This window comes from Phyllobates terribilis, unplaced genomic scaffold (genome assembly GCF_046119375.1).
Source record: "Phyllobates terribilis strain yellow unplaced genomic scaffold, ASM4611937v1 Scaffold_13__5_contigs__length_258822181, whole genome shotgun sequence".
NCBI classification, from domain to species: Eukaryota; Metazoa; Chordata; class Amphibia; order Anura; family Dendrobatidae; genus Phyllobates; species Phyllobates terribilis.
This window is the reverse complement of record NW_027362773.1, coordinates 93,463,161-93,751,518: the sequence shown is the minus strand read 5'-3', so window position 1 is coordinate 93,751,518 and position 288,358 is coordinate 93,463,161. Positions and strand designations below refer to the sequence as shown.

General features: G+C 45.8%; 2 protein-coding genes and 1 gene segment (V, D, J or C); 2 read left to right on the top strand and 1 right to left on the bottom strand.

Annotated features, from left to right (window-relative positions):
* LOC141173799 (immunoglobulin heavy constant mu-like) overlaps positions 1–22,197 on the top strand; it is a 23,129-nt gene extending 932 nt beyond the window's left edge. The window contains 6 exon segments of the C gene segment in view: positions 4,239–4,586; positions 10,759–11,097; positions 15,884–15,982; positions 16,589–16,969; positions 20,166–20,473; positions 21,468–22,197. Of these exon segments, the coding sequence occupies positions 4,239–4,586; positions 10,759–11,097; positions 15,884–15,982; positions 16,589–16,969; positions 20,166–20,473; positions 21,468–21,530 (1,538 nt within the window).
* Positions 22,198–76,146: 53,949 nt separating this feature from the next.
* PTPN5 (protein tyrosine phosphatase non-receptor type 5) lies at positions 76,147–188,740 on the top strand. Of its 3 annotated transcripts, none has more exons than XM_073658215.1 (13): positions 76,147–76,229; positions 105,469–105,510; positions 161,545–161,733; positions 174,844–174,939; positions 175,840–176,066; positions 177,996–178,182; positions 178,530–178,614; positions 178,990–179,072; positions 180,088–180,225; positions 180,511–180,621; positions 181,689–181,849; positions 182,096–182,209; positions 184,353–188,740. In XM_073658215.1, the coding sequence occupies exons 3-13, from the start codon at positions 161,575–161,577 to the stop codon at positions 184,444–184,446; spliced, it is 1,455 nt and encodes a 484-aa protein (XP_073514316.1). In that variant the 5' UTR covers positions 76,147–76,229; positions 105,469–105,510; positions 161,545–161,574; the 3' UTR covers positions 184,447–188,740. The 3 variants fall into 3 exon arrangements, with proteins under 3 accessions (XP_073514316.1, XP_073514315.1, XP_073514317.1); XM_073658214.1 differs by lacking the exon at positions 76,147–76,229 and adding an exon at positions 76,243–76,412; XM_073658216.1 differs by lacking the exons at positions 76,147–76,229; positions 105,469–105,510 and adding an exon at positions 76,243–76,412.
* Positions 188,741–213,944: 25,204 nt separating this feature from the next.
* Positions 213,945–247,976, bottom strand: TMEM86A (transmembrane protein 86A). The gene is made up of 3 exons (XM_073658217.1): positions 247,812–247,976; positions 219,199–219,463; positions 213,945–216,925 (listed from the first exon to the last, which is right to left on the bottom strand). Exons 1-3 carry the CDS (start codon positions 247,830–247,832, stop codon positions 216,498–216,500), a joined length of 714 nt encoding a protein of 237 aa, XP_073514318.1. The 5' UTR covers positions 247,833–247,976; the 3' UTR covers positions 213,945–216,497.
* Positions 247,977–288,358: the final 40,382 nt, after the last annotated feature.

Sequence of the window (288,358 nt, the reverse complement as noted above, 5' to 3'; positions counted from 1 at the left end):
CTGTGTCCGCGGGTGCTCAGAGACGCATAGTGGACATGGGATTTCTACAAATCCCATCCACTATGCTGTAACATCTGGACGCTGCAGGTTTGACGCTGCATAATCACGCAGCGTCAAACCCGCAGCGGCTCCTGATCGTCTGCACATACACTACACAAACCCTAATGCCACGAGTAGGTAAAAAACAAAAGGCTCGAAAGGTGGGAGGCATTAAGGTATTTGATAAGCACGGTAAAGGTCATAGTCTGAACAGACAGAACACAAAAACTGACATCTGAATAGAGAGTTACTCTGGTTCCAATTCATTTCCTAAATAATTAAAGTTGCAACTTTGCAATTTACATTACCTCTTATTAACTCTGATCTCAAGAATGGAATGATTTTTAATCCTCCTGTGTACTGCTTGATGCCTAGGTTACCAACCACCACTGCAGTGGACGGTTATGTAGGTGACTAGCCCAGAGGAAGATGGGGGATATCTCAGTACCCGGGCCTTTAGCCTGGCCTTTAGGGATGTCGCGGTGGTCGGCTCCCGGGCCCGTACCCTGGGCCTCTCTTTAAAAAGGGGTTGATATTTGTTAAGTTTAGCAAAGAGTTCGTGACGCCACCTGTGGCTTCTGGTGAGGATCACCAGCGCTGCGCAGTCCACTGAGGCTGATGATAAGGCAGCACGATGGTATAGCTCCCCACAGGTGGAGCTGGGCCTCAGGGCAGTATGGAAACGGGGATGCAGGACAAAGAGACTCCGCCGGGCCAGAGCAAGAACAGGGACGGACACGATAGTCACTTCAGTACCTTTTACTGGTGGGATTTCAGGCACTCCCCGGAGCACTGTAGGGTGAAGGGTGTATGTCCGGATCCTCCCCAATGAGCGGGTTTTGGGCCTCCTGTTTCTGGCTTCTGCGTAGTAAGTTTCTGACCTGCCTGGAGCTAGGCCTAACTTTGTCTCTGTCATGCGCTGGCTGACCTTGTGGTAGGGCCTATGTGTCTCCTGGCTCTGGTACGTATCAGCACTTTAGCGATCCTGGGACCTGTAGTTCTCCAGGGATTCCGGTTTATCTTACTGGGTCGTGGAGATCCCAGCAAGCTTCGGACCCGGTGTCCGGTAACTTCTTCTTAGGGGTGAGCTAGTTAAGCTCCTCTGCCCCCTATGTACTAACTCTCTACTCCTTCGCCTTCGGCCTACTCGAGCCCTCAATAGGCCACTCACACAAACGGCAGCGTGCCGCGGTACACCGATCTTATGGTTCCGGCACACCTACAGCTCACCTCACTGAGCTACACCGAGTCTTGATCTGGATAAGCTCCACTGCAGGGTAGGATGCAGGAGCTGGCACAGGCTTTTGTCCTCTGAGGTAACACGTCTCAGACTGCACTGGACTCACTGCTAAGCCAGAATCGACTAACTGCAACTCACACAGACTGTAGTCTCAAGACTAACGGCTGCCTGGCTCTACCTTCCCTTATATATCTCCCTAAGGAGCTCCCTCTGGTGGTCTGAGGTGGAAGGTGGAGATGTGTGAATGGTTATGGGGGCCTCTTGTGGAGGAATCCTTCAATACACCCTACTGGGTCTGTGATGCCAAGCACAGCTGGGCTTCACATAGGCAATGAGTGTGTGTGGATTGCACTGTCAGTCTTCCTGAACACAAGGAAGCTGTGAGTATGAGGAGTACGCTCCTGAAGAACAGCCCTTTAAGAGAGGAAAGAGGGGAAAAAAAGAGCAATTTTGCTTTTTTTTTTCTATGACCAGGTTCTGACAGATGTATGAATAATTGAATCTATAATTATCAACAACATGTTCTACCCCCCCCCCTAAAAAAAAGATGATTTTTTGTCGGCATGGTGTTTTTTACTTTAACAAAAAAGATAATACACTTGATTAATTTTCCTATCTTTTTAATAGGTCCAATTAAAACAATTGACATACTGGTAGTGTCAGTGTGTCCATTTTTTTAACCCCTTCACTACAGAAGACAGAGCTGAGCCCACACCATATTTGACATGCCACCTGTAATACACAGCTGGCATCTGTCTGTAACTACAGCGGCTGGAGCTTGCTACAATCGCTGTAGTATAATCAATTAAATGTCACTCTCCATGTCTGTCAGTGGCATTTAAATGGCCTGTGTGTGCGGTCACTAGATTTCACCAGCTCACCACGATGCAATCACGGGTTTGTCACGGCGGCCAGAGGCGTCCTGAAGGCCCCCGTCACCGCCATCATAGTCCCCCTGTAAAGCCCAGCCTGTGAGTAGACTTCATACGAGAATGTGCGACGCCCTCCCTGGGCTGTTGGGAGTTACTTGGAGCTGGGTCAGCATAGGGGTTGTGAGGAATGCAATCGTGGCCTCAACCTGTTCCGTGCCCAGGGCTGTCACATAAAAATAATGGGCTTTCAAGGATGAGTGGTATTTCGACTACGCCACCTGTGGTTTCCGGTGATGGACACCAGCGCTGCAACAGTCCACTGAGGCTGGTATTATGGGCAGGTAAGATGGGACGGCTCCCCACAGGCGGAGCAGGCCTCAGGGCAGTGTGAGAAGGAATGGTGGGTGCAGTGCCGCGCAGGAAATAACAGGCTGAGGCGGTGTGTGAAGTCATCCGGGTCTTTACTCACTTTAGATGAACTTTCAGCCGCAAAGCTTCTGTCTGCTACACACGGCGTACTGCGGCCACCGGGAAGGGGGTCCAGCACTTCCCAGGTAGATCAGGAGCACCTGTCGAGACCCCTCTGGTGTGTGTTCCTCTCCTTGGTAAGTTCTCCCACTAAGTCTTCTCCTGACTGTGTGTGGTACGAACGTGGCGTAAGGCCGGGTCCCGCTGGATGAACGCAGTTTAAGAGATACAGGTGGCGACTCCGCTCCGTCCGTATCCTCCTGGGATACACTAAGCCTCCGGGCTTTTCTGACTGAGACGTGAAGTAACAAAGTCAGATGTTGGGGGCCGGTTACCCCTCTTGCAGCAGGAATCCCTCTGGCCAGGCCAGAGTAAAGAATACAGGTGGCGACTCCGCTCCGTCCGTATCCCCCTGGGATCCTTTTGCCTGTGGAGCCTATCTCCTCTGCTCCCCTCCAGGGCCTTGTTAAGACAGGACCTTGACCAGGTAGAGACAGTGGTTAACTCTGACCCACTCCTCGTCTCAAGGCCAGAGTACGAGGACCGCGAATCTTCTGCCAGCTACAGCCTCTTGTTGGACCCTGACAGAAGACCCTCAATCAAAGACCTTGAACCTAAGATGGCCGTAGATTAAATATGAATCAATAAGTGTTTCCTAAAAGTGTGTCCTCCACCCTCACCCACTGCATGGTTCCCCCCATCTTTGGTTCCCCCCATCTCCTCTATCCCGAGCCGGGGCAGCACCCTAGTGCATTTAGGCCCCCTACAGGACAGGAGTGGTGTAGTGTTGAGTGGTGAAGTGAGGTCCTGAGAGATGCTCCATCCTTACCTGGAAGAGGAGATACCACACCTCAATCTGAGGTGCAGTACCCCTGTGGCGACTGAACCCTCAGGGGCGCCACAAATGTCTTTCACTGTAGATTGCAGTAATATAGTCTATAGTACAAGCAATCCAATGATCACAGATTCAAGTCCTATAAGGGAGCTAAAAATTAAAGTAAAACATAAAACAAAATTAAAAAAATATATAAAAAAAAGTAAAGTCACCCAACTTTTCCTCCATTAACAATAAAAAATAAGATATATAAAAAAACATATTTGGTATAACTGCCTTTGAAAAAGTCAGATCTATCAAAATATGAAATTAATTAACTCGATCAGAAAACACCGAATTGACAAAAAAAACAAAACAGCAGAATTGTGTTTGTTTGGTTGATACAACAGCGCAATAGAATTCAATAGGAAACTAAACCATTTTTGGGTAGAAATGTGATTGTGTCAGTAAAAGCCTCAGCTTGGACAGAAAAACAAGTATGCTCGTCTGAATGTAATTTATGTCTTCAATTTTATGTTTTTTATGCCGGACCTGGGGAGGGTAGCAAAAATACAGATTGATTTTTTTTTTTTTTTACAACAAACTGAGATGGCAGGCAAAAGTTTTCTGAAAGGGGACAGCTGATCTACGGCACGCCTCCCGCTGTCGGGGGCCTAAAGGGAGTGCAAAGATGGCAAAACTATAAGCCAATTTGCAAACGGGTAGCCCAAATCTAACAATAAGGTATATAAAAAAGTATGTGATGTTTTAGTATGTTGTTAGTAAATAATCATCGTCTTTCCAGGTAAATTAGAAATCAACACGACTGACTCCCTTATGGAGGTCCTGATGGGTCATAATGTGACCATTCCTTGCCACTTGTCTGGCTACAAATCTTCACTTCTGGATCTTTCTATGGTTTCTGTGCTCTGGACTCTGAATACATTGAAAGAAGAAAAACTTGTGTATATGTTTAGCGGTGGACGTCATACCCCAGAAAGACCCGGGTCACATATACCAGACAGTGGAGTTCAGGGAGGAGATGCCAGCCTGCACCTACCCAACCTTCAGTTCAGCGATGAAGGAGAATACACCTGTTCTGTTATCGTCACTCCTGATAAAGCAACAAGTAAAGTCACTCTGCAGATATCAGGTAAGTGCTGAGATCAGAGACACAGCAGAGGTCAGGGCTCATAGAGTAGACAGTATAATCAGTATAATACATCTGTGTATGTAAGGAGTGGACCCCAAAGGAAGGCCTTGTGCGTACAGATCTGTGTGCACAATTCTTTTTAAACCCCTTTGTTCCCACAATGAGCTTTTGGTGAGTTTTTTTGATGTTGCTGATTTTCTGCATCCATTAAGTAAAATAGGTTACTTGCATATTTTCAAAAATATGCAGCGTGAAAACTCATCGTGGGGACCTAGGCTTAAAGGGGTTTTCCCACGAACAAAAGTTGATTTTAATCAATAGATCTTGGAATAATAATAATATCCACAATTGAATGTATTTAAATATAATGTCCCTGTGCTGAGATAATCTTATAAATGTTCCCCTGCTGTGTACTGTGTAAAGGCTGTGTCTCACCATACAGGGACATGGTCTGATCATACCACAGCTCCTGGGCAGGGGAGGAAGCAAAAGAATATACAGACAAGACAGCAGGGGATCGCAGATAATTCTTTCATTAAAGTAAAACATTGTTTAAAAACAGGCAGTGAGATGTTTTATCTCACAGAGAGAATCAGCTGTGATCCTGTGCTGTGCTGTCTGTATACTCTTTTGCTTCCTACCCTGCCCAGGAGATGTGGTATGATCAGACCATGTTCCTGTACGGTCAGACACATCCATTACACAGTACACAGCAGGGGCACATTTATAAGATTATCTCAGCACAGGAACATTTTATTTAAACACATCCAATTGTGAAAGTTATTATTATTCCAAGATCTATTGATTAAAATTAACTTTTGTTCATGGGAAAACTCCTTGAAGGCTATGTGCCCACGATGCAGAAATGAAGCAGAAAATTTCTGCAGCATTTCTGCATCTCCCTGGCAGAAAAAACGCATGCAGATTGTGCATGCGTTTTTCCTGCAGAATACATGCGGATCCACATGCGGGTTCACATGCGTTTCCGCATGCAGATTGACAAGCGCTTTCCAGGCGATAGCATCACTTGGAAAGTGCTTGACAACTAGGTCACACTATATAAATCCATGCAAACAGCATGGATTAATACAGTGTGAACCGTAAAAATAAAATAAAATAAAGCTATACTTACCCCCGATGCCCCGGCGTGGCTGCAGCGCTGCTTCCAGGCTTGTTCCTGGCTGCCGGCATATCGCGAGACAGAGCGGTGAAGGGCCTGCGGTCACATGACTGTGACGTCACTGAAGGTCCTTCAGCGATGTCGGCATGCAGAGAAGCCTTCGGAAAGGTGAGTATAAACTTTATTTATTATTTTATTCTTTTCTTACAGGTACAATGGTACCCAGGTCTGGATGAGAATCTTCTCTCCTCCAGAACTGGGTACCATCCGCACATAGAAACGCATAGAAGCCGCTTGTCAAATGTACAGACGCGCATTCTATGCGTCTCAATGCAAGTCAATGGCGGCCATTCCGCTGCGCTTCCGCAAAATTAAATTACATGCTGCGGATTTTTGTACGCAGCATAAACGCTGCGGAAAAATCCGCAGCATGTGCATAGAACATGCGGAATCCCCTTGGGGACCATGGGGTGCAGATTACCTAGCGTTTCACAAGCGTTTACGCTGCGGAAATTCCGCAGCATAAACGCTTGAAAAACGCTAAGTGGGCACACAGCCTAAATATCATATGTAGTTTTTATGCATTATGAGCATGTGTAAATTTCCGCCCCATGACAAGAACAAATCTTGCATAACGATCTCACGAATACTTCATAATGATCTCACGGATACTGCCTACTTGACTCACAAAGACTCATCTGGAGTCTAACCCTAATATAAGTAAAATAAGCATAATTAAACTCAATTAAGTTTTATAAAACATAAGCCCCCATTCACTTTAAAAAAAAATCATTAAAAATTATTTTTTTTATTTAATCATCTATTTTTTTATGTAATCAGCATATCTCATAGAATAAAGAATAGAATATTACAGAGAGTATTTCATTAATAAAAAAAAGTCTAGTATGTTTGATCTTTTTTATAAAGCCCTAAACAATAATGTAAAGGCCCATAATACCACAAAATCCGAAAGAAAGGGAAAAAGGACCATTTACACATAATAAACAATTTTATTGAACAGATATTTACTGTAACACCATTAAAACATAGCGAAAATGTCAATACAAAGAAAAAAAATAGAAAACTGACAAGAGTGTGTGTAGCACCCCGAGGGCTCGGCTGCAACAGGGGTATTGCACCTCAAACCAGAGGTGTGATATTCTACTCCCGGGTAAGGATGGAGTGTGGACCAGGACTCGGTAGGCTGCATGCACCACGCACACCCCATTTCCGAGGGACAGTTCAACGGTGCTCCCACGAGACAGGAGTGCAGGCACGACAGAATCTGTCCCTGGCTGGAGAGGGGCGGGGGAAAGTACACCCAGCTGCCCTGAGGCAATACTCCTCCCGTGGGGAGTTATCCCATACTGGGCTGCGCATATAACATCAGCCTCAGTGGTCTGCAGCGCAGCGGCGGTCCCCACTGACCGCAATCCACGGGTGACGTAGTCGGACTATTATCTCACTAATAAGACTGCCACTGAATTGACCACCCTGGGCACGGACCGGGTCAGCGCCACGGAGACTACAACCCCCAGCGATCCGGCTCCGGGTATCCCCTGCACAGCACAGGCCCAGGGGGCGCGTCATGTGCACCCAGGGTTATATTATATGGCTACCAGCAAGAGATTACTCTAAAAATCTGCATGCAGGAAAATGGTGTTTATTTGGGGATTTATTATCTCTTATCAAGTGCTTCATGTAAGATGAATACCAGATAGACACCTCCAATGTTAGGCTATGTGCCTACGATGCAGAAATGCTCCGGATTTTTCCTGAGCGTTTCTGCATCTCCCTGGCAGAAAAAACACATGCGGATTGTACATGCGGATTGTACATGTGGATTGTACATGCGGATTGTACATGCGGATTGTACATGCGTTTTCCTGCCAGGGACATTCGGATGTGAAGCGTTCTTCACTTGCATTTCCGCATGCGAGTTGTCAAGCGCTTTCCAAGCGATTTTAGCATCATTTGGAAAGTGCTTGACAACTTGGTCACACTATATAAATCCATGCAAACGGCATGGATTTATATAGTGTGACCCCAAAGAATGTTAAAAAATAAAAAAATAAATATATACTTACCTTCTGATGACCCCCGGTGTCCTTGTTTTCCTTGTCTCTGTTTGCCAGCAGCTCGCGGTAGATTTAAGGACCTGCCGACGTCAGTGGTCGCATGACCCGTCACATGACTAAATGACGTCAGCGCAGGTCCTTCAGTCCACCGCGAGCTGCCGGAAAGACGAGACAAGGACTCCTGGGGCCATCCGAAGGTAAGTATATATTTATTTTTTGTTTTATTCTTTTTTTTACAGGTTCTATGGTACCCGGGTCCGGAGGAGAGTCTCCTGTCCTCCACACCCGGGTACCATCCGCACATTGAAACGCATGGATTCTGCATGTGCTTATCTAGTGAAGCGGAATGCACGCGTTCCAATACAAGTCAATGGTGGCGAAAACGCCACACTTCCGCAAAATAATTGGTAGTGCTGCGTATTTTTCCGCAATGATAATCCGCAGCGGAAATTTCCGCAGCATGTGCACAGCACATGCGGGGTATCATTGGGGAACCTGGCAGGCCTTCTACCAAGCGTTTTTTAAGCATTTCTGCAGCGGAATTGCCTCTGCGGAAACGCTTAAAAAACGCATTGTGGGCACACAGCCTTATAGCAAAATTTGGGTGTTACAAGGGCTACATATGATATTAAATAAAGTGCATCATGGGCATACAAAAATAGTAGTGCAATCACACATTGGGCCTACTGTAGGTGAAGAAACAAAATATTGCTGATGTTGATAGTCCGCCAAGTATCATGAGGTGATTGCCTTAAGCGGTTGTTTTCTCTTAAAAACTGCTTACTGCTAAATTTATTCCCAAATAGAAAAACAACCACATTCATTATACCAGCAACAACAAAAAAATGCATAAAGGGATGACAGGTAGGAAGATACATTGTTGAAATAGTACACAAAATGTATTGCAAAACTGCATTCCCAGAATGCTATACTGGAATTTCTGGGGCGGCTGAGGGCTGGTCTTATTAGGCTGGGAAGGGGCTAATATCCATGGCCTTTCCCAGCCTATTAATATGAATATAGAGGGAAATAGAACCAGGAAAGTCAGCTCACCATATGACTGCAACACCTAGTTCCACTTCAGTTAATCGCCTCGAGCCGTCCTAGTCTGTTACGTAAATATCATGAATTGCAGAAACAGAAGAAAATCCTCAAGCAAAATAAATATATAAAAATAGAAATGCTTAACTAATCCAAGTAGGTAGTTTAAAACATGAAGAGCACCATCGGAAACACAGACCTGGTCTGTGTTTCTTTTTGGTTTCCGATGGTGCTCTTCATGTTTTAAACTACCTACTTGGATTATTAAAGCATTTCTTTTTTTTTTTCGCTGGAGGATTTTCTTCTTTTTCTGCAATTCAGCCTATTAATATCAGCCCACAGCTGTCTATTTTGCCTTAGCTAGTTATTAAAAATAGGGGGGACATACATTTTTTTAGGGTCCCCCCATTTTAAATAACCAGCAAAGGCTAAGCAGACAGCTGTGGGCTGATATGAATAGGCTGGGAAGCTCCATGGATATAGGCCCCTTCCCCTTGGCTGGTCATTAAAAATAGGGGGGACTCCACATAATAAAAAAAAAAAACTATTTGTTTATTTGACATTGTCAGGCTGGGTCACGTGCCATTATTTGGCATGGCTGTGATGGGGCCAGAAGTGCCCACATCCTTGAAGCTTGTTAATTGGCTGTGCCGCCTTTCAACAAGCTTTATTAGGCTGCCGAACCCAAACAGTAACACATACGTACAGTAAGAAGTCCGAGTTCAGGGGTTTGGTACTTAACTGTTCGGGTTCGCTCATCCCTACTTATAAGACCATGCAAAATAACACAAGGAAAAAACAATGTACAAATCAAGGCACAAAAATATATTATACTTATATTCTCATCTGGAATCAATGCAATTATTTGGTATAACTCAACTAAACATGCAACACCAGGTTCATAAACTATTACGTTTTTAGGAAACATGAATATTAAACCACAATCTCTTTATTAGAAAATAATTAAAAACAATTAAAACATACACATTTAAATGAAGTGCATCCATGAAGGCAAGGATATTAAGACATGCATGAAAATAATTACATTTCACCAGAGATACCTAGTATAAATTTAGGAATGTATCCCTCTGGCGACTTGAGTAAATGCAGGTTACACTGCCTTATCTCTATATGACTGAATGACACCCTGCAGTCAATATGATCCTAACCAGTTAATATATTAGATTAAGGAAAAAGTGCGAAGTGCAAAACATGTGCTATTAGAATTCCTATAGAAACAGGTTAGGTGTCAGTGTTGATACCAAGATCTAAAGAAAACAGGGCTCAATAAATTATCCTAATCATTCTGGACAGATAAATACCTTCAAACTTAAGGTTGATGCCCATGTGCTGTCTACCTCGCTACCCCAACGCACGTTTCGTCCATATAGTCATCAAGCCCCCTTAAATTACTAATATAAAATTATTTAACCTATGTGGTAAACACCAAAAAGAAGTAAAAATCTAAACCCTAAAGTTTTCTATTTTTGGTCTCCGCACCTCCACAAAAAAATGTGTTAAAAAGTGATAAAAAAAACATTATACGCAGCCCAAGAAGATACCATTTAAAGGGGTTGTCTGAGAAATGCCATCGGTACTGTATCTTCACCGGTCACCTGGCATCAACATCCGGCTGGGCGTATCAGTGGACGCAGCCTTCACGTTTTGTCTGATCTGGAAGAACAATTTCTATTCCTGTTTAACTTTTATAGCAGTGGACGAGCCCATTAAAAACCACAGCTCGGCAGTGAAAAATGGAAATTAGCCCAGACTTTAAAGAGGTTAAATACATATAATCACCACATGCCTTGTCCAAAACACAATATGGCATCCAAAAATTTTTTTTTTTTAAGTGAGCCTAACGAGTTGCACAGTTGTTTATGAATATTTTCTTGTTACTTCTGCTCCTCTCTCAGTTTTCCTTTTTCTTCAGCTAAGCCGACATGTTCAGTAAGTGACTCCAGACTAGAGATGAATCCAAATGCTGACAGATCGGTGACGTGTTATGTGAACGGCTTCCATCCAGAAGCTGTGAAAATACAATGGGTGAAGACCAGTCAAGCTTCATCCAGCCAATCTGAACTGAATAGCCGAACCTGCACCACTGTCCCAGTCCTGAGCCAAGATGGCACGTACAATGTGACCAGTGTGCTGTCTGTGAAGCCGATGAGCACGGAGGAGGACGGGGATGTATATTCCTGTGGAATTACCCACAGATCACTGAGAGACGTGCTTACTTGTAATGTTACTCTCTCAGTGCAACCTGAAGAAGGTACAGTGTATAAATTCTGTCTAATCTGCTACATATCAGTGTTCATGTTATAGCTGACTGGTGAATATGGCGCTCAGTGTGTTGGTATTGTACAGTCATGGGAGTACAAATCACATAAATCCATACACTTACGCCACGTTCACACGATCAGTATTTGGTCAGTATTTTACATCAGTATTTGTAAGCCAAAATCAGAAGTGGAAAAATCAGATGAAAAGTATTATAGAAACACGTCACCACTAGTGATGAGCGAGCACTAAAATGCTCGGGTGCTCGAAGCTCGGGTCGAGCACATTGGAATACTCGGGTGCTCGACCCGAGCAACGAGCCCAATGTAAGTCTATGGGAAACTCGAGCATTTTTCTGGCGGTCCCCCCCGGCGGTCTGCAGAAGGTCAAAAATTGCCCAAGTCGATGGGAACAGTGCTCAATTAAATGTCAGGCAGGCAGAATATATAGGCAGACAGGCAGGCAGGGTATATAGGAGGGTGCATGAAAAACATAGCAGGGCACTTGGAACACACTAGTGCCCTCCGATTTTCATGCACCCGTCTCTTTAAAAAAGCCGGCCGGCAATTCATCAGCTGCATACACTGGTACCCAACAATTTAGAACAGAAAGAATAGAGCATCACACATAGATTAGATAGATAGAAACATGTCAGTCACATATATAAGAAGTACAGTGACAGTGTTGGTTACTGTACTTGTCATTTAGTGTTAAAATAAAGGATTTATTAAAAAAAAAAATTGGCGTGGGGTTCCCCGTAATTTTAGTCTCTAGCGGAGGTTAAGCAGACGGCTGGGGCAGATGTTTGAAGCCTGGGAAGGGGGTAATACCCACGGAGCTTCCCAGGCTACTAATATCAGCCCCCAGCTGAATACCTAGCCTTTACTAGCTATTAAAATGGGGGACCCCAAAAAAAAATGACGTGAGGTCCCCCCTATTTTAATAGCTAGCAAAGGCTAGGCAGACAGCTGGGGGCTGATATTAATAGCCCAGGAAGGGTGCCATGAATATTGGCCCCCTCCCAGGCTAGAAACACCAGCCATCAGCCACCCCAGAAATGGCGCATCCATAGGATGCGCCAATTCTGGCACTTAGCCTTGCTCTTCCCACTGCCCTGTAGCGGTGGCAGTGGGGTAATAGGGTTGGGGTTGATGTCAGCTTATAATGCCAGCTGACATCAAGCCCAGGTTAGTAATGGAGAGGCGTCTATAAGACACCCCCATTACTAACCCCATAGTCAAAGTTAAAAAAAAAACACTTTAAACACCCAGAATAAAGTCCTTTAATTGAAATAAAGACTCAATTCTTTAATGTTCTAAATTAAACCATACTTACCATCACGCCCATTCCAGCTGAAGCCAACGATCTCCTGCAATAAAAGTAAAATAATTAACCAACCTCATCCTTACCTTTCCATGGTTCCCAGGACGGCTTCAGCTCTGCTACATCGAGATGACAGGCTGGACCGCAGCAGAAAGAAGCCATCCAGCTTGCCATGCCACAGACACTGAGAAGCTCCTCAGTGAAGCTCCTCAGTGTCTGGCTGTGATGGCATCCAGATGAGCCGAGTTCATGTCCAATGAGCTCAGCTCACCTCATGCACGTCACTGACAGCGTGGGAGAATTCTCCTGCGCATGCGGTGCCGGCAAATGACGTCACTGCTTGAGCAGGAGAATTCTCCCACGCTGGGAAGGTATTGAGATGGCAGGCTGGATGGTAGCAGAACACTGACATCCAGCATGCCATCCTTCAGGGACACTGAGGAGCGCAGGCATGCTTGTGCTCTGCAGTGTCTCTGAAGGATGACAAGCTGGATGGGTCCCCCATTTTAATAGCTAGTAAAGGCTAGGTATTCAGCTGGGGGCTGATATTAGTAGCCTGGGAAGCTCAGTGGGTATTACCCCCTTCCCAGGCTTCAAACATCTGCCCCAGCTGTCTGCTTAACCTCCTCTAGAGACTAAAATTACGGGGAACCCCACGCCAATTTTTTTTTTAATAAATCCTTTATTTTAACACTAAATGACAAGTACAGTAACCAACACTGTCACTGTACGTATTATATATGTGACTGACATGTTTCTATCTATCTAATCTATGTGTGATGCTCTATTTTTTCGGTTCTAAATTGTCAGGTACCGGTGTATGCCACTGATGAATTGCCGGCTTTTCATGTTTCACTGTGAGCACTGTTCCCATCGATTTGGGCAATCACTGTAATGCCACAACCACCATGGCTGTGACATTACAGTGAGTGGCAGACAATCCCTGCATGATTGGTGCTCTAAATAGCGCCAAACATGCAGGACGGGGACCCGAGCTCCCACCCAAGTATCTTTAAAGTACTCGGCGAGCTCCTAGCATCTCGAGCAGTGAGATGCTCGGACGAGTACCGAGCAGTGGCGAGCATGCTCGCTCATCACTAGTCACCACTTCTGCATTTTTTCACCCACTCCTGGTTTTGGCTTACAAATACTGATGTAGAATACTGACCAAATACTGAATATGTGAACGTGGCCTTGCTCACAATCAGACACAAAAAAGTAGTAACGGATAACAACTGGCCATGGCTATCTTTTTTAGAGTTCACTCACATCTGTGTATAAATACTCCGAGCGCAATTCGATAAAAAAATCAGTTTGCCCTTGAATCAGTGTTATTCAGTGAGGCAGTGCAGATCTGCATATTTTCTCTCAGCTACTGTATATTCGGCATGAGAAAAAAATCACAGCATGCAGCGATTTTACTCTTAAATTGGACAGTGTGAGAAAAAAATTGCATGCCATATAGACCGTCAGTATGGCATCTGATTTTTAAGGATACATTACAATTCTGTAGCATAGCAAACTGTAAATTGTCCTGTACGGCAGAGGTCCCCAACCGCCGGTCCGCGGACCAGGACCGGGCCATTGGGGTTTTTCAGCCGGTCCGCGGCGCCGCTGACAGCTAGCTCCGCGGCCCTGCGCCTGGTCAGAGCTCGCTCTGTGTGGATTTATAATGTTTTCTGCCATAGCCGTGACAGCTCGCAGCTCCCGGCAGAGAACATTATGCAGGACGGGGTGGGGCGTCGGGCGGGTCTTAGTGACGCGGCCCTCCTGCACAGCATGGTGTGTTCCTGACGGGGTGGGGCGGCAGGCTCTCCTCACTGACACGCCCCCGGCAGAACATGTTATGTGGGGCGTGCTGGGGCAGCAGACTGGCTTCAGTGACGCGGCTCCCGGTACCGGTGTTCAGTGTGTAGCGCTGCTAAGCAGCAGCGCTGTATACACTGACGCTCAATGTACAATGCTGCTACTTAGCAGCGCTGTACACCGAGGTCCCGCCAGCATCCTCCCCATACAGCTCCACCCCTCCATAACCCCACCCCCATATGACCAAAGCCCTGCCCCCACCCCCACCGGGCCATGGAAAACTGGTCTTGCTTAAAGCCGGTCCCTGGTGCAAAAAAGGTTGGGGACCTCTGCTGTACGGGATTAATAGCTGCAGAGTTAAAAAAAAACGGATTGCACACAGACAACACACGGATGACAAGTGAGAAAAAAATGGTCCCACTCTCCTGGATGAGAATGGACCGATTATTTATACGCAGGTGCCCTTAAGATTGAAAGTGCAGCACCTAGAAGAAAAAGTCATGGAATTATAAAAATCACAGGATGGAGACAATACTGATCTGCAGATTATAAGAAAATGGAAACAACATTTCAAAACATCTGGATTTATTCAGTCTGGAGTATGAGCGTCACATGCAGAAATCCCCATACTTAGGTTCTGCTATGCTGAATGCACTTGGGCAAATCCTCAAGATCCTCTGCTGGCAGCTCTTGTGTAATGACCAACCAATGACGTCAATAGGAGACAGGTCCGGAAACGCTGCAGCCATGGGAGCAGATTTAGGCCAAGCAGACGGCACCAGCAACATTCGGCCTGGGGTTGTCATGTTGAAAAACAGCTCCTAAGACACTTCCAAGAAACAGCTTTTCCTTCTAGGTGTTGAAATTTTAATGTTGTGTAGTGTATTAATTTATCCTCTGTCCATTTCACAAATCCAGTAACCCACCTACCATTGGGCGCCCGGGCACTGACATCCAGAGGCCTGCAGAAGGCCCTCGTCGCTGCCATTTTGGTACTCCTGTTAAGCCTGAGACAGGAGACCATAATTTCTACTTTATATTTCAATAGTACAAGTATTATTTCTGAATGTAGAACAAGCAATCGAAACGAAAATGCCGTGAAATATTTTTAAAAATAAGTTGAAAAAAATATTTGAAAAAAAATAAAATTATCTTTTGAATCACCCCCTCCCCTTTCCTTATTTAAAAAAAAGTCATTATTGCTGCATCCAGGAAAGGCAAATCTATCAAAATATTAAATTATTTAACCCTTAATGTAAATGCTGTAAAGTAAAAAAAAATACCAGTCTGATATAGCCGTAATTATACTTATCTGGACAATCAGAGTGCCAGGTCATTTTTATTGCACAATGACCACAAAAAAAAAAACCAAAAAAATACAATGGTGAAATTTTTTTTTTTAACAATTTCACCTCACTTGGAATTTTTTCCGTCGTTCATTACATTATATGGTAAAGTGAATGGTGTCATTCAAAACTACAACTTGTCCCGCGAAAAAAAAAAAGATCCTTTGCACGGCTGTGGGGATGGAAAAATGAAAAAGTTATAGCTCTGGGGTAAAGGGGAGGAAAATTGCAGAAAAGAAAATTGTCTGTGTTAATCGAATGTAAATGTGAACTGTGCCGATTTATTTTACTATAACTTTACAGATAAGAAAACTAATATAATAATTGGGACTGTGCTCGGGATTTTTCTAACACTGATGACAGCGTCTGCAGTCTTCATTTATATACTTTTTTATAAGACAGGTAAGCACTTTATATATTAAGTTTATTATTGGTAGTGACAAGGCTGGAGCCGACCATTCCTGGCATATCAGTGTGATCACCCTCTGATGCTGCCCACTTATTCACAAAACTAAAAAAGGTTTTTTTTATGCATAAAATTGGGGATAACTTACTTTTTGCTGGGGGACCGACTGCTAGGATCTCTCTGCAGATCCCTGTCTTGAATGCATCGGCGATGTGCATGCTCGGCCTCCACTCCATTTATTGTCTATGGGAGTGCAGTAAAAAGCTGAGCACAGTGCCCCAGCTATTAGACAATGAATTGAGCAAAGGTCCAGCATGCAAACCTCCGATCCATCCAAGTTGAGGCTTTGCAGAACCCCATTTTTAGGATCGATGTTGATCTGATCACTACGTCATCCCCTATCCTATGAAAAAGGCTATAACTTATGATCTAGGGAATAACCCCTTTAATTCTCTCCTTTTTGCACTCTTTGTTGCAGTTGCTTCATTCAGAATTAATTTCTGGTATCTGCAGTGCATCATTTGTGTATAATATTTATAGGCGGTCAGTTATGTATCCCATTGTAATAAATTGCACATACTCTGTTTTTTTATTTCTTACAGCACCACCTGAGGTTTTGGACTTTATTGGACCTGAACTGATCAATATGAAAATGACAACGCTGGCGTGCCCAATAGTACATTTCAGACCAAAATATATTAAAGTCTCTTTATATTTAAGAAAAAATGAAGAGAAGACTTTCATAGAATCTTGGGACTCGAAAACGATACAAAGCGAGCGGAATACTCCATTATTAATGAATCGTTCCGAACTGACATTGAAATGTTTTATAACACCCGCTAAGAATGGTGTTTTCAGCTGTATCTGCTCTATCAGTTTAACACCCAACGTAAAGGAACATAACGGAGTTGTACTTATAATGGAAGTGGAACATAAAACTCTAAAATCTCCGGCCTGTAAAGAGCTGATGCTGGCTGTAAAAGGTAGGAACGATTTGTCTGCTGAACACTGGTATGTCAGCATTTATGTCATGCCTCGTGCCTATATCAGAGGCATACGTTGAGGGGTCTTCTGATTTTTATTAGATCAAGGTTACGCCCACATACCTCCCCATGGTGAGCTCATATGGGGGCTAGTCGTGGGATGTGCTAGGTCTTTTAGAATTTTATAAGATCCCTAACTTTCAGGACATCTTCTCCCCTGGAGGTCCCAGGCGGGAGATAGCATAGTCATGTTTCCTATCACGATTTTACCTGTCATGGGTTTACTGCGACAGAGAGGAGCCAGAAGACCACAGCGTCTGATTCCTCCCACTCCTGCACTCATTAGAAGCCTTTCGCCTTCATATTAAATGGCGCAGGTTTCTTTTAGCAGTGCAGGGGTTAATCTGCTCAGTTGTGAGCTCCTGGAAGCTTACCTTCATTTAGGCTCTCAGCTGTTCACTGTTAACCGCTCCCCGCTCCTATATTCCTATATATTCTAGGCTTTGGCAGGCTGTCATTGCCAGAGATAGCTTATGCTGCACGGTTCTTGGAGAGTGGTGAAGAGTTGTTGTTGTTAGTGAAGGTGTTTGGCGGATTTAAGCTTAGACTGTTGTGTGGTTTAGATTGTGTGTTAATCCTATTCTTCTCCTATTGTGGTTTGTTCCCCTTCCTCCACTTCCCCTGTTAACCTCTGTTGTTTGTGTGCATATATTTGTATGATTGGAATTTTTCTTTAACCCTGTTTGTATTACCTTGTTAGTCTGGTTTGTGTACTGCCATACACTACTACTCCCCTCTTCCCTGGGTGGGGGAAGGGAACAGACTGAGGGCAGATTGACGAGCTCAGACAAGGTACGTGACCCCGGCATCTTCACTTTCAGAAGTAATCCGGGGAACAGGGCCAGCTAGGGCGCCCCTAGCATTAGGGACAGGGTAGGAGTCCCTGGCCCCGGGATACCCGACAACAGAGTCGTGACATTACCTTTCTGTAGAGACGAAATATGGCATGGATAGCATCATCCATCTCTCCGATATTAAGTTGGATGTCTTCAGCTGGCCTTATGGTGATGTGAGTGAATGTGTTATGTTCATCCCTTTGCTACAATGCTGAAAATATATCTCCCATAAACATCGGATCAATGCAAACCCCAATATTCATCACTGACCACTGGATCCAGAGCGTCCGAGACAATCCTTTGAACAGAGGAAGCTGATTCCTTTGAACCAAGGAAGCACCTGTACTTCTCCACCTCTGTGTATACGAATCCTAGACTTAGTGACTAGCTCTCTGCTGTAAATACCTGTTCATGGCAGGAGGTCCTACTTCAAGTGTCAACTCTTACTCACTTCCCCAGTTATAATTAATCCCATGTGTTCAATGTAAGGGTAATATGTTCCCTCTCCAGAGAGATGTCTGTATGGATTTTATAATTTTTTTTTTCCGTGTCGACACTTTATTTTTAAATATATATATATTGTACATGTGTGTGTATGTACAGTTGTGCTCAAAAGTTTACATACCCCGGCAGAATTTTTGCTTTCTTTTCCTTGTTTCAGAGAATATGAGTGATAACAAAAAAACTTTTTCTCCACTCATGGTTATTAGTTGGGTGAAGCCATTTATTGTCAAACTACTGTGTTTTCTCTTTTTAAATCTTAATGACAACCAAAAACATCCAAATGACCCCGATCAAAAGTTCACATACCCCAGTTCTTAATACCGTGTATTGCCCCCTCTAACATCAATGACAGCTTGAAGTCTTTTGTGGTAGTTGTGGATGAGTTTCTTTATTTTCTCAGATGGTAAAGCTGCCCATTCTTCTTGGCAAAAAGCCTCCAGTTCCTGTAAATTCCTGGGCTGTCTAGCATTAACTGCGCGCTTGAGATCTCCCCAGAGCGACTCGATGATATTGAGGTCAGGAGACTGAGATGGCCACTCCACAACCTTCACTTTGTTCTGCTGTAGCCAATGACAGGTCGACTTGGCCTCGTGTTTTGGATCATTGTCTTGTTGGAACGTCCAAGTACATCCCATGCACCGCTTCCGGGCTAATGAGTGCAAATTTGCCTCCAGTATTTGCTGATAACGTGCTGCATTCATCTTTCCTTCAACTTTTACCAAGTTTCCTGTGCCTTTGTAGCTCACACATCCCCAAACCATCAGCGATCCACCTCCGTGCTTTACAGTACCAATGGTGTTTCATCATAGGCCTTGTTGACCTCTCTCCAAATGTAACGTTTATGGTTATGACCAAAAAGTTAAATTTTGGTCTCATCACTCCAAATTACCTTGTTCCAGAAGTTTTGAGGCTTGACTCTGTGCTGTTTGGCGTATTGTAGGTGAGATACTTTGTGGCATTTGCACAGTAATGGCTTTCTTCTGGCGACTCGACCATGCAGCCCATTTTTCTTCAAGTGCCTCCTTATTGTGCATCTTGAAACAGCCACACTGATAGTTTTCAGAGAGTCCTGAATTTTAGCTGATGTTATTTGTGTGTTTTTCTTTGCATCGCGAACAATTTTCTTGGCAGTTGTGGCCGAAGATTTTGTTGGTCTACCTGACCGTGGTTTGGTTTTTACAGAGCCCTTGATTTTTCATTTGTTAATCACAGTTTGAACCCTGTTGACTGGCATTATCAATTCCTTGGATATCTTTTTGTATCCCTTTCCTGTATTATACAGTTCAACTACCTTTTCCCGTAGATCTGTTGACAATTCTTTTGCTTTCCTCATGACTCACAATCCAGAAACGTCAGTGACTGGATGAAAGATGCAAGAGTCTGTCTGGATCCCAGAAAATCACTCAGCTTTTATGCACACACACTGATTACAAGCAAACAGGTCACTGGTGAGGATGTTACCTTTAGTAGCCATTCAAACCCATTTGTGTCAAATTCTGAGCATATTATCAGGCCAAAATCACCAGGGTATGTGAACTTTTGACCAGGGTCATTTGGATGCTTTTGGTTGTCATTAAGATTTAAAAAGAGAAAACACAGTAGTTTGACAATAAATGGCTTCACCCAACCAATAACCATGAGTGGAGAAAAAGTTATTTTTTTATCATTCATATTCTCTGAAACAAGGCCAAGAAAGGAAAAATTCTGCCGGGATGTTTAAATTTTTGAGCACAACTGTAGATACACTCACTGCAGACAGTTTGAACTTTATATTTCTTTATTCTTTCCATCTGTAGCTCCACCTGTTTTGGACCCAATAGACGCCAACCAAGACTGTTACAACATGGGGGACCATTTGGTGCTAACGTGTAGAATTCACTCATTTTTTCCACAAAACATAAAAGTGATTTGGTACAAGGGGGAAGAACCTTTGCCATCGCCATGCAATAACCCTGAGGCAGATGGAAATGGATTTTTCTCTGTTACTGGCTGCATGAGCTGCACTGTTATAGAAGGAGACTTTGGAAAAATATTCAGGTGTAAAGTTGAACATCCGTGTGCAACGGACAGAGATGAAGGTGTTGCATGGACATTACAACGCAAGGTAAGGATATATGGCCACAGATGTCTGAGTACAGACTGTGATGTCCGGACCGGCCAGGGGTTTCCTGACCCGAGTTCAGCAGTCTCATATATATGCCAGTGAGGCTGCTGAGTTTGAGTCAACAGACTGGCGGTCTTTCCTGACATCATGGTCTGTACTCAGACTGAATGCGGCCTGGACAAGGCATATGGGTATAATAGAGGGAGTCCACTATAATGCTATATTGCAGGGATAGTGTCTCGCTTGTTGCAGCTTTTCCCAGAAAATTAATAATATGTTTGGTGCGTATTCCATGAGCTGGGTCAGTAGTGACCAGCTAATCTTTTGGCAAATTTGGGCTGTCATGTGCCTTCTAGTGAATATAAAGAATTCTACCCATGAAAAGTAATTTGCATGACTTGAATAGGAGGTGAGCCTCAATACCTGGGAACGACCACTACACATCGGGAACTATATACAGTATATAACTACTGACACCAGAAATTTGGTTGAAAAGGCCACAGTAACCATTGTATTAACCAAGAAATCAAATTACCAATGTTATCACTCAAGGACCGTCTGCTGCGACCCCCCCATTCCTTTTGTGAATGGAGCGTTAATGAGCATGTGCGACCACTGTTCCATTCACTGTCTATAGGAGTGGTGGTCGCACATGCTCATTAACGCTCCATTCACACAAGGGATTTGATCCCCTCATTCTTGAGATTGGAGGGGGTCTTATCAGCCATGCCCCACTGTGATCCTACATGCATCATTTTTCCTGTGGATTTGTGGTAAATAGAGATGAGATGTAGCGGCCACTTCAGTATTTCAGGAGCCCTGCAAACAACCTCCTACCTGACTGATGCCAGGCTCCTCTTCTGATTTGGAGTCCTGGCATAATGTCATCGCACGCATCACAGCTCACTGGGACCACAAATCAAAAGAGAAGCAAGGTAGTGCCCATCCGGCAGACATTTTTGTTCTTATATGCTCTTTTTTTATTCTTTCCTAGGTGATTGAGGAAAACAATCCACAAGCGATAGATGGAGTCAACTCTTCCCAAGGAGAAACATGAAATCGAATCTTTACTGAGATGAAAAGAATGAAAGTGCCGATATTTCCAGCATTATGTATTACTAAGAAATCTGTGCCGAAAACCTAAAAATCCTATTATACACTGCAGAGTATTTTTGGCTGCTGGGATGTTCCACTATATCAGGCAGAAGTTAGATATCAGTTCAGACTGTTTTTAAGGTATTTTGCCAATACTGTACTTAATTTTATCTTTGTATCAAAAATCCTGTGCTCATTATTTAAAAAAAATGTCTTTATAGAGATTGGTGCTCCAAATTCCCATCACAGAGTCAAATGCTATATTTCTCTCTACCTGCAGCCGCCACTAGGTGGAGCTCTCTTGTAAAGAGTTTCTATAGCTTCCATAGATGTGAGTAAGAAGTCATTAGGCAGCAAACCCTGAGGCTCCCCTTAGTGGTGGCTTCTGGCAGCCAGAATTGTATTTATTAGCCTGAAATTTAGAGCTCAATGTAGACTCAACCTCCACATTTTACCCTCCAGATTTTAGACAGGAGCATCTTTGATATCAATGTTTTATGCTCTTATTACCCCACTTATTCCAAATAATTATCAAGGACTGTAAAGATACTGTATATCTCACAGTGCTCTCTATATATTCATCTGTCTGTGAGCATGATACTGACCAATACAGAAGTCCCTCACGCTGCTCTGAGCCTGAAAGAGAATCTGTATAACTCCGGTGACATCCACTACACGTTTACATTGTGACCAAGATCCAGAAGGGAAAGTATATCTTGTGAACTTTTTATATTCAAGGTGTTTTTAAGCTATTTTTCTAATATTGATATTTACATATGGTTGCACACTTTACGTGTAATTAAATCCAAAAAGAGAAAATGCCAGGACCAAAATTCACACAGCAAGGTAATTTAGAAAGGTATACATTTTATTAAGTAATAAGAAACAAATAATACCATCATAAAAATCCAATATACAGATATGGTGATGCATACAATGATGAATGAGCCACTGAGGGATCCCTACAGTGTATAAATAATTAGTTAAAGTGACCAAGCGCTTATATAACTCAGGCTACATAGAAAGCATATCAAATGTGTATAGTAAATACATGTGTTCACAATATAAGTATATAGCCATCAACATGATTATAGGATAAATAATGAAGTGATATCCCTCCGTTTACCGACTATGAACAAACCACAAAGTAATGAAATCACTTGCTCACTCACCATGGACCCAATGCGCATTTCGCAGTAGCTTCATCAGGGGTAATTGGTGGGGGAACAAGCCCTCATTTATAAAGTGCATTGGACCAATCAGATATGTGCATTTAGGGCAGGTACAGTTGCTGCATAAGGAGAATGAATATGATCGACATACCGTGTGTGCTGCAGACGCCAGCACATGCACAATGAAGGTACCCCTCTAAAGTCACGCAGGTGCATAATGCATCCATCACGCCGATTGCGCATGCGCAGACAGTTACAGTGAACACGCATAGTGCTCACCTGACCGCCGCGTCATAGGGTCACCTGATACGGTCGTAGTAAGTCCATCACACCGATAACACACATGGTGCTCGCCCAATCATCTCATGCGCACATCACAGTGGTGAAGTGCATAGGGGAATAAATGAGGGATCTCGATCATATGATATTTCATTCTCATTATGATATTTACTGATCCGCAGGGCACATACATTATAAAACATATTATAATCATATCCATCTGACCATGAAATATACAGAAAAAGAATAAATCAGCAGTAAATAAGATATAAATATACATACAGAGAAAAATAGTACACGATTAACAAACATCTATCCAAGTATTTAATCTTTGTGTATGTTGTATACAACATCACATTGGGAAAGGAGGACAATTGACCACCATCCCAAGTGTCAGTGCACACTAGGATTTACACATCAAAGGCGCATAGAAATTTCACTTAAATGTATACAATGCAACATTTTTAAAGTATACATATTTAATTATGGCAAATAGATGCATAACAATCCTAAAAAATATAAAGATATTATAGGCATATGCCTATAATATAACTGTATAACTGATATAAAGTGCACAGTGCACAGTTAATATATTAACTATTGTAAGGCAGCGCTAGTCATCATGCTGGGGGACACTCGCTTCACCGGGTCAATTAAAGCACACATACAACACCTTTCTGGTATTTCACAATCCAGCAGTTTATTATTTATCGTAAACCGCTCATAACCGAGTCCATCTCAGTGGCTCGTCGACATATTACACATATAATGTCCAAGAGCCTTTCCAGTGACAGATATGTCCACTTGGCTCCAGATACAGCCTTCAGCAAGGTAACAATATAAATGTCCACATCAAGCAGTGTTTTACCTTTGCCGGGTTTTAGCTGCTTCAGATTTGTTCTGCCACTGCTGTGGCTTTACGGCTTCCCAGTTGGGAAGCCGTCGTACCTTCAAAGGCTACTGGTATGTTTTCACACATAACAACCAGCTTCTGCCTTCCAGGACTCTTGCCTTCCAAGCCTCTTGCCCTCCAAGGCTACTGGCATCTCTTACACATAAGGATCCAGCCTCTGCCTTTCAGGCTTCACCAGGCTTCATTAGGCCTCACTAGGCCTCACTAGGCCTGACACTCTAACGGTGTCCCACACGGGGGACAGGCCTCATGCCTTTCACACTGTCTCAAAACTACCAGGGTTTATATATCCTTCAGTGCACACACAGGACCTGTGCTGATGTCACAGTCATGTGATCAGACCTTCTGTGTGCACATGACCTGTGCTGATGTCACAGTCATGTGATCATTCACATGAGGGGGAGGTACATGGTCAGCCAAAACACACCCTGGACCATTACAGTAATGCCGCAAGCCGCTGCATTACATATCCCCCACCCTCTGTTCAAACTTGTGGGGTTGAACACATAATATACACAATCACATTATAACCCACAGTTCACACCGAGACCATGTACTTGACAATTGCGCTGCTCAGCCCCTGGAACATTAGTCATCGACATTAACCCGTTCCTTAGGGACCTACCATCTGTCATTGTCACTGACTTCGTCAAGTCACATTTCCAGGTCGTAACCTTGTCAGACCTCCCCCGCTCCCAGCGGTCAGTCGTAACCTTGTCGGACCTCCCCCTCTCCCAGCCGTCAGTCATAACCTTGTCAGACCTCCCCCGCTCCCAGTGGTCCATACAGCAGTGTGACTCACACGCCCTGGTATCTAAGGTCCGGTTCGACTCCGTACTGTCCCGTACTCTATTGGGTTGTTTGTATGGGCCACTCAGACCTGAGTTGCTGAAGGTCTCACTACCTCTAAACCCACACCCACTATCCTCAGGACATCTTGAAAGGTCTCTAACTTCAGCTGTAGCTATTCTGTTATTTGAAGGGCCCTTTCTCTGTCTGGTCTCACAATTTCTAGACGGCTGCCATCTTCTGCTGCTCAGGCGATTCTGTCTTTCCACTCGCAGTCTAGCGAGATTCAACTGTTCTACCTCTCGCAGGTAGGTCACTCGGTACTCCATCAGCATGCGTATATATGCAAGACTTTCTTCCTTTCCTACAGCGGAGAATGACACCATGCCGTCTTCATCTGGTAACCAGTCCTGTCGTGGACTGCTTACTTTCATCACACCAGACTTCTTTACCATCATCTGCATGGCTCGGCCATTTCTCCCAATAAGCTTTCTTACCAGAGCCTGAGGCACCCGGATGACCTCTTCATGCAGACTTTGAGCTTTTCTCATAAGCTCCAGTTGTCTAATGGCTTGTTCCGTCTTCAACCGGAGAAACCGCTTCGTGCGAATACATTGCCAGTGCATGTCACTTAGGATAGCCACCCTCTTCACTGTGACTTCGGTTGCGGACAGGACCAGCAGCTGTTTAGCTTCTGAGGTCGAGTACACTTTACAGGCTCCCACGGCCTTCTTAAACTCTTCATGCACGGACTCATTGGTGTATTCTTCTCTCAAATCCTCGGGTACATCTATGAGGCACTTGTACAGAGAGGTTTCTGTCTCACCAGTGGTCTCCACACGATCATCTAGCTAAAGTTTCAGGGGCACCTGACTTTCAGCTTCTTCACCCTGTATGCTTCCCCTGAGCTGACTCACAGCTACAAATTCAAGAATTTTCATCTTGACCTCTTCCATTTCATATTTATCTTCTGTTAACACTCTCTTAGCTCTCCTCAGGTCCACCTTCTCATGGTATAAAGGAGTAAGTGCAACTTGTTTGCCCTTTTCCTTCTCCAAGGAGGCCTCGTTCACTGAGTGATACTTTGCTAGGTGACCTTTGAGCTCGAAAACTTCTTCCTCTAGCTCAGCTACTCGCCTCTCAGCAGCCCATCTCTGAAGCTCTTCCTGCTTCAACTGCTCCTTTAACAGTAGAGTTCTCTCAGACCTCTCTGTCTCCCATGCTCCCACTCGACTCTCAACAGCTAGTCTCTCAAGCTTCTCTTGCTTCAAATGGGCTTGTAGCGTCTCCTTGAGCTCCTTGATCTCGGCTTTTACATCCACCAAATCACCCAAGCTCGCATTATTCAAAGAGGCATTTGCTTCATACCTCCCTTCTCTGATAGACTCCCCCATCCTGCAGAAACTTTTCCTAAGGCACGTCTCTGCCCTCTGGAGATCATCACAGAATGTCTGCAGCTCCTTCACCTGAGCTTCCCGACCTAGGGTCTTTCTGCGGAGATCATCATTTACAGCACGGGTGTCCTGCACAGTGGTCTCAATCACTTGGCGCATGAGCTCTGCATCCGCCTTATCATCCTCTAGTTTTTCTTTAACCCTGAGGAGACCCTCATAGTCTCTCTTAATTTGTTGCAGTTCCCCACTGCGTTCACCGTATTCCTTCCATTGGTTAATTTCCTCTTTGCTTCCCTCCAGGTCTCGCTGTAAGTTCCTCACAACCTGGTATATTTTCTGCCGTTCAGACTCCAGGCTCCGCTGGTCTGAGGACACGTTCTCCAGGTTTTCCCATAGTTGCTGCACGTCACTCTGACACTGCTGCCTGATAGGCTCCAGCTCTTGGTCATGACTGGCCGCCTCCTCTTTCAGGGTTGTCAGATCCTGATCCTTCTGTCTCAGTACTGTACCGGAGGTTGCTACTGACAATGTCACCTCCTCTTCTGCCTCTAAAGGAGGATCCACACTTGAAACAAAGGCACACAGTACTACATTTTCTTTATTTTCACTTGCCGCAAAGACTTCAGGAGCAACCTTTTTGTGGCCCTTATGCCGTCGACGACGAGAGGGGGACACTCTCTCCTCGTCTAGCTCCTCCTGACTGAACTCTCCTTCTACATTCGTAGTGTCACCGTCAGCTACGGGGTCTGTGTCACTCCCCATGGTTTTGTGGACTAACAGGTCACCTCCCACTTTGACGTCAACCCCTTCTACTGGAGCTACCCCGTTATCAATGGTCAAATTGTTGTTTTTAGGCGGTACCAACCCACAACCAGTAACAAATTTTGGCTTTCCATACTCCATGCTCTTTTGAAAATCCACCCCCTTTTGAGACTCCGTCCCCTTTTGGACACCCACACCTGTTGGGGGAATTTTACAAAAAAAATCAGCAATAGTCTTAGGACCCAGTTCACAACATCTCTTACCACCTCCCCGGGCACTCTGGGACAATACTGGCGCCCCCGGAGAGTTCACAGAATGGTCCACTGCCGCCATTCTATACGGTGCCCACAGCTCCTGCCGTTTCTGCACCATGTCCTCTAGACATTTCTCAAATACCTGCTGCGGTTTTAACCGGCAATTTAATCGCTCAATAGCTTCAGTTTCATTTTCTGCTCTGTTCACAGCCATCGTGGTACACTATTCACACTAGACACTTCACACCGCTCTCCCCGGAAAATTTTCGTGGCCCCGCCGAGCCACAGCAAACCAGGTTTGAGTGCGAGGACAATTTTCGTAACCCCGCCGAGTTACAGCAAGATGCTTTAGTCTTCGTGACCCGGCCGAGCCACAGCAAGATGCTTGTATCCACACTCGTCGTCCTGTGCCGTTGCCCCTAGCAACCGGGTCAATTAAAGCACACATGCAATGCCTTTCTGGTATTTCACAATCCAGCAGTTTATTATTTATCATAAACCGCTCATAACCGAGTCTATCTCAGTGGCTCGCCGACATATTACACATATCATGTCCAAGAGCCTTTCTAGTGACAGATATGTCCACTTGGCTCCAGATACAGCCTTCAGCAAGGTAGCAATATAAATGTCCACATCAAGCAGTGTTTTACCTTTGCCGGGTTTTAGCTGCTTCAGATTTGTTCTGCCACAGCTGTGGCTTTACGGCTTCCCAGATGGGGGTCTCCAGCCCTCGTACCTTCAAAGGCTACTGGTATGTTTTCACACATAACATCCAGCTTCTGCCTTCCAGGACTCTTGCCTTCCAAGCCTCTCGCCCTCCAAGGCTACTGGCATCTCTTACACATAAGGATCCAGCCTCTGCCTTTCAGGCTTCACCAGGCTTCACTAGGCCTCACTAGGCCTCACACTCTAACGGTGTCCCACACGGGGAACAGGCCTCACGCCTTTCACACTGTCTCAAAACGACCAGGGTTTATATATCATCCAGTGCACACAGGACCTGTGCTGATGTCACAGTCATGTGATCAGACCTTCTGTGTGCACAGGACCTGTGCTGATGTCACAGTCATGTGATCAGTCACCTGAGGGGCAGGTACATGGTCAGCCAAAACACACCCTGGACCATTACAGTAATGCCGCAAGCCGCTGCATTACATTATGCACCGTGGACTTTATATTAGCTGTACAGTTATATTATATTACCTGTCCATGCTGAATGTATTTTTATCGTGGTTGTCCTGATGAAGAAGCTATATGCTTCGAAACGCATTGACAAATAAACCACTAAGTATTAGATTAGCATCCGTCATTCTTCTTCCTACAGCTCCACAGAATCAACCCATTTGTTTTCCATTATCTATTTTTTTATGTCTTCGTGGCTCTTCAGCAGCCCTAAGCGTTTGCAGTGGTATGTACACAACCCAAACCAGGTGAGCTCAATTGTGCTATCTCTTCCATACCTTTTTCCCAGTTAAGACCCTATTTGCACTTTGTCTCCTTCCAGTAAATCTCTCTGGTACAAATCAATAGTGGGCAGACTGCTGACAACAACCAGGTTATGCTTGGTCTCTGAGTAACTGTAAAATCCCAATAAAAAATATGGCGGCGACGTCAAACTTCTGCGATCATCTGGAGAGGAGTTACCGCATAAGTTGGGAATTTCATAAAATCCTGAAGGGCTGAGGACAGCCCACAACGCGGCCCATATGAGGTCATCACAGGGGGAAGGGTGTGGATGTAACTCAAATGCTAATAAAAGATCAAATCCAATTATGATCTGTGTTAGTGTAGAGAGATACATATCGTGTATGCAAGAATCACGTTCTCTGAACGGCCCCAAGCAAAACGTAAGTTCTTTTGTTAATCTCTTTTATTTTCTGTAACTGTATTTGCTGTATTGTTTTTTCAATTTTGTATATTTTTATAAACACTGCATCATTTTGGATTAAATATAAAATGTAATAGTTCTGTTCCTTTTGTTTTGTAAACCACACCTCAAAGCCATATGCTACCTATCAGGCATCCAGTCAGTCTGCAATAAACAACTGGTGGGTGGCAGCTAACAATCTTTCTTGGGTTATCGTAGAGCTAGCAGTGACCGTAAGGGGGTATATACATATTCCATGCATTGGAATCATAGGTGTATATAGCATACGCTCACTGTTAAGTTTCCCGATAACTGGCCTATTAGTGGAAACAGCGAAGTTAATCTTCGGCCAATCGTGTAATTGTCCGGACGATAGGGGGCAGCAGAGAGCTGTTCGCTCTAAAGATACCATCTGGAGGGGTGGAGTTATGACTGTTATGGCTGTGATCTTTGACAGTCCCAGGAATGTTCAAGAACTCCATCCTCTGTTATGGTTCAAAACTAGAAACGGGAAAGAATGAAACATTATTTTATAAAAAAAATTATATAAAAAAAAAACCACATTATTTTAGGATTTTGATATTACTTAATTAAAAAAAAGATTTTGATCAAGAAAAATGTATTTCTACTTTTTTTTCACACAATAATTAATATTGATTAAAAATATCTTGAGGAAATTAAAGTTACAACCAGCTCAACACACCGGAGTAATTAAAAATTCACAAAATCTTTATTGGAAATCCTTTAAAAATTAAAATTGCTGAAAAATTGGGCATCTCAGACAACTAAGCAATAAAGAGGGGTGGTGTGTATAACAGATCTCACAGCTGGTTCGTTAAACGCTACGTCTCCCCGATCAGCACTCAGCAGCGCTTTGGATGCAGAATATTTTTGTTGCGTCCAAAACGCTGTGTTCTAGTGCCGCACTTTTGTTGTCGGTACGTGTGAATCCACCGCATATAATGACACCTCAATCGGTCAAAATCTGCAGCGGAGACTAGCGTGTCCGCTACAGAAATTGACATGCTGCGAGTGAGTTTGGGTACGAGGCCGTGATCAGGAGCTGCTGCAGGTTTGATGCCGCGTGTTTATACACGCAGATGTTACAACATAGTGGATGGGATCTCTAGAAATCCCATGTCCACTATTGCGTGTATCTGAGGCTGTGGATGATCTGTGGACACTGACATGCAGCACGTCTTTCAGGACCGCAGCGTGTCAATTTCTCTTGCGGAGTCGCTAGTGTCCGCAACAGAAATTTGACCACAGGAATGTATTGAATGCGGTAAATCCGCATGGTTCAGTGAACACATGTGGATTTTCCTGCGTTCAATAGAATGCAATGTTTTGGATGCAGCAAAAAATATGCGCCCAAAGCGCTGCTACGTCCGGATCGTGGGCACAGAGCCTAAAATTTTTTTAAAAAAATGGCGTGGGCTCCTGCGTCATTTTTATATCCAGCAGAGGGAAAGCGACCGCTGGGGGCTGATATTAGTAGCCGGGGAAGTGGCCATTAGCCAACAATGTTCCCTAGCTATTAAAACCCCTGGCAAAAATTATGGAATCACCGGGCTCGGAGGATGTTCATTCAGCTGTTTAATGTTTTTGAAAAAATAGCAGATCACAGACATGGCACAAAACTAAAGCCATTTCAAATGGCAAGTTTAGGGCTTTAAGAAACACTAAAAGAAATCAAGATTAAAAATGTGGTACTCAGTAAGGGTAATTTTTTTCAGACCAAGTAGAGGGAAAAAATTATGGAATCATGAAAAACAAACACACAAAAGAACACTCCAATACATCACTAGTATTTTGTTGCACCACCTCTGGCTTTAATAACAGCTTACAGTCTCTGAGGCATGGGCTTAATGAGTGACAAACAGTACTCTTCATCAATCTGTTTCCAACTTTCTCTGATTGCTGTTGCCAGACCAGCTTTGCAGGTTGGAGCCTTGTCATGGACCATTTTCTTCAACTTCCACCAAAGACTTTCAATTGGATTGAGATCTGGACTATTTGCAGACCATGACATTGATCTTATGTGTCTTCTTTCAAGGAATGTTTTCACAGTTTTTGCTCTATGGCAGGATGTATTATCATCTTGAAAAATGATGTCATCATCCCCAAACATCCTTTCAATTGATGGGATAAGAAAACTGTCCAAAATATCAATGTAAACTTGGGCATTTATTGAAGATATAATGACAGCCATCTCTCCAGTACCTTTACCTGACATGCAGCCCCATATCATCAATGACTGTGGAAATTTGCATGTTCTCTTCATGCAGTCATCTTTATAAATCTCATTGGAACGGCAACAAACAAAAGTTCCAGCATCATCACCTTGCTGTAGCGTCGGCGTCCCTGCCTCCTGCTAGGCAGGGACGCCATTCCCCTCACCTCTCCGCTCCGTGCCCGGCAGCTTCCTCCCGTCCTAAGGAGTCCCCGGCCAATGGCCGGAGGACCTCACCATATATAAGGCACCTCCTCCAAAATGGAGGTGCCCGAGCAATGTTGTTGCAAAGCCTTTCAACTCTGCTTCAGCCCTCAGGTCCCGTTACCAGATACCTGCCAGTTACCTGCCAGATCTCTGCTTGCATTCCTGTGGTCTGACAGTCTGCCTTCCAACACCTGTCTGTCTGTCTATGGATCCGCCCGCCCGCTCACCTGGGAGCGCTCACCTGCTACTTGCCTGCTAGCCTACCTGGAGGCTCTGCCGTCACTTGCCGTGACCACCTGCCTGTCCAGAGACTCCTGCCCGCTCACCTGGGAGCGCTCACCTGCTACCTGCCTGCTAGCCTACCTGGAGGCTCTGCCGTCACTTGCCGTGACCACCTGCCTGTCCAGAGACTCTTGCCCGCTCACCTGGGAGCGCTCACCTGCTACCTGCCTGCTAGCCTACCTGGAGGCTCTGCCGTCACTTGCCGTGACCACCTGCCTGTCCAGAGACTCTTGCCCGCTCACCTGGGAGCGCTCACCTGCTACCTGCCTGCTAGCCTATCTAGAGACTCTTTCCCTGCTGTCACTTGCCGTGACCACTTGCCTGTCTAGAGACTCTTACCCTGCTGTCACTTGTAGTGACCACCCGCCTGTCAAGAGACTGTCCCCGTCACTTGCCGTGACCTCCTGCCCTTCTACCCAGAGACTGTCCCTGTCACTTGCCTTGACTACCTGCCCACCTTCCCTGGGAGCCACCCGCTTCATTACAAGGACTGCCCCTTTGTATAGTTACTCAGAGGTTCCACCTCCCAGACCCGTTACACTTGCCCAATGCAGATTCTCAATTCATCACTGAATAAGACTTTCATCCAGTCATCCACAGTCCACGATTGCTTTTCCTTAGCCCATTGTAACCTTGTTTTTTTCTGTTTAGGTGTTAATGATGGCTTATGTTTAGCTTTTCTGTATGTAAATCCCATTTCCTTTAGGCGGTTTCTTACAGTTCTGTCACAGACATTGACTCCAGTTTCCTCCCATTCGTTCCTCATTTGTTTTGTTGTGCATTTCCTGTTTTGGAGACATATTGTTTCAAGTTTCTGGTCTTGACGCTTTGATGTCTTCATTGGTCTACCAGTATGTTTGCCTTTAACAACCTTCCCATGTTGTTTGTGTTTGGTCCAGATTTTGGACACAGCTGACTGTGAACAACCAACATCTTTTGCAACATTGCGTGATGATTTACCTTCTTTTAAGAGTTTGATCATCCTCTCCTTTGTTTCAACTGAAATCTCTCGTGATTCATGTCAGTCCACTTGGTGCAACAGCTCTCCAAGCTGTGATCACTCCTTTTTAGATGCAGACTAATGAGCAGATCTAATTTGATACAGGTATTAGTTTTGGAAATGAAAATTTACAGGGTGATTCCATCATTTTTTCCTCCGAATTGAGTGATTCCATAATTTTTTCCCTCTGCTTGGTCTGAAAAAAGTTACCCTTACTGAGTACCACATTTTTAATCTTGATTTCTTTTAGTGTTTCTCAAAGCCCTAAAGTTGCAAATTGAAATTACTTTAGTTTTGTGCCATGTCTGTGATCTGCTTTTTATCTACAACATTAAACAACTGAATGAACATCCTCCGAGCCCTGTGATTCCATAATTTTTGCCAGGGGTTGTAATATTAACCCACAGGTGTTTGTAGCCTTTACTGGCTAGATTACAGGGGGACCCCAGAAAAAAATTGACGTGGGGTCCCCCTATAAAATCTAACCAGCAAAGGCTAAACTAGACAGCTGCGGGCTGATATTAATAGCCAGGGAAGGGGCCATGAATACTAGCCCCCTCCGTGGCTATTAATATCACCCCTCAGCAGTCCCAAAAATGGTCCATCCATAAGATGCGCCAAATCTGGCGCTTAGTCTCCACTCTTCCCACTGCCCTGTAGCACTGGTGAGTGGGGTAATAGGGTTGGGGTTCACGTCAACCTTGTATTGGCGGCTGACGTGAAGCCCAGGTTAGTAATGGAGGGCGTCTATAAGATGCCCACATTACTAACCGCATAGTAAAATGGTCGCCGCTTTTTCAATAAAAGACACGGCCAGAATAAAGTATTTTAATGAAATAAAAAACACACACGGTTCTACAATTTTTTTATTACCCTCTGTCCGCGAAGCCCTTGATCTCCTGAAAAAAACGTAAAATAACAATCAACCATATTCCTCACCTGTCCGCCGTCAACGACATAGTCCACGATTATGCCGAGTGTCCCGCGGCGATCTGGGCCACTTCTACAGCAGTGACATCAGAAATCACTGATGTCACTGCTGTAGAAGACAGCATTGTATACTGACAGGGAGTGTAAAATCACTCCTGTCAGTGTACATTGCTGCAGAAGTTCACTGGGGTTGATCAGCTGAAGATCAGCCCCGGTGAGCTTACCACCCTGGGAACATTCTTGCGAATGTTCCCAGGGTGAGCATCAGCTGATCGGTCACGTGATCATCAGCTGATCACTGTTGTCACTGATCAGCTGATGATCACATGACCATCAGCTGATCAGTGACGTCACCGCAGGTTCTGGCAGTTCACGAGCCCGCTCCCCGCAGTATACCGCTGGCCGCCGGGGAGAGAGCATCGCCGAGGACCAGGAGGACACCGGGGGCCGCCGGACAGGTGAGTATAAAGGTTTATTTTTTTATTTTTGTTTTTTTTTTGACCGCGGGCTGGGCAGAGCAGACTACTGCTCCTCCCATCCATGTTATCTGCGGGAACGGTGGTCGGATGAAAGGAGATGTAGTCCTCCTCTCCCAACCCCGGTACCACCCGCAGCGCATTTCCGGTGCGATTTTGCGCATATTGACTTTCATTGAAACCCAGCAAATCCGCAAGTATAGATATTATACGAGTATACCTGCGGGTTTGCTGCGATTCATTGGACCTCAATGGGCGCGCATTCGCCGCGGAATCATGCAATAAATGGTAGTGCTGCGGTTTTTACCGCAATGGTAATCCGGAGAGGAAATTTCAGCATCATGTGCACAGCACATTCAGATTACCATTGCTTTACTTGGCAGATTAGATTTATTTTGGCATTAATGGCCTAAACATTGTATTTCACTTTTCTATCAATTCATTCCAGGAGCCATAATTTAACATATTTACTTTTTTCATCAAAGTAGCAGTATGAAGGGTTGTTTTTTGAGTTGCGTTAGTCAACGGTAGAGGTGAGCGGGTTGATTCGCAGAGGATCAAGTTCGAGACGAATTTCCTTAAATTTGCAGTTTCAAACGAGTTCAAACACTTTAAAATTCAATTAAAGGTTTGAAAAAAACAAAACTTGACGGACACTATTTCCCTCACTACTGAAACATCAAAAAGAGGGCTAATGTCTTTTTTTGCGAGGTCTTCCCCATAATACTCTGCAGCTATGACATGTAGTGGATTATCACACCTTGTACAGTGGTGCTTGGTACCTGGGCCATCACAGATCAGTGGTTTCCAGTAAAGCACAGCTTGTATGGCTCAGTTGTTTTCCATCACCAGAATTAAAGTGGTTATTTCCACATTTTTTTAAACTGGACAATTTTATCTCACAATTTTAACCATATTGCAGATATTTTCAATCAAGATTAATTATTGTGTGAAAAAAAAGTAGAAATAAATTTTTCTTGATCAAAATCTTTTTTTTAAATTAAGTAATATCAAAATCCTAAAATAATGTTTTTTTTTTATATAATTTTTTTATAAAATAATGTTTCATTCTTCCCCGTTTCTAGTTTTGAACCATAACAGAGGATGGAGTTCTTGAACATTCTTGGGACTGTCAAAGATCACAGCCAGGAAGGGTCATAACTCCACCCCTCCAGATGGTATCTTTGGAGCAAACAGCTCTCTGCTGCCCCCTATCATCTGGACAATTACACGATTGGCCGAAGATTAACATTGCTGTTTCCACTAATAGGCCAGTTATCGGGAAACTTAACAATGAGCGAGAGTAAAATTGTAATGGCTAGACGACTGGGTCAGAGCATCTCCCAAATGTCTAGTCTTACGGTGTACAGTTTTACCAAAAGTGGTCCAAGAAAGAACAATTGGTGAACTACCATCAGGGTCAAGGGCGCCCAAGGCGCATTGGTAAAAGTAGTGAGTGAAGAATAGACTTTCTGGTCTGATCCCACAAAAGAGCTACTTGTTGGATGAAAAGTTGAAAAAGATCCTGCTGTCTATGATGGAAAGGAGGCAGAACGCAGAGAGCATGGCCGCTTGTTGTGTAAGGTCAGAATGTGCTTGCTGACCCTGGTCTACCGCTGGAAGGATTTACAATGGGCATGTGAGCATCAGAACTGGACCATGGAGCAAGGGAAGAAGGAGGCCAGGTCTGATGAATGTGGATGCACAGGTCCGTCACTTAACCGGGGAAGAGATGGCACCAAAATTTACTATGGGAATAAGACAAGAACGTGGCGGCAGTGTGATGTTCTGCTGGGAAATCTTGGGTCTTGGCATCATGTGGATGGGACATCCCTTCATGGCAGAGGGATTCACTAGTGGTGTTGTTCTGTGACACGTTAAATGCCCCTGTCAATCTGCAAAAAATATTCAGGAAATGAGGAACATGACAAAGAAATCAAGATGACTTCTCTCCAAGTTCTTCAGATCTCTTCCATGGCTCAACCTCACAATGTACAAGACCTTGATGATCTGCCTCAAACATCATGGTGCCAGATACCAAGGACAACTTCAAGTTCTGGTGGAGTCCATAGCTTGACAGGTCCGAAGTGTTTTGGAGACCTGCACAACATTAGGTTGATCATCATTTGCAGTTCTCTTTGATGCCCTGTCCATTTTACGAGCGTGTGATGTGAAGTCTGAGCTTCCACCTCTCCCACTGACGCCTGTACACTTGTTATGGATGATGGAGGGGGGGAGGTTTCACAGATTTCAAGATGACTTGTTAACTTGCCGTTTCAAACAGAAAGATGGTGGGATGAGATGGAAAGAAGTTTCTAGTAATATCTCATCATCAGGAGAAAAGACTGAAAAACAGGATGTAGATATTACTATAGAAACCGCGGTATTATATGCTATCACTCAGAGGGTAAGTGGATCAGATGGAGCTGAGTGCTCGCTGAATTCAAATGCAAAATACAAATTCTCCTGAAGCGCATAAAATGACGCCGCTAGATAATAGATCCTCTGTAGGTCGTGACGCCTTATTCCTATCTCATGTGAGTCTAATAAGAGCTTCAAAAGCCGAGAAGAGCGGGGAAACGCCAGGAAAACAAGTTGTTTGTTTATAGTAATACATCAAGATTCATTGAGACGTTCACGGTGCAGAACGAGAAGAAATGTGGATGAAGCACGAAAGTGATTCAAAAACCGGAATAATATATATATCATGTATAATCACCCTTCATAGGAACAATCTGTAAGTTACATAGGTTTTAAGTGATGCGGGTAGAAGAAATGGGGCAGCCGCTGAAGGACCTACAGCATTTAGGCTTTTCTGTGATTTTAAACTATATTGTATTGTGTGTATACTCTATGGTAGCATTAGGCCACGTTTACAAATTCAGTATTTGGTCAGTAGTTTACATCAGTATTTGTAAGCCAAAACCAGGAGTGGGTGAAAACTTCAGAAGTGGTGACGTGTTTCTGTGGCGCCCCTGAGAGTTCAGTCGCCACAGAGGTACTGCACCTCACTCAGAGGTGTGGTGTCTCCTTCTCTCAGGTAAGGAGGGAGTGCTGCCCGGAACCCCAACCACCTACATCCAACACTACACTGCTCCAGGCCGGCTGGAAGGGCAAGATGCACTGTGTTTCTGCTGAGCCCTGTCCCTGGCTGGAGTGGGGGGAACCAAAGAGAGGGGGAACCAGTAGTGGGTGAGGGTGGAGGATGTAGGGTAGGGGAGCACCATAATAGGAGATATATAAAGGGAAGCCATCTTAGGATGTTTGGGATCTCACTACATTTGCTTGAAAAATGTTGGAAATGTTTTACTTGAAAAATATGTATATTCAAGTGAAAAGTTTTATATTGTTCTTGATAATGTTAACCTGTAACGTTTAAGAAATGTGCCTTCCATAAAGGGAAGAAAAAGTTTTATAATCTTCTAAGTGATGCATCTGACGCGCCCCCAGGGCCGTGGGGTACTCGGCAGCCGGGCCTCTATGGATGCTAGTGGGGGATATCACGGTGGCTGGCCCGGTCCGTGGCCCAGGGCGGTCAACAAAAAGGGAAATATTTATAGGGGATTTGTAAAGTGTTCGTGACGCCACCTGTGGAATGCGGCTAAAGGGAGCCGCCGCTGCGGAGCAGTCCTCTGGAGCTTATGTTACGGCAGCAGGGATGGTGTGGCTCTCCACAGGTAGAGCTAGCTCCAGGGCAGTGTAGGTAGTGAAAGTTGCGCTGGGCGTTGCAGTGCTGGGAGGCAAGGGGACGCAGATGAAGGAATGGACGGAGGCAGTACGGTGCAGTCATCCGAGTCTTTACTCACAGTTCTTATGACAGTTCCACTGGTGCACTGTACGGGTGCCAGCCTCCCACGTCGTGCTGCGTTCACCAGGCAGGGGCTCAGCTCTTCCTCAGGCAGATTAGGAGCACCTGACGGAACCCCACTTTCTTGTGTTCCTAGCTAGACCGTCTTCACGCTGGGTCTTCTCCCTCCTGCCCTGCGCTCCCCACTCTCAATCCCGCTTGGGTTCTCTGAAGTCCCTCCTGTCTTACTGGAGTTCCCAGACCTGCTTGACCCTCACAGAGATTAGAATAAGGCTGCGGCAACTGGTCTATGAAAGCCAGAAGCCTCCGGTTTTTCCAGCCGAGACTTGAAGTTACACGACTGGTCCAGGGGCCGGTTCCCTTCTTGCGGCCTACGATCCCTCTGTCTTCTGACAGATTCGGGGCGTACGGGTGCCGTCCTGCACTCGCCGTACCCCCTGGGATCCCTTCTGTAAATCGGAGCCTACTCCTCTGCTCCCCTCCTGGGCCTTTAGGACTGGGCCCTACTTGTGGAGCAGAGCTCCTAAAGAGACCCTGCTCCCTTACTGACTTCTCCCTCTTACTGCACTCTCTGTTCTCTGCCACCCTAAGATGGCCTCCCTTTTTATATCTCACTCTATAGTGCTCCCCTAAACTGCTTCCTCCACCCACACCCACTACTGGTTCCCCCTACCTCTGGGTTCCCCCCACTCCAGCCAGGGACAGGGCTCAGCAGAAAAACACATTGCATGTTGCCCTTCCAGCCGGCCTGGAGTAGTGTAGTGTTGAATGTGAGTGTTGGGGTTCCGGGCAGCACTCCCTCCTTACCTGAGAGAAGGAGATACCACACCTCTGGGTGAGGTGCAGTACCTCTGTGGCGACCGAACCCTCAGGGGCGCCACACATCTGAAAATTTTGTATGTCTAAAATACCGTGTTTTTGATCAGTTCCAGCCCGCGGACGTGCTGTGTTTTACCAGGGGGGAGTGTGGCGCCCCTGAGGGTTCAGTCGCCACAGAGGTACTGCACCTCACCCAGAGGTGTGGTATCTCCTTCTCTCAGTTAAGGAGGGAGTGCTGCCCAGAACCCCAACACCCGCATTCAACACTACACTACTCCAGGCCGGCTGGAAGGGCAAGATGCACTGTGTTTCTGCTGAACCCTGTCCCTGGCTGGAGTGGGGGGAACCAAAGAGAGGGGGAACCAGTAGTGGGTGAGGGTGGAGGATGTAGGGTAGGGGAGCACCATAATAGGAGATATATAAAGGGAAGCCATCTTAGGGAGTGAGTTCAATTCAGTTCTGTTGAGTCAGTGAGTAGTAAGGAGAGGAGGGGAGCAGAGTCTCTTCAGGAGCTCTGCTCCATAAGGGGCCTAGTAATAGAGGCCCAGGAGGGGAGCAGAGGTGGAAGGCTCCGTCGACAGAAGGGATCCCAGGGGGTACGGTGAGTGCAGGACGGCACCCGTACGCCCGAATCTGCCAGGTGTCAGAGGGATCAGGCCGCAAGAAGGGAACCGGTCCCTGGACCAGCCGTGTTACTCCAGGTCTCGGCTGGAAAAACCGGAGGCTTCTGCACTTCCATGATGCTGTTGCCACAGTCGCACCCTAGTCACCGTGAAGGGCATCAAGTAGGTCCGGGAACTCCAGGTTGCCCAAAGGGACTTCAGAGCACCCGATCGGGACTGTGTGTGGGAAAGCGCAGGGCAGGAGGGAGAAGACCCGGCGCGAGAAGTCGGTCTAGTAAGGAACATAAAGATAGTGGGGTTCTGTCAAGCGCTCCTGATATACTTGAGAAAGTGCTGGACCCATTATCTGGTAGACGCAGTGCGACGCGGGAGGCTGACACCTGTACAGTGTACCTGAGGAACTTGAACAGAACTGTGAGTAAACTCGGATGACTGCACTCCACTGCCTCCGTCAGTTATTTCCACTGCGCCATCTCTCCTGCACCACAAGCCCCAGCATCACCATCATCTATACTACACTGTCCTGGGGCCCGCTCCAACTCAGCTGCCCTACCAACCGCCCCAGAGGTCTGAAGCAGCGCTGGTATCTATTACCAGAAGCCACAGATGGCGTCACAAAACAAACCATACACTAAAAATCCCTTTTTAAAGAGAGACCCCAGAGTACGGGCCCGGGAGCCGACTGCCGTGACATCCTAAGCAAGGTAAAAGGCCCGGGTACCGAGTCCCCTATACGCCCCCTGGGGTGACACATCTCTATTATACTTTTCCTCTGGTTGTTCCACTCTTGCTTTTGGCTTTCAAATACTGATGTAAAATACTGACCATATACTGATAGTGGGGCCGTGGACTTAAGTAGCCACCGAGTTGTGCTTTAAACTAGTATGTAGGAATTTTATAGTATGATTCTGACACCATAAATCACTGTTGTATGTTCACTATTTGGTACTGTTATATAAACATTATTACACTATATGGAGAAAAGTGTTAGGACACATGTGGCAATCACTAAATTCCAATTTCTCATTCAGTCCCATTACCCTCGGTGTATAATATCCAACCTCATTGACTTCCAGTATATAACATCCGGGCCAATTGTCCCCCGGTGTATAACATCTGGCACTTCGCTGCCAGTATATAGCATTTAGCCACACTGCCCCCAGTATATAACATACGGCCCTATTGCCCCTTGTGTATAACTTCCGCCCCCCCTCCTTTGGCATTTTTCGTGTTTTACTACCTCACAACTTGGAATTTCACAGGTTTTTTTAGGGTTTTTTTAGGACAAAATTAACTGAAAACTTCAGTGTGCATAACTATTCACCGCCCTAAAGTCAGTACTTTGTAGAGCCTCCTTTTGCAAGTCGCTTTGGATAAGTCTCTATGAGCTTTCCACATCTTGCCATTGGGATTTTTGCCCATTCCTCAAGGCAAAACTGCTCCAGCTCCTTCAAGTTAGATGGTTTTCTTTGGTGAACAGCAATCTTCAAGTCTGACCACAGATTCTCAATTGGATTAAGGTCTGGGTTTTGACTAAGCCACTCCAAAACATTTAGATGTTTCCCCTTAAACCACTCGAGTGTTGCTTTAGCAGTATGCTTTGTGTCACTGTCTTGTTGGAAAGTGAACCTCCGTCCCAGTCTCAAATCACTGACAGACTGAAACAGGTTTTGCTGAAGAATATCCCTGTATTTCGCACCATCCATCTTCCCTTTGACTCGGACCATTTTCCCTGTCCCTGCTGAGGAAAAACATCCCCACAGCCAGGGCTGTGGAGTCGGTAAGCCAAATCTCCGACTCCTCAATTTCCTTGTCACCGACTCTGACTCCACGACTCCGACTCCCTCATACATGGCTCATATTTAAGTGATAAATGTAAAAAAAAGTCTAGACCCTTAGATCAGGAATAGGACAGACATTTATAGGATATTTCATAACTTTCCCAAATTCTTATGAAAAAAATATTTCCCACAAACTGCATTGAACTACTGTACCCAATTTATTATATATTTTAGGAGTTGGAGTCGGTCCATTTTATACCGTCTCCGACTCCACCAAAAAAGGACACCGACTCCACTACTCCGACTCCAGAGCCCTGCCCACAGCATGATGCTGCTGCCACCATGTTTCACTGTGAGGATGGTGTTCTTCGGGTGATGAGCTGTGTTGGTTTGGCGCCAAGCATAGCATTTACCTTGGTGGCCAAAAATTTAAATTTCAACATACATCTGGGGAGTCTCCCACATGTCTTTTGGCAAACTCAAAACGAGCTGTACAATTTTTGTGTGTAAGTAAAGGTTTTTTTTCCGCCAACTCTTCCATAAAGGCCACCTTAAGACTGCGTGCCCACTATGCGTTTTTCAAGTGTTTTTGCCGCAGAATTTCCGCAGCGAAAACGCTTAAAAAAGGCTTGGTAATACGTGCCCCATGGTACCCAATGATAATCCGCATGTGCTGTGCACATGCTGAGGAAATTTCCGCTGCGGATTATCATTGCGGAAAAATACTCAGCATGTCCATTAATTTTGCAGACACGCAGCGTAATTGCCGCCATTGACTTGTATTGAATCGCTTAATATCTGCATGACTACATGTGCACATGCGGATAGTAAGCGATTCAATGTGCGGATGGTGCCCGGGTCTGGAGAAGAGGAGACTCTCCTCCAGACCCGGGTACCATAGTACCTGTTAAAAAAAGAATTTAAAATAAAAAATAAAGATTATACTTACCTTCCGATGGCCCCCGGTCTCCATAGCGATGCGTCCAGTGTGCTGGGGGCTCGTGATGGTCTAAAAGGACCTTCCATGACGTCATTTAGTCATGTGACAGGTCACGCGACTTCTGATGTCAGCAGTTGCGTGACCTGTCACATGACTAAATGACGTCATGAAAGGTCCTTTCACAGCACCGCGGGCTGTACAAGAGACCGGACCCAGTGGAGAAAAGACCAGGTGCCATCAGAAGGTAAGTATAATCTTTATTTTTCACCATTCTTATTCTTTTTTTTAAACTATTTACTTGGTCACACTATATAAATCCATGCCGGTTGCAAGGATTTATATAGTGTGACCAAGTTGTCAAGCACTTTCCAAGTGATGCTAAAATCGCCTGGAAAGCGCTCGACAACCCACATGCAGAAATGCATGCAAAAACGCTTGACAAACGCTTCTACCTGGCAGGAAAAACGCATGTAAAATCCGCATGCGTTTTTCCTGCCAGGGAGAAGCGGAAAAAATATGCAGCATTTCTGCATCGTGGGCACTTAGCCTTATGGATTGTGGTCGTATGGACAGATACTCCAGTCTCAGCTTGGGAACTCTGCAGCTCCTTCAGGGTTACCTTTGGTCTCTGTGCTGCCTCTCAGATTAATGCCCTTCTTGCCCGGGCTGAGAGTTTTGGTGAGCGCCCTCTCTTGACAGGTTTGTTGTGGTACCATGTTCTTTCCATTTGATAATGGATTTGATGGTGCTCCGGGGTGATCATCAGAGATTGGGATATTTTTTTTTTTAGAACTCAACCCTGACTTTTACTTCTCAACAACTTTGTCCCTGACTTGTTTGGAGATCTCCTTGGTCTTCATGGTGTTATTTGGTTAGTGGTGCCTCTTGCTTAATGGTGTTGCAGCCTCTGTGGCCTTTCAGAAAAGGTAAAGTGTATATACTGACAGACATGTGACATTAGATTGCACACAGGTGGACGTCCTGTCACTAAGCATGTGACTTATGATGGTAATTGCCTGCACCAGAAATTTTTAGGGGCTTCATCGCAAAAGGGTTGATTACATATGCACATGCCAATTTTTAGTTATTTGAGCCCATATATTTAATTTATGCCTATATTTTTCTCACTTCACTTCACCAACTTAGACTATTTAGCGCTGATGCATCATACGCTAATAGGATTACAAAAATATTTAATCACATGTTTTAATGTACCAAACCAGGTAAAAAGCCAAGGGGGTGAATAATTTTGCAAGCCACTGTATGTGCACAGCATCGCGTACCATTTTTCTCTTGCAATAATAGAAGATACATGTACAGTCATGGCCAAAAGTATTGAGAATGAGACAAATAGTAATTTTTCCAAAGTTTACTGCTTCATTTTTTGTAATGGCAATTTGCATATACTCCTGAATGTCAAAGAGTGATCAGCTTAACAGCAATTACTGTACTTGCAAAGTCAATATTTGCCCAGAAAATGAACTTTAACCCCCAAAACACATTTCAACATCATTGCAGTCCTGCCTTAAAAGGAGCAGCTAACATCGTTTTAGTGATTGATCCATTAACACAGGTGTGGGTGTTGATGAGGACAGGGCTGGCGATCAATCAGTCATGATTAAGTAAGAATGACATCACTGGACACTTTAAAAGGAGGCTGGTTCTTGGTATCATTGTTTCTCTTCAGTTAACCATGGTTATCTCTAAAGAAACACGTGCAGCCATCATTGCACTGCACAAAAATGGCCTAACAGGGAAGAGTATCGCAGCTACAAAGATTGCACCTCAGTCAACAATCTATCGCATCATCAAGAACTTCAAGGAGAGAGCTTCCATTGTTGTCAAAAAGGCTCCAGGGCGCCCAAGAAAGACCAGCAAGCGCCAGGACCGTATCTTAAAACTGTTTCAGCTGCGGGATCGGACTACCAGCAGTGCCGAGCTTGCTCAGGAATGGCAGCAGGCTGGTGTGAGTGCTTCTGCACGCACTGTGAGGCGGAGACTCTTTGAGCAAGGGCTGGATTCAAGGAGGGCAGCAAAGAAGCCACATCTCTCCAGAAAAAACATCAGGGACCGACTGATATTCTGCAAAAGGTACAGGGAGTGGACTGCTGAGGATTGGGGCAAAGTCATTTTCTCTGATGAATCCCCTTTTCGATTGTTTGGGACATCTGGAAAACAGCTTATTCGGAGAAGAAGAGGTGAGCGCTACCACCAGTCTTGTCTCATGCCAACTGTAAAGCATCCTGAAACCATTCATGTGTGGGGTTGCTTCTCAGCCAAGGGAATCGGCTCACTCACAGTCTCGCCTAAAAACACAGCCATGAATAAAGAATGGTACCAGAATGTCCTCCAAGAGCAACTTCTCCCAACCGTCCAAGAGCAGTTTGGCGCCCAACAATGCCTTTTCCAGCATGATGGAGCACCTTGCCATAAAGCAAAGGTGATAACTAAATGGCTCATGGAACAAAACATAGAGATTTTGGGTCCATGGCCTGGAAACTCCCCAGATCTTAATCCCATTGAGAACTTGTGGTCAATCATCAAGAGACGGGTGGACAAACAAAAACCAACAAATTCTGGCAAAATGCAAGCATTGATTATGCAAGAATGGACTGCTATCAGTCAGGATTTGGTCCAAAAGTTGATTGAGAGCATGCCAGGGAGAATTACAGAGGTCTTGAAGAAGAAGGGGCAACACTGCAAATATTGACTTGCTGCATTAACTCATTCTAACTGTCAATATAACCTATTGGTACTCATAATATGATTGCAATTATATTTCTGTATGTGATATAAACATCAGACAAACACTAATAAAAACCAGAGGCCAGCAGATCATGTGAAAATATAATTTTGGTGTCATTCTCAAAATTTTTGGCCATGACTGTAGTACCTGGAGCCTTCACAAATGTGCACAATGTCCTACATTAACCAAAAGCAGTGTCATCCAAATACTATGGCAGTACCACGCGCTGCCAGCAAAATGTCTGCCATGGCTACCAGGGCTACAAAATTTCACTGAGAAGATTAACAGGGCTTCGCTGAAAAATTGGGGAAAATGGTGATCGGTAAATATTTTATTGAAGTTACACTACACAACTAATGTGTTTAGTCAGGTTTAGGGAATAAAAAAAGTATGGGAGTGTTTCTTTAATAAAAATTCTACCATACTGCAATGGTTCCTGTTCATTACACATCGGTCTTGTGAGAAGCTTATATAGTTCACTGACTATTCATACACCTTCACCTTTACTGTCCTGCAGTTTTAAAAGTTATCCAGCAGTCGGCGCCATTGTCAGTAAAGTGTCATTCAAGGTTTAATACTCAGAAACAAGGAAAAACATAAAAGCTTATCTGCAGGTATAAGCTCTTTCTTCCATCAAGCTTCTTTTTGCAGACAGATCTGTGACGACTGCTGTTGAGTCAAGGAGTATACGGTTAGCATTCGATCAATAGCAGCCTGAGCAGGAGTTGTATGTGATTGGGTCTGTGAATCTTCTGGGGCTAAGAGAATGAGAAGCCCAGGTGGCAAATCCATGTACAGTGGGTACGGAAAGTATTCAGACCCCTTTACATTTTTCACTTTTTGTTTCATTGCAGCCATTTGGTAAATTCTAAAAAAGTTCATTTTTATCTCATTAAAGTACACTCTGCACCCCATCTTGACTGAAAAAAACAGAAATGTAGAAATTTTTGCAAATTTATTAAAAAAGAAAAACTGGAATATCACATGGTCATAAGTATTCAGACCCTTTGCTCAGTATTGAGTAGAAGCACCCTTTTGAGCTAGTACAGCCATGAGTCTTCTTGGGAATGATGCAACAAGTTTTTCACACCTGGATTTGGGGATCCTCTGGCATTCTTCCTTGCAGATCCTCTCCAGTTCCGTCAGGTTGGATGGTGAAGGTTGGTGGACAGCCATTTTCAGGTCTCCCCAGAGATGCTCAATTGGGTTTAGGTCAGGGCTCTGGCTGGGCCAGTCAAGAATGGTCAAAGAGTTGTTCTGAAGCCACTCCTTTGTTATTTTAGCTGTGTGCTTAGGGTCATTGTCTTGTTGGAAGGTGAACCTTCGGCCAAATCTGAGGTCCAGAACACTCTGGAAGAGGTTTTCATCCAAGATATCTCTGTACTTGGCCGCATTCATGTTTCCTTCAATTGCAAGTTGCAACCAGTCATCCTGTCCCTGTAGCTGATAAACACCCCCATAGCATGATGCTGCCACCACCATGTTTCACTGTTGGGATTGTATTGGGCAGGTGATGAGCAGTGCCTGGTTTTCTCCACACATACCGCTTAGAATTATCACCAAAAAGTTCTATCTTCATCTCATCAGACCAGAGAATCTTATTTTTCATAGTCTGGGAGTCCTTCATGTGTTTTTGAGCAAACTCTATGCAGGCTTTCATATGTCTTGCACTGAGGAGAGGCTTCCGTCGGGCCACTCTGCCATAAAGGCCCGACTGGTGGAGGGCTGCAGTGATAGTTGACTTTGTGGAACTTTCTCCCATCTCCCTACTGCATCTCTGGAGCTCAGCCACAGTGATCTTGGGGTTCTTCTTTACCTCTCTCACCAAGGCTCTTTTCCCACGATTGCTCAGTTTGGCTGGACGGCCAGGTCTAGGAAGACTTCTGGTGTTCCCAAACGTCTTCCATTTAAGGATTATGGAGGCCACTGTGCTCTTAGGAACCTTAAATAATACAGAAATTCTTTTGTAACCTTGGCCAGATCTGTGCCTTGCCACAATTCTGTCTCTGAGCTCCTTGTGCAGTTCCTTTTGAGCTCATGATTCTCATTTGGTCTGACATGCACTGTGAGCTATGAGGTCTTATATAGACAGGTGTGTGCCTTTCCAAATCAAGTCCTATCAGTTTAATTAAACACAGCTGGAGCTTCTGCATTTGTGGCACCCTACTACGCCTTGGTGCCACAGAACCCAGAAGGGTGCATGGATGGACTTCTCCACAAGAGGCCCTCACACATTCACACACCTCCACCCTACCACCTCAGACCAGCAGAGGGAGCCCGTTAGGGAAATATAAAGGGAGGGTGGAGCTAGGCAGCTCAAGATTAGTTCCTGCTTAGAGACAGAGAGAAACAGAGCTCAGAGTGAGCTGAGAGCGTGCTGACGCTCTGAGAGCAGTGAAGAGAGCAGCAAGCTGGCTGCTGTGCTTAGGCGAGCCAAGGCCTACAGCACGTGTGGAAGCCTAGTGAGGGCCTGAGTGTGGCCGAAGGCGAGAGGAGAAGGAAGAAGTAGTGAGGGGGCAGAGGAGCATACCAGGCTCACCCCGATATATGTACCGGACACCGGGTCCGCGCCTACAGGGACTATTTATACCCAGTAGGAACCACCGGAACCCCTGGAGAACTACAGGTCCCAGGTTCACCAAATGCTGATTGTAGTACCAGTGCTACGAGTCACAGAGGCCCCAGCGTCCAGGGAGAGTGATCTCCAAAGAGAAGGCCCTACCACCAAGTTAGCAGGTGCAAGGAGAGACAGTAACCAAGCTAGGCCTAGTTCCAGGCAGGCCAGAAGCTTGGAGAGTAAAGCCACGGATCAGGAGGCCCTATACCCGCTCACTGGGGAGAGTCCAAAAGTGTGCCCTTCACCTGGAATACCCTGGACCGTGCCTGCAGCATCACCAGTAAAGGTACTGAAGCTTACCCCCGTGTGAGTGTCCGTCTTTCCTCCGGGACCGTCCTGCCATCTCTCCCCTGCACCACCATCCATTACACCCCACTCTGCCCTGGAGCTAGCTCTACCTATGGAGAGCCACACCATCCCTGCTGCAGTAACATCAGCTCCAGAGGACTGCTCTGCAGCGGCAGCACCCTTTAGCCGCATTCCACAGGTGGCGTCACGAACTCTCCGAAATCCCCTATATGTATTTCCCCTTTTGACTGACCGCCCTGGGTCACGGACCGGGCCAGCCACCGTGATATCCCCCAGCTGTCGAGTACCCCACGGCCCAAGGGGCACGTCACATTCAATCATATATTCAGTATGAAGGGAAATGGGGCATCCACGGGGCGTAGAGGAGCATGGATATGAGAAGAACAAAAGAATCCTGGAAGGATATCACTTTAAGTTTGTAAGTATGTCTGAGAGAAGTTGAGTAAGAAAAAACACTGCTGCAGTCTGGATGTCTTGTGGCTGCAGTGCCAGTAAGGACCATGGTGAGAAGAGAAACGGTTGGGAGGCATATTTTCTTTAATCATATCCCTTAAATAGGATGTCCCATCAACAGCATTTATTACCAATGCACAGTAAAGATGATAAATGTGTGAATAATAGGTGCCCAGTCTCCAATTATGAGGGTCTGTCAATGGTATCAATGCCTTCATCATCCATGAACTGGCTTAACACTGTGGATGCATGAGGCCGGAAATTATCCTGCACCCAGAGGAAAACAGGTATCGCTGCACTAGAGATAACACAGAATCCACCATTCACAATCAGTGATGGCACAGCTCACCTCTTCCCCCTCCCTGCACAATGACCTATGCACATGTCACAGAACATGCTTGCAACTCTTTAATAAATGTCAATGAATATTTCCAGATTATTGTTTTTTAAGATCCATGTGGCTGCAGTAAACTTTAGCTTTTAGATGAGATGGCCCTATAATCATGTACAGAAAATTATATATATATATATATATATATATATATATATATATATATATATATATACAAAATAAACAAAACTTATTACAAATAAAACAATATTTAATAGTACCTGCTTTTGTTTTATAAAAAAATATAGATGATATATTTCCATGAAATAGTATGGTGTTCTATCCGTGGTGTCCTGTGGTTGCAGCTCTCAGTCCGGTTACCGCAGGTTATTTTACTTTCCACTTTCCTCTCTAAATAGGAGCATGGTCATTGTTTCAGTTCTAAATCAGAGTGGATGAACCCAGTAAAGATCCTAATCCAGGACTGGAAATGGAGCACGGATGACATGCCAACCTCTCGCTGCCTCGGATAGGAAGGAGCAGCTGTAATTTGACAACTATTCTTGTTTATTTGAGAGGCAATGGGTAAGTGGGGTAAGTCACCCTTCCAGTTTGCGTTTTTGCAGGTTATTTTGAGCCCTTTTGCAGGTTATTTTGAGCCCTTGAGGTTATGATTTAACATGATGGGCTACTGGGCCCCAGGGATTTTATATATTTAGGCTTACCCTTACATATTAGATAAATATTGTTGGATTTGCCAATACTCTGACGTGTAAGGATTTCCAAATGGGAGATGAACAGTCACACTCAGTGATGTTTTGAAGCATCTGTCACTCTCACCATTGAGATATACATGCATGTTTCAGTTGAGTCAAGTGTGCATGTAGATACTGTGGGCGATTCATCCAAAAACTATAACTTGCAGCTTTTGTAAACCCAATGGACCAACTCCAACTGCCATGTGCCACTTATATTACTGTTGTCTTATGCTATAAATAGGTTTCCTCATAGTCCAGTCTTCAACGTCTCCAAGAAAAAACAGGAAATATTGTCCAAACTCATTCTCTGTACAAAACATAGATATTAGAATCATTTTTGGGGAGTTGACAGGTGATAAATAGAGATAAGCGAACCCGAACTGTAAAGTTCGGGGTTCATAATGGTCCAGTGCTGAACTCCAAACACGAACTTTTCCCGAAAGTCCATTGTAGTGTCCGGAGTTTCGGGAGGAGAGGGAGAGACCATTTTACTGCAGCAAAGTTTGGGTCCTCATTGACTTCTATGGAGTTCAGGTTCTGGTTCAAGTTCAGGCCTAAAGTTCGGTGGAACCAAACGAACCCGAACATCTATGGGTCCGCTCATCCCTAGTGATAAATGGCCTTTTTTTGTGGGCTGAGGCTCTTCTAAAAATTACCGACCAATTTTGGTGGGATCTTCAGGTCAACAAATATGTATAGAAGCCTCTTAACCCTTCTCCAAGAGATGATGTTAGAGAAGATGAGGATTGGACATATTGATTTCAGTTGCTTGACCCTTTTGTTCTCCAGATAAGTCTAACAGCTTACTCCACTTTCCCCATGAAGGACACAAATGCTCGGCTGAGTGTTGATTTATACGGTGGCGTTTGGAGAGATAGTTGTCGGCTAAACAAGAGTTTGGCCAACAGTTTTGTAAGGTGTATCGACACTTTGAAGGGGCATTAATATCAGCCCTAGTCTGTCATATTCTAACGATAATGACCCATCGTTGAGCGACTGAACGATGTGTCCAAAAACGTTTGTTCATTGTGAGTAAAATTATTTAGGCAAATGAAAAAATTCTTGTTCACCTTTTGAAGAATGTGCAATGTAAGTGGAGATCGTTCGCTCGTTCAACAATGAGATTGACAAAAACGAGGAGTGGAACGATCACTATTCAACCACTTCATTCACGATTCTCATCTTGCCAGTTCCTATGATTACCAGCTCGTGTAAAGAAACCCTAAGTGTGTCTTTACGTGTCATATTTTATACTTTTCTGCTTGTGCAAATCCTCTCTGGTTTGGAGTGAACTATCAGGGTACTTAGGTTCATTACCTGCTGGAGTGACATAACACCGTGTGATGTAAGCACATAATAGAAAGGAAGTGGGTGGTTGTAACTCGGGAGATAGCTGCGCTCACAGAGAGCGCTATACAATCGTATATAGTGGAAATACTAAAAAAAAATAAAATGTCTTTTCAGCCCACACTGGAACACAGATCTCTTCCTGCTCCCCCGGCGCCCCGTATTGTGCGCTCCCTTTTGTGCACAACAAAACCTAATTTTACCTAAAACAAAACCTTTTCTTAACACAACTCAATACTTTCCCCAATGCACGGCGATATTGGAGGTAAAAAGTGTGCGAGAATAGAAGCTGCAACATCTGGCCGGTGCAGAGATGCTGAAAGTATGATGTAAATGAGGCTATTGAATGTGTCTACCTTTCCTTTCTTTATGTGTGGCAGCCAATAATGTATTCTTTTGTTAAGAGCCCATCCACGTCTTTTCTCCCTAGTGTTCGCCGTGCATCCTGTCTTGTGTTTGTGTCACGCTGCTGTCTTTGTGGGTGGTGATTTGCCTTAATGGCTCCTCTTTAAAACACAATGCCGGCTGCAAAATATGATTGATCAAATGGAGTCGGACTTCACAACAAAGCTATTGCGACGTGAGGCAAACAGCCATCAGGTAAAATCCATCAACCAAGTTGCATATGGTCACTTGAGTAGTGGAATGGTTTGCTAGTCAACAACATGTTAGGAGTTTGGACACCAGGGTGGAGTTTAGCTGCACGTGGGTCAGCCAATGCCATATTCTGGTCCAACTCATCCCAAAATTATTTTGCCAGGGCGATAATCCATTTAAGAACTTTGTGCAAATAATCTTCTAACGCAGTTGACCACCAACTTCTATGCAGCATGCTTTGGCTCTCTTGGTTTTTCTACCTTTCAGACTGCTTTTTCAGTGTCTCTTTTGTTGGCACTTCTTCTTTCCCTTTTCCACTGAATCTTTCCCAAACTGAACTTCTTGCATTTCCACCCTATATTACCATACATAAACCTGATATTTCTAAGTATGTGGTACAACTCTAAGTCTTGGCCTGAACACCTACTGTCTTGGGGTCATGCTCAGCTCTCTTCCACACTCATGTCACCTTCACCTCAAAAACATCTCAACAAACCACCCTTTTCCTTACCGGAAGCAAAAAAAACACCTTTTGTCTGTCTAGCCGCTACACCAAAGTTTCCACTGCACTGGTTGCTTTCTTTCCAACTTCTCTGCAGTGCTGCACCACCCTATATTCCCCCCCTCATCTCTATCACCTAACCATCCTCTCTATAGTTCTGCACCACCCTTACACCCTAAATCTTCTCCTCATCTCTGTCTACCACCCTAACCATCCTCTCCATAGTTCTACACTACCTTAAATCTTCTCCTCGTCTCTGTCTACCACCCTAACCATTCTCTTCATAGTTCTACACTACCATAAAACTTTTCCTCATCTCTGTCTACCACCCTAACCATCCTCTCCATAGTTTTGTACCATCCTACATGTCTTTCTCTTCTCTGTCTATCACCCTAACCATCTTCTCCATAGTTCTGTACCACCCTACATGTCTGCCTCTTCTCTGTCTATCACCCTAACCATCTTCTCCATAGTTCTGTACCACCCTACATGTCTTCCTCTTCTCTGTCTATCACCCTAACCATCTTCTCCATAGTTCTGCACCACCCTAAATCTTCTCCTCATCACTGTCTACCACCCTAACCATCCTCTCCATAGTTCTGTACCACCCTACATGTCCTCCTCTTCTCTGTCTATCACCCTAACCATCTTCTCCATAGTTCTGTACCACCCTATATGTCTTTTTTCTTCTCTGTCTATCACCCTAACCATCTTCTCCATAGTTCTGCACCACCCTAAATTTTCTCCTCATCTCTGTCTACCACCCTAACCATCCTCTCCATAGTTTTGTACCACCCTACATGTCTTTCTCTTCTCTGTCTATTACCCTAACCATCTTCTCCATAGTTCTGTACCACCCTACATGTCTGCCTCTTCTCTGTCTATCACCCTAACTATCTTCCCCATAGTTCTGTACCACCATACATGTCTTCCTCTTCTCTGTCTATCACCCTAACCATCTTCTCCATAGTTCTGCACCACCCTAAATCTTCTCCTCATCACTGTATACCACCCTAACCATCCTCTCCATAGTTCTGTACCACCCTACATGTCCTCCTCTTCTCTGTCTATCACCCTAACCATCTTTTCCATAGTTCTGCACCACTCTAAATCTTCTCTTCATCTCTGTCTACCAACCTAACCATCCTCTCCATAGTTCTACAGCACCATAAACTTCTCCTCATCTCTGTCTACTACCCTATTTTCTTCACAGTTCTGTACCACCCTAAATTTCCTATTCTTCTCTGTCTACCACATTAACCACCCTCTCCACAGTGCTGCACTGCCCTACATCTCATCCCTCATTTTTGTCTACCACCCTACCCATCCTTTCCATAGTTCTGCACCACTTTACATTTCCTCCTCATCTCTGTCTGCCCATGCTCCCTGTTCTTCTAATGATCTAAGACTAACATTCTTCATAATCTAGGCCTCCCACTCGCGTCTCCAAGACCTTTCTTGTGTTGCACCAATTCTCTGGAATACACTACCCCAGACAATCCTGATATTTTCCCCCCCAAAAAACATCTTCATAAGGAGCCCTCACTAATCTAACTTTTCTCTGTTTCCACCCTTCTACATTTTTTCTCAGAAATAAATCCCAAGTTATACCCTTTGGAAAAGGGGGAGAAAATACCAAAGCACAGAAACTAAAATTGTGTCAAGGGCAGAAGGGTTTGAAGGCATAACATACTGCCCACAGGGCTGGAGTAAAGTTGGAATCCAGGGTGCCTCTTTTCATTATTAGACCTGGCTTGACGTCATTGTTGCGGTGTAACAGGTAGATTGTGAAGGACCATGGACTCCTGTTTGGGTTTATTTAGGTACTATGACAAGATTTAAATAGGGATAGATTAGCAATATTAGGACACTTTGAAAGTGATACAGGACAACGCGCGTCATGAAGTCGCATAATAACATTTGTCGCTTTACCCTTCATCCTTTGCTCAGTGGAGTCACAAGTTGAGGTTCAATTGAACATCAAGGATTTAGACATCAAGATAAGGCAAATTCAGAATAGTTCTTTAAAAAACAAATAATTTGTTATGTACTACAAAATAGTCCAAACCAAAATAACAGATCAATGGAAGAGAGAAGGTCTGAGAAGATCCAAGAAGAACTTCGATACTCATAGAACAATAGCAGGTTGGTTATTGAGATCCCAGCCCAGTAGACATTGACCTATGGATAAACTCAAGAGCAAAAACAGGACTTGTTCTTCCCGCACGCTTGCTGTGAACAGACGCATTTCCCGACCGCGGTTGGTCACAATAGACGTTCTGAACAAGCGAATCTTGTCGCACAGTAACTAATGGCATTTCAGTAATTTTCCATCTTTTTAATCCAACAACCACAGTCAACATCTCACTTGCTGACTCTTCTTCAAGGACACTTTTTCTGTAAAAGCAATTCTGCAGGGTCACATGTATTCATCATGTAACCATCAATGAATAAAAGATCTATATATAGATGACCCGGTGGCCACCACTGCCAATAAGGGGGGTTTCTTTGTGGGACTGAAGCAGCTTTTTAATTTTGTTAAAGGAGAAGTAGCACTTATATAACACATTGTAGATCACTCTAACGAAAAGGCAGTAACCTTCCTCGCTAGAGAACAAAGTTCTCCTTACCGAGACACATTAATTAAAGGAGATCTCCACATTACAAGGGTACTGTAACAATAAGCTGATCATGGTGTGTCCGAACTATCAGCTGTAATCTGCGGAGGAACTTAGTGCCCACATTGAAATCAGTAGGCTAACTCCTAGATTTATGAACACCAATCATAAGTGTCAATCCATATTCATCTTCCTCTGACCACGTGTACTCCTTTCCCTGCAACATTGCCTTTGTCCAAGGAAAGATCACAAAAAATCATATCACAAACTTAAAAACTTCATCCGCCCAATTCAAGTTTTTCCCTGGTTCGGCTTCATCATGGGTAATCATAAATGAGTACACCCCTTTGAAAAATAAAATTTTAATCAATATCTCATTGAGCACAAGAACAATTTCCAAAATTTTATCAAGATTGTGCTTCATAGAACATTTTGCTAACCAATAACATGAACGTAAGGTTAATAATATAACTCATTCCAAAATCTTCAGTTTTACTGATATTAGTTGATGCAAAATGAGTACACCCCACATCAAAAACGATTACATCTAGTATTTGCATGACCTCTATGACTTTTAAGGACATCAACAAGTCTTCTAGGCCTGGAATGAACAAGTTGGCAACATATAACATCTATCCTTTTCTATTCTTCAAGAATGGCGTCTTTTAGTGCCTGGATACTGGATGGAGAGTGATGACAACTTGTCTCTTCAGAATCCCCCACAGGTGTTCGGTTGGGGTCTGATCAGGAGACACTTGGCCACTGAGTCACTTTCACCCTGTTCTTCTTCAGAAATGCAACAGATGTGTGTTTTGGTATGGTGGTATTAATCATTTATGGTTTGATGGCATTATTTAACCGTATTATGGCAATATTTAGTAAAAGTAATTAACAAAAAGAAAGAAAAAATTCCAAGAAAAAAATTGATTTAAACAATAGAGCGTTTTTTGATGACACATTCCCTTTAAGAAACAATATAGTTGTTTTATTTTGTAGTAGCATGGTGGTATTATCCAGTGCTGATATGTTATGGTATCGCCCAGGGCCTGTAATGGAAGAATACTTAGGCTTAGTGCATAGGGACCAGTAATCTGTAAATGAGGCCCTGAGACGGCTGTGACTGTAACATGTTGGGTGTAGAAAAAGATGTCCGTGGTAGCTATTCCCTGCTGGATGACCATACAGAACTAGAGGCCTCCTTTACAATACAGTGCCTGATGTGTCAGCTCCTTTGGCTTTCCATATACATGTATAGGCTATGGACACCTTGAACATGGAAAACACATTTTTACATTTTAGTTACCTTTAAAATTACCTTTATTCATTTTCAGACCCCCTGATAAGCAGTTTTCAGCCTGAAACAAGTCTCAGATTTTTCTATGGTGGGAGTGTCTCTCCAAGTAATACAGGCTGGATATGAGGTCTGTGTGTATGCAGGGTGCTGTTGTTTTCAGCAACCACAAAGCTTATATGTCTGGGCACCTGTCAAACTGTCAGAATTCCAGTTGTCCTTCTACATTTTGACCACTGATGGCTGCTATTGTTCACCTTAATAATTGTGCTGTAATCCCAATCCTTACCACTGGAGGCTGCTGTTGTGTTCTGCAATTGCCCTTTACCAAGATTGCAGATTCTGAGCCTGTGGGATCAATCTTGTTTCCTGTTTGGGCCTACTTAACGCCGCATGGATCTCTCACTCATTGCTTGAGTATTGTGTCTAGCTGTTAGCCTAGTTCCAGTCTCCAGGGTCCTAAACATTCTTACCTAGATTGTTCTCACCTATCTATAGATTGTTTCCTACAACTCCTTTTGCTAACTACAAGAAAATCTACTTCTGCTTGCTGTTCCTGCTCATGCTCATGCTCCTTCGGCCACTGGTTTCCAGCAGTACTACGCCAGTATCGTAACGCAAACTGCGAAGATACAGAAGCTGACACTGGATTGCTTTGACAGTGGAACCAGCGGATTATACATGTGTGCTGTACCACTGGATGAAATAAAATTGGTCCGACCTGAAAGATAGTGTGGCCTAAGAATGGTGATGGAAGTGGTAATGCAAGTCTATAGGACGAAAATCATTCAGATCACAGAAGACTTTCGTCTGGCTGCAGAGTTTCTACTGGACCTGCAAAAGGTGACCAAGGAGGATACAGGAACTGACTAAAGTGGGAGAGCAGCGAGTCCCAGTGGGTACCACACAGACTTCCTTTCTTCAGCAATGATACTAGCACTTACTAGTCATTAGTGTCTATTCCAATTAATTTATGATGGCAGTCCCCACCAAGGAGTCTGCAGCCTAAGCCTTGTGGAAGCATTGTATACTGCCACAAGGGTTCTCAGTGCATGCGCACTCAGACCAGGGTCCTTTACTCTAAGGCTGTGTGCACACGATGCGTTTTTAATGCGTTTCCGCGGCGTTTTTGCAGCTGCGGAAACGCATTAAAAACGCATGGTAGAAGGGCAGCAATGTTCCCCAATGGAAATCCGCATGTGCTGTGCCCATGCTGCGGATTTTTCCGCAGCGTTTATGCTGCGCTCAAAAATCCGCAGCATGTCCATTAATTTTGCGGAAACGTGGCGTTTTCGCCGCCATTGACTTGCATTAGAATGTGCCAATACCGCAAGACTGCATTTGTACTTGCGTTATTGGCGCGTTCTAATGTGCGGATGGTACCCGAGTGTGGAGAAGATGAGACTCTCCTCCACACCCAGGTACCATAAAAAAGCTGTAAAAACAAGAATAAAATAAAAAATAAATGTATACTTACCTTCTGTCGGCCCGCGCACCACTCCTGCTTGGTTCCCGGCACTTTGCAGTGAGTTGAAGGACCTGCGCTGACATCAGAGTCATGTGACGGGTCACGTGCCGCTGACGTCGGCAGGTCTTTCAATTCACTGTTGCCGGCAAGGGAGAACGGAGTGAGCGGGACACCAGGGGCCATCGGAGGGTAAGTATACATTTATTTTTTTATTTTTACCACTGTCTCGGGTCACACTATATAAATCCATGCTGTTTGCATGAATTTATATAGTGTGACCTACACTGTGTTCCAAATTATTATGCAAATAATATTTTCTCAGATTTTCCCAAATTACCTATATGAATTGCAGTCATTGTAATTTTCCAGTCAAATAACTATTAGAGTACAATTGAAAGGTTTTTGTACAAACTGCCTATGATAACAGTATATTTTTTAAAAAATAAAAAACTCAAACTGCACTCAAAATGCATGTTCCAAATTATTATGCACAGCAGAGTTTTCAACCTTTTCATTTTAATAAAGAACAAAAAAATGGTCATTTTTGAAATTTTAAGCATTAGCAGGTTATTACAAACTGAAATCTAACAGTTTTCAACTCAAAACTTTATTCTAGGTGATGTTACATTTGCACATAGGACCCCTTGTTCGAAAGAAGCTTCTGAACTCTCTCGTCCATTGAATTTGTCAGGTTTTGGATGGTTTCTGCTTTAATTGTTTTGCATGAGGACAGAATACCCTCCCAGAGCTGTTGCTTAGATGTGAACTGCCTCCCGCCATCATAGACACTCCTTTTGATGATGCTCCAGAGGTTCTCAATGGGGTTGAGGGCAGGGGAGCATGGGGGCCACACTATAAGTTTGTCCCCTTTTATGCCCATAGCAGCCAGAGATGCAGATGTGTTATGTGCAGCATGAGACGGGGCATTATCATGCATGAAAATGATCTTTCTGCGGAATGCACGGTTCTTCTTCTTGAACCATGGAAGGAAGTGCTGTTTGCGAAACTCAACATACATTATGGAGTTCTTCTTTACCCCTTCAGGGATCCTAAAAGGGCCGACAATCTCTCTGCCCATGATTCCAGCCCAAAACATTACTCCACCTCCTCCTTATTAGCGCCGTAGCCGTGTTTGCATGGGGTGTCCATCAACCAGCCATCCTCCACTCCATCCATCTGGACCATCGAGATCATTTCATGCATGATAATGCCCCGTCTCATGCTGCACATAACACATCTGCATCTCTGGCTGCTATGGGCATAAAAGGGGACAAACTTATGGTGTGGCACCCATGCTCCCCTGACCTCAACCCCATTGAGAACCTCTGGAGCATCATCAAAAGGAGTGTCTATGATGGCGGGAGGCAGTTCACATCTAAGCAACAGCTCTGGGAGGGTATTCTGTCCTCATGCAAAACAATTGGAAGCAGAAACCATCCAAAACCTGACAAATTCAATGGACGAGAGAGTTCAGAAGCTCCTTTCAAACAAGGGGTCCTATGTGCAAATGTAACATCACCTAGAATAAAGTTTTGAGTTGAAAACTGTTTGATTTCAGTTTGTAATAACCTGCTAATGCTTATAATTTCAAAAATGACCATTTTTTTGTTCTTTATTAAAATGAAAAGGTTGAAAACTCTGCTGTGCATAATATTTTTTTAAAAATATTCTGTTATCATAGGCAGTTTGTACAAAAATCTTTCAGTTGTACTCTAATAGTTATTTGACTGGAAAATTACAATGACTGCAATTCATATAGGTAATTTGGGAAAATCTGAGAAAATATTATTTGCATAATAATTTGGAACACAGTGTAGTTGTCACAAGCACTTTCCAAGTAATGCTAATCGCTTGGGAAGCGCTTGTCAATCCGCATGCGGAAATGTCAGTGGGACCGCTTCATTTCCGCATGTCCCTGGCAGGAAAACGCATGTACAATCCGCATGCGTTTTTTTCTGCCAGGGAGATGCAGAAACGCTCAGGAAAAAATCCTGAGCATTTCTGCATCGTGTGCACATAGCCTAACGGTAAAGTTTTGAAAGTGGTGTAGCTTTTTTCAGTCCCATACTACACCATACATCATCCACAAAGAAATGATGCCTGCTGCAGTACTACAGAGACATAAAAGGAAGAACTATGTGGCAGAACTGGCGTGGGGATACAATAATTTGGTGTACTGGATATTCTCCATTCCTTTTAATGTTCAGAAGAAATGGATGCTTCCTTCCCTCTCTCTGTAGGATGCCAACTTGTGCCGAAAAATAATAGATGCCTCCGTCCTGGATGGAAGTTCTTGCAGAAAATATTAGAGAAATTTAAGGTGCAAGAGAGAGTGTGACTTGGCCGCTCAGCAGTAGGTCCATTGCCGTCAGTGTTTGAGGAAACATCAAAAGGAACCGAGGACCCATCTGGACCATAAATCAGAATATCCCTTGGCCTTGTACAATGGTGAGCCAGTCTTCAGAACCCACATCTGTAAGTTTTACTCCAGTGCTAACCAGAGCCACAGAAAAATAGTAGGAACTTGAATGGCCGAGAAGTAAGAAACTGCCTACATCATCTTAGAAAGCCGGAGTTGGACAAGTTGCCTTCAAAGACAAGTCTCAGGTACAACAGTGGCAAAACCCAACTAAGGAAAGCTGTCCCTAATGAAATGTACTCTGAGGTTATTGGCAAACCAAAAAAACAGGGGAAAGAAGGTGTAAGCTGAGAAAACGGCTGTGGTGACCCATGGTATTCTGTACTGGTAGAGGGTGGCTCCTCTCTGACCATCCGGGGCTCTTAAGGAGAAGAGAGACGGATGCCTAGCAGTGGCAAACTCTGTAGTCACACTGTTACGCTAGGTAAGGGAAGTGACGCGCCCCTGGGCCTGTGTCGCGCTGCGGTGCGCACGCGGGAGCTTACCCGGAGCCGGATCCGTGGAGTGGAGGGTTGTAATCTCGTGGCGGTGACCCGGTCCGTGCCCAGGGAGTCAAACTAGACGGCAGTCTATTAGTAGTAAATAGTTGATGACTACGCCACCCGTTGAGTGCAGCCAGGAAGCTGCTGCTGCAGGGCAGACCGCTGAGGCCGGTGGTAGGATTGTGCAGCGTGATAGTATAACCCCCAACGGGAGGGGTATGGCCTCAGGGCAGCCGACGTGGATGATGGGGGTAGCAGGAACCACTCAGAGACGGTACGGTGTAGTTCAGGGTCTTTACTGGTAACAACGACAGACCCTCCCGGAGTACTTGCTAGCAAACGGGGCCTGGTCAGTCTTTGAGCAGATGGGATCTCCCCTGGCCAGGCGTAGTTGTAGGCCTCCCAAACTGACTGTACTCTTCTGGCTACCTTGCTAGAAGCTGATGTAAGTAGCCCACGTCCCTGAGTGTACCGTGTGGTGCTCACCCGTATGGCCGGTGACTCGGGGCCTTCTAATGGCTTCCGCTCCACGATGGCGGTGCTGGTCCCACGCGTGTGACCGTGCCTTCAGGCTTCTGGGCCAGAGGACCTGAAATCCCCTGCCCGACGGATTCTGCTGCTGGGTAGGATTTAGTCCCCACAGCCTCGGACTCCGGGTCCGGTAAAGAATCTTCTTAGTCAGGGCGAGCTCTGTAGCTGCCAGCCCCTGACTCCTTGTAACTCTGCTGTTTCCTATGCTGCTTCTCTTCTCCACTCTCCTTGTCTGACTCACCCTGCCTCAGCCCCGGGTTTATACAGGGGAAGTTCTTCCCCTCCCAAGACTGGGCAGGAGGTGTGGCATGCACAGGATCCCTGACCAAAGGACCTCCCACCTGCTCTCAGACATAATATCTCTATCACTGTGGCAACCAGACCCCTGGGGTGTCACATTCCCCCCTAGTGAAATTTAGTACTCCGGGACTAAACACATTTAGAAAAACATAACAAAGTATAACAATAACAATACTATAAGAAAAACACATAAGATGGTTACGGCGTGTCCACAACCGGATGCAGTCTTTGAAGAAAAGCAAAGGTGTCCATTTCACCAACACAGGGAGACGTAACCAGGTAGGGGTCTGTCCTACCCCGAGTCCTTAACAGTCTCTAGTCCATCCTGGGTTACGCTCCAACTATATACAAGGATTCCCGGTAAATCCACCAAGGTTTCCTAAAAATAACTAGAAACACAAAATTATACACAAGCAACAAGACACAGAAAAACATAGATAAAACAATTTATACACTTTAAATTCTCCAGCGTGCGGGTAACTGGCCTCTAGTGGCCCGAGTGGACCTACGGAGCTGACTGTCTGGCCCTGAACTACAGGGTGTAGGAGCTGTCAAGGGTAAACTGGGCAGCTGTCTACCGGCTCCTTGTCTCACTAGGGGTACGGCAGGCTCACTATAAGCAGAGGGTTGATTCTCCTGTTCTGCTTGTGTGGAGTCTTCTGCCTCCTGGACCGGCTGTTCTTCCAGCTCTACCCGTTGCTCCGTAGGTTCTTGGGATGATGGTTGGAGGAAGGTGAGTACGGGTACCACAACTGCACCATTGACTTGAGTCCAAGACTGAGGAAAGTCCCCGAGCACGGTACTAACCATATCTTCCCTTTCTTCCACGGGTCGATGGTCTTCTTGTTCCTCTTCAGGGTTCCTCAGTTGTTCGGGACACTTCTTCAGGTGGTCCCGGGATACAATGGCTGTGGTTTCCCCTCCGTCTTTACTGATGGTACAGACCTTCGGGTTCTCGTGGCTTGAGGGCAGTACGGTGTACGGGTCCTTCTCCCACTGGTCGTCCAACTTGTGGAGCCGTCTCTTCCTCTTCAAGACCTGCTCTCCGGGTACCAGGGGAACAGCGGGAGCATACTGGTTGTAAGTTTTCTCTTGTCTTTCCCTAGCCTGACAGAGACTTCGCTCCACGCTCTCCTGTACTCTCCGGTACTGCTGCTGCCTCTCTGTGTCCCAGTCTGTTTCTGGTGAAGTGTCCTCGGGGGTCAGGACTCCCATTTCCAGGTCAACAGGTAACTTACCAGGTCTTGCCCTCATTAGGTAAGCCGGGGTACAGTTGGTGGAACCTACCGGGATGTGGTTGTATAGGTCCACCAGATCAGGCAACTTTTCAGGCCACAGACTGCGTTCTTCCAGGGGCAACGTTTTTAGAAGATCCATTACCACCTGGTTCATTTTTTCACAAAGTCCATTAGTCTGCGGATGGTAGGGTGTCGTCCTTATCTTCCGGCAGCCATACAGATTGCAGAATTCCTGAAAGACCTCCGCTTCAAAGGCAGGTCCCTGGTCCGTCAGCACTTGGTCCGGGTACCCGTGTGGACGGCAGAAGTGCTGCTGGAAGGCTGTAGCTGCTGTTTGAGCCGTTAAGTCCTTGACGGGGACGACAACCAAGAACCGGGAGTAATGATCCACGATGGTTAACGCGTAGACGTAGCCACTTCTGCTTGGGGTCAGTTTTACATGATCCAAGGCTACCAGTTCCAACGGTTGCCGGGTGACGATGGACTGCAGGGGAGTTTTCTGGCTGGCTCGGTCCTTCCTTCTCAGGTTGCACGGGCCACAATCTCTGCACCACTTCTCGATGGTTCCCCTCATGCCTACCCAGTGGAACCGCTCGCGCAGCAGGAACTCCAGCTTTTTCCACCCAAAGTGTCCAGCTCCGTCGTGGTATGCCTCCATCACCATGGCTGCGTCTCTTCGGGGCACCACTACTTGCCAGAGTAATTCATGCGTCCGGGAGTTAACCATTCTGCGGCACAACTTCCCTTTGTAAAGGAACAGTCGACTCTTCTCTGCCCATAGTTGTTTGGCTTCCTCCGGAGCGTCTGGTTCAAGGCGAGCCTCCGGCCGAGTCAGCATCTCCTTCACCAGTCGGACGGCAGGGTCGCTGTCTTGCGTTTCCGCCCAGTTGTAGTGGGGTAAGGGGTTCAACGTAGCAGCCTGCTTACTCCTTACCCGGTGGGAATACTGAATAGTCCCATGACGGTGGAACGCAGGGAGTTCAACTTCTTCCAGTCCCTCCGGATCTTCTCCTCCGTCCGGCAGGTTGGGCATCCTGGACAGGGCGTCCGCGTTGGTATTGGAGCGTCCTGCCCGGTATTTAATTGTGAACTCGTAGTTGGACAGACGGGCCATCCACCTCTGCTCCAGGGCACCGAGTCTTGCCGTGTCCAGGTGTGTCAGCGGGTTGTTATCCGTGTACACGGTGAACCGGGAAGAAGCGAGGTAATGCTTAAAGCGCTCAGTGATTGCCCATACTACGGCCAGGAACTCTAACTTAAATGAGCTGTAATTCTCGGGGTTCCTTTCGGTGGGTCGCAGTTTTCGGCTGGCGTAGGCGATTACTCGTTCCTTCCCCTGCTGGATCTGGGACAGTACGGCTCCTAGCCCGATGTTACTGGCGTCGGTGTAGAGGATAAAGGGCTGGCTATAATCCGGGTACGCCAGGATTTCGTCCCCCGTGAGGGCCATCTTCAGCTGGCGGAAGGACTCTTCTTCCAGCTCTTCCCATTTGAAGGGCGGCTTCTGGTTCTTGGCCTTCCGGGACTGGCCTATCAGGAGGTCCTGCATAGGTGCTGCCTTTTTGGTGAAACCGGGAATAAACCTTCGGTAGTAGCCTACCAACCCGAGGAACTGCCGCACTTCTTTTACGCTGGAGGGGCTTGGCCATCCCTTAATTGCGGTGATCTTATCGGGGTCGGGAGCCACTCCGTCAGCGCTCACCACGTGTCCCAGGTACTGCACCTTTGGTTTCAGGAGGTGACACTTGGAGGGTTTCACCTTTAGGCCGTAACTCGCCAGAGCCTCGAACACTTCCGCCAGGTGTTTCAGGTGGTCCTCATACGTCTTGGAATATACAATGACATCGTCCAGGTACAACAGGACCGTCTCGAAGTTTCTGTGGCCCAGACAACACTCCATTAGGCGTTGGAAGGTTCCTGGTGCGTTGCAGAGTCCGAACGGCATGCAGGTGAACTCGCTAAGTCCCATCGGGGTGGTGAATGCGGTCTTCTCCCGGTCCGCCTCTGCTACAGGAACCTGCCAGTACCCGCTAGTGAGATCCAAGGTAGAGAAGAAGTTAGCAGATCTTAAAGCAGCCAATGACTCCTCTATCCTTGGTAAGGCGTACGCATCCTTGTGTGTGATACGGTTGATTTTCCGGTAATCTACACACATCCTCATGGTGTTGTCTTTCTTTTTGACTAAAACTAATGGGGCTGCCCAGGGGCTACAACTATCCCGGATTACCCCAGCCTCCTTCATATCTCTAAGCATCCCCTTGGCGTGTTGGTAATGTGCAGGGGGTACGGGTCGATACCTCTCTTTTATGGGAGGATGATTTCCCGTGGGGATGCGATGTTCTACCCCCTTGACTCGCCCGAAGTCTAACGGGTGTTTACTAAACACTCTCTCATACTCTTGAACCACCCGATAGACTCCTTGTTTCTGATGTGAGGGAGTGGAGTCAGTACCCAAATGTAGTTGCTGACACCAGTCCTCCATGTCTTTCTTAGAGCCGTTACCTTCCTCCGGGTGAGATGGAGGCAAGGGTTCCACAGATTGTATAGAACTTTGATTAGTGGTATATAATTTGGCTAGCGTGGCATACCGGGGCAGGTACACTTCCCTCTCCCCGATATTTATTATGCGAATGGGCACCCTCCCATGGCGTACATTGACCACCCCCCGTGCTGTCAAAATGGTGGGCCTACTGTCTGAGTAAACTGGTTCTACCATTGCCTGGTAATCTCTACCTCTCAGACCAATAGCTGCCCGGCACCAAATCATCATTTCACTTTTTGGGGGCATGGCAATAGGAAAAGGGTCACACATTCTTACGCTACCAATCTCACCGCCGGAGAGTTCCACTTGTTGCCGTTGCATCAGTGCCCGGATCTCTTTCTGGAGCACCCGCTGCTCGCTGGAGCTGGCATTCTTGGCAACCTGCTGTAAAAGGAAAATCACCTCTGCAAGACAATTTTCAATTACATTAGTTCCTAGAGTTATTTTTGGGTGACTCTCATGTTTATCGATATCTACAATGATCAGTCCCTGTGCGGCCAGTTCGACTCTACCAATTTTGATGGTCACCTCTTTAAATCTGATCTGTGGCACGGGCTGACCATTGCTGGCGATGATACTCAAGTCGTCGTCGGGGTAGCGGGTAATATCCGAGTCATTCCAGTACTGCTTGAAGAGCACGTACGGGATGGTGGTGACCTGTGACCCGGTGTCCAGTAGGGCACTCATGGGAATGCCATCCAGTACCACAGGCAAGACTGGACGTCCTCCCACATATCTGTCGCGCCAGTTCGATGGGCCTGGTGATCTTTTTCCTGGGGGTTGGCCCTCTACCCCAGGTTGTGCCCGTTTAAAGAACAGTACCTTGCCATATGTCCAGGTTGATTGCAGCGGCGGCAGATGGGTCGTCCGTCCTCACTGTATCGGTCACTGGGTCTTCCTCTGGCCGGTGGGGTCCTCCTTGGTCGACGCCACGGGATGTCCTCCGGTCCGGATGCCAGCTGGATCTTCCCTGGGGTGGAAACCTGTAAAGACTGCACAGTTCGGGTTAGCGCAGCAACGCTCTTAGCTAGCTCTTGGACCTGATGGTGTAGGTCTGGAGCCGGGTCATTGTCCAAAGCCTGCGCATCAGCTCCCACAGGCCCTGCTGACAAGGGCGCCGCCTCCTGGTAGTAAGTGGTAGTGGGGCGTCTGTGGGTCACAACGCCACCTGGTGCCGGTTCTCGGAGCACCCGGATGGCTCTGTCCTTGAACTGTGCAAAGTCCAGATGGGGATCCTGTAAGGCCATTGCCCGCAACTGGGTTCGGTGGGCATTGCAATATAAACCCTCTATAAATTGTTCAGTCAACAGCCTGTCCTCGTTTCCCACCCCATCAGGGTCGGTCTGCTTTATGGCCCTCAGGGCCTCTTGTAGGTTTAGTGCATAGTCCCTTATACTCTCATGCGCTCGCTGCTTGCACCCGTAGAATCTAAGCTTAATCTCGGCTGAGGTGCGGGTATCAAAGGTGTCCTTCAGCCGGGTTAGTATCCCTGCGACAGTCTTCCTCCCAGGTGGCCAGGATTTTACTTCCCTTTTGGCTGCCCCGGTTAGTTGGGCCACCAGGATGCTCACTTTTTGCTCTTCTGTGAGGGGGTACACCTGGAAGAGGCTATCCAGCTTTTCTCTAAAGTCATGCAGGGTATGTGACTCCCCTGAGTACTGGGGTAGCCAAGCTGCTCCCGGGATATAGGGCATGGTGAAGGGCATAACTGCAGCAGCGGTAGCGCTGGCGGGGGTTGAGGCAGTGAAGCTCTCCTCCATATCCGACATCTTCCTCCCCCCTAGTGGACCGTGGCCTACCTTGCGATGATCCTCTTCCGTAGGCCGCGGCTCCGCAGTGGATCGTCAGGGTTGAGGACCTTCCGTCGCGCTCCTGTGACGTCGGCGTCTGCTGGGCTCCTTCCAGGACCTTACGCAACGTCCGGACGTGAGGCGGGGCTTCAGTTCTCGCGCGCTTTCGGAGTCCACGCCCCTCTTCTTCCCGCGCGGCGTCCTCAAGATGGCGTCCAATGGCGGGAAAACTCCACGGATGGCGGGAAGAAGGTCGAAGATGGCGCCGGATGGCGGGAAAACTTCGCGGATGGCGGGAAGAAGGTAGAAGATGGCGCCGAATGGCGGGAAACCTTCACCACTGGTAAGTTTGAACAGTCTTTGCTTTTCAGGCACGCAGTACCCGGTGGTTGCGGGCACGAAATCCTGCCGACTACGCCAAAGTTGACGCGCCCCTGGGCCTGTGTCGCGCTGCGGTGCGCACGCGGGAGCTTACCCGGAGCCGGATCCGTGGAGGGTTGTAATCTCGTGGCGGTGACCCGGTCCGTGCCCAGGGAGTCAAACTAGACGGCAGTCTATTAGTAGTAAATAGTTGATGACTACGCCACCCGTTGAGTGCAGCCAGGAAGCTGCTGCTGCAGGGCAGACCGCTGAGGCCGGTGGTAGGATTGTGCAGCGTGATAGTATAACCCCCAACGGGAGGGGTATGGCCTCAGGGCAGCCGACGTGGATGATGGGGGTAGCAGGAACCACTCAGAGACGGTACGGTGTAGTTCAGGGTCTTTACTGGTAACAACGACAGACCCTCCCGGAGTACTTGCTAGCAAACGGGGCCTGGTCAGTCTTTGAGCAGATGGGATCTCCCCTGGCCAGGCGTAGTTGTAGGCCTCCCAAACTGACTGTACTCTTCTGGCTACCTTGCTAGAAGCTGATGTAAGTAGCCCACGTCCCTGAGTGTACCGTGTGGTGCTCACCCGTATGGCCGGTGACTCGGGGCCTTCTAATGGCTTCCGCTCCACGATGGCGGTGCTGGTCCCACGCGTGTGACCGTGCCTTCAGGCTTCTGGGCCAGAGGACCTGAAATCCCCTGCCCGACGGATTCTGCTGCTGGGTAGGATTTAGTCCCCACAGCCTCGGACTCCGGGTCCGGTAAAGAATCTTCTTAGTCAGGGCGAGCTCTGTAGCTGCCAGCCCCTGACTCCTTGTAACTCTGCTGTTTCCTATGCTGCTTCTCTTCTCCACTCTCCTTGTCTGACTCACCCTGCCTCAGCCCCGGGTTTATACAGGGGAAGTTCTTCCCCTCCCAAGACTGGGCAGGAGGTGTGGCATGCACAGGATCCCTGACCAAAGGACCTCCCACCTGCTCTCAGACATAATATCTCTATCACTGTGGCAACCAGACCCCTGGGGTGTCACAGAAGGATCAAGTGTACAATGATGGGAAAAGAGGGGAAGCCCAACAATTAGGCAAAGGGAGATTGGAGATCCCTAGACAGATCTTAGAACACCCTGACTCCCCTACTGTCCCTAAATAGGTTCCGCACCTATCGCCGAGCAGGATACCTAATCCCTAACTGACCCTAGAGCTAGGTCCTAGGTAGGGAGGGAAAGGGGTGTGAACTAGTCAGCCCCCACTGCAACTAAAGACAAACAAACAAAACAGACAAGGGAATACACTTAGCTTTGAGAAGACACCAGAGAGAAGATGACAGCAATCCAAAAAGAAACTCCAAGGAGAAACTAGCCGCCTGCTAGAACTCCAGGCCTGAGCAAAGGAAAACAGTTCTATCACCGGCGACTCTCTGAAGACACTGAGGGCTTTTAAATATCAAGCAAGGATGTGTCAATTAGCAGCAGGAGGTGGAGGTCACTGCTGGGTCCTAGCAAGAGAAGGATACCACTACACTACAGAGATGAAAGGATCAAGAAGGTGTCTACAAAGCCAAGCGCAGAAACCTCCTACAGCCGGATCCAAAACGACTGTCTGTCAAACCTGATACACACAAGGCAAAGATGTCCTAATTGAAAAAAATTACATGCACTCCTTGTTCCCTGACATCTACACAAAGATTGAACCCAGCATGTACAGTAAGAGGAAGTGAATAGTGATGAGCGAGCACTAATATGCTCGGGTACTCGTTACTCGGGTCGAGCAAATTGGAATACTCGGGTGCTCGACCCGAGCAACGAGCCCAATGTAAGTCTATGGGAAACTCGAGCATTTTTCAGGCGGCTCCCCCCGGCGGTCTGCAGAGGGCATAAAATTTGCCCAAATCGATGGGAACAGTGCTCAAATGACATGGGAACAGCATGGGGAAGACCCCTGGAAGCATTTCTGACTCCCAGGTCATTGCTGTCAACAACTTTGTCAGAGTATTACGCCACTTTTACGGACTCACAATAAAACATACAAAAACAAAACCAAAATGGATCTTCCTGGGAAATATATTAAGAAACATCCTTTCCAGGGTAATGACTTGTATATAAGGCAAAATAAATAACCAAAACCAAAAATACTCCTCCACACCTTGTCTATGTTCACATGTAGCGTTTTTGATGCGTTTTTGCACTTTTGCATTGTTTTCAACAAAGACAAATGCATTCACTGGGAAATATCATTTTAACATTTTACAACCTTATCTGGCCATGTGGTGTGTGACACATCATCAGACATATGCATACAGTGCTGAAAAGACATGGGAACCGCATTGGGAAGACCTCTGGAAGCATTTCTGACTCCCAGGTCACTGCCTAAAAGTGTGCCCATCATAAGTGATCCTTGGCGCATGCGAAGATGCCTCCCGTCATGCACCTGTCGTTGCAGACTTGCAACAATCACCGTCCACGTCCTTGTCCCAGTGCAGCGTTCAGTTGTCCCTACCCCATTCCTTGGAATGCAAGCGCAAGTATGTAGCCAGCCACCCACCCACCCACAGGCTGCAATACTATACTGCCAAAATTTGACAGCTTCTTGCACTTGAAATGTGGCCTTTTAGGCTCGTGGAGGCGTAAGCTTTTCACAACCTCATGCCAGCGGTGGCTGGGTGTCCATACTTGGTCCTCAGCCGTCACTGTTTCTCCCGGTGTCGTCTCCGCCTTCCACAAGCACGGGTCCCACAACATTACCCGTGCCCTCCCCAGTGCACTTACTGGGAAGGACCGCCTAACCACAAACACGTGGACAGGTGAATGTGGCCAGGGACGGTACGGAGCCTGTCCACAGATTTTTTTTGCTGAGAGTTGTATTTAGCTCGGTGAAAGGACTGGCATAGAGGGAAACCGTATCTACCCTGGGTGTCATTTCTCCCAGGAAGTCCTCTAATGCAGCTTGTTTCAGAAGCAATGGCAGCCCGTCCAGCATCAACTCGCACTTGTCGGTGGTGCTTTGACACACAAACATCTTTCTTTGCGCATTTAATTTCTTGAATACAGAGTTGGACAAAGGCCTGATCGGCAATGCAATTTAAGAAATAACATGCATAACCACGTCCGATCCACATTAAAAAAGCAGCCATAGAGTGTCCGGGAACCTTCCCTCACACTTTTCTTAGCCAGGGCTGCTTCTCGGCAGGGTTGGACGGGCCCACCAGAGAACCGGAGACTCCTCCAGTGGGCCCTGGCTTCTCCTTCAGGAGAGTTCATAGTGCCGAGGTGAGGCTATGATGATGATAGAGGCCACCATCTGCTTAGTTTTCTGTTACTTGCAATGCAAGCACAAGTATGCAGCCAGCCACCCACGCCAAGGAGAGGGTCTGCTATACAGTTATAGGGTATGCAGTGAGTCCAACGGCTGACCAATTTTAGGAAAAGCCCCACTAAGAATTTAAAGACACATAGAGCAGGGCCACAGTAACGACAAATTCCCATATGAAAGGACAGAGTCTGCTATACAGTTATAGGGTATGCAGTGAGTCCAACGGCTGACCAATTTTAGGAAAAACCCCACTAAGAATTTAAAGACACATAGAGCAGGGCCACAGTAACAAGGTATGACATGTTCCCATTAGAAATGAGAGAGTCTGCTATACAGTTATAGGGTATGCAGTGAGTCCAATGGCTGACCAAATTTAGGAAAAACCCCACTAACAATTTAAAGAGACATAGAGCAGGGCCGCAGTAACGACAAATTCCCATTAGAAAGGAGAGCGTCTCCCATAGTGTTGGCCTATGCAGTGAATGCAAGGCCTGCCAAAAATTTGGAGGCACTTCAATGCCACTTGGAAGAGACGTGGAGGAGTCCGTCATAAAAAAATGTTCCCATTAGAAAAGAGCGGGCCTCCTATACTTGTAATGCTCATGCACAAGTGTATGGGCTGACAAACATTTACCCCTGGGGGGTATACATGAACATACTGTATAAAAAATTTTTTTTACGGGCATCATAAACACCCTTTAAAAAAATTATGTGGGTGTTGCATCACGGACCACGGTCACCCTGGTGATATGGTGGTGGAGGATGAGGAGAAGGAGGAGGACAAGAGCAAATAGCCGAAATCAGAAAGAGTACACCCATGTGTGGGTGTGAAAAGGTGCATGGGAATACACCTCCCAAGAAAAGACTTTGGATTTGAGTTTATGTTACGCTGCTATCATTCGGTGGTGTTGAGAAGTCTGGCCCAATCCAGCCCTTGTTCATTTTTATAAGAGTCAGCCTGTCAGCATTTTCAGTTGACAGGCGGATGCGCTTATCAGTTATAATTCCACCAGCGGCACTTAAAACCCGCTCTGATAAAACGCTGGCGGCAGGGCAGACCAGGACCTCCAAGGCATAGAGAGCCAGTTCATTCCACGTATCCAGCTTGGATACCCAATAATTATAAGGCACAGAGGAATCACTGAGGATGTTGGTACGGTCGGCAAGGTACTCCCTCAGCATCTTCCAAAACTTTGCACTCCTTGTGAGAGTACCCCGCGCCTCAGGGCCTGTGCGATGGGAGGGGCTGAGAAAACTCAGAACTTTAACAGTCTTATGAGGTCTTATGTGTAGAGTCTGAACTGAATACCGATGGCCTTGTTGATGCTGGTACTCAACAACTGCCCTCTTCTGCTCACAAATCCTTCCCAACATCTGCAGTTTAGAGTTCAAACGCGTGTGGACATCACACACTAGTCTGTAAGCCGGAAGCTGCAAACGCTGCTGAAACACCGCAAGGGCGGCGGAAGCTGTAGCTGACTTTCTAAAATGGGCACACAGGCGGCGTACTTTAACAAGGAGATCCGGCAGCTCCGGGTAGGATTTGAGAAACCGCTGAACCATGAGGTTAAGCACATGGGCCAGGCATGGTACGTGGGTGAGCTCGCCTCGCTTCAGAGCCGCCACCAGGTTCCGCCCATTGTCACACACGACCATGCCTGGCTGTAGATTCAGCAGTGCGAGCCACAGATCTGCCTGCTCTTTCAGAGCTGTCCACAACTCTTCAGCATTGTGCGGTTTGTCACCTAAGCATATTAGCTTCAGCACAGCCTGTTGCCGCTTGGCCGAGGCAGTGCTGCAGTGCTTCCAGCTTGTGACTGATGTGGTCATTTCGGAGATGGAGACTGAAGAGGAGGAGGAGGCTGAGGAGGATGTGGTGCAGGAGCTGTAGACTGTGGGGGCAACCCTGATTGACCTAGGGCCCGCAATCCTTGGCGTCGGGAGGACATGTACAGTCTCAAGGTCCGACTGGGTCCCGACTTCCACTATGTTAACCCAGTGTGCTGTCAGCGAGATGTACCGTCCCTGCCCACAAGCACTTGTCCACATGTCTGTGGTTAGGTGGACTTTCCCAGTAACTGTGTTGTTGAGGGCACGGCTAATGTTTTGGGACACGTGCTTGTGTAATGCGGGGACTGCACACCAGGAGAAATAGTGGCGGCTGGGGACCGAGTACCGAGGGACGGCCGCCGCCATCAGGTTGCGGAATGCTTCCGTCTCCACAAACCTAAAAGGCAATATTTCGAGCACAAGCAGTCGTGAAATGTGAGAATTTAGTAGTGTGGCCTGTGGGGCGTTGGCTGCATATTTGCGTTTGCGTTCCAATGACTGGGGTATGGACAACTGAACGCTGCGCTGGGACAAGGACATGGATGCGCTTCCTGATGCTGCTACTTGAGAGTGCGCAACGACAGGTGCAGGGCAGGAGGCATCTTGGCATGCACCATGGACAGGGGATTGGCTTGCATGCACAACAGCAAAAGAAGCAATGGTGCCACCTGCAGACACTGTTCCTGGACCCTGGGGTTCAGCCCACAAAGTCGGGTGCTTTGCTGCCATGTGCCTGATCATGCTGGTGGTGGTCAGGCTGGTAGTTTTGTCACCCCTGCTGATGCTGGCCTGGCAGGTGGTGCAAATGGCCTTTTTGGGGTTATCGGCGGAGTCTTTAAAAAACAACCAGACTCGGGAATACCTAACAGTTGTACTGGCAACTTCCTTCGTGTTGGTGTTACGGAGAACGGTTGCCTGCCTTCTGTCTGCGGCCACCACACTGCTTCTTCCTGCCTGTTGGAGTGCTCTGCCTCCCTCCCCCTGTGTGCTGCTGTCCTCGCTCTGCATGTCCTCCTGCTAGGTTGGGTTAGTTACTATATCATCCACCACCTCGTCTTCCACTTCCGCACCCTGGTCCTCCTGAGCCTGAGCATGCTGGTGGTGGTCAGGCTGGTAGTTTTGCATTCTACCGAAGATGCTAGCATGGCAGATGTTGCAAATGGCCTTTTTGGGGTTGTCTGGACAGTCTTTAAAAAAGAGCCAGACTCTGGAAGACCTAACAGTTGGACTGACAACTTCCCTCGTGTTGGTGTTCCTGGTAACAGTTGCCCACCTTGTGTCTATGTCCACCCCACTGCTTCTTCCTGCCTGTTGGGGTGCTATGCCTCCCTCGCTCTCTGTGCTGCTGTCCTTGCTATGCATGTCACCTTGCCAGGTTGGGTCAGTGTCTTCATAGTCCACCACCTCGTTTTCCATGTGTGCACCCTGGGCTTCCTGCTGACTTGCTGGCAATTGTGTCTCATCATCATCCACCTCTTGTGACAGTAATTGCACTTTCCCACCGTTGCCTTTGTGTAACCGTGGCTGCTCAAATATTTGGGCATCGCTACACGCGATCTCCTCTTGCCCCGCTTCAAGTGGACCGGGCGATAGGCCCGAATCTATAAATGGAAAAGTGAACAGCTCTTCAGAGTGTCCAAGTGTGGGATCAGTTATCTCCCGGCATGGTGGGAGAAAGGAGGATCAGGGTGAGGAATATGCGGTCCAGACTCACAGCTACTGAGACTTGACCGTGTGGAAGACAGGTTGTTGTTGGTGGTCGATAAGTGACTGGAAGCATTATCCACTATCCAACCAACAACCTTTTGACACTGCTCTGGGTTCAATAGTGGTGTGCTGTGGTCCCCTAGAAATTGGGACAGGAAGGTCAGGCGAGAAGATATGGGTGTTTATTGTGGCACAATTTCAGCTTGCCCACGGCCTTGTCCTCGGCCTCTGCATGCACCATCACCATCACGTCCAGTTCCCCGTCCCTTGCCACGTGCTTTGCCCATTTTAAATGGAGGACAGTATCTTCCACGCTCACTACAAATGACTGAGTTTGGAGCAAACTTATATGTGATCCGTGTGACGGAGAAAACAGAGTTTTAAATACCTGGCCTGTAGGTAAGTAGTTAGTAACTGCGGTGAATTGCTTCACTGACACACTGAAAGAAATTGTTAATGCAGGCCAGAAATGGCAGTATTTTCTGACAACGTATATGTGATCCGTGTGATGGAGAAAACACAGTTTTAAATAGCTGGATTTCTAGCGCTCTAAATATGGAAAGGACCTGGCTGTATTCTGCAGTGCCAACAAGCAAATGGCGCAGAAAAAATGGTGTTCTCTGGATTGCTTTTTAAGCAAATAATCCTCTACTCAGTACAACCTCCGTCCTCTCCTCAGTACAACCTCCATCCTCTCCTCAGTACAACCTCCATCCTCTCCTCAGTACAACCTCCATCCTTTCCTCAGTACAACCTCCATCCTTTCCTCAGTACAACCTCCATCCTCTCCTCAGTACAACCTCCATCCTCTCCTCAGTACAACCTCCATCCTCTCCTCAGTATAATCTCCATCCTCTCCTCAGTACAACCTCCATCCTTTCCTCAGTACAACCTCCATCCTCTCCTCAGTATAATCTCCATCCTCTCCTCAGTACAACCTCCATCCTCTCCTCAGTACAACCTCCATCCTCTCCTCAGTACAACCTCCATCCTCTCCTCAGTATAATCTCCATCCTCTCCTCAGTACAACCTCCATCCTCTCCTCAGTACAACCTCCATCCTCTCCTCAGTACAACCTCCATCCTCTCCTCAGTATAATCTCCATCCTCTCCTCAGTACAACCTCCATCCTTTCCTCAGTACAACCTCCATCCTTTCCTCAGTACAACCTCCATCCTTTCCTCAGTACAACCTCCATCCTCTCCTCAGTACAACCTCCATCCTCTCCTCAGTACAACCTCCATCCTCTCCTCAGTATAATCTCCATCCTCTCCTCAGTACAACCTCCATCCTTTCCTCAGTACAACCTCCATCCTCTCCTCAGTACAACCTCCATCCTCTCCTCAGTATAATCTCCATCCTCTCCTCAGTACAACCTCCATCCTTTCCTCAGTACAACCTCCATCCTCTCCTCAGTATAATCTCCATCCTCTCCTCAGTACAACCTCCATCCTTTCCTCAGTACAACCTCCATCCTCTCCTCAGTATAATCTCCATCCTCTCCTCAGTACAACCTCCATCCTCTCCTCAGTACAACCTCCATCCTCTCCTCAGTACAATCTCCATCCTTTCCTCAGTACAACCTCCATCCTCTCCTCAGTACAACCTCCATCCTTTCCTCAGTACAACCTCCATCCTCTCCTCAGTACAACCTCCATCCTCTCCTCAGTACAACCTCCATCCTCTCCTCAGTACAACCTCCATCCTCTCCTCAGTACAACCTCCATCCTTTCCTCAGTACAACCTCCATCCTCTCCTCTTCCCATTAATGGACATAATCAGCCAGTGAAAATCTAATGATCTGAATCTTTGTTCCATCATAGAACAGTAAAACAATGTGATATTTGTTAGGATCAGAAACAGGGACCTGTAAAATATGATATTACTGTATATATACAAATGCAGCAGAGTTGAATTTTCTTTGCAAAGTCTGTTCTGAGCAGAGGATCCCTGATAATATATTGGGATACATAACAAGGTGAGCTCTGCTGCACCTGATGATCTCAGGAGCTCACAGTTGCAGCATCACGTCTCCACATGCGGTAAATGGACAATCATCCTAATTTGCCCATTTTGATGCCTCTTCCATAGAAGCTGTTGCAGGTCTAAGGCCTTGATCACTGAGTCTCCATTGATAAAATCCCCCCCCCAGGATGACCGCCGCCACCGGTGCCTGTGCTTGTGTCCTTGGAGCTGGGAATGACTGACAGCTACCTGGAAATAATCAATGCATCAAACATTTACTCGCATCATGGCTGTAAAGGAGCATTTCCCTCAGAGCTTCCCAGCCCCCTGAATGGCACAGTGGCGGGCAGATATCTGGCACATATCTACTGCAAGGATATCCTATGGATTAGCGGGGAATATTATGGAGCCCGGTCTGCAGTGCTGGCTACGGTTTTCATTCATGCTTCTCTTTCTCTCGCCCCCCTCCCATCTTCTTCCTATGTCTTTTTTTTTTCCTATTCAGTAAAAAAAACACGTGTGGGTGGGCTCTGCAAGCCTTTCCTATCAATCAAGTCAATGATCTGAGAAGAAGCAGGGGGATAGAAGGGAAGAAACCGAGGGGGAAGATAGCAGAGAGGTGGGTGTGTAATGGTGGTGGTGATGGTGGGGGGGATGATGATGATGGTAGGGAGGGCAGGCAACAGAAACTCGGAGGGTGTAGTATAGGATAGAGCATCCTTTTTTTCGAGCAGAGACTGCAGTCCTGGTTCCTAAAGGATGAATCCCATTCCTGACATATGAGGATCAAACTTCTCACAAGGTAAGGTTGCCATCTGATTCCTATTATCCCTCGGTGTCTAACATGCATGGGGGAAATTGCTGAACCTAATGCATCCTCCACAACCATTTAATCCAGGATTGCATTCACCATATACCCATTAGACCATCAGGTGATGCCCACTTCCCTGGCCAGTGCCAGTCTTGGAATATTACCTGTGGCACCATGCACTGGAGCTCCTCTGTGCCATCTCTGCACTGGGATCTCATTCCTGATTAATATTAAGGGCACAGGCGATGAGATTGTCGCTTCTCCTTTACCGGAGGGGATTATTGATCTGTAGAGATCAATTGGATTTTTCCTGACGGCTCAATGTATAGGTATAGTTATAGGTTATCTACTAACCCCCGTTTCTTATAGGGGAGCAGCCTGTATATATCCACAGGCAGCTAATTGAGTATTCCCTCCACAGAGGCACCTCTGCAGTGTTGTCTTCTGCTGGGTACATGGCTCTTCTTGCAGTCAGAGAGGTGAGAATATGCTGCAGAAAATCGCTCTTCATACCTGATGCCTATGGATGTGACAGCTTTATATGTGACATATAGGATTTAAAGGGCTCTTATGTAGACTTCCCACCACTGCAGTCCCTCTTTGCTTCTCTTTACTGTAGTTCTGGCATTCTATTAATGAACCAGGAGGTGCAGGATGAACAGGGCTATTAGTAAGGTGATACATCAATATATGGTTACCAATGAGCTCTGCTACATTGGTGGCTGCAATCGGTGGGGGGCTCCTGGGATACATTTTAGATGGAAGATGTATTGTGATATGGTGTGAGGGGGTGGTTACTTATGCAATGGGTGTAAAGTTTATTGCATGCGTCCAGTATCATCCAGGTCAACAGTGCAATATATATGATGATGAGGGGATCCCAATGCACAGACAGTGTAGTCTGTTGTCTGCCTGTCACATAATAATGGCACATTGCTAATTCCCCCTGGGGTTCTTTCTCCTCCAAATGTGCAGCTCCCAAGAGCTCAGTACAACCTCCGTCCCCTCCTCAGTACAACCTCCGTCCCCTCCTCAGTACAACCTCCGTCCCCTCCTCAGTACAACCTCCGTCCCCTCCTCAGTACAACCTCCATCCTCTCCTCAGTACAACCTCCATCCCCTCCTCAATACAACCCCCATCCTCTCCTCAGTATAATCTCCATCCTCTCCTCAGTACAACCCCCATCCTCTTCTCAGTACAACCTCCATCCTCTTCTCAGTACAACCTCCATCCTCTCCTCAGTACAACCTCCATCCTCTCCTCAGTACAACCTCCATCCTCTCCTCAGTACAACCTCCATCCTCTCCTCAGTACAACCTCCATCCTCTCCTCAGTACAACCTCCATCCTCTCCTCAGTACAACCTCCATCCTTTCCTCAGTACAACCTCCATCCTTTCCTCAGTACAACCTCCATCCTCTCCTCAGTACAACCTCCATCCTCTCCTCTTCCCATTAATGGACATCTCATCAGGTAGCTCCTTTCTGTTCTGGATGTTAAGGGAAACTGTACATGTCTGAGACTGCATATAGGGACAGCTTGTCAGTATTACTTCCATAGTGTATATCATTCTTTGTATATAGGTGAGTGTTCCGTATCACTTCTATAGTCTATACCATCCATTGTATATAGGTGAGTGCTCAGTATCACTTCTACCACAGTCTATACCATCCATTGTATATAGGTGAGTGCTCAGTATCACTTCTGTAGTCTATACCATCCATTGTATATAAGTGAGTGCTCAGTATCACTTCTGTAGTCTATACCATCCATTGTATATACAGTACAGACCAAAAGTTTGGACACACCTTCTCATTTAAAGATTTTTCTGTATTTTCATGACTTTGAAAATTGTACATTCACACTGAGGACATCAAAACTATGAATTAACACATGTGGAATTATATACTTAACAAAAAAGTGTGAAACAACTGAAAATATGTCTTCTATTCTAGGTTCTTTAAAGTAGCCACCTATTGCTTTGATGACTGCTTTGCACACTCTTGGCATTCTCTTGATGAGCTTCAAGAGGTAGTCACCACAAATGGTCTTCCAACAATCTTGAAGGAGTTCCCAGAGATGCTTAGCACTTGTTGACCCTTTTGCCTTCACTCTGCGGTCCAGCTCACCCCAAACCATCTCGATTGGGTTCAGGTCTGGTGACTGTGGAGGCCAGGTCATCTGGCGTAGGACCCCATCATTCTCCTTCTTGGTCAAATAGCCTTTACACAGCCTGGAGGCGTGTTTGGGGTCATTGTCCTGTTGAAAAATAAATGATGGTCAAACTAAACGCAAACCGGATGGAATAGCATGCCGCTGCAAGATGCTGTGGTAGCCATGCTAGTTAAGTATGCCTTCAATTTTGAATAAATCCCCAAAATTGGCACCAGCAAAGCTCCCCCACACCATCACTCCTCCTCCTCCATGCTTCACGGTGGGAACCAGGCATGTAGAGTCCATCCGTTCACCTTTTCTGCGTCGCACAAAGACATGGTGGTTGGAACCAAAGATCTCAAATTTGGACTCATCAGACCAAAGCACAGATTTCCACTGGTCTAGTGTCCATTCCTTGTGTTCTTTAGCCCAAACAAGTCTCTTCTGTTTGTTGCCAGTCCTTAGCAGTGGTTTCCTAGCAGCTATTTTACCATGAAGGCCTGCTGCTGCACAAAGTCTCCTCTTAACAGTTGTTGTAGAGATGTGTCTGCTGCTAGAACTCTGTGTGGCATTGACCTGGTCTCTAATCTGAGCTGCTGTTAACCTGCGATTTCTGAGGCTGGTGACTCGGATAAACTTATCCTCAGAAGCAGAGGTGACTCTTGGTCTTCCTTTCCTGGGGCGGTCCTCATGTGAGCCATTTTCTTTGTAGCGCTTGATGGTTTTTGTAACTGCACTTGGGGACACTTTCAAAGTTTGCCCAATTTTTTGGACTGACTGACCGTAATTTCTTAAAGTAATGATGGCCACTCGTTTTTCTTTACTTAACTGCTTTTTTCTTGCCATAATACAAATTCTAACAGTCTATTCAGTAGGACTATCAGCTGTGTATCCACATGACTTCTGCACAACACAACTGATGGTCCCAACCCCATTTATAAGGCAAGAAATCCCACTTATTAAACCTGACAGTGCACACCTGTGAAGTGAAAACCATTTCCGGTGACTACCTCTTGAAGCTCATCAAGAGAATGCCAAGACTGTGCAAAGCAGTCATCAAAGCTAAAGGTGGCTACTTTGAAGAACCTAGAATATAAGACATATTTTCATTTGTTTCACACTTTTTTGTTAAGTATATAATTCCACATGTGTTAATTCATAGTTTTGATGCCTTCAGTGTGATTGTACAATTTTCATAGTCATGAAAATACAGAAAAATCTTTAAATGAGAAGGTGTGTCCAAACATTTGGTCTGTACTGTAGGTGAGTGCTCAGTATCACTTCTGTAGTCTATACCATCCATTGTATATAGGTGAGTGCTCAGTATCACTTCTGTAGTCTATACTATCCATTGTATATAGGTGAGTGCTCAGTATTACTTCCACCACAGTCTATATCATCCAATGTATATAGGTCAGTGCTCAGTATCTCTTCCACCACAGTCTATATCATCCATTGTATATAGGTGAGTGCTCAGTATCACTTCCACCACAGTCTATATCACTTATTATATATCGGTGTCTGCACAGTACGAATTCACCTATATAGTGCCGTGTTATAGGTAATTGCTCAGTATTCTCTTCAGATTTGACCTGGCCAATCCAGCGACCTGCAGTGTATTGGGCAGTGGATTACGAGATCCATCATATACCTTACAGTTATATGAAAAAGTTTGGGCACCCCTATTAATCTTAAGCTTAATGTTTTATAAAAATTGGTGTTTTTGCAACAGCTATTTCAGTTTGATATATGTAATAACTGTTGGACACAGTAATGTTTCTGCCTTGAAATGAGGTTTATTGTACTAACAGAAAATGTGCAATCTGCATTCAAGCAAAATTTGACAGTTGCATAAGTATGGGCACCTCACCAGAAAAGTGACATTAATATTTAGTAGATCCTCCTTTTGCAAAAATAACAGCCTGTAGTCGCTTCCTGTAGCTTTTAATGAGTTCCTGGATCCTGGATGAAGGTATTTTTGACCATTCCTCTTTACAAAACAATTCCAGTTCAGTTAAGTTTGATGGTCGCCGAGCATGGACAGCCCTCTTCAAATGATCCCACAGATGTTCAATGATATTCAGGTCTGGGGACTGGGATGGCCATTCCAGAACATTGTAATTGTTCCTCTGCATGAATGCCTGAGTAGATTTGGAGCGGTGTTTTGGATCATAGTCTTGCTGAAAGATCCATCCCCTGCGTAACTTCAACTTTGTCACTGATTCTTGAACATTATTGTCAAGAATCTGCTGATACTGAGTGGAATCCATGCGTCCCTCAACTTTAACAAGATTCCCGGTGCCGGCATTGGCCACACAGCCCCAAAGCATGATGGAACCTCCACCAAATTTTACTGTGGGTAGCAAGTGTTTTTCTTGAGATGCTGTGTTTTTTTGCCGCCATGCATAACGCCTTTTTGTATGACCAAACAACTCAATCTTGGTTTCATCAGTCCACAGGACCTTCTTCCAAAAAGAAATTGGCTTCTCCAAATGTGCTTTTGCATACCTCAGCCGACTCTGTTTGTGGCGTGCTTGCAGAAACGGCTTCTTTCGCATCACTCTCCCATACAGCTTCTCCTTGTGCAAAGTGCGTTGTATAGTTGACCGATGCACAGTGACACCATCTGCAGCAAGTTGATGCTGCAGCTCTCTGGAGGTGGTCTGAGGATTGTCCTTGACTGATCTCACCATTCTTCTTCTCTGCCTTTTTGATGTTTTTCTTGGCCTGTCACTTCAGGCCTTAACAAGAACTGTCCCTGTGTTCTTCCATTTCCTTACTATGTTCCTCACAGTGGAAACTGACAGGTTAAATCTCTGAGACAGCTTTTTGTATCCTTCCCCTGAACAACTATGTTGAATAATCTTTGTTTTGAGATCATTTGACAGTTGTTTTGAGGAGCCCATGATGCCACTCTTCAGAGGAGATTCAAACAGGAGAACAACTTGCAAGTGGCCACTTTAAGTAGCTTTTCTCATGATTGCATACACCTGGCTATGAAGTTCAAAGCTCAATGAGGTTACAAAACCCAAAAAAGTGCTTTAGTAAGTCAGTAAAAAGTAGGCAGGAGTATTTAAAACAAGAAAATGATAAGGGTGCCCATACTTATGCACCTGTCAAATTTTGTTTGAATGCAGATTGCACATTTTCTGTTAGTACAATAAACCTCATTTCAAGGCAGAAACATTACTGTGTCCAACAGTTATTACATATATCAAACTGAAATAGCTGTTGCAAAAACACCAATTTTTATAAAACATTAAGCTTAAGATTAATAGGGGTGCCCAAACTTTTTCATATAACTGTATATAATGCTAAATCATTATATTTTTGTTCTTCTCTAGTTCAGTATGACACAATTATACGGCCGCTCAGGGCAACTTCTCTAGTGCTGAGAAGTCTGTGCTTATATAAGATAATCTCCAGTCTGGTCATTTATGGGAGATTCATCTGATTCCCCTCAGATTTCATTGATCTTTGTGATCTTCTCATGTGTCTGCTGTAATTAATTATCCTTTAAAGGGGTTTTCATAGGCAATGTTTACATACATAACGTTAAATGTACCCATAGGCCCCTATTATCTGTGCAATGGCAAAATTGTTCTTTTGGCTTGCAACGGCCATACCTTAACCTTGCTGTAAAGAATTATGCTGTACCCATACTGTGCAGTATACATTCTTCTACTATGGGTGACTGATGCCACTGTATACTGTACCTACCTGCGCCAGATATATACATCAGAGGCATGCTTTGAGAATTCCTGCCAATATATACCTCCGATGGATGAGAAAAAAGTGTGAAAAAAAAAACGTTGTATGGAATATTAGGGAACCCTGTATTATGTGACCTTCCATACATTTGATGGGCATCATGCTTCTGTGGCCAATTTTACCCCTTAAACCCACAGAAATATCATTTAATTAGATGCCTCTATATATATATATATGTCTGAAGCAGGGAGTTAGAACAGCTCTTGCTCCAAATTAGAAGTTTCTGGTGTTCAGTTGACGGTCGGTGAGAAGAGAAGAAATACACAAGCATTTAATTTTCAAGAATATCCGGAGGTTTCTGGAGTGTTTGTGTAATTTATACCCTTCATGAATATTGGTGTTCTGTACATAAATTTGGGTGGTTCTTACATAATAGACAATAGCAGAATTCATGGCTACATAATAAGTAAAAGACGCATGTTTCCATCCAACTTGGTCACACCCCTCATCTGTTCTTATTCTAAACCTGAAGGGTTGGACAGACTTCTGAAGGAATCGGTCCAAGCCCTGGACCACAATGTACGGACTGGCCATGATTCTCCCAACCCGAGCGTCACATATATGAAGCTGTCATGCTCGGGTCAGGAGTCCTGCGGCCGGTCCGTACATTGCGGTCCACTTTCGGACTAATTTGCACGAATGTCTGAAGCAGCCTTAACTGTGAGATTTGGCAGACGTGAAGACATTATCCCCCTTCTTATGCTATGGGTATGTTCATAGGTGGCGTTTTTGTAGCATTTTTTTTTCTCCGTTTTTATTTACACAGCTTATTAGGTGGGGAAAATCCATAGTGTCTTACCGTACCAGCATAATCAGTGAGGTTTCTTAGTTTTTTTCCACGTGTATTTTGATCTCTGCTGCGTTTTTACGAAGACGCAGAATGTCAGTTCTTTTAGCATTTTTGCAGCACTTTTCACCCGTTCAGATGAATGGGTGAAAAACACAGAGCAAAACATGCTTATTGTATACAGTGCTTTTTCCTGTCACCACCCTGGATATTTTTATTAGGCTGTGTGCCCACGATGCGTTTTTTAAGCGTTTCCGCAGCGGCAAAAACGCTGCAGAAACGCTTAAGCGCATGGTAGAAGACCTGCCATGTTCCCCAATGATAATCCGCATGTGCTGTGCACATGCTGCAGAAATTTCCGCTGCGGATTATCATTGTGGAGAAAAACGCAGCACTACCAATTATTTTGCGGAAGTGCTGCGTTTTCGCCGCCATTGACTTGCATTAGAACGCATGGATTACGCATCACTGTATATGTAGTTGCGCATTCCATGCTTTCTAATGTGCGGATTTTACCCAGGTCTGGAGAAGAGGAGACTCTCCTCCGGACCCGGGTACCATAGAACCTGTGAAAAAAAAAGAATAAAATAAAAAATAAATATGATACTTACCTTCTGGCGGCCCACGGTGCGCTCCTCCTCGCATGCCGACAGTTCGCGATGGACTGAAGGACCTGCGCTGACGTCAGAGTCATGTGACGGGTCACGCGACACTGACGTCGGCAGGTCCTTCAGTGTACCGCTGCTGGCAAGGGAGAACGGAGGGAAGCAGGACACCGGGGGCCATCAGAAGGTAAGTATAGATTTATTTTTTAGTTTTTACCATTCTTTTACGGTCACACTATATAAATCCATGCCGGGTGCATGGATTTATATAGTGTGACCAAGTTGACAAGCACTTTCCAAGTGATGCTAAAATCACTCGGAAAGCACTTGTCAACCCGCATGCGGAAATGCATGAGAAAAACGCTTCACATCCGCATGTCCCTGGCAGGAAAACGCATGTACAATCCGCATGTTCCTGGCAGGAAAACGCATGTACAATCCGCATGCACAATCCGCATGTCCCTGGCAGGAAAACGCATGTACAATCCACATGTACAATCCGCATGTACAATCCACATGTACAATCCGCATGCGTTTTTTTCTGCCAGGGAGATGCAGAAACGCTCAGGAAAAAATCCTGAGCATTTCTGCATCGTGGGCACATAGCCTTACATGTGTTTTTATCGTGTTTTTGTCTTTTTTTTCTAGTTTATCATGTTTTAAATAAAGCTGCTTTGTTTTTGATACTTGCTGGTATTTGTATTTGTTTGACAAAACTTTATTGATACAGTCATGTTTGCTTTACATTCTTTTTTTAGTGCGTTTTTTTTTTTTTTTACATGCGGATTTTCCGCATCTGATGCAACTCTATGGGAAAAATCTGCACAAAAATCTCATCGTACCCTCAGGAGAAATTGACGTTTAGGATTTTAAATACGCACCGCAGATCAGTTTACGCAGCATATAAAAAAAAGTACAGGTGGGCAGGGGTTTCTAAAAATCCCATCCACTTTACTGTAACTGTAAAAATTCTGCACAGCGAAATTACGTTGCGTCAAAAATTCATGGTGGAAACTTATCCTAAAGGGGTAAACAAATTGCTATCCTATTTTGGACAGTCATCTGATCTCTCAGTCCCAGGGACGTTGTCAGTAGGTCCTTCTGCAGATCGTAGGATTTGTTCATATCCCTTATAATGTGTCATGGCAGTTTTCCTCACATTACGAGACTCAGGACCTGACCTACTGCTCATTCTTTCCTCTAAGTTGTCACATAGGGGTCTCGGATCATTTGCCTCCTTTTTGGGGGCAGATCTGACCCCGGTCTAAACTGTTCTGTTTATCTTCTGTCTAAACCAGTTTGGTTCCCTTTATGATAAACCAATCTGCAGGGATCCCGGGGGCCGAGCTTCAGGAGACGTCTTACACGCTGTGACATTTCATCCCTGATGAGGACACAAACAATTTTAGACGTGTTCTCACTGACTGTGCTGGGAGGTGGTACTTAATTTTTGTTTTTTATTTTTTTTTTAAGTCTTTAATTATCGTCTGAAGCCCTCCTCCAGGAATATCCTTTGACAGCGGCATGGCTTCACAATTATGTAGCACAAATAACAAAATATTTCATAAAATGTTGTCATTTAGCTGAATGCTCTTTTCCCGTGTCATTGGCACACTCTCTAATTTTTGAAAATTTTGTATTTTATAAATTTTGGTAAATTTATGCAAAATGAGTGCCCTCTTGGGTGTCCTGTGAATAGGGATCTGACTGTTGAGGGGGTTTGCTTTATGACAAGCTGCAAATATTTATTTATTTTACTCACTTATATAGCACCATTAATTCCACAGCGCTTCACAGACATTATTGACACTGTCCCCATTGGGGCTCACAATCTACATTTCATATTAGTATGTCTTTTGAATGTGGGAGGAAACTGGAGAGCCCAGAGGAAACCCACGCAAACACGGGGAGAACATACAAACTCCTTGCAGATGTTGTCCTTGGTGGGATTTGAACCCAGGACCCCAGCGCTGCAAGGCTGCAGTGCTAACCACTGAGCCACCATGCTGTCCCACATATATATCAATTGTCCTCAGGCTAGGGCTACATGACCGCTTTTCTCTCATTGATGAAAATCTGCCCGATTATGCCAATCTCGCTCTCATCAAACTCAAAGGCCAGAGGGGCTATTAAACCAGGAGCCACAGTCTATGGGGCTGCAAAATTTCACCCTTCCGTCCCTTCCTCACGTCGCCCACACTGTGCAAACACACAGTAAGTTACCGCCAGGAACTGCTTATGCAGAGCTGACATGAATTTGTCATCTCTTGCTGCACTCTGCATAGGCAGCAACAGAAATGACAATATAAAGAAATGAGCTTTGTCATCTTGGTCGCTGCCTATGTAGAGAGCAGCAGCCAATGCCAATCTCATCTCCACTGCTGCGCTCTGCATAAGCAGCAACAGAAGATTAGCACATAATGAATAAAGATAGGAACCCACATGATTCATTACTATCTTCATTCATTAATAAAAGCTGTTTTTATATATCTATATACTTTTTCTAAGTTTCACTAAGGGAATGATTTTGGGTTTGGTTTAGAGTTAAGGGGCATTTACACTGCAAATAATCGACAAGCATTGTTAAAGGCGCTCGTCCATCGAGTGAAATGATCTTTAGTGCAGTACAACAGGTCATCGTTCTCGGCGGTGCATTGTCCCGTGTAATCAGGACTCCCACTGTCCAGCACTGTGGCAGCCTGTTCTCACTGAGGCATCGAGTACAGATCTGGTACAGAGCGTTCAATGTGCATCGTTTGCTTTGGTACAGGCATTTAAATGACCGCCAATTGGTAAAAGTTTACCGATCGGCAGTCATATCGTGCTACAGGTCAGTCCATGTAAAAAAATGAGGGTTAGCGTTAGGCTCCATGTCAGAATAGCTGGATAATCCTGATTTGAAACCTGAGCATTTTATAAATCCACCTCGAGCCGGACTCATAAACCGCTCATGTTAATATTAGGCAGGGAAATTTTCAGAAAGGATTATACAGCCATTTTGAAATGGATATTCAGAGTAAGTACACCAGCTTCATCGGGTCTAGGAGATCTATTTAATAATGTATGCAGTCCATATTGAGATATTTGGTGATCTGGACTAAAACCCAAAATTCTAGAAAAAGTAGAGTAGTCTCTAGAAGAGTACGTATGCAATGATCGGGGGTAGTTTTTGTGGAGTTGGCACTGTGTATATGGGATGCAGGTCTGCTGCAATCTCTGTCAATCTTCATGACAACACTGCTCCGGACAGGAGTCAGAAAGAGACATGTTGTCAGACCCTCTCAGTGGTGCAGCCTAAGGCTTTGATCCTTTCGTCTCAAGTTACTATACAGTGCTGGCCAAAAGTATTGGCACCCCTGCAATTCTGTCAGATAATACTCAGTTTCTTCCTGAAAATGATTGCAATCACAAATTCTTTAGTATTATTATCTTCATTTAATTTGTCTTCAATGAAAAAAACACAAAAAGAATTGTCCTAAAGCCAAATTGGATATAATTCCACACCAAACCTAAAAAAGGGGGTGGACAAAAGTATTGGCACTGTTTGAAAAATCATATGATGCTTCTCTAATTCGTGTAATTAACAGCACCTGTAACTTACCTGTGGCACCTAACAGGTGTTGGCAATAACTAAATCACACTTGCAGCCAGTTAGGCTGTGTGCCCACGTAGCGTTTTTCAAGCGTTTATGCTGCGGAATTTCCGCAGCGTAAACGCTTGTAAAACGCTAGGTAATCTGCCCCCCATGGTCCCCAAGGGGATTCCGCATGTTCTATGCACATTCTGCGGATTTTTCCGCAGCGTTTATGCTGCGTACAAAAATCCGCAGCATGTCATTTAATTTTGCGGAAGCGCAGCGGAACTCCCGCCATTGACTTGCATTGAAACGCATAGAAACCGCGACTGTACATTTCTACAAGCGGCTTCTATGCGTTTCTATGTGCAGATGGTACCCAGTTCTGGAGGAGAGGAGACTCTCATCCAGACCTGGGTACCATTGTACCTGTAAAAAAAGAATAAAATAACAAATAAAGTTATATTCACCTGTCCGGCGTCTTCTCTCTGAATGCCGGAATCGCTTGAGGACCTGCGGTGACGTCACAGTCATGTGACCGCAGGCCCTTCACCGCTCTGTCTCGCGATATGCCGGCAGCCGGGAACCAGACAGGAACGAGCGCTGCAGCACACGCTGGGCATCGGGGGTGAGTATAGCTTTATTTGTTTTCATTTTTACGGTTCACACTGTATAAATCCATGCTGTTTGCATGGATTTATATAGTGTGACCTAGTTGTCAAGCACTTTCCAAGTGATGCTATCGCCTGGAAAGCGCTTGTCAATCTGCATGCGGAAACGCATGTGAACCCGCATGTGGATCCGCATGTATTCTGCAGGAAAAACGCATGCACAATCTGCATGCGTTTTTTCTGCCAGGGAGATGCAGAAATGCTGCAGAAATTTTCTGCTTCATTTCTGCATCGTGGGCACATAGCCTTAACATGGATTAAAGTTGACTCAACCTCTGTCTTGTATCCTTGTGTGTACCACATTGAGCATGGAGAAAAGAAAGAAGACCAAAGAACTGTCTGAGGACTTGAGAAACCAAATTGTGAGGAAGCATGAGCAATCTCAAGGCTACAAGTCCATCTCCAAAGACCTGAATGTTCCTGTGTCTTCCGTGCGCAGTGTCATCAAGAAGTTTAAAGCCCATGGCACTGTGGCTAACCTCCCTAGATGTGGACGGAAAAGAAAAATTGACGAGAGATTTCAACGCAAGATTGTGCAGATGGTGGATAAAGAACCTCGACTAACATCCAAACAAGTTCAAGCTGCCCTGCAGTCCGAGGGTGCAACAGTGTCAACCCGTACTATCCATCGGCGTCTGAATGAAAAGGGACTGTATGGTAGGATACCCAGGAAGACCCCACTTCTTACCCCGAGACATAAAAAAGCCAGGCTGGAGTTTGCCAAAACTTACCTGAGAAAGCCTAAAACGTTTTGGAAGAATGTTCTCTGGTCAGATGAGACAAAAGTAGAGCTTTTTGGGAAAAAGCATCAACATGGCAGAGGTTCCCTGATGTTTTGGGGTTGCTTTGCAGCCTCTGGCACTGGACTGCTTGACCGTGTGCATGGCATTATGAAGTCTGAAGACTACCAACAAATTTTGCAGCATAATGTAGGGCCCAGTGTGAGAAAGCAGGGTCTCCCTCAGAGATCATGGGTCTTCCAGCAGGACAATGACCCAAAACACACTTCCAAAAGCACTATAAAATGGTTTGAGAGAAAGCACTGGAGACTTCTAAGGTGGCCAGCAATGAGTCCAGACCTGAATCCTATAGAACACCGTTGGAGAGATCTCAAAATGGCAGTTTGGAGAAGGCACCCTTCAAATATCAGGGACCTGGAGCAGTTTGCCAAAGAAGAGTGGTCTACAATTCCAGCAGAGCATTGTAAGAAACTCATTGATGGTTACCGGAAGCGGTTCGCAGTTATTTTGGCTAAAGGTTGTGCAACCAAGTATTAGGCTGAGGGTGCCAATACTTTTGTCTGGCCCTTTTTTGGAGTTTTGTGTGAAATGATCAATGATTTGATTTTTGCTTCATTCTCTTTTGTATTTTTTCCTTGCAAGCAAATTAAATGAAGATAATAATACCAAAGAATTTGTGATTGCAATCATTTTCAGGAAGAAACTGAGTATTATCTGACAGAATTGCAGGGGTGCCAATACTTTTGGCCAGCACTGTATATCTCTGGATACAGCGTCTTACCGATTCCTCCCCGATTGTTCAGTTCTGGAGTTATCATCCGATGACGTTCTGGACAATGATGAGACAAATTGATTATATTTCAGACACGATGAGGCGTCTTCTCATAAAGAAGATATTGGTCAGATCCTAAGATTTATGGTGTAAGTAGGAATGCTATCCATGGATGTAACATTTACTGTAACACTGTTATGGGGGCACTGACTTTGTGTAACGATTATATGGGGGCACTGACTATGGATTTCAATGTTAAGTGGGCATTGACTGCATATAATAGTATTATGGGGGCACTGACTGCGTGTAAGGATTATATGGGACACAAACTGTAACATTGTTATGGGGGCACTGACTGTGCTTAATGATGTTATGGGGCACCGACTGCCTGTAGCATTGTTATGGGGGCACTGACTGTATTTAATTATTATATAGGGACACAGACTGTGTAACACTGTTATGGGGGCACTGACTATGGGTTTCAATGTTATGTGGGCATTGGCTGCATATAAAAGTAATATGGGGGCACTGACTGCATGTAAGGATTATAAGGGGGCACAAACTAACATTGTTATGGGGGCACTGACTGTGCTAAATGATGTTATGGGGCACCCACTGTCTGTAGCATTGTTATGGGGGCACTGACTGTGTTTAATGATTATATGGGGGCACACACTGTGCAACATTGTTATGGGTGGGACTGATTGTGTGTAACGATTTGGGGGCTCAAACTGTAACATTTCTATGGGGGCATTGACTGTGTTTAATGATGTTATGGGGTCTCTGCGTGTATCATTGTTATGGGGCACTGACTGTGTTTAATGATGTTATGGGGGCACTGATTGCCTGTAAAATTGTTATGGGGCACTGACTGTGTGTAAGGATTATATGGGGGCACAGACTATGTAATATTGTTATGGGGAATTGACTGTGCTTAATGATGTTATGGGAGCACACACTGTGTAACATTGTTATGGGGCACTGACTGTGCTTAATGATTATTATGGGGGCACTGATTGCATATAACATTGTTATGGGGCACTGACTGTGCTTAATGATTATTATGGGGGCACTGATTGCATATAACATTGTTATGGGGCACTGACTGTGCTTAATAATTGTTATGGGGGCACTGATTGCATGTAACTTTGTTATAATGGAACTGACTGTGGCTGACAATATTTTGGGGCTATTGACTGGCATCGTTATGGAGGCTTAGACTGTGGCTGGCGTTCTTATCTGGGTATTAGCAGTGATGCTTTTTGTGTTATGAGATCACTCGGCATCAGGAAATGTTATGGGGGCTTTTCCTATTTCTGCCAATATTAAGAAACATTTCGCTGTCTGGTGAAACTTTGGCAAACTGTATGGAGAAATGTTGACTCTCTGCTGACACTCAATCTTTATTCCTGAGAAGTTACTGCAGCAATAATCCGCTAATGTGGATTGTAATAATCAGGATTATAGTAGGAGCGTCCCCCTTTAATAATGTCTCTTCTTTGGATTGACACGAAATTGGAAAAAACAAAACAAAACAAAAAAAACCCACATTGATATATGAATGAGGCAGGGACCTAATTTATCCAGTGTTGATTTTCCTCTCTGCGGGGTCGCTTTAAATTTACACTGTTGACTCATGACTTTAATGGGACCCTGCTCTGGGGCTGAGTCAGTCTCCCCTCTGTAGAGCAAACACTGCACATGCATCCACATAAATAGACCTCAATCTTCAGATCCTGAGCCACAGAGGAAACCGTGAAAAATAAGTAGATCATTCTATATGGATTTATTTTTGCTTCTAGGGATTCAAGCATGAAAAATGTAGCAAATTATCCAATTCTTAAAAGGGTTGTCCCTTTTTTTTTAACTTAAGTGCATATATTTAGGGCTTAAAAAATAATTTTTTCTTTTGGGTTTCATTAAAAATTTTGCACCATTTGGCTTTTATACGCTAATTTTTTAAAACTTTGGCCGTAAATCAGCTGAGAGGAGCTCAGAAAAGACAAACAAAAGAGTTCAGAATGAGCTCACTGACAGATTCTCAGTTAAATCATTCTGCAGCCAGCAATAGACAGTGGAATACAGAAACAATAGGCTGCTGTTTTGACTCTCCTTCTCCTCCTTGCTTTCCATTATTGCATTATAGTGATATTATTTGGGTTCTCTATGACACTTGTTATTTGGGTACTGTGAAAAGAAGACATTTTTTTTTAAAACTCGCTAAATTTATTAACGTGTTTTAGTGTAAAATGTTTTCACATTCATCATGCCACATGCTTAATATTGGTAAATTTGGCACAATTTGCAGCATTTCTGTAAAACTATAGATTTAAACTTTTAAAATGACTGATAATCCTCTTGTTCCTTTACATGCAAACTCTAAAAGCGCAAACCCGCCACCCCCCTGCATGTATAATAAGGATTACATTATGATCAGTGATCACACTCATCCAGCTCTGACCTCAACCCAAGAAACAATTTCAGCTTCAATTTTAAAGCAGACAAAAAGCATTGTGGTTTTTGTTTCTGGAAACATTGCATCAAAGTTCTCACAGTAACTTTAAGTGTAGGCTCAGTCACCTTTAGTAATGTACGAGTCAATTGCACAAATATTAATCCCCAATATTATTGTCAGTGGCTTCTCCTGTAGAGGCTCGATTGTTTTTAATACTAGAGCAGAGATGTAATGTAAAGCATGGAGAAGAAATGCAGAGCAGCAGGTCCTAATATACTGTGGTAAAGTCTCTTGCTCTGCTGCACTTGGAGGTAGATATAGGACACTGTCTCTTTAAATGACATGGTTTATTATACAAGTCAGCATAAACCACGGCCGGCCAAGTGGAAAACATAAACATAGCCTTTCTGGCATAACAAAAAAACAAAACAAAGGTACAAACAGTCCTTACTTCACCCGAGGTCCGGCCACTTAGGGTTAGCAAACAGCACCCACTCCAGTTTAGCACCAGCAGAAACTCCTCTCTATCAGGAGCTGACTTCCACACACTGAACACACCTGAGTGTCAGGGCTGGCTATTTAAAGCCCAGATACTCCCGGGATTGGAGATAGGGTGGATAACATCCCGCCCTGCACTTTGTTATCCACTAAAAACATTCCTTTGTAAACGTGGTCCTGTTAACTCTCTTTGCACCTAATGTGCATGAGAAACTTCCATGTTTTCACATCACTGAGGCTAAGAGTCTCAGTGACACATATCTCCCTTCCAACACACTACCAGTGATTTTGTCACAATACATTAGATGAAAGTTGGTGGAATTGGTCAAAAATCTGATGTGTATGTGAGTCTTCTGACTTTCCCACGACAAGATGATGTTGGGGGAGAGAATGAAAAAGTAGGTGAAATGTCAGCACTTGATCCTGTTGTCAAGAGACATAAGCAAATGCAAGAAGAGACAGAAGTGTGCAGAGGGGGACAGAGGTGTTTGGATGGTGAGAAGAGGTGTGTGGCGGGGGATAGAGCAGTGCGGTGGGGAACAGAAATGTGTGGAGGGGGACTGAGGAGTGGGACAGGGGTGTTTGGAGGGTAACAGGAGTGTGGTGGGAGACAGGTGTGTGAAGAGGGATAAAGGTGTCCAGAGGGTGACAGAGGTTTGCAGAGGGTAACAGGTGCACGACAGGGGACAGAGGTGTGTGGCAGGGGACAAAGGTGTAAGGATGGTGACAGAAGTATGCGGTGGGGGACAGAGGGCGCGGAGGGTGACAAGTGTTTGAAGGGGGATAAAGGTGTGCGAAGGGGGACCAAGGTGTGTGGAGGGGGACCAAGGTGTGCAGTAACGGACGTAGTTGTGCAGGGGTGGGGGATAAAAGTGTGTGGATCGTCACAGTTGTCTGGAGGGGGACAGAGGTTCTGACAGTGACTTTCTACCCTTCACTTTCATAGTTATGAAATAAAGGTGTGCGGCTGGGGACAAATGTGTGCCAAGGACGGCAGAGGTGTGTGGAGGGGGGCAGAGGTGTGTGGAGGGGGGCAGAGGTGTGTGGAGGGGGGCAGAGGTGTGTGGAGGGGGGCAGAGGTGTGTGGAGGGGGACAGAGGTGTGTGGAGGGGGACAGAGGTGTGTGGGGGGGGACAGAGGTGTGTGGGGGGGGCAGAAGTGAGCGGTGGGGGACTGAGGTGTGTGGTGGGGGACTGAGGTGTGTGGAGGGGGACAGAGGTGTGTGGAGGGGGACAGAGGTGTGTGGAGGGGGACAGGTGTGTGGAGGGGGACAGGTGTGTGGAGGGGGACAGGTGTGTGGGGGGGGCAGAAGTGAGCGGAGGGGACTGAGGGGTGTGGTGGGGGACAGAGGTGTGTGGTGGGGGACAGAGGTGTGTGGAGGGGGACAGAGGTGTGTGGAGGGGGACAGAGGTGTGTGGAGGGGGACAGAGGTGTGTGGGGGGGCAGAAGTGAGCGGAGGGGACAGAGGTGTGTGGTGGGGGACAGAGGTGTGTGGTGGGGGACAGAGGTGTGTGGTGGGGGACCAAGGTGTGCAGTAACGGACGTAGTTGTGCAGGGGTGGGGGATAAAAGTGTGTGGATCGTCACAGTTGTCTGGAGGGGACAGAGGTTCTGACAGTGACTTTCTACCCTTCACTTTCATAGTGCTGAAATAAAGGTGTGCGGCTGGAGACAAATGTGTGCCAAGGGCGACAGAAGTGTGTGGTGGGACACAGGTGTGTGATGGGGGACAGAGGTGAGTGGAGGGGACATAGGTGTGTGGTGGGGGACAGGTGAGCAGAGGGGACACAGGTGTGTGGTGGGGGACAGAGGTGAGCAGAGGGGACACAGGTGTGTGGTGGGGGACAGAGGTGAGCGGAGGGTACAGGTTAGCGGAGGGGGACCGAGGTGTGTGGTGGGGGACAGGGGTGTGTGGTGGGGGACAGGTGAGCGGAGGGGACACAGGTGTGTGATGGGGGACAGAGGTGAGCGGAGGGGACAGAGGTGAGCGGAGGGGACAGAGGTGAGCGGAGGGGACAGGTGTGTGGTGGGGGACCAAGGTATGCGGAGGGGACAGAGGTGAGCGGAGGGGACAGGTGTGTGGTGGGGGACCAAGGTATGTGGTGGGGGACAGGTGAGCGGAGGGGACACAGGTGTGTGGTGGGGGACAGAGGTGAGCGGAGGAGACAGAGGTGTGTGGTGGGGGACAGGTGAGCGGAGGGGACAGAGGTGAGCGGAGGGGGACAGCTGTCTGGAGGAGGACAGAAGTGTCTGACTGTGGCTTTCTACTTTCACTTTCATAGTGAAATAAAGGTTCCATAAATGTCCAAAAAATATCGCCAGTGTCCAAATATTACCATTATACTGCCCAAGTAACCGTGCCATGTAGTGTTCAAATAATATTACCATACCGTATCCAAACAATACTGCCACAGTGCCAAGTAATAGTATGACACTATGTTCAAATAATATTATCATACTGCACAAACAATGATGCCATGTAATAGTGCCATACAATATGCAAATACCCATTACCACCACAGCGGCCTAATAACAGGACTAAAGCAAAGTCTTAAAGCAGAAACTTTAATAATACTACTATAGATTGCCCATATAAAAACTGCATGTACCAGCCAAGTAATAATGCCATATAGTGCTGAAAAAATTACTAGAGGTAGTGACGGGTTATTGTCCTGGTGGGATCTGTAGGACTTTTATCTTGTGGCTGTATTGCTCCATCTTCTTATGTCCCGGAGCACGTGAATGTCCTTGAGGTCCCGGCCGTATTCTTGAATTGTGATAATGGTTCCCTCATGTTTAATTCATAATCGTTTTGGGTTATTGCTTACTCGTGCACTGAACCAATATGGTGACTCCTGAAAGCTGAGGATATCTCCCTGAGGATTGGAGGAAGAATTACTCTTACTGCAAAACATCAACACTGATCATTACAGTTAATTACAAACACTTGTAAGACGGACGCACGTCATCAAGACAACAACAACATGATCTTAAAGGAGGGGTCCAGGATTAGATAAACATGGCTGCTTTCTTCCCGAAACAGCGCCATGCCTGACCACTGGTTATGTGTGGTATTACGGTTCAGCCTCATTCACTTCAGTACTGCTGAGCTTCATTGCAGACACAACCCATGGACGGGCAAAGAAGCCTGTCTGAATTATTACTTATCCTGAACTTGCGTGTATGATAGTGGTTATGCTGGATGATAGTGGTCATACTGGAAGATAGTGGTCATACTGGAAGATAGCGGTCATACTGGAAGATAGCGGTCATGCTGGATGATAGCGGTCATGCTGGATGATAGCGGTCATGCTGGAAGATAGCGGTCATGCTGGAAGATAGCGGTCATACTGGAAGATAGCGGTCATACTGGAAGATAGCGGTCATACTGGAAGATAGCGGTCATACTGGATGATAGCGGTCATACTGGAAGATAGCGGTCATGCTGGAAGATAGCGGTCATACTGGAAGATAGCGGTCATACTGGAAGATAGCGGTCATACTGGAAGATAGCGGTCATACTGGATGATAGCGGTCATACTGGATGATAGCGGTCATACTGGAAGATAGCGGTCATACTGGAAGATAGCGGTCATACTGGAAGATAGCGGTCATACTGGAAGATAGCGGTCATACTGGATGATAGCGGTCATACTGGAAGATAGCGGTCATACTGGAAGATAGCGGTCATACTGGAAGGTCTATCCCAGGTTTTACTGCAGGGCATCATGGCTCCTGTATATGTCAAAAACAAATCATTGCGTTGTCCACATGGATAAAATAAAATGTAGCTTATATTGTAGACTGTGTGTGACCTGAATAAAGCTTACAGCCCCTTAAAGATTAGCAATAATTACACCATCTAATGTCATTGTGTGAACAGATACTGAGACATTTGCTGCTGTTAATGAGTTTAAAGTGTGAAAAGCAAAAGCGTCAGTGATGAATGTGTTTTAAATGCTGCAAATTTCACTGATAGCACTGTACTCTAATATGTACACTATGTGTAGAAAAATATGTGCCCCCTCCACATCCCACCTGTAAGAACTTTTCTCCCCTCCCATTTTACATCCATAGACATTAATATGGAGTCTTCCCCTCTGCAGATATAACGGCTCCCGCTCTTCTGGGAAGGATTTCTATAGGATTTTGGAGGAGTTTGTGGGAATTTTTTCCCCTTCATCCAGAAGACCATTTGTGAGGTCAGACCCTGTTGTTGGGGGGAGGCCGGGCTCACAATCTATGATCTTGGATGGGGTTGGGGTCCGGACTCTGTGCGGCCACTCATATTTTTCTCCCCCTATGTCTGCATGGACCTTGTGCACTGCGCACAGTCATGGGGAGCAGAAAACGACGCTCGGCATTGTGCTTGGTGATGTAAGGTTTCAATGCAGTTGTGCAAGGAGCTATAAAAATAATCGCAGTCTTAGAGGTGTGTCGCAATACTTTTGTCCATATAGTGTACACCGCGTGCAGAATTATTAGGCAAATGCATATTTTGATCACTTTGATACTTTTTATACATGTTGTCCTTCTCCAAACTGCATAGGCTTGAGAGCCAACTACCAATTAAGTAAATCTGGTGATGTGCATCTCTGTAATGAGGAGGGGTGTTGTCTAATGCCATCAACACCCACACCTATATAAGGTGTGCTTAATTATTAGGCAACTTCCTTTCCTTTGGCAAAATGGGTCAGAAGAGAGATTTGACGGGCTCTGAAAAGTCCAAAATTGTGAGATGTCTTGCAGAGGGATGCAGCAGTCTTGAAATGACCAAACTTTAGAAGCGTGATCACCGAACAATCAAGCGTTTCATGGCAAATAGCCAACAGGGTCGCAAGAAGCGTGTTGGCCAAAAAAGGCGCAAAATAACTGCCCATGAATTGAGGAAACTCAAGCGTGAAGCTCCCAAGATGCCATTCGCCACCAGTTTTGCCATATTTCAGAGCTGCAACGTTACTGGAGTATCAAAAAGCACAAGGTGTGTGATACTCAGGGACATGGCCAAGGTAAGGAAGGCTGAAAAACGACCACCTTTGAACAAGAAACATAAGATAAAACGTCAAGAATGGGCCAAGAAATATCTTAAGACTGATTTTTCAAATGTTTTATGGACTGATGAAATGAGAGTGACTCTTGATGGGCCAGATGGATGGGCCAGAGGCTGGATCAGTAAAGGGCAGAGAGCTCCACTCCGACTCAGACGCCAGCAAGGTGGAGGTGGGGTACTGGTATGGGCTGGTATCATCAAAGATGAACTTGTGGGACCTTTTCGGGTTGAGGATGGAGTGAAGCTCAACTCCCAGACCTACTGCCAGTTTCTGGAAGACAACTTCTTCGAGCAGTGGTACAGGAAGAAGTCGGTATCGTTCAAGAAAAACATGATTTCCATCACATGCATCCAACTACTTCACAGCGTGGCTGGCCGGTAAAGGTCTAAAAGAAGAAAAAATAATGACATGGCCCCCTTGTTCACCTGATCTGAACCCCATAGAGAACCTGTGGTCCATCATAAAATGTGAGATCTACAGGGAGGGAAAACAGTACACCTCTCGGAGCAGTGTCTGGGAGGCTGTGGTGGCTGCTGCACGCAATGTTGATCGAAAACAGATTAAGCAACTGACAGAATCTATGGATGGAGGCTGCTGAGTGTCATCATAAAGAAAGGTGGCTATATTCATCACTAATTTTTTTGGTTTTTGTTTTTGCATGTCACAAATGTTTATTTCTAAATTTTGTGCACTGATATTGGTTTACCTGGTGAAAATAAACAAGTGAGATGGGATTATATTTTGTTTTTATTAAGTTGCCTAATAATTCTGCACAGTAATAGTTACCTGCACAAACAGATATCCTCCTAAGATAGCCAAATCTAAAAAAAACCCACTCCAACTTCCAAAAATATTAAGCTTGGATATTTGAGTCTTTTGGGTTGATTGAGAACATAGTTGTTGATCGATAATAAAAATAATCCTCTAAAATACAACTTGCCTAATAATTCTGCACACAGTGTGTGTGTGTGTATATATATAATATAATATATATAATCAGACTATCTGCCATAGATGACGATCATCACTGGACTTCCACCACCATGCCTCATTGTACGGCGGCCATTATTTTGGTTTTCTTATGCCCAAGTGTTTTATCCATAAACTACAAATAGTGTCTTTCACTCTGGAAGACTCATGTTCACAGGTGCTTCTCACAAAATTAGAATATCACCAAAAAGTTAATTTATTTCAGTTCTTCAATTCAAAAAGTGAAACTCATATATTATATAGAGTCATTACAAACAGAGTGATCTATTTCAAGTGTTTATTTCTGTTAATGTTGATGATTATGGCTTACAGCCAATGAAAACACAAAAGTCATTATCTCAGTAAATTAGAATAATTAACAAAAAACACGTGCAAAGGCTTCTTACGCCTTTAGAAAGGTCCCTTGGTCTGTTCCAGTAGGCTCCACAATCATGGGGAAGACTGCTGACTTGACAGATGTCCAGAAAGTGGTCATTGACACATTCCACAAGGAGGGTAAGCCGCAAAAAGCCATTGCTAAAGAAGCTGGCTGTTCACAGAGTGCTGTATCCAAGTATATTAATGGGAAGTTGAGTGGAAGGAGAAAGTGTGGTAGAAAAAGGTGCACAAGCAGCCGCGATAACCGCAGCCTTGAAAGGATTATTAAGAAAAGGCCATTAAAAAATTTGGGGGAGATTCACAAGGAGTGGACTGCTGCTGGAGTCATTGCTTCAAGAGCCACCACACACAGACGTATCCAGGACATGGGCTACAAGTGTCGCATTCCTTGTGTCAAGCCACTCATGACCAATAGACAACGTGAGAAGCGTCTTACCTGGGCCAAGGAGGAAAAGACCTGGACTGTTCTCAGTGGTCCAAGGTTTTGTTTTCAGATGAAAGTAAATTTTGCATTTCATTTGGAAATCAAGGTCCCAGAGTCTGGAGGAAGAGTGGAGAGGCCACAATCCAAGCTGCTGGAGGTCTAGTGTGAAGTTTCCACAATCAGTGATGGTTTGGGGAGCCATGTCATCTGCTGGTGGAGGTCCACTGTGTTTTATCAAGACCAAGGTCAGCACAGCCGTCTACCAGGACATTTTACAGCACTTAATGTTTCTTGGAGATGGAAATGTCACTCTCCAGCAGGACTTGGCCCCTGTCCACACTGCCAAAAGTACCAATACCTGGTTTACACACAACAGTATCACTGTGCTTGATTGGCAGCAAACTCGCCTGACCTTAACCCCATAGAGAATCTATTATAGAGAATCTATGGGGTATTGTCAAGAGGAAGATGAGACACCAGACCCAACAATGCAGACGAGCTGAAGGCTTCTATCAAAGCAACCTGGGCTTCAATAACACCTCAGCAGTGCCACAGGCTGATCGCCTCCATGCCACATTGCCGCATTGATGCAGTAATTGATGCAAAAGGAGCCCGACCAAGTAGTCAGGGCAGTTACTGAACATACATTTCAGTAGGCCAACATTTCAGATTTTAAAATCATTTTTCAAGCTGTTGTTATAAAGTATTCTAATTTACTGAGATAATGACTTTTGTGTTTTCATTGGCTGTAAGCCATAATCATCAACATTAACAGAAATAAACACTTGAAATAGATCACTCTGTGTGTAATGACTCTATATAACATATGAGTTTCACTTTTTGTATTGAAGAACTGAAATTAATTAAGTTTTTGATGATATTCTAATTTTGTGAGACACACCTGTATATACAGTATTAAAGGTTTGCAGAAAAAACGTATATTAATTAGCTTTAAAAACTTATATAACTTACTAGTAGTTTAGTGTATAAAGCAGAAGATCCCTTTAATATCATAACTGCCCTGTATTAAGTAAGGCTCTAATTTTGTCCCCTGGTCCATTTTGTCCCCTGGTCCATTGTACGGAGATATCAGTGCTATAAATGGGACATATAGGCTGGGCTGGGAGCGCTTCAAGAGCTTCCGGTTAATGAGATGATACTTTTTTGGGTTGTAGCTTCCCCCCTTTAAGAGCATGAATCATGTCACTATACAGATCCTTTTACGTTGAGGGTCATGCTGAGCGCCAGTTGTGGAGCCATTATCTGTCCTGCCGCCAAGAGCTTGTTCAGATCTGCCAAGAGAGTCCTAACAGAAGGCTGCAAAAGACAGCTTGAACCAAGGAAACCAGGCAGTGCCGGCTGCTGATTATACACTGTGTATGTAAAACACACTAAATTGGGGACTGTCTTCTTTGCTGACATGAAAAACGAAATGCACTCTGTCAATCACACATGCCTATTAGATGACTAACCCGGCTCCCACACATGACGTGTAGGCTGAGAATATGCTGCCATCGCTGTGCGCTGGTTGTGCACAAAACAGATACCATCTTTTATTTACCTCATCACTGATAAAAATACCGACTTATGTCATGAACAGGTTTGCGGATGTATCAAAAGCCGGGGATGTTACCAGGATGAAGGTGTCATGGAGCAGGTGGTTTTGTAGACATCAGAGCGCACAGGAAGAAGGAGGCTGCAGAATGGCAGTGGACAGAAAGGGTCTCCGATAAATATGCGCCTTCCTTCCAGGATAGGACTCTTGTCACCATGGAATTTTACAGGAAGTCCTTTAGCTGTTATACTCTTTAAGGATAACCCATGTCTTTTAGAATCATAGAATGTTAGAGTTGAAAGGGACCTCCAGGGTCATTGTGTCCAACCCCCTGCTCCATGCAGGATTCGCTAAACCATCTCAGACAGATGTCTGTCCAACCTCTGTTGGAAGACTTCCATTTTACTGACTGTCTAAATTTTATGCAGTCTCCTTCTAGACTGGGAAAATACAACATGTCTTTTACTGACTGTCTCAATTTTATTCAGTTTCCTTATAGACTGGGAACATACATAACATGTCTTTTTACTGGATCGCTACATTTTCTTCCATGGGGCACATACAGATTCCATGTGCAGTCCCTTGTGCAATTAATTTGGGATATACCCTTTCTTCATTATAAATTTTATGTAGTTTTCCACCAGTCTTTATTTAGGGTAAGCCTTAAATATGTGATTGATGACAGTCCAGCCCAAAGTCCAAAAAGACCACAGTGCTTACTGTAGCTTATTTGCTCCTTCTTTATACTACTTTGCCTTGTAATTCAGCTCAGTCCCATTACTTTAATAATTGGTGGGGGTCATAGGTGGCCAAATCTCTACTGATCACACAATAATGACCTATATTAAAAATAGTCCATCAATGCGTATTCCTAATTCCAATGGGTTCTTATTAGGGTCATCAGTGACTTTATCCAATTGGTTATTTCTATTCGTTCTTCTAACTTTAGACTTGTGGTATTTTTATTTATTTATTTTACTCGCTTATATAGTGGCATTAATTTCACAGCGCTTTAAAGACATCATTATACATTATATATAAAAAGTTAATGCTGGAAACAAGTACTTTGGGCTTTAGCCTGGATTATCAGGTGACAGATCCATTGAAGGTAACAAAAATTTACTTTACTTGTAATTCCACTTTTAGTCACAGTGAACTGCACATAGTTTCCATAGACAGTAATGCAATAGTGCCCCCCCATGATCATTAGTATATATCTAACTTGTAGTATGAGAGTATCTAGTAGCACTGATGCTGGCTGTGTTATCCAGCCTACACCCAAGTCTAACAGCTGCCTCCGGTAGCCGCAGTTTAATCCCTTAGATGCCGCTGTCAGTCGTGACCGTGGCATATAAGAGATTGGAAATGGGAAGATGGTGTCCCTTCTGGGGCCAATTTCCCCCCTTACCTTCCCACCAAAATGGGGTTCCTAGGTAATCAGTAATTTTACAATATTACAGTATTGCAATATATTGTACAATTCCAAGTCCCATAGAAGGATTAATACAACATGTACCAATATACAGTCATAAACAATATTTTTAAAAAGTAAACGAAAGAAAAACAAATAAAATCTAAAAAGTAAAAAATATATATACATATTTGTCACTTGTGTAACTGTCCTAACATGATATAAGATTTATCCCATGCAAAATGGGAAAAAAAAAAGAAAAATGGCAGAGTTGCTGTTTTTCGTCACTTTGCCTCCCCTACCGAAAGAAAATAAAAAAAACGATCAGAAAACCGTATGGATCCCAAAATGGTAATGATTATAACTGCAGCAAGTTCTGCAAAAAAAGTTCAAACAACCCTATAGATGAAAAAATAATATAAAAAAAATGTATACTTCTTGAAAGGCAAAAAGGAAAAATCGAAAGGGAAGAGGTGTGACTGGGATTCTGAGCCAGAATAAAGAGCCAGAATAAAGCTAGAGGTGGCCCTAAGGCTAAAGAGCGTATGTTCAGTATTTGATTGCAGAAATTTCTGCATCTCTTGGCGGAAAAAACGCTGCGGCAAAAACACGAGTTTTGGCGCGATTTTGGTGCATTTTTTATGAATTTTTGTACAACAATGAATTCTTTTTGTAGCTAAATAAAGATATTTGAAAAAAGAAACGTGGGACATCGCTTTAATCCTTGTTTTACTGTCAGACCTGAGGTGAGCATATTGGTTAATTTAAATGATTAAATAATGTGTCTGTTTTATTTCAAATAAAGTGTTTTATTCTTAGTGTGTGTTTTTATTTAACTCTTTACTTAGCAATGAGGGTTTCTGGCTGACACCTCTTCTTTACTAAAGCTAGGGTTAGGTGTGAGCAATACCTAATCCCATTAATCCTAAAGCCACACTTGTTTTGTCAGTATATGCGAATCCACCGCATGTAATGATATTTCAATTGGTCAAAATCTGCAGCAGAGACTAGAGTCTCCACTGCATAAATTGACATGATGCGGGTGAGTTTGGGTGCCCATGATTAGGAAATGCTGCGGGTTTGACACAGCGTATTTATGCAGCATCAAACCCGCAGCGGCCAGATGTTACAGCATAGTGGACGGGATTTCTAGAAATCCCATGTCCACTATGCGTGCATCTGAGGCTGCGGATCACCCGCGGACACTAACATGCGGAACATCTTTCAGGACCGGTGCATGTCAAATTCACTTGCGGAGTCGCTAGTCTCCGCAACAGAAATTTGATCACTAGAATGTTTTCAATGCGGTAAATATGCATGGCTCAGTGAATACATGCGGATTTATCTGCATTCAATAGAATGCAGTGTTTTGGACGTGACAAAAATATGCTGCGTCCAAAGCGCTGCTACGTCCGGATAGTGGGCACATAGCCTAAAATTAAAATAAATGGAGTGGGCCCCTGCATCATTTTCATAACCAGCAGAGGGAAAGCCAACTGCTGGGGGCTGATATTACTAGCCGGGGAAGAGGCCATTAGCAAAAATGTTCCCTGGCTATTAATAACAGCCCATAGCTGCTTGCTTAGCCTTTACTGGCTATATTACAGGGGGATCCCAGAAAAAAAATTGATGTAGGGTCTCCCTATAAAATCTAACCAGCAAAGACTAGGCAGACAGCTGCGGGCTGATATTAATAGCCAGGTAAGGGGCCATGGATCCTGGCCCCCTCTGAGAATAATAAGATCAGCTCTCAGTGGCCCCAGAACTGGCGCATCCATAAGATGCACCAAATCTGGTGCTTAGCCTCCTCTCTTCCCACCTGCCCTGGTGCGGTGGCAAGTGGGTAATAGGGTTGGGGATCATGTCAGCCCTGTATTGGCAGCTGACATGAAGCCCAGGTTAGTAGTAATGGAGGGCGTCTATAAGACACCCCCATTATTAACCCTGTAGTAAAGTTTTTGAAATAAAGACGGCCAGAATAAAGTATTTTATTTAAATAAAATTCCACACAGTTTTAATCATTTATTTAAAAATAAAAAATACCGTATACTCACCTAACGCCCATTCCGCTGAAGCCATTGTCACCTGTGAAAAAACAAAAATAAAAAAACAACCATATCCCTCACCTGTCCGACGTGATGACATAATCCAGATTGTCCCACCAAGATCTGGGTCACTTCTAGAGCAGTCACACCAGCAATCATTAGTGTGACTGTGGTAGATGACAGCACTCTATACACTGACAGAAGTGTAATCAGTCCTGTCAGTGTATAGCGCTGAGCTGCCGCAACGGAGGTCACTGGAGTTCAATCAGCTGAAAAGTTTTGGTGACCTCACTTTCTGCACCAGTGCTGTGTGAGAAAATTCTCATGCAGCACCAGTGCCGTAAGTGAGGTCACCGGAGCTCTCAGCTGATTAAACTCCAGTGACTTCACTCCCAGCAGCTCAGCGCTATACACTGCCGGGAGTGATCGTGCTCCTGTCAGTGTATAGAGTGTTGCTGGGTGATCGGATTGCCGTGGGATACTCGTGATGACGCCGGTAGGTGAGTATAAAGTGTTTTTTTTATTTTAACTTTTTTTTTTTTACACTATGCACAGATGCCAGCTGAGGAGACTACTTCTCCCTTCAGCTGCGCCTGCTCTCGCTACTATCAGCTGGAGCGGCCGTAGGATTATGGGAGGAGTAGTTTTCCGCGGGCAATTCTTTGTGCGTTTTTACCACGTTTTTGACTCATTGACTTGAATTGAGTCAGTCAAATCCGCAAATATTTTTATACCTGCGTTTTTGCTGCAGATTTGACTGACTCAGTTGAAGTCAAGGGGTGAAAAACGCTGCAAAAACACACAAAAATTGACATGCTGCTGATTTAAACACAATGGCAATCCTGACAGGAAAATTCCTGATCATGTGCACAGCGCTTCAGGATTGTCATTGCATTACCTGGCACACGGATTACCTAGTGTTTTTGGCCCATTTCCGTGATGAAAAAAGCTGCGAAAACGCACCGTGTGCACATAGTCTAAAAGTTCTGACAATCCCTGTAAAAGTATAGACATGAAGCTTCCATTATGGCAGCTGTGATTGCATACATGGGTGTTACAATGGCCAGGTAACACAGCTTGGCCCGGATAGCGGAGTTCGGTGCCGCCGTACACACAGGATCCCATGTCTCTCCACTAACAAGGAATTTCTCATTTGTTTCTTGGCAGATTCCTGATCTGAGGACACAGCTCAGTTGTACGAGGAGCATGGTGAGTGAACCTAATCTTGAGCATCTATCCAATATTCATGCATTTGACAATATTTCCATTCAAATCTACATAAAATATTCAGTAACTTTGGGAATGTTGCACTTTACGGTTTTTACTAGTGATGAGCGAGCACTAAAATGCTCGGGTGCTCGAAGCTCGGGTCGAGCACATTGGAATACTCGGATGCTCGACCCGAGCAACGAGCCCAATGTAAGTCTATGGGAAACTCGAGCATTTTTCTGGTGGTCCCCCCCGGCGGTCTGCAGAAGGTCAAAAATTGCCCAAATCGATGGAAACGGTGCTCAATTAAATGTCAGGCAGGCAGAATATATAGGCAGACAGGCAGGCAGGGTATATAGGAGGGTGCATGAAAAACATAGCAGGGCACTTGGAACACACTAGTGCCCTCCGATTTTCATGCACCCGTCTTTTTAAAAAGCCGGCCGGCAATTCATCAGCGGCATACACTGGTACCCAACAATTTAGAACAGAAAGAATAGAGCATCACACATAGATTAGATAGAAACATGTCAGTCACATATATAAGAAGTACAGTGACAGTGTTGGTTACTGTACTTGTTATTTAGTGTTAAAACAAAGGATTTATTAAAAAAAAAAATTGGCGTGGAATTCACCGTAATTTTAGTCTCAATTCTGGCACTTAGCCTCTCTCTTCCCACTGCCCTGTAGCGGTGGCAGTGGGGTAATAGGGCTGAGGTTGATGTCAGCTTATAATGCCAGCTGACATCAAGCCCAGGTTAGTAATGGAGAGGCTGCTTTCTGTTGCGATCCAGCCTGTCATGTGAATGTAGCAGAGCTGGAGCCGTCCTGGGAACCATGGAAAGGTAAGGATGAGGTTGCTTTATTATTTTACTTTTATTGCAGGAGATCATTGGCTTCAGCTGGAATGGGCGTGATGGGAAGTATGGTTTAATTTAGAACATTAAAGAATTGTGTCTTTATTTCAATTAAAGGACTTTATTCTGGGTGTTTGTGTTTTTTTTTTAACTTTGACTATGGGGTTAGTAATGGGGGTGTCTTATAGACGCCTCTCCATTACTAACCTGGGCTTGATGTCAGCTGGCATTATAAGCTGACATCAACCCCAACCCCATTACCCCACTGCCACCGCTACAGGGCAGTGGGAAGAGCAAGGCTAAGTGCCAGAATTGGCGCATCCTATGGATGCGCCATTTCTGGGGCGGCTGACGGCTGGTGTTTCTAGCCTGGGAGGGGGCCAATATTCATGGCACCCTTCCTGGGCTATTAATATCAGCCACCAGCAGTCTGCCTAGCCTTTGCTAGCTATTAAAATAGGGGGGGCCCCACGTCATTTTTTTGGGGGGTCCCCCATTTTAATAGCTGGTAAAGGCTAGGTATTCAGCTGGGGGCTGATATTAGTAGCCTGGGAAGCTCCGTGGGTATTACCCCCTTCCCAGGCTTCAAACATCTGCCCCAGCCATCTGCTTAACCTCCGCTAGAGACTAAAATTACGGGGAACCCTTCGCCAATTTTTTTTTAAATAAATCCTTTATTTTAACACTAAATAACAAGTACAGTAACCAACACTGTCACTCTACTTATTATATATGTGACTGACATGTTTCTATCTATCTAATCTATGTGTGATGCTCTATTCTTCCTGTTCTAAATTGTCGGGTACCGAGGTATGCCGCTGAAAAATTGCCGACCGGCTTTTTTAACCCCTTTACAGCCCATGACGTATTAATACGCGTCTGTGCCCTGGGCTTTAAGAGCCTGACCCGTATTAGTACGTCATCGTGATCGCGCGTGCACACAGGCTGTGCGGGCGCGATCGCCGCCGGGTTTCAGCTGATTGTCACATCTGACACCCGGTACTATGTGCAGGGAGCGGTCCCGCACCGCTCCCGACACATTAACCCCCGCAATGCTGCGATCGAAGTCGATCGCAGCATTGCGGTGGCAAGGGGAGCTGATCGGTATACTCACCTCCTATTCCGGCCTCCAGCGCTGTCTGCCGCGGCTTCCCGGGTGTTGCCATGACGGCCCGATGTCGTCATGACAACATCCGGGTCACCAGGCAGCAGGAACATTGTTTGGTCATGCCCAGTGCACGACCAAACAATGTTCTCACTGTGCAGCGCTGACTGCTTGCATGGCACAGGGATGGTGCTCCATCCCTATGCTGTGCAGGCGATCAGAATAAAAAAAGTTAAAGTCCCAGAGTGAGACAAAGTAAAAAAGTGCAAAAACTCGCAGAAACTGAAAAAAAAATAAAAAAAAAATTGTAAAAATATTTAAAAAAAATAATCCACCAAAAATAAAAATATAATGTACCCATCAATAAATATTATTATGAAAAAAAAGCAAACAAACAATAAAAGTACACATATTTGGTATCGCCGCGTCCGGAACGACCTGACCTATAAAACTGTCCCACTAGTTAACCCCTTCAGTGAACACGGTAAAAAAAAAAAAAGAAGCAAAAAACAATGCTTTATCATCATACCGCCAAACAAAAAATGGAATAACACGCAATCAAAAAGACGAATATAAATAAAAATGATACCGCTGAAAATGTCATCTTGTCCCGCAAAAAAACAAGCCACCATACAGCTCCATCATCCGAAAAATCAAAGTTATAGCTCTCAGAATAAAGCGATGCAAAAAAATATTTTTTTCTATAAAATAGCTTTTATTGTGTAAAAGCGCCAAAACCTAGAAAAACAATATAAATGTGGTACCGTTGTAAACGTACTGACCCAAAGAATAAAGCTACCTTATCAATTTTACCACACGCGGAACAGAATAAAAAAAAAAAAAAAAACAATTCCTGAATTGTTGGTTTTTGTTTATTCTGCCTCCCAAAAATCGAAATAGAAAGCGATAAAAAAATGTCACGTGCCTGAAAATGGCACCAATAAAAACGTCAACTCATCCCGCAAAAAAACAAGCCATCACATGACTCTGTCTGCCAAAATATGGAAAAATTATAGCTCTCAAAATATGGCGATGCAAAAACTAGATTTTACAAAAAATGCGTCTTTTAGTGTATGACAGCTGTCAATCATAAAAACCCCATATGATTCTGGTATCACTGTAATCGCATCGACCCGAAGAATAAAGTCGTCTAATCACTTATACCACACGAGGAACGGCGTAAAAAATAAACTCTCGGGTTAGGGTTGGGCTAGGGTTAAGGTTGTGCTAGGGTTAAGGTTGTGCTAGGGTTAGGGCTGGGGTTGGGGTTAGGGCTGGGGTTGGGATTTTTTTCAAAAGTAAGAAAAAAAGATGACTAGATGGCGACTAGTGTTGAGCGCAAGTGCTCGCTACTTGAGTTTGCATCGGGTGCTCTGGTATGCATTGAGTATCGTGGGTATTTGAGTGACATGCTTGAGTCTCCGCCCCATATGCTTCGCGGCCAAAAAAACTTTGAGGGTATTGCTTGCCATGCACGAGCGATCCCCGCATGTTTTTTTTGGGGTGTCTAATAACCGTGAAACATGCGGGGCAGGGACTCGAGCATGTCACTCGAGCACACGCAGTACATGGTGCATACCTGAGTACCCGATGCAAACTCAAGTAGCGAGCACTTGCACTCAAGACTAATGACAATTTATTCAATATGATGACCTAATGTTATCAAATTCTGTGTCGTACCTCTGGGTTCAAAATGTTCACTATACCCTTTGATAAAATCCTTGAGGGGTCTAGTTTCCAAAATGGGGTCACTTGTGGGGGGGTTCCACTGTTTAGGCACACAGGGGCTCTCCAAACGCGACATGGTGTCCGCTAACAAATTGAATGGAAAATCGGCTCAAATTGTTAACGGACACCATGTTGCGTTTGGAGAGCCCCTGTGTGCCTAAACATTGGAGCTCCCCCCCAAGTGACCCCATTTTGGAAACTAGACCCCCCAAGGCACCTATCTAGATGCATAGTGAACACTTGGAACCCCCAGGTGCTTCACAAATTAATCCGTAAAAATAAAAAAGTGGGTTTTTTTTCCACTTTTTCATTTTTACGAATCAATTTGTGAAGCACCTGGGGGTTACAAGTGCTCACTATGCATCTAGATAGGTGCCTTTGGGGGTCTAGTTTCTAAAATGGGGTCACTTGTGGGGGAGCTCCAATGTTAGGGCACACAGGGGCTCTCCAAACACAACATGGCGTCCGCTAATTATTCAAGCTAATTTTACAATCGAAAATTCAAATGGTGCTCCTTCCTTTCCGAGCTCTGCCGTGCGTCCAAACAGTGTTTTTTCCCCACATATGGGGTATCTGCGTGCCCAGGGGAAATTGCACAACAAATTTTGGGGTCCATTTTTTCCTGTTACCCCTGCGAAAATAAAAAAATTGGGTCTAAAGTAACATTTTTGTGAAAAAAGTTAAATGTTCATTTTTTTCTTCCACATTCCAAAAATTTTTGTGAAGCACCTGAAGCGTTAATAAAGTTCTTGAATGTTGTTTTGAGCACCTTGAGGGGTGCAGTTTTTAGAATGGTGTCACTTTTGGGTATTTTCTGTCATAAAGACCTCTCAAAGTGACTTCAAATGTGATGTGGTCCCTAGAAAAATGGTTTTGTAAATTTTGTTGGAAAAATGAGAAATCGCTGGTCAACTTTTAACCCTTATAGCTCCATAACAAAAAAAAATTTGGTTCCAAAATTGTGCTGATGTAAAGTAAACATGTGGGAAATGTTATTTATTAACTATTTTGTGTGACATATCTCTCTGATTTCTGGGCATAAAAATTCAAATTTACATTTTTTTCATAAATAAACGCAAGTGATATCGAAGAAATTTTACCACAATCATGAAGTACAATATATCACGAAAAAACTTTCTCAGAATCAGGGGGATCCGTTGAAGCATTCCAGAGTAATTACCTCATAAAGTGACAGTGGTCAGAATTGTAAAAATTTTCCTGGTCATTAACGTGCAAACCACCTTGGGTTGTAAAGGGGTTAAAGAGACGGGTGCATGAAGACACTATTATTTTTTTTTTTTAATAAATCCTTTATTTTAACACTAAATAACAAGTACAGTAACCAACACTGTCACTGTACGTATTATATATGTGACTGACATGTTTCTATCTATCTAATCTATGTGTGATGCTCTATTCTTTCTGTTATAAATTGTCGGGTACCGATGTATGCCGCTGCTGAATTGCCGGCTTTTCATGTTTCACTGTGAGCACTGTTCCCATCGATTTGGGCAATCACTGTAATGCCACAACCACCATGGCTGTGACATTACAGTGAGTGGCAGACAATCCCTGCATGATTGGTGCTCTAAATAGCGCCAAACATGCAGGACGGGGACTCTAGCTCCCGCCCGAGCATCGCTCGAGTACTGAGATGCTCGGGCGTGTACCGAGCAGTGGCGAGCATGGTCGCTCATCACTAGTTTTTACACCAATTTTTTAAATTTTTCTGGTTGTTCTTGAAAACAAACTCCAGTTTAGCTGCACCCACTGTTAGATGTGGCCGTGTAATGTCTCAGATACCAATTCTTGTTTGTCCCTTTACCAGCTATTATCACATGGAAGGCCAGGGCCCCCATTTTATAGACAATAGGGCCACTAACAAAGTAAGACCTTTTTCTAATTTTAGGCAATTTTCTTGTATTTTCAGTCCACACATGCACAAATAATATGCAATTTTCTAGAGGTGTGTAATGATTTTGCGCCTTGACCTGTAAGGAGCCTGCGCACATGCATGGCACATCCCCTGCACTCTTGTCACACAATGCTGCACATACGGGCAAAGCAGCTGTTCATTTTCAATGGGTACATGTGCCAGTGTGCCGCCACCACATGGCACAACAAGTAGAGCTTTCCTACCTTGTCTCCATGCACATTCTCAGCACTACACTGGAACCTGTGTGCATACAAGAGAGTAGAATCGCCTAATGCTGTACCTGAAAATACCCTGGAGTTCTGTAAAAGTAGACTCGCTTGCTACTGGCTGACTAAAAACTACTGGGTGGCCCTAAGGCTGGCTCTAGGCTGTGAAGGGTGACATAATATTTTTATAATGGATGTGAGTGGCCCTAGTCCACAATAGTTTGTTCTGGGGCCAATAGGACTTCATTTTTGTGTGGGGGACACTTTGAGGGCATCATAATGTGTGGGAACATCATACTTTGGAAGAAATGCACTATGAGGGCATTATACTGTGTTGGGTGCATCACATTGTGTGAGGGGCATCATCTGTGTGGTGGGCAGTGTGGGCGCATTATACTGTGTGATGGTCTGTGTATGTGCATCATACTATGTTGTGGAGCACTGTGGTGACGACATACTATGTTGGAGGGAGACATTTTTTGGGGGGAATACACTGTGAGGGCATCATAATTTGTGAGGGGTCACTGTGAGGACATCATACTGTGTTGGGGCACTCTGGAGACATACAGTACAGACCAAAAGTTTGGACACACCTTCTCATTTAAAGATCTGTATTTTCATGACTATGAAAATTGTACATTCACACTGAAGGCATCAAAACTATGAATTAAAACGTGGAATTATATACTTAGCAAAAAAGTGTGAAACAACTGAAAATATGTCTTATATTCTAGGTTCTTCAAAGTAGCCACCTTTTGCTTTGATGACTGCTTTGCACACTCTTGGCATTCTCTTGATGAGCTTCAAGAGGTAGTCACCGGAAATGGTCTTCCAACAATCTTGAGGGAGTTCCCAGAGATGCTTAGCACTCGTTGGCCCTTTTGCCTTCACTCTGCGGTCCAGCTCACCCCAAACCATCTCGATTGGGTTCAGGTCTGGTGACTGTGGAGGCCAGGTCATCTGGCGTAGCACCCCATCACTCTCCTTCTTGGTCAAATAGCCCTTACACAGCCTGGAGGTATGTTTGGGGTCATTGTCCTGTTGAAAAATAAATGATGGTCCAACTAAACGCAAACCGGATGGAATAGCATGCCGCTGCAAGATGCTGTGGTAGCCATGCTGGTTCAGTATGCCTTCAATTTTGAATGAATCCCAAACAGTGTCACCAGCAAAGCACCCCCACACCATCACACCTCCTCCTCCATGCTTCACGGTGGGAACCAGGCATGTAGAGTCCATCCGTTCACCTTTTCTGCGTCGCACAAAGACACGGTGGTTGGAACCAAAGATCTCAAAGTTGGACTCATCAGACCAAAGCACAGATTTCCACTGGTCTAATGTCCATTCCTTGTGTTCTTTAGCTCAAACAAGTCTCTTCTGCTTGTTGCCTGTCCTTAGCAGTGGTTTCCTAGCAGCTATTTTACCATGAAGGCCTGCTGCACAAAGTCTCCTCTTAACAGTTGTTGTAGAGATGTGTCTGCTGCTAGAACTCTGTGTGGCATTGACCTGGTCTCTAATTTGAGCAGCTGTTAACCTGCGATTTCTGAGGCTGGTGACTCGGATAAACTTATCCTCAGAAGCAGAGGTGACTCTTGGTCTTCCTTTCCTGGGGCGGTCCTCATGTGAGCCAGTTTCTTTGTAGCGCTTGATGGTTTTTGCAACTGCACTTGGGGACACTTTCAAAGTTTTCCCAATTTTTTGCACTGACTGACCTTCATTTCTTAAAGTAATGATGGCCACTCGTTTTTCTTTACTTAGCTGCTTTTTTCTTGCCATAATACAAATTCTAACAGTCTATTCAGTAGGACTATCAGCTGTGTATCCACCTGACTTCTGCACAACATAACTGATGGTCCCAACCTCATTTATAAGGCAAGAAATCCCACTTATTAAACCTGACAGGGCACACCTGTGAAGTGAAAACCATTTCCGGTGACTACCTCTTAAAACTCATCAAGAAAATGCCAAGAGTGTGCAAAGCAGTCATCAAGCAAAAGGTGGCTACTTTGAAGAACCTAGAATATAAGACATATTTTCAGTCGTTTCACATTTTTTTGTTAAGTATATAATTCCACATGTCTTAATTCATAGTTTTGATGCCTTCAGTGTGAATGTACAATTTTCATAGTCATGAAAATACAGAAAAATCTTTAAATGGGAAGGTGTGTCCAAACTTTTGGTTTGTACTGTACTTTGGGGGGAATATACTGTGAGGGGTCACTATGGTGACATCATACTGTGCTGTCGGGCACTGTGAGGACATCATACTGTGTTGGGAGGCACTCTGGAGACATACTTTGGGGAAATACACTGTGGGGGCATGATACTGTGTGAAGGGTCACTGTGGGGACATCATACTGTGTTGGGGTGACCGTGGGGGAATCATACCAGGTGGGGGGAATATACTGTGGGCATATCATACAGTGTGTGGGGGGCACTATGAGGGCATCATGCTAGGTAAGCGTTGAATATACTGAGAGGGGCATCATACTGTGTGTAGGTGGCATTCTGGGGGCATCATACTGTGTGAAGGGTGCATTTTGGGGGCATCTTACTGTGTTTTGGGCACTGACATGGGCATCATACTGTGTGTTGGGGGGAATTTGGGGGTGTTATACTACCTGAAGAGTCATTATACTGTATCGGGGCCATGAAAGAGGTATGCGGAAAAAAGAAACACTATGGGCTTCACTAGGGGTACTATTCTGTGCAGGAGCACATAAAGGCATAAAGGACAGTGTGGGTTAGTCCTGCGTCTTAGCACACTGTAATGTATATTTCTCTTACCAATATTTTAAAGTTGGGTGGTGCCTATGGGGATACATCAATGGCCCAAACTTTAGAAGTGCAGGCACATGCTATCACTTTACTAGTATCTTGGGTTTTTATTAATATTTGACTTGAGTAAATCTCGTATTTCTCAGTGGCAGACATCGCCATTGTTTCCTTCACAAGAGATCTTTTAGCAAAATTGCAGAGTATGTGATCATGAACTGCAAGTTATGGAAAGAAAGCCGAGGTGTGATCATAATTACTCCTTCTTCTCTACAATTAATGTAATGTCAGGAAATAACACATTACTTAATCCCATTTAAACTGTGAGTAATTCCCATTCCATCCTCATGTGAAGCTTCTCCTGCACCCGGTTAAGGATATTAAAGGGGCCTTTTCAATAAGGTAATAAGATCCCAGTATCCCCTGCTTGTTCAGTGTCTGCAGATTTGCCTACTAGGAAGTCTCCTTTTTATACCAGACACTGCTCCAGGGACGTGAAATGTAATCAAAAGACTCCTTGGCTGCTGCACTAAGTTTCCTTGGCCAAAAAACTGGCTTTACTATCTTCAACGTTGCCCATTTCTTGGTGTCCTCGATGCTAAGAAATACAAGCAGATACTTATCCATCATGTAATTGTGGCGCCCCTGCGGTTTCAGTCGCCACAGAGGTACTGTATCTCACCCAGAGGTGTGGCACACCCCACTCTCGGGTAGGGAGGGAGTACTGCCCGGGAGCCACCCACCAGCATCCAACACTACACCATTCCAGACCAGCAGGCGGGGCAAGATGCACTGGCATATGCTGAGCCCTGTCCCTGGTTGGAAGTGGGGGTAACCGAGAGTGGGGGTACCATGTAGTGGGTGTGGGTGGAGGAAGTGACGCGCCCCCTGGGCCGTGGGGTACCCGGTGCCAGGCCGGTAGATGCCGGGGGGATGTCACAGTGGCGGTGACCCGGTCCGTGACCCAGGGCGGTCAATAAAAGGGGTTATTGATAGGGGCATTTATAGTGATTGTATAAAGTTCGTGACGCCACCTGTGGTATGCGGCTAGGGGAGCCACCGCTGCGGAGCAGTCCTCTGGAGCTGATGTTACTGCAGCAGGGATGGTGTGGCTCTCCACAGGTAGAGCTTATGTGGCGCCCCTGAGGGTTCAGTCGCCACAGAAGTACTGCACCTCACCCAGAGGTGTGGTGTCTCCCTTCTCTCAGGTAAGATGGGAGTGCTGCACGGAACCCCAAAACACCTGCATCCAACACTACACTGCTCCAGGCCGGCTAGAGGGGCAAGATGCAATGTATGTTTCTGCTGAGCCCTGACCCTGGCTGGAGTAGGGGGAACCAAAGGTAGGGGGAACCAATAGTGTGTGTGGGTGGAGGAAGTAGTTAGAGGGAGCACTTTAGTAGGAGTATAAAATAGGGAAGCCATCTTAGGGTTGCAGATCAGAGTCAGGGAGCAGTTCGGAAGAACAGCTCGGGACAGTTCAGAAGAACAGTCCGAGAGCAGAGTCTCATTAGGAGATCTTCTCCACAGTTAGGGCCAGGTCAGAAGGCCCCGGAGGGGAGCAGGGATTAGGCTCCTTTCTACAAAAAGGATCCCAGGGGGTTCGGCGCGTGCAGGACGGCACCCGTACACCCCGCATCTGTCAGAAGACAGAGGGATCGCTGCGGCATTCTAATCCCCAGGAGGGTCAAGTAGGTCCCGGATCCGACGTACAGGAAGAACTTCAGAGCACCCGAGCGGGATTGAGAGTGGGCAGCGCAGAGCAGGAGGGAGAAGGACCAGAGTAAAGACGGTCAAAATAGGAACACGAGAGAGTGGGGTTCTGCCAGGTATTCCCAAGTCGCTTGAGGAAGGATTAAACCCCTGCCCGGTGAACGCAGCGCAACGCGGGAGGCCTTTACCTGAATAGTGCACCTGTGAAGTGTCTTAAGAACTGTGAGTAAAAATCTCGGATGACTGCACTGCACTGCCTCTGTCCATTATTCATTGGCGCCATCGTTCCCCCTGCACCATAACGCCCAGCAAGACACACTCTCTTCTACTACATTGCTCTGAGGCCTGCTCCACCTGTGGGGAGCAGTCCCATCACAAGCTGCCCTAACATCTGCCTCAGAGGATTGTTGCAGTGCTGGTGATCCTCACCAGGTACCACAGGTGACGTCACGAACTTTCCCAAATCCCCTATATATTTACCCCCCTTTTTAGTGACCGCCCTGGGCCACGGACCGGGCCAGCCACCGTGATATCTCCCGGCTATCGGAGGCCCGGCTGCCGAGTACCCCACGGCCCTGGGGGCGCGTCACTTAGCTCCAGGGCAGTGTAGATGTTATGGGTTATGCTCAGATATCTCCGGAGTACTTAGCGGGACCCCCTTCTGTGTCCTTTCTCTGGCGTCTCCCTGCACCTCATACCAAGTGTCCCAATCCGGTACCTGCGGGCCTTGTCGGGCGACGTCTGTTCCGTCCCCTAGGTCCTCTATAGCTACCTTCTTGGTGTGACTGATATGGACTGTTGGCTGCAGGACTTGAAATACTGCAGCCTCTGGTTTCTAGTTGAGTCATAAAGTTCTCTGCTAGTTGAGGGACCGGTCCCCTCTGTGCGGCCTGACCCCTCCACCTCCCGGTAAATTCGGACGTACGGGTGGCTTCCAGCACTGCCCTTACCCCTGGGGCCCCTTCTTCCGTTCCTGGAGCCCTTCCTGCTCCCTCTCCTCTTTCTTCAGTCTTGGGCCTCTCCTCAGGCCCTCCGCCCTGAGCAGAGCTCCTGCAGAGCCCTGCCCCACTCCTCTCACTGTAGACTGTTCTCTCACTGCTCACTGTTCTGATCTCTCTAAACAAGATGGCTTCTCTATTTATACCTTTCTTCATGTGCTCCCCTAAGCTACTTCCTCCACCCACACCCACCACATAGCTCCTCCCCTCAGCTAGGGACCTGGGACTGTGCTCTCCCTTAGGAGAAATCTCGCCCTACCTCCACTGAGGGTATGTGTTGGATGCAGGTGTTAGAGTCCCGAGCTGTACTCCTTCCTTACCTGAGAGTGAGATACCACACCTCTGGTTGAGATGCAGTACCTCTGTGGCGACCGAACCCTCAGGGGCGCCACAGAAGCAGAACAGGGGAGCACTTTGAGGAGGAGTACAAAGGGAACCATCTTGGGAGTTCAGTGCAGTCAGACAGAAGAGAGTCTGAGAGGAGAAGGAGTGGGAGCAGGAGCTCTGTAGGAGCTCTGCTCAGCAGAGAGAAGCGGGCCCCTAACTAGTGGAGAACTACAAGGCTCAGCTAGGAACCGGAAGCTACTGTACTTTCAGGGTGCAGCTGCTCACTACCGCAACTATATCGTCAAAAAGGTGGCAGCATAGGATTCAGGGGACTGCAGGTTGCCCGCCAAAATCCGAGGCTACCGGCTTGGGACACTGGTTGCGAGGCGCAGGGCAGGAGGGTGAGAGCCAGCGCAGGAAGACGACCGAGGAAGGTACACAGCATGGGGTCCCGTTAAGTATGCCTGAGATACCTGGAAGATTGCTGAACCCCTCCCTTGGTGAACACAGGACGGCATGGGAGGTTACCCTGGCGCTGGTAACCTGGAGTCTGACAACTGTGAGTAAATTGGAAAGACTGCACCCCCACTGTGTCCTAGAACTATTATCTGCGCCATCCCCTGCACTACACTGCACGGCCACAACTACCTAATACCATCTCTACATTGCCCTGGAGCTAAGCTCTACCTGTGGAGAGCTGAACCAACTCTGCTGCGTCACCATCAGCTCCAGAGTATCTGCATCGCAGCGACAGCCCCATATAGCCGCATACCACAGGTGGCGTCACGAACATTAACTATAAAAACTTTATCCCTTTTACTTTATTCCCCTTTAATTGACCGCCCTGGGTCACGGACGGGTTACTGCCACCGTGACATCCCCCAGCATCGACCGCCCCGGCTATCGAGTACCCCACGGCCCAGGGGGCGCGTCATACTACCATCAGAATTCAAAATTTATTGCGCAGCCAGACAACCCCCAACATCCAGTCAATGTCATTAAGAACCATCTTCAAAGTAAAGAAGAACGAGGAGCCCTAGAAGTGGTGATCTGTCCCCGACAGAGCCCTGATCTCACATCATTTAGTCTGTCTGGGATCACATGAAGAGACAGAAGGATCCACACAAGCCTCATACACAGAAGTCCGTATATCGACCGGGGTCCGGCCACTCAAGGTCAAGCACACACGGTTCAGCACAACACATGCAAGCTCCTCTCTGGAGCAGGTCTCTCCAGACACTGAACACACCTGAGTGTAAAGGCTGGCTATTTAAAGCCCAGACCACTCCCTGGATTGGAGATATGGTGGATGGCGTCCCGTCCTGCACTTCGCCATACACTAAAAACATGCCTTTGTAAACCTGGGCTGTTAACCCTCTCTACACCTACTGTGCAGGAGAAAATTTTATGTTTCATATCACTGAGGCTAACAGCCTCAATGAAACATATCTCCCTTTCGACACACTGACAGTGACTTTGTCACATATTCCCCCCCTCCTCTGCCCAAAGCCGGGGGTTTTTGCACCTTCACTTGTTAGACAGGGAAGTCTGGACAGGGCATCTGCATTTTCATGTAATTTCCCGGGCCTGTGCTCCACCGAAAAACTTAAGTCCTGGAGGGCCAGAAACCACCTGGTCACCCGGGCATTTTTCCCCATCCTTTCCCTCATCCATCTTAGGGGAGCATGGTCTGAGACCAGTCTCAATTTGCGGCCTGACAGGTAGTATCTAAGGGTGTCAACCGCCCACTTGACAACGGCCAGCCACTCCTTTTCCACAACTGCATAGTTCCTTTCGCAGGCCGAGAATTTTCTGCTTAGCTAAAAGAATGGAATGTTCTTCCCCATTTACCTCTTGGGATAAGACTGCTCCTATGCCGACGTCTGAGGTGTCGGTCTGGAGCACAAATTCTTTATGGAAGTCCGGCTCTATCAACACCGGCTGGTTACACAGGGCGCTTCAGTTCTTGGAATGCCACCTACGCCTCAGAAGACCACTTGGCCATCACCGTCTTCGTACCCCTAAGCAGGTCGGTTAGGGGTGCTGCTATTGTGGCGAAATTCGGGATAAATCACCGATAATATCCCACGATTCCCAGAAAAGCACGTACCTGTTTCTTGGAGGCCAGTTGTGGGCAATTCTGGATTGCTTCCACCTTGTTCATTTGCGGGGTTTTTTCGCCCCTTCCAACAATGTAGCCCAAGTATTTCGCCTCTTCTCTTCCTATGGCGTATTTTCTTGGGTTTATGGTAAACCCTGCATTTCTCAAGGCATCCAGTACTGCCTGGATCTTCTGCAGGAGGGTTCCCCAATCTGGGCTGAAAATCACGATGTTGCCTAGGTAAGCAGCAGCGTATTTCTTATGTGAGCCTAGGATCCGGTCCATGGCCCTCTGGAAGGTAGCTGGGGCTCCCTGTGGTCCGATCAGCATCTTGCTGTATTGAAAACACCGGTTGGGGGTAGAGAAGGCCATTTTCTCCTTGGCACCTGGGGACAGAAGAATTTGCCAGTACCCATTTGTCATGTCCTGGGTAGTAATGTACATGGCAGGCCCCAGCCTCTCAATAAGTTCACCGACCCGGGGCATCGGGTAGGCATCAAACTTGGACATTTTGCTTAGATTCCTGTAATCGTTACAGAAGCACCATTCTCTGTCCGGCTTGGGTACAAGAACAATAGGGCTGGACCAGCCGCTCTTAGACTCCTCAGTAATGCCCAGGCTTAACATTCTCCTCACCTCCTTGGAGATCACGTCGCGGCGTACCTGGTGTCTGCCCCGGCTCAAAGCAACCCCATTGATCACAGTTACATTATCAAAAGCATACTTCAAGGTAAGATCCTGCATTTGCGCAGTACCAAAGTTCCCCCCAGACAACCACAATTCTGGAACCTCGGCCTCCGGGGTCACCATCTCATCCTCGTCACCAACAAGGACACACAGGGGGAACTCATCTGCCTCTGACTGTGATGGTGATGCTTCATGATGTAATCGGCTCCTGGTGGAGACACGTGGTACCCCCGCTTTCTGCCACAAGTCCCAGAACAGGCTGAAGTCCCGTCCTATTATCAGGTGGATCAGATCCTTAACCACCCTGACCTCATGGCACTCAGCCCCACAGTTAGTTTGTATAGTTACTTTGGCAACCGGGAAATCCTTGGTGTCCCCGTGAATGCATCGGACACCCACGTTTTTCCCGGGGATCAACTGATAAGGGAGTGTGGCCCTTATCAGAGTCACCAAACTTCCTGAGTCCAAAAGTCCTGCCACCAGTACCCCATTTACAGTCACGGGACATGACTGTAGCCCCTAGCTGGGCTGATAGTCCACACTGCAGGCAGGGTAGGCATAGTAAGAGTACCAGTGTCCCAGACTACAGTCCATCTGCTCTGTGGTGGTCAGGGGGCAGTGGGCAGCTACATGGCCTGGACCGTGACACCTCCATCATATAATATCACTCGTAGGGACCTTGGGCATTGCCTCCCCCACCCCTTTGGACCTTTGATGCCCCACCCCTTTTTGGGCCTCCGCCCCCTGGTGAGTTCCCCAGTATGGAGTGGGCTGCTTTCCAAAGGAACCCTCGGCCCCCTGATACCTCTCAACCAGACCCACCAGTTCATCAGCGTCCAGGGGATCACCCTGGGCAACTCAAGTCTATATTGGCCTTGGCAGGGAATGTACGAACCGGTCCATAACCACTCGCTCTATGATCTGCGCAGGTGTAGAGGACTCAGGCTGCAACCAGTTTTGGACCAGGTGCAGTCAAACATTTTGAGCGAGGGGGTTTCTTGCGGTGATACACCCAACAGTGGACGTGCTATGCCCTGACAGTCATTGTGACCCCCCCCCACAAGCATGCCAAATTTTCAGTTTTTAACTTTGCAAACTCTTCTGCATCTTGCAAAGCCTAGTCATAATAGGCCTTCTGTGGCTCCCCTGTTAAATATGGTGCCAGTACCTCTGCCCACTGCTCAGGAGGCAATCTCTCCCGTTCCGCCATCCTCTCAAACACAGTCAGGAACGCCTCAATGTCATCCCCTGGAGTCATCTTTTGTAATGCTCTTATTACCGTCTTCCTGATGTGTAAGTCATCACCTGGATTTGGGAGTTGGGCGGTTGTCCTGCCACGAATCTCCCCTGCTAGGAGTTTCATCTGTCGTTGATGCGGTTGGATCTGCTGCATCAGGAGTTTATTTGTCTCCTGCTGTATCTGCTGGCTCTGCTGCATGTTCTGCTGGCTCTGCAGGTGCTGCTGATGCTGCTGTTGTTGGCTCTAAACCAGGTGCTTGATTAACTCTTCCAGTGAGCCTGACGTCTCCTGCTGGCTGACGGCCTTTACCCAGGACATCCACCATTCTCTGTGGCAGGTACACATGTTCCTGGGATCTTGTCCGCATTCTCCACCACTTGTGGTAAAAGGGCTTGCTCGGCTGTATGCGGAGGTAGACCAGGTACACTGTCTCTTTAAATTTCGGGTTGATTTATTAAATGTCATAAATCGACCTGGAGCCCATAAAGTTAACACGGCCCATTCGGCATAACGGCAAAACAAAATACTAATAGCCTCAGTGAAACATATCTCCCTTCCGACACACTGCCAGTGACTTTGTTACAGTATGTGCACAGTAACTGCACCAGCAATATAGTGAGTGCAGCTCTGGAGGATAATACAGGATGTAACTCTGGATCAGTACAGGATAAGTAATGTAATGTATGTACACAGTGACTGCACCAGCAGAATAGTGAGTGCAGCTCCGGAGTACAATACAGAATGTAACTCAGGATCAGTACAGGATAAGTAATGTAATGTATGTACACAGTGACTGCACCAGCAGAATAGTGAGTGCAGCTCTGGAGTATAATACAGGATGTAACTCAGGATCAGTACAGGATCAGTAATGTAATGTATGTACACAGTGACTGCAGCAGCAGAATAGTGAGTGCAGCTCTGGAGTATAATACAGTATGTAACTCAGGATCAGTACAGGATAAGTAATGTAAGGTATGTACACAGTGACTGCAGCAGCAGAATAGTGAGTGCAGCTCTGGAGTATAATACAGTATGTAACTCAGGATCAGTACAGGATAAGTAATGTAATGTATGTACACAGTGACAGCACCAGCAGAATAGTGAGTACAGCTCTGGAGCATAATACATTATATATCTCAGGATCTGTATGTTACTTTGAGATGGTAACTGTAATAAAGCTCTAGAATGAGCTTCAATAATGTGAATTTCCCCGTGAGCTGTGCAGGAAGGTGAGTTCACACATGCAGCTAATAAGAGCAATGCTAATAGTAACTTTATCTAAATTACGTAATTGCCACTTTAGCCTGAATGGTAAAGCAATGCTTTGTAACTTTAAACATCTGCATGAGAGCAGTAGCTCCCTGCTCCTCATCCCCCCTGCTCCTCATCCCCCCTGCTCCTCATCCCCCCTGCTCCTCATCCCCCCTGCTCCTCATCCCCCCTGCTCCTCATCCTCCCTTCTCCTCATCCCCCCTGCTCCTCATCCCCCCTGCTCCTCATCCTCCCTTCTCCTCATCCCCCCACCTGGTCTAATCATCTGCACCTCATTGTAAAGAGTCCTCATCTGCAGATAATGGAAAAGAAAACACAGCGCCCAGTGTCAACACAAGACACAAAGCCTGCAAAGTGACGGCTCAGGGACGAGCTGTGCCAGGATAAATGCCGCAAACTATTTATGGCTTCAATTAATTTTGGAATCCATGGAACAATAAACCAAAAGACAGTTAGTACAGACGTAATATGTTAACACTTTCCTGTAATTAGCAATTTACACGAAGGATACGTAATCAGTAATACTTCTGAATACATAAAACTTTCCATTATACACTCAACATTGAAATTGCAACACCAAGAAGGAAAAGTCGTGGAATTATAGATATCACAAGATGGAGACGTTACTGATCTGCAAATTATGAAAAGTGGAAATAAATTTTTCAAAACCTCTATTTCTTCAGTCTGGAGTATGAGCCAGGTTCAGAAATCCCGACACTTCCAGCCTTTTCTGCTATTACTGAGGTTATTAATGGTCGTCTGAGGAAGGTTCTACCGCTGAATGCACTTGGGAAAGTCATCAAAATCCACTGCTGGCAGCTCCTGTGTAATAACCATCCAATGACGTCCCTGATGTGCTCAATGGGAGACAAGTCCGGAGGCGCTGCAGCCATTGAGCAGGTTTAGGCCATGCAGGCGGCTCACAGTTGTACGATCAACATGCAGCCTCATGTTGAAAAACGGCTCCTGGGATATTGGAGAAATGACGGCACCACTGGTTCCACCATCAAATCAGTGTAACACCGAGCTGTTAGTGACCTGGAATGAAGACTAGAGGGGTTCGGCTGCTGTACATTATGCCACTCTGCACCATAATCGGAGTAGGACCAGCGTGACGTTCCCTCGTGAAGGCCTTTTCCGTCATGATAGCTTAATTTTACAATTAACTTTCTTAGTAATCAGTTGAAATATTTGCATTTTGTCCCTGGTGGTCCATTGGAGGATATAATTTATTGGTGTTGGTGGAGGTTCAGTAATATATTCAGTGTCCATATATGTGATACAGGAAAATACATCTTTGTACCGTGTTAGCCAGTAGATATCAACCACTCTCAAATTTTAATATTTTGCTAACAAATAGCAAGCTTTCAAGACTACTCAGGTATTGCAGTTTGTTACCATCTTTTCAGTTAGCCATTAAAAGGTATCAACCACTGAGGACTCTCAAATGTTAATAATTTTCATATATGGTGATTCAGTAGAATATAGATAAGGCTCCCAAATGACACAGAATCAAGAATACAGTCCTGGGGACTGGACAGTTGTCTCAGAAATTACAAGCCGTAAAGAAAATGTGTTATCAGAAAAAAAACAATTTGTTTAAATCAGGTTTTTACATTAGATATGTTTTTCTTATACCTATCTACTGTATATTAAAAATAATAACAAAATAAAAAAAATCTCCACACTGGCCTTATACAAGACTCACACTTTCTGTTCTGTACAGATAGAAAACAATGACCGGTAAAACCTCAAAATATAGTAGAAAACACAGAATGTACTATTCACAATAAGTAATATAACAGCTCACCTCCTCCTCCTCCTGTACAATGACTGATAACACCTCTATATACAGTAGATAACACAGGATCCACCATTCACTATAGGTGATGTCACAGCTCACCTCCTCCTCCTGTACAATGACTGATAACACCTCTATATACAGTAGATAACACAGGATCCACCATTCACTATAGGTGATGTCACAGCTCACCTCCTCCTCATCCTCTACAATGACTGATAACCAAGGCTGACTCCAGGTTTTTGTGGGCCCTGGGCGAAAAAGTCTCAGTGGGCCCCTTTAACACATACCACGATTCATGATGCACAGATACTGCAGAGAAATATAGATATATAGTACAATGCAAAGATTTCACCTCTTACATTACGTGAGCGATATCTATAGTAAATTCTATAATAGCTCAGAAACCAGGGAATCCTCGCAGCGCACAGTGCAGACCGGACAGTATAGTCCTCCATACAGTATTATGGGCCCCATATATTGCTCCATACAGAATAATGGACCCCATACAATGCTCCATGCAGAATACTGGCCCCATATGATGCTCCATACAGAATACTGGCCCCTATATAACGCTCCATACAGGATACTGGCCCTCATATAATGCTCCATACTGAATACTGGCCCCCTTGCAATGCTCCATACAGAATACTGACCTCCATCTAACGCTCCATACAGAATACTGGCCCCCATATAATGCTCCATACAGAATACTGGCCCCCATATAATGCTCCATACTGAATACTGGTTCCCATATAACGCTCCATACAGAATACTGGTCCCCATCTAACGCTCCATACAGAATACTGGTCCCCACATAACGCTCCATACAGAATAGTGGCCCCCATATAATGCTCCATACAGGATGCTGGCCCCCATATAATGCTCCATACAGAATACTGGCCCCCATATAAAGCTCCATACAGAATACTGGCCCCCATATAATGCTCCATACAGAATACTGGTCCCCATATAACGCTCCATACAAAATTTTGGACCCTATATAATGCTCCATACAGAATAGTGGCCCCCATATAACGCTCCATACAGGATGCTGGCCCCCATATAATGCTCCATACAGAATACTGGTCCCCATATAATGCTCCATACGAAATATTGTCCCCCATATAATGCTCTATACAGAATACTGGACCCCATATAATGCTCCATACAGAATACTGGACCCTATATAATGCTCCATACAGAATACTGGCCCCCATATAACGCTCCATACAGAATACTGGCCCCCATATAACGCTCCATACAGAATACTGGTCCCCATATAATGCTCCATACAGAATACTGGCCCCCATATAATGTCCCATGCAGGCTGTACCCCCATATAATGCCCCATGCCTCCTGGGCCCCCATATAATGCCCCATGCAGGTGCTCCATATAATGCCCCATGCAGGTGCCTCATCTAATGCCCCATGCAGATGCCCCATATAATGCCCCATGCCTCCTGGGCCCCCGTATAATGCCCCATGCAGGTGCCCCATATAATGCCCCATTCCTCCATGCATAAAAAAAAATAAAAAATAAAATACTCACCTCACCTCTCCTCACCTGCTGCCGCTGCTCCGGAGTCCTCAGCCGCGTCACTGTCTTCCTGCTCTGCGCTGTGACTGCTCAGCGGAGGGCACGGTGGAAAGATGTAATTGCGCCCCCTGACCTGAGACGTCACAGTGCAGCAGCCGCAGAAGATACAGGACCTGCTGCGGAGGCACGGGGAGAGGTAAGTATTGTGCCGGGGCCCTGAGCAAGTGGGGGGAGGTGGCGCGGGCGCTGGCACCGCTCTCCTCCTCTAACAGGTCCCATAGCGTGCCGGGGTGCCCGATGCCGACGGCGAGTGGGCTCCTCACCTGCTCAGGGCCCCTGCACTTGCCCGGGTGCTGACGCCGGGCCCGCTGATAACACCTCTATAAACAGTAGATAACACACACCATTGACAATAGGCCTGGTGGCAGGCCCAGCGTCAGCACTCGGCGCACCCGGGCAAGTGCCAGGGCCCTGAGCAGGTGGGGGGCCCACTCGCTGTCGGCATCGGGCACCCCGGTGCGCTATGGGACCCGTGAGAGGAGGAGAGAGGTGCCCGCGCCCGCCCCACCCCTCCCCCCGCTTGCTCAGGGCCCCAGCACAATACTTACCTCTCCCCGTGCCTCCGCAGCAGGTCCTGTATCTTCTGCGGCTGCTGCACTGTGACGTCTCAGGTCAGAGGGCACGGTGACGTCTTTCCACCGCGCCCTCTGCTGAGCTGTCACAGCGCAGAGCAGGAAGACGGCGACGCGGCTCAGGAGTCCGGACCAGCGGCAGCAGGTGAGGAGAGTATTTGATTTTTTTTTTTATGTATGGAGAAATGGGGCATTATATGGGGCACCTGCATGGGGCATTACATGGGGGCCCAGGAGGCATGGGGCATTATGTGGGGGCCCAGCCTGCATGGGGCATTATATGGGGGCCCAGGAGGCATGGGGCATTATATAGGGGCACAGCCTGCACGGGGCATTATATGTGGGCACAGCCTGCATGGACCTTTATATGGGGGCCAATATTCTGTATGGAGCGTTATATGGGGGCCAGTATTCTGTATGGAGTGTTATATGGGGGCCAGTATTCTGTATAGAGCGTTATATGGAAGCCAATATTCTGTATGGAGCGTTATATGGGGGCCAGTATTCTGTATAGAGCGTTATATGGGGGCCAATATTCTGTATTGAGCGTTATAAGGGGGCCAGTATTCTGCATGGAGCATTATATGAGGGCCAGTATTCTGTATGGAGCAATATATAGGGTCCATAATACTGTATGGATGACTTAGTGGTGCCCATAATACTGTATGGAGGACTATGTGGTGCCCATAATACTGTATGGAAGACTATGTGGGGCCCGTCATACTGTATGGAGGACTATGTGATGCCCATAATACTGTATGGAGGACTATGTGGGGCCCATCATACTGTATGGAGGACTATGTGGTGCTCATAATACTGTATGGAGGACTATACTGTCCGGTCTGCACTGTGAGCTGTGAGGATTCACTGGTTTCTGAGCTATTATAGAATTTACAATAGATATCGCTCATGTAATGTAAGAAGTGAAATCTTCAGCATTGTACTATATATATATTTCTCTGCTGTATCTGTGCATCATGAATCGTGGTATGTGGTAAAGGGGCCCACTGAGACTCTTTCGCCCGGGACCCACAAAAACCTGGAGCCGGCCCTGTCTGGTGGTCAGTGTGACAATTGAAAGATTTGTTTTTATCTATAGATAGTGGTATGAAACACAAATATAAAATATTATCATACACCTAAAACCTGATTTAACCCCTTTACCCCCGAGGGTGGTTTGCACCTTAATGACCAGGCCAATTTTTACAATTCTGACCACTGTCACTTTATGAGGTAATTACTCTGGAACGCTTCAACGGATCCCACTGATTCTGAGATTGTTTTTTCGTGACATATTGTACTTCATGATTGTGGTAAAATTTCTTCGATATCACTTGCGTTTATTTGTGAAAAAAAACGGAAATTTGGCGAAAATTTTGAAAATCTTGCAATTTTCAAAATTTGAATTTTTAAGCCCTGAAATCAGAGCGATATGTCACACAAAAGAGTTAATAAATAACATTTCCCACATGTCTACTTTACATCAGCAGAACCAAAATTTTTTCTTTTGCTAGGGAGCTATAAGGGTTAAAAGTTGACCAGCGATTTCTCATTTTTCCAACAAAATTTACAAAACCATTTTTTTAGGGACCACATCACATTTGAAGTCACTTTGAGAGGTCTTTATGACAGAAAATACCCAAAAGTGACACCATTCTAAAAACTGCACCCCTCAAGGTGCTCAAAACCACATTCAAGAACTTTATTAACCCTTCAGGTGCTTCACAGGAATTTTTGGAATGTGGAAGAAAAAAATGAACATTTAACTTTTTTCACAAAAATGTTACTTTAGACCCAATTTTTTTTTATTTTCGCAGGGGTAACAGGAAAAAAATGGACCCCAAAATTTGTTGTGCAATTTCCCCTGGGCACGCAGATACCCCATATGTGGGGAAAAACCACTGTTTGGGTGCACGGCAGGGCTCGGAAGGGAAGGAGCGCCATTTGACTTTTTGATTGTAAAATTTGCTTGAATAATTAGCGGACGCCATGTTGCGTTTGGAGAGCCCCTGATGTGCCTAAACAGTGGAAACCCCCCACAAGTGACCCCATTTTGGAGACTAGACCCCCCCAAGGCACGTATCTGGATGCATAGTGAGAACTTGGAACCCCTAGGTGCTTCACAAATTGATTCGTAAAAATGAAAAAGTATTTTTTTTTCCACTTTTTCATTTTTACGAATCAATTTGTGAAGCACCTGAGGGTTCCAAGTGCTCACTATGCATCTAGATTGGTGCCTTGGGGGGTCTAGTTTCCAAAATGGGGTCACTTGTGGGGGAGCTCCACTGTTTAGGCACATCGGGGCTCTCCAAACGCAACATGGTGTCCGCTAACAAATTGAATGGAAAATCGGCTCAAATTGTTAGCGGACACCATGTTGCGTTTGGAGAGCCCCTGTGTGCCTAAACATTGGAGCTCCCCCACAAGTGACCCCATTTTGGAAACTAGACCCCCCAAGGCACCTATCTAGATGCATAGTGAGCACTTGGATCCCCCAGGTGCTTCACAAATTGATTCGTAAAAATGAAAAAGTGGGAAAAAAATTTTGTTTTCATTTTTACGAATCAATTTGTGAAGCACTTGGGGGTTCCAAGTGCTCACTATGCATCTAGATAGGTGCCTTGGGTGGTCTAGTTTCCAAAATGGGGTCACTTGTGGGGGAGCTCCAATGTTTAGGCACACAGGGGCTCTCCAAACGCAACATGGTGTCCGCTAACAATTTGAGCCGATTTTCCATTCAATTTGTTAGCGGACACCATGTCGCGTTTGGAGAGCCCCTGTGTGCCTAAACAGTGGAGCTCCCCCACAAGTGACCCCATTTTGGAAACTAGACCCCTCAAGGATTTTATTAAGGGGTATAGTGAACATTTTGAACCCAGACGTACGACACAGAATTTGATAACATCAGGTCATCATATTAAATAAATTGTCATTACTCTTGAGCGCAAGTGCTCGCTACTTGAGTTTGCATCGGGTACTCAGGTATGCACCATGTATCACGGGTGCTCAAGTGAAAAGTTCGAGTCCCCGCCCGCATGTTTCACGGTTATTAGACACCCCAAAAAAAACATGCGGGGATCGCTCGTGCATGGCAGGCAATCCCCGCGAGGTTTTTTTGGCCGCGAAGCATATGGGACGGAGACTTGAGCACCCGCGATACTCAGTGCATACCCGAGCACCCGATGCAAACTCAAGTAGCGAGCACTTGCGCTCAACACTAGTCGCCATATCGTCATCTTTTTTTTTTTTTTTTTTTTTACTTTTGAAACAAAAAAAAAAAAACCCAACCCTAAAATTAGCACAACCCCAACGCCAGCCCTAGCGTTTATTTTTTTCGCCGTTTCTCATGCGGTATAAATGATATTACTTTATTCTTCAGGTCGGTGCGATTACAGCGATACCAGAATCATATCGGGTTTTTATGATTGACAGCTGTCACACACTAAAAGACACATATTTTGTAAAATCTAGTTTTTGCATCGCCATATTTTGGCCGACAGAGTCATGTGACGGCTTGTTTTTTTGCGGGATGAGTTGACATTTTTATTGGTGCCATTTTCAGGCATGTGACATTTTTTGATCGCTTTCTATTCCTATTTTTGGGAGGCAGAATAAACAAAAACCAACAATTCAGGAATTGTGGTTTTTACATTTTTTTATTCTGCTCCGGGTGTGGTAAAATTGATAAGGTCGCTTTATTCTTCGGGTCAGTACATTTACAGCGGTACCACATTTATATAGTTTTTTATGTTTTGGCGCTTTTACACAGTAAAAGCTATTTTATAGAAAAAATTATTCTTTTGCATTGCTTTATTCTGAAAGCTGTAACTTTTTGATTTTTCGGATGATGGAGCTGTATGGCAGCTTGTTTTTTGCGGGACGAGATGAAGTTTTCAGCGGTACCATTTTTATTTATATTCGTCTTTTTGATCGCATATTATTCCATTTTTTGTTTGGCAGTATGATGATAAAGCATTGTTTTTTGCTTTTTTTTTTTTTTTTTTTACCGTATTCACTGAAGGGGTTAACTAGTGGAACAGTTTTATAGGCCAGGTCGTTACGGACACGGCGATACCAAATATGTGTACTTTTATTGTTTGTTTGTTTTGTTTTTCATAATAATATTTATTGATGAGTACTTTATATTTTTATTTTTAGAGGATTATTTTTTTTATTTTTTTTTAAATATTTTTTCAATTTTTTTTTATTTTTTTTTTTTCACTTTTTGGGAGTTTTTTTACTTTTTTACTTTGTCCCACTATGGGACTTTCACTTTTTTAATTCTGATCGCCTGCACAGCATATGGATGGAGCACCATCCCTGTGCCATGCAGGCAGTCAGCGCTGGACAGGGAGAAGATAGTTTGGAGATGCACTGCGCATGTCCAAACAATCTTCCTGCTGTCTGGTGACCCGGATGTTGTCATGACGACATCGGGTCATCATGGCAACACCTGGGAAGCCGCGGCAGACAGTGCTGGAGGCCGGAAGAGGAGGTGAGTATTGCGATCACCTCCCCTTGCCTCCGCAATGCTGCGATCGACTTCAATCGCAGCATTGCGGGGGTTAATGTGCTGGGAGCAGTGCGGGACCACTCCCTGCACATAGTACCGGGTGTCAGCTGTGACAATCAGCTGACACCCGGCGGCGATCGCGCCCGCACAGCCTGTGTGTGCGCGCGATCGCGATGACGTACTAATACGGGTCAGGCTCTTAAAGCCCAGGGCACTGACGCGTATTAGTACGTCATGGGCTTTAAAGGGGTTAAACAATAAATCATTTTGTGATGACTCAAGAGACTTTGAATGCTTGAATGAAAAGAAGATGGGGGCTGTATGTCAGTGAGAAGTGCAGCCGCTCTCTGGGCAATATGACTGTGTGCATGCTGGGCACACTATAGGCAGTGTGTCGCCATCTGGGAACTGTACGTCCATGTGTGGCGCCCCTGAGGGTTCGACCGCCACAGGGATGCTGCACTTCTCTAATGGAGTGTGGTGTTCCTCGTCTGAGGTAAGAACAGTGCGATGGTCAGGACCCTTCCTTCACATCCAACACCACACTTCTCCCACCAGAAGGGGCTGGTATGCACTAGGTGCTGCCCTCCTGGTTGCAGGGAGACTGGGGAACCAAGAGTTAGGGGAATCATTTAGAGGGTGAAGGTGGAGGACTCACATTTTAGTGACACTGTAAATTTCATATTTAATAGTAAAGCCATTTTGGTTTTTGGTCTTTGTATTGTGATCTCCCTCCCTGAGCGTGGATCCTGTGTGGGCCTGCAGAGGACGGAGACACGGCCCTCGTATCTCAGCCTTGGGTCGAGGGGCAGGTTGCAGACAATGAATGTCTCAACCCGGTCAAGGACCATGACCAAGAAGGCCCGGAGCTTAAGAGTGTAGCTCCACAGCAAATGGATCCCAGGGAGGATGCAGACGGAGCGGTATACGCCACCTGTCCTCACCACCTGATATACTCAGAGGGAGTCCGGCATCAAGAGGGGTACCAGCCCCCGATACCTGACCTTGCTACTCCATGTCCTGGTCGGGAAAGCCCGGTAGGCCCTGATGATCCCACCGGGTATCGGAAGGAGCGGAGCTGCCACCCGTGCCCTTTTTCTGAGAGGGGTTCAGAGGGAGACCCGGCCTATCTACACACATACAGACAGGAGAGAGAGAACCCGGTCTGTAGTCTAGGAACACTCTGGTGCGGGGTCCTAATCGAACACTGGACTTGCTCGGAGGTTGTCGGACCCCCCTGTCTCTGGTGACCGCAGAACCCCGCGAGGAGCAGGGAGAAGCCTTGCAGCTGTACTCTACAACATGAGTAAAAATCCTGGAAGTCAACCCCTATGGCCTCCGGACTCTTTATTCTGCATTACACCACGTTACGCGGCACCAGACCTCCTTGGCTACTACCCCCTCCATTTTGTCCCGCTGCCCTGAGGCCCTGCTCCGCCTGTGGGGAGTAGTAACAACTTCGGCTGACATAACACCATGCCTCGGCGGACTGCAGCAGCGCTGGTGGCCTTCACCAGGTGCCACAAGTGGCGTAGTCGTAATCAGCCACTCAACCCGGATAAGCCCATACCATCCTTTTTAATGTGACGGCCTTGGGCACGGAGCGGGTCCGGGCCACAGTTGCACCCCATCTCTCCATCACAGGACCCGACTCCGAGTCCCCCATCTCCCAGGGTAAGGGGCTTACAGAAGGCTTTGAGGCGTCACATATGCGGGCATGTGTCACTATTGGACACTATGTGAGCACTCACTATGTGAGCACTATGTGGGGACAGTTTTGCTCTGTTTGGGCAATGCTTGGATTATATACACACATTATGGAATTATATAGGTTCTACGTAGCGCACAGAGCAGCTCGTCAGTATAAGGATGCTGTATAGCTCTTTATGGGCTCCATTTGCCACAATCCCGGGCGCCCACTGATGCCCGACTCTCTGACTTCTCGTCTGGATCAGTATCTCATGGATGACCTCAGGTTGTCTGGTGACCTGCTGGTTCCTTTGGTCACTTCATTACGGGCACTGCGACTCCCGCTATCCAGTCACATTTGGCCATTGTTTGGCCTCCACCAATTAGATTTGTTACCTCGTCTGTCAATTTACACTTTATTATGTGTTACCAAATTATACAACGTCTGCGACTGCAAATAACCGACTGTGGATCAGGAGGAGATGAGCACAGGGACGGCGTGATTCATAGTTTCACCCGCAGAATGACTAATTGTGCCTAATTAAATAGTATTCAGATGACTGTGGCATTACACATCGGATATATGTGGGGAGCGGGCACATTTACCTTATTCCCACACAATTTACATAATAACATTACACTTTCTCCAGATTGTGTGGTACCCGGTTGCATCAGTGGCATATATAATGCCCAGGTTATACCAGCATGCTCCATATCACTATATACAAAAGATGTATAACTTATACCAGCTGTACATGTCTAATTATATTCAGGAGATACCCAGGTTATAGCAACTGTACATATATAATTATATACATGAGATGCCCAGGTTATACCAGCGGTACATATATAATTATATACATGAGATGCCCAGGTTATACCAGCTGTACATATATAATTGTATACAAAAGATGCCCATATTATACCATCATGGTTTATATCACTATATACAACATGCATACCTTATAACAACTGTACATATATGAATATATACAGAGTATGCTCAGATTATACCAGCTGTAAATGTATAATTATATACAGGAGATACCCAGGTTATACCAGCTGTACATATATAATTATATACAGGAAATATCAAGGTTTTACCTGCTGTATGTAGCGTCGGCGTCCTTGCCTCCTGCTCCGTCCTCTGCGTCCTCTTCCCGCTCTGCTGGCAGCGCTCACCGCTTCCCGGGCACTGCGCTCAGGGCGCGCGCGCGCTCCCTCTCTCTTAAAGGGGCCGCGCGCGCCGTACTAAAGGAGTCCCCGGCCAATTGCCGGTGGAGCTCCCATATATAAGGCACCTCCTCCAAAATGGAGGTGCCCGAGCAAAGTTGTTACAAAGCCTTTCACCTCTGCTTCAGCCCTCAGGTCCCGTTGCCAGTCTGTTTTCCAGCTCTGTCTACCTGCTTGCATTCCCTGCGGTCCGACAGTCTGTCTACCAGCATCCGCCAGTCTGTCTATGGACCAGTCCGCCTGCGGATCAGGAAGCACCTGCCTGATACCTGCCTGATACCTGCCTGTGACCACCTGCCAGCCAGCCGAGAGACTCTTACCCGCTCACCTGCTACTCGCCAGCTAGCCTACCTGGAGGCTCTGCCGTCACTTGCCGTGACCACCTGCCAGCCAGCCGAGAGACTCTTACCCGCTCCCCTGGGAGCGCTCACCTGCTACCCACCTGCTAGCCTAACTGGAGGCTCTGACGTCACTTGCCGTGACCACCTGCCTGTCTAGAGACTCTTACCCTGCTGTCACTTGCCGTGACCACCCGGCTGTCAAGACACTGTTCCCGTCACTTGCCGTGACCTCCTGCCCTTCTATCCAGAGACTGTCCCTGTCACTTGCCGTGACTACCTGCCCGCCTTCCCTGGGAGCCACCCGCTTCCTTACAAGGACTGCCCCTTTGTATAGTAGCTCAGAGGTTCCACCTCCCAGACCCGTTACAGTTTGCTCGGGCCATGGAACCCGGTGGCACCCAAGCTCCCTCGCTCTCGGACCTATGTCATGAACTTTCCCGTCAGAGGTCCCAACAGGACTCCATCTTGGGCCACCTGCATAGTGTTCACTCCCGCCTGGACACACTGACTACCTCGTCGGAAGCTGCTTCCACTCGCCGCTGCCCATCAATACCATGGCATCCTTTCCCGGTCCCCGCCTTTCCGCTCCGCCTCGTTTTGGTGGAGATCCCGGTCAGGCACGGGGCTTCATTAATCAGTGCACCCTGCACTTCGAACTTTTGGCACACCAGTTTTCCACCGACCAAGCCAAAGTGGCCTTCATCATGTCCCATCTCACTGGGGAGGCGCTGGCCTGGCTAAATCCTCTATGGGAGAGAGGAGACCCCCTGGTGTCCAACCTGCCAGCCTTTCTCACGGCCTTCCGGAAAGTCTTCGACGAACCAGGACGAAAGACCTCATCCGCCTCATCTCTGCTACGCCTCCGTAAAGGGAGTCTCACCGTCCGCCAATGTGCCATACGGTTCTGTACCCTTGCTTCTGAGCTTGCCTGGGATAACGACGCCCTGGTGTCCGTCTTCTGGGAAGGTCTATCCGGCCGGATTAAAGATGAACTTGCCGGTCGGGACATTCCTACCACTCTCGACGACTTAATAACTCTTGCCACCTGGATTGACATCCGGTTCCAGGAGCGTACCAAAGAGGTCACCCGTGAGAGGAGGTTTCCTTGCCTTGCTCCTACCTTCCAGAATCCCGTCACTTCCTCTGTTACTCCCCAGGCGCACTCACCCGAGCCTATGCAGGTCGACCAGACCAAGATGGTCAAAACCCGTCAAGAGTCACGCCGTGCCGAGCTGCTTCTACTGTGGCAGTAAGGAGCACCGGATCCGTTCCTGCCCGGAGAGGTCGGGAAACGCCTGTGTCTAGGATCGCTCAGAGAGGTCGTCCTAGACAAGAGTAAACCCTCTCCATTTCTGATGCTGTAGGTCTCTATCATCTGCGGGGAGAACCGTTACTTTGAACTAGCTCAATTTGATTCTGGAGCTGCCGGAAATCTCATTTCTCAGTCCCTGGTAGAGAAATACCGCATTCCCACCAAACCTCTGGTCGAACCCTTATCTGTCGCGTCTGTGGACGGGGGTCTCTTACCGCATCCCATCCAACTTATCACCGAACCCATAACTCTGCAGGTGGGAATGCTGCACTCTGAGAGCATCTTCTTTCATGTTCTACCTGGACTCTCTCATGCCCTTTTGCTTGGCCTACCTTGGCTCCAGAGACATGCACCCGTGCTTGATTGGCAGACCGGAGAAGTCCTTCGCTGGGGACAGGACTGCCATAAGACTTGTTTAGTTCCCGTTCGTCCTGCCCGTCCTTCTCCTCCCCCAGCCAATCTACCCGGCCTGCCGGTACCCTATTGGTCTTATGCTGATGTCTTTAATAAAAAGGAAGCAGAGACATTACCTCCTCATAGACCATACGATTGCCCCATCGACTTGGTACCTGGCGCTACTCCGCCCCGAGGGCGTATCTACCCTTTGTCGGCTGCTGAGACCCGGTCCATGTCTGAATATATCGAGGAGAACTTGGCCCGGGGATTTATCCGGAAATCTACCTCCCCGGCGGGAGCAGGCTTCTTCTTCGTTAAAAAGAAGGATGGCTCACTCCGTCCCTGTATAGACTATAGAGGTCTTAACCAGATCACGGTGAAGAATAAATACCCCCTTCCGCTCATTTCCGAATTATTTGACCGTCTGAGGGGTGCTAGAATCTTCACCAAGCTGGATCTCCGTGGGGCCTATAACCTGGTTCGTATCCGTCAGGGGGATGAATGGAAGACGGCATTCAACACCCGGGACGGCCACTATGAATACCTCGTAATGCCCTTCGGTCTCTGTAATGCTCCCGCCGTCTTTCAAGAGTTGGTCAATAATATCTTCCGTGACCTTCTCTACTCCTGCGTGGTGGTATACCTGGACGACATCTTGGTCTTCTCTCCGGATCTCCCCACACACCGGAGGGACGTTTGTCAGGTCCTGCTCAGGCTCAGGCAAAACCACCTCTACGCAAAATTTGAGAAGTGCCTCTTTGAGCAAACCTCGCTTCCATTTCTGGGCTACATCATCTCTCAGACCGGTCTACGAATGGATCCTGAGAAACTTTCTGCCATCCAGAAGTGGCCCTGACCGGAGGGGTTAAAGGCTATCCAGCGGTTCCTGGGTTTCGCCAACTACTACCGCCTCTTCATTCCGCACTTCTCTTCCCGGACTGCCCCTATCTCTGCGCTCTCCCGTAAGGGCGCTAATCCCAAAGAATGGCTGCCCGAGGCAGAGGAGGCCTTCCTGTCTTTGAAACAAGCTTTCTCCTCCACTCCTGTGCTGCACCGTCCGGACAGCCACAAACAATTTCTCTTAGAAGTAGACGCTTCCTCCTCCGGAGCCGGAGCGGTGCTCACCCAAAAGTCGTCTTCCGGAAGAATGGTAACCTGCGGCTTCTTCTCCAAACTCTTCTCCTCATCTGAGCGCAATTATTCTATAGGAGACCGAGAATTGTTAGCCATTAAGTTGGCACTGGAGGAGTGGCGTTACCTGCTCGAGGGGGCTCTTCACCCGGTAATAATCTACACGGATCACAAAAACTTGGCTTATCTCCAGAGTGCCCAAAGACTTAACCCTCGCCAAGCCCGGTGGTCCTTGTTCTTCGCCCGCTTTGATTTCATTCTTCATTTTCGCCCGGCAGACAAAAATATCAAAGCTGATGCCTTGTCCAGATCCTTTTTGTTCTCCGATCTAGAGGAGGAGCCAAAGCACATAATCGACCCCGCCAAGGTAATGCTGGTGGCTCCCGTGGATCTTAATCGTCTTCCACCCGGTAAGACGTTCGTAACAGTACCTGATCGTGAGAAAGTCCTACACTGGGGACATTCGTCTAAGCTAGCTGGCCATGCTGGCCAGAAAAAGACCCTCCTGCTTATTACCCGGCATTACTGGTGGCCTACCCTGCACAAGGACGTAATAGACTTTGTCTCAGCCTGTGCGTCCTGCGCCCGCAACAAGGTTCCTAGACATCTGCCAGCCGGCCGCCTTCTGCCTCTTCCCGTACCTGCTGCCCCATGGCAGCATATAGCCATGGACTTTATAGCGGATCTCCCTGTCTCTGCTGGTTGTACGGTCATCTGGGTGGTCGCTGACCGCTTCTCTAAGATGGCTCACTTCATTCCCCTGCCGGGCCTTCCGTCTGCATCTGAATTGGCTAAAGACTTTATCCATCATATTTTCCGTCTTCATGGTCTCCCTCTCCACATCGTATCCGACCGAGGAGTTCAGTTCACCTCTCGCTTCTGGAGAGCCATGTGTAAACTGCTGGGGGTCACCTTGGATTTCTCCTCTGCTTATCACCCACAGTCCAATGGTCAAGTAGAGCGGATCAACCAAAGTTTAACCAGTTACCTCCGGCACTTTGTTAATGCCCAACATTCCGACTGGGTGGATCTTTTACCGTGGGCCGAATTTTCCTATAACAATCACGAGAGCGAGTCTTCCTCCAAATCCCCGTTTTTTATTGTCTACGGTCAACATCCTCGGATCCCGTTTCCCGTCTCCGCCTCGGTGGATAATCCGGCCGCGGAATCTCTTGTTAGCGAATTCTCCTCCATTTGGGAGAGTATCAGATCCGCACTTCTTCAGTCCTCCGAGCGGATGAAGAAACAGGCTGACAAAAGACGTCTGGATCCGCCCCAATTCCGTCCTGGAGATAAAGACTAGCTCTCGTCCAAGTATGTCCGGCTCAAGATTCCTTCCTACAAGTCAGGGCCTCGGTTCATCGGCCCACTGGAAGTTATCAAACAAATCAACCCGGTGGCCTATAAATTGAAACTCCCGGCCAACTTGCGGATCCCTAACTCCTTCCATGTATCTCTCCTCAAACCTGTGGTACTTAACTCTTCTTCCAAGTCTACAGGTACGCCTCCTGCTCCGGTTTCTGCTGAAGACGAGTTTGAGGTAGAGAGCATTCTGGCCACCAAAAGGGTAAGAGGAAAGACCTTTCTTCTAGTGGATTGGAAGGGGTTTGGTCCTGAGGAGGGAACGTGGGAGCCCCGGGAGAACATCCATGCCCCACTCATCCTTGATAAATTTCTCTCCGGCCTAAAAAAGGGGGGGCCTAAAGGGGGGGGGGGTACTGTAGCGTCGGCATCCCTCCCTCCTGCTAGGCAGAGACGCCGTTCCTCTCACCTCCCTGCTCCGTCCTCGGCGTCCTCTTCCCGCGCTGCTCGCAGCGCTCGCCGCTTCCCGGGCACTGTGCTTAGGGCGCGCGCGCTCCCTCTCTCTTAAAGGGGCCGCGCGCGCCGTCCTAAGGAGTCCCCGGCCAATTGCCGGTGGAGCTCCCATATACAGTATAAGGCACCTCCTCCAAAATGGAGGTGCCCGAGCAAAGTTGTTGCAAAGCCTTTCACCTCTGTTTCAGCCCTCAGGTCCCGTTGCCAGTCTGTTTTCCAGCTCTGTCTACCTGCTTGCATTCCCTGCGGTCCGACAGTCTGTCTACCAGCATCCGCCAGTCTGTCTATGGACCAGTCCGCCTGCGGATCAGGAAGCACCTGCCTGATACCTGCCTGTGACCACCTGCCAGCCAGCCGAAAGACTCTTACCCGCTCACCTGGGAGCGCTCACCTGCTGCCCGCCAGCTAGCCTACCTGGAGGCTCTGCCGTCACTTGCCGTGACCACCTGCCAGCCAGCCGAGAGACTCTTACCCGCTCCCCTGGGAGCGCTCACCTGCTACCCACCTGCTAGCCTAACTGGAGGCTCTGCCGTCACTTGCCGTGACCACCTGCCTGTCTAGAAACTCTTACCCTGCTGTCACTTGCCGTGACCACCCGCCTGTCATAGTAACATAGTAACATAGTAACATAGTTTGTAAAGCCGAATAAAGACTTGCGTCCATCAAGTTCGACCTGTTAGTTCTGTAATTGCTAAAGTTGATCCAGAGGAGGGCAAAAACCCCAAATGATTTGGCCAATCTTCACCTGAGGAAAAATTCCCTCCCGACTCTGAAACCAGCAGTCAGAATAAATCCCTGTATCAACCTACTATTTTATTTTATTTTTAAGTATACGCTGAAATCTGCCTGGTATCTAGAAATGCATCCAGTCCCCGCTTGAACTGGTGTAGTGAATCCGACATTACCGTCTCCTCACTCAGTGAATTCCATATTCTCACTGCTCTTACTGTAAAGAACCCCTTCCTATGCTGGTGCTGAAACCTTTTCTCTTCCAGTCTTAGTGAGTGCCCTCTTGTTACCGTAATATCCCTCCTTTTGAACAAATCCCGGGCAAGATCTCTATACTGTCCCCTAACATATTTGTACACATTTATTATGTCCCCCCTCAACCTTCTCTTTTCCAGGCTGAATAGTCCTAGTTTTGCCAACCTCTCTGGGTATTGCAGTCCCTCCATTCCCTTTATTAATTTTGTTGCCCTCCTTTGTACCTTTTCAAGCTCATTTATATCCTTTCTATATATTGGGGCCCATAACTGAGCACTGTATTCCAAGTATGGTCTGACCAGTGCTTTGTACAGTGGAAGAACAATGTTCTCATCCTTTGCAGCTATACCTCTTCTGATACATCCCATTACCCTGTTTGCCCTTACAGCAGCGGCCTGACTTTGGGCACTCCAATTTAGTTTGCTATCAATCAAGATGCCCAAGTCCTTCTCCATCTCTGAATTCCCCAATGGTTTCCCATTCAGTGAGTACTGGTGACTTCCATTTTTCCTTCCCATATGTATGACCTTACATTTCTCCTCGTTAAACCTCATTTGCCATTTAATGCTCCACCTACCCAGCTTATCCAAATCCCTCTGTAGGTCTGCACTGTCCTCTTTTGTATTAATTGTTTTACATAACTTTGTGTCATCTGCAAATATTGATATTTTACTATTTATCCCGTTGACTATGTCGTTAATAAAGATATTAAATAACATTGGGCCTAGTACAGACCCCTGTGGTACCCCACTAGTGACGCTTACCCAATCTGAGTATATTCCATTTATAACCACCCTCTGCCTTCTATCCTTTAGCCAGTTAGCTACCCACTTGCAAACATTTTCCCCCAGCCCAATCATTCTCATTTTGTATACCAACCTATTATGTGGCACGCTATCGAACGCTTTTGAGAAGTCGAGATACACGACATCCACTGGTTCCCCCTGATCTACTCGAGAGCTAACCTCCTCGTAGAAGTCAATCAGGTTTGTTTGGCAGGAGCGATTCCTCATGAATCCATGTTGGTTTGGGATTAAAAGATTATTAGCATCAAGATGCTCCGTAATTGCCTCTTTAATGAAGCTTTCAAAAATTTTGCCCACAACGGACGTCAGACTCACCGGCCGATAGTTTCCGGCGTCACTTTTCGCTCCCTTTTTGAATATTGGCACTACATTCGCCTGTCGCCAATCAAGTGGCACAGACCCAGTCTCATATATAAGATATAACGGTCTGTCTATCACATTACTTAGTTCCCTTAGTACCCGTGGGTGTATGCCATCAGGTCCTGGTGATTTGTTTATTTTAATGTTACTGAGGCGTTTCTGTACCCCAGCTTGGGTTAGATTTGTCATACTTAGTGGAGGATTAAGTTTGTCACTTCTCATTTCTCCTGTTAGTTCGATTTCCTTTGTGAAAGTTGTCGAAAAAAAGTTATTTAATAGATTAGCTTTATCCTCATCTTTCTCTATGATTTTGCCTTCCTCACTTTTTATCGGTCCAATATTATCCGATTTAATCCTTTTACTATTTATATACGTAAAGAACAGTTTGGGATTTGATCTACTTTCCCTAGCAATACGTCTCTCTGTTTCCTCCTTCGCTATTTTTATTTGTTTTTTGCAGGTTCTCGTTTTTTCCTTGTAACACATTAGTGCCTCCTTACTGTTTTCCTGTTTTAATCTCTTGAATGCCTCTTTTTTGCTATTTAACGCCCCTTTTACGTTCTTGTTCAACCATATTGGTTTCCTCTTATTTCTGGCCCTTTTATTCCCATACGGTATATACCTCTCGCACTGAGTATTCAGAATTATTTTGAAGGTTTCCCATTTACTATTCGTATTCCTTTGATTAAGAACTTTGTCCCAGTCAATAAGTTGAAGGCTTTCTTTCAGCTGATCAAACTTCGCCCTCCTAAAGTTTAATGTTTTTGTTGTTCCCTTATTGATAACCCTACTGAAGGGCATTTTGAAGTCGATAATATTATGGTCGCTATTACCTAGGTGCCCCCCTATCTGTACCTCAGTTATTCTATCAGGCCTATTAGTCAATATTAAGTCCAACACGGCCTTCCCTCTCGTTGGTTCCTGCACTAGTTGGGAGAGATAATTATCCTTAATATTTGTCAAGAACCTTTTTCCTTTCTGAGATCTACAGGTTTCTGTTTCCCAGTCAATATCCGGGTAGTTGAAATCCCCCATTACAATCACTTCATTATGTTTTGCTACTTTGTCTATTTGTCCTAATAGCAGATTCTCATTCTCCTCTGTTATATTTGGTGGCTTATAGCAGACCCCCAGTAATATTTTATTATTATTTTTAGTTCCCTCTATCTCTACCCACATGGACTCGACCCCCTCTTCTCCCTCTCCTATATCTTCCCTTAGTCTGGGCTTTAGACATGACTTTACATATAAGCAGACTCCTCCGCCTTTCCCCTGTTTCCGGTCCCTTCTAAATAAACTATAATCTAATAATCTAATCTGTTCCCGTCACTTGCCGTGACCTCCTGCCCTTCTATCCAGAGACTGTCCCTGTCACTTGCCGTGACTACCTGCCCGCCTTCCCTGGGAGCCACCCGCTTCCTTACAAGGACTGCCCCTTTCTATAGTAGCTCAGAGGTTCCACCTCCCAGACCCATTACACTGTACATATATAATTATATACAGGAAATACCAAGGTTATACCAGCTGTACATATATAATTATATGCTGGAAATACCAAGGTTATACCAGCTGTACATATATAATTATATACAGGAGATGTCCAGGTTATACCAGCTGTACATATATAATTATACACAGGAGATGTCCAGGTTATACCTGCTGTACATATATAATTATATACTAGAGATATCAAGGTTATACCAGCTGTACATATATAATTATATACAGGAGATACCCAGGTTATACCAGCTGTACATATATAATTATATACAGGAGATATCCAGATTATACTAGCTGTAAATATATAATTACTGTATATACCAGGGGCGGACACAGACTGTAGTGGGCCCCTGTGCAAGAATTTTTTTTGGGCCCCAACCCTGCCCTTCATAGGGGGCATGAAGCCCCCCCCCCCATGCATCTCTCATCCCCCCCGTGCATCTCTGATTCCCCTCACTCCTAGTTAATTAATTGTATTTTAAAAAAATAAAACTTGTTATACTTACCCCCAGGGCCGGCTCCAGGTTTTTGTGCGCCCTGGGCGACAGAGTTTCAGTGGCCCCTTTAACACATACCATGATTCATGATGCACAGATACCACAGAGTAATATATATATAGTACAATGCAAAGATTTCACTTACTACATTACATGAGCGATATCTACTGTAAATTCTACAATAGCTCAGAAACCGGCGAATCCTCGCAGCGCACAGTGCAGACCGGACAGTATAGTCCTCCATACAGTATTATGGGCACCATATAATGCTCCATACAGGATACTGACCCCCTTATAATGCTCCATACAGGATACTGACCCCCTTATAATGCTCCATACAGGATACTGGTCATCATATAATGCTCCATACAGGATACTGGTCCCCATATAACGCTCCATACAGGATACTGGTCCCCATATAATGCTCCATACAGGATACTGGTCCCCATATAACACTCCATACAGGATACTGGTCCCCATATAATGCTCCATACAGGATACTGGTCCCCATATAACGCTCCATACAGGATATTGGTCCCTATATAACACTGCATACAGAATACTGGCCCCCATAAAATGCTCCATACAGAATACTGGCCCCCATAAAATGCTCCATACAGAATACTGACCCCCATATAACGCTCCATACAGAATACTGACCCCCATATAACGCTCCATACAGAATACTGTCCCCATATAACGCTCCATACAGAATACTGACCCTCATATAACACTCCATACAGGCTGTTCCCCCCTTATAATGCCCCATGCAGGATGACACCCCCCCATAAAATGCCCCATGCAGGATGTCACCTCTCCCCCCATATAATGCCCCTTGCAGGATGTCACTTCCCCCCTTTTCAATGCCCCATGCAGTATATCAGACCGCCCCCTCCCTTACAATGCCCCATGCAGGAGGTCACACCCCCCCTCCTTATAATGCCCCATGCAGTATGTCACACACCCACCCTCCTTATAATGCCCCATGCAGGATGTCAATTCCCCCCTCTTATAATGCCCCATGCAGGATGTCACACCCCCTCCCTTATAATGCCCCATGCAGGATGTCAACCCCCCCCTCCCTTATAATGCCCCATGCAGGATGTCACTTCCCCCCTTCCCTTCTTATAATGCCCCATGCAGGATGTCACACTCCCCCCCCCACCCCCATATAATGACCCATGCAGGATGTCAATTCCCCCCTCCCCCTCCCCCTCTTATAATGCGTCATGCAGGATGTCACACCCCCATATAATGCCCCATGCAGAATGTCACCCCCCCTCCCTTATAATGCCCCATGCTGGATGTCACCCCCCCTCCCTTATAATGCCCCATGCAGGATGTCACTTCCCCCCTTCCCCTCTTATAATGCCCAATGCAGAATGTCACACCCCCCCACCCCCATATAATGCCCCCATGCAGGATGTCAATTCCCCCCTCCCCCATATAATGCCCCATGCAGGATGTCAATTCCCCCCTCCCCCTCTTATAATGCCCCATGCAGGATGTCACACCCCCTCCCTTATAATGCCCCATGCAGGACTTCACTTCCCCCCTTCCCCTCTTATAATGCCCCATGCAGTATGTCACCCCCCCCATATAATGCCCCATGCAGGATGTCACCCCCCCCATATAATGCCCCATGCAGTATGTCACCCACCCCCATATAATGCCCCATGCAGGATGTCACCTCTCCCCCCCATGTAATGCCCTATGCAGGATGTCACACCCACTCTCCCCTCACCATATAATGCCCCATGCCCCCATACATAAAAAAAAATCAAATACTCACCTCACTTCTTACCTGATGCTGATCCGGACTCCAGCATCGCCCGCGTCTTCCCGCTGTGACAGTTCAGGAGAGATCGCGCGCGGTGTAAACATATCACCACGCCCTCTGACCTGAGACGTCACAGTCAGAGGACGCGGAAGATGCTGCGGAGGCACGGGGAGGGGTAAGTATTGTGCCGGCGCCGTCACCGGAGATGTCCCTGCGCTCAGCATGGGGCCGGGGAACCATGCTGAGCGTAGGGACATCTCCGGTCATGTGACGGCGGGGGATCCTGCGGGGGGGCCCCATTAGGAGACGCACAAGAGGGGGGCCCCAATGGGGCTCCGAGGGGGCCCCGACCGGCCGGGCCCCATGCTGGAGTCAGGGCAGTCATGCCCTGATGGCGGCCCTGCTGGAGGGGCCCCCTCTCCCTCGGGGGCCCCCGTTCAATGAACCGGCTGCACGGGCGGTAGGTCCGCCCCTGGTATATACAGAGGATGCCTGGGTTATACCAACTGTACATATATGATTATATACATGAAATGCCCAGGTTGTACCAGCTGTACGTATATAATTATATACAAAAGATGCCCATGTTAGACCAGTATGGTCTATATCACTATATACAACATGCATACCTTATAACAGCTGTACATATATAAATATATACAGAGTATGCTCAGATTATACCAGCTGTACATATATAAATATATAGAGGAGATACCCAGGTTATATCAGCTGTACATAAATAATTATATACAGAAGATGCCCAGTGGATCCCTACAAGTCAATTACTTCAGTACGAAGAAAAAGAGGAAAATACTCGTGTACCTCTGGTGGTGACCTACAACCCACAGCTTGAGGCACTGAGAAAAACTGCTAAAAAACGTCACCATATCCTACACAAGGATGACCGGCTGAAAACAATATTCAAAGACCCTCCCTTGCTGTGCTACAGGCAACCTCCAAATTTAAGAAACATCATGATCCGAAGTTCAATGCCCTCAGATACACCAAGAGGAACTTTTCCTTAACCCCTTCCCGACCCGTGTCACACCGTTTGTGACATGGAAAACAGTTTGTTCCCGACCCATGTCACAGCGTCTGTGACATGGAGGGAAAGAGCCCCTGCAGCGCCTGCGAGCGGGGTCGCTCAGGTTTCACAGTTGCTACTGCAACTGGACATCCTGAAGTCGACCCCCCGGGGGGTGGATTAACCCCCCCGTGCCTGGGACCCCTCCGATTGGCTGTTTCATTTTCACTTTTAGTGAAACTGCCAATCGGTATGAATTAAATATTTCACCAATGAAAATTGGTGTAATATTTAAATCTGGGCATGGCCTGATGCTTACAGCATCAGCCATTGGCTGGGGGGAGTGTCACCTCTGTCCCCCCCTCCCCCCAGATCTGATTGGGGGGCTAGCGTCACATGGATACTAGCCCCAATCAGATGTGGAGGGAGTTTTTCATGATGGCCGCAACTGCCCAGCTCCTACCCGTCCATGGATCGTGTGCCGGCCATTGTGGACCCTCTGCTGCTGCCCCCCGTGGACCCTCTGCTGCTGCCCCCCCGTGGACCCTCTGCTGCCGCCGCCGCCGCTGATCGCCTGCTGCCGCCGCTGATCTGCATCAGGTAGTATTGCCCCCACTCCCCCCCGACACCCCCTCCACTCCACCCTGACCCCCCCTCCACCCCCGACCCCCCCTGCACTTTCATACCTGCACCCCGACCTCCGCTCCCTCTGCTCCCTCTCCCACGTCTTCATCCACCGGCTGCTGCACTCCTTCTGACAGCCGGTGGACTGTGATCACAGCAGCAGCAGGCTCAGTGTAAATGCCCTGCTCCTGTGATCAAACACACCATCCCCCAGTCCCAGTGATATCACCCCCCACCTCCCAATAATCACCCCTCCCCCCAGTGTTCACCCCCCCTGTCCCCAGTGTTCACCCCCCCCAGTGTTCACCCCCCCTGTCCCCAGTGTTCACCCCCCCTGTCCCCAGTGTTCACCCCCACCTGTCCCCAGTGTTCACCCCCACCTGTCCCCAGTGTTCACCCCCACCTGTCCCCAGTGTGCACCCCCCCATCCCAGTGATCATCCCCCCCCCCCGAAAACCCAGAGATCACCCCCCTGCTGCTGGCTCCTGCTCCCCTTTCTGCCCCAGTAATCACCCCCCTGATGCTGCCGGCCTCCTACCCCCCTTGCTGCTGCCGGCTCCTGCCCCAGTGATCACCCCCCTTGCTGCTGCCGGCTCCTGCCCCAGTGATCACCCCCCTTGCTGCTGCCGGCTCCTGCCCCAGTGATCACCCCCCTTGCTGCAGCTGCTGGCTCCTCCATCTCTTCAGCCCCCCCCTACGCCTGACAGCCCCCACACGTGACTGCAGAAGGTTACACCAAGCACACACACACACACACACACGTACACTCACACTATAATAAAGTTTCGATTTTTTTTTTTTTTTTTTTTTTACACACGCACACAGCACACAAAATGTCCCGCCCATCCCACTCATCCCAGTCTAGGGCGTACTAAGCTTAGGAGGCTATGTCAGGTTGGTGTGTGTGTTGTAGTGTGTGTGTGTGTGTGGTGTATACACTACAATATACCACACCGCACACCAACCTGACATACACTACACAATGGTGTCCGCTAACAAAATTGGAACCATGTTGCGTTTGGAGAGTCCCTGTGTGCCCAAACATTGGAGCTCCCCAACAAGTGACCCCATTTTGGAAACTAGACCCCCCAAGGCACCTATCTAGATGCATAGTGAGCACTTGGAACCCCCAGGTGCTTCACAAATTGATTCATAAAAATGAAAAAGTGGAAAAAAAAACACTTTTTTATTTTTACGGATTAATTTGTGAAGGACCTGGGGGTTCCAAGTGCTCACTATGCATCTAGATAGGTGCCTTGGGGGGGTCTAGTTTCCAAAATGGGGTCACTTGTGGGGGAGCTCCAATGTTTGGCCACACAGCGGCTCTCCAAACGCGACATGGTGTCCGCTAACAAATTGAATGTAAAATCGGCTCAAATTGTTAGCGGACACCATGTTGCGTTTGGAGAGCCCCTAATGTGCCTAAACAGTGGAGCTCCCCCACAAGTGACCCCATTTTGGAAACTAGACCCCCCAAGGCACCTATCTAGATGCATAGTGAGCACTTGGAACCCCCAGGTGCTTCACAAAATGATCTGTGAAAACAAAAAAGTACTTTTTTTTTTTCACAAAAATTTTCTTTTAGCCTAAATTTTTTAATTTTCACATGGGTAACAGGATAAAATGCATCCTAAAATGTATTGGTCAATTTCTCCTGAGTACACTGATACCTCATATGTGGTCATAAACCACTGTTTGGGCGCATGGCAGGGCTCAGAAGAGAAGGAGCGCCATTTGACTTTTGGAGCTAATTTTCCATTCAAAAAGTAAAATGGCGCTCCTTCCCTTCTGAGCCCTGCCGTGTGCCCAAACAGTGGTTTATGACCACATATGAGGTATCAGTGTACTAAGGAGAAATTGACCAACAAATTTTAGGATGCATTTTATCCTGTTACCCATGTGAAAATTAAAATATTTAGGCTAAAAGAAAATTTTTGTTAGAAAAATAAAAATGTTCATTTTTTTCTTCCATGTGGCTTTAGTTCGTGTGATGCACCTGAAGGGTTAATAATCTTCTTGAATGTAGTTTTGAGTAGCTTGAGGGGTGCAGTTTTTGGAATGGTGTCACTTTTGGGTGTTTTCTGTCATAAAGACCCCTCAAAGGGACATCAAATGTGATGTGGTCACTAAAAAAAATGGTTTTGTAAATTTTGCTGGAAAAAAGATAAATTGCTGATGAACTTTGAACCCTTCAAACTTCCTACCAAAATTTTTTTTTTTCCAAAATTGTGCTGATGTAAAGTAGACATGTGGGAAATGTTATTTATTAACTATTTTGTGTCACATCACTCTCTGGTTTAGTAGAATAAAAATTCAAAATTTGAAAATTGCAAAATTTTCAAATTTTTTCCCATATTTTTGATTTTTTCACAAATAAACGCAAATATTATCGACCTAAATTTAATACTAACATGAAGCCCAATATGTCACGAAAAAACAATCTCAGAATCGCTAGGATCCGTTGAAGTGTTCCAGAGTTTCTACTTCGTAAAGGGACACTGGTCAGAATTGACAAAAATGCCAAGGTCTTTAGGGTCAAAATAGGCTGGGTCCTGAAGGGGTTAAAATGTGAAGAGCTGCAAAATCTGCAGCAGGAACTGTGGGCCATATACTCTCTCTCCACTTGGCTATAGGTAATGTGCCCTTCCTTTTTATGCCTCATTGTGGTCTCGGTGACTTGCCGTTTTGGACCCATATGATTGTGGACCTTTACTAACAGGACCTTGACAATGGTAGTATACTTAACAAAGTGGGTAGACTATACCAGTGGGTAATTCTCTTTATATAGATTGGGCAACAGGCATATGCGGTTCCTATAGTCTCTATATGAGGTACCAGTACTGTAAGTTTCTACAGGTGGATACTGAGCACTAGCACTTTATGCTCCTTCGTTCTATTTTTGATACTAGTCCATTGAATTTGAGCTGTAGGCTAATACCTCACAATATCTCATAATATATGCTTTTAGTCTAACTAGCTCATATATTTAGCCCTTGGTTTGGGACCCACGTATTCGTTCCTGCATAGCTGATAAAAACATTTTCCTGCTTAATTTTTAATGTGTGTGTAAAAAATATTTTTAATGAATTTAATAATAAAATATGCTTTTTAGCTTTCAATTGTGTTATGCACACGCCCGGGCTGAGCGGCGTGTGCGTGTGATTGTAGTGATTCCACTGGACCGTGCCGGAGAGTGAATGCCTGGAGGGGCTTAACTAGGTATTCACCCGATCCGACCAGGGTCACACGACGGCATACGACGCCAGTGCACCAAGGAGGAACCGAGCAAAGGGACCAGGTGCTACTCCAGGACAGACCCCGGACACGGCTGTTGACCCACACAGGGGAATACAGGAACAGACTGGTAGGCTGGCACACAGACTGGTGGGTATAGGCAGGCACGACTGGTATGCAGGCAGGCGGGTAAGCAGGCAGGGGGGTACAGGCAAGCACAGCTAGAGTGCAGACAGGGAGGCACTAGCAGGTAGGAACACAGGCGGGATAGGACCCAGTACACACTGGGACTCAGGAACAATACAGGCAGAGGGGTACAGGCAAGCACAGCTAGAGTGCAGACAGGGAGGCACTAGCAGGTAGGGACACTGGCGGGATAGGACCCAGTACACACTGGGACTCAGGAACAGAGCCACAGATGTGGCGGACAAACACAGCAGAGTGAGGCCGCCCAGAGAGGTGAGCGAGAACAGGGCAGGACAAGGCTGCCTGGAGCGGTAAGCAAGAGTAGAGCAGGACAAGGCCGCCAGGAGCGGTGAACAAAGGATCAGAGCTGAGCGAGACTGCTGGAGCAGGGAGCAAGAGTAAAGCAGGACGAGGCCGCCTGGAGCGGCGAGCAAGAGTGGAGCGAGACTGCCGGAGCAGCGAGCAAAAGGGTCAGAGCGGAGCAAGGCTGCCGGAGCAGCGAGCAAAGGAGTCAGAGCAGGCTAGAACCGTCGGAGCGGTAAGCAAAGGAGTGAGAGCAGGCTAGAACCGCCGGAGCGGTGAGCAAAGGAGTGAGAGCAGGCTAGAACCGCCGGAGCAGTGAGCAAAGGAGTCAGAGCAGGCAAGGCTGAGTAGGGGGGACAGGGCTCTGTTCACACGGAACAGACAGGAAGGGAAAGGCAGAGCCAGACACCCACAGGGTACTTGAAGTGAAGTAGCGAGTGGACCACAAACTCACAAACGGGAGTACAGAGACAACAGGCAGGAGTTAGGTACGAGTTCAGACTCTGCAGAAAAAGGAAAGGAACGGACATAGAGAAAAGACAGATGAAAGATAGGAGAGAGTACAGACTGGAACTGAGTGTACGGACGAGACCGACACAGGAGCGGGACACAGGAGCGGGTCTGGGAATACGGCCCCCAGAGAGGCGGGACGAACAGGCAAGGAGCGTGTTCAGACAGAACAGACAAGATACAGGAGCAGGTCTGGGTAATCGGCCCCCAGAGAGGCGGGACGAACAGGCAAGGAGCGTGTTCAGACAGGACAGACAAGATACAGGAACGGCTCTAGGTAATCGGCCCCTAGAAGGCGGGAGGAACAGGCTAGGAGCGTGTTCAGACAGGCCTGGAAATACAGCCTCCAGGAAAGGCAGCAGGCAAGAGTACACAGACAGGACTCAGTTCAGACACGGGAACTGATACCGCAAGGCAGGAGACAAAGACAGGACTCAGCTCAGACACGGGAACTGATACCGCAAGGCAGGAGACATAGACAGGACTCAGTTCAGACACGGGAACTGATACCGCAAGACAGGAGACAAAGAACGGGACCTGGCATCTTCAGAGTGAAAGCACACACTGAATGAAACACTATGCTCAGGCAGGGATAGATGGGAGCAGCTGAGCTATATACCAGGTGACAGACAGCAATAGGCTGAGGACGCACAAGGGGTGTGACCCACAGCAGGTACAAAAAGCAGGAAGTGATCGGGCGCCGCCCTTAAGCAGCAGAAACAGACACAAACAGACAGCATGGAGGGAAGCCAGAGAGACATTCTGGACTGGAGATCAAGTGCGCGCTCTTGCACAGTGGGAGATGGACCACCATGCAAGGACGCCGCCAGGTATGTTACAGTACCCCCCCCCTTACGCCCCCTCTTCTTCAGGCCTGCCAGAATCTTCCGCAGGGAATTCGAGGACCAGTCGTTCACTTCAAGGAGATCACTTCCACTGTCCACAGGAAAAACTGATCTCATCTGGTTAGCTAGGATGCTACCTCCTATCCAGCCATCCTCAGCAACAGACGAAACGGGTGGAGTACCAGGAACAGCACACAAGGAAGTCTCTCTCCACATATTTTCAGGTGGCACCCCAGAGGGTACAGGAGACAACTGGAAGTCCTTCACCGGGTTGGAGGGGGACAGAGACTTGGGGGTAATCTCTGCTTCGAGGTACATCTTGTCAAGCTCACAGGAAGAAATAGACGGGTTATCAGGTACATAATGAGGAAAAGTCACTGTCTCTTTGTTATCTGGTGGTACCCCGGAGGATTCAGGAAACAACTGGAGGTCCTCCTCCGGGTCAGAAGAGTGCAGAGGCTCAGAGAAAACATCTGCTTCAGATTACACTAGGTCGGACTCACTGGACGAATCAGGCGAGGTATCGGGTACCGAGTATAGGAAAGTCTCTGTCCATTCACCACCAGGTGGCACCCCGAAGGGTTCTGGAGACAACTGGTGGTCCTCCGCCTGGTCAGAGGGGTGTAGAGACTCACGGGTAACCTCTGCTTCAGAGTACACTAGGTCGGACTCACTGGACGAAGCAAGCGAGGTATCAGATCTAGGATATAGGAAAGTCTCTGTCCATTCACCACCAGGTGGCACCCAGAAGGGTTCTGGAGACAACTGGAGGTCCTCTGCCTGGTCGGAGGGGTGTAGAGACTCGGGAGTAACCACTGCTTCGGAGTACACTAGGTTGGACTCAGTGGACGAAGCGAGCGAGGTATCAGGTACAGAGTATAGGAGAGTCTCTGTCCTTTCGCTACCAGGTAGCACCCCGAAGGGTTCTGGAGACAACTGGAGGTCCTCCGCCTGGTCGGAGGAGTGTAGAGACTCGGGAGTAACCTCTGCTTCGGAGTACACTAGGTTGGACTCACTGGACGAAGCGAGCGAGGTATCAGGTACAGAGTATAGGAGAGTCTCTGTCCTTTCGCTACCAGGTAGCACCCCGAAGGGTTCAGGAGACAACTGGAGGTCCTCCGCCTGGTCGGAGGGGTGTAGAGACTCGGGGGTAACTACCACTTTGGGGTACCCATTGTCAGGCTCACAGGACAAAGCGGACAAAGTATCGAGTACCGGGTGTAGAGAAGTCTCTCTCCATTTGTCATCGAGTGGTATCCCGGAGGATTCAGGAGGCAACAGGGGGTCCTCCACCAGGTAGTAGAGGTGCACAGACTCTGAGGTAACCACAGCTTTGGAGCATCCTTGGACATGCACACTGGTTAAAGTGGGTGAAGCATCTGATGCCGGGTGCAGGAAGTTCTCCTGTGTGGAGTCTGGATGGGCAGAAGTCTCTTCGGGCAGGAGAACTGGTGCACTACCCACGCACATTACCCGTTGGGGCTTCTCCGGGATACAGGGAGATGAAGCTTCAGTAGGGACTTCAAGGTTGGGGTCAGGAGGTCTCAGGGAGGACAGACCCTGGCGTGACGGCTTGCCTCTACGTCTAGCACGTCTGGACTGCCTCTTGAGGTTGGGAGAAGTATTCCGGAAAGCGTAGTCACCCTGTGAGGATTCTGGGTGGGCAGTAGTCTCATTGGGCTGGAGGACTATTGCGCTACCCACACACATTACCCGTCGGGGCTGCTCCGGGATATTGGGAAGTGAAGCTTCAGCAGGGGCTTCAGGGTTAGGGTCCTCGAAGACCATACGAAAGGCCACCAGGAAGGCCTGCAGGTCAAGGACGACAGGATCCCATGCTTCCCATAGGGGGGTGACCCATTTCAAGGCATCACCCGCTAGGTAGTCAATCATAAAGGCCACTTTAGCCCAATCGGAAGGAAAATAGAGAGGGTAGGCCTTAAAGTGTAGCATGCATTGCTCCACAAATGCACGACACTGTCTTGGATCCCCATAGTAACGTGGCGGATCCGCAGGAACGAGAGCTGATAGATCCATCTGGACGGTGCGTAATTCGCCTGGAACTCAGCTAAGGAAAAAAAAATTTATTTATTTATTTTAATGCATGTATTCGCTGGAAAACTTCTCAGAGAGCGAAGGCCGTGGGGCTCAACGGGAACCATGGCCTGAGCATGCTGTTATGCACACGCCCGGGCTGAGCGGCGTGTGCGTGTGATTGTAGTGATTCCACTGGACCGTGCCGGAGAGTGAATGCCTGGAGGGGCTTAACTAGGTATTCACCCGATCCGACCAGGGTCACACGACGGCATACGACGCCAGTGCACCAAGGAGGAACCGAGCAAAGGGACCAGGTGCTACTCCAGGACAGACCCCGGACACGGCTGTTGACCCACACAGGGGAATACAGGAACAGACTGGTAGGCTGGCACACAGACTGGTGGGTATAGGCAGGCACGACTGGTATGCAGGCAGGCGGGTAAGCAGGTAGGGGGGTACAGGCAAGCACAGCTAGAGTGCAGACAGGGAGGCACTAGCAGGTAGGAACACAGGCGGGATAGGACCCAGTACACACTGGGACTCAGGAACAATACAGGCAGAGGGGTACAGGCAAGCACAGCTAGAGTGCAGACAGGGAGGCACTAGCAGGTAGGGACACTGGCGGGATAGGACCCAGTACACACTGGGACTCAGGAACAGAGCCACAGATGTGGCGGACAAACACAGCAGAGTGAGGCCGCCCAGAGAGGTGAGCGAGAACAGGGCAGGACAAGGCCGCCTGGAGCGGTGAGCAAGAGTAGAGCAGGACAAGGCCGCCAGGAGCGGTGAACAAAGGATCAGAGCTGAGCGAGACTGCTGGAGCAGTGAGCAAGAGTAAAGCAGGACGAGGCCGCCTGAAGCGGCGAGCAAGAGTGGAGCGAGACTGCCGGAGCAGCGAGCAAAAGGGTCAGAGCGGAGCAAGGCTGCCGGAGCAGCGAGCAAAGGAGTCAGAGCAGGCTAGAACCGCCGGAGCGGTAAGCAAAGGAGTGAGAGCAGGCTAGAACCGCCGGAGCGGTGAGCAAAGGAGTGAGAGCAGGCTAGAACCGCCGGAGCAGTGAGCAAAGGAGTCAGAGCAGGCAAGGCTGAGTAGGGGGGACAGGGCTCTGTTCACACGGAACAGACAGGAAGGGAAAGGCAGAGCCAGACACCCACAGGGTACTTGAAGTGAAGTAGCAAGTGGACCACAAACTCACAAACGGGAGTACAGAGACAACAGGCAGGAGTTAGGTACGAGTTCAGACTCTGCAGAAAAAGGAAAGGAACGGACATAGAGAAAAGACAGATGAAAGATAGGAGAGAGTACAGACTGGAACTGAGTGTACGGACAAGACCGACACAGGAGCGGGACACAGGAGCGGGTCTGGGAATACGGCCCCCAGAGAGGCGGGACGAACAGGCAAGGAGCGTGTTCAGACAGAACAGACAAGATACAGGAGCAGGTCTGGGTAATCGGCCCCCAGAGAGGCGGGAGACAAGATACAGGAGCAGGTCTGGGTAATCGGCCCCCAGAGAGGCGGGACGAACAGGCAAGGAGCGTGTTCAGACAGGACAGACAAGATACAGGAACGGCTCTAGGTAATCGGCCCCTAGAAGGCGGGAGGAACAGGCTAGGAGCGTGTTCAGACAGGCCTGGAAATACTGCCTCCAGGAAAGGCAGCAGGCAAGAGTACACAGACAGGACTCAGTTCAGACACGGGAACTGATACCGCAAGGCAGGAGACAAAGACAGGACTCAGCACAGACACGGGAACTGATACCGCAAGGCAGGAGACATAGACAGGACTCAGTTCAGACACGGGAACTGATACCGCAAGACAGGAGACAAAGAACGGGACCTGGCATCTTCAGAGTGAAAGCACACACTGAATGAAACACTATGCTCAGGCAGGGATAGATGGGAGCAGCTGAGCTATATACCAGGTGACAGACAGCAATAGGCTGAGGACACACAAGGGGTGTGACCCACAGCAGGTACAAAAAGCAGGAAGTGATCGGGCGCCGCCCTTAAGCAGCAGAAACAGACACAAACAGACAGCATGGAGGGAAGCCAGAGAGACATTCTGGACTGGAGATCAAGTGCGCGCTCTTGCACAGTGGGAGATGGACCACCATGCAAGGACGCCGCCAGGTATGTTACAAATTGTGTCGTGTCTCCAGTTTATCCCTGTTTGCAGCTTTAAGGGATAATGTGCTTTGTTACATAAATTGCTTGGAGTGACTATATTCAGTTTTGTGACAGATGTTGGTTAAACCTGCACTCATGTAGAGACCAAAGACAGGATACAGATTCCCAACACATATCAGGACTATAAGGTTCCCGGGACATTCACATGTTCCTCTTCCAATGTGGTGTACTTAATCCTGTGCACTATATGTCCTATTGGGGGTCTCTATGTGGGAGAAACTGGCCAGAAACTGAGAGCAAGGATGAGGTCTCATCGCCACACGATTACAGATAAAAAAAACTATGTACTGGTGGCCAAACATTTCTGTGACTCTGGACACAACATCAACAATATGAAAGTTGTCATATTAAAAGGCAACTCTAAATCACAAAAACACAGAAGAGTTTGGGAATACAAACTGATTAGGGTCTTTGACACCATCCACACAGGAATAAATCTGTCAGGAGGATTCATGTCTCATTACAAAATCTGAGGAATCTGCTCCAGAGACAGTGAGGGCACCAGGCCTCTGATCTTACATGAATATTGGGACCATAAAACTTTCACACCACTAATCTAATCCAATTAAGGATTCACTGTCTAAGCTCAATTTGTTTGTTTATTTAAATGTCACTTTATTATGCCATGCATCTGCTTTTTTTTTTTTTTCTTTTTTGTGTATGCATATATTTGTCTTTCGTCATATATCTTGTTATACCATGCCTGAGGAAGAGACCTAAGTTGTCTCGAAAGCTTGCTTTGTAACATCATTTATTTTATTTTTGTTAGCCATTAAAAGGTATCATAACTACAAGATTATCTTGTTTTTCCCACTGAGAGCAGTATTTTTTCAACTGGCTAACACGGTACCAAACCCCTTTTTTACTTTTAACTACTGTATATATCAGATGATGCCTATGTTATAGCGGGAAGTTGCTCCTTTGCTATGTATGTAGTGATTACTATACGATTATCTCGCAGTGATACATGAAGCATCCTGTGAGTATAAATGATGCATTATATAAGAATTGCTCTCTTCCTCTCCTGGTGTCATGTCAGATGGCTGCGGCTCTGGTGAACAGGAGATCTCCGCATCCTCTTCCCTTCTCAGCCCACACTATATGTTCCCGGCGCAGACTACACACATGTCCAGAATGCAAATCTATACGTATGAGTCACCGCAGCGAGGAGAATGGATCCAGCCGCACACAAGGAGGGAGCAGCGTCTTCAGCCTCGTTCTGTGTGTGCAATTAGACAGATATGTGAGCAGCATGCTGGATGCTGCCGGGGCTGGGGACAGTACATCTATTTTAGTCCATTTATTCATGCCTGTATGAGACTTTGCTGTCACCCCCTTCCCGTATCTGCTGTAGCATCAGCCATTCCTGCCGATTATGCTCAATAAGGCTAAGACACAGGTAACTGGGATGTGTTAAAAAGAATGAACAAAATAAATTAATTAAAGAATGAATATAATAACTTATTAGTATAAAATTATACAGAGGTATAATAGGTTTCCTGTGAATCATTGACTTGGGATGAACATGGAATATGTGCAGATTACAGTGCAATGGACCAGGGATGGGATTCAGATTGTCGTCCCCAGTTCAGATGAGCAGTTGTTAAAATTACAACCAGTTCGCTGATCCAGGAAAAAACGGTACTCGACCAAGTGGTGTTCCGTTCTTCATCCCTGCGAGTAATGCGTCAAGGATGGAGTGGAGCGACCACACCGCTCATACTCCAGGAGAGACAAGCATCCTCTGCAGAGCGCAGTCTGGAGAGTACGTTAATAGTTGGGGTGAAGGATTGAGACAAAGCCTGTACAGAACACTCCACACCGCACACACTGGCAGAGCATCATTCTTCATATGTGCCACCTCTGCAAACTCTCTTCTTCCACTTGTTTTGACGCCTTATCTTACGTGCTCCCCTCCCACTTGTCCAAAATTACACTCTCTGCCGCTTCTTCTTGGGGTGATGCAGGGGTGCAGTGAGAGCCTGCCTGGCTGCCAATGATCTAAATAAGTACAGCAGACAGATGTTACTTTAACATCTCAGTTGATGCCGCTTCACCTCATGTTCCTATGCAGAGCGCAGCAGTCAAGATGAGTTTATCATGAGATGTCAAAGCTCTCGGTATGATGAAGTGACCTTTGTCATCTCAGTCGCTGGTTCTTTTGCAGATCGCATCAGTCAAGATGAGTTTATCATGAGATGTCAAAGCTTTCAGTATGAAGTGATCTTTGTCATCTTAGTCACTGGTTCCTATGCAGAGTGCAGCAGTCAAGATGAGTTTATCATGAGATGTCAAAGCTCTCAGTATGATGAAGTGATCTTTGTCATCTCAGTCGTTGCCATTCGTTCCTTTGTAGAGTGCAGCAGTCAAGATGAGTTTATCATAAGATATCAAAGCTCTCAGTATAATGAAGTGATCTTTGTCATCTCAGTCACTGGCACTGGTTTCTTTACAGAGTGCAGCAGTCAAGATGAGTTTATCACAAGATATCAAAGCTCTCAGTATGAAGAAGTGATCTTTGTCATCTCAGTCGCTGCCACTGGTTCCATTACAAAGCACAACATTATATGAGTATCTCATTTTCTCTGAACAGTTTGCATCCAAGATGACAAAACTCACTTTATTAAACTGCGAGCTTTGTCATCTCAGTTGTTGCCTATGCAGAGCATTAAAAATTAATCTCAACTGCTGCGCCAGATCTGCATAGGCAGCAACTGAGATGACAAATTGCTGAGGCTGAATTTATTGGGAAATGCAGTGGCAGTGGTATATTGGGGTAATTGCTACCACGTTATCTGTAGTCAGAGAATCATCACTGTGTTATCTGTGATATTACATAGGACTGCAGGTAACATCTACTACATTTGCTGAAATGGCAATGTGTCTTAATTTTATTCAATAAAGAACTTCTTTCATATAAAATCCCTTATAAGTCTCTTGGACAATTTTCTCACAATGGATGTTAAGCCTCCAACAGGGGTAGACATATTGGTGCAAGGTGTAAGGGGCCCAATAGGTAAGTGGCCCACTTACACTGCGAAAGCATGTGGAATTGTGCATCATGTTTATGTTTTTCTTACACAGGGGCCTCTTCTGTCTGTGTCCATTCCTTGTTTACTAGTCTATAACTACCTTGTAAAGACCTGGAGACCTTGATAATGTGCACCACATTAGCTCTCATCACATTACCGGTCACCGGAGAGTCTCTATGGATTATGTACAGGGGCACAGTGATAACTGAGCTGAGTTCTGTGCCAGTAGGGATACCTAAGTAAATAGAAGACCGAGCCAAACCCATAATCTCAAACACCTTGACCTACACTCACTCTCTGAATCCCTCCTCCCTCTTACAGACATAAATTCCTTACACGACGTTGATGTTGCTGCTGCTTTATATAACACCACAACAGCTGCAGCTCTCGACTCGGTCGCCCCTCTCACACATACCAAAGCTCGCACATTCAATAGGCAACCCTGGCACACCAACCTGACTAAAGAACTGCGACGGGCCTCCAGGGTTGCTGAGCGGAGATGGAAAAGGTCCCACTCCAACGAACACTTCATTGCATTCAAACAATCCCTCACTACTTTCAAGTCCACACTCACAACAGCAAAACAAACCAACTTCTCATCTCTCATATCCTCCCTGTCTCACAACCCTAAACAGCTATTCAACACTTTCAATTCCCTCCTCCGTCCCCCAGCGCCTCCTCCCGCTCCTCTCATCTCATCTGAAGAGTTTGCCTCATTCTTCAAGCAGAAGATTGACAACATCAGACAAAGCTTTTGCCTAAAGTCCCCACAGTCCCTCTTCATATCTATTCAGCCTTCCTCCTCCAAACATTACAGAAGATCAAATTTCCTCTTTACTCTCCAAATCACATCTCACCACCTGCGAACTTGACCCAATCCCGTCCCACGTCATCCCTAACCTTACTACAGTCTTCATCCCAACCCTAAACCACCTCTTCAACCTGTCACTAACAACCAGTGTCTTCCCCTCATGTTTCAAACACGCCTCAATCACACCCATTTTAAAAAAGCCCTCCTTTGACCCATCCTCTCCGACTAGCTATCGCCCCATATCACTTCTCCCCTATGCCTCAAAACTACTGGAACAACACGTTCACCTTGAACTGTCCTCCCATCTCTCCTCATGTTCTCTTTTCGACCGCTTACAATCTGGCTTCCGACCGCATCACTCCACTGAAACTGCCCTAACTAAAGTTACCAACGACCTACTAACCACCAAATCCAAGCGACGCTACTCTGTCCTCTTCCTCCTGGACCTGTCATCTGCCTTCGACACAGTCGACCATTCCCTCTTACTACAGACTCTCTCAACTCTTGGCATCACAGACTTGGCCCTATCTTGGATCTCTTCATACCTAACAGACCGGACATTTAGCGTCTCCCACTCACACACCACCTCCTCATCTCGCCCCCTATCTGTCGGTGTCCCCCAAGGTTCAGTTCTAGGACCCCTGCTCTTCTCCATCTACACTTTTGGCCTGGGACAGCTCATAGAGTCTTACGGGTTTCAGTGCCACCATTATGCTGATGACACAGATCTACCTCTCTGGACCCGATATCAACTCCTTACTAACTAGAATCCCACAATGTCTGCCTGCTATTTCATCCTTCTTCTCTGATAGATTTCTAAAACTTAACATGGAAAAAACTGAATTCATCATCTTTCCCCCACCTCACTCAGACCCCCCCATCTGACTTATCCATCAAAGTTAATGGCTCCCCAGTCCCACAAGCGCGCTGCCTCGGGGTAACCCTGGACTCTGATCTCTCCTTCAAACCACTTATCCAAACCCTTTCCACTTCCTGCCGACTCCAACTCAAAAATATCTCCTGCATCCGCACATTCTTCAGCAAAAAACACTAGTGCATGCCCTCATCATCTCTCGCCTCGGCTACTGCTACCTCCTGCTCTGTGGCCTCCCTTCTAACACTTTCGCACCCCTCCAATCTATCCTATACTCTGCTGCCCGACTAATCCACCTGTCCCCCCCCCTATTCCCCGGCCTCTCCCCTCTTTCAATCCCTACACTGGCTCCCCATTGCCCAGAGACTCCAGTTCAAAACCCTAACCATGGCATACAAAGCCATCCACAGCCTGTCTCCTCCATACATCTGTGACCTAGTCTCCCTGTACATACCTGCACGCAACCTCCGATCCTCACAAGATCTCCTTCTCTACTCCCCTCTTATCTCCTCTTCCCACAATCGCATACAAGATTTCTCCCGTGCATCCCCCCTACTTTGGAACTCTCTACCCCAAAACATCAGACTCTCGCCGACCGTGGAAACCTTCAAAAGGAACCTGAAGACCCACCTCTTCCGACAAGCCTACAACCTGCAGTAACCCTCGCTCCACCATACCGCTCCACACCAGCTCTACCCTCACCTACTGTATCCTCACCCATCCCTTGTAGACTGTCAGCCCTCGCGGGCAGGGTCCTTTCTCCCCCTGTACCATTCGCTGACTCGATTTGTTAAGATTATTGTTAGTGTTTTTGCTATGTATACCCTCATTTTCACATGTAAAGCGCCATGGAATAAGGGGTGCTATAATAATAATAATAATAATAATCCAAAACTTTCCTCTTCATTAAATAGTTTGTTTCTAATGGTGATCATGGTGGAGTTTACTACGGGCACCACATTGGTCCCCTGGGTAAATCTTAGCCTGTTGTGCAAAGCCCTTTTATTTGTGATGAAAGTTAACAGAGGGAAGCAGCAACACAAGTCACACTTGGAGACTCTGATTTTTCCCTTTTTCTTTTTTTATGTGACCAGGTCCATCCATGACAGACGTCCTCTGCAGACATGGGCTCCCTGGACGATGCAGATGAGCAGCACAATCTGCAGGTGGGGATGGATCCATCGCAGGATTTAGAGAGGGACACTCAGTACAGCTGGGCCGCGCTGTGGAACATACTGACCATTGGGGGTAGTATCTGTCTCCTCGTCCTTTCCCAGATATTGGTAAGTCACATGCAGCAGGTATGATACAGTCAGTGATGTAGTGTGGGGTGGGGGCACAGGGGCAGTTACCAGGGGACGCTCCAAAGATTTTTAAGTTAGGGCTATGGCTAGGGTTGACATTGGGCTTAAGGCCAGTGTTAGGGTTAGGGCTACGGTAAGGGTTGGATTTTGGCTTAAAGGCTAGTGTTAGGGTTAGGGAAACGGTTAGGGTTCGGTTTAGGCTTGACGGCTAGTGCTAGGGTTAGGGAAATGGTTAGGGTTGAGATTTACGCTTAAAGGCTAGTGTTAGCTAAAATAGTTATATAAAATCCCTACAAAAACAGTCAATAGATTAGGAAGCACTAAATACATATTTTGCCCTGAGCGCTGGGCGCCCACGCTACGCCACTGGATATAATGTATGCCTCTGCTGAATTGCTACATATGCATGGTCTACTATTACAGGTGCCATAATGCTACGTAGTCACTCAGTAGACAGTGCCTTTCATGACCAGATAAACAGTGCACACAGTGCACATATAGCACCTATGTATGCTGCATGACATGCCCTAGTACATTCAGCACCAGTTTACCTAATACTGGGCCAGATTGTAGCTACAGAAGCATTTTACTTCAAACTGTATCCAATGCAGAATTATTTACTTGCCCAGATAATACAAAAGGCTAGTCACATTCTCCCCTGAAGTGCAGAGATAGTGCTGCACATAGCATCCAGATAACACAAATATCCATTATCCACATGAAGTGCTCAAATAACGCATCCTGCTCCCATCTGCTGCGTACAGTGCCCAAATAATACATACAAAATCCATTTCCTCCATGAGGTGCTCAGATAGGGCATATAACAGCATATAACGCCCATGTATGCCCAGATAATACACATCCATTCTTCTCATAAAATGACCAAATAATGTGTAGCACCCTGAGGATTCGGCTGCTACAGGGGTATTGCACCTCAAACCAGAGGTGTGATATTCCACTCCCGGGTAAGGATGGAGTGTGGAACTGAGCTCGGTAGGCTGCATGCACTACACACATCCCATTTCCGGGGAACAGGCCGACGGTACTCCCACTTAGAAATGTGCAGGTACGACCGAGTCTGTTCCTGGCTGGAGTGGGAGGGGGGTGGTACATCCCAAGTAGTGTAGGGGCAGATAGGGGGAGCAGCCTGGGTAAAGATAGGAGCTCATTGGGTGCTGGTCACCTGAGCTCACACATAGAGGGTGTATATAAGGTGGGCACCAACTAAGAACAGGGTCAGATGCAGAGAACAAGTCAGCAAGCAGAAGAGACGAAAGACCCAGAGTGAGAGAGGAGAAGAGAAAGAGAGACCCAGAGGGGGAAACAGCAGAAAAGGACTCCAAGATCCCAACTTAAATCCCCGGGTGAAGAGTCGGCACAGGGTACCGGATCCCAAGCTGGTGGGGGCAGAAAACACACCCTAGCCAGAGACCGGAGACCGTGGGCAGCGTTTGCCACGGTCACCCATCACATCCACCCCGAAGGCACACCACATGAAGGGTCAGGGAACCCAGGGCCAAAGGTGTCCCAACAGAAGGCCCGAGGGAGCTGGACCTAGGTGGATCACTGGTGGGGACGGCCAGAGAACGGGACAGAAGGAGAGCTCAGGGCCACGCTCCGGACTTGTTTGGGGGTTGGCTGGATCCAGGACCTGGTGGACGCAGCACGGCTCGGGTGGTCACTCGAAGCTGGAGTGACCAGTACAACATCTGCAGTAAGTAAACACCCTTAACTGCACAACCCGACTCTATCTTCATTGCCGTCTGCACTGCACCACCACAACCCCCATCCTCTGCACCTGTCCCCCCTGAGGCTATACCCCTCCCGTTGGGGGTTATCCCACCAAGCTGCGCACCCACCATCAGCCTCAGCGGACCCTGCTGCAGCGGCGGCCACAGTGACCGCATCACAACGGGTGACGTAGTCGACACAAAAGAACTCTTAATAACATCTGTAGGACTGCCACATAACACTGAGCTTGACGCCCTGGGCACGGGCCGGGTCACAGCCGCTCGGAGACTACAACCCCCCATCTGATCCGGTGCCGGGTATTCCCCTCAAAAAGGAATATGTCCCAGGGGGCGCGTCAACTTCATACAGTCCTTATATTGCACACAGTGCCCAGATCTATTTGCAAGTGCTCAGGTAATGTATACCACATCCATTTAATGATTGCAATGCCCAAATAGTACATACAACAGTAATTGTCTCCATAAACTGCCCAGATAGTGCAATCAGTGCGCAAATAATACATACAAAATTCCCATATAATACAAACATGCTCAAATACTACATGCTGCACCTATTAAAGAGAACCTATAACCTCACTTATATAGTTGTACTTCTATTCCCCACAAAGTAATTATTCTTGAGTGTCTTTTCTTTTAAATAGCTTGTTTTTTTGTGTTCATTTTAGCCATATAATATGCCGAAAAGAATTTATAACTGGTGGGGTTAAATAGCAACAAAAAAAAAATGTTATGCTACCAAATGACTTGGTAATATGATTTCCCAGGTCAGTTCGATTATGGCGATACCAAATTTTTATAGTTTATACTTTTTTTTTATTCAATAACTTTAAAAAAAATCTGAACTTTCTAGAAAAAAGATTTTGGTTTGTGTGGCTATTTTGCCATTTTCTGAAACCCATAACCTTTTTTATTTTTTAGGTCGGAGGGCTTGTGTTTTGCAAGACAGACTCATTTTTATTGCATTTTTGAGTACATGAAATGCTTCTACTGCTTTTTTTTTGCATATTTATAGGGAGGCATTGTGACCGAATAACGTCAGTTTTCACATTTGGATTTTTTTTCCATTTTACTTTTATGTTGTATTTTTAAGCTGGGGATTTTATATACAGATAGATAGATAGATAGATAGATAGATAGATAGATAGATAGATAGATAGATAGATTTTTTTTTTTGCTTTATTTGTTTACTCCCATTAGGAGACTTAAACCTTTGATCCTTAGATTGCTTGTAGAGTAAATGATGGTCCTCACAAGAGTACCAAGATGGCAGTCATTGGGTTTTCAGCAAGTCCCCGGCTGCTATGGCAAGTCATCAGGACTAGGGATGAGCGAGTATGCTCAGATAAGGAGTTATCTGAGCGTGCTCGGGTTCGAATAGAGGTTCTGGAGTGCTCGAGTCAAATGCTTGGGTACCTGCTGCCACATGTATCGTGACTGATAGACAGCCACTAAACATGCGGAGAATGCCTGTGTATCAGCCACGATAAATGCGGCTGCGAGTACCCGAGCACGTCGGCACTTCTATCTGAACCCAAACACGCTTGGATAACTCCTTATCCGAGCATGCTCGCTCATCCCTAATAAGGACCCCGAGATCACATCGCAGGGGTGCTGTTGGATGCCCAAAATGGCATGCCACCTGGATGCGTGTTTTAAATCTCTCTGTCAGATGGGTTAAACAGAAGCAATTGGAGCTAGCTCCTGTCGCTGCTGGTAGAGGCAGATTTAGCTGTATAACGCAGTCAGCACCTACCATGTGTGGAGTGGGTGCAGCTCCTGAGCCCCCTCCATACACCCTCACCTGGCGTGGGATGTATATGTACATCGCACATCAGTAAAGGGGTTAAATCTGCATTTTGCTTTTCTGCTAATATTCCACCTCGAAATTTATGAATAAGTTAACAACTGGGTGTTGCCATTCCTCTTGTCAAAAAGGGCATGTTTGACTCAAGCTGCACTGATTGGATAGCAGCAGATTATAAGAACACACTTCTAACTGGTAGTGATGAGCGAGCATGCTCGCTACTGCTCGGTGCTCACCCGAGCATCTCACTGCTCGACATGCTTGGCGCTCGCCGAGTATTTCCGGGTTGCTCGGTGGGAGCTCGGGTCCCCTCCCTGCATGTTTGGCCCTCTTTACAGAGCCAGTGAACATGCAGGGATTGACTGCCACTCACTGTAATGCCGTAGCCATGTTGGTTGTGGCATTACAGTGATTGGCTGGCCTCACAGAGTCATCAGGTCTATATCAGACCTGGCGCCGCCATGCTTGTCACAGTCACTCCAGAATCAGGCAGAGTAGGGAGAGGTGCTGCAGAGCTAGGGAGAGATTTGCTTGTTTCTAGTTAGTGTAGGTGTACAGACTATATTAGAGACACATATCCATCTCAACAAACAGTCCTTCTGAGGACTAATCCATCTGCAGAGATATCAGGCAGGCAGTGTATAGGCAGGCAGGGTATATAGCAGACTGCAGTGCATATAGCAAGAGGGTCCATTCCAGTTCTGTCTGCTGCTTTTACAGATATTTGTAGAAATAGCCCCAGGTATCAAGGGCCAGGAATAATTTTTTTTTATGTTAATTCTGATTATTTGCTTAAAAAGCAATCCAGAGAACACAGTTTTTCTGTGCCATTTGCTTGTTGGCACTGCAGAATACAGCCAGGTCCTTTCCATATTACAGCTCTAAAAATCCAGCTATTTAAAACTGTGGTTTGTCCATCACACGGATCACATATAATTGCGCTGAAAATACTGCCATTTCTGGCCTCCATTGAAATTTTGTTTGAGTGTGTCAGTGAAGCTATTGACCCCAGTATGCTGTTAAAAATAGTTACTTACAGGCCAGCTATTTAAAACTGTAGTTTGTCCGTCACACGGATCACATATAATTGCTCTGAAAATATTGCCATTTCTGGCCTCCATTGAAATTTTGTTTGAGTGTGTCAGTGAAGCTATTGACCCCAGTATGCTGTTAAAAATAGTTACTTACAGGCCAGCTATTTAAAACTGTGGTTTGTCCGTCACACGGATCACATATAACTGCGCTGAAAATATTGCCATTTCTGGCCTCCATTGAAATTTTGCTTGAGTGTGTCAGTGAAGCTATTGACCCCAGTATGCTGTTAAAAATAGTTACTTACAGGCCAGCTATTTAAAACTGTGGTTTGTCCGTCACAAGGATCACATATAAGTTCACTCCAAATTCAGCAATTTGTAGTGAGCGTGGAAGATATTGTCCTTCATTTAAAATGCGCAAGGCAAGTGGCAAGGGACGGGGAACTGGACGTGATGGTGATGGTGCATGCAGAGGCCGAGGCCGTGGGCAAGCTGAAATTGTGCCACAACAAACACCCACATCTTCTCGCTCGACCTTCCTGTCCCAATTAATAGGGGACCGCAGCACACAACTATTGAACCCAGAGCAGTGTCAAAAGGTTGTTGGTTGGATAGCAGATAATGCTTCCAGTCACTAAGCCACCACCACCACCACCCTGTCTTCCACATGGTCAAGTCTCAGTAGCCATGAGTTTGGACCGCATATTCCTCACCCTGAACCGCCTCCCTCCAACCATGCCGAGTGCCCAGAGACAACTGATCCCACACTTGGACACTCCGAAGAGCTGTTCACTTTTTCATTATAGATTCGGGCCTCTCGCACAGTCCACTTGAAGCGGGGCAAGAGGCGATCGCATGTAGCGATGCCCAAATATTTGAGCAGCCACGGTCATACGAAGACGACGGTGGGAAAGTGTCACAAGAGGTGGACGATGATGAGACACAATTGCCAGAAAATCAGGAGGAGGACCAGGGTGCAGAATTGGAAGATGAGGTGGTGGATGGTATAGTAACTGACCCAACCTGGCAGGAGGACATGCAGAGCAAGGACAGCAGCACACTGGGGGAGGGAGATAGAGCATCCCAACAGGCAGGAAGAAGCAGTGTGGTGGCCTCAGACAGAAGGCGAGCAACCGTTCCCCGTAACACCAACACGACAGAAGTTGCCAGTACAACTGTTAGGTCTTCCCGAGTCTGGTTGTTTTTTAAAGACTCTGCCGATAACCCCAAAAAGGCCATTTGCACCACCTACCAGGCAAGCATCAGCAGGGGTAGCAAAACTACCAGCCTGACCTACACCAGCATGATTAGGCACATGGCAGCAAAGCACCCGACTTTGTGGGCCGAACCCCAGGGTCCAGGAACAGTGTCTGCAGGTGACACCACTGCTTCTTCGCTGTTGTGCTTGCAAGCCAATCCCCTGTCCATAGTGCATACAAAGATGCCTCCTGCCCTGCATCTGTCGTTGCACACTCTCAACTAGCACCATCAGCAAGCATGTCCTTGTCCCAGCGCAGCGTTCAGTTGTCCATACCCCAGTCCTTGGAATGAAAGCGCAAATACGCAGCCAACGCCCCACAGGCCACTCTACTAAATTCCCACATTTTGCAAATGCTTGCACTCGAAATGTTGCCTTTTAGGCTTGTGGAGACGGAAGCTTTCCACAATAGGATGGCGGCGGCCGTCCCTCGGTACTCGGTCCCCAGCCGCCACTATTTCTCCCGGTGTGCCGTGCCCACATTACATAAGCAAGAGTCCCACAACATTAGCCGTGCCTTCAACAATGCAGTTACAGGGAAAGTCCACCTAACCAGGGACACGTGGACAAGTGCTTGTGGGCAGGGACGGTACATCTTGCTGATGGCACACTGGTTAACATAGTGGAAGCCGGGACCCAGTCGGACCTTGGGACGGAACACATCCTCCCAAAACCAAGTATTGCGGGCCCTAGGTCAATCAGGGTTGCCACCACAGTCAACAGCTCCTGCACCTCATCTTTCTCAGCCTCCTCCTCCTCTTCAGCCTCCATCTCCGAAATGACCACATCAGTCACAAGCTGGAAGTACTGCAGCACTGCCTCAGCCAAGCGGCAACAGGCTGTGCTGAAGCTAATATGCTTAGATGACAAACCGCATAATGCTGAAGAGTTGTGGACAGCTCTGAAAGAGTAGGCAGATCTATGGCTGACACCGCTGAACCTACAGCCAGGCATGGTCGTGTGTGACAATGGCCAGAACCTGGTGGCGGCTCTGAGGCGAGGCGAGCTCACACATGTACCATGCCTGGCCCATGTGCTTAACCCCGTGGTTCAGCGGTTTCTCAAAACCTGCCTTGAGCTGCCGGATGTGCTTGTCAAAGTACACCGCCTGTGTGCCCATTTTTGAAAGTCAGCTACAGCTTCCGCCACCCTTGCCGTGCTTCAGCAGCGTTTGCCGCTTCCAGCTCACCGACTGGTGTGTGATGTACCCACGCATTGGAACTCTACACTGCAGATGTTGAGAAGGATTTGTGAGCAGAAGAGCGCAGTTGTTAAGTACCAGCATCAACAAGGCCGTCGGTATTCAGTTCAGACTCCACACATAAGACCTCAGGATTGGACATGGATGTCAGACATCTGTACCATCCTCCAAAACTTTGAGGAATCCACCAAGATGGTGAGCGGCGATAACGCCATAATTAGCGTCACCATTCCACTTCTCTGTCTTCTGAAACGCTCTCTGCTCACAATCAAAGAAGATGCATTGCAGGCGGAGCACAACGAGATGGAGCAAGGAACCATACAGGGTGATTACACACAGCCCAGCCTCATCTCATCCCAACGTGGATTGGGTGACAATGATGAGGAAGAACAGGAGCTAGTTTCATGCGCTATAGACGGTACTACCTGCACAACTGTCATACCATCTGTTCAACGTGGATGGCCTGAGGACAGGAGGGAGGAGGAGGAGAGCATGGTCAGTTGTCCTCTTGGCAGTCTGGCACGCATGGCTGAGTTTATGTTACGCTGCCTTTCCCGTGACCCTCGCGTTCTCCAAATTTTGGGTGACAGTCATTACTGATTGGTGACACTTCTAGACCCACGCTACAATGAGAACTTTATATCTCTTATTCCTGAGGCGGACAGGTCTACAAAAATGGGGCAGTACCAGAAGGCCCTTGTTGCGGAACTATTAAAAAAATTCCCATCTGAAAACGCTGGCGGCAGAGGTCACAGTTCGTTGGACAACCAAGGAGTACAGATGAGAGAGACACAACTCCAATCCAGCAGAGGCAGGGGAACACTGTCTAAGTTCTGGGAGAGTTTTCTCAGCCCTTCCCATCGCACAGGCCCTGACGCGCGGGTTACTCTCACAAGGAGTGCAAAGTTTGGGAAGATGCTGAGGCAGTACCTTGCCGACCGTACCAACGTCCTCCGTGATTCCTCTGTGCCTTTTAATTATTGGGTATCCAAGCTGGATACGTGGAATGAACTGGCTCTCTACGCCTTGGAGGTCCTGGCCTGCCCTGCTGCTAGCGTTTTATCACAGCGGATTTTTAGTGCCGCTGGTGGAATTATAACTGATAAGCGCATCCACCTGTCACCTGAAAATGCTGACAGGCTGACTCTTATAAAAATGCACAAGGGCTGGATTGGGCCAGACTTCTCAACACCACCGAATGATAGCAGCGTGACATAAACGCAAATCCAGTGTCTTTTCTTGGGAGGTGTATTCCCATGCACCTTTTCACACCCACACATGGGTATACGCTTCCTGATTTTGGCTATTTGCTCTTGTCCTCCTCCTTCTCCTGATCCTCCACCACCATATCACCATGGTGCCCGTGGTCTGTGATGCAACACCCACATAATTTTTTTAAAGGGTGTTTATGATGTCCTTTAAAAAAAATTTTTATACAGTATGTTCATGTATACTCCCCAGGGGTGAATGTTTGTCAGCCCATACGCTTAGTGCATGGGCATTACAAGAATAGGAGACCCGCTCCTTTCTAATGGGAACAGTTTTTTATGAGGCCCTCCTCCACATCTCTTCCAAGGGGCATTGGAGTGCCTCCCAATTTTTGGCAGCCCTTGCATTCACTGCATAGGCCAACACTATGGGAGATCCACTTCCTAATAATGGGAACTTTTTTTCATGAGGCCCTCTGACCTCCAAGTCTCTTCCAAGGGGCATTTGAGTATCTCCCAATTTTTTTTTCAGCCCTTGCATTCACTGCATAGGCCAACACAATGGGACACCCACTTCCTAATAATGGGAACATTGTTTTCAGGAGGTCCTCTGACCTACATGTCTCTTCCAAGGGGCATTTGAGTGCCTCCAAATATTTGGCAACCATTGCATTCACTGCATAGGCAAACACAATAGGAGACCCACTTCCTAATAATGGGAACATTGTTTTCAAGAGGCCCTCTGACCTCCACGTCTCTTCCAAGCGGCATTGGAGTAGGTCCAAATTTTTGGCATCCCTTGCATTCACTGCATGGGCAAACAGTATGGGAGACCCACTTCCTAATAATGGGAACATTGTTTTCAGGAGGCCCTCCTCTAAGTCTCTTCAAAGGGGTATTGGGGTGTTCCAAATTTTCAAAGGGGCATTGGGGTGCGTCCAAATTTTGGGCTGCCCTGCCACTCACTGCATACACAATAACAGTATAGGAGACCCACTCTTTAGTAATGGGAACAACAAAGCATAGCCGGCTGATGGCTCTCTAAGAATAGTGAGGGCCAACTGCTGGCCCTTTAAGAATAGTAAAGGCTGCCTGATGGCCCTATAAAAATAGGCTTTGTGACTTTCAGAGTCCCTCCTTCATAAATGAAGCAGGATGTGTCTAATGATGTGTCACACAGCACATGGCCAGATAAGATTGTAAAATGTTAAAATGACATTTCCTGGTGAATGCATTTGTCACGGTTGAAAGCAATACAAAAGTGCAAATACGCATCAAAAACGCTACGTGTGAACATAGCCCAATGTGTGGAGGAGTATTCTTGGTTATTTATTTTGCCTTATATACAAGTCATTATCCTGGAAAGGATGTTCCTTAACATATTTCCCAGGAAAATCTATTTTGGATTCGTTTTTGCATGTTTTATTGTGAGTCCGTAAAAGTGGCGTAATACTCTGACAACGTTGTTGACAGCAGTGACCTGTGAGTCAGAAATGCTTCCAGGGGTCTTCCCCATGCTGTTCCCATGTCATTTGAACACTGTTCCCATCGATTTGGGCAATTTTTAGGCCTCTGCAGACCGCCGGGGGGAGCCGCCTGAAAAATGCTCGAGTTTCCCATATAATTACATTGGGCTCGTTGCTCGGGTCGAGCACCCGAGTATTCCAATGTGCTCGACCCGAGCATCGAGCACCCGAGCATTTTAGTGCTCGCTCATCACTACTAACTGGTCAAACCTAATTGTCATTTTTTTCCCCCTAAATTTCTAGGAGGAATGACAGAAGAACGACACAACATAGAGTTCTGGGAAAAATGCTCCAGAATTTTTGTATCATAGGAATGTGACGGAAGCTGAAAGATATTCTTTAATAGCATAAAGTTCCCAGATAAGATAAGGGCAACACACACAGGGGCAGGGGGGAACAGTTTGATCCTTTATATTGAAGCTTATCAGTACAAATCTGTATCTCCCCGCTACCATATTGTACTGCAGCCCACTACCACAACGTCACCGCAATTCTGCCCGGCTCTCGGGGAAATGATAAAATTACAGTGATGGATGCGAAAGCTTATTAACCAGCCTGCACTCTTGTAATTCGGTTTGCGGTGTGTAAGAATACACTAGTAGCTGCCACGCTGGAGTGTATCCTTAATGCAATAGTGGGGACGGATTGCAAACATCATCATCCTCCAGATGGATCCGAAATGAGATTTTCATACAGACCATCTGGAGCCTGCAAGCCATCCCCAGGATCCAAATATGATCAGTCCCTGAGTCATAGACTCTGATTAATGTGATTGATGTGGAAGCGCGCACCTTGTGTCCGGGGTAATGCATTCTGCTGGTCAGATTCAAAGTAATACTTTAGAAAATAACAATAATCAGAGAGACATCCATTTAGGAATATTCATAAAATATAGATCTGAACTTATTATGCGTGCAGGTTGTCACATGGCACATGGATGACGTTTTCCGAAAAGATTACCAAATAGTGGACAATCCCTTTAAAATTGCAGTGACACCTATGAACACTAGAGGGGGTCCCTTCCTTAAAATATTCCTTCCTTGCCCCTGCAAGGGGGGGGAGATTTGACTTTCAAAGAGTTTCCAGATTGTTGTACTTGTGTGTGATGAACATTTTTGGACAATGGAAGTGGTTTTTGTTACCCACCGCAGACAAAATGGGACAAGGTCATATAATGTCAAATAGGAATCTTCCATGCTGAAGTTACATAGATGATATTATAGATTCCTGGGTAATGATCCTCCCCTTTGACCAAAATTCGAGCAGCACAGAGAACTTTATGACGAGAATTTTCTGACCTTGGAGGAGGTTTGACTAGAAAGAGGAGGCACAGAGTATTTCAGAAGATCTTGTGACAGGTTACAAAGTGCGAGCAACGTAGTGAAAGGGGCAGGGTGTGCATCATCACAGAGTATTTCTGAAGAGTAATGTGGGAGGTTGCAGAGTTTAGGTTATAGTGAGTCTAGTGAGCACCGCAGCTGGTAACAATGCTGTTACTGAATAGAAAACATTTTAGGCCTCATTCACATGTCCGTTTCTCCAGTACGTGTGGTGACAGTTTTCACACGTACTGGAGACACTTACACACCTAGACCTATTCAAATGGATGGGTCTGCGCACATGTCAGTGTGTTTCCACGGACCATGTATCCGTGTGCAAAACATGCTGACATGTCCATTTTTTGCACGCCACACGGGCCGCAAAACATCACACATATGTGCACACTAATGACACACGGATGAAATCCGTGTGTCATCAATGTGACCTGTACCGGCGCCTGGGAATCAGCGGTACAGTTAGCGCTGTTCCGAGGTGCTGGGTGCTGAAGGAATCTTTCATCATTGTCCCCTGCTTGCACTGCAATCAATGCGAGCAAGGGACAATGTTGAGAGTTGTATTCTGTCCCTGCTGTCTCGAAAAAGGTAAAAATAAGAATAAAATAAACAACACATTATACTCACCTTTACACCTAATTCCCTGGAGCCATTGTCCCCTGTAAACAAACCAAAAAAAAAGAACAATATCCCTCACCTGTCTGAAGATGAAATAATCCAGTGTCCCACCCCGTAATCCATCTGACAACATTTCTGCATCAGCGTGTGCAGTGGCTTGAGGCAACCGCACATGCTGAGGAGCAGAGGAGAATGACTTGCTGCAGCGAGTGGGCCCCTGACCTGCGCTGAGCTCAGTGAGTGACAGGACACCGCTCAGTGAGCTCAGCGCAGGTCAGGGGCCCACTCGCTGCAGTGAGTCATTCTCCTCTGCATCTCAGCGTGTGCGGAAGCCTCAAGCCACCGCACACGCTGATGCAGAAATGTCGGTCTGATGGATTATGACGTAGGACACTGGATTATTTCATCTTCAGACAGGTGAGGGATATTGTTCTTTTTTATTTTTGGTTTGTTTACAGGGGACAATGGCTTCAGGAAATTAGGTGTAAAAGTGAGTATAATATGTTTTTTATTTTACTCTTATTTTTACACTTGCAGGACATGGCGGGGGCAGAATACAACTCTCAACATTGTCCCCTGCTCGTGCTGATCACAGCGCAAGCTGGGGACAATGATGAGAGATGCCTCCAGCATCCGGCACTTGGGAACAGCGTTAACTGTACCGCTGATTCCCAGGCGCCGGTACGTGTGATTCTGATGTGGCACACAGTTGCCACATGTAGGCCACACAGGTACACACGGACATCTCCGGTACAGTTTTTTCTAGTACCGGAAATATTAGGATGTGTTAAAGAGGCCTTACATAGAACAAGACCAGTATTACCGCCATACTGTGACCATATAGTGGTGATTACAATACAGTTATATACAGTGTCAAGTGACTTTCTGATGGGAGCCGTTCACTTTTCCTGTTTGTACTATCTAGCCCAACCATGACGACTTCTTCCAGCCACAACTTGCAAGGTTTTTAGTTGATTTCTCACATATACAGCGCCCCCACCTATTACCAACCTACACAAACTCCCAATACTGCTGATACCCCGTCCCTAAATTCTGTGCCTATTGCAAACCCCTTAATACTGTACTTCTGAAATATCGGTGTCATTACTACAATTGTCCCCCAGAAATAGTATCACATAGACAGTAAACTTGAATACTTTTATGCCAGAGAGATACTGCCCTGATAATGTCCCCGTCCTGTGGACACATGCATTTGAGAATGGCGTTCATTCAAGGATCCGAGTGGGCCCCATCATATAAGTGGCTCAGGACCACTGCCCCCTACTAGCCACCTTTCCCTCCCCTCTTCCATGCTAGATTTGCTGCAGGACATTACACAATTTCTTCTCTTTTAGGATTTAACCACCCTGCAGAGTGGATTCTGGACTGTAGAGATGCCCGGCTCTGTGTTGGTGATCGTTTTCTTTGTTGTGGCATTGATTGGCACCATGGTACGTGGAGACTTGGATTCATAATAATTTCAGGTTGTTAAAAAGGAAGGAGACTTACGGGGATCTGCAGCTTCATTGATTTCTCTTCACATAGACAGATGCGTCCCAAAATGATCAATTCTGTAAGGACTTGTTCACACCTTGTATTTTTTCCATGGAAAAAACAAACACAGCATTTTACAGTACCAGTAAACTGAGTGCGATTTTTTTAAATCGAATGCATGCGCTGATTATTTTTTTCCTTGCAGATTTGAACCTTCGAAGCGTTTTATAAATCAATTCTTTCAGCGGATTCGCAGCGTTTTTCATCCTTTCTAATGAATATGGGAAAAAAAAACTCTGTGATAGTTTGCTACAATGTATCAGTCTGCAGCTCACAGAGCTTTGTCTACACCGGATACTATTGTATCCACTTGTCGGCTGAGAGTAGGATCAGGGCTGTATCCCTGTGCTGCCGACAGCAAGCAGAGATCTTGAAAATGGTGCAGAATGTAAAAACAATGCTGTAGAGCCTTTGCACAGTGAATAAGCTTTATGAAGCTAAATCTGATTCTGTTACCGCAGCACAGTGCAGGTTTACAGCTGCAGGGAATGGAGACAAGGACACGTCAGATGCTGCAGAACCATTTGCATGTTTTTCCTCTGCTGTTTGTGATGCGCGCACTTAGATTCCCTCAACAATAGGGCTTCATGTCGCCTCGTTATGTTCCAGAGCGCTGAATGTTTCCACACTGTTCCACTGCAGCGCTTTCAGTAAATGGAATAAAAGTCAGAGCCTACAAGGCTAAACACCGGAGCACAATAGGACGGTGTGTATGCAGGAGAGCGAGCGCGCGTCAGGCCAGTCCTCTCAGGGCACATTTATTCTTCAGCTTGTTCTCTCCCCCCTCTAATTTCCAGATATGGTACTTGAAGTCTCACACTGAACCAGTCCTGTCAGAGGACAGACGCCAATCTGTGAGCCGCCAGCCCTCCTTCACCTACTCGGAATGGACGGATGACAAAGTGGAGGAATTCCTGGACTTAGATCCCGTGCCCGACACCCCCGTCTTTGATTGTTTGATGGATATTAGAGGCGACACAGATGTGGGAACTCTGTCCGTCAAACCCGTGGGGCTGCAGGAAAGGTGAATTCAGTTGTAGATCAAAACTATATGTGATCTAGACCAGAAAAAGGTAAATGGAAGGATTGTTGTATGACAGCCAACAGGGAAGTCACTGTGTACATACATTACATTACTGATCCTGAGTTACATCCTGTATTATCCTCCAGAGCTGCACTCACTATTCTGCTGGTGCAGTCACTGTGTACATACATTACATTACTGATCCTGAGTTACACCCTGTATTATACTCCAGAGCTGCACTCACTATTCTGCTGGTGCAGTCACTGTGTACATACATTACATTACTGATCCTGAGTTACATCCTGTATTATACTCCAGAGCTGCACTCACTATTCTGCTGGTGCAGTCACTGTGTACATACATTACATTACTGATCCTGAGTTACAACCTGTATTATAATCCAGAGCTGCACTCACTATTCTGTTGGTGCAGTCACTGTGTACATACATTACATTACTGATCCTGTACTGATCCTGAGTTACATCCTGTATTATCCTCCAGAGCTGCACTCACTATTCTGCTGGTGCAGTCACTGAGTACATACATTACATTACTGATCCTGTACTGATCCTGAGTTACATCCTGTATTATACTCCAGAGCTGCACTCACTATTCTGCTGGTGCAGTCACTGTGTACATACATTACATTACTGATTCTGAGTTACATCCTGTATTATCCTCCAGAGCTGCACTCACTATTCTGCTGGTGCAGTCACTGTGCACATACATTACATTACTGATCCTGAGTTACATCCTGTATTATACTCCAGAGCTGCAATCACTATTCTGCTGGTGCAGTCACTGTGTACATACATTACATTACTGATCCTGAGTTACATCTTGTATTATAATCCAGAGCTGCACTCACTATTCTGCTGGTGCAGTCACTGTGTACATACATTACATTACTGATCCTGCATTACATCCTGTATTATGTACACAGTGACTGCACCAGCAGAATAGTGAGTGCAGCTCTGGATTATAATACAGGAGGTAACTCAGGATCAGTACAGGATCAGTAATATAATGTATGTACACAGTGACTGCACCAGCAGAATAGTGAGTGCAGCTCTGGAGTATAATACAGGAGGTAACTCAGGATCAGTACAGGATCAGTAATGTAATGTATGTACACAGTGACTGCACCAGCAGAATCGTGAGTGCAGCTCTGGAGTATAATGTAGGCTTTATCTCTGAGTACAGGATCAGTAATGTACTATATGCACACAGTGACTCCACCAGCAGAATAGTGAGTGCAGCTCTGGAGTATAATATAGGATGTAAGTCAGGATCAGTAATGTAATGTATGTACACAGTGACTGCACCAGCAGAATAGTGAGTGCAGCTCTGGAGTATAATACAGGATGTAACTCAGGATCAGTAATGTAATGTATGTACACAGTGACTGCACCAGCAGAATAGTGAGTGCAGCTCTGGAGTATAATACAGGATGTAACTCAGGATCAGTAATGTAATGTATGTACACAGTGACTGCACCAGCAGAATAGTGAGTGGAGCTCTGGGGTATAATACAGGATGTAACTCAGCATCAGTACAGGATCAGTAATGTAATGTGTGTACACAGTGACTGCTCCAGCAGAATAGTGAGTGCAGCTCTGGAGTATAATATAGGATGTAACTCAGGATTAGTACAGGATCAGTAATGTATGTACACAGTGACTGCACCAGCAGAATAGTGAGTGCAGCTCTGGAGTATAATACAGGATGTAACTCAGGATCAGTACAGGATCAGTAATGTAATGTATGTACACAGTGACTGCACCAGCAGAATAGTGAGTGCAGCTCTGGAGTATAATGTAGGTTGTATCTCTGAGTACAGAATAAGTAATGTATTGACATCTTCACATTGCTCCTGATCTCCTTTATATAAGGAGTCACATGAGTTGTATGAATTGTCTCTTTCTGCAGGAGAGGCTCCAATGTGTCTCTGACTCTGGACATGTGTACCCCGGGGTGCACAGAGCCCTACGGCCACATCATGTCTCCGAGGGAACAGTCCACCAGGGAGTACCTGCAGACCGCCGGCAGCGTCCTGACGCCAGAAGAGCTACATGAGAAAGCTCTGGATTCTTTTGAGCTTCAGAAAGAGTTCTTTGTAAGTCAGTATGTGTTTTATGGGCAACAAATATAAACCCAAGAGCATTCATGGTTCACATTATAGTTCTGGAGTGAATGATCATTCAGGTGACATCTATCGGATTCTCTATTAATTTTATAATGTGAACATGTAGCTCATCCAAATGTATGTATAATTTCTATCTAAAGGGATAAGCAGTGCCAAGATACATGTTTCACCGCTAATCATCAATCTGGCAGGAAATCTCTGGGTGATATCACCCACAAGCATCCTATGGATTTTGGTTTAAGAATGTCTCATACTTTATAGGAATTTCACCATGTAAAATTTTTGCTTTGCGTTTTTTTTTTTTTTCTTTATTCTAGGAAATCCCAATGAACTTTGTTGATCCAAAAGAATATGAAATTCTGGGCTTAGTGCGGAAAAACAGATACAAAACCATCCTCCCAAGTGAGTCCAGGAGCACGGGGGTAACAGAATGTACACCGATATCTGGGACCTGTACACGCTCCCTGCTTTTATATGGCTGCCTATTTTTTTTCACGAAAGGGTGTATTATATTTAAAGGATATTTTTTTATCATAGCCTTTGCAGCTAGAACCAGCTTTACTGATAAGCAACCATAACACATAAGGCAGGTCCACAATGATCCAGTATAGTCAGAAAGATCCAACATTCCGGCAGTAAAATATCCAGATTGCTCATTACTGCCACCTGTCATCAGTAAGGGGAACTACACTACATACAGTAAATATATACAGTGTACAGGGCTTGTGTACACAAGGACAAGCTCTATAACCACTAATATCTCTTTGTATTTTGCAGACCCTCATAGCAGAGTGTGCCTTACATCTCCAGACCAGGAGGACGACCCTCTGAGTTCTTATATAAACGCTAATTATATACGGGTGAGCAGAGCAGGACCCTCGTCTGTTAGCTGTGAGTGAGGACCCCTTCCCAGCATAGATCCCTCCCGCACTATAGCCCATAACTTGGCATGAGCATTCATTTATATTTCTGGACATGAAGGGCATAAAGAGCCCTGGGCGTTCCCTGCTGCAGAGAGTTGATGTGGAGTTTCCGCAGGAAGCTCTTCATGATTGCGTCCCCTCCACGTGGGCAATTATAACCTTTGTGATATGGAGAAATGAAAATGGCGATATGATGGTACCTGGCATAGGGCCTTATATTAGTAATAGTGCCATAACAGGTACAGTGATGACGGCTAAGGTTGGCAGATAGTGTAAGACCAAGTGCCCTCCATGTCAGTCAGAAGCACTGTGCCAGCAAAGCAGAGCCAGCCCCAGTGCCCCCATAACACTTATAGTTACAGTCACTGAGTGCCCATAAAACGCCCGCCCCGGTGCCCCCATAACACTTATAGTTACAGTCACTGAGTGCCCATAAAAGAGACAACTCCAGCGCCTCATAACATGTATAGTTACAGCCACTGTGTGCCCATAAAACGCCAGCCCCGGTGCCCCCATAACATGTCTAGTTACAGCCACTGTGTGCACAGAACAGAGCCAGCCCCAGTGCCCCCATAGCATGTATAGTTACAGCCACTATGTGCACAGAACAGAGCCAGCCCCAGTGCCCCCATAGCATGTATAGTTACAGCCACTATGTGCACAGAACAGAGCCAGCCCTAGTGCCCCCATAGCATGTATAGTTACAGCCACTATGTGCACAGAACAGAGCCAGCCACATTGCCCCATAACAAGTATAGTTACAGCTATTGTGTGCAGAGACTTTTATTTGTTCCTGTGTGATATTATCGATTATAGGCATCTGGGTATCAGAAATTAGACTGATCAGGTCCCTTTTGCATGTGTACCTGCCATGTTCTGTGCACAGACAGCGCCGCCCGGTGTGTATTACTGTCTTACCCACATATCCGCTCTGCTTTGTTCTGTGTCGCAGGGTTACGGAGAAGAGGAAAAAGTTTACATTGCAACTCAGGGACCCACCGTGAACACCGTAGGGGATTTCTGGAAGATGGTCTGGCAACAGCATTCACCTATTATAGTCATGATCACCAACATTGAGGAAGTGAACGAGGTGAGCGGCGTCTAAACGGTCCTAATACGTAATGTCAGACATTGTACATATGGACAGAGGCGTGATGGGATGCCCGGGCCGTAATGCAACTTCAGTACCAATCTGCCCACCTACCATGCACCACTGATAATACTGGCATTTTATATAAGGCAGAGGCGCCCAGGTGCTGCTTCTGCTTCTGCACCCAATACATTACTGCATTTAGATAATGGAGTTTACAGGGGGTCTTTCAGAATAGAAAAAAAGTAACCATCCCCATAGAGTGACTTGTTCATCTCTACACAGAAATGCACAGAGTACTGGCCGGAGAAACATGGTGTCTATGAGGGACTAGAGGTGACAGTGAATCACATCATCCAGGAGGACGATTATGTACTAAGACTTATGACTTTAAAGGTAGGAAAACCTAAAAAATGGTACGTACACTACCCCAAAACATCAGCCCCTGTACCTTTATAATTACATCCACAGTGCCCCTATAATTACAGCCCTAAAAGTCTAATAGTAATATGGTGTCCTCACAATGTCACAATAATGAACGCCATTGTGCACAATAATACCAGCAACACTGCCCAACATTAGCAGGCATAATAGCTGCCGCAAAGCCCAATAATGACCACCATTGTGCTCAATAATTACAGCACTAGTGCCCAATAATACCAGCAACACTGTCCAACATTAGCAGGCATAATAGCAGCAGTACCCAATAATGATAGCCACAGTGCCCAATAATGACAGCCACAGTGCTCAATAATGACAGCCACAGTGCCCATTATTAGCAAGCATAATAGCAGCTGCAATACCCAATAATGACCACCATTGCGCTCAATAACTCACTAGTGCCCAATAATACCTGCAACACTGCCCATTATTAGCAGGCATAATAGCAGCCACAGTGCATAATAATGACAGCCACAGTGCCCAATAATGACAACCACACTGCTCATTATTAGCAGGCATAATAGCAGCCGCAATGCCCAATAATGACCACCATTGTGCTCAATAATAGCAGCCACAGTGGCCAATAATGACCACCATTGTGCTCAATAAATACAGCACTAGTGCCCAATAATGACATTAACACTCCCCAAAATTAGCAGGCATAACAGCAGCCATAGTGCCCAATAAGAACTGCCATAGTGCGAAATAATGACTGCAACAGTGTCCAATAATTACAGCTATAGTGCCCATTACTACCAGCCAAAATTTCCAAAAATGACAGCCATAGTGTCCAATATTTACAGACACAATGCCCAATAATGACAACCACAGTGCCCATAGTAATAGCCATAGGGCTAAATAATGATAGCCATAGTACCCAATAATTAGTGCCTAACAATAACAGCCACAGTGTTCAATAATGACAACAACAGTGCCCAATGCTGACATCCAAAGTACCCAATAATCACCGCCCTGTCATCAGACATACCAAATGTTCATTGAATTTTTGGGCAATGTTCTAGAACGGTGAAAAAGAAAGGAGTCTGAAGCATTTTTGGTACACGTCATGGCCAGACCAGAAGACCCCGGATCAGGCTCCAGCACTCTTAAAGTTGGTGCAGGATGTGGAGGAAGCCAGGAAAAATGGCGAGCCTAATAACGGACCTATAATTGTACACTGCAGGTGAGGCACAAGACAGGCTTCACATTACCTTTATTAATAGAAAAGCTGAATGACAACCGATATAGCCGCCATTACTGCTTCTATGGAGATTGCCAGCTCTTAGCAATCGTGATTGGCCAATCTGCTGAACTATTAAAGGGGTATTTTGGCAATACACATTCATGGCATATCCATATGTTAGAGGTGCAACACCGCCATTCAGAGGAGTCTGTGGTTTCACTTTAGCAAATGTCTTCTGTCTTGCAGTGCAGGGATCGGGAGAACCGGCTGCTTCATTGCTACTACAATCCTGTGTAAACAGCTGAAGAATGAGGGGACGGTGGACATCCTGAAGACCACCTGCCAGCTGAGGTTAGACAGGTAAGACGACAGCACCCAAATTATTTTGAAAATTTGCTCAAATCTTTTGCATTTGGATAGCGATTTAGATAGGGATAAAATTCCATTGGTTGAGGACTTGGTTTTGGATCTGATCATGGGATGGGTGCATCTTCTCAATGTTAGGGGACATCAACCATTAATATATTGGAACTGGTTTGAGTTTCCAACACTATTGAGGACATGATGGTGGAGGTGGTGGGTCCATTGTGTTGGGTCTTCTTATACTATGTCCAGGATAAGGTAAAGCTTCAGTCAGGTGTCATCCTGACGATGAGAATGACGGGTGGGTTCCTTTAATGACGTAGTGCCCAGTCCAGACGACTGATATTACACCACTGCTACAATTTGGATTTAACCCCCCCCCCCATCATAGCAGTATATTATGCCGTCTCTTCCCACTAGTGACTTGTTGCCAATGTACAATCTTTGGGGGTAGGGATGACTCATTACTTACACTTATAGCTGTGAAACAGACTGAGCTATTTCGGGGCACCGAAGATCCAGCCAAGGAAACAGCAATTAATAGTTCTCAGCTCAAATGTCTCTGAATATTCCTGTTATTCGCTCCCACAACAGCGGCCAAAAACCTACGCTGCAAGATCTAGAGGCCAGAGCGAGACCTTCCTTGCTTGACGTTCTTTGAAAGCAGAGGGCAGCATTTTGGCAGATCCTGATCCCGGAACTGTCCCAGCAAAAACTGCTTCGATGAATCGGAGTTAATGGACAGAAAAATGTCCATAGACTGTGCAAAGTACATATGTTACTATGCTGCCGTACCTGGGCCTCCAGAAGTACGATAGTGCCGTCATCTGTCATTAAGTCGCCTCACTCTCTAATGAAAATGAGATGACTCTGCTGACCTGTCCTCTAATGAAAATGAGATGACTCTGCTGACCTTGTCCTTTAATGATAACAGAATGACTCTACTGACCTTGTCCTATAATAATGATGAAATAGCAATGCTGACCCCACCCTCTGATGAAAACATTTTGACTGCTGATCCCGCCTCTAATCATCATGAGATGACTCTACTGACCTGTCCTCTAATAATCACGAGACGAGTATGCTGACCCTGTACTATAATAATGATGAAATGCTGGCTCCACCTTCTGATGAAAACATTATGACTCTGCTGGTCCCACCTCTAATGATAATGAGAGGATCTCTACTGACACTGTTCTTTAATGATAATGAGATAACTCTGCTGAACCTAACCTAAAATAAGACAATTCTGCTGACTCTAAACTCTAATGATATTGAGATGACTCTGCTGATCCTCTTCTCTAATGATAATGAGAGGACTCTATTGGCTCTGTTCTCTAATAATAATGAGATGACTCTGCTGATCCTGTTTTTGAATGATAATGAGATTACTCTGTTGCCCATACCTCTGCTGACTCTAACCTCTAATGATAATGAGATGACTCTGCTGATCCTATTCTCTAATGATGAGATGAAACTACTGAACCTAGCCTAAAATAAGATGACTCAGCTGACTCTGTCCTCTAATGATAATGAGATGACTCTGCTGATCCTGTTCTCTAATGATGAGATAAAACTACTGAACCTAACCTAAAATAAGATGACCCAGCTGACTCTGTCCCCTAATGATAATGAGATGACTCTGCTGTTCCTGTTCTCTAATGATGAGATGACTCCGCTAACCCTGCCCTCTAATAATGATGATGAGATGACTACTGAACATAACCTAAAATAAGAGGATTCTTTTCACTCTGTCCTCTAGCGATATTGAGATGACTCTGCTGAACCTAACCTAAAATAAGTCGACTCTGCTCTCTAATGATTATGAAATTATTCCCCTTACTCAATCTTGTACTGTAAATAGGATGACTTAACTGACATTGCCCTCTGATGATAGTGAGATAACTCTGCTGATTTTGATCTCTAATGATAATGAGATGACTCTACTGACCCTGCCCTGTAATAATAATGTGAGGACTCTGTCAAAGTTGTTCCAATCTATGCAACAAAGCTGATAAGTAAGCTGCAATAAATCTTCCCAATTGTTTGTGCTCTACGGGTAGTAATATTTTAGGATTTTTAAATATTGATCGAATCTAATATTGCTAAATATCACATTTATGACTATATATTTTTGTAGGGGAGGAATGATCCAGACCAGTGAGCAGTACCAGTTCGTCCACCATGTGCTAAGCTTGTTCGTCAAACAGAATCCCTGCTGTGCCGAGGAATAATCACTCGGTGAATATCGGGGTAGGTTCCTGACAGACAGAAAAAGCTTCATGTAAAGAAAAATGATCAGCAGTGCCGCCCACCATCAGGCTCTGGGGGAGACATTTTCTCTTTCAATTGCAGGTCAATGGGATTTTGCAGCTAATGATGTAAACATTTAGGACCTTACAAATGACAAAAATGGGACGATCATCACCAAAAAACAAAACAAAAAAAATCCGGAATTTCTATTGTACATAGAAGCAATCGCATCGGTTTGTAACAAGATTATTATATGAAGATAATTACATTTGTGTTTTTAAGTTTTAGTATTTTTCCGGGGGTAAAAATAATAAATTGCTTCTGACTGCAGTGTTGAACGACGTCACGCAGAATTCTGTAACGTATTGATGCTGACAAGTAATTTTTTGCCTTTTTTCTGAACTGTTTTTACATTTTTATCTACCGGATACTGTGTCACATGACTCATGAACTTGTCAAACCTCTGTACAGAAAAATTCCAATAGTTTCATACAGCATTTCGCTTAATACCTCATGTTATAGACAAACTAAGCGGGGGTGGGGGTTCGGTATGGGTCGGAAAATCATATCTCTCCACCTTGCGCCTTTAACCCCTCAAGTGCCAGAGGGGTGATAGGTTTTAAACAGAATATACCTATACTTTAGGATGTTTACAGAATATTTTTTATGAACTTTTAAATTTGTGGACTAGGGAAGGGAGAAAAGATGAAAAATTGTAGAAAAAAAAGTACAAGTCAGAATTTAAAAGGGTTGTCCACATCTTCGGTAGATAAATAAGGCTGAATCATCTTCATATGTTCCGCAACTTTTTAATATAATGTTGAGTTTCAGTTCTGGGCCATTTTCAAGACCTCTGCTTTCCTTTAGTAAATGGAAACATTCTTAGTAACATTCAGAGATGGAAAACATCTCCTGAACTTGTCTTACTCTTACAGCTGAGGTTTTGTTACAGTGTCAGGCAAATTTCTGTGAGCTAAACACAGCAGCTACTTACATTAAATTCCCAGCTGTGTGTGCAGTTTCTGAATGTAAATTCATTTCAATGGGCATCGTGTAATACTTCATTTTGCCTGTGGAGGCACTGCAGGGAAATTGAACACTTACTGCTGGATAGCCCCAAAGATTGAGCTGATTGATAGGGATTACTGTACTCAGTTTATCAATGAACCTTTAGAACATTTACAACCTTTGGAATCTTTAGAACCATTGGAATTTTAGAACATTTGGAACCCTTAGAATCGTTGGAACCTTTGGAACCTTTAGACTCATTGGAACCTTTGGAACCTTTAGAATCGTTGGAACCTTTAGACTCATTCGAACCTTTGGAACCTTTAGAACCTTCCCAATAAAAAGAGTTTGTCCAATGTGGGAGCCTCTTTAACACTAGATAAGTTGTATTAAAACATATCATATAGGTCCACAGCGTTAAGTTCAGATTCTGGGAGGATCAAAATCAAGGGAGCTCTTCAGTTGTGGGAAGCCCACCCTTGTTATGTCATTGAACCTAAATTAGCAACATTAAGAATGAAGATTCGCCCCTAAATCTAATAAGGATGCAACTGAATGTTTCTCTCTCGACAGTGGACTGCATACCACAGGTGAAGCCATGCTACTGGGGCGATGCCCAGGATGGGAGAAAAGCAGGCTGCATATCTTCTGTGGTGGGTTTGATGGTACATGGAAGCGGGATGGATGGGAAAGGGAAACCAGAGTATTGGGTATGGGGAGAGAGAGGTTTTAGGTGTTCTTCATGTTGGCCTCTAAACATAGGGGTTGGTACCATCAGCGAGAAGACAATGCCTTGTTCCACATATCATATTATCATCAATCAAATCTTCAAAGAAAGTCTGGTCACTCCATGGTAAGAGGCTGAGGGCACGGCGGGCAGGTGACACCACTGGACATAGTAGATGGGCTTGTGACTGTAAAAAACAACAAAAAAAGGAGGTCAACTTTGCATAAAGTCTTAACCATTTTGAGTCTACAGCTACAATGCAGACTTATGTGTCTCCATTGGTGATAGACTACAAAAAAACATTCATAGTCTGATTGTGCAGAGATGTATTACTTCACCTTCTCTGTCTCACATGGGACTGCATTGGGGCTATATACACAAAATGGTTGAAGATTTTTTTTAATCAAAACTACCTGCAGAGTTGCTTAATTTCATATCTTAGATGCATTAAAGCCAATCATAGGTTGCAAAAGTCTACACACCGTTACATCTTAGCAGAAAAAAAGTACAATGACTACATGTCTCTGTTGTATAGCGCTCATGAAATTTCATCAACAATTACTAAATAATAATCATTATTACATATCAGGCCTCAAGATTAATCGGAGATACATAATTGGCACCGCGTGTAGAGCACATGATAACGGGATAATATAGGCTTAATGCGCCAGTATAATATTGTACAGTGTGCAACTAATTACACGCCATGCGAACCCATCCTATGAAACGCTTTATGTTTATTCCTATAACCACTTTTTAAGCTTCTCGGTTTCCAGCTGTTTCAAGCCAATTGTAGAGAATTTGCTGGTTACAATATGAGACAAGTACACAGCAGCCTCTTATCTGCCCCCCTCTAATGTTAACCCATCTAACACCATGCCACGAGCTGCACATAGGAAGGAAACAACGTGAGAGAACTACTCCATAAAGACTTGAAACAATTCTGTCCGCTCAGATCCATATTCTTACTCACAAGGGCCCACAAGAAATTATAGCAGAAGGTAGCCACAAGCAACCGGCATAGAGCCATCTATGGTTATCATAGGGGCATATGATAGTAGTTATATTCTTATACATAGCGGCAGTATTATAGCAGTTATATTCTTGTACATAGGGGGCAGTATTATAGTAGTTATATTCTTGTACATAGCGGCAGTATTATAGTAGTTATATTCTTGTACATAGCGGCAGTATTATAGTAGTTATATTCTTGTACATAGGGGCAGTATTATAGTAGTTATATTCCTGTACATAGGGGGCAGTATTATAGTAGTTATATTCTTGTACATAGGGGGCAGTATTATAGCAGTTATATTCCTGTACATAGGGGGCAGTATTATAGTAGTTATATTCTTGTACATAGGGGGCAGTATTATAGTAGTTATATTCTTGTACATAGGGGCAGTATTATAGTAGTTATATTCCTGTACATAGGGGGCAGTATTATAGTAGTTATATTCTTGTACATAGGGGGCAGTATTATAGTAGTTATATTCTTGTACATAGAGGCAGTATTATAGCAGTTATATTCTTGTACATAGGAGCAGTATTATAGTAGTTATATTCTTGTACATAGGGGGCAGTATTATAGTAGTTGTATTCTTGTACATAGGAGCAGTATTATCGTAGTTATATTCTTGTACATAGGGGGTAGTATTATAGTAGTTATATTCTTGTACATAGGGGCAGTATTATAGTAGTTATATTCTTGTACATAGGAGCAGTATTATCGTAGTTCTATTCTTGTACATAGGGGGTAGTATTATAGTAGTTCTATTCTTGTACATAGGAGCAGTATTATAGTAGTTATATTCTTGTACATAGGGGCAGTATTATAGTAGTTATATTGTACATAGGAGCAGTATTATAGTAGTTATATTCTTGTACATAGGGGGCAGTATTATAGTAGTTATATTCTTGTACATAGGAGCAGTATTATAGTAGTTATATTCTTGTACATAGTGGTAGTATTATAGTAGTTATATTTTTGTACATAGGCGGCAGCATTATAGTAGTTACATTCTTGTACAAAGGGGGCAGTATTATAGTAGTCATATTCTTTTACATGAGGGAAGAATTATAGTAGTTTTATTCCTATATCTAAGGAGCATTATTATAGTACTTACATTTTTGTATATAGAGGGCAGTTATATGGTTGTATATAGAGGCGGTAAGATAGTAGTTAGATTCTTGCATCTAGTGGCAGTATTATAGCAGTTTTATTCAGGTATATAAGGCACAGTATTATAATTACATAATCTTGTACAGTATTATAATAGATAATTTTTTTTACATAGGTGGCTGTACTATAGTATTTGTATTTTTGTATGTAGGAGCAGAAGATTAGAAATATTTTTATTCACACAGAGCAGTCTTATAGTAGTTATTTTCTTGTCCATAAGGGTTAGTTATATTTTAGTTATATTCCTACATGCAAAAGCAGTATTACGCTAGTTATAGTATATTCTTATACAGTACAAACCAAAAGTTTGGACACACCTTCTCATTTAAAGATTTTTCTGTGTTTTCATGACTATGAAAATTGTACATTCACACTGAAGGCATCAAAACTATGAATTAACACATGTGGAATTATATACTTAACAAAAAAGTGTGAAAAAACTGAAAATATGTCTTATATTCTAGGTTCTTCAAAGTAGCCACCTTTTGCTTTGATGACTGCTTTGCACACTCTTGGCATTCTCTTGATGAGCTTCAAGAGGTAGTCACCGGAAATGGTTTTCACTTCACAGGTGTGCCCTGTCAGGTTTAATAAGTGGGATTTCTTGCCTTATAAATGGGGTTGGGACCATCAGTTGTGTTGTGCAGAAGTCAGGTGGATACACAGCTGATAGTCCTACAGAATAGACTGTTAGAATTTGTATTATGGCAAAAAAAAAGCAGCTAAGTAAAGAAAAACGAGTGGCCATCATTACTTTAAGAAATTAAGGTCAGTCAGTCCAAAAAATTGGGCAAACTTTGAAAGTGTCCCCAAGTGCAGTTGCAAAAACCATCAAGCGCTACAAAGAAACTGGCTCACATGAGGACCGCCCCAGGAAAGGACGACCAAGAGTCACCTCTGCTTCTGAGGATAAGTTTATCCGAGTCACCAGCCTCAGAAATCGCAGGTTAACAGCAGCTCAGATTAGAGACCAGGTCAATGCCACACAGAGTTCGAGCAGCAGACACATCTCTTCAACAACTGTTAAGAGGAGACTTTGTGCAGCAGGCCTTCATGGTAAAATAGCTGCTAGGAAACCACTGCTAAGTACAGGCAACAAGCAGAAGAGACTTATTTGGGCTAAAGAGCACAAGGAATGGACATTAGACCAGTGGAAATCTGTGCTTTGGTCTGATGAGTCCAAATTTGAGATCTTTGGTTCCAACCACCGTGTCTTTGTGCGACGCAGAAAAGGTGAACGGATGGACTCTACATGCCTGGTTCCCACCGTGAAGCATGGAGGAGGAGGTGTGATGGTGTGGGGGTGCTTTGCTGGTGACACTGTTGGGGATTTATTCAAAATTGAAGGCATACTGAACCAGCATGGCTACCACAGCATCTTGCAGCGGCATGCTATTTATTTGCGTTTAGTTGGACCATCATTCATTTTTCAACAGGACAATGACCCCAAACACACCTCCAGGCTGTGTAAGGGCTATTTGACCAAGAGGGAGAGTGATGGGGTGCTACGCCAGATGACCTGGCCTCCACAGTCACCAGACCTGAACCCAATCGAGATGGTTTGGGGTGAGCTGGACCGCAGAGTGAAGGCAAAAGGGCCAACAAGTGCTAAGCAACTCTGGGAACTCCTTCAAGATTGTTGGAAGACCATTTCCGGTGACTACCTCTTGAAGCTCATCAAGAGAATGCCAAGAGTGTGCAAAGCAGTCATCAAAGGAAAAGGTGGCTACTTTGAAGAACCTAGAATAGAATACATATTTTCAGTGGTTTCACACTTTTTTGTTAAGTATATAATTCCACATGTGTTAATTCACAGTTTTGATGCCTTCAGTGTTAATGTACAATTTTCATAATCATGAAAATACATAAAAATCTTTAAATGAGAAGGTGTGTCCAAACTTTTGGTCTGTACTGTACATAGGGGCACTGTTATGGTAGTTATATCCTTGTACATAGGGGGCAGTATTGTAGTTGTAACATTATTGAATATAGGAGCAGCATTATAATAGTTATATTCTTGTACATAGGTGCAGTATTATGGTAGTTATATGGTTGTACATAGGAGCAGTACTATAGTAGTTATATTCTTGTACATAGGGGGCAGTATTATAGTAGTTATATTCTTGTACATAGGGGGCAGTAATATAGTAGTTATATTCTTGTACATAGGGACAGTATTATAGTAGTTATATTCTTGTACATAGGGGCAGTACTATAGTAGTTATATTCTTGTACATCGGGGGCAGTATTATAGCAGTTATATTCTTGTACATAGGGTCAATATTATAATAGTTATATTCTTGTACATAGTGTGCACTATTATAGTAGTTATATTTTTGTACAAAGGGGGCAGTATTATAGTAGTTATATTCTTGTACATAGAAGCAGTATTATAGTAGATATATTCTTGTACATAGGGGGCAGTATTATAGTAGTTATATTCTTGCACATGGGGCAGTATTATAGTAATTATATTCTCGTACATAGGGGCAGTATTATAGTAGTTATATTCTTGTACATAGTGGCAGTGTTATAGTAGTTATATTCTTGTACATAGGGGCAGTATTATAATAGTTATATTCTTGTACATAGGGAGCAGTATTATAGTAGTTATATTCTTGTACATAGGAGGCAGGATTATAGTAGTTATATTCTTGTGCATGGGGCAGTATTATAGTAGTTATACTCTTGTACATAGGGGCAGTATTATAGTAGTTATATTCTTGTACATAGGGGCAGTACTATAGTAGTTATATTCTTGTACATCGGGGGCAGTATTATAGCAGTTATATTCTTGTACATAGGGTCAATATTATAATAGTTATATTCTTGTACATAGTGTGCACTATTATAGTAGTTATATTTTTGTACAAAGGGGGCAGTATTATAGTAGTTATATTCTTGTACATAGAAGCAGTATTATAGTAGATATATTCTTGTACATAGGGGGCAGTATTATAGTAGTTATATTCTTGCACATGGGGCAGTATTATAGTAATTATATTCTCGTACATAGGGGCAGTATTATAGTAGTTATATTCTTGTACATAGTGGCAGTGTTATAGTAGTTATATTCTTGTACATAGGGGCAGTATTATAATAGTTATATTCTTGTACATAGGGAGTAGTATTATAGTAGTTATATTCTTGTACATAGGAGGCAGGATTATAGTAGTTATATTCTTGTGCATGGGGCAGTATTATAGTAGTTATACTCTTGTACATAGGGGCAGTATTATAGTAGTTATATTCTTGTACATAGGGGGCAGTATTATAGTAGTTATATTCTTGTACATAGGGGCAGAATTATAGTAGTTATACTGTTGTACATAGGAGCAGTATTATAGTAGTTATATTCTTGTACATAGAGGCAGTATTATAGTAGTTATATTCTTGTACATAGGTAGCAGTATTATAGTAGTTATATTCTTGTACATAGGGTCAGTATTATAGTAGTTATATTCTTGCACATAGGGAGCAGTATTATAGCAGTTATATTCTTGTACATAGGAGCAGTATTATAGTAGTTATATTCTTGTACATAGGGGGCAGTATTATAGTAGTTATATTCTTGTGCATAGGGGGCAGTATTATAGTAGTTATATTCTTGTGCATAGGGGGCAGTATTATAGTAGTTATATTCTTGTACATAGGGGGCAGTATTATAGTAGTTATATTCTTGTACATAGGGGGCAGTATTATAGTAGTTATATTCTTGTACATAGGAGCAGTATTATAGTAGTTATATTCTTGTACATAGGGGGCAGTATTATAGTAGTTATATTCTTGTACATAGGGAACAGTATTATAGTAGTTATATTCTTGTACATAGGGAGCAGTATTATAGTAGCTATATTCTTGTACATAGGGGCAGTATTATAGTAGTTATATTCTTGTACATAGGGGGCAGTATTATAGTAGTTATATTCTTGTACACAGGAAGCAGTATTATAGTAGTTTTATTCTTGTACATAGGGGGCAGTATTATAGTAGTTATATTCTTGTACACAGGAAGCAGTATTATAGTAGTTTTATTCTTGTACATAGGGGGCAGTATTATAGTAGTTATATTCTTGTACATAGGGGCAGTATTATAGTAGTTATATTCTTGTACATAGGGGGCAGTATTATAGTAGTTATATTCTTGTACACAGGGAGCAGTATTATAGTAGTTTTATTCTTGTACATAGGGGGCAGTATTATAGTAGTTATATTCTTGTACATAGGGAGCAGTATTTAGTAGTTTTATTCTTGTACATAGGGGGCAGTATTATAGTAGTTATATTCTTGTACACAGGGAGCAGTATTATAGTAGTTATATTCTTGTACATAGGGGGCAGTATTATAGTAGTTATATTCTTGTACATAGGGAGCAGTATTATAGTAGTTATATTCTTGTACATAGGGGGCAGTATTATAGTAGTTATATTCTTGTACATAGGGGGCAGTATTATAGTAGTTATATTCTTGTACATAGGGAGCAGTACTATATGAGTTGTAGTTGGTTTTGTCACACCACTTTTTTTTACTGAGCACAAGAAAATGTTTCTCCTCCAGTAAAGAGAATATTATGTCTGTGTTCTATCTTGAGGCTTGTTGGGAGACACATTGAGAAAAAAATATTACGTTTACAAGAAAAGTTTAAAAAAAACACTGCCAAAACTGACAGTATTGTTTCTTTCAAAGTTGCCCTCTTATTTAGGCATAACAATAAGATCTCCATTTTGTCAATTTCCATAACTTTCTTAAATATTCCTAAAACCTCATTATCTCCAGGTATAGCAAAGTACAATAACGTTGCCAATAGGTGTTTACATTGGCCAATTGTAGCCATTAAACGACAGCTGTTTGGCTTACATGTAGTAAACAATTTTGTTTATTAGCCGTTTGAGTCAGGCCACCCGCACTTCCATGAGCACAGAACAATCGTTGCTTTAATCTTTCTGTGCGAAAAAAAATTATTTAATTCTTCTCGGCAGCACGTCTTAGTTACACATGATGATATGCTGCCGAGAATGATGATTTTTAAGCAAAGCACTCATTAGGTGATCTTGGTCTGTTTAGGCAGGCCAATAATGAATGAGTTAGTTCCCACTTATCGACTAGTATATAGTTGTGCTCAAAAGTGTACATACCCCGGCAGAATTTTTGCTTTCTTGGCCTTGTTTCAGAGAATATGAATGATAACAATAAAACTTTTTCTCCACTCATGGTTATTGGTTGGGTGAAGCCATTTATTGTCAAACTACTGTGTTTTCTCTTGAATCTTAATGACAACCAAAAATAACCAAATGACCCTGATCAAAAGTTCACATACCCCAGTTCTTAATACCCTGTATTGCCCCCTCTAACATCAATGACAGCTTGAAGTCTTTTGTGGTAGTTGTGGATGAGGTTCTTTATTTTCTCAGATGGTAAAGCTGCCCATTCTTCTTGGCAAAAAGCCTCCAGTTCCTGTAAATTCCTGGGCTGTCTAGCATTAACTGCGCGCTTGAGATCTCCCCAGAGCGACTCGATGATATTGAGATCAGGAGACTGAGATGGCCACTCAAGAACCTTCACTTTGTTCTGCTGTAGCCAATGACAGGTCGACTTGGCCTTGTGTTTTGGATTGTTGTCATGTTAGAAGGTCCAAGTACGTCCCATGTTCAGCTTCCAGGCTAATGAGTGCAAATTTGCCTCCAGTATTTGCTGATAACGTGCTGCATTCATCTTTCCTTCAACTTTTACCAAGTTTCCTGTGCCTTTGTAGCTCACACATCCCCAAAACATCAGCGATCCACCTCCGTGCTTTACTGTAGGAATGGTGTTCCTTTCATGATAGGCCTTGTTGACCTCTCTCCAAATGTAACGTTTATGGTTGTGGCCAAAAAGTTACATATTGGTCATATCAATCCAAATTACCTTGTTCCAGAAGTTTTGAGGCTTGTCTCTGTGCTGTTTGGCGTATTGTAGGTGAGATACTTTGTGGTATTTGCACAGTAATGGCTTTCTTCTGGCGACTCGACCATGCAGCCCATTTTTCTTCAAGTTCCTCCTTATTGTGCATCTTGAAACAGCCACACCGCTAGTTTTCAGAGAGTCCTGAATTTAAGCTGATGTGATTTGTGGGTTTTTGTTTGCATCCCAAACAATTTTCTCGGCAGTTGTGGCCGAAATTTTTGTTGATTTAAAAAGAGAAAACACAGTAGTTTGACAATAAATGGCGTCACCCAACCAATAACCATGAGTGGAGAAAAAATGTTTTGGTTATCATTCATATTATCTGAAACAAGGCCAAGAAAGGAAAAATTCTGCCGGGGTATGTAAACTTTTGAGCACATCTGTATATGGAGCCTTAAAGAAGATCCTGAGCAGATGACTGTCTTTCAGCCAATGACACTGGAAACTCAGACCAACAACGTGCAAGGCGTACCCCGAACGCTAAATCCAGACATGTCCTGTACAATCAGCAGGAACACAAGGGGTTAGCCTGTACAGTTTACCACCAGAACTGTATTTCTGTCTCTCGTCGGACCCCACAGCAGCCATATGGACAGGCTTATGGTACGTATGCCCTTACCTGCAGAACAGTCCTGAAAATGTATTTTAATTCTGGTGTACAAATTTTGCACCATTTGCCTTCTGTAGCCCCTGTGTTGCATTTGTTTATTGCTGGCTGCAGAATGAGTTAACTGAAAATCCATCAGTCAGCCCGATATGACGATCTGTTGGGGAGTTTGTAACTCTTTTATCTGTCTTTTTCTGACCTCCTCTCAGCTGATTTAAAAAGTTTTATGTGCAGGGACAGAAAAAAAAAGGAAAAACCAAAAGTTTTAATGGAACCCAAATGCAAAACTGATATTTTAGCTACAAATACATACATTTGAGTAAAAAATAAATTGTCCCCAGAAGTGGGCAACCCCTTTAATTCCATAATATATCTTAATAGGGTTTCTCCGGTACAATTCAGGCTTCTGCAGCCACCACTAGGTGGTGCTCACTACATACTAATTTATACAGCTCTCATTGAGTTCAATGAGAAAAGCTCCCACTAGTGAGGGCTGAAAGCAGACAGAAATCTATCATTTATATCTATAGTTATATAGGGGATTTGGAGCTTCAACTGCTATGAAGATATACAAAGAAATTACTGAGCGGAAATGTTCAGCTTACCTGCAATTTCTAGCATGAGGAAATAGATGCACACATTTACATTACAATACTTGTAAGTGTCCAATAGTTTACCATAGGGAATAATAGAAATCATATGAATCTGTTGCCCTAAGTGATACACTTTAGGAATATATCATATTTAATGTATCTGATCCCTGCCCTCCGCCCCTCTGCCTCTAGTGACCGGGATGTTTTAGTACCTGTACACACACATGCATCAGACATGGAAAGGACAGTGTATGATTGTACCGTCATCATCTCTAATAAGATGTGTTTGTAAATAGCGCAGCCCTTTTCCTGCCAGTGCAGCCGCCAAATCTGATACCACTGGCAGGCGAGGGGTTATAATTTTTAACAAAAAAAATTTCAGATACAGTCTACAGCATAGCACGGGCATTTTTAGCATTTTTATGAATGTGATAGATCTATCACCTCCGAGATGTTTCCACTGTCGTTTTTATTGCTGTAAACAGATGTGGTTTTTGCATCAAATAAAGGCCGATTTCAGAAATCCCGTGTCCTTAGTGTTATATCAGGTCTACTCGTCTTCATTCGCTTTTCTGCAGAAGCCGGAAGTATATGCGCCATTGCTCCGTGCATAGCTGATCACGGAACCCAGTTTCTCCGACAGTCCGATACACAGAGTAAGGAGCAGAGGTGCAGACGTTCCGCCATTGCTCCACGTAAAGGCAACCTGTCACCAGGTTTTCCCAATATAAAGTACAGCCACCATCTTTAAGGACTCTTTTACAGCATTCTAGTAAGCTGTATGTAAGTCTACAATCCACAAAAACAGATGTGTGGGTTGCGTCACATTCACTTGCAGGCCTCCCCGGTCTCCATGTCTTCGGTTTCAGGAGCCGCCGCACATGAATCAGGGGACACCTAGTTCGATTAAGGATAAAGACATTTTCTTAACAGACCGTATGCATCATATTGCAACACGTAGTATCAGGCACAACACTTTCCTTTTTTTGGTAATACAGTAAATTTCCAACTTTTCTTTCCATTATACCTGGACTATCCCTACATTCACTGATCCTGTCAGTCCCAGAGTTTCCCAATCCAGATCCGCAGTACACCCAAGGTTTGATACCTTTCCCACACTCGGTTCTATGTCCATCTTCCTATGTACAGAAGGGGTTGAGGTGCTCTCAAGAGCATCTGTATCGATCCTTGAGCTCCGGACATTGCAGGAATGTCCGCAGGGAATTTTGTGAGGCCTCAACTGCCCAGAACAATATGTACTCCTTGTGCTGTCGGCCCACTACACCTTGAACTTGACCTTGTCACACTACTGTACTCAACAAACTCTAACTCTATTTCCTTCAAACAGGACGCAGTCTCCTTTTCCTGGTACTAAACCCTCCCACTGTGGGTTAGTCCCAAACATTAACTGTATCTGTCCTGCAGTCTGTTGCTGGGCAGATCTCACAAGCATTATGCATCTTATAACAGTATGCATTAAGCATAGTACACTTAGGCTATGTTCACACATCATGTTTTTTTGCGTCACAAATCTGCTGCAAAACCTGATCTCTCAAGAGAGGTTTGCTACAGATTGTTCTTGCAGTTTGGTGCTTTTTTATGCGTTTTTGGTGCGTTTTTTCACTGTCCTGTCTCTTTTTATGCACGTACTTACTCAAAAACGCTGAAACAAATTTTGATGCTTTTTTGGTGCGTTTTTTCTTCCTGTGGGTGAAAAAACACTGAAAAAATGCTGAAAGAAGTGACATGCTCCATTTTCCAAAAAAACATGCAAAGCACAAAATCCTGAACAAAAAAACCCCATGTTGTGTGAACTAAGAATTTTGGTATCTCATAGACTTTTCTGGTACTGCAAAAAGCAGCAGGAAATTTGCATAAAAAAACATGATGTGTGAACATAGCCTTACACTTTGCATATTACTATATCACAGTCTATATCACAATACACACTAAAAAACACAGGATATAGTTTACACTTCACATGACACAATATATGTATAAAAACGCATGACTCACATGACTCGATTGCTGTCTTCAGGGGCAGAAACGTGACAATACAGTCCACACCCTTACACCCATCCATTCCGATGGGCAACTCTCGTCTTGATCTGGCGCCTCCTTTCTTCTCTGCTTCATGTGGATAACGCATCCTATGTCTTCCACAAAGTCTCTCCCAATCGCAGTCCTGCGCAGGAATGCGATTGGGGGACAATATGTGGATGATGTAGGACGTTTCATCCACATAAAGCAGAGAAGAGAGGGGGAGCCAGATCAAGACCAGAGGCGCCCACCAGATTGGACTGCACCATATGGGGGTATAATAAAAAAAAAATGTTGTGCTATGCAGAGGGGATTGTGGACTTACATACAGCTTACTAGAATCAGGGCCGCCATCAGGGCATTACTGCCCTTACTGCTTTATGGGTCCCGGTGAACAGCAGTAAAGAACGGGGCCTGGTCCGGGGCCTTTCCTCTTGTGCTTCTGCTCCCCGGGCCCTGGGGTATCGCATGCTGGCGGCGTACATCTCAGTGCAGGGAGCTTCAGCCTTGGAGCTCTCACAGCCAAACAGCCATTCAGCTCCAAGGCAGTCCCTCCGCCTCTTCTGTGACTCACTTGAGACAGCGCGTACGCAATGACCTCATCGCGTACTCACCGACATCGAGCGCCAGAATGCCAGTCCAGAAATATGAAAAACATTTTTTTTTTAAATATAATTAATTAAAAGATCTTGTGGGGGGGGGGGGGATGGTGGCGATAGCACATTATGAACTGGGGGTTGGGAGAGCACATCATGATTTCGGAGTTGGGGGTGGTGAGAGCACATGATGAACTGGGAGTGAGGGGTGGGGAGAGCACATGATGAACTGGAAGTGTGTGGGGTGGGGAGAGCATATGATGAACTGGGAGTGTAGCACCCCGAGGGCTCGGCTGCTACAGGGGTATTGCACCTCAAACCAGAGGTGTGATATTCCACTCCCGGGTAAGGATGGAGTGTGGACCAGGACTCGGTAGGCTGCATGCACCACACACACCCCATTTCCGAGGGACAGCTCAACGGTGCTCCCACGAGACAGAAGTGCAGGCACGACAGCATCTGTCCCTGGCTGGATTGGGGAGGGGGAGGAAAACCCAGTGGTGTAGGAGCAGATAGGGGTGGGTCTCTGGGCATAGGTAGGAGCCCATTGGTTGCTAGTCACCTGGGCTCACACATAGAGGGAGGTATATAAGGTGGGCACCATCTTAGTTCAGGGTCTGTTCAGTCCGGGGAGTGAGTTCGGAGAGGAGTTCAGCCAGAGAGGGCTGACAGGGACCTGTGGCTCAGTCTGGGCCCAGCTCCATGAGGCAGGCCTGGAGTGGAGGCCAGAGCCAGAGGAGAGGAACAGAAGAGAAAGGAAACAAGGAACAGAACATTAAGAGAGGCCCAGAGACACGAGAGAAGAAGGAACCCCATAGGCCCAGGAGATTGCGGGTGACGGGTTGGCAGAACAGGGTACCGGATCCCAAATTGGTGGAGGCGACTAATCCTCAGCGAAAGACCGGCGGTCGTGACTATATCTCGGTGCGACCCCTCACTACACCTACCAGGAAGGCACACCACATGGGGTCAGGGACGCAGAAATCAGCGTACCAAGAGAAGGCCTGAGGCAGCCGGACAAGCGTAGAGTCACTGGTGGGGCACGGCCAGAGAAGGGAAGAGAAGGGAGCCCTGTGCCACGCTCTGGAATTGCCTGGGAGTTGGTCGAGCCCCTTGCCTGGTGGACGCAGCACGGCTTGGGCAGTCATCGCCGGTACCGAGGTGACTAGGACCAGTAAAAAACTGTGAGTAAAGCATTGGAAACTGCAACCACACGTCTCTGTGCTTCTTCGCCGCACCAGCACTACCAGTGCTGGGACGCTCGTGCACCATCACTACCATCATCTGCACTGACTGCCCTGAGGCCATACTTCTCCCGTGGGGAGTCATCCCATACAACATCAGCCTCAGTGGTCTGCATCGCAGCGGCGGTCCCCACTGACCGCAATCCACGGGTGACGTAGTCGGACAATTATAATACTAATAAGACTGCCACTGGTTTGACCACCCTGGGCACGGACCGGGTCATCGCCACGGAGACTACAACCCCCAGCGATCCGGCTCCGGGTATTCCCCGCATACACGTGCACGCACGACACAGGCCCAGGGGGCGCGTCAGGAGTGTGGGGTGGGGAGAGCATATGATGAACTGGGAAAGCATATGATGAACTGGGATTGGGGGATGGGGAGAGCACATGATGAACTGGAAGTGGGGGGGTGGGAAAAGCATATGATGAACTGGGAGTGGGGGTGGGGAGAGCATATAATGAATGGGGGATGGGGAGAGCACATGATGAAAGGGGGGTGGGGAGAGCATATGATTCACTGGAAGTGGGGGGGGAGAGCAAATAATGGAGTGGGGGATGGGAAGAGCTAATGATGAATTAGGAGTGGAGGGGGGAGAGCAAATGATGAATGGGGGTGGGGAGAGCAAATGATGAATTGAGAGTGGGGGTGGGGAGAGCAAATTAATTAGGAGTGGGGGATGGAGAGAGCAAATAATGAATTGAGGTTGGGGGAGCGCAAATAATGATGAACTGAGGGTGGGGGACAGGGGAGAGCAAATGATAATGAATTAAGGGTGGGGGACCACAAATGATGGGGGAGAGTAAATGATGATGAAGAGGGGATGGGAGAGAGAGAGGACATGACAAAATGAATTGGGGCGGAGGGGGTCATGTAAATATAATGAATCGGGAAAGTGGGGGGGCATTTAGGATGATGGAGTGTGACTGGTAATGAATTGGGGAAAGAGTACAGGTTCTAATTAATTTATATATTTATTGGGTGGGGAAAGTGGCTATTTACAGTTAGTGGGGGCACAGTGGTGGATTACAATTTATATTTGGACTGGTGGGTTGCATAATAACTAATTATACATTAATGGTGGGTGCACGTCTGTATTCAGCTGTGTAGTGTAGAAGTTGGGGAATGTGCTCTAGATAACTGTGTGTTATTTTATGTAGAGACGAGTTCTGCCTGGAAGAAGTGATGGCGGTCTGTGCTGGATGAAGGAGAAAAGCGAAGATGAAGTACTTCAACTAGAGACGTCACTGATGAGTCAGTGTGTTATCTGTACACTGACACTATACAATATGTACAGAGCTCCTGTGTATAATGTCCCTGGTGATCACTGTATTACCTGTACACTATATACAGAGTTCCTGTGTATTATGTTACTGGTGAACCCTGTATTACCTGTACACTGACACTATACACAGAGCTCCTGTTTATAACGTCACTGGTGATCAATGTATTACCTGTATACTGACACTATACACTGTATACTATGTACAGAGCTCCTGTGTATAATGGCACTTATGGTAATATTAGTATTGTGGTTTTTTTTTTATTAATGATCAGTATTGTAGTATTCGGTCATTATGTGGTGACAATATGTTGTCTGGTCACAGTGTGGAGGTATTTGTTCCCTGTATGTGATATTATTCAGTCATTACGTAGTGGTTATATGTGGTCTGGTCATGGTGTGGTGGTATTTGTCCCTTGTACGTGGTATTATTCGGTTGCTATAAGGTGGTAATATATAGTCTGGTTATGGTGTGGCGATATTCCTTGTATGTGGTATTATTTGGTCACTATGTGGTGGTAATATGTGGTCCGGCCATGCTGTGATGGTATTTGTCCCTTGTATGTGATATCATTGGTCATTTAAAAAAAATTACGTGACACATTCCCTTAAAGAAAAATAAATAAAAATATATCTAAAAAGAGTACTGGATATTTTTAGAAATGTTTAATAGGTTAGAGTAGAGTAGGGCCTGGCCAGAAGAGTCATCTTGTCGTGGTGGCGGCTTAAAAAATCTTTTGGCCAAAACAAAAGCTGCTGGCTATGTACAGTATGTGGTACGGTTTTCGGTGGGAACTGTTAATGTGTGATTGGTGAGGATGTAGTACAGAAGTGGAGTTTTTCCAAGAGTGGGCTTTGGAAGGTTCAAGGGGTGAAAGCGGAGCTGGGGTGGAGCCTGGGCGAAGTCTCAAGGGGGCCAAAAAAATTTGCAAGTATGGGGCCCTGAAATTGCTGGTGGCAGCCCTGACTGGAATGCTGTAAAAGAGGCCTTAAAGGTGATGGCTGTACTTTATATTGGGAAACCCTGGTGACAGGTTCACTTTAAACAGGTTGATTCAGAGCCCCATCACCAGCATTGGGACCCCCAGTGATCAGCAAGGTAATACCTAAGTTGGGACAAACCCTTTAAGAGGCACACAATTGATTAAGTATAAAATATGAAATGACCAGGGCAGACTTTACTAAACACTTTGTATATCGCACATTGTCCCCCTTAGGCCTTACTCACACTTGGCATATTTGGTCAGTATTTAGGCATACATGCTAACTCATCCCAGTACACCAATGGGGCTTCCAGAAAAAAAGGGAGACTCCCGGAAGACTAGCATATCTCCCTGGTGCCCAATGAATCCTCCGATGGAGCAGGTAAGGTAGAGGCACTGATGGGAATGGCATAAGAAAAGGATGTAATCCCAGGAAGACTGAACGGATGCAAAAAAAAAGAGAAGTCTATATTTTTCCATTATATTATTGATTTGGAAACGAGACTTTGGAAATTTATATTTGCTCATAGCCCCATTTATGGTGCATGAGATCAAAAGGGAAAAAATAAATGTGAAAATTAGTGCACGTTCTATGTTGTCTGGGGACCCAGTCTTCCGAGATGTAAAATTGCATAACTACCACTAGAGGGCAGGCCATACTGCAGGCTCAATGGTCCAGATTCACCGTGATAATGTTCTGCACTTCTGTCTTCACAAAGAGTGCAGCGGAGAAAGATGCAATAAATTCATTATGAGGCAGCTGACTGGAGTATATTTCTATTAGAAACAACTTTTCCCTTACAGGTTGCATAAAAAAATTGCAATATTTCAAGCAGTTTTTACTCCAGAAAACTGTTGATGATTCGGTGGGGCCTGTGTGTTTATGACCCCTCTAATGTGTGAATGATGTATGACAGCTACAGTCATACCGCCATCTTGTGGTGATTTCTTAGTATTACAACTTGCTTAGGCTACAGTCTATTTATTAGCTGAGGCTGGTTTCCTAGGCATGCAGCGTAGCACTTACAAGCGGTTTTCCATACAGCTTGCAAATGGTGCTCTAAAGTTGGCCGGATCAATGGAATAAGCTTTAGGGCCCCTGCGCTCCCCCAATTCCTGTAGACAGAGAGGATGCCTGTGCTAGCGAAATTGGAGAGTATGCAGCTTGGGCCAGCGGTGCATTGATGCAGCCATGTCGCCAGCTTGAATTGTCAATCTTCCCTTTAAGCCGCATTCACACATTCGGTATTTTACATGATTATTTGTAAGCTAAAATTAGTAGTGGAACAATCAGAGGAAAAGTATAATAGAAACACGTCACCACTTCTGCATTTTTCACCCACTCCTGGTTTAGGCTTATAAATACTGATGTAAAAAACTGACCAAATATTGAACGTGTGAATGTGGCCTAATGGAAAGTCTAGCAAAAACACAGACCACAGTGTAAATAGCCATTGCATAAGCAAATTAATTCATGATGAGTCATAAAAATAAGCACAGGAACAAGAGAAAATCCATCCATGTGTCTAATATGTTGCAGAATCTACAGCAAAATTGGAAACAAAAGCTGTATAGTTAGACTTGCAACATATTACATTTGCAACACATCAAGTTTTTCCACAGCAAGCGTTACATTAAAAAATTCCATACGTAGGTCAACTTCCTATGCAGATTTTTTCATGGTGTATGGATGAGATTTGGGTTTGTTCACATTGCATCTTTTTACTCCGTTTTTTTAAGCAGGTCCACTTAAAAAAAATGCTAACAAAACAATCAAAAGTGTATTCCTATTCATTTCTATAGGAACGGCTTGCTGTTTTTAGAATCAGGCTTTCAAAGTCACCAACAGGCTAAAAGTAACATGTACATTTTTTAGATGTTTTCCGCTAGGAAGATGCCAAATATTTTACAATTTAAGTAATGAGAAGTTTGCAAAGATGCCTGGACGATTCACAACTCACAAGCATTTTTTGCTTTATTGTTTAAAAAGCAATGGAAAAAATGTCAAGTAAAAAGATGCCTAAAAAAAAAACCACTGCAAAGAAACATTGGAAAAAAAAACAACTGGCGGAGAAAAACATAACAAAAATGCTCAGGAAACATTCAAAAAATGTTTAAAAAAAAAGCATCAAGTTTACAAAACTCCATAGAAAAGGAGAGATTCCTGTAACGTCTTCTTGACCACCGTAAAAAAATATCATTTTCGCACGTTCGTAAGTATACATTTTATACGGCAGATATTCTGCTGCAGATTTTACTGCATAGCAATTCTGCATAAAAATCTGTGAAAAAAAAATGAATTGCAAATGGGTGAAAACCTGCAGAATAAGTTAACGAGCTGTGAACAAAAAAATAATCTGCGCCCAGGTCAATATACGCTCTGATTTTTTCTACAATATGTGGATGAGATTAGGTCATGCAGAGAAATAAGGTTCCTGAATAGTGCAAATATAATTACCATGCAATGACAATACTCATCATGGCCACAGTCTGCGCTGAATGACAACCAGTAACCATAGGAAAGCCATGTTGAATGAATCTAGACCTGTATGTCATGATAATGTAGCACCCCGAGGGCTCGGCTGCTACAGGGGTATTGCCCCTCAAACCAGAGGTGTGGTATTCCACTCCCGGGTAAGGATGGAGTGTGGACCAGGGCTCAGTTAGCTGCATGCATCACACACACCCCATTTCCGAGGGACAGGTCAACGGTGCTCCCACTAGACAGAAGTGCAGGCACGACCGACTATGTCCCTGTCTGGAGTGGGGAGGGGAAAGTACACCCAGTGGTGTAGGAGCAGATAGGGGTGGGTCTTTGGGCATAAGTAGGAGCCCGTTGGTTGCTAGTCACCTGGGCTCACACATAAGGGAGGTATATAAGGTGGGCACCATCTTAGGACAGGGTCCAGTTCAGTTCAGTCAGGAGTTCAGCCAGAGAGGGCTGACAGGGAGCTGTGGCTCAGTCTGGGCCCAGCTCCAGAGGCAGGCCTGGAGTGGAGGCCAGAAACAGCAGAAAGAGAGAGGAGAAGGAACGGAAAGGAAAGTAAGAAAGGAACTGGAACAGAGGAGAAAGGAAGCAAGGAACACAGAGAAAGGCCCAGAGACACGAGGACAGAAGGAACCCCATATGCCCAGGAGATACAGGGTGAAGGGTTGGCAGAGCAGGGTACCGGAATCCAAATTGGTGGAGGCAACAGATTCCTCAGCCAAAGACCGGAGGTCGTCACCACATCTTGGTGCGACCCCTCACTACATCCACCAGGAAAGTATACCGCATAGGGTCAGGGAAACCGGAGAGAGGTTTCGCCAACAGAAGGCCTGAGGGAGCTGGACAAAGGTGGGTCACTGGTGGGGACGGCCAGAGAAAGGAAAGGAAGGGAGCCCTGTGCCACGCTCTGGAATTACCTGGGAGTTTGACGAGCCCCTTGCCTGGTGGACGCAGCACGGCTTGGGCAGTCATCGCCTGCAGGATTGACACGAATAACAACTGTGAGTAAAGCATTGGAAACTGCAACCGCACGTCTCTGTGTTTCATCGCCGCACCAGCACCATTAGTACTGGGACGCTCACACCATCACTCCCACCATCTTCTACACTAGCTGCCCTGAGGCAATACTTCTCCCGTGGGGAGTTATTCCATACTCGGCTGCGCAAACTACATCAGCCTCAGCGGTCTGCAGCGCGGCGGTGGACCGCAATCCACGGGTGGCGTAGTCGGACACTTGTTACAACATTAAGACTGCCACTGAATTGACCACCCTGGGCACGGACCGGGTCGCCGCCACACGGAGAATACAACCCCCAGCATCTTACAGAAGGCCCGGCTCCGGGTATCCCCTGCACAGCACAGGCCCAGGGGGCGCGTCAATAACACCTCTGTGATATTGGTCTGTAAATGGTGGAGGTTCTCAGGGCAATTGCTAAAGTTTTTGAAGACTCTTAATCTTCAGATTGACTTGTTCAGTCAGTTTTTTATATATTTAAAATATGTATTTATTCATATGTTTGTATTTCTGCAATGAGCAAAGTCTAACACTAGATGGAGCCAGAATACGGAGCTATTTTTATGCTATACTACATTTTCTTCTATCAGCCAATTCTTGTAATAACACCAAGACACTTTGGAGTCAATGTGTGACTAATGTCGCTGTCTAAAATAAATCTTAATATTAGTGTGTTTTTTTTATTTAAAGGGAATCTTTTATTTGCCATAAATATGGATTTTTTTTAACCTGATATAAATACCGCTGTTGTCCTGAATCCGGCGTTGTTTTTGTTTTGCTCCTATGCCTCTCCATTCCTGAGATATGGCCTCCACTTCCCGGTATGTAAATCTAGTCTTGTTATCAAGGGGGCGTGATCTTAGCTCTTCTCTGTGGGCGTATTCTTGACTACCACACCCCCTTACCTAAAGGCTAGATTTACATAAAGTGAAGAGAGGGCCATATCTCAGGAAAGGAGAGGTACATGAACAAAAGAAAAACGGTACCAGATTCAAGAGAAAAGGGGCATTTACACCTGGTAAAAAAATGCATATTTATGGCGAGTGACAAGTCTCCTTTAAATTAATTAAAATGTCTTATAAATGCCTAATATGTTACACCAGATCTTAGGTGCTCCAAAGGGCTGTCTATAGTCATTGAAAAATATATTGGGCCCATAACTTACCGGATGATCAAATCCAAACTTAAGACTCCTCACACTTATTAGAGCTCCTCCCCCAATTATACAAATTATCAGATAATCTTTTTCTAACTGGGGATTAAGTTTTATGCAGATTATAATCATTCTGTCCTTATTGTAGTGGAAATCAGTCCTCGATGTTCTGACTTCCTGCACAGGAGCGAAAATGGACATGGACACGAAGAGCTGCAGTGTAAAGCATGGAACACAGAGTGATCCTCTGATATATTTGGAGGTGATTTTCGATGACCTCAGACTAGTAAACTTGGAGTTACTGATTTTAATGTAAAGCTGTGACAGATCGTTGTTCTTGTATAGACATGGCAGACTTCATAGTGCAGGGATCAGATTTTAACTCCAAACTAAAAGCGCAGAACAGATTCCGAAAAAATACGACTTACAAATCACACACCATCTGCACGACACCCACTTGTACCGACGCGTGACAGCTGCACAGTGCGACGTCCGACTCCTGGAGAATTCAAACAAGTGTAATAAATGATGAAATGTCAGCCTGAACTTGGAAACGCCGCCATAAGTGCAGAGCAGGGGGGTGAGGGGCGGCCGGGCAGACAATGTGTATTTTAGAGAGAAAGTGGTGTAGAGCTGGATGGTTGGGAGTTGATCAAAGATTTCAAAGGTTTCTTACACTTCTGATGGCCACCTAAGATACTCCAGCACAACGGGTGACACAGCTGCCATGTCGACCGTACCACAATTGAAAAGTATTGTCCACGGGTCCAATTCTAAATTATTTCTGAGTGATATACAGATGCCACATCATGGTCATTTTTGGCAAAGGATCAGTTTGATTTGACTGCCGCGGTCCAGTCCAATCTTCTTACTAGGCTCCATGACGTTATGACGAAGCACAACATGGCGGCACAGGACTTAGTAAGCACAAGAGATACCCAGGGTGCCGGGCGCAGGAGTGAAGACCGGCTGTCACGGAGGACCAGACTGGACCAAAGCTGCATAAATCGAAGAGGTCATCTCTAGTAGTTACACTTCAAAGCGACATAACCTGTCAACAGGCGAGACATATGTAGTGGTATGTGAAGGTACAGGCCCAAAGCCTGAGGCTGCACTACTGAGACATTTTCATGGAAGACAATATAACTTATCTGGTGTGTAGCGCAGAGTGATGAGCTCTACGAGTAGAGTTGCACGGAAAGTGCGTTGCCAAATGTTTTTCTCATAGGCAAGCGTATATATATATATATATATATATATATATATATATATATATACAGTACAGACCAAAGTTTGGACACACCTTCTCATTTAAAGATTTTTCTGTATTTTCATGACTATGAAAATTGTACATTCACGCTGAAGGCATCAAAACTATGAATTACCACATGTGGAATTATATACTTAACAAAAAAGTGTGAAACAACTGAAAATATGTCTTATATTCTAGGTTCTTCAAAGTAGCCACCTTTTGCTTTGATGACTGCTTTGCACACTCTTGGCATTCTCTTGATGAGCTTCAAGAGGTAGTCACCGGAAATGGTCTTCCAACAATCTTGAAGGAGTTCCCAGAGATGCTTAGCACTTGTTGGCCCTTTTGCCTTCACTCTGCGGGCCGCAGGTGAATTTGAACGAGCATCACATGCTTGAAACAAAGTTGTTTACTCAAAGTTTTGGAAAGGTGCCAACAATTTTGTCCGGATCATTTTTGGGGTTTTGTCTAAAATTATTTTCAATTTGTCTTATTTCCCCCTCTGTTTTATTGTGTTGTTCAAATACACACAAAGGAAATAAAAATGTTTATAACAAAATATGTGTAACGCAATAATTTTCTGGAACAATTTCAAGGGTGCCAACACTTTCGGCCACAACTGTATATGTCTGTGTGAGCAGAAGATTAGAAAAAAAAAAAAAAAACTTGTGGTTTTTGGAAGAAGAGGAAGAAAAAACAAAAGTATTAAAATAAATTAAAATGGGAAGGGGTTAAAAAAGTGTTTTTGCTAAACTCTACACACTCTTAGATAGAGGCTTAGTATGTGTTCCTTTCAGAGTTACTGTTTGATAAAAGTAACCATATTGGACTGTGCAATTCTGTCCTTATCGCCACAATTCAAGGACATGTTGACCTCTGCCAACAATCGCAGAGTCGGGATGGAGGTGGCATATTCGGACAGGTTGTGGGTGATATCACCTCGGCAAATCCTGAAATTGGGCAATTGTCAATGTCCTGTGGTGTCATCACTGATTAATTCTATTATGGACTATTTTTTATTCCTGTCTGATTCTGGGAAAGCTGGGTTACAAGCAATACGGCCATAGAAGTTTCTACAGCTTTCTGAGAGTCTCCAACATGGTTGACGCCTGGTACGACAATACTACAAATCACACGGATCAGGAATCTTTATTAGATATTTTGCATTGATATATCACATTCATGAGTTCAGCTCCGGCGGCAGGTGACACCTCAGTAACATGGCACTGTCTGTCATTGTGGTATTTTCTATGATTTTCAGATATTCGTGTGCTGCCCCCCATCCATAGATCACCCCTAATACAAAGTTTCACCCCCAAATTATTGTGTAATCCATACAAAAGCATCATAAGAGAAGACCCAGTAATCCAATGGAGGTGTGTGAGATTACGAAAACATGGCTGCTCCCTCAGAAAAGCAATGGAGGCGGCCATTTTGTGTGTGGCAATAATCAGAAAGATGGAGCACGAGGACATCGGTAAGGTAAAATATAGCTGAAGCCTCGTTGGTATCACTGGTTTCTTGTGCTGTTATAAGTGCTTAGGGGGTCCCAACATGGCTGAAAATGTTATTATAACCATATATGGGAAATGTATGAATGTATACCCAAGATGGCTGACAGGATAGCTGGCTGACAGGATGCCTGTCGCATGCGAAACTCATAACATTCACATAATTTCAACTAAATCATTTTCAATAAAAGCAAACCTTGTTATAATTAGAATAAAATATCCCACTAATTTTCCAATTTTACCTTTTTTTTTTGCACGCTGCCAGACATTTTTAGTAGTACAGCAGCAAAACAACTCAAATGTGAACGAATCCATATGAATCCTTGCAATGTTTCGATTATTGAGGGTAAATACTGTATAGCAAGAGTTTTAGAATTGCAAAATTATCAATATAATGGGCAAAAAATATTATATTTAAGCATACCCGTTCCCCCTCCCCGTTATTGATTAGGTTGGGGGGTTTTGGAGGCGATCATAGAGTGTGTTCACACAGAGTCTTTTTGCCAAGTTTTTGGAGCAGAAACTCCCATGTTTTTGATGGGTTTTGAGTGGATTTTTGGAGTGTTTCTATTCAGTTTCTGTTCCGAAAACTCAGCAAAAAAAACTCAGTGTGAACACAACCTAAAACGATGAGTTTTTTTTACGAATGTTCCATTTCTGGTGAGATTTTTTTTCCCCCATCATCTGCTTTAAGGGTAGATTCACCCTGAGTTTTTGGAGCAGAAGGCATTCAAAAGTGGACCAGGAGTTCAAAAACTAAGAATTTTGATTGAAGAAGTTTTTGAGGAGTTTTGGCTGCAGAAACAGCTCAATTTCTGCTCCGAAAACTCGGCAAAAAGACTCAGTGTTGCACGTTCCCTTGGAGACTTTCTGCTCCAAAAACTCCTGAGTAAAATTCAATGTGAACACACCCAAAAAGAAGTGACTTGTACTTTATTTTTTAAACCATCTACATTTGAACAGTGAAACAGATCAACATTGACATGAATAGAAAGATTCTTTAAAGCATTTTTAGACAATTTTTGTGGCGTTTTTGGAACAGATCCGCTCACAAAATTCAGGCCTTAAATATTATAGATATCTTAACTATGGTGTGTTCACAATGAGATTTTTTTTTGGGGGGGGGGGGGAGCTGAATTTTTGGAGCAAAAAAACTCTCCAATTACCACGAGGAGTTCAAAATTCATACGTTTTGATTGGAGTTTCTGCTCTGACAACTCAGCAAAAAAAAAACCTTAGTGTGAATACACCCTAAATGAGTCTCACTAAAAATACTCCTAAGGGGCCAATGAGAGAGCAGGTAAAATACTCGCCACATAAGCCTCTTTCATTTGGGGGTAACCCCAGACAAGGAAGTATCATCTGGTCACGGGACCCTTCCTTATAGCTCATTAAGACTGATTGCTGATGATCTAAGTCATCATTTCGATTACATAAATGGAAAATGTCCTGAGCCCCCAAGATTCCCTCTAAATGCACAAAACTATTTCTTCCTGTTCCTGTTGCCTGAGTAGGCGGAGCCTAAAACAAGTCTGTGCAGCATGCAAAGGCAGTCAATTGTATAGCAGACAGAACTTCCTGTCACCACCAGCATGTAGTAAAATGGTGGTCACTCTGACAGGAAGTCAAGTGGTTGCTCGGAAACCTGAAGTAGTGCATCCTAAAAAATGTGGCGGGACACAAATGACACTTTCGGGAATTGCACAGATTGGTTGTCACAGAATAAAACGGAGTGTTCAACTCGAAATGTTTTGGTCCCAGCAGCAGAAAATATTGATTGATCACGGGACCTATAAGTCAGAGCCCAGGGCACCGTCATCTAAGGGACTGACGTCAACAGGTCTGTCCGGCATTGGTAAAGTCAAAATAGTAACCCTGAGAAGGTCATACAGTATGAATCGGAGAAAACCGTCGCGGACTGTAGACATAAAGCCACGCTACTTCCCATCTAGAACATAAAGTGGATCTCAAATATCATAATAGAAAATCTGATTAATAAGGCAAATAGAAAAAGGCCCTCTTACACCTTGTTGCTAGGGCGTGTTTGCATAGCAACCAGACTGTCCGATATGACACTCAAGATTAACGGAGATTATCATCAGTCACACTGGGCTATTCTATAGCCCAGCCGGCTTTATTAATTAGATTTTTTTTATTTTTTTTTTACAAATAATGTTTATTTGAAAAAAAGCCAAGACCGGAAGTGAGGTCACAATAAAGCCAGCTTTGATGACAGGTCACATTTATTCTGTATCTCCGCCGGCATTATTAATTAGATTTTTTTTTCTAAAAAAAAAAAAAGAAAATCTTTATTTAAAAAAAAAATCAATGGACATAAAGAAAACTAGAGTGAATGACAGGACGTGATGTCATAACAAATCACATTGTGTAATCGCAGCGCTCGCCATAAATTACAAAAAGATTATAATACCATTAGGTGATGGGAGGGGATGAGCTGTGACTACTTCTCTTTTACACTCATGAAAAGGGCAAATCCCTATAATCTGGAAATCCCACTAATCTGGCAGGGGTTGGGGTTGTATTCGGAGCCCCAAAAGACCAGTGTTATGAATTATACAAGATATTTGAGAGTTCTGGTAAAAAATTTGCATTGGAGCTTTAAAAGGGGTTGTCCACCTCCAAGAAGATATAAATATATATATTATTTTTTTTACTTAAATGCATGCAGTTGGGGCCAAATAATAATTTCTAGTATCCAGACACATTCAACTTTGATGTGGTCTGTGGTCAGAAATAAGAATCTCATAAATAGACAGATGAGAGTTAGGTCAATGGGAGAGTTTCTATCAGAATGAGCTCACTGACAGATTCTTATTTAAACCATTCTACAGCCAACAATAGACAGTGCAACACAGTATCAATATTAGGCTCACAGTGCACAATTTTACATAAAACCCAATTACAAAAACGATTTTTGGACAAAAGTAAACACATTTATGTAAGAAAACTAATTGTCCCCCAAAAGGTGGACAATCCCTTTAAGTGATCCAAATGTCCATACCTGACTAGTGGGATATTTTTTATGTGAATATGCTGTACGCAAGCTCTTCCGGATTTGCTGGGACTGTCCTGATTTTTCAGAAACAATCCTGGCAAATGCATAGCTTCCTGATCCCAAAAGTGGATGGGGTTTACACAAACCCCGCCTACAAAAGGGTGGATCCAGTTGGCGGCTAAACCGGGTGTAAATTACCGCATGAGGGGAAAGAAGGAGGAGACGATGAGGGTGAATGAGGAGAGGCGCCTGTAATGTGCGGAGGATGTAGTGTTCTGCGCCGGCTGCAGAATAGTCCGTCAGCTGTTAGTGAATCTGAGAACTATGGGGTAATCGATGAAAGAGGACACAGCGTCTCCCTGCACTGTGCTCCTTACTTAAGTCAGGGGATTTATGGCGGCTTTTTATAACTTTTATTTGCACCTCGCTGAAACTACAGTATCCAGTTAACGCAACATCTCCTACCCAACAGAAACCAGTCCGGACTGGGAAACTTTCCAACGTCTATGGCGGAGAGCACTTCTCAATTATCATCCTCTAGTAATGATGACAGCGCAGGGCGGTTACGGCAGCCGTCATGTTTTAACCCGATGTATGAATGGGATGCAAATTGTCAGATATTTATAAGCCATCTCTGCATAAAGATAACCCCTTTAAGATCTTAAAGGGATTGCACAGATTAAAAAACAAAAAAACAAAACATGGCTCCTTTTTTCCCCTTAGACTCAACACCACACATGTTTATGGTTGTGTATCATGGAAATAAATTGGGCTGACTTGCAATACCACACCCAGCCTGTGTACATAGGTGGCACTGTTTTGGTTTTTTTTTAATACAGTTTTTTTTTAATACAGCAGCCATGTTTTTCTGTGGGTGCTTTTAATTGTCCCATATGTATTGGGACTTCACAGCTAACATTGTCCCGGGTGTTTACGCAGTCCCTTGAGATTAATACATAAATCCAGCACCAGATGTCTAAGGTGAGAGTGGTACAATACAGGTCGTCGAATAAAACACTAATATGTACAACATTTTGGCTTATAAGTAAAAAATTCTGAAGTTAATTGAAAGCGTTGTCCATTTCTTATGAATAAAGTTTATTGAAACTAGCCGATAGCAGCCCAAACAGTCGTCCGTGTAAACGGGCCCGATAAGAAGTGAGGACATATTACACAGTAACTGCTGAATACTTGTTTCAATCAACTTTATTTACAAAAAAAAAAAGACAATTGTATTAAAAGGGGAACTCCATACCAGGACATTTTTAAGCCAAGCCTTTATACCTTCATGCATATTTATATAACTTCTGACCCACTGTATGACCCAGGACAATCCAACAAAAAATAAAACGGGTTGAGAGGTATGGGAACAACTCCATTTTTCAATACAAATTTGAAATTTTTCACAGGTAAAAGCTGCATAAAATGTCCATTGTACTGATCCTGAGTTACATTACAGCCCCAATTATTCATCAAGCAGTTTTTGGCAGAAAAAGTTTTGTCAATTTCAGAAACTTTTAGAAAAGTGGGCGGAGTTACTCAATGAGGGGCGTGGTCAACAAATTCATTATAAATGTACGGCAGCAGACAAATTCACCAAATTCATTCACTGGTGCACAGAACGGCAGTCTGTGGATTTTTTTTCTGAACTCCAGTAATTTCTAAAGAAAAACTCAAATTTAATGGGGTTTTTTTCAATGCATTGTGGGAGCTGAGATAGTCAGGAAGTCAGAAATATGCTAATTTAGTTCACACGTCTGACAATGGGGTGGAGCCAAACTATTGTCTGCTTCCAATGGCAACTAGAAGCATTCTGAAAACAGCTATGAAGGTGAATGCAAAATAAAACAAAACTGGTACAAAAACAATAAAATAAATTATATACAAAGTTATTCAACTGTTTATGTAATTTTATACCTTTAAAGTTGTTGTTTTTTTAAGTGGAATTATGCTATTAATTACTCTGCATGTAAAACTCAATAAACAGAGCGATACATTGGTTACTGCAGACATCCACTTTGCTTCATACATTTACGCTATAAGTGTCCGAACCGATAGGCCGGATCGGATATTATTTAATGCAATTTTCCACTTTTCGTTTACAATTCACAGTTCTACAGAAAAACAACTAAAAAAAAAGAGAGATCTACTCATAACATGAAAGAATAATTCTCCAGACACAAAAGAAACAAAAAATTATTGCACCAAAAAAATCTCTTATAAACACTAAAGTCTAAAAAATATATACTGGACCTATATATATATAACTGGTCACCTACTTTTATTTTTTTTAGTGCTCACAGTTTTTGCTGTGAAAAGCACGGATAAAAAAAAAAAGATTTTGAGGTTGAAACACCAAAAATGTCAACATTTTTTCAATATCTCAATCCGTGGGTGGAAGAATTAAAAGAGACTTTAATCTCTAGTAATTTTCATATATAAGGGGCCTCTCCTTATAAAACCAGCAGTATATGCTGTCTTATTGGCAATGTACAATGAAAACAAAAAGTATACAAATTACCTCTAGGTGACACTAAAGAGATTGTTTTCTCTAATTTGCATGCATAATTAAAGGGAAAATTGCATATTAAAGGGGTTGTCCAATAATTTAATATTGATGACCTATCGTCTTGATATTGATGACCATATCGTTACGATGGTAGTAGTCCTTTAAAAAGCAATTCCAGTCTTAAAGGGGTAGTTCAGGATTATAAAAACATGGCAGCTTTCTTCCAAAAACAAAGCCGCATTGGTCTACAAGTTGTGTTTGGTTTTGCACTCAGCAATACCACCTGTGGACAGGTGTGGTGCTATTTCCGGAAGCAAACACTTTTAGTATTAACAGTAACGCTGCAATAAATATTGTTAAAGGGGCTGTCTAGTACTTTTATATTGATAGGCTATCCTTAGGAGAAGTCATCAATAGCAGATCGGTGGGAGTGCAACACCCGGCATCTGGCAGTTTCTGCCGGATGTGATCAGTTGCGGAGCCGAACAGCACTGCTCCAACTGTATAGTGGCCACAGAGAGGTACTGCAGATCCACTCCCATTCATTCGATTAGGAGCGGATGTGCAGTACCCGGTTGCAGCCATTATACAGATGGCGGAGCCATGCTGTTCCGCTCCACAATGGATCACATTCAGCCTCCGGCATTGGGAACAGCTAATCGGCAGGGTGCCGAGTGTCGCGCTCCCACCGATCTGATATTGATTACCATCAATATAAAAGCCCTTTAAGTCAAATGGTAATGTAATAAAGAAAAAAAGTTTAATAAATATTATTTTTTTTTATTATAAATGTCCTCCCCAGCTGGAGTTTATGTTTTCTGTATTGCTGAAGAGCAATGTCAAAATCAATAAAACGTCCCGAGAAACTGAATATCCTTACTCAGTCAGCACTGGTGTAATACTGCCCCCTATGGACAAGAATCTATACAGAATGATAAGCCATATTGACCCAAACACTTAGGCAAATTTTCCTTGACTGGAATTGCCCTTTAAGGGGAGTGAGGGAGTAGGTAGTCAGTAGTGGTTCTGTAGACGAGATGCATCCAGGAAGATTTATCATAGGGGCATTTCTTCTATAGGATGTGCTCTACAACGGCATTGCTTAAAAAACCATCCCTCTCCCCAGAAAGTTCACTAAGTCCGGATTGCTGCCATTAAAGTGTCAGTAAACGGTCTGGGACATTGTCGTTGCCTGGATTTTGGACTTGAGCTTTTCTAGCATATGTGGCACCAGCAGGGCATGATGTTACTATTAGTCCCATAACCCAAGGAGCCACCAAATCAATGGCTAGAATTCCAAACAGATCCAGGTACATAGTGACCACGTCGATCTTCTAATGAACGCCGTAGGACAACCACCAATATCCCCCGCACAAGAGCCGGCAGGTTCTGACTCATGAGCTACATCTGAAAATCTACGAAATGGCCCATAACAGCACCAGATTGTTCTATGTAGTGGTCATAGAGCAGATCGGTCCCAAGCTAGGATCTAACCAGGACTGACCGAGGAGTCAGATCAATACTTATCCAGTATAAATATACAGCGGGTAAATCCTGTACACAGCGAGGAGGGTGTCCTGGACACGGCACCCCTCTGGAATACATATTATACGGTAGAAGATGTGCATGAAATACGGGACATAGTGTCGAGAAGCATAAACCCAGCCTTAAGCAATACAAAGAAGAGTGGGACCTTCTCGTGGACCACCACTGGCTATTGTCATTGTAGCCACATTGACCATAAAACCATATTTAAAGGGCAACCAGCGACGCAGACGTCACTGCTTCAAAGAAGTAAAATCATGATCAATGCACTGGAGACTAATTTATCTCCCGGAGGGGTGAAATTTACCCACTTTTCCACGTTAGTCAATAATTCACTTTATTTCTTCTTCCTATAATCGTCTTCATCCCTGCACTCCACGGCCGAGAGGGAAATCAGCATCTGGGCCGCGTAATATGTCGCCATTATGATGGTTCTTGAGCAAGGGACGGGGAAGCAAAATTTATTGACCGCAATCGTCAGGTCAGACACTATGAAGAGCATGGAACCAATGCATCCCGACAGTTTGGTCCATGTCCATAAGTCATTGCACAGTTGCATGCCGGCAACGGCACGCCAGGCCATGAAGGCGATGAGAGCAGTATACACGGCCACCAAGTAGGTGAATGGACCTGAGAGATAAGAGTACAATAAGGAGTATAAAAGGCTGGATACAAAGGCCATCACGGCACCGGTCCGGAGGTCCAGCGGCTTCATTCCGAATGCAGAGGAATATAGGATGTGCGTAATGGCAAACATCAGCAAACCTAGGGAAGGAAAGGGATGAAAGGGTTAAAACTACACGTAAAATCATACCGATATAATATAGCTTTACAGAACATGACCTCTATAAATGAGGACCTGCTGACAATCAAGTGATCGATGCTGATCTAGAAAGGAAGCAACACAGCGGCCACTGCAGGACAAACATGGTATTGCATGCTGCTCATTCAAATCAATGGGAAACTATGTAAGATGTGGTCCTCCTAGTCCTAGGCCCTTTTTATAATAGTTCTCTGTTCTGGTTTATACGGGGCAGTCCCTATGCGCTAAAAGGCCATATTGTTTGGGCTCATTAAGGTGCATCAGACCTCTCTCTGGTAACGTAAACCCGCACCAGTGCCACTTGGATGGACGTAAAAGAATGTTTCCATTCACAGACAGGAATAAATCATTATCTTTATTGATGTACCGCGAGAAAAAAAAAAAAAAAATAGTGAAAAATATACTGAACCCCCTGCAGAAGAACAGAGAAATGTATTGAAATGTATTGGGGGGGAGGGGCGGATTTATAAAACGCTCTGTCTATAAAATACTGAGCACAGAAGCAGCAACGAGGCTGCCAAGAATTATATTTCCCAATGTCCATTCATATCCCTAGATGGGTGAGGGGTAAAGAAAAAAAAACGTGAGAAAGGGATTTACTGTCTGAGACTAGTGAATGAGGCCTTTGTGGCTTTCAGACTATAGGGCTATGTGCAATGCAAATCTCCCAGCGCTGCACAGAGCGACGGCGAGCTGGGAAGCAGGACGCCACGGTGCAGTGTAAATCCGCCATATACATGCTGTAGTAAACCTGCATTTACCCGACACCTGCACAATAGACCCATAGTGGTTAACATTGCCAGGAGGGATGAGTTACAAAGGAGTTTAGATCAAGGCTAGTTTTCTTCCAAAAACAGAGTCACACCTGTCTGTGGATTGAGTCTGGAATTGCAGCTCAGCCCCATGGAAGTGAATGTGCACAGGTGCAGTGTTATTCCTGGAAGAAAACAGCCATGTTTTTTGTAATTCTGGACAACACCTTTAAATGGAAACCTGTCAGTAGGAATGTCCATGTTAAGCTAAAGGTATGGACAGCATGACGCAGTCATATTGATTTAATACATACCTTAAGTTTAAAAATCTGCAGCCTGGTTTTTGTTAAATCTTAATGATAAATTTCGGTTTCCTCGGAGCTTCGTGCTTCGGGGCGGGACTTGTGGGTAGGGTCTTCGGCTCAGAGGGCTCAGCCATGGCCCCTCCACTGCCTCTGTTGCATTAATTTGAATTTCGGGTTGGCCAGGTCTTAGCTGTGGGCGGCGCTCTCGCTGGTGGCGGTCTTCAGGAAAATGGCGCCGGAGTGGTGCATGCGCAAAATAAAATCTCAGCTAAATGACGATCAGCCATTATTATTTACAAATGATTTCCAGAGACCCCTTTAAATGACCTGAGTAAAACTATGAATTAGACAGAGGCAGCACCCACCTGACACAGCTGCCTGTGGGTGCATGACTTTTACTTTTGGAGAAAATTCTGGTTTAGCTAAATAGCAAGACTCGTTAAAGGGTCAGACATTGACTTATAGGGTAGCTACCTCCAATAGGTGGCGCTAAGGAGCCGCCTATCTTCCTCCTGGAGGAGAGCTATTTTGCATACCTTGGTGCAGGTCTTTATTATAGGAGATGTCCAAAACAAGCGCGGACATATCAATGGTTCAATCTGCGCAACCGCACAGGCGCCCAAGAGGGAAGGGGGCCACTTCTACCTCCAAAGAAGGTGGAATTGTGCATTATGAGGAGCTATTGGTCTGCAAGGAGCCCATATATTGTTCTTTCACAGGGGCATCTTCAGTCCGTGTCCGCCAGTAGTCCAAAACTAATAAACATTGTATTAATGGGACCATGTGGGTGCAGGAATAAAAAAACAAAACATACTCACTTGTCGGATCCCTTTACTCCTCTGTAATGCCGTCTCCTTGCAGAAGTAAAGAGAAGCTACAGGTTTTTCTTAAATTTTAGCACCACCCTGGGCCCATTAATTACTCCTATTTGAAAATCCCCTAAAATCTACCTGCTTTATAACAGTAAGTAACAACTATAAAAAAATTTTAAAAAGTACTGCTGCGTTCTGGGACCAGTCGTGGAATAAGAACCTGACATTCTGCGACCTGTTGGGTTTTGGATATTGCTGCCCCGGCCGGCGTACTTACAACCATTATACCGCGGTCACGGGAGCAGCGCGTCCTGCGCACAATAGGCGTTTGCCGTGCTTCACTCACCATGAACAAAGTAACCCTGTTCCTGCCAAATCAGGAAGGCATCTCCCACCGCTGAGAATATTAATCCTGCAAAGATCCTCTTGGCACTGCGATGGCTGACTAGGAAATTGACCCCGTGGGCCAGAAGGAAAACCCACAGGCAGAATATAGGTAGACACTTGATGAGCGCGCTGAACCAGGACGGGCTGGAAGTCGGTAACCACAGAACAAAGTACACGCAGGTGGCCTTGAAGAACGGGACCAGCTTCGGGCCCTCACACTTGACCTGTGGGAGTAAGAAAAAAAAAAAAGTTCCCGTCATTCCAAATATCTCAAGAGGTCAGAGATGTAACAAGGGAGTGCAAGAATTTCCAACCTCTTCAATCTGTGCTGGAACCCTACTACTTCCACTAAGTAATGCTTAGTCTGTCACCTCCCATAACATTAGCACATGCTTTTCCTGAAATACTCTGTGCAGTTGTGGACCCTGTTCCTTCCACTATATAACTTTTAGTTGTGCCCCTCCCCCATATCAAACCTCTCATCTCCTGAAATAATCTGTGCTGCTGAGAGGCACTATCCCTTCCCTTATGTAACTTTCCTCCTACAAAAATTATATCCTGAAATACTCTGTGTAACCAAGAAACTTCTCTCCTTCTGTGACCTCCGACAAGATCTGCATTTTCTGAAATACTCTGTGCTGATGAGACACTACTTCTTCTATTATGGTACTCATACAGTGTGACCTCTCACAAGAACAGAGCGCTCCTCTCCTAAAATGCTCTGTGCCGCTAACAGGCACTGTTCCTTTCACCATGTAACTTTTAGTCTTTGACCTCCCATTAGATCGCCATGCTTCTGTTCTGAAATACTTTGTGCTGCTGGAGATCTACTTCTTCCTCTAGGTAACTCTCAGGCATTACAGGGGCTTCATATTTTATGTCCTCTTTGCCCATTTGAAATGGATGGGTGAAACATGTTCTACTTCCCATAATTAATATATTCCCTAGGTCAGGCAATTGTGCAAATAGTTTCCATTAAAAACTTTGTATCTTGGGTCTACAGCTCCTATACAGTCCTGTGCATCTCCATGGTAACAGACTACAAACAAACCTGTGTAGTCTGATCTGGCAGTCATACTCCCTTCTACTGTATCTGTCCTCTACTGCTTCCTAACATACATTATATATTATGGTAGGGAACAGATAACAGCAGTGAGAATGACTGCGGAATCAGACTACACAGGTCAGGTTGTAGTCTGTTACCATGGAGATGCATTGGACTGCATAGGAGCTGTAGGCACAGGAGAAAGTTTTTAATGATAACTAATTGCAAAGTTGATTTTTCTACCATAGATACATATGTCTAATTTCCAATGTAACAATCCTGATCACAAAGACAGAGCCCATCCAGACTTATAGACCCCATCAGATACAGAAGGCAGCCACAGCGTCGCGTCTCTCCCCACTGCAGGCGGCTCCGTCACCGGCTGGATCAGGATGGACCGTGCACTCGGGAAGATTTCCTGTGACGTGATTAATAATGGATTATAGACACAAATGTCATAATGCATCTCACTCGCACTTACTGAAATCAATGGCGGCAGTCAATCGAGAGCAGCATCCAAAACCAATGCCACGGAATAATGACTCCCATCAATAACATTAATCCCGAGATTAAAGACACACAAAATAATCTCATGATCATCCTTTAAATAGTAGTTTACCCTTAAAATAGAAGGATATTTATCTGTGATATAATTAAAGGGTATTGATACTTTGCAAACAGTCATTTTATTGTTACAATGCATCTAAAATAAACAAATGAGAAATTTATAAAACAGCATTGATGAAAAATCTTGTACGGTTTTGTGTATACAGCACTTATACAGTCCTATATGTCTCCATGGTTACAGACTACAAACATACATTTGTTACTCTTCTCCATCATCTTCCCTTCTATTGTCTGCAGAGGATTGGAGGCAGTAACACGTAACTGTAGGATCAGACTGCACAGCGTTTGTTTGTAGTCTGTATCCATGGAGATACAGATGTCTGTGCAGGAGCTGTATACATAACATGATAGCAGATTATTTGTAAGATTACTTCATATTTTTTTAGATGCAATAAAATAAATGTTTATAAAATTGGTTATTTATTAGCTACTTCTGCTATTTATCTAGTGGAAATATTCATATATTTGTTTACCAGCCATCAGGTGCGTCAGGAAATAAAGATGTGTCTGTGGTGCATGCTGAGCGGCATCAAATTTATCATGCTCCATATTTATCAATTTGTGATATCTTTGTTGAATTAAAAGGGTTGTCCTAAAAACAATATTTCTTATCAATTCATAGGATAGATGATAAATGTATAATGTCGGGGTCCGACTACTGCGACCTCCACAGAGGCCTCAGTGTGATCAGAGCAGTACTGAGCATGTGCAACCACTGCTCCATTCTCTGGCTATACGAGTGGTGGTTGCCCATGCTCAGTACTGCTCCATTCACATAAGGGACTATGCCACCTGAATTCAACCCAACCTTTATGAAGCCATAATAGGGTGGCAATCAGTGACATTTTCCATCAGATGACATATGGAAGCATATACAATAGCAGGGAACGGCAGCGATTCCATACACCGCCACACAACCTTGTTGTTAAGCTCACTAAGTGAAGTGGATCCTGAAAGCCTAAGGTCTGGGTGGGCACATGGGAGTCAGTGCAGCAGGTGAGGCACGTGGGAAACAGCAGAGGTGCTGGAGACCGCAGACAGACAGGAGTCCTGAAACAAGTACCAGAGGTCCTGGAAGACTGGTACCAAGTAGCCCGAAGTCGTAGAAGACTGGGAACAGGTAGCAGAGGTTCTGTATGCCGCAGGCAGACAGGAGACATCTGGAATCTGCAGGGTGACACATAGCAAAGGTCCTGGAAGACCAGGAACAAGTAGCAGAGGTAATGGAAGCTGCAGGCAAACAGAAGACATCTGGAAGCTGCAGGCTGAAACATAGAGGTCCTGGATGACCAGGAACAGGTAGCAGAGGACAGGAAGGAGCAGGCAGACAGGAGATGTCCTAGAAGCCTCAGGCGGACATGTAGAGTAAGTTCTGGAAGACCAGGAGCACGTAGCAGAGGTCCTGGAAGCTGCAGGCGGACATGTAGAGGAAGTTCTGAGAAACCAGGAAAAGGTAGCAGAAGTACTGGAAGCCGCAGGAGGACATGTACAGGAAGTTCTGAGAGACCAGGAAAAGGTAGCAGAAGTACTGGAAGCCGCAGACTGACAGAAGACGTCCTGGAGTCGCACGTAGCAGAGGTCCTGGAAGCTGCAACGGACATGTAGCAGAGGTCCTGGAAGACCGGGAACAGGTAGCAGAGGGCCTGGAAGCCACATTTGGATATGTAGCACAGGTTCTGGAAGACTGTGAACTGGTAGCAGACAGAACTCCAGAGCAACTAGAAAGTCTTAATACCAAGAGACAGGTGTGTGTCTTGTTAGGCCTTATATAGGCCCATGCAGATGGTCACATAGGGTCATGCCGGGGCAACTGCAAAGCCCGACGTGAAGCACAACAGAGTTCTGCGAACCGGGGAGAGGGAAGCAAAGCCTGGATCAGAGACAGGTGCGTAACACTTGTGCATCTAGCAGAGCCCAAAACCCCAGACACTTATACAAGTTAAGGTCCTTTCCTCATAGATTGCAGACCCTCAGCCATTCTGTCGGCCTATATTAATCTATTTTTAGATTCTCGTCGGGTGTAATGAGCCTTTTATTTCTTTTTTTTTCATTCTTTGCTTCTGGGATTCTGATACTTAACATTCCATCTGCTCTAATCCTCCCGACATTAGTTTATAAAGTCACTGAGCGCCTTCACAGCTGGTCCCATAAGCCATTTGTTCATATAAAACATCCCAGTTGCCACTGGACAGGATAAGTTCTCAGAACTGGGAAAGGGAGGAGCAGGAACTTACAAGAAAATGGGTGAGGTTTGGACAGAACCATATACATGTACCTGGCCAGGCAATGTGCTGTAAGTCAGTGTACTATGCAAAGTTCTGCAACTTTTTAATAATGTTGTGTTTCAATCTCTTAGCATTTTTAAGATATCTGCTTTCTGTCAGTGAATGGGAATATTATTTTTTGAAATCAGGGGCTAAAAAAAAGTACAACTAGACCGAGTCTAGACAAATCTCTACGAGTTATACACATGATTATCTTCATCTTCATCTGTCTCCTGTGCTGATTTATTTGTTACATCCTTGCTGCACTGATAAAATATATCAGATTTGTTAAATGTGGCCAATGCTGAGCAGAAGTAGGTCAGGACAGATGTCCAACCATTGTATTTTACAAGGGTTACCATTTACTGACAGAAAAATAAATGAGGAATTGGAACACAATGGGCCCAATTCATTATTGCATTTGCGCCTTTTTTGGTCTAGTTTTTGGAGTTTTTCACTTATTTTTTATTTGCGCCTAATTTGTCTTTTAATTTGTGTCTTTTTAGTCTATTTTATATGTGTCCGCCTGGTATTTACTTTATGTTTTCCATTAGTTTCCAGACGTTTGACGGATTCATCAACTTTTTAAAAGTTTGAAAACTTTTGCGCAAATGCATTTCAGTTCCCCTGCGGGAGGGATTTTGTGTACAAAATGTGAAGTTCTTTATGGAAACCATGGACGCCGTTTGCAACATTGTTGTGGAACATGCAACTTTTTGTGCTAAAAAGTAGCAGAAAAAGTTCATGACAAAAATAAAGCGCATTTTTTCATGAAGCACATGCTCCATTTTGAAGAATTTGGCACAAAAAAATATCAACGTATAAAAGACAATAAGTGAAAAAAGTGAATATGGCCCAATATAAGAGTTAAAACGCTTCAGAACTTTTTTTTTTTATACAATTATTAAACTATTTATATAAAGCTTTAAAATTTCTTCAAGATCAACTTATCTGGAATACTCTGTGCTGCTGTGAGACTCCGACAAAGGGGCAAAAAAATAAAACAAAAAATGGGGCAAAGGGTACTAACTAATAAGAAGTCATTTGACATAAAGAATGTCTAATTGCTTTACTAATATGAACAGTTTAACCCATCTGGACATAATCCAGGCTCCCGAAGTTTCCTCCAGATAAGCATAACCAGTTTACTGAGCTCAAACAACTATAACTGGTGCCAGGTCACAGCTGGTGGTGGCACTGCAACTGGGGGAGAGGCAGGCTACTTCCTATGATAGTGCTGCTGGCTGCAAAACTCACAAGTAACTTGGAATCCTGTAAGTGCAGAGGAATCGTGCCTCCCCCTCCATTGTAATAGCTCTTCTCCACATCCAGCCTGAAGATAGGCTCGGTAACAACCACATGAAAGCCAATATGCCCCATAACAGCTATCAACATCCCATAATGGGGCCGAAGACAGAGCCTCCTAATGGTGAACATAGCGCCTCCATAATGACAGTGGCAGTGCTACATATTAGTGACAACCACAGTTCCCATATAACACCACAGTGCCACCATATCAGTGACAACCGTAAATTTCTCTATTACTGCACAGTGGCCTCATAAGAGAGATAGTCACAGCCTCCCTCCACATCTAAAGACTCAGTGTCCCCAATCATTGACACAGTACATTATATGGAGAATAGTCTTAAATATGGAATTTAGGTTTCTCATTCAGTCCCATTAACCTCGGACTGCTGAGGAGCAGAGGGCATAAAAGTCACCACCGCTCTGCTGACTCCATAACTGCAGAGTCCAGACCTCCGTTGGTATCAGCACAATCACTGCACCCCCGCCGGGAGATTCCTTATCGAGCAGCTGCATGCAGCCGTACATCACCAAGCACAATGCGGAGCGTCGGATGGAGTGGTGTAAAGCTGCCACCACTGGACTCTGGAGGAGACGAGTTCTGTGCAGGAACGGATCGCACTTCTCTACTTGTATCTGTGCCGCAGTACAGATGGTGGAGGATGATAACGCTATGGGCCGTTATCAGGGGCGGCCTCGGCCTCTTATCTCCAGTGAAGGGCTATATTATTCTTCAGCACAAGACATTGTGGACAATTGTAGTTTCCAGCTTTGTGGGAACAGTGTTAGAACCCTCCTGTTTGTTTTTTCCATCTTGTGTTTTGCGGTCACGTGACCATCTGCCTTTATATTCCAGCTCCGCCCTTTTGGCTGTGCTGGACTTCAGTGTTTGACTGTTTCTCTAGCCAGGTGCTTCTGTGCCTTTCTCTGTCAGTTCGCTTGGTCCTTCTGGGACCTCTAGTACTTTGTCAGTTTGTCTTTTTGTGTTCTGCAACTACTTTTCTGTTTAGGAGGTGTCCCATTTTTGTCCCAGTCCTTAGTTCTTTTAGGGACCCCTCCCTTAATGCTATAGGTCTTCGTTCAGACTAGCCGAGGACTAAGGCGGTTCTGTTTGCTAGGAACAGGCAGCCTGCTACATCGTAGGATTTTAGCTTAGTCTTACTGTAGGGATAGCTTTCCCCTATCTTTCCTTAGTTCATGTTGCAGATCATAACAGTAAGTCCAGCCCAAAAAACTAAAAGGAAACAAATTCGGGGAACAGTATGGTTTCCGTCCAGGATTTGGCTCAACGTCTGCATGGATTGTCTCTGGAGGTGGCTGAGCTTCAGCAACACGTGAGTAGCTGTTCTGGAGCGCATTTTGTCGAACCCAAGGTAGGACTGCCTGATGTTTTTTTTTATGGTAAACAGCAACATTTTTTTTCCTTTAAACATGCCTGTTTGTTATATTTTCGTTTGAGACCAAGGTCCTCTGGAAATGAATCACAGCGCATTGGTTTATTATGTCACTTTTGCGCAATGAGTCACAAGGGTGGGCCTTTTCTCTCCAACCTAATGATCCGTGTTTAAGGTCTGTTGAAGATTTTTTTTCTGCTATGGGGCTGTTATATGATGATCCTGATCAAATCTCATCTGCTTAGGCAGAACTCAGGCGTTTGAATCAGGGGTCAAGTGATGTTGAAAATTATTGCACACATTTCAGGAGATGGGCCTCAGAAGTTAAATGGAATGATTCTGCGCTGAGATGTTTATTTCTTGCTGGTCTAAGTGAAAAGGTTAAGGATCTGCTAATTGCATTCCCTGCACCTGAGACTCTGCAGGATGCCATGCAATTAGCAGTTCGCGTGGACAGGAGGCTGAGGTGCAGGCTGAATGAGGTAAAGACTCCTGTAATGTCAGTTCCTAGTCCCAAGAAAATCGAGTCCCCAGAGAAACGATGGAGGTTGGGGCGATGTCACTCTGCTCTTAGGAAAGAGACCGGAGGTTCGCCGAGGGATTGTGTCTTTATTGTGGTAAAGCGGACCATTTGATTAAGTATTGTGAGTGTCGTTTAAGTAAAAAAAAAAAAAAAGGTCAGTTACGCCCGTATAGCTTGTTTACGCTCTGCAGGAGTATTTCTTTCTGGGAGTACTACTCTGCAGGGAGATTTGATTGAATTTCAGGTATTTGTGGATTGTGGTTCAACACTTAATGTGATTTGATAAAGTGTTTTTGGAAAACCTTAAATTGAAATCCAAACCTTTGTCATCACCTATTTCTGTGATTGCAATTGATAACACTCCCTTGAAATGTATTACTCACAAGACTGCTGCATTTCCCCTCACTACAATGGTGTTCACCAAGAAATTTTGGACTTGGTTGCATTAATTTACCCTCTCCGGTTGTTCTAGGATTGCCTTGGTTAAAACTGCACAATCCTTTACTGGACTGGTCTACTAATGTGATTAAGTCTTGGAGTCCGAAGTGCTATGATAAATGTTGTAATGGTCGCATTGCGGCTGTGCAAAAAGGGCAATTACCTGTACCTATTCAGGATTTTTGGAGGGTTTTTTCGGAGGAGGAGTCGCAAGTTTTACCTCCTCATAGGGATTATGATTGCGCCATTGAGTTTGTTCCGGGAGCTACTCTTCTCAAGAGTCGCTTGTTTAATCTAACTATCCCTGAAAGAAAGGCCTTGTAGGAGTACATAGAGACTAGCCTGGCTGCTGGTCACATTAGACCTTCTAAGTCGCCTGTGGCAGTTGGATTTTTCTTTGTTAAAAAAAAGGACGAGTGTTTACGTCCATGTCTGGATTTTCGTGAAATTAATAAGATTACCGTACGCAATTCCTACCCATTGCCGTTAATTCCTGACTTGTTTAACCAGTTGGTGGGAGCCAAGTGGTTCTCCAAAATCGATCTCCGGGGGGCATACAATTTGTTACGAATGAAGGAGGGTGATGAATGGAAAACTGCTTTTAACACTCCGGTAGGTCATTTTGAGAATCTGGTGATGCCTTTTTGTCTTACCAATGCACCTGCATTTTTTCAGAACCTTATTAATGACATCCTGAGACCTTTGATTGGTAAGAATGTGGTTGTGCATTTGGATGACATTTTGATTTATTCGCCAGATCTGGAGTCCCATTGGCAGAGTGTACATGAAGTTTTGCAGTTATTGAGTGATAATTCACTCTTTGCTAAGCTGGAGAATGCGAGTTCACTGTGCAGAAAATTAGTTTTTTGGGCTACATTGTCTCCAGCGAGGGCTATAAGATGGACCCTGTGAAGGTTCAGGCTGTGCAGGAACGGCCTAGGCCTATTGGTTTGAAATCTATACAGAGATTTTTGGGTTTTGCGAATTATTACAGGAAATTCATTAAGAAGTTTTCTAGAATTGATAAGCCTCTGACCGATCTCACCAGGAAAGGTGCGAATACAGTCCAGGGGACTACTGAGGCCATTGAAGCGTTTGAGTATCTCAAAGAGAGGTTCAGTTGTGCCCCTATCCTTTATCCTTATGCAGCCTAATGAGACCAAGCCTTTTTTGGTCGAGGTCGATGCTTCATCGGTGGGGGTCGGAGCAGTTTTGTCTCAGGAGAACAAGGGTGGAGTACATCCTTGTGCCTTCTTTTAGAAAAAAATTTCGGAAACCGAACTGAATTATGATGTTGGAAATTGGGAGTTGCTGGCTATTAAACTCGCGTTTGAACACTGGCGTCATTTTTTGGAAGGCGCTAGATTTCCTATTCAGGTTTTCACAGATCATAAGAATTTGATCTATCTGGATTCCGCCAAGCGCTTGAATGCCCGTCAAGCTAGGTGGGCACTTTTTTTTTCTCGATTTTATTTTTCTGTTACCTATAGTACAGACCAAAAGTTTGGACACACCTTCTCATTTAAAGATTTTTCCGTATTTTCATGACTATGAAAATTGTACATTCACACTGAAGGCATCAAAACTATGAATTAACACATGTGGAATTATATACTTAACAAAAAAGTGTGAAACAACTGAAAATATGTCTTATATTCTAGGTTCTTCAAAGTAGCCACCTTTTCCTTTGATGACTCCTTTGCACACTCTTGGCATTCTCTTGATGAGCTTCAAGAGGTAGTCACCGGAAATGTTTTTCACTTCACAGGTGTGCCCTGTCAGGTTTAATAAGTGGGATTTCTTGCCTTATAAATGGGTTTGGGACCATCAGTTGTGTTGAGCAGAAGTCAGGTGGATACACAGCTGATAGTCCTACTGAATAGACTGTTAGAATTTGTATTATGGCAAGAAAAAAACAGCTAAGTAAAGAAAAATGAGTGGCCATCATTACTTTAAGAAATGAAGGTCAGTCAGTCCGTAAAATTGGGAAAACTTTGAAAGTGTCCCCAAGTGCAGTTGCAAAAACCATCAAGTGCTACAAAGAAACTGGCTCACATGAGGACCGCCCCAGGAAAGGAAGACCAAGAGTCACCTCTGCTTCTGAGAATAAGTTTATCCAAGTCACCAGCCTCAGAAATCGCAGGTTAACAGCAGCTCAGATTAGAGACCAGGTCAATGCCACACAAAGTTCTAGCTGCAGACACATCTCTACAACAACTGTTAAGAGGAGACTTTGTGCAGCAGGCCTTCATGGTAAAATAGCTGCTAGTAAACCACTGCTAAGGACAGACGACAAGCAGAAGAGAATTTTTTGGGCTAAAGAACACAAGGAATGGACATCAGACCAGTGGAAATCTGTGCTTTGGTCTGATGAGTCCAAATTTGAGATCTTTTTTTCCAACCACCGTGTCTTTGTGCGACGCAGAAAAGGTGAACGGATGGACTCTACATGCCTGGTTCCCACCGTGAAGCATGGAGGAGGAGGTGTGATGGTGTGGGGGTGCTTTGCTGGTGACACTGTTGGGGATTTATTCAAAACTGAACGCATACTGAACCAGAATGGCTTCCACAGCATCTTGCAGCGGCATGCTATTCCATCCGGTTTGTATTTAGTTGGACCATCATTTATTTTTCAACAGGACGATGACCCCAAACACACCTCCAGGCTGTGTAAGGGCTATTTTACCAAGAAGGAGAGTGATGGGGTGCTACGCCAGATGACCTGGCCTCCACAGTCACCAGACCTGAACCCAATCGAGATGGTTTGGGGTGAGCTGGACCGCAGAGTGAAGGCAAAAGGGCCAACAAGTGCTAAGCATCTCTGGGAACTCCTTCAAGATTGTTGGAAGACCATTTCCGGTGACTACCTCTTGAAGCTCATCAAGAGAATGCCAAGAGTGTGCAAAGCAGTCATCAAAGCAAAAGGTGGCTACTTTGAAGAACCTAGAATATAAGACATATTTTCAGTTGTTTCACACTTTTTTGTTAAGTATATAATTCCACATGTGTTAATTCATAGCTTTGATGCCTTCAGTGTGAATGTACAATTTTCATAGTCATGAAAATACAGAAAAATCTTTAAATGAGAAGGTGTGTCCAAACTTTTGGTCTGTATTGTATATCCCTGGCACTAAGAATGTTAAAGCCGATGCTTTATCTCGCAGCTTCTCTCCTACGGTCGGTGCCGAGGAGGAGAGCATTTTACAGAAAGGAGTTGTGGTGGCGGCATTGGACTCTGTTTTGGAGATTGGGATTCTGAAAGCTCAAGATGATGCTCCATCTAACACTCCCCATGAGAGGTTGTTTGTGCCTAGAGCCTTTAGGAGAGATTTGTTTGTGGAGTGTCATGAGTCTCGGTTGGCAGGTCATCCAGGAATTTCGGAGACTAAGAGACTTATCAGTCGCAGTTTTTGGTGGCCTGGATGGCAGAAGGAAGTCATCAAGTGGGTGCGTCAGTGTACTGTGTGTGCTAGGTCAAAGGCTTCACATACTCCTGCTGCGGGGTTGCTTTTCCCTCTGGAGGTTCCTAGTGCGCCTGGACGCATCTCACTATGGATTTTATTACTGATCTTCCTGTGTCCGAGGGTTTTACTGTCACCTGGGTGGTCGTGGACCGTTTTAGTAAGATGTGTCATTTGGTTCCATTCATTAAGTTGCCCTGTGCCAAGACACTCGCTAAGGTGTTTGTTAAGGAGATTGTCAAGCTTCATGGCGTTCCCACGGATATTGTTTCTGATCGAGGATCTCAGTTTGTGGCTCACTTTTGGCGTGCTTTTTGTGACAGGTTGGGAGTCCATTTGTCATTTTTGTCTGGGTATCATCCTGAGTCTAATGGACAGACTTAAAGAAAGAACCAGGATGTTGAACAGTTTTTGCGCTATTTTGTGGCAGACAATCAAGAGGTGTGGTCTGAGTTTCTGCCTCTAGCAGAATTTGCTCTTAACAATCATACATCCTCCTCTGCTGGGTGTTCTCCTTTTTTTTGTTGTACTGAGAAGACATCTGTCTTTTGGTTCGTTCACCAAATTGGGGTCGGCGGTGCCGGAGGAGAATTTTTCCGGTGATTTGGAGAGAGTTTGAACTAATGTACGTTGCAACCTTCAAGAGGCTAACAAGAAGTCCAAGAAGTATTTTGACAGGAAACGTAAGGAGGTTTTGTTTACTGTGGGTGACATGGTTTGGTTGTCCTCAAAGAACCTGCGGTTGAGGATTCCCTCTAAAAAACTGGGTCCTAAGTTTGTGGGTCCATTTAAAGTGCTTCAGGTTGTTAACCCGTCTGCTGTTAGGTTGGGTGTCCCTACTTCCTGGAAGAATAATCCTGTGTTTCATGTTTCCTTGTTGAAAAAGGCTGATGTATCAGATAGGGACGCCACTGTCACAGTTCCTCCTGTGGTGGAAGACGGCGAATATGAAATTTCTCTTATCTTGAATTCTAGATGGCATAGAGGAAAATTACAGTATCTTGTCTCCTGGAAGGGTTTCAGTCCCGAAGATAACTCCTGGGTAAGGACGGATGATGTCTCTGCTCCTAGGCTTGTTAAAGCTTTCCACAGGAGGTTTCCGGATAGGCCTGGAGGATCCGGAGGATCCTCATAAAAGAGGGGGTACTGTTAGAACCCTCCTGTTTGTTTTTTCCATCTTGTGTTTTGCGGTCACGTGACCATCTGCCTTTATATTCCAGCTCCGCCCTTTTGGCTGTGCTGGACTTCAGTGTTTGACTGTTTCTCTAGCCAGGTGCTTCTGTGCCTTTCTCTGTCAGTTCGCTTAGGCCTTCTGGGACCTCTAGTACCTTTTTGTCAGTTTGTCTTTTTGTGTTCTGCAACTACTTTTCTGTTTAGGAGGTGTCCCATTTTTGTCCCAGTCCTTAGTTCTTTTAGGGACTCCTAACGTTATGCTATAGGTCTTTGTTCAGACTAGCCGAGGACTAAGGCGGGTTTGTTCGCTAGGAACAGTCAGCCCGCTACATCGTAGGGATTCAGCTTAGCCTTACTGTAGGGACAGCTTTCCCCTATCTTTCCTTAGTTCATGTTGCAGATCATAACAAACAGTTTGGGAAGACCCTTTTCTGCTACCCATGACTATGCCCAGTGCACAAGCTCCATACAGACATGGAGGGAGGAGTTTGGGACTTGACTGGCCGCACAGAGCCCGGACCCCAACCCATCCAAGAACAGAGATTGTGAGCCCAGCCTCCCCCCAACATCAGGGTCTGACCTCACAAATGCTCTTCTGGATGGAGGGGCAAAAATTCCCACAGACGCCTCCAAAATCCTATAGCAATCCTTCCTAGAAAAGTGGGAGCCGTTTTATCTGCAGATGGGAAGACTCCATATTAATGTCTATGGATGTAGAATGGGAGGTCAGAAAAGTTCCTGGAAGAGGGATGTGGAGGGGGCACATACTTTTCACCATATACTGTAGCTGTCACAGTGATTATTCAATCAATGCTGTTTTATAGTTCCCCCTCCCCCATTGGACAGCTCACACGTGCAGTAGGAATATTCAGTCACTTCCTCTATATTACCAGTAACAGCACAGAAAGTGCAGCAGCAGAATTCTGGAGCTATAAAAAAAATTATGGCGCCTGGTGTCTGTAATGAGCCGTATCTCTACATTATTACTACAGGACTGTAACCTCCTCCTGAAGTTGGACCCATTCTAATACTAGAGAAGAACTCACCTGCGTCCATCTGCAGAAGCACAGACTGATATTTGTCCTGCTGAGCAGACTAGTAAAGTGTATACACCCCCAAAATATTGAATCCAGGCGCTAACTATATATTTGGGGGGATGGAGCAATACATATTTTTTCCCGAACAAAAAAATGGCTACAGGAGAATAAATTATATACAAATATAAAAAGTTCACATCACCCACTTCCTTTTCCCATAACATAAATAAAATCTAAGAGAAAGTAAAATAAAATGTATTTGTTAACTGTTCGAATAAAATATAATATTTACCCCAAAAGTTGGTCACTTTGCTTCTCAAAAGAATACAATAAAAAAAAAGATTAGAAAGTCGTATAGATCCAAAAATTGTGCCAATAAAAAATGACAGCTCATACAGCAAATAATAAACCCAGATACGAGCATCTCTATTGATGGAAATGTAGCGCCCCGAGGGTTCGGTTGCTACAGGGGTATTGCACCTCATCCAGAGGTGTGATATTCCACTCCCAGGTAAGGATGGTGTGTGGACCAGGGATCAGTTAGCTGCACACATACACTCCCCATTTCCGGTGGACAGCTCGATGGTGCTCCCAGATGCGGGCACAACTGACCATGTCCCTGGCTGGAGTGGGGAGGGGGGAGAGAACCCAGCAGTGTAGGAGCAGAAAGGGGACGGTTTCTGGAGCATAGGAAGGAGCTCATTGGGTGCAGGTCACCTGAGCTCAGACACAGAGAAGTAGATAAAAGGTGGGAGCCATCTTAAGTCGAGGAGTGGAGTGGAGAGAAGTAGTTCAGTCAGAGCTGACAGGGAGCCGCGGCTCAGCCTGAGCTCAGCTCCACGAGGCAGGCCTAGAGAGAAGGCCGGGGCCAGAGAGGAGAAGAGAAGAAGGAGAAGGAAGGAGAAGAGACAGAGGAGTGGAAGGGCTCCAGAAACAAGAAGGCAGAAGGGACCCTAAGAGTGCAGAACGGTCAGCAACCGTTGCATACCCAATTATACCGGGTGAAAGGGTCAGGCTGCGGAAAGGTACCGGATCCCTAAGTTGGTGGAGGCGAATCTACCCTCAGCCAAGAACCGGAGGTTGTGACCATTTATTGGTGCGACCCCCCCCCCCCGCCAAACCTGCTAGGAAGGCACCATATAGGATAGCGGGAAGTGAAGGCCAACGCTTACCCGACACGGTCCGCGGTAGCCAGACAGAAGTCAGGACACTGGTGGGGCACGAGAGGCCAGAGAAAGGACAGAAGGGGGTCCTGTGCCATACTCCTGAATTGCCTGGGGGTTGACCGAGCTCCTCACCTGGTGGACGCAGCACGGCTCGGGCAGTCCTTGCTGACTGAAGTGACTTGGATAACAACTGTGAGTAAAAGACCCTGGACTGCATCATTGGACTCTGTGTGATTTCTGCTGCGCCTGCACCATCACCCCCAGCATCCCCATACTCTGTCCTGAGGCTACACTCTTCCATTGGGGAGTTATCCTACCCCTGTGCTGCACACCAACACCAGCCTCAGCGGTCTGCCTCGCAGCGGCGGTTATCTCTGACCGCAATCCACAGGTGGCGTAGTCGGACATTCACAAATCTATAAATAGACTGCCACAGTATTTGGTCTGACCGCCCTGAGCCACGGGATCGGGTTGCCACTACTACCCCCAGCATCGTACAGAAGCCCGGTCTCGAGTGCCCCACGGCCCAGGGGGCGAGTCAGAAAAATAAAAAGATATAACTTTTGGAAGGCAAGAAGGAAAAATCGAAAGCAAAGGAGGTGCCCACTGGGACTGTCACCCAAGTGCCCAGATATACCTGGAGCTGGCCCTGGGGACGTGATGTGACAATGGCAGATACCAGCTTTGCCCACATAACAGACACATCACTGTGGAATCTGCTTCCAAATCTCTCCAGCAATAGGATGAGTCATTACAGTCACTTGTATCATTAGACCGTGTATTACAGGGCTACAGGTCGCAGACATTATCCCCTGTCTGATACCCATAATCTCATCCTGACATAGGAAAATCACATCCGGATAACTGATGGATTTATAGGGTTGTTTAAGGCTTCTTAAAGGAGAGGAGTCATCGTACCAGATTGCACCGTACATTTCCAGTGGCAGCGGCTGTGACTGCCCTTTATTTTATAATCCTCCTGTGTAGCATGCGGTTATCTACTGTCTGTAATGGCATTAGTCATAAAGTAAATCACGTCATTGGTCGGAGTCTTTACCTCCGGAGGACGGGATCTTTATAATGGTGTCTAGAATAGATGGACAGTTCTGTGTCCGATATCCCTCGTTACCTGAATAACTCACGTCAATGGAGAAGTACTATATAAAAATAAAACTGCCGCCCACTCTGACCTCACAGTACAGCGCCCCCTACCCGTCCTTCTGTACACTCTGACCTCACAGTGCGGCATCCCCTACCCTTCCTTCTGTACACTCTGACCTCAGAGTGTGGCGCCCCCTACCCTCCCTTCTGTACACTCTGACCTCAGAGTGTGGCGCCCCCTACTCTCCCTTCTGTACACTCTGACCTCACAGTGCGGCGCCCCCTGCCCTCCCTTCTATACTCTCTGACCTCAGAGTGTGGCGCCCCCTACCCTCCCTTCTGTACACTCTGACCTCACAGTACAGCGCCCCCTACCCTTCCTTCTGTAGACCAGACCACACAGTGCGGCGCCCCCTATCCTCCCTTCTGTACAACTGCTTCCCTTCTTTTAGCCCAAAGCAGCCATTCTGAATCAATGAAAATTAGATAAAAATATGTAATTTCCATTTTTGCTTTAAAAGAAATTCTGCAGCAGCTGGGGCAGTTCTCTATGTACTATTCACCAATGGTTACCTGGCAAGATTCTCCATCTTCTCTTCCTATTACAGAACCTCTTAATACACTATTCTGCTGCTAGAGAACCTCATTCATAGTATATGACCCAGCTGCTGCAGAACCTCATAATAAACTAAACACCTGCTACAGAACTTCATAATATATGACCTAACTGCTGCACAACCTCATAATACACTACCCAGCTTCTGCAGAGCATCATAATATGAAGATCAGCTGCTGCAGAACATCATAATTAGAACCTCAGCTGCTACAGAACATCATAATATGAACCTTAGCTTCTGCAAAACATCATAATAAGAACCTCAGCATACGCACCTCAGATGCTGCAGAACATCATAATATGCACCTCAGATGCTGCAGAACATCATATTACACCGAATCTGCTGTGGAATACTATGAGATACACCTCAGATGCTGAAAAATATCATAATACACACCTCAGCTGCTGCAGAACCTCATTCATATATGTTTTGGATGCAGTTTCAGAATTGATGCAACCACACTGCATAAAATTGGCATTACGTGGCGGTGCAGTGCGGGGAATACTTGCCTCCGCTGCCTTTCTATAAAACAACCTTCACTGGATATAGGAGCGTCTCCAAAGCAGAGCAATCATAGGACAGTACTGAAAAAATCAGGAGATTTTTATGTCCCACAATTCACATTAGTCGGGTGGATCAGAGGATTAGTACATAGCCGCTGATTAGGACCTGCGGCCCGAGCTTCAATACCAGCTATTGCTATTTAATTAAGTCATAAAACCTTTTTAGTGTCAATTAACGTCCAGGAAATCGCCGTTACACCATATCCTGCTGCCTACATCCCTTTATGCAGAAGCTGAAGCACCTACAATAATAATTACGAGCCCGGAGGAAGGAAGGCGAGCTGAAAATCTGCCCCGTAATGCTTCATCCAGGCTGAATAAATACAACATAATGTACACGATATACCGTACATAACACCATAAAGAGCTCGGCTAGACATTACTGCAAGACATATGTCTGATATAAAGCGTCTGCAATGCGGAAAAGGAAAGTAAGTGTTTCCATATCATAAGATGCAGAAGTAGTTTAGAGGTCTTCAGTGTTTTAGAGAAGCTTTGTACCATAAATATGCGTCACCTATCCACATGACAGGTGATAACTGCGGATCACTGTGGGGCCCACCAATCCCAACAACAGAGCTCTGCAGAACCCAGTCTTCAATCCTCGACTGCCACTCAATTCACTGTCTATGGGACTTACGGAAATAACAGAGTGCTGTATTCTGCTTTTTCTGGCAGTCCCATAGAAAACAGGACTCACTGGGGGTCTCAGCGATCAGCAAGTTATCCATTAACCGAAGGGCTCGCTCAGACAACCATATTAAATTGGTCAAAGTGCGATCCCACAAAACATCGGACCAATGTTATTTTATGGGGTTGTGCACATCTCCAATTCTGTCCTCAGACAGAGTTTATCCAATGAAAAAACAAAAAATTGCTAAATGCCCAAGTTTAATCTGATATTCAGAGTCAAAGAGGCCATGGGAAATATTGGACCACACTCGAATGGCATCTGAGTGCAGTCGGATTTCTGGGACCTCAGAGAATGGAGAATTGTTTTTCTCCATCTTCTCCTCATTGGAGAAAATCGGATCACACTCTGCTTAGAGTGTCATTTGCATAATCGGATGAGAGAATCTATGGCCGCCTGCACCTAGTCTAAGGATAAGAGAGAGTTTGGTATTTTGGGAACCACCCTTTAACCTCTTGCAACCTTCTGCCTTTTCTTAACAGCACTGGCGTCATTAACTCAGAGCTATAAATGTACAGTGGGTGCTGGCTGTATGATAAAAGTGAGACTCTGCTACAACAGTCAGGATCAGAGAAAACTCTAATTCCAGCAGTGCTGCAGTTACTAGTGACCGCTGCATCTAAGCAGTTAGAGGGAGGAGGCTCCATCTGTCACAACCTGATTATGGCTCCTTGTGGGGTTTTTTTTGCAGCTGGTGGTCTAATAAAGCCCCCAGGTCAACTTAGTAAAAATGCTCTCTGAACACTGAACACGAAAAAAAACACCAACAAAAAACATCTTTAACAATTCTCCACCCCTCAAATAGAAAAGGAGGAGATTAGGACCATGATTTTCTCTGCAGGATTTCAGAAAGTTTTCTTTTGGAATGTTTAACTAATTTTTGCGCTTAGCATCGCTTAAAAAAAATAAATAAAAAACACCACATAAATATAGAAATAAATAATAGGATGTTTGTTTTAAAAATAGTGACCAGCCTTTAAAAATAAAACTATTTTTATCTTTGTTTAAACTTACACATATGATGGGTCAAAGAGACTCTGGGAAAAATGTTTCCTGTCCTAGAAGTGACTATGTGCACCCGGAATCTTTTTGCTGAGGATTTTTTTTTTAAAGAAAGCTTAGTAGATCCTCCAAGTTTTTGAAGTGTTTTGTATTTTTTTGGAGGACTTGAAGAGTTTCCAAAACTTCCTGAAAAAACTGTGTGCGCACATAGCCGCTGATAACTCGTGAATGCCACAGTCCGTGTTCTGCTAACTGCTCAGCGTCGAGTGTCGTACCGGATGAGATTTCAGATATATATATGATCCCCATTTATAGGAGGAGACAGGGGGCTGCCAGGCAAATTTGGAGACAGTATCATGTCCGATAAACCTTTTCCATACATCTGTGCTCTCCAACCTGTGCCGAAACTACAACTCCCAGCAAGCCCTAACAGCTGAGGAGCCAAAGATCACTGCAATAGACCAGGGGAGACAAAAAAGAATGCAACCATTTACAAGGTGGTGAAGATGGCACACAATGCATGATATACTTGGTGAGACTCACTGGAGATTTTCAGTCTGAATAAACATACAAAGGGGTTTGTAAATAAATTGTATCTTTATTGTACATAATATAAAACATGAACATTATGTAAAAAAAGTAATCGAGAGAAGAGATAGATATTTACTTACACAGCATGGCATTACCTGTTATTCAATTATTATTATTATTTAACGGTCTTTGGCTCAATCTCGAGCCCTGGCGACTTGATGGATGAACGCTCTGTAGGAAGATTATTACATTCCCTAATTATATTGCTGGGGGTCACCAGATCGCCATCATCCCTCCCACAGTAAGGTCTCTGCTCACAACAGAGCAGCCAATAGAAGTAGCTTTCTAGCCTGCTTATCTGCGCGGGTGCAGAGTCCCTACAGTAACACAGCAATACACTGCAAAACTCAGGAGGCTGTTTCTGAGGATCGACTCGTGAGCATGCAATATTTATTTCACAAATCCATACATTATGATCTATCTTTCTGCAAGGGAAATTACTCGAATCTATATTTACAACTGCCAGAGGGGGAAGGAGGCTGACTGGCAATTTACTGGGACCTATATTTACAACTGCCAGAGGGGGAAGAAGGCTGACTGGCAACTTACTGCAACATATATTTATAGCTGATAGGGAGTAAAGGAGGCTGGCAGAAAATTACTGGGACCTATGTTTACAGAAAAGGAGATTGATTGAGAAATTAACAGGGTTGTCTGGTTATCAATATCAGATTGGTGGTGGTCTGACACTTAGCACACTTATGGACCCATGGATCAGCCATATAGATTGATTGGAGCAGTGCTGTTCAGCTCAATTCATTGCTTACATCTGGCTGCCGACAATAACAGCTTATTATTATTATGTGTTGGTTGTCAGGCCTCCATCAGTCTGACACGAATGGCCTATGAGGATAGGTCATTAAATATTATATGCTAAGACAACCCATTTAAAGAGGACTATGTTTACTTGTCCAAACTTACTGGTGATTATATTTATCAAGTGAGGAAAGATACTGACTGGTAACTTACTGGAGAGTATATTTACTGCTACCATATTAGAAAGTAGATTGACTGGGGACATAATGGGGGACTATTTTAAGAGTTGCCAGAAGGTGAAAAAGCCCGGCTGGGGACTTAATGGGAACTATATTACGTGCTCCCAGAAGGTGAAGAAGCCTGATTAGGAACTTAATGGGGACCATAATAAGAACTGCCAGATGTTAAAGAAACCTGGCTGGGGACGTAATGGAAACTATATTAAGAGCTTCCAGAAGGTGAAAAAGTCTGATTGGGAATCTAATGGGGACTATATTAACAGCTGCCAGAAGGGGAAGAAGCCTGCCTGGTGATTTAATAGGTACTATATTAAGCGGTGCCAGAAGAGGAAGAAGCCTGACAGAGGGTTTATAATTACAGCTACTAAGACTTATTTATAATGTAGAGGAGGGGGTAAAAGGTATATAGGGCGCTTGCAAGAAGTTTTGTGAGTCGAAAGAAGAAAACAGAGGTCCTATTACATTAGCCTTTCACTATAGCACAGGTTTAGCCGTGGTGCTGATGGTGACACAGAGAATTGAGAAAAAAAAAGATGACAAATCCAGTTATCACAAAAACAAATATAAATAAGAAATACAAGAAAAGAATGTTTTAATAACTTTATAGAAGAAGGGGCAAACGTAAGAATTTCATTTAAGTGTGAATGTTAATCCGGGGACAACTGAAGCTGTCACAGTAAAGTCAGAAGGAATTTCCTCCTTAATGACATAAAGCTGCTACTTTTCAAGTCTTTTCTGCATTAGCAGAAAACTTTGATGTTAAATTAACGAATATCAAGTTGTAACACGGCCAAAACATAAGACTGAGGCATGTGACATTAAAATAGTGTAAAAGCGAGGCCTGGGACACCGGGATGTTTCCCTTCACTTACAGATCTGGGAATGGTAAAGAACTGAAACACAAACAGCTATGTCTAAAAATGATGCTTTATTTTCATAAGTTTGTGCTCCAGAGCTGCTCTTCATACTGTAACTAGTTGCAACTATAGCCAGCCATTCTGGAGGATATGGAGAACGATCTCTGGCCACCCGGTCACTCCTCTACATACAGATATATACACACAATTTCTCGCTTACCTTACACCTCTTCAAATCTTTATATACGTATAAAGACAGAGTTATGATGGCTAAAAAATACATATTTTATTAAAGACAAAAATTCATATAGAAAAAAGACAACTATAAATGTGCAAGGGACAGCAGCAGCTGTGCAGCAAGTGGGCCCACAACCCAAAAGAGATGCCTAGTAAACATTGGAATTATAAAGGCTGCAAGCATGAATCATAAAGTGCAGCACAGGTAGGGCATGAAGCTATGTACCTATATTAGCTAAATGCCAATGATAAACGTGTCCATGACATCCGTATCAATTACCCATTTCGCGGCATTCGCAGCCGCTTTCTCAAGGCTTTTTCTTGAGAAAGCGGCTGCGGATGCCGCGAAACGAGCGTCGGGGTACTCCACTGCGCCGACTGTGCTGCCAGTTCGCCCACAGCCCCTACCACTGGTAAGACCATCACCTTTATAGCATGCCTAGTTATAGGGTAATCGATACAGATGTCATGGACACATTTATCATCATTGGCATTTAGCTAATATAGGTACATGGTTTCATGCCCTACCTGTGCTACACTTTATGATCCATGCTTGCTGCCTTTATAATTCCAATGTTTACTAGGCATCTCTTTTGGGTTGTGGGCCCACTTGCTGCACAGCTGCTGCTGTCCCTTGCACATTTATAGTTGTCTTTTTTCTATATGAATTTTTGTCTTTAATAAAATATGTATTTTTTAGCCATCATAACTCTGTCTTTATACGTATATATATAATGGTTAAGAGTTGGTATAATTTGGTGTCTGTGGGAAGATTTCCTCCACACTCACACCATAGCATTGATGTTTAACCTTATGATCAATCGGGTCAAACCTTTGAGTGTGAAGGGGCTACCAGTGCAGATTCAGAACTGTGGCAATTGAAAGAGACCCCCGGTCACCCACTGTGCAGGGCACCTCCATTCAAGTGACGACTGCAGATAAATCCCCTTTTCAAGAGTCGTCCAGCCACATAAAATGCTTTCAATACTTCTTTATAAGAACAAAAGGAATAATACCCATCTTACCAGCTTCCTGCAACACATACGTCAACTCTTCCGGAGTCCACCGCCAATCTCTGTTTATCCTGCTCCACCGATCATGGGTCGATACCGCTGAGGTCACCTCTGTGGCACGCAATTGGCTTCCACGGACCCACGTGTCAACACGCTATTATTGCTGGAGCACCAGTGGTGGACCTGGGAAGAGTTGGCGCAAGAGCGGCACGAGATTTGTGAAATGGGTATTATTCTTTTTATTTTGGAAGCAGTTTTGGAATAACATTAGGTCCCTGGACGAGAAATAGCGGTATGGGGACTCGAGTAATGCATGCCTGTGTACACCGCTGCAGAATAGGTTAGCGCTATATAAATAGAGATAAATTAATAGTATGAAAGGTTCTTTTATTCTCTGTCCGAGTACAAACCACAACGATATGAGACACCGATCCAGCTGTAGCAGCAAATGTTCTCTAATGACAAGCAGGGATTTAATGGGCCGGTCCGGCCTCGCATCAGACAGATATTAATTCACTCTAATGTAGAGCAGGATTGATCCGGGTAAATGAATATTGGCACAATGATCCAGACAGCTCCTCAGATTACCCAGACTGTACTGGTACCAGCAGCATAGGAGATAAACAGGGGAGGGAGTCGGATAAGCTGCTGCCCACCCCTCATCACCACCGCTGCCCACCCCAGGCTGGGAAGCCCCAGTGACCCTGTACATCGGATGAAAACCTCTTAGCATTGTGTCCCTATCCCGTCTCTCCGCTCCGGCTATTATTACTCACTGCAGTCTTGCCGCATGCTCGGTTTGGCACATTGTCCCAGACTGAGCACACGGCACATGATAAGTTGTTTGTCAGTGTTTTCTCCTCGCTCTTTGTCACCGTCTCGGTCTAAAAAAGTCCTCAGTTCATTAGGGAAAAGCTTTAGGGAAAAAGGTAGAGGAAGAAGAAAATGAGGGGCGATCTATGCAGGATGTATGTCAGGAGCCGGCTCCCGCCACTTTACTGTCATTAAGTTAATGCAGACCATTGCGACAATCTATGAAAAATGGAAAATGGGACACGTTTGGATTGGAGAGCGAGGTTTTTATTTAAAAAAGAGGTCTAATGCTCCATTTTCCAAGGTCAAAATCACAAAGATCCCAACATGGTCTTAATTTTGTGATCACCACTGTGACCCTCCTAGGAAAACACAAGGTTACGTAAAAACCCTAGTACTGGCTCCATTTTATTGCAAGTCCTAAAGTAACATCCAGCACCGCCATAGACTAATTTCGGTGGGATACACCATATTTTAATTGGCTGTGAATCAGAGATGAGCAATTCGATTCGCGCTGCTCCAGTTCGCCATCCAGTCCAGTCCTCCATGGCATCCAGTCCTCACTTCTACAATCGGCATCTATGGCGCTTCTTGCACTTACTGTGCCCAATGACTAGATCTCATGAAACCTGTGTGGGACTTTATCAAGTATATATAACCCACACAGGGTTGAAACGTTATGTGTTTTGGGATGGCGGAATAAATACCTCTTTTTCAACTGAACACCCTGGTATGGACGCCATCTTTTACTTTTGCATGCTTATATTTCCTCTAGTGGGTTCCTTGAGGATTATGGACGTGCGTCCCTTGCAATGAGTGCAACTGACCACCATCTTTCCTAGATCTCATGGAACGTCATGACATCACAATGACTAGTAAGGGGCGTCCAGGATGCTAGGCAAAAGTGAAGAATGGCTGCCACAGAGAATCAGACTGTAAGCCGAACCGAACTGCTCATGTCCAGTATGAATGTCTACTCATGGAGGAAGGATAACGATCACGGACAGTTTTTCATGATTTGAGCGTCTTAGGCTTCACATTGTATGTACTACATGCAGTGCCGGACTGGTTTGGCAAAAGCCCACCAGTAACATTGATTCTTGTGGCCAACTGTTCACCTACATGCAAAAATAACAAATTAACTTTTGCTTCTATGTACTATTAATTTGGCTAGCGTGTTTAATGAATGATTAGATTATACCTTTTTCTGCAAATAATGAATCAAGTGTAATAGCTCTACTCATTAGCACTCCTTCACAGGGGCGGCCTACCAGGGGATTCTCCTGTTCCCCAGTGGGACTGTCCAAGCCTGACTTACATGTGTCGGCATATGGTGCATACTTAATAACATTACTGTTGGTAGTATTGGGACTTTAAGTTCTGTCCCCAAGTCCCACTGGAAAGCAACCAAGCGGAAGGTCCCCTATCAGCCCACTTTTCCAATCCAGGATGGAATCAAATATGCAAAACTGTATGTGAAAATTCGCAACAATCCTAGAAAATTCTTCGTTTCTTTTTGTGTTGAAATCCTCATAAAACTGGAAAAAAAAGTTGTAGCACACTGAAATCTAATATGGCCCCAGAGACTCATGACTGTATTAAGGATCCTTGTACAGCGCCTTAATACCGCCGTGTGTATGACACTTACTGTTTTGGCACGACAATGAGCGAAGTCATAAAGTGAGAGTGGCGCCTCATGCACGCAGCCATATTATGGATAGCTGTTGTGCAGATCCGAGGGGCCCACAGCAGAGGCATTACTATAGTGGGTGCAGTGGTTACAGCTTCACCTATTTCGGGAGCATAAGTAGCACAAAAGGTCCATTTGGCCCATATGAGTCGACCAAAACTATAAAAGACGTGTGATATTTGGGGGCCCTGTTGGTCATTTCCGTTGGGGCCCACAAGTTTCAAGTAACACACACAATTTTATGGGCCCTTACTATACATCTGTGAATTGATACAATGGCACATGGAGGTTTCTTTCTTAGTCAATTTTCCTTATATAATTATTATATGTTTTATTTAAAGACACCATGTTATAAAGCAGGAGATGAACAGATTAATATATAGGTTTGTAGGAAAAGATTTGTTAGAAATTGTGAAATATATCGATATATTTACTCACTCTAGGTTTAGGAGTCCAGTGGGCGGTCCTATCAATGTCAATCAATAAGTAACTCCTCCCCCAAACTCACAAAGATCAGGATTATCTTTAATGTATGCCAAATCTTTTTTTTTTTTTTATTTATCTGCTCGGCTCCATGTGCTATATAACACGCTGCCTGCAGATCAGATAGCATTTTATATCAATTTATCATGGACAGAACCCCCCCAATCTTCATAAAGAGGTTCTACAACAGCTGTGATGTGTATTTTAAGAAATAATGCACACCTCCTGTATATTAAAAGAATATTAGACATCACCTCCAGTCACAATGCCCACCATAAGCAGAACTTACCTACTCACTGCTCCAGTGGAGATGCTCCAGTGGTCCCCCCCAGTCCTGCTGCGATGGCACCATGACCATCATTTATGTGACCACCGCAGACAATCACTGGTGACACGACTGTATATTAGGTCTGTGACCAATGAGGCTGGTGAAACTGCCTGGCAGTTATGGGGTTAAAGATTGATGGATGACAACAAAGGGTAGGGGTAGGTAGGCAATGTGCAGGAGGTAGGTATTGGAGGTGAATGCCATATTATCATTTCAATATGCAAGGTGGGGTGACAATTAGGGGCGCCCTGGGCACCCCAATAGGAAGCAGCACTCATTGCAGTATGTAATATAGCGATGATCGGGCTCATCAGAGACCCCCATAGGGGAGAAGCATTGTACTACTGGTGTAGTATGTAATGGTAGTAGTGACTGTCATGTATCAAAGCAGCCCCTCAAAAGGGGGATCACAGGTGGGTGAGGGGGTCACAAGCTATTCAGAACTACACAGTGATTGACATATTTTAGGGTTTCTGCACCCATTCGTACAGAAAATAGCGCCACACTGTCAGTATAGCAACAACAAATGATTAATACAACAATTTTTTATAGAGGGTCAGACCCCCACTACAGGTGGAGCAGCATCAGTACAGTATACAGTGGTGGCTGTGATCTGGGGTGTGAGACCCCCACTACAGATGGAGCAGCATACATTATCATTACATCATTACACTATACAGTGGTGGTTGTGATCTGGGGGTGTCAGACCCCCACTACAGATGGAGCAGCATACATTATCATTACATCATTGCACTATACAGTGGTGGTTGTGATCTGGGGCTGTCAGACCCCACTACAGATGGAGCAGCATACATTATCATTACATCATTACACTATACAGTGATGGCTGTGATCTGGGGGTGTCAGACCCCCACTACAGATGGAGCAGCATAAAGTATCATTACACTATACAGTGGTCGCTGTGATCTGGGGGTGTCAGACACCCACTACAGATGGAGCAGCATACATTATCATTACACTATACAGTGATGGCTGTGATCTGGCGGTGTCAGACCCCCAGTACAGATGGAGCATCATCAGTACAGTATACAGTGGTTGCTGTGATTTGGGGCTGTCAGACCACACTACAGATGGACCCCCACTATGGATGGAGCAGCTCAAATTACGATTATCATGAGCACTAATGTTGGTGATTGTGATTGAGGGGTGTTAGATTCCCCACTACATATGAAGCACCACCACATTAACATAAGAATAAATAGTAGTAGCAGTGGCTGTGATTTGGGAGGGTGGTTGTTAGGCCCTCACTACAGGTGGAGTGGAGCAGCACCACATGGGGGTCTCAGAGTCTCTACTACAGATGCAGCAGCTACACCACATTATCTAGAGCAATGTTGGTGGTGGCGTTGCATTGGGAGTTGTCAGAGCCCCCTCTACAGATGGAGCAGCATACATTATCATTACAGTATACAGTGGTGGTTGCAATATATGGAGTGTCAGCGCCTACTACAGATGGAGCAGCATACATTATCATTACAGTATACAGTGGTGGAGGATCAGTGCAGTATACAGTGGTGGTGGTTGTGATGGGGAGGTGTCAGCCCCTCACTACAGATGGAGCAGAATACATCATCATTACAGTATACAGTGGTGGTGGCTGTGATTGGGTTGAGGTGATGGTGGTGGGGGGGAATGTCAGACCCCCACTACAGATGGGGCAGCATACATTTTCATTACAGTATACGGAGCTGGTGGCTGTGATGGGGAGGGGTTTTCAGCCCCCCACTACAGATGGAGCAGAATAAATCATTACATTATACAGATGGATTAGCATACATTATTAGTGCAGTATATAGTGGTGGCTGTGATCTTGGGGTGTCAGCCCCCCCCCCACTACAGATGGTGCAGAATACATAATTACAGTATACAGTAGTTGTGGCTTTGATCTGGGGTGTCAGACCTCCACTACAGATGGAGCAGCATACATTACCATTACACAATATAGTGGTGGTGGCTGAGATCTGGGGGTGTCAGACCCCCACTACCGATGGAACAGCATACAGTATCATTACACTATACAGTGGTGGCTGAGATCTGGGGGTGTCAGACCCCCACTACAGATGGGGCAGCATACAGTATCATTGCACTATACAGTGGTGGCTGAGATCTGGGGGTGTCAGACCTCCACTACAGATGGAGCAGCATACATTACCATTACACAATATAGTGGTGGTGGCTGAGATCTGGGGGTGTCAGACCCCCACTACCGATGGAACAGCATACAGTATCATTACACTATACAGTGGTGGCTGAGATCTGGGGGTGTCAGACCCCCACTACAGATGGGGCAGCATACAGTATCATTGCACTATACAGTGGTGGCTGAGATCTGGGGGTGTCAGACCCCCACTACAGATGGAGCAGCATACAGTATCATTACACTATACAGTGGTGGCTGAGATCTGGGGATGTCAGACCCCCACTACAGATGGAGCAGCATACAGTATCATTGCACTATACAGTGGTGGCTGAGATCTGGGGGTGTCAGACCCCCACTACAGATGGAGCAGCATACATTATCATTACATCATTACACTATACAGTGGTGGTTGTGATCTGGGGGTGTCAGACCCCCACTACAGATGGAGCAGCATACAGTATCATTACACTATACAGTGGTGGCTGAGATCTGGGGGTGTCAGACCCCCACTACAGATGGAGCAGCATACAGTATCATTACACTATACAGTGGTGGCTGAGATCTGGGGTGTCAGACCCCCACTACAGATGGAGCAGCATACAGTATCATTACACTATACAGTGGTGGCTGAGATCTGGGGGTGTCAGACCCCCACTACAGATGGAGCAGCATACAGTATCATTACACTATACAGTGGTGGCTGAGATCTGGGGGTGTCAGACCCCCACTACAGATGGAGCAGCATACATGATCCTGAGTCACGTGTCCTGTGTTTTCATCTTGTGACACAATACACATCAGTGGGAGGATTTCACCACAACCTGCACCCACTGTAAACACAGCAGATGTGACAGGGTGTCAGCGATCGTGGCGATCACACAACCCTCCGGCATCGCACACAGCAGCTGTGACTGACACAACAGTAATCAGCTGCACGTATGGCAGAAGAAGAAGATGGCATGACCGCTCTGCAGCTGCACACTGCGGGCACACTCACCACAGTCACCGGGGACACCATGGCTGCAGCGCTGGATCCCTCCTCGTCGATCCCTGTGCTAGGATCCCTCCAGATCAGCGCTACAATGTATCACTGCGACCACCGCTGATTGTTATTGTATCTTCTTTCAGAATGCTGTGACGTCACGGTTGGGCGGAGCTAGCTCTCACTGTGTAGGGAGGAGTTTACTGCAGGTCTCCAGCTGCAGAGCCCAGGCTTAACCCCTCAGGTACCGCAGGGCTATCCTGCAGCTGCTGCTCCCAGCTGAGTGATCAGTGGTGAGGAGACATCCCAGCAGCTCACACATCATACTGACCATGCAATAGTGGTAAGATCTGCACAGGGGATGAATGCAGGTACCCTGCACCAAACCCAGCCTGACCCTGGTAAGATGCCTATGGATCCCACTGCTGGACCTGGAAGGTGACTACATAAGCACATCTACATATTTGGGAGAACAGCAAAGTGACAAACCCCATAAAGTGACTCTTAGTATTTCTCACCTTTTATTGTGTTATTATTGCTGTTTTGATCTTTTCATTACTGTTTTTCTTATTCACTTTATTATTTTTATAGTTGTTGACCTCTACATGCTGAGTGTTCAATGCAGCGATCCTACTGGATGAATGTACGGGACTTAAGAAATATCCACAAAGAGTTAAAGGGTTATTCCCAAAATCAAACGTTATCCCTCTATTAATAGGAGAAAGGATAAATAAGTAACTAATTGCTGGGGGTCTGATTGTTAGGACCCCTCAGCTATCCCAAGATCATAGCTATGAATACCCAGGACTGGGTCTTGGATGGAGGGGAGGGGTGCGTACTCTGCTTTATACATTCTGTATGGGACTGCCAGAAAAAGCTGAGTACAGCATTCTGATATTTATTACTGATGCATCAGGAGTAAAGCATTCACTAAGAGCTTCTGTACTGTAACATAATTGTAGAAAAAGACATTGACTGCACATCCAAATATTACACATCGATCTACCGCAGATGAGCAAAATTTACAAAATAGAACACAAGGTTCTTAGTTAACATTCTGATCGGAATCTATAAGCCGACTGCCACGTCACAGCGAACCTAACCTAGTGGGTCCTAACCTGTCAGGCATAATCCTGTGCCGCAATCACTGCAGTCGCAATACTGTCGGCAGTGAGAGCAATGCAGGTGCCCCACAGCACACATACTGCCAGGTAGAGCCCCCGTGACTTGGGGTCACAGCATCCCACAGGCAACAGGCACAGCACTACAGGAATAATGACCACCACACAGAACCAACACCAAGTGAACAGATCTAAAAAAAATGAAAAAATCACCTTCCATGTGGTCTCAGACAAAAAGCCATGTTCAAAATAGTGCTTCTATATCAGGGGTGGGCAATTCATTTTCCTGAGGGGCCACATGAGAGACTATGACTGTTGTGGAGGGCCTAACCAATTGGCTGAAATTAGTTCTGCTCAATATTACTATTAACATATTCATTAATATTATTTGTATCACTTAATACTGAGCAGAATTAAGTATGCTGACATCCCTCTGTATACTGTATGAGCCCACACACAGCCCCCATATATTCCGTAAGAGCTCATACACAACCCCTATGTACAGTTTAAGCCCCTCCTATATACAATATGAGCTCAAACATAGCCCCTATATACAGTATGAGCCCCCATATAGCCTCTCTATATACACTATGAGCCCCCACATAACATCCTACATTCAGCATGAGTCCCCACATAGACTCCTATACGTGGCGCTCCACATAGACTCCTTTATACAGTATGAGCCATCACATCGCCTCCTATATACAGCCTAAGCCTCCATATATACATTGTGAGCCCCACATAGCCTCCATATATACAATGTGACCCCCGCATAGCCTCCATATATACAGTGTGAGCCCTGCATAGCCTCCATAGATACAACGTGAGCCTCGCATAGCCTTCTAGTGTGAGCCCCACATTGCCTCTCTATATATGTGGCACCCCAGGGGTCTGGTTTCCACAGTAATAGCAGTATTACGTCTGTGAGCAGGTGGGAGGTCTCCTGGGCAGGAATCCTAAGCATGCCACACCTCCTGCCCAGTCCTGGGAGGGGAAGAACTTCCCCTATATAAACTGGGGCTGAGGCAGGGTTAGAGAGAGGAGTTCCAGACAGAGACGGAGTCTGGTCTGGTCACGCAGAAACAGGGACAGAGAGACATCAGGAGCTCTGTAGGAGCCAAGGAGAAGCGCCAGGGGCTGGAGCTGTGCAGAGCTCGCCCTGGGAGAAGGTACTAAAACCGGACACAGGAGTCCGAGGCTGTGGGGACTAAGATATACCCAGCAGCAGAATCTATCCGGCAGGGGATTCCAGGTCCTCTGGCCATAAAAGCCCGGAGGCTCAGTCACAACGAAGGGACCAGCACCGCCATCCCAGAGCGGAGGCTAACAGGAGGCCCCAGGTCACCAGCCATACGGGTGAGCACCACACGGTATACCCAGGGACGTGGGCTACTTGTAACCGCCGAAAGCAGGGTAGCCAGGAAGGGTACAGACTAACGGGAAGGCCTACAACTCCACCTGGCCAGGGGAACTCCGGCTTACTCGCAGACTAACCAGGCCCCAACTACTAGCCAGTACTCCCGGGGGAATTTGCCTTGTACCATCAGTAAAGGCCCTGAACTGTACCCTCGCGTTTCCGTGCTTCCTTGTCGCACCGTTAGTGCTGGGACTTCCACACCATCACTCCCAACATCATCCACATCCGCTGCCCTGAGGCCATAGCTCTCCCGTTGGGGTTTATATCAACATTGCTGCACACGTATACCACCGGCCTCAGCGGTCTGCCCTGCAGCGGCGGTTTCATAACCGTATTCAACGGGTGGCGTAGTCGGACACTAATACCATCATACCAATAACCGCCACTTAGTTTGACCACCCTGGGCGCGGACCGGGTCACCGCCACACGAAGACTACTACCCCCATCGGATCCGGCTCCGGGTATCCCCCGCGCGCACGCGCCGCACTACAGCACTGGCCCAGGGGGCGCGTCATATACATACAATTATCTCATACACATGAAAAAACAACAACACATACTCATCTCACTCCCATCCCCTGTGCACTGAATCTTAGCAGCAGCGAGATAAAATGATGTCATCGTGTCTGATGTCTCAAACGCTCATTGGTGGAAGATGGAACCGACGGTGCCATCTTCCACCAATGTATTCACCACTGTCTGCATCCTGAGGATACAGATTACGGGGAGGGCATGGTGTGGCCCGCCATGGGCCAGTTTCAGCCCTTCGGCTGTCTCTCTGTCCGCGGGCCGGACTGCAACAGACAGAGGGCCGGATGTGGCCTGTGGGCCGCAGTTTGCCCAAGTCTGTTCTATATGATACTGCAGAGCTGCACTCACTGTTCTGCTGATGGAATCACTGTGTACATATATTACATTACTAATCCTGTACTGATCCAGAGTTACATTCTGTATTATACTCCTGAGCTGCACTCACTATTCTGCTGGTGCAGTCACTGTGTACATACATTACATTACTGATCCTAAGTTACATTCTGTATTGTACTCCAGAGCAGCACTCACTATTCTGCTGGTGCAGTCACTGTGTACATACATTACATTACTGATCCTGTACTGATCCTGAGTTACATCCTGTATTATACTCCAGAGCTGCACTCACTATTCTGCCTGTGCAGTCACGGTGTACATACATTACTTATCCTGTACTGATGCTGAGTTACATCCTGCATTATACTCCAGAGCTGCAATCACTATTCTGCTGGTGCAGTTACTATGTACATACATTACATTACTGATCCTGAGTTACATCCTGTAGATCTTTTATTATAAAAATGAAAAACATAACAATAATAATAACAGAAGCATAAGAAAATTAACAACCACAAAATAAACAATGTAATGAACTGGTCCAGCCAAGAGTGTGCAAAGCAGTCATCAAAGCAAAAGGTGGCTACTTTTAAGAACCTAGAATATAAGACATATTTTCAGTTGTTTCACACTTTTTTGTTAAGTATATAATTCCACATTTGTTAATTACTAGTTTTGATGCCTTCAGTGTGAATGTACAGTTTTCATAGTCATGAAAATACAGAAAAATCTTTAAATGAGAAGGTGTGTACAAACTTTTGGTCTGTACTGTATATGCAAACTTTTTTTTTTTTAATTAATATAAAATACTAACTATACAAATATATACAAGACTAAGAAAAACACCCCACACTCAAGCCCACCATTCCCAACCCCGGCACTGACCTGAGAGCTGGTCCTGCGTCTCATGCCTCAGTCCATGTCCAACGTCCATAGGCCAGATCAGGCACTGCCAGTTTTTCACCAAAATAACCAGTGTCCCAAAGTCCCACAAGATGAACCCACCTCCCCCCTTTTCCCACCACACAACCTAACACCTACACCCAAATCCATATCCTTATATACAATATATACTGAAACAAACAATACAATAACCACAACTGACAAAGCCCAAGTTTGTTGCCTGCAGCCCTACATCACTGTCTACTACTCAAAACAAAACAAAAATCTATGGTGTCAGCAGCAGCCCACCACCAGGAGAGGAGATGACCAGACTAGGGCACACTAAAAGAAAAGCCCCTCCAGAGGAGAGCGGCCCTACGTGTGCCCAGTCTCTCATACTCCAGAGAACGCACCTTCACCAGGTCACCGAGTATGGTCCTAAACACATCGTCCACTGGGAGGATTTTCCGTTGCGTCGATACTAAGCACCGTGCGTTCCACGTGTGATACCTAACCAATGCGCTAACTAGAAATAAGGTGCAGCGGTCCCGACCACCCAGGACTCCGAATGCTCCATAGGCCCATTCCGCAGAAGAGAGACCGGCCATTCGGGGCCAGCCCATGGAGGCGCCCACCCTGTTGTACATCTCTGTGTTAAAGGGACAACAAAGCAGGAAGTGGTCCATGCTTTCCAGCATGGCACCACAATGCTCCCGAGGACAGTTCCTGTCCTCAGAGCTCCTACACTTCCGATTTTCCCTCACACACAGTTTCCCATGGAAGCAGCGCCAAGCCAAGTCCCAAAACTTCGAGGGGATCCTGATAGAATTCAAAAGATGCAGACCCACCCCAAGATCCCGACTTGGGCAATCCTTGAGCACCAGAGGCCTCTGAAAACGGGTCAACAGAACCCTTTTGTCAAGGAGCTTCCTCGGCAGAGTCCTGACCTCCCACATTCCCAGACCCCACCGGCGAATTACCTTCAGAACCATGGTAGTGTAAGCCAGGAGATGTCCATGCGGTGTGCGTAGATCCTTCACTTGCTCTCCTGTCTCCCATTCCTGGAAGAAAGGCTGAAACCATCCCCTACAGGAGTTTACCCATGGAGGAGCCCTCTCTTTCCAGAGGTTTGCAATATTGATCTTAATGAAGGTATTCACAAGGAATACGACAGGGTTGACCATACCCAACCCTCCTAGTCTCCTCGTACGGTAATTAACCTCCCTCTTGACCAGGTTCAGTCTATTCCCCCATAACAGTTGGAAGAATAAACAGTAGACCCGAGTCCAGAGAGGCTCCGGCAAGATGAACATACTGCCCAGATAGATCAGCAAAGGGAGCAGGTAAGTTTTGATCAGGTTTATCCTTTCCCTTAGTGTCAAAGACCAACCCAACCCTTCCATTGGTTCACCTTCTGAGAGGCAATCTCTAGCCTGCTGTCCCAATTTTGTTTGGGGTAATCCCCCTGGCCAAATTCGATGCCAAGAATTTTTGCAGAGACTTTGGGTCCTGGAAAGGTGTCCGGGAGATCAAAACCAGGATCTTCTCCTCCCAGCCAGAGACTCTCACACTTATCCCGGCTGATCTTAGACCCGGATGCCTCCGAGTAGCGATTTACCTCTAACATCAGCCATTCTGCCTCCCCATCAGAGGAAACAAAAACGGTGACGTCATCGGCATACGCCACCACTCGCAGAGTGGCTTCCGATGCAGCCCGGTCCATCCCGATCCCAGCCAACGGTCCACGCTCCACCCTCCTAAGAAGTGGGTCAATCGCAAACACGTACAGCAGCAGGCTCAAGGGACAAACCTGGCGAACACCACACCCAACCTCAAAAGACCTGCAAATCCAACCGTTCACAAGCGAGAAACTCTCTGCACCAGAGTACAAGGTCTTAAGCCAATCAACAAACCACCCCGGCAGGCCATACCTCAGAAGGACAGACCAGAGGTACTCATGATTAACCCGATCAAATGCTTTTGCCTGGTCCAATGACAGCATGTACCCCTTCCAGTGGCCAACCCTACCCTGCTCCACCGCCTCTAGGACACAGAGTACAGCACTAATTGTACTTCAGGCCGGAACAGAGCAATGCTGGGCCCCCGAAAGGAGCCGGGGCGCAAATTTTACTAGTCAATTAAACAGCACCTTTGCCAAAACCTTCCTGTCTGCATTGAGAAGTGCCATGGGACGCCAATTCTCAATGCAAGATGGGTCCTTACCCTTTGACAAGATGATCAGGGCAGACCTCCTCATTGACTTCGGCAGAGTGCCCGAGGAAAGACTCTCATTGAATACCTCAGTCAAGAGGGGAATCAAGGCGTCCTTAAAGGTCTTATAGAATTCAGATGTTAAGCCATCTGGACCAGGAGATTTCTTTAGGGCAAGCCCTTCAATCGCCAACTTAACTTCCTCTTCCCTGATCATCTCTGTCAAAACGCCAGGAGAGGGGTTTACGCCTGGTTCGGGGACGGCTTCAGCCAGAAAAGCCGACATCTCATTCTAATCCAGATCCCTCTTCCCCAAGAGGTGCGATTAGAAAGTTCTGACGACCTCCAGGATCCCTGATCTGGATCTTTTCAGGGACCCCGCAGTGTCAACCAGTCCTGTAACAACTTTACTATTTACTGACATCTTGCAGTTTCTGTAAGGGTCGGGCGAGCGGTACTTCCCATAATCTCTCTCAAAAACGAAAGAAGTGTGTCTATCATACTGACACCTCATTAGCAAAGATTTCACTCTGGAGATCTCCTCGCGGCTGCCTCCAGTTGAGACAAGATGCTTGAGTTTCCTCCTCAGGCCCTGATACAGGCGGTACCTGTCCAGGCTCCTGAGGCTCGAGAGCTGGTGAAAGAATCTCGCCACCCTTTCCTTGAACATCTCCCCCACTCTGACTTACTACTAAAAAGATTCAGTAAGGGTACCTGGCTCAGAAGAAAATCCTCAAAGGACTGTCTTATCTCCCCTTCTTCCAAGAGAGACGAATTGAGCCTCCAAAAGACTCTTCCCATCCGGGGGGTCTCTGTAACATTCAGAGAAAACAAAATCAAACAGTGATCGGAGAACTCCACCTCAGCAACAGATACTGCTGAAGAAACGGCTTCCTCCTTTAAATAAAACCTGTCTATCCTGGACCTACAGTTACCTCTATGATAGGTAAACCCCTCGTGGCCAGCTTGTCTCTGGAACCTCCTCTATTCCGGGGCCTCGTGACAGTGTTGAAGTCCCCTCCAAAGACAACCTGCCGACTCGTAAAAAGGTAGGGCTTGATCCTCATAAAGAGACACTTCCGGTCCCACTTAGATTGGGGACCATAGATGTTAATGAGCCAAAGCTCCTGTCCCTTCATGAGGACATCTAATATCAGGCACCTCCCCATTTCTAACTCAATAACCCGTCGGCATTCTACCGGTGCGGTAAAAAGGACTGCCACTCCGCTATATGGCTCGGCCGCAAGAGACCAATAGGAGGGCCCGAGTCTCCACTCCCTCTTAGCGTTAAACACCTCTGCCATGTTTAGCAGCCTGGTCTCTTGCAAAAACAAAAAGGTCAGCTTCAACCCGGCTGAGAAAATCAAAGGCCGCAAATCTAGCCATATTTGAGTTAATGCTGGGGACATTAATGGGTGCCAGCGTTAATGGAGTGGGTACCACCATCATTGGTGATTGAGTTAGATGGCTTTCTTCTTCCCACTCCCCTTATCCTCTGCCTCAGAGGAGGAATCCTTCCCCCTCTTTAATGACACAGAGGTGTCCATTCCCGCATTTTTCCTTTTTTCGTCCTCATCTCCAGACTCTGGGCCAGTCCCTCCCCCCACGGACCCTGCATCCTCAGAAGAAGGAGACTCGGCGCCCCCTGTATGCTCCGCCAAAGCCGGAACCTCACCCTCGGCCTCCTCCTCGGAGGAAGAGATGTTCTCAAGGGCTTGGAACCGGTTAGAAAGACCAACCAGAGGGGAGTCAGTTTTGCATTCCTTAGATACCTTGGTCAGAGCGGGAGAAGATGTTTTATCTCACTTCTTTCTTTTCTTTTTGGTGCCAAGCTTACACTTGTCCTCTAGCCACCGCTTATTATCCTCATCCATACTTTCATAATGGGAGGATTCTGAGGCAGAGGCGGTTTCCTCCCTGTGGATCCTCCTGACCTCCTCATCCAACTCATCATCCCTCGGGGCCTCATCAGCAAGACTGGCATTCAGGACAGGGGCCGCTCCAGTAGCCCGGGGCTCGCCCCGCTCCCTCTCCTGCCTGCGCTTGTCTAGACGCCTCAGCTGGGCAGGCGTCTTTTTATTGCTTTTCTTTCCTGGCCCCTCAGCCCCCCCACCCCTGATAGTCCCCATCCCTGCTAGTCCCCTCCCCAGCAGAATCGGCCTCACGGCTTTCTCCCACCGGGATCTCAACTGCATTAGCGAAGGAGCGAGGACAATGGCTGAATGGGTGGCCTAACTCACCACACAGGTGGCACCTAATCTCCACACAAGATGCAGCAAGATGGCTGACACCCCCACACAACGCACATTTCTGCACAGTGCAGTTTGGACTGAAGTGTGTGGGGTCGCCGCACCTGTGACAGAGCTTCGGCTGCCCCTGGTAGAAGACCAGGATACGATCCCTACCCAGGAAGGCAGACGATGGAATGTGGGCAACCATACCACCTGAACGTTTAAGTTTTACCATAAACGTCCAGGCCCCTGACCAGATACCAAACTCGTCGCGATTTTTCTTTGGCATCTCCACCACCACTCCATGTAATGCACACGCCCGGGCTGAGCGGTGTGTGCGTGTGATTGTAGTGATTCCACTGGACCGTGCCGGAGAGTGAATGCCTGGAGGGGCATAACTAGGTATTCACCCGATCCGACCAGGGTCGCACGACGGCATACGACGCCAGTGCACCAAGGAGGAACCGAGCAGAGGGACCAGGTGCTACTCCAGGACAGACCCCGGACACGGCTGTTGACCCACACAGGGGAATACAGGAACAGACTGGTAGGCTGGCACACAGACTGGTGGGTATAGGCTGGCTCGACTGGGATGCAGGCAGGCGGGTATGCAGGCAGGGGGGTACAGGCAAGCACAGCTAGAGTGCAGACAGGGAGGCACTAGCAGGTAGGAACACAGGCGGGATAGGACCCAGTACACACTGGGACTCAGGAACAATACAGGCAGAGGGGTACAGGCAAGCACAGCTAGAGTGCAGACAGGGAGGCACTAGCAGGTAGGGACACTGGCGGGATAGGACCCAGTACACATTGGGACTCAGGAACAGAACCACAGATGTGGCGGACAAACACAGCAGAGTGAGGCCGCCCAGAGAGGTGAGCGAGAGCAGGGCAGGACGAGGCCGCCTGGAGCGGTGAGCAAGAGTAGAGCAGGACAAGGCCGCCAGGAGCGGTGAGCAAAGGGTCAGAGCTGAGCGAGACTGCCGGAGCAGTGAGCAAGAGTAAAGCAAGACGAGGCCGCCTGGAGCGGTGAGCAAGAGTGGAGCAAGACTGCCGGAGCAGTGAGCAAAAGGATAAGAGCGGAGCGAGACTGCCGGAGCAGTGAGCAAAAGGGTCAGAGCGGAGCAAGGCTGCCGGAGCAGTGAGCAAAAGGGTCAGAGCAGAGCAAGGCTGCCGGAGCAGCGAGCAAAGGAGCCAGAGCAGGCTAGAACCGCCGGAGCAGTGAGCAAAGGAGTCAGAGCAGGCTAGAACCGCCGGAGCGTTGAGCATAGGAGTCAGAGCAGGCTAGAACCGCCGGAGCGATGAGCAAAGGAGTCAGAGCATGTTAGAACCGCCGGAGCGGTGAGCAAAGGAGTCGGAGCAGGGGGGACAGGGCTCTGTTCACACGGAACAGACAGGAAGAGAAAGGCAGAGCCAGATACCCACAGGGTACTTGCAGTAAAGTAGCGAGTGGACCACAAACTCACAAACGGGAGTACAGAGACAACAAGCAGGAGTTAGGTACGAGTTCAGACTCTGCAGAAAAAGGAAGGGAACGGACATAGAGGCAAAACAGGTAAAGGATAGGAGAGAGTTCAGACTGGAACTGAGTGTACGGAGGAGACCGACACTGCAGCGGGATACAGGAGCGGGTCTGGGAATACGGCCCCCAGAGAGGCAGGACGAACAGGCAAGGAGCATGTTCAGACAGGACAGACAAGATACAGGAGCGAGTCTAGGTAATCGGCCCCTAGAAGGCGGGAGGAACAGGCTAGGAGCGTGTTCAGACAGGACAGACAAGATACAGGAGCGGGTCTAGGTAATCGGCCCCTAGAAGGCAGGAGGAACAGGCTAGGAGCGTGTTCAGACAGGCCTGGAAATACAGCCTCCAGGATAGGCAGACAAGAGAACACAGAACGGGACCTGGCACCTTCAGAGTGCAAACACACACTGAATGAAACACTATGCTCAGGCAGGGATTGATTGGAGCAGCTGAGCTATATACCAGGTGACAGACAGCAATAGGCTGAGGACGCACAAGGGGTGTGACCCACAGCAGGTACAAAAAGCAGGAAGTGATCGGGCGCCGCCCTTAAGCAGCAGAAACAGACACAAACAGACAGCATGGAGGGAAGCCAGAGAGACATTCTGGACTGGAGATCAAGTGCGCGCTCTTGCACAGTGGGAGATGGACCACTATGCAAGGACTCCGCCAGGTATGTTACAGTACCCCCCCCCCTTACGCCCCCTCTTCTTCAGGCCTGCCAGGATCTTCCGCAGGGAATTCGAGGGCCAATTCTTCACTTCGAAGAGATCACTTCCACTGTCCACAGGAAAAACTGGTCTCCTCTGGGTAGCTAGGATGCTACCTCCCATCCAGCCATCCTCAGCAACAGACGAAACGGGTGGAGTACCAGGAACAGCACACAAGGAAGTCTCTCTCCACATATTTTCAGGTGGCACCCCAGAGGGTACAGGAGACAACTGGAAGTCCTCCACCGGGTTGGAGGGGGACAGAGACTTGGGGGTAATCTCTGCTTCGAGGTACATCTTGTCAAGCTCACAGGAAGAAATAGACGGGTTATCAGGTACATAATGAGGAAAAGTCACTGTCTCTTTGTTATCTGGTGGTACCCCGGAGGATTCAGGAAACAACTGGAGGTCCTCCGCCGGGTCAGAAGAGTGCAGAGGCTCAGAGAAAACATCTGCTTCAGAGTACACTAGGTCGGACTCACTTGACTAAGCAAGCGAGGTATCAGATCCAGGATATAGGAAAGTCTCTGTCCATTCACCACCAGGTGGCACCCCGAAGGGTTCTGGAGACAACTGGCGGTCCTCCGCCTGGTCAGAGGGGTGTAGAGACTCACGGGTAACCTCTGCTTCAGAGTACACTAGGTCGGACTCACTGGACGAAGCAAGCGAGGTATCAGATCCAGGATATAGGAAAGTCTCTGTCCATTCACCACCAGGTGGCACCCCGAAGGGTTCTGGAGACAACTGGAGGTCCTCCGCCTGGTCAGAGGGGTGTAGAGACTCATGGGTAACCTCTGCTTCAGAGTACACTAGGTTGGACTCAGTGGACGAAGCGAGCGAGGTATCAGGTACAGAGTATAGGAGAGTCTCTGTCCTTTCGCTACCAGGTAGCACCCCGAAGGGTTCTGGAGACAACTGGAGGTCCTCCGCCTGGTCGGAGGGGTGTAGAGACCCGGGAGTAACCTCTGCTTCGGAGTACACTAGGTTGGACTCACTGGACGAAGCGAGCGAGGTATCAGGTACAGAGTATAGGAGAGTCTCTGTCCTTTCGCTACCAGGTAGCATTCCGAAGGGTTCAGGAGACAACTGGAGGTCCTCCGCCTGGTCGGAGGGGTGTAGAGACTCGGGGGTAACTACCACTTTGGGGTACCCATTGTCAGGCTCACAGGACGAAGCGGACAAAGTATCGAGTACCGGGTGTAGAGAAGTCTCTCTCCATTTGTCATCGAGTGGTATCCCGGAGGATTCAGGAGGCAACAGGGGGTCCTCCGCCAGGTAGTAGAGGTGCACAGACTCTGAGGTAACCACAGCTTTGGAGCATCCTTGGACATGCACACCGGTTAAAGTGGGTGAAGCATCTGATGCCGGGTGCAGGAAGTTCCCCTGTGTGGAGTCTGGATGGGCAGAAGTCTCTTCGGGCAGGAGAACTGGTGCACTACCCACGCTCATTACCCGTTGGGGCTTCTCCGGGATACAGGGAGATGAAGCTTCAGTAGGGACTTCAAGGTTGGGGTCAGGAGGTCTCAGGGAGGACAGACCCTGGCGTGACGGCTTGCCTCTACGTCTAGCACGTCTGGACTGCCTCTTGAGGTTGGGAGAAGTATTCCGGAAAGCGTAGTCACCCTGTGAGGATTCTGGGTGGGCAGTAGTCTCATTGGGCTGGAGGACTATTGCGCTACCCACACACATTACCCATTGGGGCTGCTCCGGGATATTGGGAAGTGAAGCTTCAGCAGGAGCCTCCGGGTTAGGATCATCGAAGACCATTAGAAAGGCCACCAGGAAGGCCATTAGGTCCAGGAGGATCGGATCCTGTGTTTCATATAGGGGGTTGATCCATTCCAAGGCATCACCCGCTAGGTAAGACATAATGAATGCCACCTTAACCCGATCGGTGGGAAAACATAGAGGGTAGAACTTGAAGTGTAGCATGCATTGCTCCACAAATGCACGACTTTGTCTTGGATCCCCATAATAACGTAGCGGATCCGCAGGAACGAGAGCACATAGATCCATCTGGACGGGTGCGTAATTCGCCTGGAACTCAGCTAAAGGGAAAAAAAAATTTATTTATTTATTTTAATGCATGTATTCGCTGGAAAACTTCTCAGAGAGCGAAGGCCGTGGGGCTCAACGGGAACCATGGCCTGAGCATGCTGTAATGCACACGCCCGGGCTGAGCGGCGTGTGCGTGTGATTGTAGTGATTCCACTGGACCGTGCCGGAGAGTGAATGCCTGGAGGGGCGTAACTAGGTATTCACCCGATCCGACCAGGGTCGCACGACGGCATACGACGCCAGTGCACCAAGGAGGAACCGAGCAGAGGGACCAGGTGCTACTCCAGGACAGACCCCGGACACGGCTGTTGACCCACACAGGGGAATACAGGAACAGACTGGTAGGCTGGCACACAGACTGGTGGGTATAGGCTGGCTCGACTGGGATGCAGGCAGGCGGGTATGCAGGCAAGGGGGTACAGGCAAGCACAGCTAGAGTGCAGACAGGGAGGCACTAGCAGGTAGGAACACAGGCGGGATAGGACCCAGTACACACTGGGACTCAGGAACAATACAGGCAGAGGGGTACAGGCAAGCACAGCTAGAGTGCAGACAGGGAGGCACTAGCAGGTAGGGACACTGGCGGGATAGGACCCAGTACACATTGGGACTCAGGAACAGAACCACAGATGTGGTGGACAAACACAGCAGAGTGAGGCCGCCCAGAGAGGTGAGCGAGAGCAGGGCAGGACGAGGCCGCCTGGAGCGGTGAGCAAGAGTAGAGCAGGACAAGGCCGCCAGGAGCGGTGAGCAAAGGGTCAGAGCTGAGCGAGACTGCCGGAGCAGTGAGCAAGAGTAAAGCAGGACGAGGCCGCCTGGAGCGGTGAGCAAGAGTGGAGCAAGACTGCCGGAGCAGTGAGCAAAAGGATAAGAGCGGAGCGAGACTGCCGGAGCAGTGAGCAAAAGGGTCAGAGCGGAGCAAGGCTGCCGGAGCAGTGAGCAAAAGGGTCAGAGCAGAGCAAGGCTGCCGGAGCAGCGAGCAAAGGAGCCAGAGCAGGCTAGAACCGCCGGAGCAGTGAGCAAAGGAGTCAGAGCAGGCTAGAACCGCCGGAGCGGTGAGCATAGGAGTCAGAGCAGGCTAGAACCGCCGGAGCGGTGAGCAAAGGAGTCAGAGCAGGCTAGAACCGCCGGAGCGGTGAGCAAAGGAGTCGGAGCAGGGGGGACAGGGCTCTGTTCACACGGAACAGACAGGAAGAGAAAGGCAGAGCCAGATACCCACAGGGTACTTGCAGTAAAGTAGCGAGTGGACCACAAACTCACAAACGGGAGTACAGAGACAACAAGCAGGAGTTAGGTACGAGTTCAGACTCTGCAGAAAAAGGAAGGGAAAGGACATAGAGGCAAAACAGGTAAAGGATAGGAGAGAGTTCAGACTGGAACTGAGTGTACGGAGGAGACCGACACTGCAGCGGGATACAGGAGCGGGTCTGGGAATACGGCCCCCAGAGAGGCAGGACGAACAGGCAAGGAGCGTGTTCAGACAGGACAGACAAGATACAGGAGCGGGTCTAGGTAATCGGCCCCTAGAAGGTGGGAGGAACAGGCTAGGAGCGTGTTCAGACAGGACAGACAAGATACAGGAGCGGGTCTAGGTAATCGGCCCCTAAAAGGCAGGAGGAACAGGCTAGGAGCGTGTTCAGACAGGCCTGGAAATACAGCCTCCAGGATAGGCAGACAAGAGAACACAGAACGGGACCTGGCACCTTCAGAGTGCAAACACACACTGAATGAAACACTATGCTCAGGCAGGGATTGATTGGAGCAGCTGAGCTATATACCAGGTGACAGACAGCAATAGGCTGAGGACGCACAAGGGGTGTGACCCACAGCAGGTACAAAAAGCAGGAAGTGATCGGGCGCCGCCCTTAAGCAGCAGAAACAGACACAAACAGACAGCATGGAGGGAAGCCAGAGAGACATTCTGGACAGGAGATCAAGTGCGCGCTCTTGCACAGTGGGAGATGGACCACTATGCAAGGACTCCGCCAGGTATGTTACACTCCATACCGACCAAGCTACGTCATGATGTCATAACAAGAAAGCGACTCATAGTTATATAGTTACATAGTTTATAAGGCCGAAAAAAGCCAAGCGTCCATCCAGTTCAGCCTATTTCTTGTGCACTGCAGCTATTCCGCAGCGTTGATCCAGGGGAAGGCAAAAAAAAAACATGCGGTATAGGCCAATTTACATCATTGAGGAAAAATTCACTTCCCGACACCAATCTGGCAGTCAGATTAAATCCCTGGATTAATTAACTATCACTAAGCATAAGATGTAATTTTATTGTTCTCAAGAAAGGCGTCCAGGCCTCTCTTGAACTCATTAAGTGAGTTGGACAGCACCACTTCCTCTCCCAGAGAGTTCCAGAGTCTCACGGCTCTGACCGTAAAGAATCCCCTTCTATGCTGGTGCAGGAACCTCCTTTCCTCCAGATGCATAGTTTGCCCCCTCGTCTTTGTCACCATCCTTGGTATAAACAGGTCATGGGAGAGATCTCTGTACTGCCCCCTGATGTATTTATACATGTTTATGAGGTCTCCCCTAAGCCTTCTCTTTTCCAACGTAAATAGGCCTAATTTTGCCAACCTCTCTGGGTATTCTAGTCCCTCCATTCCCTTAGTCGCCCTCCTTTGTACCCTCTCTAGCTCCAATATGTCTTTCCTGAGCACCGGAGCCCAGAACTGTGCACAATATTCTAAGTGCGGCCTTACCAGCGCTTTATACAGAGGAAGAACAATGTTCTCATCATATGCCCCTATTCCTCTTCTGATGCATGCCATGACTCTATTTGCCTTCGCAGCTGCTGCCTGACACTGGGCACTCCAATTTAATTTGCTATTAACCAAGATGCCCAGGTCCTTCTCCATGTCAGATTTCCCCAACGGTTTCCCATTTAATAAGTATGGGTGAAAGTTTTTCTTTCCCATGTGCATGACCTTACATTTATCGGCATTGAACCCCATTTGCCATTTTTTGGCCCAACTCCCCAATTTATCTAAATCCTCCTGTAGCTGTGCCCTATCCTCATCTGTATTAACTACTCGTTATGAGTCATCACGGTCACTTTCTTGATTTGGTTTTGGCGAGACACTGCCTGAACGGCAAAGTCTCGCCACCCGGGGGTCATTTTTTGCCAACTCATAATTTGTCCAGAAGAGCTCAAGCCCCTCCGACCGAAGAAAGCTGACATCAAACTCAGGGGTGGAATAGGAATGTATCAAGGCATAGATGTCAATCGCCTTTAAGCCCATCCTCAGCAGGAGCTCCACAACTTTAGACCTTGCAGGACATGCATCACTGCCCCTCCACCGAAGACGGACCACATTCCTACGCACACTGCCTGGCCCGGCTGTTGGGAGGGACCACACTGTGTCCCCCCCCTTTTTGCTCTCGGAAGGCCCCCAGGCCATGCCTTTCTATCCAGAAGGATAGATCAACCTCTCGACCCTCTACCATTAGTGATCTCTCTCCCTTCTTTAGAGCCTCCAGAAGGCGCCGTTGCAACATGCCGTCCCCAAAGCCCAGAGACGAGGAGGAGGAGGATACCCTATTTGCCCCGGTGGTGATACCGGCATATCTCTGGACAGGCGTTGCCACCACCGGGGGGGCAACCGGACCAGTGACTACATCAGCCCCAACAGCATCACCATTCCCCACCTCCATCTCACCCTCCACCAAACCAGCAACCACACCACTAGACAATGAATTGGCCTCATTCACACCCACCACCACATTCATTCCTGCTGGATCAGTAACAATGGTGGATGACATTTTGACCTCAGCATCATCAGGCACAAGAAGCTCAGTCACCTCCATAGAACTGGAGGCGACCTCACCCCTGGTCTTATGTGTGCCCTCCACATCATCAGTCAGTAATTTCCGCTGTTTTGCATTTGCAGCGATGCGCCGCTGATCTTTAGCTGTTGTGAGGCGCCGCTGATCTTTAGCATCAGGATCTTCCTGAACAGTGGCACCAACACAAAATAACACTTTAGTGAGAGGACCGGAACACTCAGCCTCAACAGCCCCCTCACACTCCCGCCGCTCCTCAACTAAGTGAACAGCGGCAACAGCATTCAGAGGCGCCGAGGCTACCGGAGCCGCCCCCGACACACGGCTGCTCCCCCCTCCCACTGAGGAGCACACCACAGCATCGTGGCCTGACCAAATGCCCACCGCCGGGCCGCCGTTACTGTCCAGCCTCTCAGCTGATGCACCTCCTGCTGCGTCCCCGCTACTATAAGCAGAGACGGAGCTCTGCGCCTCACTACCACGCTCTGTAATCTCCCCGTGCCTTTGCACCGGATCCACAGTAGAACCCGGGCTGGGCTGGGCAACGGGGCTTATACAGCGAGCTGACCCTGCAGCCGACTCAGGGGGTACAGGGAGGGGGGTATAGACATGGCTTACCGCTTCCTGCAGCTTTGGCTTGGTCTTCTTAGCCTTTTTCTGGCCCCCAGGTGCCTCTTCTGGTAGATTGTCACCAAGATGGAAGTTCTTGAGGCCCACTGGGTTCTCCAGGAGCTTTAGTTCCGCCATTAGCGCCCCACCCTTGCCGCTGCTGTCACTGTCCTCCCCAGAGCTGGCAGAACTGCGACCGGATGTCATTGTCACCTGCCCTGCAGGGAGCTCGCTGCACGTGGCCAGCGGGTGACTTTGCAGGCCACCAGGTGGGGCTTTCTGCTGGTCATCACCACTCTCATCATCCACCTGGCTCTCAGGCTGCAGCCCCATCTGCCTTTCCTCTCTCTGTTATCAGCCATTTCTCTGAATCGGTCTTCATTTAACAGTTTTTCCTTAAAAGGACCACTCTGCTCTCTGATGACAGCTTTCCTTAGTTCAAGCATATTAATCTCAGTTTTTAGCCTCTTTACCTCCGTCTGGAGTTTAGTCTTCCTTGGTTTGGAGGCCCCCGCAGCTTTGATGCTTGTGCAGCGCACCTCCTCCAGGAGCCTCCTGATGAGCTTATGACGCGCCCAGGGGATGGGGACGATGACTACTCGGCGCCTGGGCCTTGCTGTTAGTTTTGGGGGATGTCGCGGTGGTCGGCTCCCGGGCCCGTACCCTGGGGTCACTCTTAAAAAGAAAGGGGGGAAGTTATATGGGATAGGGAAATGTTCGTGACGCCACCTGTGGTGTCTGGTGAGGATCACTAGCGCTGCGACAGTCCTCTGAGGTCGGTGTTCAGGCAGCTTAGTTGGTGCGGCTCCCCACAGGTGGAGCGGGGCCTCAGGGCAGCGTAAGTGGAGGTATGCAGGACAGAGGGGACCCAGCCGGGTCAGAGGAAGGGTAGAAGGATAGGCATGCACATCGGAGTTCCCTTCAGTACCTTTACTGGTGGTGTTTCAGGCACGATCCAGGGCACTGTAGGGTGAAGGGTGCATATCAGGACTCTCCCCAGTGAGCGGGTGTAGGGCCTCCTGTTTCTTGCCTTTTCCTGATAAGTTTATGACCCGCCTGGAGCTAGGCCTAACTTGGTCTCTGCCTTAGTTACATAGTTTATAAGGCCGAAAAAAGACAAGCGTCCATCCAGTTCAGCCTATTTCTTGTGCACTGCAGCTATTCCGCAGCGTTGATCCAGGGGAAGGCAAAAAAAAAAACATGCGGTATAGGCCAATTTACATCATTGAGGAAAAATTCACTTCCCGACACCAATCTGGCAGTCAGATTAAATCCCTGGATTAATTAACTAAGCATAAGATGTAATTTTATTGTTCTCAAGAAAGGCGTCCAGGCCTCTCTTGAACTCATTAAGTGAGTTGGACATCACCACTTCCTCTCCCAGAGAGTTCCAGAGTCTCACGGCTCTGACCGTAAAGAATCCCCTTCTATGCTGGTGCAGGAACCTCCTTTCCTCCAGACGCATAGTGTGCCCCCTCGTCTTTGTTACCATCCTTGGTATAAACAGGTCATGGGAGAGATCTCTGTACTGCCCCCTGATGTATTTATACATGTTTATGAGATCTCCCCTAAGCCTTCTCTTTTCCAACGTAAATAGGCCTAATTTTGAAAACCTCTCTGGGTATTCTCTTCCCTCCATTCCCTTTATTACCTTAGTCGCCCTCCTTTGTACCCTCTCTAGCTCCTTGCACCGGCTGACCTGGTGGTAGGGCCTTCTGATGGAGATCACACTCCCTGGTCTCTTGGGCCTCTGTGACTCCTGACCCTGGTATGGCAGTCAGCTTTTGGTGTTCCTGGGACATATAGTTCGCCAGGGGTTCCGGTTATTTCTGCTGGGCCTAAGGAATCCCTGCAGACGCGGACCCGGTGTCCAGTAAATGGTCTTGGGGTGAGCTGGCTAAGCTCCTCTGCCCCCTATGTAGCTCGCTTACTCCACTTGCCTTCGGCCACGCTCGGGGCCCTCACTAGGCTTCACACTGGCTGTAGGCCTCGCTACTCTTCACCGCCTTAGGCTCACTAACCTGAGCTCGCTGAGTCTGGACTGACAACCTCTCTGGCTGCAGCAGACTGACTTTCTCACAGACTGAACTGCCTAGCTTCACTTTCCCTATTTATATCCCTAACGGGCTCCCTCTGGTGGTCTGAGGTGGAAGGTGGAGGTGTGTGAATGCTATGAGGGCCTCTTGTGGAGGAATCCATCCATGCACTCCTCTGGGATCTGTGGCACCAATTCACAGCAGGGCACCACACTTACTTGCATCTTCATACTGACGGAGGCCGCTCATGACCCGGGAGGCATAGGTGGACACAGACTCCCGGGGACTTTGAATCGCCCAACCTTCCTCAGTGAGGTCGGCCTCACCTCCATGAGCACTCAGCTTTCCTCTGGAAGGAGCACCATCATGCACACTGTCAGGCTTACCCCCCATGCTGGAAGCCTTGTGTCTTCTCTGGGTCTCCACAAACCCAGGGGGAGTAGGAGCCACATTGCTGCGACTCCTAGTGGAGCGTCTCACCCCTGAGTCCTCCGATGTGCAGGCCGGTTGCTGGTTTCTCCTGCTCCCCGCCGGCCTGGTTCGGGAAGCAGAAGCCTGGGACTAGGCTCCATCACTCATCCCAGGAAACCCACTCCCTCCCTGGGTAGGAGAGAGAGCAGGTCCCCAGGTGGAGAGGTGTTGGTTGTCAGAGCTCAAGAGCACACAGCAGGATCTGCAGCCACCACACCCTCAATCACCACATTGAGCAACAGCTGATTAGAGCTGCACTCACTATTCTGCTGGTGCAGTCACTGTGTACATACATTACATTACTAATCCTGTACTGATCCTGAGTTACATCCTGTATTATACTCCAGAGCTGCACTCACTATTCTGCTGCTGCAGTTACTGTGTACATACATTACATTACTTATCCTGTACTGATCCTGAGTTACATTCTGTATCGAGAGCTGCACTCACTGTTCTGCTGGTGGAGTCACTGTGTACATATGGTACTGATCCTGAGTTACATTCTGTATCCAGAGCTGCACTCACTATTCTGCTGTTGGAGTCACTGTGTACATACATTACTTATCCTGTACTGATCCTGAGTTACATCCTGTATTATACTCCAGAGCTGCACTCACTATTCTGCTGGTGCAGTCACTGTGTACATACATTACATTACTGATCCTGAGTTATATCCTGTATTATACCCCAGAGCTGCACTCACTATTCTGCTGGTGGAGTCACTGTGTACATACATTACTTATCCTGTACTGATCCTGAGTTACATCCTGTATTATACTCCAGAGCTGCACTCACTATTCTGCTGGTGCAGTCACTGTGTACATACATTACATTACTGATCCTGAGTTACATCCAGTATTATACTCCAGAGCTGCACTCACTATTCTGCTGGTGCAGTCACTGTGTACATACATTACATTACTGATCCTGAGTTACATCCTGTATTATACTCCAGAGCTGCACTCACTATTCTGCTTGTGCAGTCACTGAGTACATACATTATATTACTGATCCTGAGTTACATCCTGTATTATACTCCAGAGCTGCACTCACTATTCTGCTGGTGCAGTCACTGTGTACATACATTACATTACTGATCCTGTACTGATCCTGAGTTACATCCTGTATTATACTCCAGAGCTGCACTCACTATTCTGCTGGTGCAGTCACTGTGTACATACATTACATTACTGATCCTGAGTTATATCCTGTATTATACCCCAGAGCTGCACTCACTATTCTTCTGGTCATAATTAGAAAGTCAACATCACTCTCACAGCTTGGCATCAGATGACTGTATAGCAGCTCTTGTAAAGTTAACAATTATCTGAATGTGAATGACCGACCAGTAAACCTTTGAAGACATTGTAGAAGCAGGGAATGCTGGGAGAATACAGCTCTGTAACCTGCAGAATTGTGGACACCGGTCTGGATTATAATACAGATTGTAAGTGATTTTCGGAACAAGACAACACTCTAAACATGAAATGATCCTGGCGATCCACTAACATAGGAGGAAGCTGCGCTGGCACTGTACTGAAGCTGCTCCTAGGGATCGCATGGGAAGTAGCACCAGTTGAAATTAATAGTTGGTCGTATAAAACATAGACGATCATCTGGCTAATTTAGGGGGTTCTCCGATGTCCATACCCTAATAAAGTATATAGACCATGCTTTCTTAAGGTAGCCATTTTCACCCATTCTGCTATGGAACCCTATTCCTGGATGGTCCCAAGGCGCAGGGATGTCCTGTTATCCTGGGAGGGAAAAACAAGAATGATAACAAGGGCAGGGCCACTTTAAAGAGATTCCCATTTATCAAGAGGTAAGAGGACCTACACATGTGATGTCCATCAGTCTCTTGCCAAGACTTGTGCACATCAGCACCTGTCGTATCAATTAGCGTAGCGCACGTGCATGATTGCTGCTGATGCCTGGCACACAGCAGAAGGACGTCACATTAGTACCGGTTTTCGCCTCCAATAGAACTGAGAGGATCTGGATAACAGTGTGTCAATGCATTGTGGAGAAGCTGGCCTTTGACACGCCCCCAGTGCACTTCCAGCCTAATCTGCATATGGATTCTATGCAAGATTTCTCATGACGGACACATCAGATTCCAACAAAAAAAAAGTATAATCAAGTTACTATAGAGCCCTTCCACTACTTCCATATGGAAAAACTTGCTGACAGATTCCCTTTAAGCTTCATTACTGGATCTCCTCTCTTCAATGGCTGCCACTGCCATCCCTGCTCAATGTATGTCCAAAATCAGATATAGCAGTTAATATGAGCAAGTAACAAAACTGAATACTAAAAGCCATAAAAGCATCACACAGTCCTTCCTTCTGCTGCCTCAGCATCTGCCAATTTACCATAAATACCGGCATTTATTGAGCTGCACAAAGTGAACTGGACGTGAATTGATAATTAGGAAGCTGGGGGATGGTCCGTCCAGTCTAAAAATATACGTCCTTCATTCTTTGTCTGTGTTCTTGGCCAAAAATACTTGAACATTATTGCATGTTTGTCCTTGTACACAGCGCAATGTGTCAGGCTCTGCTTAATGGATTGTCTGTAAAAAAAAAAAAGGAGTGGGCGCTTAGACTTAAAAGGGCTCAGGACAATTAATGCAAAGCTTCCCAAGAAGATGGGGTGCAACTTACTAAGATTTAGGCCAAGTTCACATGTTCAGTATTTTACATCAGTATGTGTAAGTCAAAACCAGGAGTGGGTGATAAATGCAGAAGTGGTGACGTGTTTCTATTATACTTTTCCTCTGATTGCTCCTCTCGTGATCAAGGCTTGCAAATACTGATGTGAAATACTGACCAAATACTGAACGTGTGGATGTGGCCTTATTTTGCTACTTTCTGGGTAGATATTGAAGAGCCTGATCTCAGACCTCACTGTTTTCCCCCCAGGTCGCACCCCTTTGTAGGATGAGTCGGAATAAGTATCTAAAACACATAATTAGGCTGTGTGCCCACGATGCGTTTTTTAAGCGTTTACGCAGCGGCAAAAACACTGCAGAAACGCTTAAAAAACGCATGGTAGAAGGCCTGCCATGTTCCCTAATGATAATCCGCATGTGCGGAAATTTCTGCTGCGGATTATCATTGCGGAAAAAAAACAGCACTAGCAATTATTTTGCGGAAGCGCTGCGTTTTTGCCGCCATTGACTTGCATTACAACGCATGTATTCCGCATCACTGTTATATGTAGATGCGCATTCCATGCGTTCCAATGTGCGGATGGTACCCAGGTCTAGAGGAGAGGAGACTCTCCTCCGGACCCGGGTACCATTGAAAACTGTAAAAAAAAAAGAATATAATAAAAAATAAATATGTACTTACCTTCTGGAGGCCCCCGATGCGCTCCTCCTCGCATGCCGGCAGCTAGCGATGTACTGAAGGACCTGCGCTGACGTCAGAGTCATGTGACGGGTCACGCAACGGTGACGTCAGCAGGTCCTTCAGTGTACCGCTGCCGGCAAGGGAGAATGGAGGGAAGCAAGACAGAGCGGGCCATCAGAAGGTAAGTATAGATTTATTTTTTTAGTTTTTGACATTCTCTCAGGTCACAGTATTTAAATCCATGCTGTTTGCATGGTTATATAGTGTGACCAAGTTGACAAGCACTTTCCAAGTGATGCTAAAATCGCTTGGAAAGCGCTTGTCAAGCCGCATGCGGAAACGCATGCAAAGACGCTTCACATCTGCAAGTCCCTGGCAGGAAAACGCATGTACAATCAGCATGTACAATCCGCATGCGTTTTTTCTGCCAGGGAGATGCGGAAACGCTCAGGAAAAAATCCTGAGCATTTCTGCATCGTGGGCACATAGCCTAAACGTCATACCAGGTATATAGGATTTTATACAAATTAACTTGGTTAAAGGGGTTGTCGAGGACTTCATTTATGGCCCATCAATGTCTGATTGGTGGGGTTGCGACACTCGGCACCCTCGCCGATCAGCTATTTCTGGTGTCGGCGACAGCCAGAAACTGATCGGTTGCAGCACAGATCGGTCAACTGTATAGTGGCTGCGGCCGAGTAATGCACATCCATCCCTATTGAAATCAATAGGGGGAGGATGTGCAGTTTTGGCTGCTGCCGACACTGTGAACAGCTGATAGGCGGGGGTGCTAGGCGTCGCACCTACACCGATCAGACATTGATGACCTATCCTAAAGGATAGGCCATCAATGTTAAAGTCCCGGACAAACCCTTTATTCCTAAAAAAGAAAGTCATCCCCAATCCATCAGTTAGGGGATAGTTTACTGATTGCTGGAGGAGGTTTGATCGCATGGATCCCCAGCAACCCTTGCAAAAAAGCTAGAAAACCCAGGAATTAGGCTCTGCAGACGCTAGTCTTGAATGGATCAGAGGTGTGCATGCTCGACCTCCATTCTATTCATTGTCTATGGGACTGCTGGAAATAGTGAAGCATTTTGCTTGGCTTTTAAAGGCAGTTTCATAGACAATGAATGGAGCAGAGGTCGAGTATATGCACCTCAAATCCAATCAAGACAGGGTTCTGCAAAGTCCAAGGTTCCATATTCCTGTTATCGGGATCACTGGGAGTCCTGGAAATCAGACCCCCAGAGATCAGTGGGTTACCCCTTGTCCACTGGGTTGGGAAAAAAACTTTATTCTGCCCACATATGTATAATAGAAAGAAGTGTAGCGCCCGAGGGCTCGGCCGCTACAGGGGTATTGCACCTCTGCCAGAGGTGTGGTATTCCACTCCCGGGTAAGGATGGAGTATGGATCAGGGCTCAGTTAGCTGCATACAGCACACACACCCCATTTCCGCGGGACAGCTCAACGGTGCTCCCACTAGACAGAAGTGCAGGCACGACCGACTATGTCCCTGACTGGAGTGGGGAGGGGGGGTGGAACACCCAGTGCTGTAGGGGCAGATAGGGGTTGGTTCCTGAGCATAGGAAGGAGCTCATTGGTTGCTGGTCACCTGGGCTCATGGTCAGAGGGAGGTATAAAAGGTGGGCACCATCTTAGATCTAGGTTCGTTCAGTCAGAGGAGAAGACCGGGAGTGGAGGCTCTGTAGGAGCTCCGCTCAGGAGCGGGCCTAGAGAGAGGCCGAGGAAGAGAGAGAGAGGAGGTGAAAGGGAGCTGTGATTAAGTCTCATCCCAGCTCCACGAGAAAGGAACAGAAAGGAACAGAGAAAGAGAAGGAGAGACAGAGAAACAGAAGGGCTCAGGAACAAGAAGGTAGAAGGGACCCTAAGAACCCACGAGACTCCAGGGTGAAGGGTCGGGCAGATTAAGGGTACCGGATCCCAAGTTGGTGGAGGAGAAACTACCCTCAGCCAAAGACCGGTCGTCGTGATCATCTATTGGTGCGACACCTCATCAAACCTGCTAGGAAGGCAACATATAGGACAGCGGAGGACGGGGCCCACGTTTAACCGCACAAGTCCGCGGCAGCTGGACAAAAGTGGGTCACTGGTGAGGCAGGCCAGAGAAAGGATTAAAGGGGGTCCTGTGCCATGCTCCTGAACTGCCTGGGAGTTGACCGAGCCCCACACCTGGTGGACGCAGCACGGCTCGGGCGGTCACTACCTGTACAGAAGTGACCTGGAGTACCTGAACTGTGAGTAAACAACATTGGACTGCAGTACGTTGTCTGTTTGCTCTTTCGCTCCTCCAGCACTATCAGCACCGGGACTCTCACTACCATCACTCCCACCATCCACTACACTGCCCTGGGGCCGCACACTTCCCGTGGGGAGTCACACCATCCCAGCTGCATTCATCATCAGCCCCAGCGGACTGCCTTGCAGCGGCGGTTCCTAATAACCGCAATCCACGGGTGGCGTAGTCGGACATTATCTGAAGCACGTAGCAGACTACCATTGGCCTGACCACCCTGAGCCACGGAACCGGGTCGCCACTACTACCCCCATCGTCTCCCTATTGCCCGGATCCGAGTGCCCCACGGCCCAGGGGGCGAGTCAGAAGCACCCATCTTAGTTGCTGGAGCAGTTTAGGTAGGAGTGTAGGAACTCTGTAAACAGGTGTCTGGTCTGGACAATACTGGTAATAATGGGAAAAACTAGTGAGAGTCTCCATAATCAGCTGAAGTGGGTGGTGGAACTGCAAGAAACACTGGAGACATCTGAGGATGGAGAAGGGACAACCACTATGAAGATATTTACTGTACAGAGATACAGCTGTTGCTTTTCTGCAGATTATGCACTTACAGGACTTGTACCCCATTTCCTACCACTGCAGATATTGAGGAAGTTTAGGCAATGTCTGACTGCGGATAAAGGTGTTTAACCTTGAAAATAAATCCAGCCTCAGCTTCAGCGTATTTGCACCATCAATACCGCAGTGACCATGGGTTATAATCTGCACACAATGTCACATCCAGCATTGTATCTCTCTGTGAAGTTCTGCTCCGAGATGTTTCTTTAAATCAGTAAATAATAAAGCTGGCACCACTCAGCATAGACAGCGGTGCCCTCATTAACATAAATCCATAAGCAGATCGAATACGAGACGAAAGAAAGGTGGTGTGTGTGAAAAATGCAACCGAGTGCTTAAATATTAATTCAAAGTATAATTTATTTACATGGAAAATATCAGGCAAGAATGTTAAAAACATAAAGCACAAAGAAAAAAATAATAAATAAAGAGTACAAATATAAAAATAAACAATACAAAATAGAAAGTACAAAGAGAACATAGGTATAAAGAGCAGGGAAAACAGAGAATACTAAGCTGTTCCCTCCTAACCATTCCCCTAGAACAGGGATGCACAACCTTCTTTGATCAGATTTAACCAACCAAAAAACCTTGGTTACTACGGGCTATTACCCTTTGAGACATAAATGGCATATTAAAATATCTATATACCATAAATGTCTGATATATAGGAATCACAGAGGGGAACACAGTGCACCATTCAGTGGTGTAACTTCAAGCTCTTGGGCCCCAATGCTAAATGTTCAACAGGACCCCAAAAAATGCTGGGTCTTTGTTAGTACTGGTCTTATATGGGCCAAAGGGACCACTGGGCCCTTTTAGGCTTCAGGGCATGGGTGCGACTGCAACCTCTACACCTGCACCTGGCACCACTGATACTTACCTATCCCTGACCCAGTGCTACCTACTACTTCTACCTGACATGGAAAATACATGTGAGCAGCCACCAGACACAATCTGGCATGTCTGTGACCAGATGGTTGAGGCCGGCATAGAATGGCTTCGCGGGACGCAGGTTGTGCACCCCTGCTCTAGGACAATGACGCTTACTAGTAATAATTCCGCAACTCAAAGCGTTTTACAGATAAGAATAGTATCATAGAAAATAATCTGATTCTTATACATCATGCCATGAATTTATGGGGACAGGAGGAGCAACTCTCCATATCAGGACCGGGCACCTTCACTTTCTGCGTCTGCACCTTGGCAGGTATTGTGCTGCTTTCTATGTTATTGGAGCATTCAAGATTGCACATGATTTTGCTTATAGGTGAATGTATTTATATGGTTTTACATTGATAGAAAATGTCATTACCCCTGAGGAAGCCATGACGAGTGGCTATACATGTGGCACATACAGTGACACCTCCTGGCTACTAAATACCCTTTTCTGTGATCTTGATTCTTTATTCTTTGTTTTAAATCCGATGCAATTTATTTTTTATGGACATGTAGTGACCATTTTTTGGCCACTGAACTTATTATTTTATATGTAGAGAAATGTTATGTTAAAGAAGATTCAGTTTATCAGCATCCATCTGCATTCCCTCGTGTGTAGACGTAAGTAGTATTTCAACTGTAGTGATTTCTTCTTTGAAATTTACATTTTATAAACTGTATATTTTCTATATCTATGGTTATATATATGTATATATTATATAAAGATAGCAGATATAATCAGATGGCTATTAATCTTCAATTAGATGTTCTTCACATATAGTGCTATTTCAGAGTTGATATGCAAGCCTGTCCATATAATAAATCTCATGTGCCTCCATCTCCTATCTTTACTCATCAGTGCTTAATTGCAATGTTCTTTAAAAAACCAATAGACACGGTTTGTAAGGTCACCCCTGGGTATAGCTGCATCCTTGTGTGAATTCTCATCAATGTGCGATGACTGCAGAAAATGAGTCCATTATGTGTTAGCGAGTCCCATCAGCGGTAATACAATCCTCTGCTGTCTCCTTCATCCTCTGCTACCTTCACTGTTGTCTAATTGTGGACTGCAGAGACTCTGCCACCATGCAAAGAACCAGCGGTGGAAATTGAAGCTTGTGGGTCCCAATTCAAAATCTCCAAAAGAGTCATGAACTATCATGTATCTTTAATAGTATTGGTTTTCCCATGTGGTAGAAAGGGATCTTTCGGCCCCCCCATAGGCTCCAGGGCATTGGTGCAAATGCAAACCATGTACCTACTATTCAAAACCCAAGATGGTACCAAAATGAGCATATACCCTTCTGTAAGTAAGTAAATAATAATAGTACATGTAAATAGCATAGGACTCTTAGTAAACACTGTTTGTGATTAAAAAAAAAAGCGTAAAAGCCATCCCATCGCCACAAGGTGTACCCCAATTGGGACGGTCCTAACTTCTAGTATTAAAAGCTCAACTCGTGTCAGGCGACTTAAATGTAGATGGGCAGAGCCGGACCGGTGCCCATCAGGGACCCAGCCATTGGAAGCTATGTAGAAGAAATGCCTAGCTCAGAAAAGGGGGTGCAACTCCCCTGTTTGTACTAGGTACAAGAAATTAGCACAAAACCAAAAAACTGAATAACTATTGTTACACTCCTGCAAGGAACATGGCATTGGAAGAACAATGCAATGATCAGAATGAATATCCCAATGTATGAAGAAATCTAACAAACGGGTAGAGCTAGGGTCTCCGGGGCATGTGCCCAAGGTTTAGGCGTTGTGATACCTTGGGGACCTGTTCAAAATTTCTGTACCCCCAACCATTCATTGTCACATCTTTTCTTGGTCCTAAAATCTATAATTTCCATGGAAAAAAAGACACCTGCAATCCAGCTCTGTAATGCTACTTTACAAATCAGATAGCTGATTGTATCCTTCTCTAGAAGACTGGACAGTACAGTCATGGCCAAAAGTTTTGAGAATGACACCAAAATTATATTTTCACATGATCTGCTGGCCTCTGGTTTTTATTAGTGTTTGTCTGATGTTTATATCACATACAGAAATATAATTGCTATCATATTATGAGTACCAATAGGTTATATTGACAGTTAGAATGAGATAATGCAGCAAGTCAATATTTGCAGTGTTGCCCCTTCTTCTTTAAGACCTCTGTAATTCTCCCTGGCATGCTCTCAATCAACTTTTGGACCAAATCCTGACTGATAGCAGTCCATTCTTGCATAATCAATGCTTGCATTTTGCCAGAATTTGTTGGTTTTTGTTTGTCCACCCGTCTCTTGATGATTGACCACAAGTTCTCAATGGGATTAAGATCTGGGGAGTTTCCAGGCCATGGACCCAAAATCTCTATGTTTTGTTCCATGAGCCATTTAGTTATCACATTTGCTTTATGGCAAGGTGCTCCATCATGCTGGAAAAGGCATTGTTGGGCACCAAACTGCTCTTGGACGGTTGGGAGAAGTTGCTCTAAGAGGACATTCTGGTACCATTCTTTATTCATGGCTGTGTTTTTAGGCAAGACTGTGAGTGAGCCGATTCCCTTGGCTGAGAAGCAACCCCACACATGAATGGTTTCAGGATGCTTTACAGTTGGCATGAGACAAGACTGGTGGTAGCGCTCACCTCTTCTTCTCCGAATAAGCTGTTTTCCAGATGTCCCAAACAATCGAAATGGGGATTCATCAGAGAAAATTACTTTCCCCAGTCCTCAGCAGTCCACTCCCTGTACCTTTTGCAGAATATCAGTCGGTCCCTGATGTTTTTTCTGGAGAGAAGTGGCTTCTTTGCTGCCCTCCTTGAAACCAGCCCTTGCTCAAAGAGTCTCCGCCTCACAGTGCGTGCAGAAGCACTCACACCAGCCTGCCGCCATTCCTGAGCAAGCTCGGCACTGCTGGTAGTCCCATCCCGCAGCTGAAACAGTTTTAAGATACGGTCCTGGCGCTTGCTGGTCTTTCTTGGGCGCCCTGGAGCCTTTTTGACAACAATGGAAGCTCTCTCCTTGAAGTTCTTGATGATGCGATAGATTGTTGACTGAGGTGCAATCTTTGTAGCTGCGATACTCTTCCCTGTTAGGCCATTTTTGTGCAGTGCAATGATGGCTGCACGTGTTTCTTTAGAGATAACCATGGTTAACTGAAGAGAAACAATGATACCAAGAACCAGCCTCCTTTTAAAGTGTCCAGTGATGTCATTCTTACTTAATCATGACTGATTGATCGCCAGCCCTGTCCTCATCAACATCCACACCTGTGTTAATGGATCAATCACTAAAACGATGTTAGCTGCTCCTTTTAAGGCAGGACTGCAATGATGTTGAAATGTGTTTTGGGGGTTAAAGTTCATTTTCTGGGCAAATATTGACTTTGCAAGTACAGTAATTGCTGTTCAGCTGATCACTCTTTGACATTCAGGAGTATATGCAAATTGCCATTACAAAAAATGAAGCAGTAAACTTTGGAAAAATTACTATTTGTCTCATTCTCAATACTTTTGGCCATGACTGTACAACGAGGATTAGTTGCAACCTGTAGAAAGTTCCTGAGCGGTGTTCTCTTTTTATATCAGTCTGATATGCCCCTGATCTTTTCGTTCTTGTAATGTGCCTGGTATCCAACTGAAGTTGACATTGAAGAGCAACACTGTGAGCAGAGCTTTGCCTGTCAGCCTATCATCATTGCTGAGAATACTCCCTATGATGCTGATTGGCTGAGAGCAGCTGACTGATGGATAGGGAACATGTCCTTTTCAGATGAACGCCAGCCACAATATACAGACTCCAAGGCGATCTTAAATGCTGAGCTTATAATACAACATTTTTTACCAGCAGCAGAAATGTGTGCAGCACGGTGGCTCAGTGGTTAGCACTGCACCCTTGCAGCACTGGGGTCCTGGGTTCAAATCCCACCAAGGGCAATATCTGCAAGGAGTTTGTATGTTCTCCTCGTGTTTGCGTGGGTTTCCTCCAGCTTCCTCCGACACTCCAAAGACATACTGATAGGGAATTTAGATTGTGAGCCCCAATGGGGACAGAGATGATGATGTATGTAAAGCGCTGTGGAATTAATGGCGCTATATAAGTGAGTAAAATAAATAAATGTACCACCTGCTGAAGGCTCCCCAATAACACATATGTACATTAAAAACCTCCTTAAAAGCTTTATCTCATGAGAAGAGGCAGGCATTTCACTGCTAATGTTAATGTTTGCGCTATTTTCCATATTGCTGAGAATAAGATGACGTCAAGCCATCCATCCCATACACGGCACTTCTGTCCATAATATGACGGCAGATTGAGAATCATTTCACCTGCGCTAGATTCCTGCTCGCAGCGTAATGTCACTCAGTCTCCTCCATGGATACATACTACGCCCATGCGAGATTTCTGATGGTGCAAGCGCAGATTTTTCACATAGTATGTTACAAAACAGAAGGCTAGGCGACGTATCTGGTCACATACCCCTCCATCTGCAGCCATGCTATGGACTGGACAAAGGACTTCAATAAAAAATGCCAAAAACCTTAAATTAGTGGGATGCATAATGTTTTTTTTTCTACACACATTTGTAAATATTAGCTATAAAGTGGCCAAACCCTTTAAGCAATAAGTTATGTTCCCCTTTAAGTCTCCAGTAATGTTTTGTGCTGTTGATACTTTATGTGTAGTCTGACAATGCTTTACATTCCTAGACAAGATGCAATGTACACAATGGCGAAGTAACACACCGAGCCACCGTAAAAGTGTTTGCTATTGTCTACAACTATTCACCTCCGTGTTTGACACTCGGCAGAAGGAATTTTAAGAACTTTTTTACATGCCTGATTATCTATTCTGTTAACAATACAGTGGCATGTAAAAGTTTGGGCACCCCTGGTCAAAATCACTGTTATTGTGAACAGATAAGCAAGTTGAAGATGAAATGATCTCTAAAAGGACTAAAGTTTGCAGTGAAAAATAAGTACTTGATCCTCTACAAACCAGTTCTGGCTCCTACAGACCAGTTGGACGCTCCTAATCAACTCGTTACCTGCATTACAGACAGCTGTCTTACATAGTCTCCTGTATAAAAGACTCCTGTCCACAGACTCAATCAGTCAGATGCTAACCTCTACAACATGGGCAAGACCAAAGAGCTTTCTAAGGATGTCAAGGACAAGATCATAGACCTGCACAAAGCTGGAATGGCTACAAAACCATAAGTAAGACGCTGGGTGAGAAGGAGACAACTGTTGGTGCAATAGTAAGAAAATGGAAGAAATACAAAATGACTGTCAATCGACATCGATCTGGGGCACCGTGTAAAATCTCACCGCGTGGGGTATCCTTGATCATGAGGAAGGTGAGAGATCAGCCTAAAACTACACGGGGGGAACTTGTTAATGATCTCAAGGCAGCTGGGACCACAGTCACCAAGAAAACCATTGGTAAGACATTACGCCTTAAAGGTTTAAAATCCTGCAGTGCCCACAAGGTCCCCCTGCTCAAGAAGGCACATGTGCAGGCCCGTCTGAAGTTTGCCAATGAACACCTGGATGATTCTGTGAGTTATCGGGAGAAGGTGCTGTGGTTAGATGAGACAAAAATTGAGCTCTTTGGCATCAATTCAACTCGCCGTGTTTGGAAGAAGAAGAAGGATGAGTACAACCCTAAGAACATCGTCCCAACCGTGAAGCATGGTGGGGGAAACATTATACTTTGGGGGTGCTTTTCTGCAAAGGGGACATGACGACTGCACTGTACTGAAGGGAAGATGGATGGGGTCATGTATCGCGAGATTTTGGCCAACAACCTCCTTCCCTCAGTAAGAGCGTTGAAGATGGGTCGTGGCTGGGTCTTCCAACAAGACAATGACCCAAAACATACAGCCAAGGCAAAAAAGGAGTGGCTCAAAAAGAAGCACATTAAGGTCATGGAGTGGCCTAGCCAGTCTCCAGACCTTAATCCCATAGAAAACTTATGAAGCTCCGAGTTGCCAAGCAAAAGCCTCAAAATTTTAATGATTTAGAAATGATCTGCAAAAGAGGAGTGGACCAAAATTCCTCCTGACATGTGCGCAACCCTCATCATCAACTACAAAAAAAGTCTGACTGCTGTGCTTGCCAACAAGGGTTTTGCGACCAAGTATTAAGTGTTGTTTGCCAGAGGGATCAAATACTTATTTCTCACTGCAAAATGCAAATAAATGTATCTAATTTATACAATGTGATTTTCTTGATTTTTTTTTGGATATTCTATCTCTCAATGTTAAAATTAACCTACCCTTAAAATTATAGACTGTCCATGTCTTTGTCAGTGGGCAAACTTACAAAAACAGCAAGGGATCAAATACTTATTTCCCCCACTGTATATAGTGATTTTTTTGCATTTTAAAAATTAAAAAAAAGGAAAATGGGACGATGCAAAAGTTTGGGCACCTGCATGGTTATAGTACCTAGTAGAGCCCCTTTTGCAAGTATCACAGCTTGTAAATGCTTTTTGTAGCCAGCCAAGAGTCTTTCAATTCTTGTTTGAGGTATTTTCATCCATTCTTCCTTGGAAAATTCTTCCAGTTCTGTGAGATTCCTGGGGCATCTTGCATGCACTAATATTTTGAGGTCTAGCCACAGATTTTCAATGATGTTCAGATCAGGGGACTGTGAGAGCCATTGTAAAACCTTCAGTTTGCTCCTTTTGAGGTCATCTAGTGTGGATTTTGACGTGTGTTTAGGATCATTATCCATTTGTAAAAGCCATCCTCTTTTCAACTTCAGCTTTTTTTTTACAGATGGTGTTATGTTTGCATCAAGAATTTCTTGAAATTTCATTCCTCCCTCCACCCATGAAATGTTTCCCTTGCCATTGGCTGCAATGCAACTCCAAAGCATGATTGATCCACCCCCATGCTTAATGGTTGGCGAGATGTTCATTTCCTGAAATTCTGTGCCCTTTTTACTCCACACATACCTGTGATCATTGTGGCCAAAAAGTTCTATTTTAACCTCATCAGTCCACAGGACTTGTTTCCAAAATGCATCAGGTTCGTTTAGATGTTCTTTTGTATTCTTCTAACGATGAATTTTATTGTGAGGACGCAGGAGAGGTTTTCTTCTGATGACTCTTCCATGAAGGCCATATTTGTGCAGATGTCTCTGAACAGTAACACAATGTACCACAACTCCAGAGTCTGCTAAATCTTTCTGAAGGTCTTTGGCAGTTAAGTGGTGGTTCTGATTTGCCTCTCTAGCAATCCTACGAGCAGCTCTCACTGAAATGTTTTGGTCTTCCAGACCTTATCTTGTCCTCCACGGTTCCTGTTAACTGACATGTCTAAATTACAGTTCAAACTGAGGAAAGGGCAACTTGAAAATGCTTTGCTATCTTCTTATAGCCTTCTCCTGCTTTGTGGGCCTCCACCATTTTCATTTTCAGAGAGCTAGGCAGCAGCTTAGAAGAATCCATGGCTGCTGTTTTTTTGGCACAAGGTTAGAGGAGGCTGGGTTTTTATAAAGCTGGGAATTTTTCATCACCTGGCCTTTCCAAATGATATTGAACAAGCCATAACCCTATCAGGCTAATAAAGGTCTGAAACCTTGGCCAAAATTATCTGGGCACACAAATCTCCAAGGGTACCCAAACTTTTGCATCGTCCCATTTTCCTTTATGTAATTTTTTTTTAACGTACAATATTTTTTTGCCTAAAATACAATGGAAATGAGTAATTTTTGACTTTAACCCTTTTACAGATCATTTTATCTTCAACTTGCTTAACTGTTCACAGTAACAGTCATTTTGACCAGGAGTGCCCAAACTTTTACATTCCAGTGTACATCGTACAGTCAGTGTTTAGCATCTTATCTGGGATTTGGGTACTCAGCCTTTTGTGATTCTGAGAAGAGAAAATAAAATCTGCCTCTTCAGTGAGTCCCATTATACTCATCGAAGATGAAATTATGTTTTATTTTAGGCTATAAAGTGGGTCAGTTCCTGGGTATAAGCATTCCCTACAGTGACTTATGTGAGTCTTGCATGAGGCATAAAAAGGGGTTGTGCTTCTTCTTTCTGCAATTTAAATGTTAATTTTACCTACAGCACCTCTGCAGTATGAAAGGAGAACTGCAGGCCTGGAGAAAATCCATAGCCAAAACCCCATGCTAAATGTATTTCTTGGCTTTAGGGCATAGATAATAAAAATCCCTGTATTGCCACAATACAACCAATAATGGGCAGATGCAACCGGATACTGGATGATGCACCACCAGTTATTGGGGAAACCACTCCGAATACTGCTGTGAGTTCTAGTTACACATATGGACTTACAAAGATCTTTTTAAAAAATTGCCCCAAAGAGCATTTTGCAGTTTTCTGATATTAGGTAGACCCTCCAAACAGTTGAGGGTTTGTAACAAAGACCAAATTAAGAAATGGACCCACTAGGTCTCTATGGATCCAGGGCTTAACTATGGAGGGGAGTCTACAGTATTGTACATCCTTCCCACCCTTCAAATAGATTTGGACAATCCACAGGTTGTTACCCCTGAAGTAGTCTTCTTCTAGCAAAGGCTCAAATGCAGACAAGTAGAAAGTCAAAAATTGGCATTCAAAGTCTGCAGGCAAGTCACAGTCTGACCGAGCCAAAGTCAAGTTGGTGGAATGGAGATCAGGATAGACGGAAGACAAAACCACACAGTCAGGATGACAATAAACTGAAAGAATGAACTGGTAGCAGATTGGAACCAAATGCACCATTTTTCCCAAATAGCAAGACCTTTATAAAGCTTAGGACACCCTGTACTGACTGAAGATAGGAGGACTTTGCACATACTGGTCCTTTAAGAAGCTGAGATCCAACACATGCACATGTTCCAGAGACAGAGCAGCACAGAAGAGCAGTGGCCAGAAGCAGAATGCTGAGCCATTTATTTCAGCCACGCTACTTGCTGGCTAGGAGTCTTGGGTGCCACATATTTAAAGTGATTGTCTAGAATGGGTTTTCCCATTGTGTACATTTTTGGTCTGACCTTTGAGGGTTTCAGCCACTGTATGAGACGAGATCGGCTAATCCAAATTCAGGAGCGTTGGTATTTGTAGTGCAAAGTCCCCCGGTGTCATCATCATCTGTAGATACAGCACAACCGATCAATACTCAATGTGATACCCATACTGAGCTGTCACTGAATCCGCTCCGTGGCGTGACACCCTCCAGCTCGGGAGTCCACTAGGGTTGAATTTCACTAGATGTGAGAGTGGAAGTCGTTCAGCGCATCTAGAAGCTATCAGGCCATCGCCAGATTCTTCCCTCCCGGGACATAGGCTCATGGATTAAATAGATGAATACTATTCATTATTCACGATGTTCCAGGTCACCAATCTCTCATCTTAAAAATACTTCTGTATTTTCTGGCACAGGAAAGACATCACTAAATATAGCCAACAAGGATGAATATATTAAAATCGATAGTGAGATAAAGTGCTGTTGGGCTTAAAAGCTCAGCCGCAGGCAGTCCTGGTTAAGGGTACTGGAAATCACAATCATTAGGAGCTCTAATATTATTTATTTATGGGGAGGGGGTAGTCCACTGCAGCTATGCAGCACTTCATGACCTGATATGAACTCTCATGGTAAATCAGCATAGGAGACCTACTGGGGGTGAGCTGTACTGCCCATTAGCTGTTATACATTACTTAAAGAGGTTGTCTATGCTTGGGATACAAGTCTGCAAGTCACTCCTTGTGACGGCAAATTTGTGAATTCTCACAGCCCGTGCACTGTCAGGATTCTCCGGTGCCAGTGCCGGGAGTAGGCAGTCGTGTGACCGCAAGTGTGCGATTTGAATACTTCCAGCCACATTCCGACTAGATATGTCCGGCCTTGCTTAATTCACTTGTATTGAGCAAGGCATTGCACGTCTAGTTGGCATGTGAACGTATGTATGCAAAGCACAAACTTGTGGTCACGAACTCGCTTACGCCCTGGTGCTGGAGAATCCTGATAATGCGCACACTGCATGCTGTGAGGATTCAGATAGAGTGACTGGAGACTTGTACCCTAAGCCTGTACAACCCCTTTAAGCAATGTATAACTGGTAATGGGCACTACAACTAATCCCCAATCCAACCAGCAGCCTGGGACCACTTTGGAGAGCTTTGCCATAATAAGTCTGTCCAAAGGGGTACACTTTTAGGCTCTAATGCAAAATTCATACCGAAGTCCTCCACCTACCATGTGTCATTTATAATACTAATGTCTTCATGTGGCAGATGGTCTTTTGACTCCCCTTCAGGTACAAGTGTAATGTCTTCCTCTGCCACTCTTTTAACTACTAAGCTGCCCTTCCAGTTTTTGAGCAACATGGCCAGGTGTTGCAGGTATAGGATGTACTGCTGAGAAGGGTTGAAGTAGTGTTGAAGATGTGACGGGCTGATGAGATGTCAAACTGGTATAGAAAAGCTGGAAAAGCATTGACTGATGTAGCAGAGCTGGAACAGCATTGGCTGATGTAGCAGAGCTGGAACAGCATTGGCTGATGTAGCAGACCTGGAACAGCATTGGCTGGTGTAGCAGAGCTGGAACAGAAGTGGCTGATGTAGCAGAGCTGGAACAGTATTGGCTGATGTAGCAGAGCTGGAACAGCATTGGCTGATGTAGCAGAGCTGGAACAGCATTGGCTGATGTAGCAGAGCTGGAACAGCATTGGCTGATGTAGCAGACCTGGAACAGCATTGGCTGGTGTAGCAGAGCTGGAACAGAAGTGGCTGATGTAGCAGAGCTGGAACAGTATTGGCTGATGTAGCAGAGCTGGGAAAGAATTGACTGATGTAGCAGAACTGGCACTGCAATGTGTAACATACCTGGCGGCGTCCTTGCATAGTGGTCCATCTCCCACTGTGCAGGAGCGCGCACTTGATCTCCTGTCCAGAATGTCTCTCTGGCTTCCCTCCATGCTGTCTGTTTGTGTCTGTTTCTGCTGCTTAAGGGCGGCGCCCGATCACTTCCTGCTTTTTGTACCTGCTGTGGGTCACACCCCTTGTGCGTCCTCAGCCTATTGCTGTCTGACACTTGGTATATAGCTCAGCAGCTCCCTTCTATCCCTGCCTGAGCATAGTGTTTCCTTCAGTGTGTGCTTGCACTCTGAAGGTGCCAGGTCCCGTCTTTGTTTCCTTGTCTGCCTTTCCTGGAGGCTGTATTTCCAGGCCTGTCTGAACTTAGTCCTGTATGTCTCCTGCTTTGCGGTATCAGCTCCCGTGTCTGAACTGAGTCCTGTATGTCTCCTGCTTTGCGGTATTAGTTCCCGTGTCTGAACTGAGTCCTGTATGTCTCCTGCTTTGCGGTATTAGTTCCCGTGTCTGAACTGAGTCCTTTCTGTGTTCTCTTGTCTGTCCTGTCTGAACTCGCTCCTAGCCTGTTCCTCCCGCCTTCTAGGGGCCGATTTCCTAGACCCGCTCCTGTATCTTGTCTGTCCTGTCTGAACTCGCTCCTAGCCTGTTCCTCCCGCCTTCTAGGGGCCGATTACCTAGACCCGCTCCTGTATCTTGTCTGTCCTGTCTGAACACGCTCCTTGCCTGTTCGTCCCGCCTCTCTGGGGGCAGTATTCCCAGACCCGCTCCTGTATCCCGCTGCAGTGTCGGTCTCCTCCGTACACTCAGTTCCAGTCTGAACTCTCTCCTATCCTTTACCTGTTTTGCCTCTATGTCCGTTCCCTTCCTTTTTCTGCAGAGTCTGAACTCGTACCTAACTCCTGCTTGTTGTCTCTGTACTCCCGTTTGTGAGTTTGTGGTCCCCTCGCTACTTCACTGCAAGTACCCTGTGGGTATCTGGCTCTGCCTTTCCCTTCCTGTCTGTTCCGTGTGAACAGAGTCCTGTCCGTTCTGCTCCGGCAGCCTTGCTCCGCTCCTGCCCTGCTTCTGCCCGCTGCTCCGGCAGTCCTGTCCTGCCCTGCTTCTGCCCGCTGCTCCGGCAGTCCTGTCCTGCCCTGCCTGTACCCCTCTGCCTGTAATGTTCCTGAGTCCCAGTGTGTACTGGGCCCTATCCCGCCTGTGTTCCTACCTGCTAGTGCCTCCCTGTCTGCACTCTAGCTGTGCTTGCCTGTACCCCCCTGCCTGCTTACCCGCCTGCCTGCATACCAGTCGTGCCTGCCTATACCCACCAGTCTGTGTGCCAGCCTACCAGTCTGTTCCTGTATTCCCCTGTGTGGGTCAACAGCCGTGTCCGGGGTCTGTCCTGGAGTAGCACCTGGTCCCTCTGCTCGGTTCCTCCTTGGTGCACTGGCGTCGTATGCCGTCGTGCGACCCTGGTCGGATCGGGTGAATACCTAGTTACGCCCCTCCAGGCATTCACTCTCCGGCACGGTCCAGTGGAATCACTACCAATCACACGCACACGCCGCTTAGCCCGGGCGTGTGCATAACACAATGGCAGAATGTAGCAAAGCTGACTAAGGACTAGAGATCGATGAAGATAATTAGTGAAAAGTAGTGGTAGGACACCAACTACCTGAATACTCAGGCGGTGTCCCACCACCTGTACCAGGTTAGGAATATCCAGTTGGATGATGTCATTGCTTTATTTTGCTACTGACCTGTAGGAGGGAAAACAGCACCTGACGGAAAAAGGAAGCAGTGCAGCTGCTGATGCTTGAACTGGGAGAGGTGTGTATAATTAATAAAAGATAATATTCTACTTTTCTGCAATCACCACTAGAGGGAGCTGACTGCATACTGTTTGCACATTAAACTCCATATTAAAACTGTAAGCAGCCTACTCCTGAGCTCCCCCTGGTGGTGACTGTAGGCAGTCCAATATCCTGGAAATATGTCTATGCTGAGGATTTGGAGCTTTGTTTTAGAGAAAAATGCATAATTAGCTGCTATAAAGACCTTAAATAATAAATCACCAAAGAATTTTAGACCTGTAATTTTTTTTTTAGCATTAGCACAGACGCCTTCTCTGTTCTTTGCTATCCATTGGAAAGCATAAATGGGGCATCTTATTGGCAGGATCTCTTCAGCGACGACAGATCCTTTTAGAACAGAACAAAAAGTCATTGAACTCCATGAGTTATTCATGCCCCGTCTTCATGAAGTTGTGTACATACAGTAGGTTCTGTTACCCGTCTTGTAGTAGTATCACCTGTAAGACAAGAAAACCTTCGCTCTGAGCTCTAATTATGTTTACAGGCTTCTTGTCAGCACTTACAGTTTCTGCCCCCTTCGCTGACCTGACCGGCCGCTGACACAGAACCTGTCGATTCCCCTTGGAGTGCATGAAAAGGAGACACTTTTACTGCACAGTTTGGGATTATTAAAACAATTTAACCTGAAAGATCTGACATAATCACAACAACACAGAATGTAGTCACCCGCATCAGTCCATGTCTGCACAGGAGCTCATACTCGATGAACATTGGCTCTATTTCCTAAATCAGCGCTCTACCGCCTTTATTTTCAGGATTAGTTAAGGGTCCCAGAGGGCCGATCCCC

What these genes read in the sequence shown, in the direction of transcription:
- TMEM86A (XM_073658217.1), bottom strand. Translation starts at nt 247,832, where the DNA reads ATGGTGTCCCCGGTGACTGTG. An exon ending in TGGTGTCCCCGGTGACTGTG is followed by an intron (nt 219,464 to 247,811) that starts GTGAGTGTGCCC and finishes TTACTCCCACAG; the next exon opens with GTCAAGTGTGAGGGCCCGAA. An exon ending in ACAGGGTTACTTTGTTCATG is followed by an intron (nt 216,926 to 219,198) that starts GTGAGTGAAGCA and finishes TTCCTTCCCTAG; the next exon opens with GTTTGCTGATGTTTGCCATT.
- PTPN5 (XM_073658215.1), top strand. Translation starts at nt 161,575, where the DNA reads ATGGGCTCCCTGGACGATGCAGATGAGCAGCACAATCTGCAGGTGGGG. An exon ending in TAAGACTTATGACTTTAAAG is followed by an intron (nt 180,622 to 181,688) that starts GTAGGAAAACCT and finishes GCAATGTTCTAG; the next exon opens with AACGGTGAAAAAGAAAGGAG. An exon ending in CCTATAATTGTACACTGCAG is followed by an intron (nt 181,850 to 182,095) that starts GTGAGGCACAAG and finishes TCTGTCTTGCAG; the next exon opens with TGCAGGGATCGGGAGAACCG.